The 288,358-nt window shown below is 37.1% G+C and overlaps 2 protein-coding genes and 1 long non-coding RNA gene across 12 annotated transcripts; 1 reads left to right on the top strand and 2 right to left on the bottom strand.

The window, feature by feature from the left end:
- Positions 1–6,642: 6,642 nt before the first annotated feature.
- CYTIP (cytohesin 1 interacting protein) lies at positions 6,643–98,594 on the bottom strand. Of its 7 annotated transcripts, none has more exons than XM_072612030.1 (9): positions 98,506–98,593; positions 50,219–50,295; positions 39,319–39,368; positions 39,040–39,094; positions 33,237–33,339; positions 32,687–32,780; positions 28,961–29,030; positions 13,880–13,946; positions 6,643–8,835 (listed from the first exon to the last, which is right to left on the bottom strand). In XM_072612030.1, exons 2-9 carry the CDS (start codon positions 50,261–50,263, stop codon positions 8,360–8,362), a joined length of 960 nt encoding a protein of 319 aa, XP_072468131.1. In that variant the 5' UTR covers positions 50,264–50,295; positions 98,506–98,593; the 3' UTR covers positions 6,643–8,359. The 7 variants fall into 7 exon arrangements, with proteins under 7 accessions (XP_072468131.1, XP_072468129.1, XP_072468132.1 ...); XM_072612028.1 differs by lacking the exon at positions 98,506–98,593 and adding an exon at positions 81,249–84,274; XM_072612031.1 differs by lacking the exon at positions 98,506–98,593 and adding an exon at positions 80,917–84,273.
- ACVR1C (activin A receptor type 1C) lies at positions 98,509–225,689 on the bottom strand. 4 transcript variants are annotated; one of them, XM_072612025.1, is made up of 9 exons: positions 225,365–225,689; positions 177,583–177,813; positions 144,354–144,599; positions 140,330–140,560; positions 137,431–137,598; positions 136,590–136,746; positions 133,932–134,056; positions 128,733–128,863; positions 98,509–98,611 (listed from the first exon to the last, which is right to left on the bottom strand). In XM_072612025.1, the coding sequence occupies exons 1-9, from the start codon at positions 225,435–225,437 to the stop codon at positions 98,600–98,602; spliced, it is 1,374 nt and encodes a 457-aa protein (XP_072468126.1). In that variant the 5' UTR covers positions 225,438–225,689; the 3' UTR covers positions 98,509–98,599. The 4 variants fall into 4 exon arrangements, with proteins under 4 accessions (XP_072468126.1, XP_072468125.1, XP_072468124.1 ...); XM_072612024.1 differs by lacking the exon at positions 98,509–98,611 and adding an exon at positions 124,352–127,720 and having other exon boundaries at positions 144,354–144,593; XM_072612023.1 differs by lacking the exon at positions 98,509–98,611 and adding an exon at positions 124,352–127,720.
- Positions 225,690–225,956: 267 nt separating this feature from the next.
- Positions 225,957–231,340, top strand: LOC140505748 (uncharacterized). Its single transcript, XR_011967646.1, has 2 exons — positions 225,957–226,042; positions 229,031–231,340. It is a non-coding gene; the product is annotated as an uncharacterized lncRNA (long non-coding RNA).
- The last annotated feature ends 57,018 nt before the right edge of the window (positions 231,341–288,358 follow it).

Here is a 288,358-nt window from a genome sequence, read left to right on the forward strand (position 1 = left end):
ATTTTCAGTTTTTCCAAAAATGGACACATTTCACTATGTAATAGCAAAAGATCCCATTCTTTAGTCACATTGCCAATCTCATCAGAAAAACCTTTCAGTGTGGAGAAGTTATTAAGTTCATAGACTTGGAAACAAGTTTTCCAAAATATTAATTTTTGCTGAGAGCTCAAATGTTATCATTGGCAATAAATGTCATTGGTTATTCTCAAAGAGATGGGCTCTCTGCATTCATTTTTGGGAAAATGTCTGCCAAATACCTAATGTTGAATAATTATTGTTTGTCTGTCATTAGTTCTCTCAAGCAGAAATGGTGTTGCATGGGAAAAAGCAGCCAGTTCAGCTCACAAGTCAAACAATTACACAGAGGAGACAGCCATCGACCTTTGGTTGGCAGCAGAAATGCTTCATGTCTACTTCCTACTTTCTACTTCCTGTTTCATCACCACAATACTGAAGTCAAGCACTCAAGGGTCAAGATTTAATAAAATTAATAATTTTTTACTGCTTCATCAAGGACATTCCTAAATGTAACTGGCAATTGATTGACTGATTGATTAGCCATGAATATGTAGTAGCAAAGAATACAATGGCTCCCAGTACAGTTTGGTGCTGTTGCTTTATTTCAGGTTGTTGCTTAGTCATTTTTCTATCATGTTCAGCTCTTTATGGCACCTTTGGGGGTTTTCTTGGCAAAGATACTCAAATGATTTGTCATTTCTTTCTCCTGTTCATTTTACAGATGAGGAAACTGAGGCAAACAGGGTTAATTGACTTGCCCAAGGTCACACAGTTAATTAAATGTCTGAGTCTGAATTTGAACTCAGGAAGATGAATCTTCCTAACTCCAAGCCCAGCACTCTATCCACTATGCCATCTAGCTGTCCTGTGTTTCATATTGAGGTGATAACAATTTTATTCATCATAGCTTTTGTACCATCAGTGCAAATATCAAACCAGTTGTTTCAGGATAAACCATGAGATTAAAAAAAGTTATTCGTCGCTGAATATTTCAGCATCACTTGTGTTGCCAAACATTGACACAAAAGATTTTCTTTAATGATTATTTAGTGCTGATACCAAATGAACACGTAAAACAGCAAGTCTGGCCACATCTGTAGATTCATCCATTTGTAAGGCAAAGATATAATTCTGCAGATGAGACATTAACTCATTCTTCATGTTTGCAGCTTAATCTTTCATTCATAGGTCATGTGACTTCTACAAAACTGCTATACTCATGAGAGAATGAGAGTGAAAAGGCAAGTAATTGTAATCACTATGTAAATAATTTTGACCTCTCAGACCCCCTGAAAGAGTCTTGGGGACTCCCAGGGTCCAGGGACTAAACTTTGAGAATTTCTGTCTCAGATTATAAGCTATTGTCCAGAACCAGCTGAATTTCCAAATTCTTCAACTGAAATAAGAAACCTGTAAGGGATGAAGAAACTTTAAATACCCACTTAGCAACTGTAATTCCCAGATAATCCCCTTCTCTGTATTTCCTGATAAATCCCTAATCAGCTCTGACGTAATTTCTCTTCTTCAGTTTTGGCATGCAAACTTCCTCTCAGTTAGCTCACTATAAACTTTCCAAGTACATTTTTGAAATGTGAACCTCACAAGCCTACCACTGAAATACAAATCTTACCTTATATTTCGATAAGGTAAGATTGTGAGCCAGGTGTACCCTGGATGAGTATTCCTTTTGATCTTTCCCTTGAGGGGCTATGCCAGGGGTGGGGAACCTGCAGCCTCAAGGACGCTAGTGCAGCCCTTTGACCGAATCCAACTAAAATTTGGATTCAGTCAAAAGGTCTTCGTTGAGGACCTAAAGGGTCACAGGCGGCCTCAAGGCTGCAGGTTCCCCACCCCGGTATGATCTAGCCATAGCTACAATCTGCGGTCAAAAAGCCAAACTCTTGTTTTGTCCATTTGCTAATAAAATGAAGTTTTAGGCAAGAAAATCTCTCAGGTCCCTTCGAGTCAAGGGAGTGCTGGTAAGTACTTAAAAATCAGCTCTCCAAAATCCAAGCAGCATCCTTAATATTTTCTCCATCGCTTTCTTAAATCTAGACAATTAACAAAATAAAATTCCAATTACTGTTCATGGATTTCCAAACGATGAATGCTCACTGAAAATTTAACTATCAGGTCTCAGGCTGCAGCCAGATGTCCCACACCCTTGCTTCCAGCTCTAAACCCTATAATTCCATGATTAGATTATCTCTTAAAATAGGATGCTTCAAACATTCATGAAAGGATATACTGCTGCACAGATATCTTCTAGGTTCTTTGTATGTCTCATAACTCCTTTTTATAGCATTTTCCATATTACTCACAAAATCCTATCTGTACTTACCCTCATTAATGTTGAGTCTGGATGAAGAACTAAAATGTTACCAGGGGTGGGGAACCTGCAGCCTTGAGGCCACATATGACCTTCTAGGTCTTTGGATGCAGCCTTTTCACTGACTCCAAGTTTTACAGAACAAATCCTTTTATTAAGGGGGTTTGTTATGCAAAATTTGGATTCAGTCAAAAGGCTGCACTTGAGGACCTAGAGGGCCATTTGTCCTTAAGGACACAGGTTCCCCTTCCCTGTCTAAACCTTTGCTAGCATTAACAATAAAGTTCAGAAACAGCCTTCCTTATATAATAACTACCTTTACTGCACATTACAAGGTTTAAAATTACATATGCATTTTTCCAAATACAGTTGGGCCAACTTCAAGTCAAAAAAGTCATATGCTTAACAATCCTACCCACATCCTGTTTTTTAATCAGTGGTAGTCTCTGTGATTCCGAAACTTAAGATCAGTGTCACTGACTGTGGTCAGGAAATGACAACAGTGTCTTCGGAGCCAGTTAGATCTAGCCAAAATTAGCTTCTATATATCTGGGCCTATTTGCAGAGCATTAAAGAAGTCACCTCTTCTCCCCATCTCTCACAAGTCAGCAAATGGAAACAAGTACCCATATTACTCAACCTAGTCATAGTGCAGTTATATAATCTCTATATTAACACTAGTCACCAATAACCCATAATTAATATATCCAAATTTCATCTCTCCTGGACTCTAATTCTATATCACCAACTTCCTGCTGTAGATTTGTACTAGGATAAATAGAGATATCTCAAAATCAGCCTATCCATTATGAAATTTCTTATCTTTCCCACAAACTTGACCTCTCTTCCTGAATTCTGTGTTTCTGTTAAGGGTACTTACTCAGCACACTTCAGGTCACCCAAGTTTGCAACCTCAGAATAATCTTCATTTCTGTATTCTTCATATCCCATCTACAATTAGTTGCCAAGTCTGGCCAGTTTTGTCTTTACAACATTTCTCACATCTGTCCTTTTCTCTGCACTCACATGGTCACCACTCTAGTTCATATCCTCATGATTTTCCTCTGATTTTTTCCAGTAGAGTCCTCATTGGTCTCCTTGCTTTTAGTCTCATCCCTCTCCATTCTTTACTCCAAATGATGCCAAATTGATATGGCTAAAGTACAAGTATGATCTGGTCAATCCTCTGCTCAAAAATGTTCAGCAACTAGATATTGCCTTGGGAACAGACTAGATGGTTTCCAAGGATGCTTTCAGATTTACATCTATGATCCTGTAGGTAGCCCATAAAATAATAGAAAAAAAAGATGTTGGGCATAAGTTGGCTACAGAATGTTGCCCACAATGTCTTGCACTTGAGAAGTAGCATAAAAATGTTACCAACAACATATTTTCTCCCAACTGACATCACTTTGCAACTCTGTATATGTCTTGTTTGCACCCATTCATATGTTGTTACCTTTGTTAGATGGTAAGCTTCTTGAAGACAGCACCTGTTATTGTCTTTCTCATATCCCTAGAACTAAGCAGAGTACCTGGTAAAAACTTATTGAATTCTTGTTGACTGTTGACTGGTAGAACATATTTTGGAACTAGAAAATGATCTAATGGGCCATTTGAGATAGAAAAGCTAGATCATGAGTAATTTTCATATACAATAGTGCCTTTGCTTCCTATGTTCTTGCTGCCTGATATTAAGAGACTGATCTTCCTCAATCAATTAATTTCTCTCCAATTTTTCTCCTACTTCAATATTAAAAGGATCTGTGATTTCGTTGGCACATATCACAAACCTTTCTACCTATGTGACCTGGGACAACTTACTGCACCCTAAACATGACATTCTATCTCTGGACTATAACTTTGTACCTCAGAGACAGCCTATCCCTTCCTGCCCCAAACTATTTTGTATATATTTTCTATTGGCATGGTTATATATGTTGTTTTCTCTTCCCAACCAAGTAAAATGTCCTTCTATTAGGACCAGTGAATGTTCTGCTTTATAGCATAGTGCCTTGAATATAGTAGGCATCTAATAAATGTTTTCTGTGTGCATGAGTGAATGCCACTCAACTCTTCTGAGCTGTGTTTTCTCATCTGTAAGATGAAAGAGTTGAACTTCATGGCCTCCAAAGTTGCTTCCAGCTCTAAACCCACAATCCTCTGTCACTTGATCTGTAAGATGAGGAAACTGGAAGGCAATTCTTAGATTCCTTTATAGTTCTAAATCTATGACTCTGTGACCTCACAAATGGCCATGACTATTGGCTACGGGTAGAAAACTTCATCACCCAATCTTCATCCTTATCATCAGCCTCTCTAACCTCAGCTAGTCAGTGATTGGATCGAAGGTCCACAGTCCATCAATCAGCCTATGCACAAAGCTTTTAAAATTTGGTAGGATTTGCTTATGATCTCCTTTCATAGCCCTCTATAACCCAAGGTCACCTCTATACCACAATGGGCCACTGGAGTCATAAAAGCATAAAATGACTATGGACTAGAGTGAAAATTGCCTATGTCATGATTTCCATCCCCCACCTACCCAGCAAAACTGAGTATAATACTTCAGGAGAAAAAATGGTCTTTCAATGAAATAGAGGACTTTCAAATTTTCCTGACGAAAAGACCAGAGCTGGAAAGAAAATTTGACTTTCTAACACAAGAATGAAGAAGAACCATGAAAAGGTGAACAGCAAAGAGAAGTCATAAGGGACTTACTAAAGTTGAACTGTTTACATTCCTACATGGAAAGACAATATTTGTAACTCTTGAAACATTTCAGTATCTGGGTACTGGGTGGGAGTACACACACACACACATGCACACATGCACACATACATAGAGACAGAGTGTACAGAGTGAATTGAAGAGGATGGGATCATATCTTAAAAAAAAAATGAAATCAAGCAGTGAGAGAAAAATATTGGGAGGAGAAAGGGAGAAGTTATATGGGGCAAATTATCTCTCATAAAAGAGGCAAGCAAAAGACCTATTAGTGGTGAGATAAAGAGGGGAGGCAAGAGAAAAACATGAGGTCTACTCTCATCACATTCCACTAAGGAAAGAATATAATGCATACTCATTTTGATAGGAAAACCTATCTCATAATACAGGAGAGTGGGGGACAGGGGCACAAGCAGGGTGGGGGGGAGGATGGAGGGGAGGGCATGGGGAGGAAAATGCAATACGAGGTCGACACTCATGGGGAGGGAAAGGACCATAAGAAAATAGAAGTAAAGGGGGACAGGATAGGATGGAGGGAAATATAGTTAGTCCTATACAACTCAACTAGTATGGAAATCATTTGCAAAACTAAACAGTTATGGCCTATATTGAATTGCCTGTCTTCCAAGGGGAAGGGGTAGAGAGGGAGGGAGCTAAAGAAGTTGGAACTCAAAGTGTTAGGACCAAATGTAATGTTCTTACCACTGGGTAACAAGAAATACAGGTTAAGGGGTCAAGAAAGCTATCTGGCCCTACAGGACAAAAGAGAAGACGGAGACAAGGGCAGGGAGGGAGGATAGAGGAGAGAGCAGATAGGTCACAGGGGCAATCAGAAAGCTCAGGATTGGGGGGGGGAAGGGATAAAAGGGGAGAAAATTTGTAACCCAAAATTGTGTGAAAATAAATGTTAAAAGTTAAATAAAAAAAATAAAAAAAAAAATGATTTCCATCCCCTTAGACATGTTTCGGTAAAATTTAGAAGTATATTCAACATCCTAAGTGATAAAAGAATTCTTTCACTACTCTAGGGTGCTTTGGAACAGAAATTTTCTGAGTATTGACCCAGGGACCTCAAAGATGGAGTACATTGTCAAAAGGGGAGTAAATTGAGACCTGAGAGAGATACTGGCTAAGTCAAGCCTACAGTCCTCCTTTCCCACGTTCCTATAATATCTCCTACTTACAACTTTTGGTTTCCTGTCTTGTGCAAAGTGACAAAATGTGTTTTTCACTATGTCTTTAATTGCTGACATTCTTCTGTATTTCCTCTATGATATGGTAAGGTCCATAGAACTGCTGATTATTTGGGGGTTGATTTTCAGAATTCCTGTGAGCTGACCATGAGATAACTATCAAGATGCGTGAGGTTTTAAATTTAGTTTTCCTGAAATAAATAAGGCTTATTTATTTCTATTTGCTCTTAGAGAGGTACGATTAACTTGAAATACTGCATTCATTTGCACCAGCATTTAGTCTGATTGGTCTATCACAAACCTGGAGAAGAAATAATTACATCTAGAGAAAAGCAACAGACTCAGTTCGGACTTACTTGGCATCATCTCTCAAAATATTGGTACTGAACGTAAATTTATTGGTAAAAGATAAGGCTGTCAATTGCGCCCCAAGTGAATATGTCAGAAAACTTGCCTGTGGATGCCCAAAATAACAGAAACAATCAGAACTTTCTTTCCACATAAATTTTTACCCCAAATACAGAATAATGAGTAAAGACTGAATGTCTACACAATACCCCAAACCTGTGTATTTTAAATCCTTCCATATATCGTAGTATAATAGTACAGGGGAGTGTCCTATGAAAACTTGGTAGTACCAAAGCAACATCAAATATTTATTGGAAGCTCAATTATACATTTCTTTCACCTAAATTCTATATTACTTTGAATTTGGAAAAGCTTTTTTAATATCACAGTAGAAAAATAATTTTAATTATAAATTCTATCAGGGTTTTCTAGGAAAATTATAAATTATATACGTATATATAATTATATAGTGTAAATTTTCAATGTTTCTCCAAAATTATAACACTTTTGGATTACCTTAGAAATTTATTGATTTGTTAGGTAGTAGACCCATTCAGACTCTGCATTCTCCTCTTTCCCTGCTCCCTACCCCCCAAAGAAATATGTAACATTTGAAAAACTAAAGAATTCTTACTGATGATTTACTCCAGGGTGAAAATAATAATCACCTTCATCTCAGGAGCTATGAAGCCTTAGTGATTTTGCTCCCTGATGAATAGAAGAAGAGCTTTCAAAAAGGCACAACTAGAATATGGGAGGTGACAAGGAAAATGTCTTGGGATCCAATTTCTTAGGCTTTCAGACAAGAGAGAAAATAATCACAAAACCTAAGTGTGTTGTGAAGGGATCTAATTCCTACTCCATCTTCAGGAAGGAGCACACTTGAACTAGCCTTGGGGGATGAGAATTTCTCATGCTTTTTTAAAGTTTTCTGGGAAGGAAAATTAAAAATTACCCTCAGCAACCCATGTCAAAGTCTAGATAACCCCCTCTGTCAGGAAATGTCTCCTGATTCCCAAGCTATATTCATCCTGACACAGTCTTCAATGAACTTTTATCCTGTCCCTCAATGGCATGGGGATTTACTGGTCTCTAACATCTACTATAAATGTATACATTTAAATATATATTTTGAAATTCCTTGATTTTAAATATTTGCAGACTGTACTTTGGTCCCAGGCAAACCCACTAAGCAGCCTGTGGGGGAAAAATATTCCAAGCAGTCATATTGCTTGAGGCATTCATTTTTTTTGGATTTGAGTCTAAAAGTTTCAAGCTTATTTTTGACATGGATAATCTAGATAATAAATATTACCTTTCTTACATAGGCAACATCAGATAGAGCATGCACTTTCTCATGCATTAATAAACCAAATCCATCCCCAATAATTTAAGTGGGATAATCTAAATCATCAAATCCAGCCCCTTCATTTTATAAACCCTCATCTGTAAAAGGCCTAGAAAGGTTAAGTGAGTTGCCCAAAGTTAACCAGGTAGTAAGGAGCAGTTCTGGGACTTCTGTCCTTTCTGAAATTAGTTGGTTCAAGAACAATGTAAAACAATAACAATAGCAACAAAATATAGATAAATCATTTAAATAAAGGCCACTTCTGCCATGTCAGTTTCATAAGCCATCTCCTCACTGCTACTGAACTGAGTGGGGCTGAAGTTCAGATCATCAAACATGTTTCTATCCTTGCAACTCCTAGTGGAATGAGCTCATTTGGAAGGGGCTCCTCCCTGGTCAAAATCGGCTCTCTTCCTCTTCCACTGCTCGGTGCAGGCCAGGGATGAATTTCAAAAGTTGTTTCCGAACACTTCCCTTTCTGCTTTTTCGTGGCAGAGTCCCAAAAACGCTGACAAAATTGGTGCCACCCCCTTCCCACAAGGGGGACATGGAACCACTGCTGGCAGTACTGATGTTCCTGTTCTTCCTGGTGGAAGATCTTCTCAGTGCCGAGTCTCCATCCTTGAGGAAAAAACATTCATCCTCCATGCTCGTCTGTCGGCTCAGGGCTTCCTGACATGAATCCTCAGACATGCATGTCTGGTAACCATCCTCACTCTCCATGGTCACAGAGCTCAACCAGCTCTTACAACTGCTTTCACTGGAAAGGCGGTTATTGCGGTTCTGGTAAGTGGCAGCCAGTCCTGATGAGCTTTCAGCTAAAGAGTCTTCAGATTGTAATCTTTCCAGTCCGGAGTTGTGGACTGAATCACCTAAGAATGAGAAAGTAAGCTAGTCATCATATGGAAAGGCTATGAAATCCTTCGGGCATACATATTTGTTAAAAAAACCCAGCTTCCTTCAATAATAACTGAGATTTTTGCTGTGAACAATAATCCTCTGAAGTAGGGAATGTGAGTGTGGTCTGTAGGTGAAACTGAGGTTCAGAGAAATGAAGAGATTTGTTTAAGGTCATGGCTACTAAGCATCAGAGACAGATTATCTTATTCCATATCCAAGGGTTTCCTTTATATCAGGTTATTATACTGTAAAGACAATGACCATTGCTATACATGCTGTTATTTCTCAAAGGCAAGAAAGAAAAATACAGAAATTGAACATTTTTCATTATAATATGTCTTGGGTGAGTGACCCTTTAAAAGTCTACATAAATGAATGAAAATATTCCAGTAAGGCTACCTTATTCATTCATTCAAGGGCCTACACAATGAGCACATAATCATACAGGAGCAATAAGTAAATTTTAATTACTAGTTCCTAACTTTAGAAAGCTTGAATTCTCCATTCTTGTAAAACCCATTAAGGACTATACAGAAGATCATCTGCACTATAATTTCCTAATAATTTTGAAGATTTGCTTTAAAAAATGTGAATGTACACAGTACTGATATAAATAACCCAAGCTTTCTTCTTTCCACCCAGTTTTTTGTTCAAAGCAGTCCTTTCTAAAAGGCCATCCCTCTCCCCTCCCTCCCTCTTTGAAGTCATCTTATGGACAGCACGTTGAATTCTTTTTATGTATTAAGATTTTATTTTGTTTTATATTAGTCTTTAAACAACTCTTAGCTATCTGATCACGATCATGTCATTTAACCTAAGTGGAGATAATACTTCCCCCTAACAGGGTGGTTTTGGGAAAAGTACATTGTAAACATGACATCACTTCAAGGCAAATGATCATTACTCTTTTTGTAACATGTTTTATGATTCATTAGATAGTCAGTACTCTGAGGATAGGCCTGTGTCTTCTTTCTTCTGCATTATTCCCTACTACCCAGCACAGTAATGCTACATATAACAGGCTTTGAATAAAGGTTTGCTGAATGAAAGCATTTGAAAGAGAAACACAATTCTAGGGTCTCTCCCAGTATGCAAATCATATAGACACAATTTTTTAAACAGAAAGAAACATAAAATGAAATCTATCTTTGGACATATATACCTGATGTTTCAATATTATCACCTAATATTCAGAGTATCCACAGTATATATGTCATTTGGTTAGGTACTTTAGGGTAAAGATATCTAACCAAGAAATTACAACCATTTTAATAGAATTCATTTCATAAAAGGTATAGCCAATACAATAAGATAGTCAGTTCTTAATTGTGCCCATACATATTATGTACAATTTTTATTATGAAGATAAATTTCAGTTCATACCCAACATGTATTTGGGCCAAGTCTATCCATGGGGAAATAGAAACCAATTGTGATAGCCACTTAAACAAAGCATAATTGCTTAGGGAAATTTGCTGCATAAAAATTATTCAGTATATTCTGAAGCTAAATAAATATATATGTATATACATATACATATAAGCATGTACATATGTAGGTATATATATATATAGATACACACATGCATACACATAAATAAGAGTGTATGTGTGTATGTGTATGTGTGTATGTGTAAGTGAGGCAGCTAGATAGCTCAGTGGATAGAGCTAGAGCACTGCACTTGGAGTCAGGAAGACTTGAGTTCAAATGTGGCCTCACACACTTACTAGCATTGTGACCTTGGACAAGTAACTTAACCTCTGTTTGCCTTAATCCACTGGAGAAGAAAAGTGGCAAATCATGCCAGTATCTTTGCCAGGAAAATTCCATGGGGTCATGAAGAGTCAGACATGACTGAATGACTAAACACCAACAACAAATTTTAGATATATATACACACACAAACATATATCTATATAAGCATAAATGAAGGTTCACTATGTGAATAATTGAATAAATGAATTTAAAAGAGAAACATAGTTCTGGACCTCTACTAGTAAGCACACTGTGTACAAGCAAGATATATACAAAATAGATTGGGGATATCAGCAGAGGGAAGGCTCTTGGGAAAGCCTTTTTCAGAAGATGGGCTTTTAGCTGAGATTTGAAGGAAGTCAAGGAAGTCACAAGGCCAAGGAGGGAAGGGAGAGAATTCCAGGCAAGGGAGACAAGCAGTGCAGGTGATGGAATGTCAAGAAATGTCAAGGATCATACTGTAGAGGAAGGGAGTAAATGTCCTAAAACTAGGAAGGTCGGAAACGACCAGGTTATGAAAGGCTTGAAAAAGCCAAATGGGATATTATATTTGATTCTGGAGGTGAGCAAGAGCCACTGTAGTGAGGGGCATGACATGATCAGACCTGTGCTTTAGGAAGATCACTTTAATAAAGCTGAGCGGAAAAATGGAATGGATAGAAACTTGAGGTAGGGAGACCAACTGAAAGGCTACTGAAACAGTCCAGGTGTGAGTCAGATCCCAGGTCCAACAGTCACTAGCTGTGTAACCATGGGGAAATCACTTGAGATCTCTAAGGCTCATTTTGTTTTTTAATATTTTCTTTCAAGTAACAAGCATTTATATTCTCTCCAACCTCTTCCCCTTTCCCAGGTATACAATATATAGAAGTAAATAAACCTAGTTGCTTAGTTCTCCATGAGTCTCACTTTCCTAGCCACATTGTAGAAGTAATAATTCCTCTACCATATCCCAGAATTGCTGTGAGGAAAATGCTTTATAAACATTAACGAATCCTAAAATATGAGTTATTAGTATTATTCAATTTTCTCTGCTTGTATATTTGATGGGCTACTTATATCTAGCCCACTCTTGGCACACTGGTTAAATGATTTCAGTGAATCAAAAAGCACTCCAGTGGGCTGTGGTTCATCTCAAAATCATATTTGATTTGTGATGAACAGTATTTATCATTCTTTGTTCTCAATTATGATATTAGGAAACAGATTGAATTTACATATTCAGGATCTCTTCCCTCATCCCCATCCCACAGGAAGATCAAATCATCCTTCTTGATTCTTAGAAAGATCCTATTCACTCACTTAATGGGGACTCTAGACTAGACTCCTAAGTAAGGATGATTGATTAACAAATCCCATAGATCCCCCAAGACCACAGAAGTTAATCAGGGTAGCTCAGGGGTCCAGAACTGGACAGATGTACTTGGTGCCAAGGCCATGGGAAGAGACAAGAGGTCTTATGCTGTTGTGATAACCAGTGATCATTTAAGCCCTCCTGGGCAAAGAGAGGGTGGGAGGAAGGTAATATTCATTTTTTTTTCTGTCAATTCATCTTGAATTCTGTAAAAATTGAGGAAATACAGAGGGTGCGAAATAATTCTCATATTCCAATCACTTTTAGCAATCTTCACACCTAAATAAAATATCTCATGGAATTTAAGAGATATTCAAAATAGATAAATTTTATATTATCAAAACTATTTTTAAACAGAACTTCATTCTAGGAAACTAAAGTACAAGGCAGTATTCATTTCATTAAAGGTTAATTATTCTATTTCTGATAATAGGGTAGGGATCAATTTTTAAGTATAGTCTAGTGACAAGACTATCAATAGACTGTAGTCTGTTGAGTTTGGCCTTTGTAACTGTCACTTGAGGAAACTATTACCTGAAATTCACACTCCCCTTTCCCATCCCTGTCCCACAAGTACTGGTTTGAATCAACCAACTCTTTGAACAAGCTTTTTCCTCAAACTACACCAGCCCCAGGAAACATCAAATTCACAAACTGTTCTTAAATTCAGTCTTTCCCATTCTGATAGTACGAAATGGCAGGAAATGAAAGGGCTGTGTTGCAACCTTGTTGGTCATTTTCTCCCTATTTTTGTCTTGACTGCTACAACAAGGTCTAACGAAGCAAGAAAATGACTTAAGAGTAACCACTGCCAGAATGAGACACCTTAAGAGTTGGAAGGGTCCTAAGAGGTCATCTGGTCCAACACATTTGAATAAGAATCCTCTTGACAATATAAGCAACCAACTGAGTGGTCATTAGCTTGAAAACTCTCTGAAGACCTGGATTTACTTCCTAGCTCTGTTTGCCTTAATCCACTGGAGAAGAAAAATGGCAAATCATGCCAGTATCTTTGCCAGGAAAATTCCACAGGGTCATGAAGAGTCAGACATGACTCCTTCTTAAGTAACTATAGGCAAGTGACTTAATATATCTTGGCCTCCATCTCCTCCTTTATAAAATGTAGAAGGTTAGAATTGGTCATAGGATTTAAAAATGGAAAGAACTTTCAATTGAGCAAAAGGGAGTAAGTATTTAGATAGCACCAGGTAGTGTGCTAAGCACTTTACAAATTATAACTTCACTTAATCCTCACAAAAAATCTTTCAAGGTAGTTACTCTTATTATCCATATTTTACAGTTAAGGAAAACTGAGGCAAACAGAGGACAAGCAATGTGTCCAGGGTCACAAAGCTAGTGTCTGCAGCAGCTCAGGTCTTCCTGACTCCAGGCCCAGCTCACTATCCTGCGAGTTACCTCACTTTAATACAGCAAAAGTAGTAAAGATCAAAACCATAATTTTAACCCAAGTTTTCTCCTCCAAAATATGCTGCTCTTTCCAATGCAACATGATATTTCTAATATCCTTTTGAAATTTAGCTTTCCAAGGGCCTAGGATTCTTCCATTGTTTCCCTGAATGGAAACCACTCTAGATAAAGTATAAAAAAGGTAAATCCCTCCAAGTCTAAGTGTCATGTATGACCTATAAAAACCCTTTCCAAAACTTTTCCCACATGCCCAACTGAGCAACTGAAGAGTCAGGAATGGAAGACAATTTTCCAAGTGGCTGTCCAGCTGCCTCTACTATGAAAATGTATGTGCATGTTAGGGAAGGGTCAGCATTATCGATACTCATGTAAGCCTTCCTTAAATGACAGTGACCTTAAAACACCTTAGCATCAATTCCTGCTGAAGGCCTTGTGCAAATAATGAGAATGTGGTTTCTGAGCAGGAAACCAGCATTTACCATGAAGAAGGCGCTGTTCCTGTAACTGCAAAGTTTGGAACTCCTCCCATTTTCCCCTCAAGGTTTTCTACAAGAAAAGAGAAAAAAGAAATTACTGGTTAGTGAAGAACTCTGAAGGATCACATGAGATAGAGTTCAGAGGGACATTATAGGTCATACCATCAACTTGTATTATAGATCAAGAAACTAGAGATCAGAGAGGTTAACCCACCCAGGGTCACCTCCATATTAAGTGACAGAACTGGGTCTCAATAAGCATTTAATAACACCTGCTATAAGACAGGTCCTAAGCTAACCACCAAGGACACAAAGACTAAAGTCAAACAGATCCTGCACTCAAGAAACTTCCATTCTAGAGAGGCTTGCCAACATGCACATGTATATATACATACAAAAGAGTTATAAGTCAACCTTTGTTGGAGATGAGGGAAGAGGGAAGGACAAAGGCTTGAGTTGAGTGTTGATGGAAAACAGGCATTCCAAGTAGTGGAAGCAGATCTATTACAGGCTAGGGAAAAAACCAGTGCACAGACAAAGGGAGTTTCTCACATGGGGAACAGGAAGTATCAAGTATAAATTTCAGTACATGGGAGGGAGTAGTGTGTAATAAGAAAGAAAAGTCAGGAGGGGGCCAAGGTTGTGAAGATCTTTAAATGCCCTTGGGGAATTTATTTGATCTGAAGAATTAGGGAGTAGGTGGGTAACAAGATCACACCCCAACTTTAGAAAGATCCCTTAGGTGACCTGATCTGAGATTCTCTCATCCTAAGGCCAACATTTTTTCCCCTGGAATATAACCTTGCAGTAGCTTACTACAAGGAAGTAGGGTTTTGTAATTAGCTTCTTCCCCTGCCCGTTTTTTGTGTGTATGCATATATGTGTAACTAATCTTTACTTTTAAGTAAGTAGCTTTCTTGCACTAAAACCATCCCACTTATATGCAAAAGTTCTTGTTAAATAAAGGAAGAGGGGTTTGGGGGTGTCATATTTTGTCCTATGAAGATATGTGCCAATGAGATGAAGGCCATGCTGGTACCAAGGGGTCTTTTTATGCAATATACATATAGGGGAAAGTACAAACTAGAAAATAAAAAGCAAAAAGGAAGGACAAAGGATGAATTCACAAGGAGGCTGTTGAAATCTGCCAAAGGGAACTGAGTGTTTTTCTAAGTTTCCAGAGATTCTGCACACTGATCAACCTTAATTTCTCAGTGTCAGATAATGGAACAGTGACATATTTTACAGCACTACTTGTATCTGCCAATACACCTTGTAGCTACTGTGCTCTTATTAATCAGAGCAATAAAAGGTCTGGCTTGGTTCATTTCTAGTTCTTTCTGGACTAAGATGGTGGTGGCTATGAACCTATCTCACGGCTTGAATCATAGACATTGTTACCAGTCTAGCACTGGCTTCACTTGGAGGTCATGCTTGCGGTTCTAGGGCATGTGAGACCCATAGAGAGATTTGGCACATGTTCCACTGACCCATTCTCACAGAGAGATATTCCACTACTACAACCCTATATCTCTCACTCTGGACACAGAGTAAGGCACAACAAATAGAAGAAGCAAACTATGGTATGAGGAACTTCTGGTGTGGAAATTGCCTCCATTAATGCAGACTGGCAATTAATTTGTTACTTAAGAGTCTTATAATCTTAAAGGGTTGCCTGAGGTACTGAGAGTATCAAGGATTTGCCCATGATCACACAGCTAGTGCATGTCAGAGGAGGCAAAACTTGAAGCCAGATCTCTCTGAATCCACAGCTGGGTCCACCATACCCTACACCATATTGCCTCTCACTTTTGGCTTTACCAACCAGACATAGCAGATCAGAGATTGCCAGTTAGCTTACTTAGATTTTTTTTTTTAATTTTGGTAGATCAAGCAATAAAATACAAGTCATCACTGAAGCAGAAAGAAAAAATAATAATAAAGGCATTTTTAAAAAGCTGAAGAAAATTTTCTAGTTTTATCTAGGTTTCTGGTTCATTTGTCTCTAAATTCTCCTCTTCTCTACCTGCCTTAGTGCAATGTCTGTACACAGGGTTCTGTTTTAAACTCCCATATCTTTGCAGAAATGGAAAGCATCTTTCTGACTCTCACTTGCATACATATACCCCATTCCATCAACTCCCGGACTTCCTGTGAAATATTCCAGTATGGACATACTCTTACAGTTTTAAAGAAAAGACCAAAATCTTCAGCTCAAAAACACAGTCACATGATAATCATAACATTATTAATCATAATCATGCCACCACATCCTTTGATAGCACTGTCTGCAATAAGTGCTTTTCAAAGAGCTTTTATGTACATGATCTTATCTGACCATCTCCCCCACTGCTATGAAATAGTCAGAAAAGATGGTTAGCCTCATTCTATAAGTGGGGAAACTGAAACTCAGAAAATTAAACTTGTCCAAGAGCAAAGAATAAGAGTTTTCTAGGTTTCTTAACTATTTGTCCAGTATACTCTATTAGTTCCCTAAAGTGGAACAAAAGTCAAATCTACAAAGATAGATCAGACATTGTGTGACCTTAGAGCAGTCACTTAACCTCCCTGGGCCTTAGTTTCTTTGTAAAATGAAGGTGTTGTAAGAGGTGGCCTTAGAAGTCACTCCCAGTTTTAGACATATCATCCTATGACCAGTACTTCTAAAAATGGCCCATTAGAAAGACAAACTTGAGAACGGTAGCTTTGAAAGCAACATGTTGAATTTATGGTATCTTTTTTTTCAAAGCAAGCTATGTAGTTTAACATACAAAGTATTTTTTAAAGGTACTTTATCCCACAGAGAGAGTCCTTGGGCTACAGAAAAGACAGTTACAAGCAAGCTACACAAAGTTAATATCACCTAGTACTGAAATCTAATCTGACCCTATTTAAAGGAATGACCCAGGGAATAGTCTTTTCTTTCACTCGTTGGCAGATCTGCGATCTTTCTTACGTGAGCATTCCCTGTCAGCGTACATCACAACCATTCTGTATATTTTCTAAGTATTTATTATTTGCCAGATACTATGCTAGGAGTTGTGAATGCAAATAGAAAATACAATCCTGATACAATCCTTATTTTCAAGGAACTGACATTCTCCTGGAGGTGGTGTCATGTACACATAAAAATATGGACATAATAAATATATACAGACTAAGTACAAAAGGAATCCACTGTAGTTAGGGAAGGCAGAAGTCAGCAAATGAGGATGCCAAGGAAAGCTTCATATAGGAGGCAGTTCTTCAGCTGTGTCTTCAAGAAAGAGCATTTCTATGACGTGGAGGTGAGGATACTGCCAGCACAAAGGGCTGAGGGTGGGAGGACTGCTGTGACTGAGAAACAAGAGGGCCAATTGGACTGTACTGTAGACTACAGAAAAAGAAGTGATGTATAAGGTTAGAAAGATATGTTGAAGGGCATACCATCATTCTAGATTACTCTCCAAAATGCACATCAATTGGGGAATGGCTGAACACGTCATGGCATCTGATTGTGATGGAACACTACTGTGCTATAAGAAATGATGAGCTCAGTGATCTCAGAAAAGCATAGAAATACTTGCATGAAATAAAAGAGAGCAAAATGAGCAGAACCAAGAGAATGTTGTATACAGTAGCAGTAATATTGTTTTAAGAACAACTTCGAGTGAACAAGTCATTTTGATTATTACAAATACCCAAATTAATTATAAAGAATATATAAATAAAAATGCTACCTGGATCTAAAGAAAGAACTAATAAATAGAAATATATATACAATGATTTTACATGTATATGTGTACCTATACATATATGTATATATGTCTGTGTATACATATACCTGTTTGAGTCTAATGGTAGCCATCTCCCTAGGACACGAGGGAGAAGGGAGAAGGAAAAAGAAGGAATAGCAAGTTGTATATAACAGATTTGCAATTTCATGTGCAATTATCTTTTCTATTATATTATGTTATGGAAATGATCCCATAAATTAAAAATAAATAAATATGTGTTGAGTTTGTAGAATGATTTAAAAACCAAAGAGAAGCAGTATCTTTTATTCTAGAGGCAACAGGGAGTCACTGAAGCATTCATGGAAGGAGGGGTAACACTGACATATCTGTGCTATTGACAACTTTCTCTTAAGTTTTTTTAACCTTTCATGGATATCGTTGCTGAATTTATCCATCTGTTTTTCTTTGCTCTCCTCACATAACTCAATTACCTATTTCATCAATAATATTCCTTTAACAACTTTTTGCAAATAAGTCATCATTGGAGATCTGTGATAGCTTACTTGCAACGACCACGCACCTCTCCCTTTACACTTTGGGTCACCTGCGACTTTCATTCTTCAGACTGTTGACATACAACCTTCTCAAGAGAATATTTGCACCAAAAGGATCCTACTTTTCCTGATAGAAACTACTTGGAGTCATTAAATGCTCTGCACTGTTTCATCTCCCTGCTTGATACCCTGACCAATAAGACAATGGACCAGGTATCTTCTCCAGTCCCTACTAACTCTAAAAAAGAAACACTTAAAAGAGGAATCACGCACCAGAAGTTGAATGACTGCAGTTGTCTCCATAGACCCAGAAACCTAAAAAGGCAACAGCCTTGTCAATTATCAGCTGAGCACATTAAATCTTCATCATGCTCACATATCACCCTTTCACTTCCCCCAGGCTACAATAGTGAGTAGGACACAGATCCAGACCCACCAGTTTATGCTCTGGGACCTACTCAGCAATTTAACCACTGCCACTGCCTCAGTCTCAATCAGCACACCCTGGCCCTGCTCAGACTCCCCCATTCTATGGCAAAACGCAATAGCTAACTGAAGAAGATGAAGAGACTGTACTCTGCCTGGGACAGCCACACTCCATCAGAGAACTAAGTAACAGAAAGAACCGGGACAGGGCACTAGTATTCAAAACCACACCAGCCCTAAAGGAAAGGGGACTGCAATCCAGCTAGAGTCTGTCCTGTCTCTTGCAATTGCCAGACATAGAAAAAGGCTGACAGTTTTGAAGTCATAAAGCGAGGGACAGAAAATAGTAAGGAAATGAAACAAAAACTGTATCTGGAGGAGGTATCTGGAGGAAGAAAACTCACTTACAAAGCTAGAAATCAAGCAGATAAATCAACAGGGAAGATATACAGATATTTAATAGATTACACATGTCTAACTAAACATCACAGGACAAAGGAAACTGAACCAACGCCTAACGAAATATAAAACCCTACAAATGCCCAGGAGAGCTTGGATCTGCAAAAGAAGATGCTCCCAAATAATTCAAGAAAGAATTCAGAATCTTGAGAGAAATTAAAAGGAAACAAATGGCAATATTTATGGTCTTTACAGCAGAAATTATTAACAGAAAAGAAAACATAAATCCATTATGGTATGTCTCTCATAAGAAGAGAAGCAGAGAACAACTAATTGGAAACACAAATATACAGAAAATACAAGATAATTAAGAAGAAGTAGCAAAATGTAGTATTTTTTTTAAAGTATGTGGTCTCTCTATAAGAAAAATATACTGATCTTAAAGAAAGTATTTTTAGAGACAGCTCATAGATCACAGGGCTCCCAGGAGAATATTAAAAGTCAAAAACCTGAACAACATAATGCAAGAAATAATACAATAAAATTGCCTAGAATTTGCAGATACAGAAAGCAAAGTATCATTTGAAAGAATCCACATATTTCCTCCACAAATGCTCTGTGCAATTTCCCAAATGGAAACTAGTCACTCTATTCCTTTTATCCAATTCTGGTCTGAATTCAATCAATCAGTAAACATTCATTAACCAACTACTATATGCCAGGCAGTGTGAGGCAAAAATCAGCTGCTGCCCTCAAGTAGCCTGTAATCTAATGGGTAAGACAACAAGCAAACAAATATATACAATGAAAGTGATGTACAGGATAAATAGGAAACAATTAAGAGGGAAAGCATTAGAATCAATAGGGGTTGGGGAAGGCTTTCTACAGAAGGTAGGATTTTAGTTGGGAATTAAAAGAAGTCAGGAAGGTCAATAGTGGAATCAGAAGCAAGAAAGTGTTCCAGGCCTGGGAGATAGGTAGAGAGAATTTTTAGAGCTGAGAGATAATATCTTATTCTCCTGGCCAGTATCAGTAGATCTGAGAATATGTATTAGATATATGATTTAATGTACTTAAAAAACTTGTTATTATCTGGACAACACTGGTAAGCCTGTTAAGCCTAGAGTGTATGGTGGGTCTGGAGTCAGGAAAACCTGAGTTCAAATTAAGCCTCAGACACTTACTCACTGTGTAACTCTAGGGAAATCACTTAACTGCTGTCTGCCTCAGTTTCCTCAAGTGTAAAATTAATTATTATATAACTGCTTATCTAACAATGTTGTTATGAAGACCAAATGAGATAATCATAAAATGCCTTGCACATAGTAGGCACTTAATAAATGTTTGTTCCTTCCCTCTTCCCTTAGTCAATCTCTTTTGAGTAATCAAAACTCTCATTCAATTCAATTAAGCAAATAGTTACTAACTACTTTCATAGTATTCAAGCACACTGCCTCAGAATACAAAGAAAAGAAGGAAATTGATCAGGTCCTTACGGAGCTCATTTTCTATATATATGATAAAACACATACATAAAGTAGAAAATACTGAATACTTTCAGGAGGGGCAGAGAATTAATACACGTGAGAGGTCCTTGAGAATCCAGTGTTCTGAACCTCAAAGACCTAGAGGAGTCCAATACTGGAAGGCAGACGTCAGTGAAAGACTAAAAGTGACTAGGAAAGCCCAAGTGGGGCTGATCACCTCACCCAAAATGCACTGCCCTAAAACAAAGGGCTGGAGAAGTGAGTTCATTAAAGATACAGAGCCCTAGAAAAAACCAATAAAGACTAATTCAACAACAAATATAAGCAGTGACTTAGGATAGAATAGATATTCCACATGGACATGAGAGAAGAAATGTGGTAAGACTTTTTAGTGAAATAATACCTAGGGAAGAAAGAACAGGAAAAGAATAAGTAACTTGGAAAATAAGGAAACCCTAGCCAAGTAATGGAATCCCTGAAAATTAGAATTGGTCAAAGAAATCAATGCCTCCATGAGATGGCAAAAACTATCAGGAAAAGATCAAAAGAATGAAAATTGGAAAATGTGAGATGGCTAATAACAAAAGCAAATGACCTAAAAAACAGGTGAAGGAGAGACAATTTAAGAATTATTATAATCCCTAAAAACCATGCCAGGACCTTGCAACAATCATAAATAAAAGCTACTTAAATCTAGTAGAACCACAGGCAAAGGGAAGATAGAAAAAATTCATTGATGGCCTCCCAAAAGAAATCCCCCAAAAGGAAAGTCCTAGGAATGTTATAACCAAAATCCAGAGCCCCTGTATCAAAAGGAAACATACTACAATTATCCTGAAAGGAGTTCAAGTATCAAGTAACTAGTTTCACAATCACATAATACCTGTCATCTACCAAAATAAGTGAGAGAAGATCATGGAAAAGAGAATTCCAAAAGATAGGACCTTACAACCAAGAATTACTTACCCTACAATACTGAATATAATTCTACTGGGGATAAAGTGGACATAGAATGCAGGGTTTCTTAAGTGGTTTTGTGTCAATGACGCCGTTGTTAGCCTAGTAAAGCCTATGGATCCCTTCACAGAATAATATTTTAAATGCATAAAGTAGAAGACTTCAGATTACAAAGAATATCAATTATGTTAAAATAGTTATCAAAATGTATATTTCTTAAAGTTCTCAATCCCCAGTTCAAAAACCCATTTTAATGGAATACAGATCACTCAAACATTCCTGATGAAAAGGCCAAAGTTAAATAGGAACTTTGAAAGGTAAATACAAGAGTCAAGACAAACCTATAAAGATAAATTCATTTAAGCAACTGAAAGAAGCTATATGATGATAGAGCATAAGCATTTTAAAAGAAGTAAAATATGTTCCTTCATAATATTAATGTCTTTAAAGGATATGAAGGCATTAAATAAGCAGAGAACCTAGAGGTGCATTAGTCTTATTCTGAGAATTTTTTAAAAAAGAAAGAGAAGGGAGGGTAAAAGAAAGAAAACACTAGTGCGGCAAGAGTGATGCCCAATCACAGAAAGACCAATGAAAACATTTTTTATGCATGAAAGAGAAAAAGGTTCAGAAGGAAGTATAATTAGCATAGTCTGAAGTAACTTACAAAATACACATGCATGCACATGTATTACAAAACAGAAAGCCACATATCCAATCTTCTCATATGATCTATAATGTATATGGAAATACCTATGGGGATGAGGGTAGTATTTAATTTTAGAATTAAAAAAATAAAACAGGAAAGTTAAAGCCAGATTGTGTGTGGAGGGGCCAGAGGTAGGGTTTAAATGATGAAAAGTCATTTTATCCTGGAAACAAAAAGCAGCCTATGAATATTTTTGACTAGAGATGGTAACTCAGTCAAACCAATATCACAATTATTAATTTGTAAGCTGTGTAAAAAATGAATTAGAAAAGGGAAATGGGAAAATTCATGAACTACCAATATAGTCCAGGTGTAGATGATGATAACCTAAATTAGGGTACTATAATGGAGAGAAAGGAAAAAATATGAGATGTTGAAGTTGAACTGATGGAAGATTATTAGATATGATGTGGATGCTAAATGAATTTGGAGGCTAAAAGAGAGGAAAGAATCAAGAATCTCTTCAAGGTTTTTAGTCTGGGTGACTGAAGTCTGGATGACAGTGCCCTTGACCTCCAAAAACAGAGAGACTTAGAGGAGGTATGAGTTTGAGCGTAAATGTAATGAGTTCCATTTTTGGCCATGTTGTGTTTGAGATGCTGATTAGAAATCAAGGAGGAGCTATACAGCAGAAAATTAGCCAGGCAGGACTATATATTAGGAAAGAAATTAGGGGTGAATCTGTAGACTTGTGAGCCATTTGTATACAGAAGAATAATTAAGCTCATCTGGAGGATACAAAAGAATTCTGAAGTTCCAGACAATTAGCACAATAGTATGCACCAGCAAGAACCTGTGGAAGGCTTCATAATGTACAAAAAATCTCTCTTCCATTATGACTTTGTGTAGGACATCCTCCACTTTAGGGGTGAATACCTTTGGAAAGCACACATCTCTATCTTTTATGCTTCATCTGACATTAATAAGCAGAGGGTCACTGAACAGCCTTAATCCTGCTAACTCACTCATCAAGGGATCTTGGGTGATTTTTATAGAGGCATAAGAGAATTCTTATTGGAAGCAAGTCTTTAAAGCTCCATTTTTATCCTACTGAGTCAAAAAATTTTGTAATAAAAAATGTAATCAAATTTTGCATTACCTATACATTTCAGTCAATTGTATAATATTAAAGATATGGTCGGCTTCAAATAATCATTTATGAAAACCTGCTTATTTCCTTCTCATATTTTTACCAAGGATATCTTTGCTATGTGTGGATCTCATAAATATTTTATAAGGATGAAAAAATAGTTATTGATGTTCTTTCAATCACCTTTTGTAGGTAAATGGATTCCATGATTTTTTCTATTCTTTTGGAATCTTTTCTTCCCTGAAATGTCTTGTAAAATGAGCCCCCAATCCTCTCAACACTGTGTTTGCTCCCATACTGATTTCCTCAGCATACACTTTCTCTATTCCAGTCACTCTTCCTGACATTTTCTTCTTAAGTGACATCTCAAATTCCTCTTCAAGCATATGGGGAAATGAAGTGTTAATGTCCATCCATTGATTTCTCTGTCACTGATATATAAATAGATCATTAATGAAACACTGAAAAATTTGTTAAATTTTCTCTCTTCCTACCATTTTTATCTATAAAAACTTAGGATGTGGTCCACTTGGTCTCACATCAAGCTTTCTGTTGATTTGTATTAATTTCTACCAGATCTAATCCTGAAAAGATGACAATCCATTCTACTTTTAAAGGTCTCTAATTCAGCTTGCCCTCTCAGTAACTTTTTCTGGTGTAATCTTAATTGCCAGATAATTCATCCTTGTACCTAACGATTATAAAATTTCTAGGACTACCTAGGAGAAAATTATATACAGCTCAGCAATTATACAGAATATTCTATTTCTGGTTTTCAAATGGAAATTATTTTACACTTTTATTTAGATATTTTTGAGATATTTGAAGACTTAAGCAATATGTTATTCTCCAGAACTGGAACAAGGGTGGAGTGATTAGGAATTTTTGTCCTTGACTTTCATGACTCTCCACTTGGTAAAAGGATCAAGAACTTTCTGCCTAAGGAATTTTCGGGGGCTCTTTTGGTTTATTTGTTGTGGTCACAGTTTTTCATCAGCTAAGCATTTGCAAAAATGATAATCAAAGTCATTATTGTTGACTTTTTCTATTTTCTTTTTTTAAGCACTGAAGGCTGATTTAAATAGGTTAAGATGAAGAACTTACTAATGTTCCCAGTGCCTTCTCAGCTTTATCCTTCCTTCTAATTTATTGTAGATTGTGATCTGTGCTCTAATTCATTGATGGTTTTACTGCGCAAAGATTTATATGACTCCCATATCAGTAACCAGTCATTTCCTATGCAATGAGAGTGCTTTGTTCAGAACCTTCAGTCTATATTCTGGAAGAGAATATGTAGGCATGAAACTTCTGGGGAGTCTTCTGGTGCCTGGCCAGCTTTGCATCTCATAACAGTCATGTTCTCTAACATGTTTTATACCATCACTCTACTCCTTGCACTGAAGATGCTGAATGTCAAAACATGCATTGACTTAGTCTGAAGGATCTCATAGAACAAACCTATTTTTTCATGCCCTGCAACAAGATGTTGTTGAATAAACTGAGATCATATTAGTAGTAAACTGTGCAAACTCTTTGATTCAGTGCTACGACTACTAGATGTATACCTTAAAGAGATCAAAGACAGAGTGAAAAACCCAATATGTACAAAAATAATTATAGTTTGAATACTTCGAATAGAAGAAATTCTTGGAAATTAAATAATTGCCCATCAAGTGGGGAAGTGCTGAGAAAAATATTGTATATCTAAATAATGGAATATTATCATGAAAAATAAAGAATAAGACAGATCCAGAGAAACCTCAAAAGATTTGTATAAACTACTGCAAAGTGAAATGAGCAAAACCAAGGGAATACTTTTCATAGTAATATCCATACTGCAAAGGAAAACAACTTTGAAAGACTTAAGAAACTTGGACAAGGTAGTAATCAGTCACAACTTCAGAAAAATGGTAAATAAACCTTCCATCTAGTGGCAAAATGGTTATGGACCAGAATTGTAAAATGAGACATATATTTTCATACTTACTCATTTCACATTATCCCCTAATAAGTGAATCATTGATTTGTTTTGTAGTACACTGCTTATTTTTTACAAAGGAGAAATTCTTGGGAGAAGGAGGAGTTGGTGGGAGCAGCAGAAAATGTAGAAAGGGAATAAAAATACACATCAACAACTTTTAAAAATACACATAAGTGGACAGAAGGACATTCAGAAGGGCTACAAAAACAGTACAGTCTTATTACTGCTGTGTTAAATTAATATATTTTAAAAAGTACATAAAAGTTCAAAGTTTCATATACAAAAAGCCGAAAACAATAATTTTTGTAACACTATATGCATTACAAAAATCTGTCCTCACAACCCTATGAAGTAATCTCACAAGTATTATAACCCTAGTTTAGAGATGAAGACCCTGAGGCTTGGACAAGTGGTTTGCTCCAGGTCATGTGACAAGAGCCAAATGCCAACCGAGGTCTCCCAACTTCCAACTCCAAGTTCTATGGTTTTTCTATTATTTTTCTATTACTTGCTACCTCTTTGATCTAAAACCTAGAAAAATTCTCATTTCAAAACTAGTCTAAAGTATATTTGAGCAGCCTTCTCATATTCAGGAATGCCTCTGCCTTGTAGCCCTCTCTTCTGGTGGGTGAGTTGTTTACCCGGACCACCTTTCCATGAGGCCCACTTGCCATGTTTACTTCACTGCCAGCTCCACTCCTCACTCTTCAGACTTCTCTACTTCTTTGGCAGCAATATCTCTCCCCTCTACCAGCACTACTTATTGGCTCACTATTATGTGTAGCCTTCTCCCACTAGAATATAAGTTCATTGTGTCTACAGACTTTTTGTAACTTTCATTTGTATCACTAGCATATAGAATAGGGCCCAGTACATAGTAAGTGATTAATAAATCTTTATTTATCTAAACTGAACACTAATTTTATTCCCTGAACTATAGGAAGTACTATGGAAGATATTAAAAGAAAGTAGGAAGTCCTAGACCCCAGTCTTAAAGTTCTTACAATGAAGTTGGAGAAATAAAAAAATGTGGAAGAACTAGAAAATGACATGAATGTTAAATGCTGTTGTGGGATAATTATGTACTAGACTGTGGGTTTTAGTTTATGAATGTGAGTTTAGGAAGGCTCCATGATAGATAGAAGGGACCTAATAGGTTATCTAATCTAATCCCTTCATTTTTTAGATCAAGTAAATAAGATCCAGAGAAATTAAGGAATCTGCCCAAGGTCACACTGGTACTAAGTGGTAGGTATAAGATTGGCTGGCACTTTGGTCCTATGAGGTCAAATCCAGGTTTCTTTCCACTGTGCCATGATGTTTTTAAAAGAATTTGAGCTAGGCTTTGAAGAAAGCATAAGACTGGAATTGAAAAGCGATAGAGAATTCAGGGCCATAGGAGTGGGGAGGTTATATTCTCAAAGGTATAGAGACAGTAAAGTGCCCAGCCTCAGCAGAAAGAGACATTAGTCTTGAATCCTCAGCATTCTCAGAATTCTGGACCCATTTGAGAACATGTGGTATATTCAATTATCTCCTAGGGAGACTTGGGAGAAATACAGGAAAGCTGGTCCAAGTTCAAATGCACCATATTCCAGTCTCAAAGGCACTAAAGAAGTCAGGCTTACTCAGGTACATTATCTCTGGGTAGAGGGGATGTTTGGATCCAGGGAAGCACAAGACCAGACTTAGGCCTACCTTAATGTAGGCTGACATCTCCCAGATAAACTGGAAACATCTTAATTTTAAATTCACTCAATTCATCTATTGTGAGCCTTGACAGTGGGTGCTTGAGACAAAGCCTGACAGCAGTCTCACTTGCCTCATGTAAGCATAGATTCCCAAAATGGGTGATACTGCCCCCTAGGGGACCCTGGAATGATACAAGGGGTTGGCAGTAGCTGTGGGTGCAATTAGGGGGCATTGAATAAAATGAGGGGTGGGGTTTGGAAGCATAAGGAAAAAAGAAAAAAGAAGAAAATTTTGAAAAACTATTCATATATGTTTCATCTGTTGTGTAAAAGAATTAAAGTTGTAGCAATTATGTTATTTTCCAAATAAACACACAAAATGCAAATTATAACCTATCAGTGATCAAGTACACTAACAGGTCTTAACAAGCAAGTGTTGGCAGGCTAATACGTGTCTCACATTGTTCAGAAGTCAGGCATACGTCAGCAGGATTATGTGTGTGTAAAGAGTTGTTTACAATATGATACTATATGGTTATATGACACAACATTGCATAATCAGAATTTCAATGCAGGAAAAAACTCACAAGTTTACAATAAATTATTAAATTTGAGATATGTCATTTTTTTAAAAAGTTGTAATTTTTGAAGGGATACAAATTTCAAAAAAAAATTTTTTTTTTAAAGGTTAACCTCTTTAAGAAATAGATTTCCAGGGAATAATTAAAGGGGGGATGGTTTAAAGAGGAGGCAGACCAAATAAGTTTGAGAATCTCTGGATGTGAGCCATTTCTAGCCCTCAAGGATACACAAGTTGTCATTATACTTTTAGACCCTACTATACTTCCCCACTCTAGGGACCTGGACATTTGCTAATTTCAAGAATATTTTCCCACACTACCATTTGTCTTATCAATAGTGTCACCTGAAGAAACTGGTATCCATTCAATGGATTTTGCTTTACCTAAGTCTCAAGAGATGGCGCCTCAGTTTACTCTGTACCTTGCTCAAAGAGACAGAGAAAAACAGAGGCAGAAGCAAAAAGTCAGAGACAGAAAAGACAAAGAAAGACATAAAGTCAGAGGTACAGAGACAGAGATTTCAGGAGTGAAAGAAAATGAGAGACAGAGGAAGAGACAGAAAGAAGAGAGAGATACACAGAGACAGACATTGAGAGAGAGAGCGAGAGAGAGAGAGAGAGAGATAAAGAGAAATAAATACCCTCATTTCTACAACGTAACACTAAGAACTATTAGCTGGTAAAAGATACAACCTCTGACTGGAAAGGTCAGACTTCATTCTGAGGGGTAGGGGAAGCAGAAGGAGAGGAGAGAGGTTCATTTGTATGGAAGGGCGAATTTAGGATCCTACTATTAAGTCATGTGGAATGGGGCACTCTGACTTGGCATACAAATGAGTGCCAGCTTGAGCTTCTGGATTTGGTATTGCCTCATAAATCCAGGAGATTTGTGTGTTAAATTCGCTCGAACTCCAGTCCCCAAGGATTTTTATGGTGTGTCCTATTCCATACAATGTGTCCTAGAGCAATATTAATATTCTTACTCTTCAACACTATTATAGACTTGCCAAGGCCACTAGTACAAGGGCAACAAGAGAACCATGAAAGGATAGTTTCAAGGGAAAGAATGTACGAAAAGGGCTTCAAGACCAGTCATTCAAGAACAGCCATGCAATCTCCGTCTTCAGCAAAGCACAAAGCTGCCCTTACAACGGGAACTCAAAAGCAATTTCTGCTCCTTTGAAATAAAAAAAAACAAATCCCAGTGCACACAGACACACTAATACAGAGTTTGCCAAGCTGTGCGCCCTCCAGTTGACTTTCTGCACATTCCACACAGGTGCCTAAGGAGGAAGAGGTGGTGATTTAGCCCTAGTGTGCTGAATTTGGTATTCATGCAGATGGAATTCCGTCACTCTTGACCATTCAGCACTTCAGACTGTCATCATCACATTTCATCTTCAAGGGCTATCTCAGCTCCTCAAATAGACCCTCATTGCTCATCTCATTCATCCAAGGATGAAAAATGTGCCATGTGGCATTACATTAAATTACCTTCAGGACCTGCAGCTTGGCTTCAAGCTCTGCTCTTCTAAGAATCATCGTTCCATTAACTGTCTCTAGCCTGTATTAAGAAAAGAAGGGGCGGGGAATGTTTCACATAAGAAACGTGATACAGGGTATTAAGCTGCACATCTTTATTCTAAGTACAACAGAGAATAACAGTCATAACAAGCAATTTCTGTACTGGGTAAGGGGTAGAAAATGTGACTGGACACTAGGAGAACAATGTTTGCACGATCAGTAGCTTCCTAAGATAATTAATTTCACTTACAAACTACTAACTAGCTAACAGTTACACTAACTAGCTAAGTAGTTAACAAATAGTTGGAAAGCTCAAATGTTTCTATAAAGCTAAAAGATCTCAAATTTGTCCATGAACCCTAAATTTTGGGGGAAATCCTCAATCACATCATCTTAGTTCTGGGTTTAAAGAAAAATAGAACACTCAAGTTCTCAGATCTATCTAAAAATTTCAAATGAAACCAGAAAAAACTTCCCCTTGAGAGGAAAACAGAAACAAAATGTTCTGTATAATTAATAAACTATATATCGTTTTCTCTTATCTAATCTAAGAAATTTTTGAGTAGCGAGGTACTAAGATGAACATCTTGGCAACAATGCTTGCTCTGCAATAGAAGTTACTGAGAGGGCAAGATGAATGACTGGTCTCTGAAAGGCGGAATAAATAATCATCTCTCCAAAATTAGATCTGCTGTGTTCTAGGTGGTGCAGTATATAGAACGCTGGGCCTGGAGTCGAGAAGACTCATCTTCCTGAGTTCAAATGTAGCCCCAGACACTTACTTACTAGCTAGGTGATTCCGGGTAAGTCATTTAACCCTGTTTGCCACTGTCCATCATCTGTAAAATGTGCTGGAGAAGGAAATGGCAAATCACTCTAGTGTCTTTGTCAAGAAAACCCAAAATGTCATGAAGAGTCAGACATAACTGGAAAAAGTGGGAATCAGAGATAGGGGATGAGCTAGCTGTTTTCTTCAGTTTTCTTCCATCCTCTAAGAACCTATGATTGTTTTTAAAAAGTAAATTTCTGAACTCTTTGGGAATGAATAGCTGTAGTATGGATAATAAACTTTAAGGAAATAATGTAGCATAGTAATGCAGTCTTGGAGTCAGGAAGACCAAGTTCAAGGCCTGTCTCCAACACATCTGACTGTGCAAGTCACTCAGTCTCTTAGTGATACAGGCAATTTGCTAAGATAGGAGTTCTTAGCCTGAAGGAAATCCATGAAATTGGATGGGAAAAAATTACACCTTTATTTTCTCTAACCTCTAACTGAAATTTAGCATTTCCTTCAGTCATTTGAAAACATGATTCTGAGAATGGTTCCACAGGCTTCCTGAGTCTGACAAAAGAAGTTAAGAACCCTAGCTTTAAGATTATAAAATGCAGAAGAACTGCCAATCCGTATGAGTTAGGGAGAATACAGAAGTTCTATACACCAAAGGGAAAAAAACAGCTATAAGGTACAACTTTTATTGTAGTAAGTGATTCCTAGGATTTTACAAACTTTAATTGGTCATTAAACAGCTTCATTGAACTACTTTTACTCATCTCAATTTGGGCTGCTACACACTAGAAAGCAGAAGCCATCTTCCTTCCGAAGGGATCTGCTTTTACAAAGGGCTCAACTTACAGGCCTTTATCATAACTGTATTTTAGATGCTCACATGATTTAAGGCTTATATTTCTACACAGATAACAATTTAGGGAATGAAATGTTCCTTGGGCATAATCAAGGCATTTCTGAGGAGGCTCATACTTTTGCAGAGCACAAGATCATCACAGAGTGTGCAATAGTTCTTTCTTTTTTAAAATGGAAAACCTGTCTGACCATATCTTCCCATGCCTTACAACCCAGTCCATTATTTAATCAACCCCCTTCATCCTACCACTACCAAGGGAAGCAACAAACATAAGGAAAACCATGAAAGGAAGTGTGCTTTGCATCCAAGAATAATATATTGGACCTTCCTATCTCTATATCACTCAACCCATGTTCCCAGAATTGTGTGACCTCATTTTAGAACCACCATTCAAGCCAGGAAGCAACCAGGTTCTTAGTCCTATAGTGACAGTGATTCTAACAATGTGTCTTCATCATAGGAATTTGTTTGTTGTTTTTCTGTCTTTTCCCTCACCTGTTTCGACACACACATAAACACACAACTTAAATTATCACGCTAAAAATTTCCTTAAAAAGCCAGATATCAGTCTACAGACAAACATAAGCATTGATAGCTTAAAGAGTCATAGGATTTAAGGCCTGAGGAGAGCTCAGAGAACATCTAGCCTCAGCTCTCCAATTTCCAAATGAGGAAAATGTGGCACAGAGAGGTGATCAGTTGCTCAAGATCATAGAGATAATAAGTTGAAGACCTGATATTCAACCACAAGTCCTCTGACTTCAAAATTCTGTCCTTTTTACTACATAGTGCTGCCATATGCATGAAGAGAAATAACATTTTCTCCCCTCCACATAAGAGAGAATATATTGCTTATCCTCAACCGAAGTTAAAAGAAATAATCAGATTTATTCAAGTTTTATTGGTCTAAGTTTCAACCAAGAAGGAATACATCTCAATAGCAGAATCTGGATATCACAATAGAAAGTGGTTGGGTAAAAAGCAATGCCTTATTTCTCTTACAAATACTATATGCACTCTTGAAAAGAAATAATTTGCTTATGACATAGAAGAGGAAAATTAGACTTCCTGACTCTTGAGAGAGAGTGTGGTACAATGGAAAGCACATAGGCTTAGCAATCAAGAGGCATGGATTCCAGTACCAGCTCTGCCACTAACAAGCCTTAGGGAAGTCTTTCAACTTTAGTTTTATAGTATTTAGATCTGGAAAGGATCATCGAGGGAAAGAGGTTTTGTTTTTCCTTCATTCTCAACGAAGGGAGTTGGAAAGGCAAGAGTAAAAGGAAAAGAAGGCAGATTTTCCTGATTGAAAAAAGTTTAGTATTTTTCCTTTAAAAAGTGAGATTGTTGCCTAGAACACTGAGAGGCTGAGTGACTTGACAAGGATCTCAGAGTCTGCGTGTGTCAGAAGAAAGACTTCAACAACAGTTTCTGTCTTTGGGCCAGTTTTGTCTCCACTATGCGACACTGCCTTTCGTAATGTAGAAAAAGCACCCGAATTTTTCATGAGTTATTAGTTCTATTGTTTTAAGCAACAGAGCAAAGGTTATTAATTTGTGGTTCATGAATTTTTAAAAAATGTTTTGATAACTGTATTTAAATATAATCTATTCTTTCATAATCTTATGTATTTTATTTTATGAATTTAAAAACATGATTCCCAGAAAGGTTCTGCAGTCTTCACCAGACTACCATAGGGCTCCAGGACCCACAAAAAGGTTAAGAACTCCTAAAATGAAGTACATCATCCATACAAGTCAACGCATCAAGGTCCAAAAAGTTCATCTGAGCCCAAAAAAACTTGTGTCAAGCCCACTGTGTTTGGAATCTTTTAAAATGAAATCTTTTTCAGCGAAAGCCTACATATTTGAACTCAAGATACACTAATAGGATGATGCTCATAATTTCATCTGACTGGAAAAACTGGAGAACTATTTTAAAAAATTGTTTATACCTGATGGAAAACCTGGACATGGTATCTTCCTTGTTATGTTCTTTGAGCAAAAATAATACTAGACAATAGACATTTTTATATTAGGTGCTGAATAGTTACCTTAACCTGTTTCCTGCAGATTTTATCAATTCAACCACTTGCTTATGAGTAAAACCTTCCGTGTTAATTCCACTGATATTGGCAAGGACATCACCTGGGAGAGGCAAAGAAAAAGAAAATAAAAATGAGTGTTATGCAAAAAAAAAAAAAATGCCCTCCTGGGTCTGTACTTCAGACCAAAGCAAAACACCCTTCTCAATAAGGAAATGAAAGGGATTGAAAATTCATCTCAATTCAGCAGGCCTTTGGGATAGGTATGAAAGATGGGCACACATGATCAATCTTTGCTGTCAGGAAATTCTTACTTCTAGCTAACGATTTAAAGTATCTCTTCTAGCAAATGTTAGAGGCATCATAGGATGGAAAACAGAGGACTGAGCTGGTGCCAAGAAAACCTGTGTCCAAGCCCTGTCTCTGACATGTACTAGATAGTGTTCTGGCGAAGAAAGTCCCTTATTTTCACCCCTTCCCTACCCAAATCATATGAACTTGGCACACTACTCAAATGCTATATGATGAAAGTCCGGGTCAGGGGTTGCATGTTAATTACCAGTATGCAGTCCAGAGCGATAAGCTGGACTGTCTTCCTGTACTTTAGAGATATATGTGTACATCTCATCCAAATAGGCATTTTGATTCTGCAGCTGGCAAGTCTGTAAGTATGAAAACAAGATTCACGATTACTATATGAAACTTTCAAATTCATTTTTAAAAACAACTTTTCCTTTCTTAGTTTGCATGCATCCACATGATCATTTTTCCCCAAAAATTTGTACCCAGGGGCAATGAGCAATGTTGGACAATCTTTTGTCACTGTGGATGCACTGTTTTACTAGGAAACTGTGCCCCAATCTCATTAAATTTCAAAACTTTAGGAGAGACGGATGAGCTAAGAGTAGCGCACGAGATTAGCAATTCCAGCTTTAGAGAACACTCAAACTATCATCACTGCACATTTTTTAAAATCAATAAATATCTCCTTATAAGGAACAAAAGTCCTGGTAAAAGGTAAAGAAAGAAATCCCCTTCATGTTCATTTCCAGCTGGATATTTTCTTATCTTAGAATAAGAAGATGTAGGTATGGAGAGAAATATGCAAAGATTGATTATTTTAAATTAGAGTTCCACAAATAATGACAATCTGTCCCACATTTATATAGAAGCACAGTAATTGACTCAATTATCTTCATTTCTGAAAGCTTTGTTATGCCTTCCCTGAATACCTACAGACTCATTAGAGAACTAAATTAGAAAAAGTTATGCTTCTCCTATTATATCAATTTGGCAAAAATATGATTTCAATTTGATGCAGAAACACAGAATATATGTTGGATCAACACACTGTCCCAACATCCTAAGTTTGATGAGTTTTCTCCCCACCGTCTTGCTTTATGAGGTCTAGCTTCGTATTGAACCAAAATAAATATTTTTATTTTAACAATTTGTTTAACTACTTCCAAACGTAAGTTACACACATCATGATATTTCCTACCCAGGGGAAACAAGTGCAATCCAAATCAGATTTTATAAAACTTCACTTTTTTATTGATAATTTTCTTTTTTGTCATATAACATAAGACTTATCAACTAACACAAACATTTCAATACACAAACAATAAGAACAAAAAGACATTCAAGTTTTCTAAGATACTAGAGAATGATTCTTCAACCTCTACGTACATTGTCAATTTTTTAAAGGGTGATATTTCAAGTTTAGCAAAGGGGCTCTTTATCAATCCATTAAAGCTCCATTCTGAGGGCTGACCATGGCATGGAGAGGCCTTCAAAGTTCATGGTATACCAACAGACTGCAAATTCTGGTGGGTCCTATCAACTTGAAAAGGGTTCAGGAACCCCCTTAACAACATACTGCTTCTTAAAGAACAACCTGTTTAATTAAGTCCAGAGATGCTCATCAGCAGATTTTTTTTCTAGCCACAGCATAAACAAGATGCACGGCAATCGCAATCTGCACTGGTGAAGAGAATTCCCATACCAACAAAATCAAAGTTTCCTAAAATACTAAAGATGCAAAATAATAATAATAGCACTTAAAGGCTGCAAAATGCTTGACCTACGTTATCGCATCTCATTCTCCTAAACAGCCCCATTAGCTAGGCCTGTGATGGGGAACCTGTGGCCTCGAGGCCACATGTGACCCTCTGGTCCTCAAGTGCAGCCCTTTGATGAAATCCAAACCTCACCGAACAAATCCCCTTAATAAAGGGATTTGTTCTGTAAAACTTGGACTCAGTCCAAAGGCTGTACTTGAGGACCTAGAGGCCACAGGTTCTCCACCCTTGCACTAGAGGCTTTATTATGCCCATTTTTCAGATGAGGAGCCAAAGCTTCCTCAGATTAAGTGACTGGCCTAGGATCATACAGCTAGTAAATATCTGGGGTAAAACTGAAATTTAGGTCTTCTTAATTCCAAGTCTAGTAGTATACCTAATATACCACCTAGCTGTAAATTTTTTTAAAAAGTTACAAAACTACAGAATGTGAGAGCTGCAAGGTCCCTCAGTAGCTATTTAGTTGAACCTATATGAGGAAAAAAATCCCACTATAACATACCTTGCCTTTGGTTAGTTACAGAGTTACAACAGTTAAGGCCTGCTAGAACTTACAGTCTAGAGCATAATTTAATTTACCCTGTTTCTGATTCTCCACCTCAAACCTAATTTCCTTTCTTCAGAGTTGCAACATCACAAACCCTGGTTTATAAAGTAAAAAAACCATCTCACTTCCCCCAACCCCATGTAACGTGATGCTGCATTCACAACTGGTCTGGGCCTATGGCCAGTTCTCCATCCACTCCACCACACACTCTCTTCTCCAGGCCACTTGGCCCTATGGATAATATTATTCCCATTTTACATATGAGGAAAATGAGACTAATTGGTTAAGTGATTTGCCCAAGTTTATATTGCTAGTATCTGAGACTTTATTCAAGACCCAGGTTTTCATGGCTCCATGTTCAATTCTCTAGCCACTGCGTCATACTGACTCTCATGAGCGCAGTGCTGGCACGGCGAAGGCAGGAGAGCCTTCTTCTCTAACATCAATTCCCAGAGTCAGCCAGTTCATTTTTTCCTTCCCCCATTTGTAAACTCTGGAAAATAGCTACTTGGAAATGACTAAATAGCAAATGGTTCCTCATCTTTTCTTCCCCACATGTGATTGATGGAATGAACAAATAAGCTATAAATTAATTCCTTCATTAACCAACAATTGAACTGTAAATGAATATACAAAACTATAGAAACAAGTGTGAGTTTAACATGAAGAAACAAGGGGTTTTCCAAGAGAGTTAATGACATAGTCTCAGTGAAGGGAGATTAAAAATGCAACGATTCAGACTGTGAATTATTAACTAAACCTAATCTCTGAGGATGACAATAAAGTTTCCATGAACAGCACTTTTAGTTATCAGAGGACAAAGGACCGAACCTGGCAATAAAAGACATGGTTTCTTACATGGCGTCTGCTAGAACTTTGTACCTCAAAGACCTTAGAAAAGTCTCTTTGCCTTTCGTCTATAAAAGTTTGAGGCAGTTGAGCTAAATGATCCTTAAGATCCCCTCTATCTCTAAGGGTGATGATCTATTAAAGTTTTGAGTCTTGATACGTATACAATGGACATTCACTGTGGAAAGGACCTTTGCACAAGAAAGTGGATGCTATTTTCTCCAAGCAGACTATGTAGTCATTTGTTCTGACTCTATAGACACTGTTACAAGTCAGGTGATATTTCATATTTCAAAAGCAACAGAAGCTATAGTATCTTTGTAGCAAAACAAAGAATTTCTAGATTGCACTAATTTACAGCAAAGGTGACATGAAGGTAGTCAATAGGCTTTCTTCCACTACTTGGCTTAACTCTTGTTCCCTAGACTTATCCAATGCAGTTAGATTGAGATCGTTTGTAGTTTTTACACATGAAAATGGTGCTCTTGTAAGTAATATTTCCTTATTTTTAGACTGCTTTCCAATGCCAGTGACTAGGAAATATCTACAATGAAAATTGAAGGATCATAGATCTAGGCTAGAAGGAAACTCAGAAGTCACCTAATCCAGATAAGAAAACAGGCTCATAGAGGCTGAGTGATTTGCTAAAATCACAAAGGTGGTTTGTGCCAAAATCCCAATAAAAGGATTCTAATCCAGGTCCTCTGGTTCCCACATTAATGCTCTTTCTAGTATCCTACACTGTCTCAGGTAACTTAAGCACTGTGTGCAAAAATCTCCTCATCCAGAAACTAGAGAAATCTGTGATTAAGTAAAGTGTATCTCAATGAAATTCAACAGCCTACCAAAAAAGAAACTCTAATTTGCCAACCACCTAATTCATCAGTAAAACACTAAACAATGGCATTGTCATCGGAGCCAATTCATTTTTCTCATAAATGTGGTCATTCAGCAAACAAGCAATGAATAGGAAATAAATTATCACTAGATATTTCTTTCATCACCTATAAAATAAATTCCCTTCAGTCGCCTAGTCATTGATTTTTGTACCCCTAGTCTGTATCTATTCAATTCAGTCAACCTACTATATGCTGGATGATACATATGCAGGGCACTGGTGATTCAAAAACAGTAATGCTCCTGTCCTAAGCTGATATTCTATTGGAGGAATACGGGATGTACACACAACGTAATGTCAAAAAGGCAAGAATGCCTACTGGAAGTAGGGTAATGAGGTAAAAAGGGTATCCTCTAGGAGCCAACACCTTAATCAAAGAAGCACCACAAACATTTCAATGATTTAAATCGAAGTATTGTTCATTACAGTCAATATTGTCTTTGGTATTTTCTACCTTTTATGGTTCACTAAAAATCATCACAGGGGAAATAACTAAAACAACAACACCTATCATTGAGTTGCTTATAAACATACTTGTACAATGGAGGCAATGGACCTGGGTTCAAATACTACCTATTACCTTTGTGACAGTGAGTGAGTCATTTAGCTTCCCTGCACCTCAGGTTCTTCAACTGAAAAATCAGGGTATTGGACAACAGAGCCTCTGAAGTCCCTACCAGCTCTTAGTTTATCATCCCATTATCCCTAGCCAGAGGTGGGAGCCAGAGGTGGGGACAGAGTCACAAATTGGAAAACAGAGGAATTGAGTTCAAATCACGGTTCTGCTATGAACTCCCTGTGTGAATCTGAGCAAATCACTTACCAAGGCTGTTCGGGGGCTCAAATAAGATAACTTTGCAAACTTTGAAGTGCTACAAAAATACCAGACTTTTATTCATTCATTCATTCATTCATTCATTCATTTGCCTACAGGCCTTCTCTCTGATGGTAGCTTCACTCCTTAAGTGTTCTACTGCACTGCTGCTATGTTTAAGCAATGTTTATAATGCAAAACAGTTATGTGCTGGTAAATGTTTAACCAATGGGCTGGGAAAGGGGTAGGGGGAGAAGTAGGTGTAACACTTTTAAATTTAATCTGCATTAACACTTTCCTAAGTCTAGACTAGGGGTATAGACCACCCACCCAAGAATTTATACTGCTGGGGCCTCGAGGCCACAAGGTCCCCATCCCTGGTCTAGACAATCCAATAAACAGTAAATCAAGCCTTGATCTGTAGGTGATCTTGTTCTGAGGTGAAAATGTTCACAATGAAATGTTAAGCATAGGTTCTCACAAGCCAGTTAGAGCTGGTTCCAGCACAGTCCTATACTTAATACTTCCAAGCCTCAATTTCCTCATGTGTAAAATGAAGATGATTTATAACATTACTTCTCACTCTAAATCTGTAATCTAATCTCCATCTGTCATCAAAGGAACCTGAATGGCCTCTGCTCTCCTTAATCAGAAGTCAATCAGGTTTCTTTGATGATAAGGTAGTGAGTTCAGCTGTTTTTGCAGTCTCGTCAAAGTCCTCATGACCGAATTTAGGGTTTTCTTGGCAAAAATTCTGGAGTGGTTTGCCATTTCCTTCTCCAGCTCATTTTACTGATGAGGAAACTGAGGCAAACAGGGTCAAGTGAGAAGATAAGCCCAGGTCATACAGCTAGTAAGTGTCTGAGGCTGGATTTGAACTCAGGAAGATGACTGTCCAGCTCTCTATACAATGCACCACCTCACTGCTCAAGATTACTATAAAGACTAAGGTAAAGAGCAGCTCTCAAATTGTCTGAGTCTTCAACTGCAGCTTCTCCCTGCCTTGGTCTTCCCTTTGCCACCCACCAAACACCTAATCTAATACCTCCATCAGATCTAAGATGGGTTCCCTCATTCTCCAGTCTCACCTCAACCATGATTTGAAAGGAGCTAACCATGACACCATCTGACATTTTCTTACTGAAATATCTAGAAAAATGTTAAACTGCCTACCTGAATTTCAAATCCAAACGTTCCATTATCCTGCTTTTCCACAGTAACCAGCCTTCTGTAATGAAAAACATTGCATATGGAGAACAAAACATCATATTTGGCACAAAATTATGATTCAGGAAAACTGCTAACACTGATCCTAATTATGATGTGCATGCTTGTATGTATGTGTGTACATGCACATATATGTATTTGCATGTTTTAAACAATCTGGAGAGCTGAGTCCCTAAATACAATATGCTGATAAAAAGCAAATGAATATTTTTTCCTATTTTTTACCTTTGTGGCCAAGAGAAGTCACCCAAGGAACTTGATCTGGTCAAAGCATTCTGAAAACAGGAAAAAGAAAGTAAAAAATGTGGTGAATTTTTAAGTCTATAAAAACATTTCTTAGTCTGTAAAACATTTGAGATCATCAAAGAGCTAATTCTATATATAACTTTTGCTTTGACCCAGCCTCTATGAAGTCATTCATATAAAGGCTTAAAGTTTATCCAATTCTCTAGGGAGAGAAAAAATAGACAAGAAGGACCTTATTTTGGAAACAGGATACAGGCAGAATGCTGAGGTATTTATCTCATAGCACTGCCATAATACCTCTATCATTTGGGATGATAATTACTGTGATAAAATACCCAGGACTTCAAAAAGAACTTCATGTCTGATTTTTTTTTAATAGCCTCTGAAAGGTGATCCCTAACAATTTATAGTCAACAATCACGTTCAAAAAAACAAACACCCATAGAATAACATGTAAAATCAGGATGTCAGATATCTTCATTGTATACTCACTAGCAGTCTTGTACAAACAGAGCCTGCGTGTTTAATAAGGACTTTTAAGGGATGAGGGCTTAGTGGAGGAAGATGGTGAGGATGAAGATGAGGATGAGGACGAAAACAATTATCTTGTTCCTACCACAGTATTCAGTATGTTACTTTAGGTAAATAGATAGATAGATAGATAGATAGATAGATAGATAGATAGATAGATAGATAGATAGATAGATAGACAGATAGAGAGATACACAAAAAGGGGAGGAGGAGAGGAAATGAGCATTTATACAGCACTTATATGCTTAGTACATAATGCATGGTCAATGCTATTTATGATCCCCATTTTACAGTTGAAAAAACTGAGGCAAGGAGCTAAGTATCTTGCCCAGGGTCACACAGCTAGCAAGTACTTGATGACAGATTTGAAGATGGCCAGGTGATCTATCTGCTCTCTACGAGGTGCTTAATATAATACATGTACATTATATATTATAGCATATTACACTGTTATTTATATATACATACATATGTGTGTGTACGTATACACATATGTATATGTAGCTAGGTGGTGCAGCTGACAAATTGCCAGGCCTGGAGCCAGGAAGATTCATCTTCCTGAGTTCAAATCTACCCTCAGAGCCTTAGTAGGTTTGTGATCCTGGGCAAGTCACAACCCTGTTTGCCTCAGTTTCCTCATATGTAAAATAAACTGGAGGAGGAAATAGCAAACCACTCCAGTATCTTTGCCAAGAAAACCCCAGATGGAGTCATGAAGAATAGGACATGACTGAAAACAACTGAACAACACAGTATATATATGAATAAACAAAAAAATTTATGATTTCATTTGTGTGAGAAACTCCAGGTAGGGGAATTCCCTGCACCAACACAAATCATGACCCACCCCTGACTAAGGAGATAAGCCTGAACAGGCCGGGGCTTGAAGATTAAAAGTCCTTCCCAGGACCACCGAGATAGTAGAAATGTCAGTCTCATTGAACATAGGCCTTCTTAACTCCAAACCCAGCCGTCTATCCACTTCTCAGAGATGTTAAACACACAGTCTACTGACAGCACATACTCACAAAACTCTTGCCTGTGCACAGCCCAAACTGGATTAAAATGTTCTATGGAAATGTTTAACAAAATAAATAAAAAATGCAATACAACATTGCCAATGTTAATTTGTGGTTTTCTAAGTTCATATGCCATCTGTTTTTATTTGGATTTTCTAGCACTGCTACCTCTACGTTATTTATATTGATACTACATGTCTTTACATACAAAAGATTTATGATTTTCCACTGTGTGGAAACTATAGGTGTGGGGAACTGTAGGTGTGAGAACTCCCACCACCCACTTATCACTTAGTAGATAGGCCTAAGCAGGAGCCTCTTAGGGCACATAGAGGTCATGCCCTATCCTGGGCTAGAGGTGAATATAGGCCTTTCTGCCTCCAGGTCTATCTTATTCAGAAAGAGAAATGTTAATTCTTATGAATAGATTAGGTACACACAGATACATTATTTAATACAACTAGGCAGTCAGGTGATTACAGTGGATGAAGGCTTCACACTTGGAGTCAGGAAGACTTGAGTTCAAAGCCTGCTCTAAGACACCTTAACTGTGTGTCCCTGGGCAAGGCATTTTACTTTTCTCAGCCTCAATTTCTTCGTCTGTAAAATTGGAATACTAGTAATAATGCTTATCAATGGCAGGGTTGTCACAAGGATTGAATGAGTTAGTGTATTGTAAACCTGAAAGAGCTAAATAAATGGTAGCTATTGATCCACATATAGCCCAGGTGTTGGACTCAGGGCCTCAACTCTCTCTTTGCTTCACTTTGAAGCAGTTTTAATTGAATAGATCTTCCAACTGGAATACATGCTCCCCCTCACAAGATCATGGATCCATGAAAATACTAGAGTATTTAATAGAATGTAGTCTCGGTCAAGTACTAGGGAAAGACCTGTATCCCAGGGACAGAGACAAACACTTCTACTCTTTGAACACAAGTGAACTCCCAAGACGGGCAGATCCTGCTTGGAAGTTCAGGAGAGGATAACCAGGTCCCTACCTCCTAGGGATCTGTTTTGCAACTTACAATGAGTGAAAGGGGTCCAACACAGAGATTAATTCTACCTACTAAAGCACAAGTTTTATAATAATTCTCACAACAAAAAGCCAACTGGGTTCATGAAACATCCAAAGGTCAATGGGTAGGTAATCTAGCAGGGAATCAAATAGGGTTCAGAAAACTCAGACAAAAGAGAAAAGAGGATGTCAGGAACTTATTGGCATAATAATAGTGAGATCATTCCCTGAGAGCCTGTACAAATGACATGTGTGACCCCAAACAACAGTGCCAAAAACCTTCCCACTTGGGCGGTCTGTTCTTTGGAAGGAACAGCTTGTCACCAAAGCTGGAAGCAATATTCCTAGGACGTTGGAATACCCAATACCAAATGCTTTCATTCCAGTAAGGCTTCCTGTCTGGCCTAATATCCGGGATTTGGCACCCAATCAATCAAGTTAATGCAATGGAAAGTCAGTATCTTATTCCTCCCAGGTCTGACATTTGAGCATTTCATTTTTCTCTCTCCCCAGTCTTAAACTCAAGCTTGTTTTAAGTACTGAAGGGTGGAATGAGCAAGTATAAATTTGTGGGAGCTTTCTAGAGTGTGAACCTTGATCCCTGGTGTACTCAGTCAGCCTTGGCGTAAGTTACCAATGCAATTTATCTCTCAGAGTGGGCTCCCTCTCCTATACATATACTATACTTGACTTTAGGTCAAAGCCAGAATCTGAATGATGGAGTATTGGAGGGAGGATGGCATAGTAACACTAGTCCAGATGCCACAGACTAAAAACAACTTATCTTTGAAATAAACAAGTCAAGGTCAGTCTTCCATCCATCTGCATTGCTGGAGGGAGTTTCTACAAGGGTAGTTCCCTACATGAATGAAATCACAAACCCAGATCACATTCAATCAATCAATATTAAACAGGTCACTACAGTTGAGAGGAAAAATATCACAATCAGTGCTACCTCTTGTTCTTTACATAGAAGCACTTAATAAAAGCTAACTGATGTTTGTGGAAAGAATGAATGAAGTAGCATGTTGATATACACTTGATATTCCTATGTATCCTCAAGTGCTCCATCCACCATGTCATCATTCCCTTTTCAACACTGAAAAGTTAAGTCACTTCTAGGTCCCCTAAATTTTTTGCTCCTCCCTATGAATTCTGAATAAACAAATTTTAACCTTACCCAAATAGTATGAGAGGATCATGTTCAAGACAGTTTAAAATATAGGAGAAGGATGGAGTGAGGAATGAAAGAGGGAACTCATATTAAACATCTGGCTCCACAGCAGAGACATAATTGGGGACTGAAAATTCCCAAAAGACTTTTTTTGAGGCAGCATTTTCCATAATCTATTCCAATGTAATAATGGTTCCCAAGGAAAAAGAGAAGAAATGGAGATAATGTTTTAGATTGTAATCAACCACATTCAAAATTAATAAGTTCATAGATTTAGTTCTGAAAGAAACCTTTGGGATCATCAAGTCCAACAACCTCATTTTACAGATGAGGAAGCTGAGGCCTAGGAAAGTTAAGTGACTTGCCCAAGGTCACATAGTTTAAGTGTTAGAGCTGCAACTCAAGGCCTTCTCTTCTGACTCCAAATCCCATGCCTTACTGCCATGTTGCCTCTCCAACGTCTGATTACATTAGTCAGACAAACTGAATAATACACTGTCCCTTAATTTCCTGGTGATGAACTCCACTGTGAATTAATGAGACAACATCATTGGTGTTGTTCAAGCAGAAGCTGTATCAACAACTTTCAGAGAGTTTAAAGAGTTTAAATCAGACAACGCACTTGGCCAGATCACTGCTCAGGTCCTGTACAACTCAGAGATTCTAAGAATTGGTATGCTTCCTTTTCAGAACTGACACTTTCCCCCAACAAGAAGAGAATCACAGAGGTGGAGGGAACTTCCAGGAGTCATCTCATCCATCCCCTGCATTCAGTGGAAACCGTTCTGGCTGAACACAGCAGGAAAATTCTGATTCTAGGAAATAAGTAGCTATTTAGTTCTTACCCATATCTAGGAAGGGAGATTTTGCAATCTTTCAAAATAATCCTTCCAGTGCTAACTAACCCTTTTCTTTAGAGGCTACTGACTGGTTAAGAATAAAACATTAGCCAAACACTAAGCTAGGTGAGGAGCTGGCAGTGCTAAATATCAATAAATATCTGTTGATGGATTGATCTGGGTTAAAAGAGATGCAAAGGAAAATCAACCTATGTCAAAGTCTAAATGAGTTCCTACTCAGATTAGCAATGAGAACGTTTTAACCACTTAACATTTAAATCAAAGTGTTCGCAGCTTGACACCGTCAACATTTCTGACATGTGGCATGCCCTGACATGAAGCCCACCTTTTTTTTTTCTTTAATCTGTCAGATTTTAACAGTGTATGGTTGGCACTTCTCCACAGATTCACGTGAGTTCTCCTATTAAATAATCTGCTAAAATGGAATAAGGAGAACCTGAGCAACTACCAGAGGACTGCGACACTGGGAAATTATTTCCCTGTGGGCTTTTCCTTAGGATTAGTAGCATTATTTGGGGCTCCATCCTGCAGTGTCTTACATTCTGCAGACTGCCCACCTATCCATAACCATCTTTCAGTGTTGTTCTGATGGCACCAAAAATCATGAATGAGAAGCTGGTGTGTGAAGTACAGCATATGCTGGCAACAGCTGTCTTTTATTACACATTATCTAATATGAGAAATCCAGGCTTAGCACTTGGCAGGGCTGCAAGGCACACATTCAACTGTGCATGAAGCCTGGTCAGATCTTAACCCTTTAGTGGTTCCTAAGACAAGAACTCTAAGATCAATTTTATTCATGTTTACCTTCTTGCTATCTAGTAACTTTCTTTTTTTTCTTTTCCTTTTGATAAAGCATTTATTAAGCACCTACCATATACCAGGCACTCTGCTAACCTTCTGCCTACAGAGATTGTGATGATGTGGTAATGACAGGGCTCACTGCACCCTTCTTTCCTGAATCCAAATGCCTTTGCTACAAGCTCACAAAAGGTGCCTGGCACATACCAAGCACTTAATAAAAGCTTGTTAAGAGACAGACTGGCAAAAAGTGTACGGAATCTATCTCATGCTGAACATGTCTGAAAAAAAAAAAAAAGGTACCTGGCACCACAAAGGAGGTTAGGACTGTTTCCAGCATTTGCTTCTGCTGCCCAGTAACAAGATTGCTTCCTGTAGCTAACTCTGCACATTCATTTCAAGAAAGTGTTTGGGGCCATTATCTACAGGTGTGTATTTAGTTCCAAAGTGAAAAATTGATGTTATGTTCTCTATTTTCTTTGCCACTCTTCCTCATCCCCAACACACACACACACGCGCGTGCGTGCGCACACACACACACACATACACACACACACACCACTCTTCCCCCTTGCTCACCCTCACTAGCATTCACACATTCATGACGTTTTCTTTCAATGTACTTTTTAAAACCTGGAGCAAGAGATAATCTTGAGACCTAGCCAAAGGCAAGAACACCCCCCAAAAATAGTGCAGCAAAATTGATTTTTTTCCTAATTGGCAACCAAGAGAAGAACTTGGACAAAGTAGTTTCATAAGAATGTCTAATCTCATCTCAACTAATTCAGTTTCAGCAAAACTAGGTGCATGAGCTCAGGCTTGCCATGGCATTAAATGAAAAGGGCTAAGTGACTTTTTTGGAGAGGAATTAACTTGGGATTTCTCTTCAAGCAAATCATAAAAAATCAACAAAAGACATTCATATGTCATTTGGATGTACAGAATTGATATGGGCAGCTAGGTGGGGCAGTGGATAGATGTCAGGCCTGAAGTCAGGAAGACCTGAGTTCAAATCCAGCCTCGGACACTTACTAGTTGTAGGACTCTAGTCAAGTCACTTAATGCTGTTTACCTCAGTTTCCTCTCCTGTAAAATAAGCTGGAGAAGGAAATGGCAAACCACTCCAGAATCTTTGTCAAAAACCAAAAATATAGGGGCACATGGAAGTCAGACATGACTGGATATGACTCAACAATGAAGAACAGATGCTACAGGTAACATGTGTTGCTGCCTTAGAATAAAAGCATATAGAAGACTGAACATCCCATAAGATGATAAGCATAGTGCTTAGTACACTGGAGACAGTCAACAAGTAGAAAACAGTGACCACTCAAGTTCCCAGAACCTTTCTTAGAAAGTCACCTTTGTAATGACTGCCTGTGTAAAGAAAACAACCACAAATAATCAGAGTATCTATGATTCTTTAGTCATGGGATATACCCTTGAAGCAAAATAAGAAAGAGTATGTACAGTTTGAAATATTGCAACTCCCAGCTTCTATTCCTGGTATTAGTGACTCATAGGATCATAAAATTCAGAACTGGAAAGACCCTTGGAGATTGCCTAGTTCAACCTCATCTCATCTTACTGATAAGGAAACCAAAGTCCTGAGAAGGAAATGACAGTGCTAGATCACACAGCTAGTAGGGATAGAGAAAAGGGGTTTTGTTCATCCTTCATTCTCAAAGAAGACCAATGACATCAGGAAGGTGATGTCTTAACTTTCAAGTGAATTGGGTTTAAGTGAGGTAGAGCTGTGCAGTCATCAGCCTCACTCTCTCTTTCAGAGTCATGGGAGTCCAGTGGCAAGACATAGGTCAGGATGACTGATGATGGACCAGGATGCAATAGGTGACCTTGGCCTTTTTTAAGCAAAGTTCTTTCCCAGGTCTCAGTTTGTCTGAGGCAGCACCCTTTCAGTGATTAAGGCTAGGTAAGAATTGAGGCAAAAGATGGCCTAGTATAACTTTAATAAAGAATCAGTCTAGGAGGGGGAGACCCTCAGAGTTTCCAGGGAGGAGGGATAGGGTGAGATTCCAATCCAGTTCCTCTTTCTCCAAAATTCAGCGTTTAATGTGGGTGCTCAGTGAAGACTGATTCAAGACCACAAAGTCTTACACTAGGATTTATGCATACCATGACTCCTTTGGAACTATCACATTTCTGAAGACTGCCCCTTTCCTTCCATCTCCTAAAAACATCTTCCAAATAAAGGCCTGAAGTGCTTTCCAAAACTCTTTGGGAGTAGGAGTAAAATACCAACTGCACAGACCATGGTGTCTGTCTGACACCTCCTACAACCACAGGTATCCTTGTATATACACATATACACACACACATACACACATATGAAATCTATTTTTAAAGAATTCTAAAGACAAACATCCAAAGGATTCTGAAGATTTATCTTAAAAAAAAAAACAAAACTGTGGGCTGGCCAGCTACAGTTTAACAGAAACGGAAGCCAATACTAACAAGAAGTCTGAATTGCTGATGTCAGACACAAAAATGTTGAAAATAACAAAGTGGGCAGAGAAACACCTGTCTTTTTGGTAGCCAACCAGGGATCCTGCTGCCTGCAAATCAGAGTTCCTGCCAAACTAGAGACTGGCCTCTCATAGCAAGCAAGAGGAACATGAATGTTAGTATATTCTTTTTGTGGGTTTTTGTTTTGGTCAGATGAATCTGTTGAGAAGTTCTGAAATATTTACATGTCTTTTAATTTCCATGCCCCATGTCTTTCAGGGTTGGAGAAATACCATAGAAACAGGGTTGTTCTTAGCACTTCCCACCACAACCCAAAAAACATTTCTTCCAGAAAGACAGATTGGGGGTGTGAGCTTAACTGTTGAGAAGCCTTACATTTTAGAGGGGGGGGGGTGAGAGGAGAAAAGTAAAAAGAGGCACTGTGGGATGAAGGAGTGAGGGTGGATATGTCTATACGAATGTCCATAATGGTATTAGGATTGTGAATACACATATGCATATTTTGAGCACAAAATTAAAAAAGATGTCATGGATAGAGAGCCAACCCCATAATCAGAAGGACAAGCTTCTAGTCCTAACTCTGATGTGCTGGCTCTATGACCTTGGGCAAGTCATTTAACTTTTCATTCTCTTAGGCAACTTCCTAAGATTATACAGGGCCCAGAAAATGCTGGTAGACATTGTTAGAGGAAGTCCCCACCCTATACTGATGAAATGAATGCCCTAATTATTTTTAAAGTCATATTAATAGGAACTAGCTAAAGAAAAGAGAGGGGAGAACATTCAAGCTTGATGGAGGGAAGAACAATGAAGAAGGAGTAAAATGTGGGAGAGTTCCTAGCCCTAATGTCAAAGTTACAAGAAAAGACAAGGTCTACTTTCCAAGTATAACATGATGCTCTAACCAGTCGCCCAACACTGCCATATTATAAGTATCACTGTAGTACGCTTCTCTGTAATAGAACTACAAGTAGAGTGACTCATCCTAATGTAGAAGTGTCAAGCTGCCTTGGTGTCTTCAACTACATTAAAACGTAATTGGGAAGCATGTAAACAAAAGAAATAAAAACACGGTAGAACCTAATGTTAATGTGTGATTTTATATGTATGTATATATATGTGTGTGTATGTATGTATGTATGTATACATGTATACATAGTGTAATGGCCCATATCTATTTGAGTTTGACACCACTGTCCTAGGGTACCAAAAACTCGAGAGCACTGACATCCTTTCAGCAACACAGAAGCACATGAACTTAATACCTAGTTAGCAAGAATAAGTCATTAAAATATGAACTATCACATGGCATGTTTCCTCTCCAGAAGTCGCCTTTATATAGACCTGAGTTTCAGTCTATAAGGGTCAGAATCACAAGATCTCTCTCCCTCTTCTCCCACCCACCCCAATCCCTACACACAGGTTAGCATACCAGGGTCTCTCCCTACACAAGGCCTTGTATCCCAGGATCTCTGATTAACTCTCTACTGCAAATGAATTTATCTTAAAGGGTTTGAGAATTGAAGTCATGCTGCTCAACCTGGGTGACAAAATTATTAGTTATTAACTCTATATCTAATTCTTCTAAAACCAGCATTAATTAAAACATGGGTTATCATTCTGTTTCAATCTATAGTACCTCTTTTGTCAAATACACATGTTGGGAGTTGATTATAAGAATTTTCATCATGTATCCATTAAAGAAAAACAAACTTTTCCAAATTGAGAAAAAACATCTCTCAAAACCAAAGCAAATGACACCTTCTTAAAGATTCCTGAGAAAACAATGGATCAGACAAAGTAGCCCACCAAGTTTAAATCTATTATCTGCTTTGATCTTCCTTAAAACATTACCAAAAAAAGAACAATAACAACAGAATGTAGGAGAGTACACAATTGCTAATATACAATTAAGTGATGATGATTTGTACTGTGAAATGTTTCAGAATATTTTCTACTTTAAAAAGTTCTATCCTGAATCAGGTACAGAACCGAGCTTGTTTTGGATTTAGGTGGGATTTTACTTTACTAGTTTATTAACTAAATATTTATTGTCTATTAAAAGTAGAATACTCTGCTAAGGCCTGGGTGAGATACAAAACTGAGATAAATCACTGGGCTTCACCTCATGGAGTTTCCAGTCTAGTAGGAGTGTATAATACAGACACAAAAAAAGTATAATACATAATAGGTTCATAAAGCAGGTATAAACAAAGTCCTACATGAGATTAGGGTACTAGGGAAAGGAATAGGGAGGAAGAGAGTTGTCATTAATGGCTGGTAGTAATGGAACCAGCAAAGGAACTATGACTGGTTTGTTTTTTAATCTATTTAACAAATAAGGGTTTGGCTTTTTTTTTTTAACAGTGTGAACGATGCAGAATAAACTGACAAATCTCAAAGCGGTTTGGCTGAATAGTTTCAGAATCATCATCTTACCCCAAACGAAACACCTTACCCAGAATCCAGCATGAAAGCTGAAGAACTGTATGTATGATCTGTAAAAGTTTAGCGAACTCTGCAGAAACCAAACCCTAATATGATTAAGATCTTAAAGTGCTTCTTAGTATGGCTACAGATGGGGTAGAGGGGGAGGAAGACAGGGACAGAAACACGCACACACACACGCACACACACACACACACACACACACACACACACACACCAGTAGTAGGGCAGTCACACAGGCTGTGGGGGAGAGAGCAAGAAAGAGCGACATGATCCAATAACCTTAAGGACCTCAGTTCTTCCTGAGCACTTCTCCAGTGAAGGACAGAAATATCTTTGTCACACCTGGCTTTATGTTTTACTAGCATCTCAGTGTACCCAGTGTATCCATTCGCACCCAGTACCCCTGCCTCTCAGCCACACTCCTTTCCAAGTTCTGCCTGAGCATCTCAGCTCATCCTTTTGGAGGGCAGGTGCTGAGTGAGGAGCCCACTGCCTGATGATGGCTTAAATTCCCCAAAGTACAAAACGGTCATCGTACCTGCTTTCGTCCCCGGGGCAAAGTGGCCACTGTGTCTGCCAGCATTTGAATCCTTTTATTATCCACTTGTGGGCTACCTGTGGGCGTAGAGTACACGCTATAAGCTGGGCCTGTGCTGTAGTCCAAATTCTTGTTCTGCTGGATAGGCCTTGGGAAAGACATTGTGCATAAAGGTCACTCCAGCTCACACATCGCTTAGCCTTGCTGGCCAGGGACAATTAAAAGTAGAACCTTCTTGACAAGCAATCAAAAGTAGCAAAGCGGAAAGAGTCTCATGTGACTTCTGTGGTTGGAGGTGCTTGTTACACAAATCCCTTTTTGCAGATCACTCACATTTCTCGGTGCCTTTTTTTTAAGCCCATGAGAGAGCTGAGAGGTAATTTTTGCAATTAAAGAAAATCAGCTTATTTTTTTCACTCTTGGCAACGGCCAGAACTCTTATGCTTTCATGTGCTGTGACAGTTTGTGTTCAAAATACCATCTGCTTTTTTTTTTCAGTGGGGGGGGCACTTTTCTCAAGTTTAATTTGCTAAATGCTGTCACATTTTTTCTCAACCCATTCCCCAGACCTCTCCCCACACCAAGTACACACACATATACACACACTTCACGTTAGCAAAAGTCAAAATGTGTGGTCATGAAGCTCCAGAGACTTTCCGCGAGAATTGCAGGTACTGGTCACGATGTTCTCCCTCTCTTTCCTGTAATGTACTTCCCTCATGGTACGCTCTAGCCCATCAATGCTCATCAAAGACTCATTATACCTTCCCCTTAGACTGTAACCATTCATCAGTCTTTTTGTTATGTTTCTCTTTTACCTAAACAGAAATATTTACCTTAATACAAGGCAGTGAACTAGAAAGGCCCAATTTGGTAGCAGGGTCAACTCCCATCAGCAGATTTTTCTATTTCCTAGAGTCAGCAGGTGTCCAGGACCCAGGGGCCTTGGCAGCAGACAAATAAGATGGCAAGAGTGTATGATCAATTGGTTTGGGGATAGACAGAATTGGCAGAAGAACCAATCTAGGAAAGTAAGTTTGACTATGAGGTTTTCTTTTTCTTTTAATTCTTGGAGGATGTAGAGTGGAATAACTTGGTTGAGTGGCAGAGGGAAGTAAAGGGGTCTTCAATCAATGACTAATCATAACTTGGTGGGGATATAATTGGAAATTAGCTAAGCATATAAATTGCTTTCCACACCTAAAGGGAGACATAAATGAGAGTTGTTAGTGTTACAGAGACTTCCTGACACGTAGGGATTGAAATACACGGTCTCCAAAGTTCCTTCCAACACTGAGATCCCATGGCTGAATTCTGTGATTCTATGAAATAAAAATCAAACATGGAGGAGGAATCTGGTTTAGTAGAAAAACCATTGGACCAGGAGTCAAGAGAGAACTGTGTTCTAGCACTATTAGTCACTAACTAACTATGCACATTGGGTAAGTGATGTAAACTCCCTGGGTCTCAGTTTTCTCATCTGTAATATGGTCAGGTTTGAGCTGGAAAGTGACTACAGCTCCTTCCAAAACTAAAATTCCACAAGTCTGTCTGTCTGTCTGTCTGTCTGTATGTATGTATGTATAAATATAAAATTATGCACTAGACCAAACATGCACCTCAAAGTCACCTGGAATGCTAGTCATAAAATTCAAATAGCATAACACTTCTTTAAACTAGCACTGAGTCCAAATACACTTAATTCAAGAGCAATTCAGTCTTAACAGAGCTTGCTAAATGAAAATAGTAAAATCTTGAGTTGGCCTTTTCTCAAAAAAAAAAAGTGTGCCAACTCAGCTACAAAAGAACACTTTTACAATCTAGTTCCTTATTCCATGTGTAGGAGGTACCCTTCAGGTGCCCCTATCCCAAGCTTTTAGAAGCCTGCTCAAGTTTCCATAGTTAGCATGGGTAGCAGCATCACCAAGAGTGGCAACTGTATTATACTATGAGTTCCCAAACTGTCACAAATACTTAAATTTCAGATGTGATTACACCATTAACATTTCCAGGCCTTAATGTCCTTAACATTTCCAGTCAGATAAAGAAATACTATTCCATTATACCAAGAAAAATCTAACTGTAGAAACTAAGTTTTGAGTTAAATTGTGCCCAAAATGGCAGCAATCCTGCCTCCATGATGTGGCTACGCTACAAAGGGCTGACTTCAGTTGTCAAAATAGATACTCACCTATATGCAGAACTGCGACAAAGCACTTGTGAACCTTAGGCAAAGTTTAAAAATTGTACCACTGGTCTATGTTACTATGCATCTGTAACACAGTCAGCTGGGGTTATACAGAATAAATAACTGCATAGCCTGGGGAGCAGAATGTTCCTGTATTAAAGACATGCAAGTTTATTTTGTTTTTGTTTGTTACACGTACTTATCAGCCAGGTGGCCCAGTTGATAGAGCACCAGGCCTGGAGTCAGATAGACCTGAGTTCAAATATGGCTTCAGATGCTTACTGGCTGTGTGACCCTGGGTGAGTTACTTAAGTCCATTTGCCTCAGTTTCCTCATCTGTAAAATGGGCTAGAAAATAAAATGGCAAAATAATCCAGTATCTTTGTCAAGATGGCAAAGATTTCCCAAATGGGGTCACAAAGAATTGAACATGAGGGAAATGACTGAACACATACCTATCAGAAGTAATGTTGGAAAATGTCCCTTGATTCACCCTTTTTCCCTTCACTTCCACTTCTCCTCCACACACCCCTCACGATGTTCCCAGAGAGTCTGCCTACTCTGACTCCCCTGCCTACACTACATGGCATTATTTCAAGAATGCCGGGGAAAGAACTTTTGGCCTCCACCAGAACTAGTAGGGCGTCTGAAATTCCACCAATGGGAACTAAAGTCAAGCTAATGCTTATGAAAATGTTAAGACTCCTGGAAGGAGAAACACTTTTAAGTCATGATCTGCTTTTTGAGAATTGCAGCCCAAGAGGAATAAAAACCCCACCAGGAATCTTTGGTAGAGAATACTAAGGTGGATAAGTTCAGGGCATCAGCAACTTACTCAAAAAAGAAGGATGCATCACGTGGGTAGCTAGGAGTGGGAGGCGACCCTGGAGGTTAAAATGGACAAAAGCATGAAAAAGGAGAAGTGGAGGTAGGGTAGACGCTAAAAACAAACTTAACTGACATCACTGTTTGCAAAGGGCTGTCTCTAAGATTACTTAAGGAACCATACAAAAGGAAATGACTTCAAGGAGAATTACTTCTCGTGCAAAGTCTGATACCCAAGATTACCAACTTCCTAGTGGTGTCCTAACGCACTGAACTAACTGGAATATGACACATAGAACAGGGAGGGGTACTGAGGAGGAGATTAGCAAAGAATCCTTAGAATCAACATGTAAAAAAAGTTTAAGACTACACTTAATACAATTCTTTTCTTTTCCTAGGAGAAAAAGTCATGAGAGGAGGGTGAAAAGCCAAGAACATTAACAGTTCATCTATGTTTCAATGCAAACTTCTTGTGGGTTCACTGTATTTGTTTAATTAAGGGTTTGGAGGGTCATCTGCACATGAAAATATTTAATAAGCCTGGTTGCCTGAGGTGAAATTCAAGGTTTGCAAAACTGAAACATACAGTACTTGCAAAATGCAAATATGTTCCATTAAATAGGCAGACTTTTCTTAAAACAGTTAGCTTGGGTAAGGCAAGTATAAACACATACTAATTCACAGAAATTTGATAAATTGGTATAATTACTGTGACCATTAGCTAGATACTGCACTCATTGGTCTTAAGTTATGACATATATATGCATATGTGTGTGTGTGTGTGTGTGTGTATAATAGAAAAGTGGATTCAATTTCATCTTATATACCCAATAAATAAGAATTGGAGACAATAGCAAAATAACTCTCTTCTGTTCTGTTGTTGGTACAAGTCTAAGATAGCGCCCCACTGGATTCTTAAGCATCTTAATTTGCCCAAGTCAAAAAAGTCTGGGTAGTCAATGTTGTTGGAAGGAAAGGAATGGAAATAAACCAACAGAGGGAGACTAAATGGCACATTCTCAGATCTCTTTTTAAATCTGTAGTAAGCAGAAAATCTTTATCTGTCCACTTCATGAACTTCTAGTTGAATGAAATAATTATTAACTGTTTCGCTTATTCTATTTACTTTTGCGCCTACATCAGTTTTTGGAAAGAATTCTCTGTGTGTATGTGTGTGGGTGTGTGAGAGCAAAAGAGGAGAGAGATATCTATAAAAGTACTCATGTGTAGAGTGAGTAGGAGTATTTTTGACTTTGGAGTCTATCACTAAGGGTGTTAACCTCAGAGATGTAATAAGCTAGTGTACTTACCTGAGGATGTCTGTATGTAAAGACTCTTGAAGTACAGTGAAAAGTTTCCTATTGCAAATGACACATTAAGCTATAGAAGTATAGTTATTTTACAACTTAGTGGAGAATAGTAAGTGACCATAGTATTATAGAATCTCAGAAATGGAAAGAATCTCAAGGGTCATCTAGCCCAGAACTCATACCTGAACAGAAATCTCCTCTACAATATCACCCAACAAATGATTATCTAACCTCTGCTTGAAAATCTTCAGGGATAGAAAACACCTTACCTCTCAGAGAAGTCCATTTCACTTTGAAGCAACTCTAATAGTTTAGAAATTATTTCTTGTGTTCAAACTAAATCTGCCTCTAAGTAGCTCCTCCTAACTGCTCCTAGTTTTGTCTTCTGGATTAAGATAAAAGAAAACCTAATTCCTCTTTTATGTGACAGTCCTTCAAATATTTGAAGACAAATGTATTGCTCCAACACACACACACACATACACACACATACACACACACACACACACACACACACACACACACACACTTTTCATCTCCAGCCTATAGAGTCTCAGTTTCTTCAATTAATCAATCAAGTAATTAATCAACAAACATTTCTTAAGCTCCCAGTATAGCTTAGGAATTGATCAAGGCACTAGGAATACAAAGAGAATAGAAGAGTCGATGATACATACATAATTATATACAAAATATATATAAAGGAATTTCTTGGTCACGTGACCAACAGGCTAAAGGACTAAACATTTTCTTTGATCCTCACAAACTCTCAAATATTTCCAAAATATGAATTATGCAAAAAGAGGTAAAGTCATTTCAGTTGACTCCATTGGGATCTTAGCTCAAGAACCCTAACAAAGTAACAACATGATGAACTATTAGCAAAATAAGGCTAATTCATAACCTTTAACACTCAACATCCCCTCTCCCACCTGCCATCAGGTTCTGACAGGATACCCAGAAGTAAATCCACAGGCTTGCAATAGAACTCAGATCTACCATATTCTTCTTCCCTGCAGAAAACCAAAAAAATCAAAAGGTTGTTCTAGTTGGAGCCACAGTGAGGCAGTGTTCTATGCTGCAATAGTAATTACCCAGAACACCAAAGAACAGTGAGAACTTGAGCAAGACACATGTATAGCTTCATGGTCCTTCACTAAGCCTGAGGAAAAGAACCCAGCATCCAGCTAGGACCAGTTCTGTTCCCACAGAAATCACTTAGGAAAGAGATAGAGGATGGCAAAATATGAATTTCTCAGCATGGGAGAAGGCAAAGATAGCTTTGAGGTCTAACTCCCAGTGATACTGAAGGGAAGGAGTCAGAAACTGAAGGCTAGGGAATTATTTGGGGGGAGGAAGATGGCGTCTGAAATTATCAAAGATCTCAGAAAAAAGATAATTCAAATAAAGACGAACATAAGCAAATAAATGAGGAGGGAAGATATTAATAACAGAAGGGAATACAGTTTCCAGCTCAGCTAAGAAAATCTAGATACCCATGAATAAATATTGCAAGACAAAGTAAAGTTTACCTGATAAGGCAGAGGCCCTATGGATTCTTAAGATCACGTGGAACCATAGCAGGATGTTCATAAACAGTTTAAAAGATAAATAGGAATTATGAAAGCATAATGTATGCTCCATACAGCAGAAATAATTGGCAAAATAGAAACACTTGAATTCATGAGAGGAGAGAAAGAATAATTGATTGGGAATGGAAATACATAGAAGTGAAGGACAATCTGGAAGAAGAAAAACAAAAAGCAATGACATTAAAATAAAACATGTTCTTTATACAAGCAAAATATATTGATCTCAAAGACAAAATACATAGACAATTTAAGGATAGTAAGCCTCCCAAAAGAACATCACAAGTCAAAAAAACCTAAACAACATAATGCAAGAAAACTTCCCAGAACTTCTGAACACAGAAAATAAAACGCCAACTAAAAAAATCCACAGATTATCTCAAAAAAACAAAGTGCAAAAGCCTATGTTGCAAACTCCAAGTCACGTAGCAGTTAAATTTAATAATTCCGGTGACAAACAACAAATTCCACAAGCATACAAGAGAAAGACCTTTGAATGAAAGGAAATTCAAATAACAGAAAACTGCTCTGCACCATCCAAAAACTGTGGGAGAGCACAGAATGTGTTCTAGAGCAAAGAAGCTCAAAATGTAACCTAAGGTGGCCAATCCTGAAAACCAGAGGCTAAAAATTAATTTTAAAAGCTGGACTTTATTTTTTAAAGAAGCATTCTAAGAATTTCCGGAAAGAAAACTAGACCTGAGGAAACCACTTGCTGTTCAAACAGAAATATATGAAAGGTTGAAAAAAATGCAGCAACCTAGGACAGTCACCACAAAACAACAACAGAGAGACCATTAAAAGATGTTTTTTTCTAAAAGTGTACAAAGAGAAAAGATTGAAAGCAGAAGTCAAATAGAAGTGATGATGAAGAAACAGGCCTGAAACATCACTGACCAAATCTCACAACACCTCACCCTCAGAGAAATCAATGTTTTTGTGGCAACCAAATTACAGAATTGGAAGATCCATGGAGGGGAAGAGGAAAGAAGATAGCGGGAAATATGTGAAAAGTCCAACATTAACAACAGAAGGAAAATAACTCCCGCTAAATTTCCAGAAAAGATTCTATGGGAGACTTAGAAAAAGGGGCAAAGGGGAAGATTAAAAGAAGAGGGAAAAGGGGGAAATCTTGTTTCATTGGTAGGAGAGGCTACCTGCTGAGGAACTCTCCCCCAATTATAAAGGTACCAGAAGCTGACCCACAGGCTTGCAACAGAACTCAACTCCCTCCCCTACTCTGTCCCTGTTTTCTCACCTTTCTACATGTTTGAAAGACACCCTCCCAGATATACACATTGGTTCCTCTCCAATTCAGATGAGAGTGAGGTTCCAGCCTTCCTCATCTACCTGCTTCTTCTGTATTAGTTCTTCCCATCATGCTCCATTTTTGTAATATAATTGTTCTCTTTGACATTTTCCTACTCAATTTTGGTTTTTTAGAATCACCTCTTCATATGCAACTCATCCCCAACCTTTCTTTCAAACTTCCTTTGTAGTTTGACAGTTTTAAGAATACTGATAACATTTTCATATATATAAGTAGTTTGACCTTAACGAGTTTCTTATAATTAGTCTTTACTGTTTTCCTATATTTCTTCTGAATCTTTTATATTTAGACTTTTCCATTGAGTTCTGGTATTTTTGTTACAAAAACCTGAAAGTCTTTCAGTTCATCAGATATCTTTTTTAATTCAGGATTATGTTCAACTTTGTTAGTAAGTTATTCCTGGACTCAACTCCAGCTCTTTTGCCTTCAAAATATAATGTTCAAAACCTATGGTCTTTTAGAGTAGAAGCTGCAACTAGGTCTTAGGAAATCCTGACTGTATGTCTGCAGTATTTCCATTTTTTTTCTTGTTGCTTGCAATAGTTCTCCTCAACCTGGGAGTTTTGAAACTTGGCTATGACATTCCTGTAAGGTTTCCTTGTGGGATCTCTTTCATGATAATTATTTTTTTCTATTTCTACTTTATTCTCTTGTTCTAGAACATCAGGGCAATTTTCCTTAATAATTTCTTATGATATTGTATCCAGATTCCTTTATTGATCATAACTTTCAGGTAATTGGACAATTCTTACATTTTCTCTCCTTGATCTGTTCTCCAGATCAGTTATTTTTCTAATGAGATATTTCTGATCTCTTTTAATTTTTCTAGTTTTATTATTTCTTGGTGTCTTATAATGTCATTTGATTCCTCTTGCCCAGTTCTGATTTTCAAGGAGTTATTTTCTTCCTTAAGATTTTGGATTTTTTTCCAGCTTGTCAACTTTCTTCTCATAGGTATACTCTGGAAGGATTTGAAGCATAGACAAAATGCATATAGGTGATTATGGAAAGGGAAAAGTATGCCAATTAGGGAGATGAGGAAAGATTTCAGATAGGTGGTACTTGAGCTGAGTCTAGAAAGAAACAAGGAATTCTATGAGATAGAAATTAGCATGTAGTCCATTTCAGGAAAAACACTATGCTAAATGTTAAGGATATAAAGGATATAAAATAACATAATTCCTCTCCTAAAGTATCTCTCACTACTTCCCTAAATGATCAGTAACTATTGTATCTCCTTAATAATATAGTCTATCCATGCCCGTTCATTAGTCACTTTCTTCCCCTTTTTGAAAAATGGGGCCCAACTCTACCCCTATGGCCCCTCTCCTATGCAACACAGTAGGTCAGAGATCACAAACCATGGCCTATTCTGCCTTGTGGTATAAACAGATAGGGAGATTCCCTGTTTCTCCCTGCTGGGAAAAACAAAAGAAAAGAGAGTCTGGGTTCACAAACCCTACAGTGGAGGCCACCATTCTGACAAAAAATATTTGTTGGGTTCTCTCTCTCTCTGTCTCTGTCTCTCTCTCCATCCTACCCCCATTTCTCTCTCCCCCTGCTAGGCAACTACGTGACTCAGTGGAGATAAGACTGGGCAGGTGTCATACACCTGCTAGATTTTAACCCTGGGCAAGTCATTTAACCTGCCTCAATTTACTCAACTGTAAAATAAGGGTAATAGTAGTATCTACCTTGCAGGATTGCTATGAATAACAAAGGAGATATTTGTAGAGTGCTTAGCACAGTAAGGTTCTTGTTCCCATATGTACAGAGGAGAGGGGGAGGGGAAGGAGGGAAAAGAGAGAGAGATAGACAGACAGACAGACAGAGAAAGAGAGAGAGAGCCAACAATGCCCATATTGCTCTGGATGCATCTGTTTTAGATTAGAAACAAATAAAAAAGACCACTTTACTCTGTGCTAAAAGATGAGAACAACAGAGGCCATACATTAAAACTAGCCTGAGCCAGGAAAAGTGATATGCACAAACTTCAATTCTAAAGGAATTATATGTGGTGTACAAGTTGATTCTTCACAGAAGCTTAGACCTGCCTAAAAGTGACTGGTTGTCAGACTTTGTATCAGAGCATCTTCTCTACTTGGAGAATTATAATTTAGGAAAAACAGCTGCTCTTTTTCAAGAGTTTTCTTCCCAGTGAAATATTTGCACATCTGCCAACAAAACACAAGTTGGAAGATCAAGGTAGAGTCTTCTTAAATGAGAAAACTCTAGTTGTATTTTGGGATCCTGACTCACAGTCTGAAAGCACATGTGCTAGACGAGATTTTGCCTGTTCTAGATACAAAAAATATAGGAGCTGCGATAGGACTTACAGACTTTCTCTTATAGACTTACAGGACTTTCCCATTTACAGATGAGAAAGCTGAGTCCTAGAGACCAGAAAGGACTTAGCCAAAAGTAAACAGGTAACAAGCAGCAAATTTGGAAGAAGACCTCAGGATTCCTGTCTCCTACCTAGTCTTGTGCTCTTGCCAGTACAAAACCACATTTCATGTGACGGGGTTGGAAAGGGGGGGGATGGGAAGAAGGAAGAAGCTCAAGAGATCCCTGGAAATATTCATAATGATATTATCTGGTATGGGGGCATTTCCAGTCATCCTGATCTATATCTTGTCACTGGACCCAGACAGCTCTGGAGGAGAAAGTGAGGTTGGTGACTTTGCACAGACCTGCCTCACTTAAATCCAATTCACTTGCAAGCCATGGTATCACCTTCCTCCTCATGTCCTCCTCATGAACAAAGGACAACCAACAACAGTTAGCATGTATATTGTACTTTAAGTATTACAAGGAGCTTTACAAATATTATCTCATATGATCTTCACACCATTCCTGGGAGGTAAATGCTATTAATTTCATTTAATAGTTGAGGAAACTAAAGAAGACAATGATTAAGTGGGCAAGGTCACACAACTAATAAGTGTCTAAGGTAGGATTTGAACTGAGTTGAAGTGAGGTCTTTCTGAGTGAGATGTTGTGTATTCCCTGGCATTACCAAAGAATATGGGAGTAGAAGAGGAGGAACATAGGTCTTTGAAAACGAGGATTGATCAGCACTACCCCCACAATATCTCTTGTTCAAAGAAGTCATATATTATTATTCCTTTGCTCTTATGATTGATATTGGCTATTCGAACAGGGAGAGGGGAGCCACTAACCCATTTCTCCATTATACTACTAGAAGCTACAATATACTTCTACAAAGATTGCTGGTCACAATTCAGATAGCAAGAGATTTTTGCTTTTCAATATTCTCTTACATAGTCAATGAATTCTAATGATAGTTTCTACTAATTGCCACTTATTAAAGTAATATTAATGTAGATCAGGGATAGGGAACCTGTGGCCTTGAGGCCACATATGGCCCCCTAGGTCCTCAAGTGTGGCCCTTTGACTGAACCAGCTTGTTCTCCATTTGAGGACGTAGGAGGCCATATGTGGCCAAGAGGTCACAGGTTCCCACCCCAGGTCTAGATAGAATATAAACAAAGAAAAATTGGGCTTCTTAATAACATCCTAATGACAAGAAAAAAAATTTTAAATATCCTCAGTTCCCTAATACCTATATTGTTGATAAGCATTAGCAATCTAATAATTTTCCTATGGCAATAAAAAACATTCTTGAGTTGCTGAGTTATTTCTTTAATTGGGACCCACAATTTCATTGTTGTGGGAAACTCCCAGCATACTGTATGGAAACACTCTCCAAAAATGGAGAGCCACAACTTATCTGTAGCTTACAATCTTAGTAACCTGGAAGTGCTGAGAGTTTGAGTGACAGGACAATGGTTACATATTATGTGCCAGGTATTATTATGTTGAAAAAATTTAATAAATGAAAAATATAGTATAGAATGGGTATAAAGGTGGTCCTCTCTCATAAGTGATTTATCATACCAAGGCTCTGTGATGGGTGATGGAGAACAGAGAAAACAGAACCATCCCTGCGCTTAGGAAACTTTCACATGCACATTGATTAAGTATATACATGAAGATTTGGGATGAGGACAAGCACCAGCAGTTGTAAGGATCCAGAACTGCCTTCAAGGAGAAGATGATATCGGAGCTGAGACTTCATAAAAGGTTTCTGAGAGACAGAGTTAATGTGGAAATGCATTTTATGCATGGGGGGCTCCACTGTCTTCTTCAAATGGAATGGAGAGTATGAGATAAGAAGTAATGTGAAATGAAGCTGCTCGTGGTTGGTCCTTAGTTCTCAAAGAGAACCATGTCATCAGGAAGATGATGACATGACTTGCAATCGAATTGGATTTGAGTGAGGGAAGGCACTGCAAAGTCACTAGCCTCAGGTTCTCCTCCAAAGGTATCTGGGTCCAGTTGCCAGATAGAGATCAGGATGACCAGAGATGGCTCAGGATGCAGTGGGAGACATTGGTCTTTTTAAGCTAAGGCAGAGGTGGGGAACCTTCAAGGCCGCAAGTTCACCACTCCTCAGCTAAAGTCTCTCTAAGTTCTCACTCTGAGTGAGGCAACACCTATTCAATGAATAGTCCTATTTAAGAAGTGAGTCAAAAGATAGTCCCTTTAAAAAAAATGAACTGGGAGCAGAAGACCTTCCAGGTTGATGGCCAAAAGAAAAACAGTTTCTATTTACATTCACTCTGAGCCAGGAGGGCCTAAAAACATCATCAAGTGGTACTTGGGAAGGGCTTTATTGCTGTCCGATCAGCGAGAGCCAGAGTGAATTGGGTCTAAGGCATGGTCTTTGAGAAAGAAATCTAACCGATAAACCCCAAGATAACTAGGTAGGTTTCAGTCATCAAAATTTACCTTCCTTTGGACATAACATCCTCAGGTAAGGGCCTGATGAAGCTGGAAAGACAGATTGGAGGTAGATGATTCAGGTCCTTAAATGCCATGCTGAAGGGTTTGCAATTTATTAACAAGAAGCTCTTTTAAGTGCTTACCATGTATTGGGCACTGTGCCTGAAGGTATAAAAAAGGCAACACACACACACACACACACACACACACACACACGCACACACTCATGGGGATCTCACATTCTAAAGGTGGAAACAACATGTAAATAATTATGTACACATAAGATAGAGAGTAAATGGAAGGCAGTAGCAGTGGGGCCAGACTGGGAAAAGCCTTCGGGAGAAGTGGGATTTGAGGTGAGTCCCTAGAAATTTTTGAGCAAATGAGTGCTATGGTCACATCTGTGTATCTTGAGATTTTATTTTGTCATTTAAGTGGAAGATACACTAAAAAAGGGAGACTGGGCAGGGGAGAAAGGTACTTCAGCTAGGAAGTTATTACAACTATAAAGGTGAGAGGTAATAAGGGTTTAATTAGGGTGGTCATTTAAGGCTACTGGAGGGGAAGGCTGAAGAGTTTGGGGAAGGGTGCCAGAGAGGCAATGGTGTTGAAATCAGCAAGACTAGACTTGCCAGTTGATTGTATAAAAGGGTTGAAGGGAGAGGGAAAAAAATCCAAGAATATTAAATTAAATTAAAATTTAATTAAAGTAAAATTTAATTAAATTAAAAATTAAAATTAAATTAAATTAAAAATTTGGGTGACATGGGGCAAGTTTGGAGAAAGAGTGAGTATAGCAGCAAAGTGAATGAGTTTGATTTGGGATAGGTTGACAAGCCATGGAAAGTGTCAGGGAGCCAACCAGTGATGCAGAATTTGAGTTTTAATGACAGATTCAGTCTAGGTATTAGGGCAGCTAGGTGGCACAGTGGTTAGAGTGCTGAGCATGGAGTCAAGAAGACTCATCTTTGTGAGTTTAGATATGACCTCAGATACTTGCTAGTTGTATGAGCCTGGGCAAGTCACTTAACCCTGTTTGCCACAGTTTTCTCATCTGTAAAATTAGCTGGAGAAGAAAATGGCAAACCACTCCAGTATCTTTGCCAAGAAAACCCTAAAAGGGGTCACAAACTGAACTGCAGACATGACTAAAAACCTGCTAAACACATCAGCCTAGGTATTTGGATACTTGGAAGTAATGATCAGTAAGCCATGGGAGCAGGTGAGATAACTAAGGAAGAGAGTGTGGAGATAGATGACTTTGTGAGATTTGAAAGGGAAGACCTAAAAGGGAACAGACGGAGGTGGGTTACTGATATGAAGAGATAATAAGAAAATTGAAAGTGGTCAATGATTAACTGAATGGGATAGTAATAGCTTTCTAGCTTGCTTGACATCCAGCACAATGTAGTGTACATAGTATTTACTTAACAAATATTTGTTGAATTAATGAGCACAAGAGTTCGAGTTAAAACACCTGGCTTAAATCCTGTTATGCTACTTGTTCTCCTAGCAAACGTGGAAAAGTACTTTCTCTTTCTGAGCCTCATTTTCCTAAATCTCTAAAACGAAAAGATTGGATCAGAGGACTTTGAAGATCCCTTCCAAGTCTAAATCCTAGCGGTTCGTGATCTCTAGGCCATTTCATAATTTCACAAACTGAACAGTCCACTGAGCCACTTAGGTACTTTCAAGCTGATGAATGTAAAAGAAAGCCAGGTAGATATGGTCAGAAATACGATCTTAAAATTACATCACTATCCTTTTGCAGTTACATAGAACTTTCACATACATTACCATATGCAATTGCTACAACAACTCAGTGAGTAGCCAGGGAAGATACTATTGTACTCTTTTTACAGATTAGTAAACTAAGGCTCAAAGACTTTATAAAATCACTTAACAACCCTGGGCTCAGCTCTCTCATCCATAAATAATCGGTGTTGGATTAGATGGCCTTGTCATTCTATCTGTACCCTTCTATGAACTTAGGATTCTGATTCTATAACATGCCCAAGGTCATACTGCTGTGATGTATGCTATTACATAGGGTATGTGTGTACACATATATGTATATATACATACATACATACATATGTATATATATTACACTATTATGCCAGAACTTGGCATAGTGCATGGCACACAGTAGGTGGTTCATAATTGCTCCTCAACTAACTAAGCCACAGAAGCAGGATTAAATCCATTGCTTCTAAATCAAAGTCAATCAATGTTCTTTCCACTATACCTCATCACTTCTTAAGAAATAGCATTAATCTAAGTTAATGGACTCCAAAGAAACTCATTGCTCGAAGACACCAGGCATCCTACTAAACTGATCTCCTTAAGATGTTTTGTATCATCAACAAGCATCACAAAAATTATGTGACAACTAGGTTTATTACAAGAGAAATAAACATTCATGTGGAACCCAAGGAGTTCACAATCCATACAGAAGTTCGCATATTATAACAGTGCAACAAATGAAGGAGGAATAAACACAAATCTTCACCTAAAAGGGCAGGGCATGGGAGGGGGAAAGGTTCAGTAAAAGTGGGAAGTTAAGGAGGAAGGCAATGGCAAAAGCCACATTCTTTTCCCTTGGGAATTGCTAGACTATGAAGATAGGATGGTCTGCTTATCTATAAGGATCCCAGCTGCACAAGCAATTTCACAGCCTAGCACAGACTGACTGGTGCCTCTCTTGACACAGCAAGTTCTATTTTGGTTGTACACAACAAATTATGTCAGTTCTGGGGCAGGTGAGTGCCTCATTCTTAAAACATGCGGGCTTCCCACATACTCTGGGTTCAGTGTTTCTGGAAAATATGACAATTCAAGAAGACAAGTTCAAAGGACCCCTAACATTTCTTAATAGTATATAATGAATAACTCTCCCCAAAACAATTCTATCTAGTGCCATTATTTTTCTCCTTTTCCCCTTTCTCTTCATTATTTCACTCCCATTTGCTCTCTTGCACTTCATGATCTCTGGAAACTCATTATCCTACAAGATGACATCAAGTCTGAAAGTCAGTACCCTGTGCCTGGGACCTCTCCATCCCAATGATGGGAGAGAGCAAGAAATGGACAAGAGAGAATTTTTGCAAATTCTTCATTTAAGGAGGGCTCCCAGGGCAGTGGCCTCATCATTTCTGCCCCTAGCTTCAGGACTTGAACTTCTTTTTATGCATTGTCTTCCTCAGTTAGACAGTGAATTTCTTGAGGACAGACGCAGTCTTTTGCCTTCTTTGTATCCCCAGCACTTGGCAACCTGCCTGACACTTAGTAAACACTTACCATTTATTGACCACGGATTTATGTTCCCAATAGATTCTTTTTAGTCAAATAGATAGTAAGTCTGTCAAGGACAGGACTCTTTAGCTCTTCATATACCCAAAGTTCAGCATGGTAACATCTATATAATGGATCCACAAAAAACATGTGGTAAAAACCAGAGCAAATCAAATGTGTTTTCTTAAGAAGTTCACTCTCTTTTCAAGGTAGCTTTTAGTTGGCAGCCTCCTGTTACTGCTTCCACAGTCACATAAAATCAGAGGATTTAGAGCTGGAAGAGACCTTGGAAGTCAGCTAGTCCAATCCCTTCATTTTAGAGATGTGAAAACTGAATCCCAAAGAAGTGAAATACCTTCTCCAAGGTCATATGGGAAGAGGCAGAACTAGGATAAGCACCACAAATTCTTTTGTTTTACCCAAGAAAAGCAAAAAGTAAAAAAGTATTCTTTGCCTTTTTAAAAATTATTTGGTCATAACATACAATTTCAACACACTAAAAAGATCAAAAGACACAAAAAGAATCATAACTCCTTAGCAATGCTCCTAATGAAAAGACACCATTTACCAAAAGCACAGCTGCAATTTGGTGCACAAGACAACTGGAATGAAAAGCAGTCTGAAATCAACTAATTAGCTTTGTTAATAAAGAAAAAGATCACTTGAAGGGGTTCAGAGACCCTGGGAGGTATGTCAAACCTCATACTATATGCTGACATAGAGGAAAATGACTCAAGATCCATGGTGTGTAAGGGGAGACAAAGAGGCCCCAGAACAACGTGGGGCCACACTTGGGGAAATTTATTTCCTCCTTTGCACTCATATTAACATATCCCCTGATTGCACTGCAGAAATCCAGGGACTGTTATATATTCAGCCTGAATCTGATGAAGGTTGGAAAGGTGGGGTGAGACTCCGCTCCAAGAACCAGAGTACAGGGGCAGGTCACTAGGAATGAATTCAAGGACTCAAGCATTCTTGAGGTCAAGGTAAAGACTTTTTTTCAGCAGGCAAAAGTTCTTAAGGAACCTGCAACCTTAGAGGGGCACAGTTAAAGTTTATATAGGATATTCTATAGTGCCAAATATGCTAACTAGGTTATTCAAGACAGGATTAAGGAGTGGTTAGTTCTTAAAAGAACATGCACCTTTAGTATCTACGTCTAAGGTATTTTACCCAGAGTTCATTGGGAAATAGCCCAACCTGGGGCTACATGGAGGTGTGGTTTTAGGCCTGAAACATCACTAATTCCACTGTCAGGGCTGACTGAGAAATACTCCATTACAGGCTACTCCCATCAATGTCTTGTTAGACAAGATGAATGTAAGAGAGTATACACGTCTAAGTATAGGATATATATGATTGGTCAATGAGCAGTAAATATCTTTATGACCCCAGTACACAGCTGGTTCAACCTAATAAATTCCATAGGTGCAGCTGGCTACTGTATCAGGGAGAGAGATATAGGGCAAGCTGTCCTTGGGCTGGGGAGAAACTGACTGGGATAGTGTTTTGATTCTTAGAGAGATGTAATTTTAGAATTGGGGTCCAAGCACAGCCACCCAACACCCCATCAAATCCACATAGTCTGTTTAATCACTTCTAGGACAACTTTAAAAATATATCATTTCTGAACTGCCCAAAAGAATGGGTTCAAGAAGAATAAGCTAAAAAGGCTGCTTTAGGTAGTTAGCTTCTATTTTTTTATTGCTATGTGATTGAACTATTTTCACAGACAACTTTTTACATTTGTACCCTAGAGTCTTTTATTCCTGGGGCAAAATTAAATAAATAATCCATAAATGTCAAAATATTATCATTTATCATAATCCACTCTCCAACATGTTGCTTGCTTTCCACCATGCATTGGCTTGACAGCTTGGCTCTTAAAACAGGGTTGTAAAGTCGTCCTAGCAACCAGAAAACAAGAACTATATAAGGGCTGGTGGATTTACATCACCAGTTGATCTCTGTTTCTTAAGTTTGGCACATTCCATTTGGGCTGTGTTCTCTATTTCGGTCTTTGGAATTGAAGTTCCTTAAGAGCATGGACTATGTCACAGGAACACAGGACTGAAAGGTCACCTATTCCTTTCTCCCACACCAAGCCTAGCAGACTTTGGAACATTTCCCTCCCTTCCAGTGTACTAGTTAATTATTGACTTTGTTATCTAAGTACCTCCTGAAGTAGATGAGTGAAAGGAGGCAGGCAAAAAATATCAGTTTTAAAAGGTAATAAATAAAATGTCTATAGGGTGATAGCTTGTTATACTGGATTGATGTTTTTGTCTGTGCTTATTTAAACAAAAGTTAAATTGTCTGGAAAGCCCAAAAGTCATGTAAACAAATCAGTCCAAACTGATGCCCCAACCCCCCCCCAGAAAAAAACAAAGATAAGCCTAAGAGAAATTGATTAGTTTTGCTAACAGAAATGTATACATACTTAGTTTTTCCTCTAAAAAATTATTGTATATTTATTTTTAACATTTTTAAAATTTTGAGATGCAAATCCCCTCCTTTTCTTCAACCCCTTCCCTTACCCACCGAGAAGGCAACCAATATAGTATCAATTATTATGTGAAATCATGGAAAATATATTTCTATATTAGCCATCTTTTAAAAAAAAACAAAAAAGAAAAGAAAGTGGGAAAAAATGTTCAATTTGCATTGTTCAGAGTTCATCCATTCTCTCTCTGGAAGTGGATAACATTTTTCATCATGAATCCTTTGGAACTGTCTTGGATCATTTGATTGATCAGAATAGCTAAATCTTTCACAATTGATCATCATTAGAATATTGCTGTTACTGTGAACAATGATCTTCTGGTTCTGCTCACTTCAATTTCATCAGCTCACAAAAGTCTTCCTAGCTTTTTCTGAAGTCATTGGAGCGCAATAACATCCCATCAAAATCATATTGTTCAACCATTCCCTAACTGATGAGCATTCCCTTGATTTCCAGTTCTTTGCCACTACAGAAAAAAATGCTGATTAAATATTTTGTACAGATAGGTCCTTTTCCTTTTTCTTTGATCCCTTTGGGATGCAGACCTAGTAAGGTACCTACTTATTTTTTCTAGTAAAAAAATTGTTTGGAACTTGAGTTTAATCATTTTACTATTACTTGGAAATAGATTGAATTGCCAAATAAAAAGAGGTCTATATAATAGGAAGAAAAATAAAACAAATTTAATAATAAATATCCTACAGGAAACAAATACACAGAAATATTTAAAGGTTTGAAAAAGGTTTTTTTTTCATTCAATTGCTATTTCAAGAAAATTGTGAATAGCATTGATTTGGTAAATTTTAATTCAAACTACAAAGCATTAAGAGAGAGAAAAATAAATTATTGGACTCTTAGAGATATTATCCAAAATGAGAATATATAATTTTAAATATATAAGCACAATGGAATAGGGCAATTAAGAGTTATAAAAAAAATCCTCAGAGTCACACAACAAAGAAATAGAACAAAAATTAAGAAGTGGTGATTTCAACATATCACTCTCAAAATATGACAAATAAAATGAAAATATAAATAAAGAAGTTATAGATTTGAACAGAGTGACTATTGAACTAATTGGTTTTAAAAGATTTATGAAAGGAACTTAATGGTAAAAGTAAGGAATATGCTTATTTACAAGTAGCATGGAGCATTTAAAAATTGATCATGTTGATCAAAGAGTATCCTAGGCAAATTAAGAAAAACAGCAATATTTTGTACCATATTGACAGGCTGTAATACAACAAAATAAGAAGTATAAATAAAAAAATTAAAAAACCCTCCCCAAAGTGTTATTCCAATAACTCTGGTTTCTTGAAGTCTATGCCAGTAGAGCATCAACTTTGGTAGATTCTATATTGCTTGAGGGGCAACTGGGAAGTGCAGTGGATAGGGCACCAGGCTGGAAGTCAGGAAAGATGTGTTTAACTCTGATCTCAGACACTGGTTATGTGACTCTGAGTAGTCACTTACCCCCCTTTGCCTCAATTTCTTCATCTGCAAGATGAACTAGAGAAGGAAATGGCATACTACACCAATATCTTTGCCAAGAAAACCCCAAGTGGGGTCACAAAGTCAGATTTAACTGAAACCACTGAACAATAACAAAACAACAACAGATAATGCTTGAGAGGCTTTGAGGATGGCATCCACAACACACTCACTCTGCTTTTTGAGAACTAGCCCCGCTAAGTATAGAGAGTCTTATCACCAGTAGGCTGATCGTGGATGATGATTTTTTTTTGAGCATGGTAACAGTGAAACATGAAAAAATATAAAATTATCCTCATTTCCATGTAGTCCCTTATGTGTCTGCAGTATCCATGGCATAATGGTAGATAAGGGGATAGAGGATGCTAAAAATCATACAGATTTCAAATTGTGTATAAACTTTAAATTGGCTTTTGGTACTCAAAACATGAGATCCTTGTCTATTGGCCAATGGATATACTGTTAAGGGAATCATACCAATCTTGATGTTCTTGCTATAGAACACACATACAGAGAAAAAGAAATTGAACAAAATGGAAAGGTGGGTCCCCATTATTTCTTGGAAAGGTAAAGACAAGAGTTGATATAGTTTGCTTTAGCCTATATTCAAAATCAATAAGAAACATTGAAAACAAGAAACATCACAGAATATCTGGTTATCTTGTATTGTATAACCAATTATATTTGTAAAAGTATTATACTTCCACAAAAATAATTGCAGCTTGTGCATCTAATTAATTTACTGAGGAGGAAGAAGCAAGAAGTTCTACACAGGATTTGATAAAGTCTTCCAAATAAAATTAGCTCTTTGATATTCAGTGACTTCAGTGTAATAACTGGAAAACATGAGGATCTTAAGAAACATATAAGAAAACATGGTTTAAGAAAGAAGAATGATGATAAGAAAGACTTGTAGGCTAAATAGAAGCTTCATACCTTTATTTCATGAAGACTTTAAGAAAAAAAATTAGTAGATAGCAGGCATGGCAATTACCAAAAATATTTAGACAAATGAAATTGATTATATCCTAATAGGAAAACACATTATTGTTATAAAATGTTATTCTAGAATTAGCCATATACATACAGATCACTGACTTGTCACAGCAAAAATTAGAATTAACAAAAAGCAAACAGAATGAATAATGTGAAAAAAAAGATGTGGTATACAATTGAAACAATTCTATCCTGAAAAATTTTAATAAATAGTCAGCAATGAGAATTAGGAAATAGATGTCAGATACTACATCAATATCTATTATAATAATTGCACATGGAAGTTTAACTAACCACCGCAAATATATTGCCACAAGAAGCAAAACAAAAGAGCCAAGAAAGCACCGTAGTCAGGAAACATTTGGTTTCTTTACCAAGTGAAAAGATGTGGCAGCCAAAAGCAATACTAGTTTAGAATCTAAAATTGTTCATAAAATATTAGGAATGAAGGTGATGGATGCTTATGAATGGTGTTATTTCATAAAGCAATAACAAGCAATGGAAATTTAAACCAATTTAAATAAAGCTTGGCTCTTTAGAGAACCAATTAAATAAAGTAATCCCAAGAGCATTTAAGGATGAAATTAAATTAGGAAAACAAACATAAGGAAAAAGGGGAAAGAAATACAGAGATTAAAATGTTAAATTGTTTTCACCATCCAGAACAATGAAACTACAACAATTGGCTCTAATAGCACAGTCCTAGTACTTATTAAGGAGGTAGAAAAAACAATCAATAGAACAAAATAGGAAATTTAACTAGATTGGACTGAGTGTATGTAAAAGAGTTTCATGCTAGAGGAAGCATAGTTGAGAGAGCCCTGAGGGATCAATGCACAAAATATTTTAAGAAGTGAATGACACCAAATTAATGGAGGAAAAAAATTGGGCCTTATTAAAACTTGCAGTGGAGGACCAGGATAACATTCACAACTAAAAACTTAATGTTTTAATGTCCCACCTATATAAAATCTTGCTGGAAGTCACCTACAAATGGATTGAGGACAATGTGAGAATTAGTAGGTAACAAGACACTTTCACAAGCAATATTCCTCAATGGGCCACAATGTTACAATTGTATAATTGAAAGACAGAAAAATAATCCTTTGTATTTATTTGCCCATTATGAAGAAAGCATTTGATTCACTTGAAGAAAATGCCACCTTAAAAGTTCTGTTCCAACAGTGTCTCCCATCCACACATCAAAATCATTCAGGATTCCTTGAAAGACAAAATAATAGAATTAATCCTAATCAATGACCCTCATCGTAAATATCAGTGAAGGCATTAAATAAAATGATGTCTGCTCACAGAAGGTACTTGCCACCTGGAGGGAAAAGACTGAGTTCAGAGTCAAAATCAGAGTGGTTTTCCCTATAGGTGTTGAGATCCTATAAATGCTTGTGTTCGTAGATGACATTGTGCTCTTTGCATCAAGTTCTGGAGTCTTACAGATCCTCCTGGAAGAGATCTACTAATCACTCAAAAGAGTTTGACTCACATTCTACACCATGAAGACCAAGAGGGGGAAAAAAGTGATAACCTAGAATATAAAAAAGTATTAGATAGAGAACATATCTGTCTTGTTCAGAGTTTGTATATCTGAGACAGAGAAAAGATTACGGAAGAGCTAGAAGGAGGGAACTGGTTGGACAAGTTGAGCCCCGAGTTGAACAGAGGGAGGGAGGAGATTGTGCCGTGTTGCCTTTGGGAAAATCCAAAGCTCTTTTAATGCCCGTGAGCTTCAACAAAGGCCTATCTCTTTAATTCCAGGATTTCTGTAAGATATGGGACATAATAGTCTCCAAAATTAAAAATGAATGCCATCAAGGCAGTTATGGAGAAGTACATGATGGGTGTAAATAGGCTGCAACATATAAGCAATGAAGAAATTCAAAAAAGAACAAAAGTAAAACACATATATATGATGGGAAGAAAAACTGGCCTGGTCATGTGGTGAGGGGGCCCACCAGAGCATCCCCTATTATTCTCAGAATGTCAAGAGAAACCAAGCACACTGGGAGTATCTTCTGTGATGAACTTATGGAAGTGCTTAGACAAAAGTCATGTATCAAAATAAGATCAAAATTTGAACCAATGCTGCAAAGTTCCATATCAATGAGATCACAGATTCATTTGAGTAAATATAAAATGCCCAAAAGGTACATGCAGAAACTTAAAAAAAAAGATGTTTTTATTAAGTAACTCATGAGTGAAAGAGGAAATTATAAAAACAATGACAGATTACCTGGAAAAATGCAGACAAAGCAGTGCTTGGGTAAATTTATGACACTCATTACTTACCATAACAAGAGAAAAACAGAAACTCAAAGTTGAGTTGGCATTTTAAAAACAATGTAACACAAAGGGAAAGCAGAAAAGTGAAATATTTTCAAAATCAAAGAATTAATGAGATGAGAAAATAAAAGCAAATGTAATGATAAATAAAACCAAGAATATGTTTAAAAGAAAACTGAGAAACAAATAAAGTGCTTCATTTTTTTTAAAGAAGAGAGAAAATAATTTATCAAAAAAATTAAAAAGGAGAAATCACAATGAATACAAATGAAATTAAGAAATTTATCAGCAACTAATAATTCATAATATATGCTGGAGGCAGTGAGGTGGGACAGTATCTAGAGTACCAGTCCTGGAGTCCTAAAGCACTGAGTTCAACTCCAACCACAAATATTTATTGTATGATCCTGGGAAGGTAATTTAATTTCTCCTTGCCTCTGTTTCTCCAACTGCAAAATGAAGATAATAATCTCATCTACCTCCCAGGGTTATTGTGAGGTTTAAATGAGACGATAATTGTAAAGAGCTTAAGGCGCAGTGCACACACAAAGTGATAGAAATATATACATAAGCTACTGTTATTATTATATTAAAATTTTGTGAATTTAAAAGAAATAGATCAATATGTATAAAAATATAAACTACTGAAACCAACAAAACAATAAATGATTACCCTAAATAGAACCATTTCACATGGTGAAATCAGGTAATGAACTTCCCTGAAAAAAAGTACCAAGACAGCCTGAATTCTTAAGTGAAATTTTACGTATCCTATAAACCTTCAAAAAGAAATAATTCCTATATTACACATTGGTTTCAGAACTGGAAAAAGAAAATAGTATGCTACCTAATTCTTTATATGAAGAACAAATGATTTTGGGTTCCAAATTGAGCAAAGATAATGATGAAAAAGAAAAAATTATAGGTCAATAGCATTAACAAAACAAAAAATAAATAGAAAGAATATTAAGAATGATGAAAAACTGATTAAGATAAATTCATTCTGCCAGATTTCAAACTATACTATGAAACAAATGGAAACTATTCAAATAAAAATATTGGCAATTAGAAAATAGAAGTTTTGGGGGCGGAGCCAAGATGGCGAAGTAGAAAGACGCACATACACATAGCTCCGAACGCACAAACCACAGAAGGGCTAGAGGGGACCAAGCCAGGGCGAATTCTGCACCCAGAGACCACGGAGTATTGGAGTGAGGGAGATTCCTGCTCCGGAGAGACCTGCAGACCTCTAGCGGGGGGGTCCTTCGCACCGCGGACTGGGCGCCGGGACAGGGAGCGGAGTGCGGCCCTGCCGCGGCCGCAACACTGAGAGGAGGAGATCCGAGAGGGCTACGGGGACGGGATCTCCAGTGGCCACGCGGGTCCCCCCACCCACAGAGGGACCTGCAAACCTCTCGCAAAAGGTCCGTCGCGCTGCAGACGCGGAGCCCAGCCCGGACCTGCGGCGGCAGCGACGACCACGGCTCTGAGAGGCACAGATCTGAGAGGGCTCCGGAGGCGGGATCTTAAGCGATGGCACGGGCCCCCCCACCAACAGGTGACTGACGGGGGTGGGTGAGAGAGTCTCTTTGGCGGGTTGAGAGGGGAGTGGGGTGCCCCCAAGGCTTGGGCCCCCCCGGGGAGATGGGGGCTGAGAAGCGGCTACGGACGGGGGGCTCCCCAAACAGGCAGGAGCCTGGATCCATTGTGGAAGGTCTGTGCATAAACCCCCAGAGGGAACTATGCCTGAGAGGCGGCCCTGCCCCTGACCACCTGAACTTAATTCTCACACTGAAAAGCAGCCCTGCCCCTGCCAAAAATCCTAAGGCGGGAAGCAGCATTTGAATCTCAATCCCCAAACGCTGGCTGGGAGGACCAGGAGGCGAGGTGGGTGTGAGGAGAACATTCAGAGGTCAGGCCACTGGTTGGAGAAAATGCCAAGAAAAGGGAAAAGAAATAAAACTATTTAAGGGTACTTTATCGGAGAAAAGACACTTCCTCCCTTCCTTTCTGATGGGGAGGAACGATGCTTGCCATCAGGCAAAGACACAGAAATCGAGGATTCTGTGTCCCAGCCCACCCAATGGGCTCGGGCCATGGAAGAGCTCAAGAGGAATTTTGAAAATCAAATTAGAGAGGTGGAGGAAAGACTGGGAAGGGAAATGAGAGGGATGAGGGAGAAGCATGAAAAGCAGATCAGATCCCTGCTAAAGGAGAACCAAAAAAATCTTGAAGAAATTGGCACCCTGAGAACTAGCCTAACTCAGCTGGCAAGGGAGGTGCAAGGGGCCAGTGAGGAGAAGAATGCTTTCAAAAGCAGAATTAACCAAATGGAAAAGGAAATTCAAAAGCTCACTGAAGAAAATAGATCTTTCAAAACTGGAATGGTACGGATGGACGCTAAGGACTTTTCGAGAAAGACAGATATCTCAGAACATACCGCGCAGATTCGAAAAATGGAAGATAATGTGAAATATCTTATTGGAAAAACAACTGACCTGGAAAATACAATCAGGAGAGACAATGTAAAAATTCTGGGACTACCTGAAAACCATGATCAAAAGAAGAGCCTAGACATCATCTTCCATGAAATTATCAAGGAAAACTGCCCTGAGATTCTAGAACCAGAGGGCAAAATAAATATTCAAGGAATCCCCAGAACACCGCACGAAAGAGATCCAAAAAGAGAAACTCCTAGGAGCATTGTGGCCAAATTCCAGAATTCCCAGGTGAAAGAGAAAATATTGCAAGCAGCTAGAAAGAAACAATTCAAGTATTGTGGAAATACAATCAGGATAGCACAAGATCTGGCACCCTCTACATTGAGGGATAGAAGGGAATGGAATAGGATATTCCAGAAGTCAAAGGAACTAGGACTGAAGCCAAGAATCACCTACCCAGCAAAACTGAGTATAATACTTCAGGAGAAAAAATGGTCTTTCAATGAAATAGAAGACTTTCAAATTTTCCTGATGAAAAGACCAGAGCTGGAGAGAAAATTTGACTTTCTAACACAAGAATGAAGAGAACCATGAAAAGGCGAACACCAAAGAGAAATCATAAGGGACTTACTAAAGTTGAACTGTTTACATTCCTACATGGAAAGACAATATTTATAACTCTTGAAACATTTCAGTATCTGGGCACTGGGTGGAGTACACACACACACACACATGCACACACGCACACATACATAGAGACAGAGTGCACAGAGTGAATTGAAGAGGATGGGATCATATATTACAAAAAAATGAAATCAAGCAATGAGAGAGAAATATTGGGAGGAGAAAGGGAGAAGTTATATGGGGCAAATTATCTCTCATAAAAGAGGCAAGCAAAAGACTTATTAGTGGTGGGATAAAGAGGGGAGGCAAGAGAAAAACATGAGGTCTACTCTCATCACATTCCACTAAAGGAAAGAATATAATGCACACTCATTTTGATAGGAAAACCTATCTCATTATACAGGAGAGTGGGGGACAGGGGCACAAGCAGGATGGGGGGGAGGATAGAGGGGAGGGCATGGGGAGGAGAATGCAATACGAGGTCGACACTCATGGGGAGGGAAAGGACCATAAGAAAATAGAAGTAAAGGGGGACAGGATAGGATGTAGGGAAATATAATTAGTCCTATACAACACAACTAGTATGGAAATCATTTGCAAAACTAAACAGATATGGCCTATATTGAATTGCCTGTCTTTCAAGGGGAAGGGGTGGAGAGGGAGGGAGCTAAGGAGGTTAGAACTCAAAGTGTTAGGACCAAATGTAATGTTCTTACCACTGGGTAACAAGAAATACAGGTTAAGGGGTCAAGAAAGCTATCTGGTCCTACAAGACAAAAGAGAAGACGGAGACAAGGGCAGGGAGGGAGGATAGAGGAGAGAGCAGATAGGTCACAGGAGCAATTAGAAAGCTCGGGTTTGGGGGGGGAGGGGAGAAAAGGGGAGAAAATTTGTAACCCAAAATTGTGTGAAAATAAATGTAAAAAATTAATAAAAAAAAAAAGAAAATAGAAGTTTTGTTTGATTTCCATTATTAAAAGTGAGATTTCTACCTGGAATGTATATATACCTTATATCAGATACAATCATGATACAAAGTATCTGGGTGTATTTTCAATAGCATTTTTTTCCCCAAATAAATGTCAAGATAATTTTTAGCATTAATTTTTAGGAGATTTTTACTTCAAAATTTTTCTCCCTCCCTCTTTCCCCCTCCCTCTTCCTAAAAATGGTAGGCAATTTGATATAGGTTGTACATGTGCTATCAGGTAAAACATAAGTCCATATTAGTTGCAGTAATGAAAGAAGAAATAGATCACAAAGGAAAAAAACTCACAAAAGAGAATAACATAAGTGAAAAAAAGGATACACTCAAGAGTCCATCAGTTCTTTATCTTGATGCGGATAGCATTTTCCTTCCTGGGTTCTTTGTACTTGTTTGGACTATTGTGATGCTGAGAAAAACTGATTCATTCATAGTTGATCATCACACAATGTCACTGAAACTGTGTACAATGTTTCCTGCTTCTGTTCTTTCACTTTGCATCAGTTCCTATAAATCTTTCCAAGTTTTTCTGCAATCTTCCTGTTCATTTCTTATTGCACAATAGTATTCCATAACATTCATATACCACAGCTTGTTCAGCCATTCCCTAATAGATGGGTATCCCTTCAATTCAATTTTCAATATTTTACCATCATGAAAAGGGCTACTATAAATATTTTTGCACATGCAGATTCTTTTTCCCTCTGCGATACCTAAGATATACTAGTGGTATTGCTTGACCAAAGGGTATGCACAGTTTGATTGTCCTTTGGGCACAGTTCCAAATTGTTCTTCAGAATGGTTGCACACAGGTCCACCAATCTTCACATATCCTCTCCAACATTTATCATTTCCTTTTCTGTCATATTAGCCAATCTTATAAGTGTGAGGTGGTGCCTCAGTTGTTTTAATTTGCATTTCTCTAATCAAAAGTGATTTAGAGCACTTTTTCATATGCCTATAGATAACTTAGATTTCTTCATCTGAAAACTGCCTGCTCTTATCTTTTAACCATTTGTTAACAGGGGAATGGCTTGTATTCTTATAAATTTGACTCAGTTCTCTACATATTTGAGAAATCAGGCCTTTATCAGAGACACTTGCTGTAAAGATTGTTTCCCGGCTTTCTTCTTTCCTTCTTATCTTGGTGGCATTGGTTTTCTTTGTACAAAAGCTTTTTAACTTATAATTAAAATGACCTATTTTATACTTTATAATGCTCTACCTCTTGTTTGGTCATGAACCTATAACTCACTTAAACTACCCCTTTAAGAATTTGTATGCAATACCACTTAGTGCATATATGTTTAATATTGATAACACTTCAATGTCTATTATTCCTTTTAGAAAGATGTCATTTCCTTTCTCAACTCTTTTAGTTAGCTGTGTCTTTGCTTTAGCTTTGTCTGAAATCAGTATTGCTACCCCTGCTTTTTTTTTTTTATGTCAGCTGTCCCATAATAAATTTTTCTGTTTATCTTTACTCTACGTGTCTCTCTGCTTCAAGTGTGTTTCCTGTGAACAACATATTATAGATTCTGGATTTTGATCCACTGTGCTTTCCATTTCATTTTTATGACAGCTTTCAGCCCATTCACATTCAGAGTTATGATCACTAACTATGTGTGTGTCACTCTGTACTATTTTTCCTCTGTCTTTTCTCACCATTTCCCCTCTCAACAATCTTTTGTCTACCACCTCCCCTAGTCTGTCCTCCCTTCTTTCAGTTCCTCCTCTCTCCCCACTGCTGTCTTTACTTAACCTCCTCCCTTCCTACTTTCCTGTCCAATAAAAGATCTTCATATTCAACTGACTGGGTATATTTTTCCCTCTTTGATCCAGTACTAATGAGAGGAATTTTCAAGCAATGCCTTTCTCCCATCTTCCGATCTTCCCCTCCACTGTAAAAGATCTTTTTTTCCTCTTCATGTGAAATAATTTACTCCATTCTACTGTTCTCTTCCTTCTGCACCTTGTGTACTCCTCTTTCTCATTCCTTAATTATTTTTAAGTCATTCCTTCAAATTCACCTGTACCTTCTACATATATTCCCTTCTATCTGTACTTATTAGTTGCACAATTTTGAAGAATTACAAGTATCATCTTCCCATCATCTTCCCATGTAGGGACATAAACAATTCAGTTCCATTGAGTCTCTTATGTTTTCTTTTCCCTTTTTCCTTTTTTAGACTTTTCTTGCATTTTGATATTGGAGATCATTTTCATTTGGCCAATTGTACTTATTAGGGAGTTGTTTTTCCCCATTTAGTTTTTGTATTTTTTTCTAATTTTGTATATTTTTATAATTCTACCTTTTAAGCAGTTGTTTTCTTTTCCCAAGCTGTTAAGTCTTTTTTCACAATTTTCTTGCATCACTCTCATTTATTTTCCCAATTTTTCTTCTGCTTCTCTTATATGATTTTTAAGTTCCTTTTTGAGCTCTTCCATTAGTTCTTTCTGGACTTGAGACCACTTCCCTTTTTCTTTGGGGTTTTGCCCATAAGTGTTTTGATATTGTCCTCTTCTGAGTTTGTGTCTTCATCTTCCTTGTCACCATAATAACTTCTTTTTTTTAATGCTTTTTGCTCCTTTTTTTAAACTTTTACCTGTCTTGTAACTTGAGCACTGTGCCCTGTGTGGAAGGGGCACTGTCTCAAGTTTCTTGTGCCAGAAGCTATAGACCCTGGCTATTTACCTGGTGCTGCACTGATATTTCCCTGAGGCCCAAGGAGGACCCTCATGTTTTGTGCTGTGCTGAGAGGAGGTGGATTGCGGGGTGCTGGAGCTGCTCAGGAGGTCATAAGGGTCAGGCAGCTTACCTGGTGCTGAACTGGGATCCTAGTGGTCGTATCTGGCATGGGCTGAGGCCAGTGGGCTCTTTCTTCATTTCCCCAGAAAAAACTGAAGGACATGAGTGGTCTGACCTCTGGAGGCTAACTGTTTGCCTTGGGCTGTGCTGAGCTTGTGGAGCTTTGGCTGCTGGAGGCTGCCTGTTTTCCCAGGACTATACTGAAGTACTTCACAGTTCTAGGATCTTCAACCTGACAGTGACCCCCAGCCATGCTAAGGCATGTGGGCGAGTCCTGGTACTGGCATTTGCCTGTTCCAACACACTGGGGCTCAGGATTTCCTGCTGGCTTGCTGGGATACTTCCTGTCCTGGACTGCACTTCTCCTTTACCTGAGTAAAACAGACCTTTCTTGCCAATCTTCCAAGTTTCTTGAGCTAAAAGATTGTTTCACCCTGTCTTTTTGCTGATTCTGCTGTTCCAGGATTTGTTTGGGGTCATTATTTTATGGTTACTTAGAAGTGAATATGGGAGAGTTATAGCAATTTACTGCTTACTCCACCATCTTGCCTCTTTGGAGTCCCCTCATCTGGGTATATTTTGAATGATTTCAATTCCTGACATCAAGGAAATCAAGGAAAATATAAGTCTCTCATTCTTCCCGAAATACTGAGACAAACTCTTCTTGTAACGGGACATAGTGCATAATATTACAAAGGTCTTATTAATAAAAGGAGAAAAAAAGGAAAATCTTTCTTTCAGTCATTTTTCAGTAAAACGTAATAAAATCACAAGCCATTTATTTAGTCATCATCCCTACCACTAGCTTCTCTGGAAAAGGAGGACATACATGGAATATTCTCCAATTCTTCTGTGCCCTCTCCCCATGTAAGGTGAGGGTACAGTCACTGTTTATTGATTGTCACCACTCCCCTCTGTCTAGCTCTCCTCTTCCTTTTTACTCCCTTTCACTTTTTAAACCCTACTCACGGCCATGGGAACTTTCTTTTATTACTCTTTATTCCTATTGATAACACAGAAAACGTGACAAGGGGAAACAATTCCAGAACCCCTACCTACAGATATTATGAATAGATTCAGAAAATACTAAATAATATACATATATGATATATGTGCATATATTTACATATTTTAAACTTAAAGTATAGGAATAAAATAATTTCCATGACATAATTTTACTTCCCAGTCATCTCTATGTCATACCACTAAGTTCCAGACTTCCTTTTCTCCTTCTTCTATAGTTCCTTGGAAATCTGGCTTCCGTTCCTGGGAAACCAGGCTCTAACTGGTGAACTTACACTTTATCTTTCCAAGACTTAAGCCCACCATTCCTTTTTAACTGCCATCTCCATATGTTCCTTTCTCTTCATTAGAATGTAAGTTCCTTGAAGCCAAGGAATACGTCTTTTTTTACTTAGATTTGTATCCCTAGTGCTTAGCAAAGTTTTATCAATATGATTCATTCATTCGTTAATATGTTAAATAATCTGCTTAAAATCAAAGGTCAGTATTAGAGTTACTTCTGTTATTCTCACCCTTCATAGCCATCGCCCAGAGGAGCAATTCCGATAGGGAATGGTCCAGCTATCCCCACCAACTGTCAGCCAACTGCCATGCAGAGCGCAAGGAAGCCAGATGAACTGGGCAACTAAGTGTCCTGAGGAGGAAGACACATCAAATCACCATGATCACTTTCACGACCTTTCCCCTCAGACTTTGACATAAGAGCCCTGGAAAGTAAGAACCTTGGGAAACAGCAGTGTCCCAAACCACCAGACTGGCTTTCAACCCTTTGTGGAGAGGGGTTTCACCTTCCTCATCACTACCTTCAGTAACTGCTAACCAACTGCCACCAACAGACAGATTGACACAGGAGCTTTGAGAATGTCAGTCCTCACCTCCCTGACTCCCACCAGGTTACAAGTCCTTCTGCCTGGAGATCTTGACAGTGCAGTGGATAGAGGGCCAGGATCTGGACTCAGGAAGACTTGAGTTCAAATTTGACATCAGACACTTAATGACCCTGGGCAAGTCACTTAAGCTCTGTCTACCTCAGTTTCCTCAGTGGAAAATGGAAACCATAATAGCACCTACCTACCAGAGGTGTGGTGAGCATCCAAAGAAATAGCACTGGGCTTAGCACAATGTCTGGCTCATAGTAAGTGCTTAATAAATGTTTTGCTCCTTTCCTCTCCTCTTCTAGCCCAGCTTTCATAGAGACTAGCTCATCTCTCATCCAGGGAAGCAATTCTTTTGAAGAAAAGTCTAGCTATCCTAGATGTATGGTAAGGCTCAAATGAGGTAGTGTATATAAAACACTTCTCAAAACTTGAAGTATTATGTAAATGTGAGTCATGAGCATGGTCATCACCATCATCCATTCTCCTCCTCTTCATCTTCATCATCGTCATCTATCACTGGTCCTCCAGCCTTGTCATGATTTCATTCCCTAAGCCTTTTGCCCTGTTTCTGCAGAGTTCAAGCAATGTTTATAGAGCAACTTAGGAGTGTGCTGGTAAATGTTTAACAACAGGGCTCTCAAAAAAAAGTATTACCATTTAAGATTAATCTGCATGATTAACACCTTCTTAATTTCAAAAGTTCAACAAAACAATAAATCGATTCTTAATTTGTAGTGACTGCTTTTTTCTATGGGGTACATGCTTGCAATGAAAATGAGCAATTAGCTAGCTGGCTGCCATCCCCACCAATTGTCACCCAGCTGCCACACACAGGGAAGGGAAACCAGTCTATCTGAAATAGCAAGGCACCCTAGGGGAGAGAATGACATCAGCATGTGCACGTCATTCAAACTACCACCAGCACCTCAGCTACTATCTCCCTGAGACCTTGATGGAGACAGCCCTGGTCACTGAACCTGGAAGCCTTGAGACTAGCATTGCTTCTAGCAATGTGACCCTGAGTGTGACACTGGGCCTCAGTTTACTCATTTGTAAAATATGGATAATCCACCACCTACCTAATAGGATGGAAGAGAGGAGAAAATGAGTTTGATAGACAGACAGATAGACAGACAGATAGATAGATAGATAGATACAGACAGAGACATATATTATTATTAACAAACATCTCCTCACCACCATATGTTGAAGAAATCTAGGACCAGAGAAGTTCATTGATTTGCATAAGAACATATAACTAGGTAGAAGCATAGCTAGAATTTGAAACCATATCTTCTGACAGTTTAATTCTCTTTCTTCTACAATAAGCAATTGTACACTTGATTACCAGCATTATATAGTTCCTTCTGCTTTTTCTCCAGACCAAAACAAATAAAAGCCATTTAACATTTTTGTTTGTTTCATGGTGTCTTTTTTATTGTCACTTTCATTTCCTCCACATAAAGAACAGAAGCATCTGATTAACTATTACATCTAAGAAAGAATGAAATTTAAACACTTGTATTTTCCCACCTTCACATCAAGAAGGAGTATTTCTATCAGTCAGTATTCTAGGACCGGGACTCATCATTGCAATTAATCTGAAATTAGTTGTCTTCAGCGTTGTTTTCATATATTTTATTGTGGTCACTGTGTGTGTTATTCTACTGGTTTTGTTTAATTTGCTCAGCATCATCAGTCATATGCCTTTCCGTGTTGTTGTTTTTTTTCTGGATTCCCCATGTTAAGCATTTCTTATATTAGCATTACATTTTTGCATATATGCTTCAATTAGTTCAGTCTTTCCCAAACCAATGGTACCCATTTTGTTTCCAGTTGCTTTGTTTCCTGGTTTATTGAAATCACACAAAATACTAATGTCACTATTCCAACATGTACAAAGCCCTTTTGCTTTTGTCCTCTTTTTGGTATATGATAATATGTAAGACCTCTAGGCCAAAGTCTATTAAGAATTTGGTGATTTTCACTACTGATTAGAGAGAAGCAAATCAAAACAACTCTGAGGTACCACGTCACACCTATCAGATTGGCTAACATGACAAAACAGGAAGATGATGAATGTTGGAGAAGATGTGGGAGACTTGGAACACTAATTCACTGTTGGTGGATCCAACCATTCTGGAGAGCAATTTGGAACTATGCCCAAAGAGCTACAAAAATGTGCATACCCTTTGATTCAGCAATACTGCTTCCAGGACTGCATCCCCAAGAGATCATAAAAATGGAAAAGGGTCCCACATGTACAAAAATATTCATAGCAGCTCTCTTCGTGGTGGCCAAAAACTGGAAATCAAGGGGATGCCCATCAATTGGGGAATGACTGAATAAATTGTGGTATATGAATGTAATTGAATACTATTGTACTATAAGAAATGATGAACAGGAAGACTCAGAGAGGCCTGGAAAGACTTGTATGAACTGATGCTGAGTGAAAGGGGCAGAACCAGGAGAACTTTGTACACAGAAACAACCACAGTGTGGGAGGAATTTTTCTGGTAGACTGAGCCCTTCATTGCAATGCAAGGACTTAAAAATTCCTAATGGACTCTTGAGGCAAAATGCCTTCCACATCCAGAGAAAGAACTACAGAATTGGATCATGGAATGAAGCAGATCATTTTCTTTTGTAAAAAAAATAAATTAATTAAATTTTAAAAAAAGAATTTGGTGATTTTTCTCATATATCTCTAGTCTTTTTAACCTTTTCTTATAAACCCAATCTTCCAGTGTTTTAATTAATCCATTTTAATTTGTACCCCCAATTTTCTATGCTCCATAAAACATACATATGGATATTCACCAAAATATCAATTAATTTAAATTCATTTGTTGATGCTATTAACAGTCTCAGTCATCTAACCCAACTTCATATGTCTTTCATTAAAAATAAAAATAACATTTTACTGCTGCTTTAGGGTTTTAAATTAATTGCTTGAATATATTTCCTTTTCTACTTTTCTTCAGCATTTTACAGATCAGATCACCAAGACTTTGGGAGTTTGACGTATCAATTAATTTAGCACTCAATCCTGCTGCCTACTGCCTGCCATCCAGCCATCAGCCTGGGGATGAATATGTAGGAACCCCTCTTACTAGCTTGGCAACAAAGTAATCTCAAAGAACTTTGATCAGTTTCACATTTCTCTCAATTTCTAGAAATCTACTCCATCTAATAAAATCTAATACTAAATCTTAATTTCAGGAAAGAAAGAAAACATTTTATCCTTTTAAAAATCATTCCATGGTTACTTGGAAGGCTTCCTAAGAAAAACAGCACTGATGGAAATGCTGGCATTTCTTCACAAGTTATTTGAAATTAAATTTTCTAAGATAAAATTTTAGGCAGTTTTTGAGACAGTCATAGAATCTGAGAGCTAGAATCTTAGAGCTCAGAGATTATTTAGCCCAGTAGTTCTTAAACTCCTCCTGATTGTGATTATGAGTGATCCCTCTATTTCCTGAGTCCTCTACTACATACCTGATAAGTTCAAATGATATTTATAGAGCAATCCTGGAGTGTGCTGGTAAATATTTAACAATCAAAATCCCCAGAAAAAAATTAATGCACACACTTTTAAATTTAATCTGCATTATTAATGCTTTCTTAAGTCTGGACAATCAACAAAACGGTAATTGAAACACTGACTTGTTGATGATGATTTCTACAGTGAAAAACAAGCCAGTTAGAGCTGGCTCCAGCACGTTACTCCATCCTTCTACTATCAATGTCCCTGTTGGGAGGTCTCCCGGCCTCTGCTTCCTTACTTGTAAAATTAGGGAGCCCTAAGGTCCCTCCAAGTCCTAAATCTCTGATCCTCTGGAGCAGCTTATCATGGAAGATTGTTGAATCTCTGTCTCAGAATGCAAGTCGACCAGAAAAATATCTGTCCAGAAAGTTTTAAGGGAAGTCCTGTCGAATACAAGTACAATGAATTCTTTTTATTCCCCTTTAACACTAGTGTCTCCTTTCATTGCTCATCTATAATTTAGCCTGATATATTTTGTTTGTGTATACTAGACTGACCTTCTTGAGAACAGGACCTAGTTTGGGGGGGTTTGGCCTTTCTTTGTGACTCTAGTGCTTAGCACAATGCCTAACTGATAGTTAATAAATGTTTCTTGACTGACTATTGAGAACTTTTTTCTAGCCCTGGAAACTGAAAATCTGAGGAGTGGGCAAGGTCATTTTAATCTCTCAGAAGAACAAGAAGGAAACCTGGTTAATTATACTTCTGTCCCATGATTAGGGAAATGAACATAGTCATCTAGGGCATCAGTATCAAACTCATGGCCCTAGGAGGGACAGCAACACTCCCTAGTGCAGCCTGAGCCAGATTAAAAGGTAATTGGGAAATATTTAACAAAATCAATAAAAATACAATAAAACATTGATAATGTTAATATGTGATTTTCTTTATGTGACACACAGGAATCCTTACGTGGAAGGGCGTAGTGGCAGCCATTTCTATATGAGCTTGATACCACCAACCTAGGAGATTGGAGTGTAAATTAATAAATTTATCTTTATAGATTTGTGAGGGGCAGCTCCTGCCAAGCTAAACAGGTTGCCTTTGACTCATTTTTAATCTGGGTGGATGTGGTAACTTTGGTTTATGTCAGTTAACAACATTTAGTCTGGGAGTTATATATAGAAAATTTACCAAAAAAGATTCTTATCAACAAAGGAATGGAAAACATTGTTACACAGTCATTCGAGATTGGAGGGAGGGGGAGGAAGAGAGGGTTGAGATATCTCACTCCCCTCTCCATCTCATCTCTGCATGAAGCTCTCACTTGCTTCAAAGGAAGGTCTGCCACAAGAAGAAACAAGCAAAAATATGGAGAAGCCTGAGAAGCAGGCACATTATGAATAGCATTACTTTAAAAAAAACTTACAGCATCTGATAGTGCTGATGGAAAAAATTTCAGGCTATACAAAATTGAAAACAGAATACACAAGAAACTGATATAAGGCACAGAGAGAACTAATTATGAGAATTAATTTAAAAGAATAAGATTTTTGAGTAGTAAATCGCTACAAGCAGCTTTCCACATCAAATGTACCAGATTTCAAGATTTTTTTCTTAAGCATTTTAATGAGCTACTGTTTAATGTTAAGTCTGGCTTACATACCAGTTTGTTCTTGTTGGCACAAATGTGGACAGAAGAAATATCAGGTGTCCTCAGTTCTACAACTAATCCATAGAAACAGCACTTTATAATTTGTGGCCCCCATCCAGGTCCAAGCAAACCAATTAAAGAAAAATTCCAAATAATTAAGAATAATCTTAAAATCATAAACTTAGATCTGGAAGGGACTTTATAGGATATCCAGACCAACCTGCTTATTTTACAGATGGGGAGATTGAGGCCTAGAACAGGGAAGTGACTTGCTCAGGGTCACATAGGTGGTAAGAGACAAAGCTAGTATTCAAAACCAGGTCCTTAGATTCCTAATCAATCCTCCATTGACAGGATAGAAAATATTCTTTAAAATTAGATAGGTCCTGGTTTTAACTTTAATATTAAATCTAAAGAGCTTGGAAGAAAAAATAAAAAGGAAAAGCACTCATCTGAATTGACATAAAATGCTTTCATAGGGAAGTCTGACAAATAAAATATCAAAGAAAATAGTTAACCTCCAGGATCTGAGGAAGTTGTAGTTCAGTTTCTGTCCCATGTAGTAGAAAAGACTATGACCTCTTTCTTGACGTTTCATTGAACAGTTTCAGCAGAGGGCTTGGAGAATACAGATTGTAATGGTTCGAGAAGTGTGTTGGTGGTGAGGAAGTCTAAGCAACAAGCAGATAATTAATATTTCTTAGAAGCTGGGCAATGAAAAGTGAGAGAAAAATAGATTAATAGTTTGAGAGAATGACAGAAGGTTTTTTTTTTAATTTTTCTAAGGATGGGGGAGATACAGAAATAATTTGTAGGCATTGGGAAAGGAGCCAATATAGAGAGAATGATTGAAGATAAGAGAGAAAAGATGTGAGGTGATAGAATCAAGGTCACAAGTACAGAAGTCCTTGTCAAAGAGAAAAACCAATTCTTTCTCATAGTTTGAACAAAAAAAAAAGATAGGGAGGGAGGAAGGGAAGGAGGGAGGGAGGAAGGAAGGAAGGAAAGAAGAAAAAAAGGAAGGATGGAAAAATGCAGTGAAGGAAAACATATAGTTCCTTCTTGCCCCCAAAGAGCTTATATTCTACTGACAGAGAAAATATATACATATAAAAGTATATGCAAAATGTGTAGTTATAGCACAGCAAAGGAGAAAGTGATTTGAAAATAAATGACAGTGTGATATTGAATAGATTAATTACAGGGACAAGATTGTTATGGTCTGGAAGAGTACTGAAATTTGGAAGGATATTCTTATTTCTACCATACAAAAAAAAAAAGAGACAGCGAAAAGGAGAAAAAAGCCTCTTCTTGTCTGGACTCTTTCCAGGCTCTTCCTTTTTTCCTTTCTCTCGTATTTCCCAGTTAACTTATGTCTTACCCCATTAAAAACTAAGCTTCTTAAAAGTAGGGACAGTCTTGCTTGCTTGTGTCCCCAATGCTTAGAACATAGTAAGCTCTAAACAAATGGTCACTTGCTCTGTCTATGGATTAATCAATCAATCTGTCTCTCCACCTATCTATTACTGTCTATCTAAAAAACAAAACAAAACCCTAAAAACCAAAACAAAAAACCTTTTTGTGTGTACATTTGTGTTACTCCTCCTAGAGTCAGTGTTGAGAAAAAAAGGAATTAAAAAGGAAGGAAGATGAATAATTTTGATTCTATTTGTCACCTTTTTCAAATGCAAAAATTTATTTATATTTTCCTTCAAAGTCATAAAAACCTTAAATTTAAAACTGTACAGTTCACTTCTTTATCATCTTTTCCTTTCTCAAAGTTGAGTGTGCAGATGACTTGTCTGTCTTCCAAGCAATAGGCTATTCTCTGTGAATCTTTGTATTTAAAATACATTGGTGTGTATATGTTAAGTAACAAGCAGACACATGTCAAGCAAAGCAGCATCAGTTTTCTCATTCACTCCAGTGAATATTTTTCCTATGGCAAGTTAAATAAAGTAAGTAGACTGGTAGGTAAGTAGATAGTAGGTAGTTGGTAGGTTAATAAGTAGATAATCCACAGGAGGGTGAGGTAGAGTGCATATTGGAAGTAGAGAACAGGAAAATTTCCACTAATTATGTGAAGAAGTCACACTTTTAGAATCTACTTGTCAGACAGTCACTTTAATCTCTATATAAGATTAGTAGATTTCATGATTATGTCATCACCTAGCTGCTTACTAAAATCTAATGAGTAATGAGTAGTTCCTCTATGACTCAGGGTTCTCTTGTTTTTTCCTGTTTGGTTTAACTTTCCCAAGTCTCTTAGTGACAAGTTATATTTTATTTCAGCTCCAAAGAACAATTTGTCCTTTTTTTTTCTTTTCCTTCTTGAACCGAATGGTTAACCTCATGCAAATTTGGGGTAGTTCATGAACAAATTTATCTCCTTTTTTTCTAATGTTCCTAATTTTTTTTTTTTGATCCTGTCCAACCCTGTATGCAAAAGATATCTCTATAACAGCGCAAGAAACATCAGCCTTCCAAATAACAGCAAAACGTCCTATAATAGGTAGATCTGAGAGCTACATACGGGCATTTCATTAGTGTGTAATAGAGGAGATTAAAAGATAACGATTGCATGGTGGAGGAACGGACGCACTCCAAACTCTTACTAACGATAACTACCATTTTTTTTTTCAGATGGTATGAAAGATACTACAGGAAGTTCCTGGAAGATACCATTACGTTGAAATAACATTGTAATATTTCAAGGGCAGGTTTCACGGAACTAAAGAATACTGTCTTTGGGTAACAGTAAATGATCCTTCTGGAGGCTGTCTTCCCTGCATCCCTCAGCACCACAGACAGATTTCTAAGACTGGTTAAATCAGAATGATTTTGTGGTTTGGGAACTACTTAAGAGTATAATAATAGTAGCCAGGATTTGTAAAGTATTTTAAGGTTTGCAAAGCAGTTTTCAAATATTATCTCATTTTATCCTCATGACAACCCTGGGAGATAGGTATTATTATCATCCTCATTTTACAGAAGAGGAAACTGAAGCAGTTAAGAGTTAAGAGACTTGCCCAGGATCACATCGCTAGTAAGCATCTGAGGGTGGATTGGAACTTAGGTCTTCCTGATTCCAGGTCCAGCACTCCTTCTGCTGTGACAATTAACTGCAAACCAAGACTGCTGTGAATCTTACAAGGCAACACATCATATCCAATACCCTCTCTCCCTACTCCATTTCCTCTTTATCATTCAGAGCAGAAGTGACAACTCCCCTCAACTCCACCCCTTTCAGTATAAAATCCCTTCAATTTCTTCCTCACTTATCATTTTATAAACTGGCATTAAGTTTAGTAAGTTAGCTTGTATGTAGTATACACATTCACTTTTATCTATTATCTGTGTTCCAGACATCATCGCCTAATTTTTCATTCTTGACATTATATTTGCAGTCACAGCACCTTTGTATGGGCTATTCCTTATGCCCGAGGCACTTTATTTCCTCACCTCCAACAGTGAATACTCCTTCCATAGATGCTTATCACAAAGTTCTCCACCTTAGTCTAGTGTCATCATGAGTTACTGTATCTGAAAAATTCATCATCCTGTGGCCAGCATAGAATGTATCTCTTCAAACCTAGCCTGACAGGTCTCCAGAGAAAGACCAACGCTATAATCTATCTCAAGATCCATTCTTGAAGCTACTCCGGCTTGGCAGGACCAGAGGACATAGCCTTGGGAGGCTGGGATTACCATAATGTCAGAGTGAAGTATCAGAATAGAACTTTGTGGGAGAAAATAAAGTGCTATTGAGGATTTTTTTTTTAAAAAGCAATTAAATCCCAGATAGACTTTTGAAACACCTTGTATTACAAGTAACAAATGCCACTTTTCTAGTCAACACTAGGTTTATCTATACCCCTCTGTTCTGACCTAATTCTGGCTACAGGGCTTAGATTTAGAGATAGAGGAGACCTCAAAGGTCACCTAATATAACTCATTTTACAGATAAGGTAACTGAGGCCCAGAGCTATTAGGTGACTTTTTCAAGCTTACATAGGCAGAATCCTTAGTTGAACCTACATTTTTTTTATACCATCTCCACTGTAAACTCACAGTTTATGATTGGGTGAGCCAACCTAGCTACATTAAGCAGGCAATATTAATAAAAACAAAAACAAAAACCTGAGATCAAAAACTTTTGCCTTAAGGCCAGAACTCAATCCTGTTTGCGAGTATTGACTGAGAGACTGTAACCCTTTCCTACTCATCTTTTCCTTGCATTTGCTGACTCTCTCTGCTTAACCCTATGCCTGCCTAAACTTCAGGTAATAAATTATATTCTTTCTATTCAGCTAAATTCTTCATCCCACTCCCCTACCACATACCACACACCCACACAGACAGTGCTATGGCAATGTCATCAAGCTCCAAGTGTAATATACCTTAATGCCTTTATATTGTTCACTTGTTTCAATCATGTTTGACTCCTCGTGATCCTTTCTGAGGTTTGTTTGGCAGAAATACTGAAATGCTTTGTCATTCCCTTCTCCTGCTCATTTTACAGATGAGGAAACTGAGGTAAACAGGGTTAAATGACTTGCCCAGGATCACATAGCTAGTAAGTATTTAACGCTGGATTTGAACTCAGAATGATGAGTCTTCCTGACTCCGGGCCCAGTACTCTATCTACTGCACCTAGCTACCCCTTGGATTTAGAGAGAATGGGATCAACTCTTGACTTGTTATTTCTTACCTGTGTAAACTTGGGTTAGTCATGTAATTCCTCTGGGTCTCAATTTCCTCACCTATAAAATGCGGGAGTTGGATTAGATGCTCTTAAGTCATCACCAGTTTATGTGATAAGTAATGCTGAGAAATAGCCACTGGCACAAATTTCAAAGATACCATCATTTTTTTCTTTTCCCTAAAAAAATAATGATCTCTCTTTTACACGACATTCACATCTTTCGTTTTTATTTTTCTTAACCAGGGGTGGGGAAACTGTGACTTTGAGGCTACTTTGAGGTCACAGTTTCCCCACCCTGGAACTATAGTTACTCAATAGTTTTTCCTGTTTCTAGTTTTTCACTTTGCACCAGTTCATATGTCTTCCTATGTTTCTTGGCATTCCTTTTATTTATTTTTATGTCACAATCACAATGATCAATTACATTTGTTAATTATAATTTGTTCAGACATTACCAAAGAGATGGGTGACTGCTTTGTTTCTAGTTTGTAGCAGTTATTGTTTGCTACCAGAAAAAAAGGAAGTGCAGTGAATATTTTGGTATATATGAAACATTTCCTTCTATCTTTTATTCCTTTAGGTCATAAACCCTATAGTAGGATCCCTGAGTTAAAGTTTAGTAGTATCCCCGTTTTTGAAGGCAACTAGGTGATGTAGCAGAATACAGAACTATGAGAGAGCAAGACCTGTGTTCAAATCCTGCCTTACACATTACTAGTTGTGTGGCCTTGGGCAAGATATTTAACCTTTTTTCTGCCTCAATTTCCTCCTTGAAACTCTATTGGAATGTATGCTATTCAGTAAGAAACAAGCAAACTTAAGAGTATTTTATGCCTAACCACTGTGCTTGATTTGTACCCCTATCATACTTACTTTGTATAACAATTACATACGTGCATGTCTCATCTCAGCTACAAGAATGTAAGCTCTGATTACATTTATTTGTTATAGGGGACAATTTCAATTTGCTCAGGAAGAGAATTGGTGGGAAGAGATAATGATTCAAAAAGAAGAAATAAAAGATCACAATAAAATATAAAATTCACAGAAGAAAAAAGTTCAAAAGATTCCCAAAGAATAATTTTATTACTAGAGTATTAAATTTAATACATGCTTTTTAAAATGTTTGTAATAGATCACATTTTTCATGAGCAATCTTCTTTTAGGTTCTTTTACATAGGAATGTTTGTATTTATTGATGATTATTTAGATGATAGGTTTTTTTTAAAGAACATTAAGTCCCCTAAGGTCACTGATTGAGTCAAACTCATCTCGATATCTTCCACACTGCCTGCAAACAGTAGGCGCTCAGCAAATATTTGTTAAATGAATATAGCTGAATTCATTAACCACAAAGGCATTCCTCTTGCCCAATACCTGTTACAGTCTGGTCAGTTTTAATCTAAATGGGTTATGGATAGTCCTTGTCAACCTTGAGCCCTGGAATGACAGCATGCCTTTAAATCTTGACACAGAACAACTGATGATCTTTCCCAGTTTAACAGACTGGTGAAGAAACACATCAATGCATAGTTCAATTGGCCCCCCTTGCAAAGACCTACTGTCCTACTGCCTTTACACATTAAAAACTTTATCAAAAGCTTTGAAACAGTTACTAGAAACTGTCACCTTTTACCTTCACCTAATGTTCCTGCAAATGAGAATGGTGGGGGGGGGGGCAGAGGTGAGGACCATTTGGGATTATGAGACAGTCCAGGAAGGATTTACAGAAGGTAGACAAGGAGAGGAACTTCTTGTAGCATTTCAAGATCACTGCACTGGAAGGAACAATTGGGCCTTCCTAATCCAACATGCACATGGCCAAGAATCTCCTCCGTGACATCAAAACAAGTAGTTACTCGTGGCACCTTTGCTTGATGATCTCAAGGGAGCAGAAATCCACTATCTTTTGGGCCAGTCCATTTGGGGCAGCTCTATTTATTAAGAAAACTTTTCTCCTTTCATCCACATTCTTCTAGAAATGGCACAGTTGGTCCAAAGGGACTTAATTTTACCTACTTCCACATCTTTTATAGATCATTCTTTTTTCAGTTCTGTATGAGACTTTTGTATTTACAAAGCAACAGCCAAATGAATCATTATACCACCAGAAAGCAACTGCCACCAAGGGCTGAACCGAAGCAAGCTACAAGATGTTCCTACAAGTTGGCAGGGCACCATTTGCATTTTGAAACTTGGCTCTTGGGTGACTGCTAGGGCTGCCATCAGGAAAAAAAAGGTGGAGATAAGAGATGAAAAAGGGTGAGTGTGGAGGAGTGTGAATTTCTATGTATCATCTCCTTGGCTCTAGCTGAGAAAAACAGCCAAATAATAAACAGCAGGGTGATTAATGACCTTGTATATGTTAAGCTTCAGCAGCCTTACACTACAAGGATCTAACACCTATCATGTCACACCTGGGACTAAAGAAGAAATCAAGACTGCCCCATCTGAGACTGAGGGGAAGTGATGAGAATAGGAGCTTGGATTTATTCCCGTCTAAGTGACATGTATCCTTCTACATGTACCTCATGAGAAAACGAGATTAGCATGAGAATAGCCTTTCAAGCAAATAAAAATAAATTACCTGTCAGAGAATATCCTAACCAACGTACTTTCTTTCTACAATTTTAAAATTAAATCTCTTTTATTTTCTTCCAAATGGGCTACATTAACTGCCATTCACTGTTGGACTTGGGGCTTGGAACTAGCTTAGAAAGGCTAGAACTCAGCAATTAGCTTGATCTATAGAGGCAGGGTAAAAACTGGGGGAGTCTAAATATGGGTGCACTCGGTGGTTTATGACCAGTCAAGATCAATCTGAGGTTAGCACAGATATGATGTGAACTAGGCCAAAGCAATACTTGGAGAAGAAAAGATGACGAACTCAGGATCTTGGACCTCCAGCAGAGAGAAAAAGTAATATTAGCATATAGATAACATAGAACATGGACAGATAGTGCACAGAAACATAGAAGGGAGGCAAGTACATCATGCAATTCTTCAGCAGCACATAACAAGATAGAAGATATTTAAAATCTAGGCATCTAAGGCCAGAGCACCGGAACTAGGGGCACAAGTTTTCAAGGACCTCATCCCTCAATCCCATCTAAGAATCCCCTTTACAATATGCTTCATAGGTAGAGTAAAGCAAGAACTTAGTAGTCATAAGACCCAAGTCTCAGTACTTTTGTACAACTAACTATAAATCTTGTAATCTTGGGCATATCACTTCAACTCTCAACCTCAAATTCCTTATCTATAAAATGAAAGAATTGGAATAAATGACCCTAATTTCCCTTCCAGTTCTAAAATGCCATTCTAGATGATCAATTCAGTCTCTGCTTGTATATTTTATGCTGTCCAAAAACTTCTGTAGAAGAGTTCCTTATATCCTCTATGACCAGGGCCAGGATGGAACTCAGGGTACAAAGCACAGTGGAAAGTAATAGAAGGTATAGGTGGGGGAGAAATGTGCATACTTGCCAGAGTTAGAAAGTACATGGGTGGAGGAAACCAGTTCTACCCTAAGACTCAAGTGCAGAAGCATTTCACCTATGTTAAATGAAAAGCGTTTGTTAATAGCATCATACCATCGTGCTAAGCTCTGGGAACACAAACACAAAAGCAAAGATACTTCCTGCCCTGAAGAGGTTTGCATTCTAACAAAAGTAAACAAGACTTAATGGATAGTGGTGCCCAGAGAGATATATTTTGGTTTGGAAGATGGCGGTGATGGTGAGTGGACCCATAGAGAAAGATATTGACAAATAGCAGTAATATTATGAAAAGTGTAATAGGGAAGGTCTGAATAGTGGAGGACACACATGCGACAACAAGGTGGTTGGTAAAAACATGGCAGAGAAATAAGGAGAAGGTTGGCTGGAGCATCTGACTCTGCGAGAGGGCCACAGTCTTGAGAAGGTAGAACAACAGGTAATCGTTGCTTTGTTTTTCACCTCATAAACTAAATCAAACTGGGTCTGTCTCCAACTCTTTTTAAGTCAGGGAATTGCTTTTAGAAGAACAATTCAGAAAAATTTTGATTCTTACAAATATTCCATAGTGTCCTGGTCCTCCACCACCAAAAAATGTTTTCTCTGTTTCCACCTCAAGAGGCAGCCACTCTCAACTCTGAGAAGAAATGGGTTTAAGTCTCACCTTTGACACACACTGGCTGTGGCCATGAGCAAGTCCCTAGTCTCGAGGTGCTCTAGGCAATCCTCTAAAACAATAAATGGCAGAGAAGGTGCTGACTTGCATTGGTTGAAGTAGTTTCCTTACCTAAGAGTTTCCTAAACCACTGAAATCAAAAGTCTTATTTCCGCCCAGATTAGCTTTTCTCAACCTTTCCAAAAATAAGAGTTCTCGCTCTGGATAGAGGTAGAAGCATTTGGTTTCCTCATTTTTCATTGCCTGCTCCAGTAATGTACAGAAGGGTTCTGCCAACAGCATGAGCTGCTCCAGAGTGTTTTCTCATCTTGAGCTGCTCCCAGTCTCTGTCATCGCTCCTGACTTCTGATTCTTTCCATGTGTTGTACAGTGAGCTACTCTAGTTACTCTGCCCTTTTTCTCTGGAGTCTTTGGTTCCCATAGGTTTCTGATAATAATCCTGCCTCTCCTTCCAAATTCTCTGGATACACAAGGTTTTCTCTGTTCTTAAAAGAGTGCTTTTCATTTTCTGGGGATACCCTTGTAAATCAATGTGTATCTTACCTCTGTCCTTGGTAACTTCCCCGTGTCCCTCAAAATTGAGGGAAGTCTATGACTTTAAATTGTTTGTATCCCTACAAATCTACTCAATCCCAGTGCCTTTCAGCTTCTTTGACCCTCCTCACACTCCTACATTATCTCCTTGAACATGTATGTATATGAAATATGCGTATATGTATGTATATGTATATATGTACATATCTTCCTATAACACTGATTATCCATGCATAAGCCTCTGCCTTCCAAAGTCTATTCCCCTCTGTTTTCTTTGATCTGCTCAAGCCCTGATAACTGGTAAAGCATCTTAACAGCACCATAGCCGTAAGTTACTGGTATGGGGAAGTAAAGCAGCTTCTTTGCTGCTGAGCTGCCCTAGAATTCAAGGCATTTCTCATGGTTCTACAATCATAGTACACATGGGATATTTCAGGATTGACTGAAAATGACTCTTCCTCCTTCGCTGGGGATGTTCTTTTTAAACACTACTGTCATTACTATCTAATATCTTTTCCATGAGAGTCAGCATGGTGTACTAGAGAGCCTGCCTAGACTTAGAGTCACAAAGATATGGGTTCAAAGCCTGACTCATGCATATATTAGCTATATGACCCTGGATAAGTCACTTAACTTCTCAATTACACCCATGTAATTCTCTAAGACCATAAGATGAAAAGAAGTCAATGATAGGCTTTGGCAGATAGATTCCTCACTGAGTATTCTCTATACCAGTGAAATCACAGGTCTGGAAAAAAGCAAACAACAACAACAACAAAAAAAAACATAGCCATCTCAATGCAGAATAGACGCATTTAGTCTGGAAGTATACAAGTGCTAGCTTTGTTGTTGTTGTGTCTTATTTCAGGTGTGTCTGAATCTTTGTGACCCCATTTGGGGTTTTCTTAGCAAAGTTACTGGAGTAGTTTGCCATTTTCTTCTCCAATTCATTTTACAGATGAGAAAACCAAAGCGAACAGCATTAAGTGACTTTCCCAGGGTCACAGAGCTAGTAAGTATCTGGGGCTGGATTTGAACTCACAAGAATGAGTCTTCCTCATTCCAAGCCCAGCACTCTGCCACCTAGCTGCCTAAGTACTAGCTTACTTAGGCTGGATGGATTTAGAACTAGGAGGAACAGAATCCAACCCCTTCATTTTACAGATGAGGAAACATATTTGTCTCCAATGGCTGAAAGGCACTTGATGTTTCAGTAGAGGAAACAATAAAATTTCAAGACCCATGGCAACTGTGAAAGAGAAACATACTAGGCAGTTATTCCTAAAAATGACTGAATGATACTCTACTACAGTGTTGTGTCATTGTGGTTAAAATCTGATAGTCAGTCCCTTTCTGATCAGTTGCATAACTTGCCAAGCTTAATTCCATCTTTCTTTTCTTGCAACCTGGTTTAGTGAACGACAAAGGTAAAATGAACTGAAGAAGATAGGAGTAGGGGATGTTATGTTTTAGGAGAGCAGGATCCAGTCTTTCCTGACCATTGCTTTTCAGCCTGATGAATTATATATCACTAGAGATATCACTCAGAAGAATAACTTTACTTCCTATATAACTTCATGGTATTACTTAATAGTTGTTTCTTTTCTTTTTCATCATGTTCCCTAGTTTCCTTCTGAGTGTTCCTATAGCAATCTCCCAAACCTATAGTTAAAATGTGTCTGTCAGATACAGCCAAGATAATTCTGGTGGTATGAACTTTACATTCTGAGTTATGATAGTAATACCACCCCTATTCATTAAATACCCATGAGCCACCAGTATGGTAGAAAAAGTCAGCATATGGTTAAAAAGGTGGCAGCATGGTCTAGTGGATAAGAGAGCTGACTTTAGAGCCAGCCAAACATGGGTTTGAGTCCTTCCTCTCACCTATACTAACTGTGTGACCCTAAGTTGTTTTATCTCAATGTGTCAGCAGCTCTATAAGTCTTTAAGATTCAGGGAAGTAGCTAACCTTCAATGATACAGTTCCCTTTGACAATCTCAGATCCAGTCCCTGTCTGTATCTACGCTAGAAGGGAAAATTCTTAACTAAATATAAATAGGTCAGTAAGCTTCAAATAGTAGTTCAACATACTTAGGGGGAAAAGGGGAAATCAAATTTACTTTTAAATTATTGAATAGAGATTACTAAGATTAATGGTCTTATCTATTTAGTGATAGGTATAAATACAGGTATATACATAAATTTATATTTATATCTATATATGAATAGATAAGGTTTTTCATTCTCATTCCATGAAATGTACATAAAGGAAAGAAAACAATATTGCCCATGGGAACCAGCCCACCCATTCTGTGCTCAATATTTTCCACATACCATAGAACTTGTCCTGGCAAACTCAAGAAAGGGATTCTTCTGCGTGTCCGAGCCAACGTCTCAGGCTTTCTCTCAGCTCTGGATGAGTATGCAATCACATCACCTGCTGTGAAATAAGATACTTTAACAAACTGGAAAAGAAACACAACCTCATCCAAAAGTTATATCCAACCACTCTGTCTTTCCTGAACCAAGGCATCTTGGCTCCCTGCTGCTCATTTCCGCTGAGTAGGAAACCTGTCATCCTGCAGAACTTGGACAGCACCCCAAACACCTGACGGCTAAAGAATGAGGGGAAAGTTGATGTGGGCTGCTGAGAAACAGAAGCATTAATATTATCTGGAAAAGGGAAAACTGTTCCATCTTGTAACATATACCAGGAAAGAAGATATCAGTTTCTCTCCAAAGCCTCCTAACAAGAAAATGTTTTGTTCCCAATGTTTACAGTGACTCAGGGCCCACAGAAAATTCTATTTTCAAGACCACTTCCTAGAAACAAAACATACACTTTACTTCATACATTCTCCCTTTAGAATTGATTTTAAAAAATCACAATTTATTGTAATATACTTTTCCCCAGCCATCTTTCTCATTTTTAAAGTCCAATCTCCATTGCCTTTTCAGCAGTTAATGTCAAATAAACTCTACCCTGCATATTTATAACATTTTATGCTCTCTTTAAAGCTGTGTGTGCAACCCAATTAAAGCCACACTTAGACAAAGTTTTTCAAGCAGTATCAGTTAACTTTTAATTGACCCATTACTTTAATAACAACAATAATAATATTAACAATAGCTAGCATTTATATAGAGGTTTAAGATTTGCATGGAAATACTTCATTTGATCGTCACAACAACTCCGCGAGGTATATGCTGTTACTATTCCCATTCTATAGATGAAATAACTGAGAGTTAGAGTGATTCATTTACTTGCCCTCTTGGGTCACACAACTAGTGAGTATCTGTGACAGAACTTAAACTTAAGGGCTTTCTGTCTCTAGATCTAGTACCCTCTCCACTGAAACACCTAGTTTGTTTTTTCTTCAGCAAATTATTCACTGGAAACACTATTGAGAGATGATATCTTTGCCTTTTACAAAAACCGGACTATCAGCATAATCTAATGAAAAATTCCCACAGACACTTAAAAAAAATGAATCCATGGGGTATGGTTTGGGAAGGAAGCCATTTCAGAACTTCCACCAGTGGAAGACTTTGCCCTTAAGGCGGCATCTAATGTGGAAAATCTTTTGACAGGTGAAAAATTTTACTTAATTGAAGTATTGAGAATGATCAGTTGAAAAGTTGAAACTGTTGAAAAAGACTCCCCCTCCCCCTTCCTCCTCCCTCTCTACATTTTTGTACAGAGAGGAAGTCTGCTCATAACAAAAGCAATTGTTTTCCAGGTCGCTTCTGGACAACCTGCTGGCTACCACTTCCCTAAATATAGCAGCTGCATATTACATGAAGCAAGCATACCATATGGGATACTGACCATGACAGAACTGGAGTGATCGACTCTTTTAACGGCTGCCAACCAGGACTCCACTTTTTATGGGCATGGGAATGGTAAAAGCTGAAATTTCCCCACTTGGAGAGTAAACCCTGCTTGGCTCTCAGGTGCTCCAAGTAGCTGGTGCTTCCAGCTGCCAGTCAAGGAAATTAAATTTGAGGCAAAAGGATCCTACATGATTTGAAAAGTGGTTGTGCTAAATATTCCCTCTTTGCTGTCTACACGTTACCCTCTATTCCCCTTGATCCATTCTGGGCTGGACTGGTCCTTTCTAGAGCCCTTCCACTCCTCCTATGACCCCTTCAGTCAATGCTTTATCCCTTGGGGCAATTTCCATTTTCACCGAAGGGAGGGGTCTGTGCCTTAAGGCCCACAGCTTTCTAAACTCTTACCTCTCTGAGACACTTTGAGAAAGGTGCGGGGGGAAAGCTGGCATGGCGACAGGTGCAGCAGGACGGTCTCAGGCTCTGAGGAAGGCTGAGGGGAGGGGACAGCATAGGCGGCAGGAGGGAGGGTAATTTAGCGTGGCACTTCAAACATGACTTAGTGCCAATCATAACATAATTTCTCTTCCAAGTACTTAAAAGTGCTTTGAAAACATTAACTCATTAAGCCATCCAAATGCTTAAGCAAAGGCAGGAGCAAATATCTCCTTGTTCCACACCTTAAGATAGTCAAACTCAATGCCTGAGTTTACTAGCCAAAGTTCAATTAGTGCCAGGTATGCATTAAAACTCAATGAGTCTGCTTTGCTTTACAATCCAGGGTTCCAGCCCCTGAACTTCAATGACACCTTTGAAGAAAGGAAATTTGGAAATTTGGAAATATGGATTTGGAATCTGGAAATATGATATTGGTTATTATTATTATTATTATATGGACAGATTGTATAATAGCAGGTACCCTATTAACTGAATTCTAAAATACCTTTTTGGTGTGTAAAAACCACCCCTCCTCCCATACTACTTCAGGTTACCCATGACTAGTACATGAGAGCTGAGGGATATTCTCTCATCTTGAACAATTTATCAATCATAGAATCCTAGAATTTAGAACCAGAAGAGACCTCATGGATCATCTGATTGAAACCACTCATTTCACAGATGAAGGAAAGGGGAGCAACAGAAGGGAAGTTGCCTAAAGTTACATAAATAGTAAGCAGGAGAGCTGGAATTCAAACCCAGGTTTTCAATGATATCACCAAGTCAAAGGGCATTCACTGTTTAGTTGCATGCTGTGCATAATTTCAAATAATTTTCTAGACTATTTTCCAACTGTATTACTGCATATATACTATGGACCAAATTTCATCTCCCTTATATTTATGTTAGAGTTGTAAAGGGAGTGAGAATTTGTAACAATATTATGAAAGTGGCGCGTCATAAGTGGAAACATATCAATAAGTTGTTTTATATGAGATTAAAAGCATGACCAAACACATGCTTACAGAATCAGAGGACATTATCTCTGTGTCTTCCTGTGATTCTCTTTGGTTCTCCTTTTCAGCAGTCCATGGGATCTGTGATCTCACTGATGTGAGTATGCTCTCCAAAAATGAAAATTAGAATCCATTTATTCTGCTCATTCCACTAAAGTCTCAGCTCTTACCCAATCTCTTCTCTTCCCTTAAATTCATCAGAGGGGAAATCACCCAAATGCTGCAGTCCTCTGATATCATATAGGTACCAATAAAACACTTGGTTAGCCCATCAGCTTGCTCTCACACTCATTATGTGCCTAGAACACTTTCTTTTCTGGTCATACATTTCTCTGAAGATATCCTTTATACTCATTCAATTTTAGTTCTATCACAATACAACATCCTACAAATAAAACCACTGTCTATTTCTGTATCTTTAGCCAAAGACTGAGGAGTAAATATATTTTTTGATTCATCTTTTTCCCAGAATGATTTGTATGAAACAGGTGCTTTCTAAGGTGTATGACTTAAAAATGAATCATCATTCCTCAAAGAGAATGAAGTCATTGCCTTTCAAAGTCTTCTGATGATGATTCTAGTACAACATTTAGGGAATTACTGATAAATATTTCACAGAACACCCACAACATCCATTGGCACTACATGGAACACAGCAGTAGAAGCAGTTCTCCCTTGAGTTTTTCAAAATACCCTATGATCTACAAGGACTCCTTAATAAAAAAAGAATATCATCAATTACATAAATAAACTATTAATCTATGAGCAGAAGTGGGGATTTCTTTCTCTGAAATCTAATATACTGAGATAGATGGAATAAGTTACTCTGTATCATTAATTCATCTTGCCTCTGTTTAGGGATTAAATTATTTAATGGTGAAGACCATACCTTTTCCTTAAAATTAGCATTTCTGACATATTTAATACATAATATTAACTATCCAGTGAATAGCCAGTAAATATTAGTAATTGACAACAATAATGATATGAAGAAGAACTCACTGAAAAGACAGTTCATCTAAATTTCTTAGTCAGACATTCAGGGGTCCCTAACCATCTCTCTATGCTTTAGTCAAACTGTATTGCACAACATTCTAGGAACATGCTCTCTGTACTTTTTCTTCTCTTGAAGCTCTCTCTGTCTGAAGACCTCTTTTGGCATCTCTCTGCCTCACCATTCCTTATCCATTCTTCAAGTTCTGGTTAAATTTCATTTCCTTTATGAAGCTTTTCTAAATTCTCCCATACCAGAAATAATCCTTGCTGCTTCAGGACTCCTACTGTATTCTTTTAAGTACGTAATGATGATGATGATGATAACTAGCATTTATATAGTGTTTTAGGATTTGCAAAACTTCTTTCCATGTGTTCTTTCATGTAATCCTCTAAACAACCCTATGAGGTAAGTGTCATTATCCCCATTTTGTAGATAAGGAAACTGAGGCTGAGAGGTCAAGCAATTTGCCCAGGGTCTCAAGGCTACCAAGTGCCTGAAGGAAGATTTAAACTCAGTTTTCCCAAATTCTAAGTCCAGTATTCTATTCCTGTACCACAATCTTGTTGTAAGCTTAATTGTATATCTAGTATATTTATCTCTCCTAACAAATCTTAAGGTCCATGAAGTCAAGGACAAGATGTGGTTTTCCATCTTTGTTTCTCCTTATATCTCACAGTAAAGTGCTTTGCAAACAGTAGGTGCCCGATGAATGTTAAATGAATAAATGAAAGCCTGTTGGTTGATTTTGGTTGGTTCATTTTTGTCAATAGTCAATAAACATTTATTAAATGCCTATAATGTGCCAGATACTGTGCTAAGTGCTAGGGATACACACAGATCTGAAAAAGAAAGACAGTACCTCCCCTCAAGGAGCTTACAACTTAATGCAGAAAGATAATACACGAAAGAAAACTGGCAAGTAGAGTGGAAAGGACAGCATCTGGTGAGGGCATGGTGGGGGAGCCAAAGAAGTGCCAATGGGTGCTTCCAGTCAAGTCTAAGTCCAAAATTAGTCCAAAATTTTATAGGTGTGTTGAACAACAACAACAAAACCCAGAAAATGAAGAAATTCCTAGGACACTTTTACAAAACATTCTTTTTAAAAAAAAATTAATTTGTTTTCAACAACCACTTTCATAAATTTCAAATTTTCTGCCCCTCCCTCCTTCTCTCTCCCCAAGACAGCAAGAAATCTTACAGGGTTCTATACTTACATTCTTATTAAACACATTTTCACATTAGTTGTGTTACATAGAAGAATTAAAACGAATAGGAGAAACCATGAGAAAAACCAAACCAAAACATAACACAAGAGAAAACAATCTACTTCATTCTGTGTTCTGATTCCATAGTTCTTTATCTGGATGTGGATGGCTACAAAACATTCTAATTCATAGAAAATAACTTACACTAATAGCTAATTGATAAAGAAAGTTAGCCTACTATCAGGACATCCTATAAAAATGATTAAAAACTATTAGGTCATCATATAACCTTAAGCTCTGAAGAAATTCCTTCATTCTTATCTCACTGTATCTGATGAAAAGACATAATAAAAAGTAAGCTTAAAACATAAGCTTCTTGAGGGCAAGGATGGTCTCACTTGTGTCTTTTCATCCTCAGAGCCTAGTACAACCAGTCAATCAATACACATTTATTTACCTACTATGTGCTAGGCACTTTACCAAGTGCTGGGCATATAAAAAGAGGCAAAAAGCAGTTCCTAACCTCAAGGAGCTAACACTCTAATACAATGATCAAAGAGCTCACAATCTAATGGAATTAATTAAAGTAAGTGCCATGACATGACTAAGACCAATATAGAAACCACCTCAACTACAGAAAACATTTGGTCCCCTTGCCAGTCTGAAAGATATGGCAACCAAGGGGCCACACCGGTTTTGAATATGAACTTGTTCCTACAGTCTTGCAGAAAAATAGGGGAGATTAGTCAGTCAACAAATAGAAATTAAGTAGGGTGTATGGATGTTCAAGGAGGACTAGCACCTCTGGTATGAGGGATTGCTGAACCCTTTACAAGGCTGCTTATTCATCTTTGATATCAACTCTCAGTAAACCATTTTGGCAGACAGGCTAAACTAGGTTGAGAGTAACCAATGGTCCACAAACTGCTCAGTGAGTAAGTGGAGTATCTACCCAAGCATGTGAAAACCTCAGTGGAACAGGTAGATAAGAATAATTTGGTTTAACCACCATGAAAGCAGCGGAAGCAGGCACTGTGGTATACAAAGGTAGAAGGTCATCCACTGCATCTCTGGCCATTGCCAGTCATCTTGACTTCCGATGACTCAGGAAGAGAAAGTGAGGCTGACAACTTTGACTAACTCTGCCTCAATTAAATCCAACATGCACAAGTCAAGACATTACCCCATATTGGTCCTCTTTAAAAATGAAGGACAAACAAGTATAATAAAGCAACAATAATCCATGAAGAACCTACTATATGCCAGGCACTGTGCTAAGATCTAGGGGTACTAAGAAAGGCAAAAGAGAGCCCCTGCTTTCAAGGAGTTCACAATCTAAAGGAGAAAACAACATACAAGCAACTACGTATAAACAAATCCGGAAAGGAGATGAGAATGGAAATAATTCCAGGAATGGGACACAGCCAATAAAAATGTCCAGACAGTCAATGACGATGTCTGGAATCAGGAGTCAAAGTGTTTGTTAAAGGAACAGTTATGTGATTAGTCACTAGATTAAAGACTATGTGGGGGTGAATAAAGTATAAAAAGACTGAAAAGGCAGAGGTGGGCGTGGGGCAAGTTATGAAGGGCTTTGAATGCTAAACAGAGGATTTTATATTGAATCCTTGATGTGAGAGAGTGCCACTAGAGTTTATTGAGTAGGGAGTGACATGTTCAGACTTGTGCTTTAGGAAGATTAATTTGACAGCTGAATATTGGATGTACTATAGTGAGGAGAGAATAGGACAATGCATAGAGGTATTGTTAACTGCTTAATTGTTAAGATTTCTGCCTGTCTTCAGATTAGAAACCTTCCCCAAGTCCTCACTGATCCTCCAAGAATAATTTTTAAAATATATTTTATTTTGAAATCAACAATTAAAAATATTCTACCTTGTAAAATGAACTCGGAGTTCTGTAAATAGAATTCAATAACTACATACTTTAAAAAAACAATCAAAATCTTTTTTGAACCTTAAACTTGAAGAAATGAAGGTATTCTTCACCCTATTCTCATAAAACCTTATTTTATACATGATCCTTGAGTAACAGCAGCCTGACTCCTGGTAATTTTCAAGTGTTCTGCATGCATTCACCATGAAACAATTTACTATGCAAGAGCTTTAAATCAAAATCTCTTGCATAATAAACAAGTTTTTCTATTGCATACCTGAAAATCTGGCTAACAAAATTCAGACATAGTTGAAAGAATGTACTTCATAACAAAAATGCCTTCTGATTTTTTTTTAACAGACAACTGCTTCCTTTTTTCATCTGAAGTAAAATCCTTGCATCTAGCTTCAGCCATTAAATAGATAGAATGCAGAACGTACCTTTCACCTTTGATCCACAAGGGGGCAGACTGCTCTCACCAACAGCCAGCCTGCCAGACAAGATTTGTTGGCAGTTAATGTTCCTAGAATACTTGGTGCTTCTGTGATAATGGAACTGGCACAATGATTTTAAAGTGGAATAATGTGGACTATGGAGAATATCTACGCCTCTCCAGACATCAGCTTTCTCATTTGCAAAATGAGAGAAGTGGACTACAGTTTCTTTCAGCTCTAAGTCCCACATACAATGGTTATTAACAGGGTCAAATTTCATTATAGGATGATAATCCCTGTTCCTCTTAAATTTATTTATGATCTTAAATTTATGATTTGCACCTTAGCAAGCCCAGGAAATAGAGGACTCATTTATCCTCTTGGAGTATTTTACCAAAGAAATCAACTAAAACAGCTAATTTACAAAACAAAGCACCCATTTTTACTACTATCTTTAAGTCCTTAACATCTGACAACTAGGTTAGACTTCCAGCTTCCTATATGGCCTCCTGCCTTAAATCTATTACGGGTATTTGTATCAGGATCACCTTTTCATCAAATCCCCTTCCCTGCTCCAACACTTGACATGGCGCCCCATTATCTATAGGCCAAAGCCCAAATTCCTTAGTCCAACATTTAAAGGCATAACATAGTCCCATTTTACATTTCCACCTTTGTTGGCCCACTATTCTTTTCTGCATCATTCAAATGGATCTATTCAATGTTGCCAGAATGTGCCTTTTTTGCCTGGAATGAATATTCCCCTTCCTCTTGGCCTATAGAAGCTTCCATATAAGACTTAGTAAAAGTTCCAGGTCACAGTCCTTTCCTGACCACTCTAACTTGCAGACATCATCACTGCTAGCTGCACTACTAAACATCTATTAAGTATCTACTATATGTGAATGGGGGACGGTGTCCCAGGCCCTGGGGATGCAAAGATTGGTATTAGACTAATTTCCTACTCTGAAGGAGCTGAAAGGGCAATGTGAAATAGGGAAAGAAATATGGAGCTGGAAGGTCATGAATTCTGACCCTGTCTCCTTATTAGCCCTGGGACTTTGCCATGTCACTTAATATCTGAGTCTCAATTCCCTCTCCTTTAAAATGGGATAATAGCTCTTGTATTACAGTACTCCTATGAGGAAAGTAGTTTGTAAAATATAATGTGTTATAGACACGAATTTTCCTATCATTCAGTTAGGGATACAGCACATGTAGGGGAAAAGATTAAACAAAGTGGCATTAGCTGAGTACCAAATGAATGATTCAAACAATAGATGCTCCAGAAGATCAAAGGAGGACCTTATCACTGAAGTCTACAACACTGAAGGAAAGCCTTGGCACTTGAGTGAGGTTTTAAAGGAAAGGTAAGACTAAAGCAGGTAGAAGAGAGAGAGGAGGCCTTAAACCTGTCAGAGTGGCAAAGATGACAGAAAGGGGAAGCAACATATATTAAAAAGACTACAGGAAAACAAGAACACGAATGCACTGTTGGGCAGCTGTGAACTGAGTCAGTAGTCATTCTAGAAAACAATTTGGAACCATCCCCCCTTAAGTTACTAATCTCTGCATCTTCTTTGATCCATCCATAATACCACATAATTGGGGCAGCTATTTTTGCTAGTGTTTTAAGAACTAAAAATGAATGCTCATCAACCAGGGAATAACTGGACAAATTACAGTATATGAATGTAATGAAATATTTTTGTACCATAATAAACGAAGGAATAGTTTCAGAGGAACCTGGGAAAATTTATATTAACTATGTAGAATAAAGCAAATAGAACCAGAAAGAATTCTATATAATGACCACAACACAAAGAAAGATAATTCTGAAAGATTTAAGAGCATGGATCAATAACCCAGGTTTCAGAATTCTGATAAGGAAGGACACTACCTATCTTCTATTAGAAAGGAGATGATCTCAAGATGTAGAATGAGACACTAATTTTTTGACCAATGTGGGAATTTACTTTGCTTGACATTGTGTACTTGTTACAACTTTTTGTTTTTCTTTTTTTTCAATGGGAGGAGATGTTAGGAAGAAGGAGGCTACTGATAAGTCTTTTTCACCAAAAAAAAAAAAAAAATGAAATGAGAACAGAAGGAAGGCCAGAAGGAATTACAAACAAGACAGCTTTGAAAGTTACATGTTGAAATGAATTATATATTTTTAAAAGAAAAGCAAGCTGTATATGAGACTTGCAATTTTATGTAAAATCCTCTCCTATTCTACAATATATGTATATACATACATATATACACATATACATATGTATATACACACACATGCACATATGGAAACACTCATTTTATTTGTTTGCTAAGTTTAGAATGCAAAAAAGAGGAGAGAAAAGAAAGCAGAGAGAGAGAAAGTGAAAGAGGGGAGGGGAGTGAGAGTATACCAGGTAGGATGTCCCAGAACAATTCAATTCAACCATTATTTGTTAAGTGCCTACTATGTGCCTGGCACTGAGAATGAGAATTATGCTTGCAGAATAAGTAAGCTTTGTTACCTAAAAGACAGTGTCCTTAGAGGATAGTGGGAGATAATCTTAAAACTTAGATAAGGCTGAGATTGTGGAGGTACTTGAAAGCCAGGTTAAGAAGACTGGACTTTAGCCGCAGGATAATTGGGGCAGTGTAAAAAAAAGAGCAGGGCCATGGACTGAAAAAGTGATATGAGTCAACAGTATTGAGTAAGAGCCACAAAAACTAAATCAATCTTAAGATACATTGAGGCACAGTGCCCAGGACCAGGGAGGTAATAGTGGCATTTGTTATACTCTGTCCTAGTAAAAGTACATCTGGAATGTTGTGGTCAGTTCTGGATAGGATATCTTCAGAAGGAATGTGATGATCTGAACAGAGTGCCAAAGAGGGTGACCAAGATGGAGGTAACCTTGAGGCCATGCAAGAAGAGGACTGGCTAAAGGATTTGGTATCTCTTCCCTGGAGAAGAAAAGGTTTCTTGGAGGTGATGCCTATCATTAAGTTTTTACTAGGTTGTCTTATGGAAGAAAGTTACAAAGAAGAACATATAGACTGGACAGCTAAAAAAATCCTTTATAATAATTAGAAATGTCAAAAGATAGAGTGAGCTGTCTTGGAAGAATGTGTTTTCCCTCAGCAGAAGGCTTATAGAGAGTTTCCTATAAAGGTCTGGGCTGGAATAGGTTTTTTCAGCCTCAGTTTCCTCATCTGCAAGATTAGTAGGCTGAATTAGATGGGCCTTACAATCTGTTCCAGAAGTAGATCTGTGCCGCACTGGGATGGCCTCTGAGATCCTAGATAATTTTAAAATCTGTGGAGCTCAAATTTCTAATTAGAGATTCTAATAATTCTAATAACTAATGGCATGATAAAAATGAGTCTTTTGAACAAGTTTCTTTTTATAGCTTTTTCCTTCATGTGACTCTGAAGCACAGATGTCATAATTGTCTTGTTCTGAATTCAGAGTTCTTAAATCCATTGCTCTATTCTGCCCCCAAGGTGTTGCTTCCACCACAAGCCACTAATACAGAAATCAATTCATGGTGGTTCAGGATTCCTACTCCATTAAAGGAATCAAGAGGGAATACTGATGGTTGTAATTAATTACAACATTTAAAACCAATCTTTCACCTAATTGCTTAACAAACTTACATGAAAAGACTTCGGTTTTATATAAGAGTGGCTAAATGAACAATCTAGTCTAAGTCTACCTGAGGGAACCAGGATTTCACCAAGATTGCTACCTTCCCAACTGCCCTCAGCTCTCCACTATAATTCCTATCACACAAAGAGAAGGGAAAGAGTATGAAGGAAAATGGGGAAGAGGAGAAGATGAGAACAGAAAATATGAGAGAGGAAGAAGGGAAAGAGAGTCTTTGTGAGACAGTGAATGAGGAGCAGACTAGGTCAGAACACCCTGGGTTCAAGTCTTGCCTCTGGCACAAACCACTTGTGTGTAATCACTAATTTGATGAGGAGAGAAAGAAAAGAGGAAGAGAGTTTGAAAGGAGAAGGTGAAAATTACAGCGGTTTACATCTTCTCAGAATTAGACGATAAGAATTGAAGCTGTTACACACAAAACCTGCCTCTCTTTGCCTTTGTCAAGCACTGTATATGACTGAACGATAGAGATATACAACATGCTGTTACTTGGGAAGAATCTGTACTGTGGAGTCATTGGACCTGCATTCAAATCCCATCCCTGACTTTTATTTTCTGTGTGACCTTAATCAAGTCACTTAACTTTCCTGATTTCAGTTTCTTCATCTGTAAAATAAGGGGAATGGGTTCCATGACCTCTGAGCTTCCTCCTAGCTTCAGCTCTATGATTCTGTGATACCCTTAAACAGTGGTGTTTAGACAGTCAAAATCTTGGGTAACATACCATTCCTTTGTATTATTCAGCTACAACTTCCAAAACAATGAGCCAGCATGACATCATATATGCAGAGTTAGATTTGGAATCAGGAAGACCTGGGTTCCAATGCTGCCTCTGGTACTTATTAGTTGTATAAGCCTAGCCAAATCGCCTCTCTAGGTTTCATTTTCCCCATATGTAAAAAGAAGGGTTTGGACAAAGTGATCTCTAACTTCACTTCTAACTCTAAATCTATGACCCATGACCAGAAGTTCCTTTCTTGGCAGATATTTTTAACAATGAACAAAAATGGACATAATTCGTAGAACATCATAAATTGAATTGGGAACACTAATTACACAAAATTTCTCCTTAATTAAAACACTTTTTATTTTCAATTACAGAAGGATAATAAATAAAGTATTTATTTAGCTCTTATAACTATGTACCAGGCAAAGATGCTAGGTATACAAGCAGAAGTAAACCAGGTGGTCCCTGCCCTGAAGAAGCTTACATTACAACACAAGCTAACAAAAACATGAAAGAATGGTCCAAAAGGAGAGTGGTACTGAAGTATTAAAGCTGATTGTTTCTCCTCGCCATATATATAGAATCATTAGAGTTCAGGTTGGAGAGTCACCTCTGATTCCTACCTTCCAGTCTCAATTGAGAGCTCTCTGTCTGGATGCTGAACAATTACATACCTCAAGGAAACTATAAAAGATGTTTTTCACTCTTTGTTGAAGTGAAAGATTTCAACTTTCAATACATTTCATGTGCCCAGTGGGGATGTTTATGTGAAAACAATACTGCCTTCTTCTACAGAGATTGTTCTTTCTTCAGGAAAGTAAAAGGGTACATGAGATAAGGCTTAGGAAAGTGGAGCTGGCTCATCCCTGCTGGTCAAGTGCAAGAGATTTGCTAGGATTTGCCACCAACAGGAATTTTTAACCTGGGATCTATGGACAAATTTCAGAGAGTACATGACCTCATTTTTAAAATACTTAATAGCTATGTTTCAAAGTAATTGCTTTCCTTTGTAATCCTGTGTGTTTTGTTTTATACATTAAAATGTTATTCTGAGGAGGGGTCCATAGATTTCACCAGATTGCCAAGGGGGTCCACAATACACAACAAAGATAAGAAGACCTGGACAGTCTTTAATCCCATGAAATTCGTAGGCAAAGTAGATCAAGGACTTCTCTAGACAGATACCTCTTTCATATTAGCAAAGGTGTCCCAGATCCCCAGTAGATCAAATACAAAATTCCTACTTAAGAACTTCAAAGCATATTCACTGTTTCTTCCTTTAATCCTTCCTAACCTTGTTTATCTCTCACCACATTTCACTTCCACCCTCATAATGCTACCAAAAACCTGTTTCCATCCCCCATTCGTGGTATTTTCTTACGTATTTCTAATATTTTGCCTTGTTTCTCTTTCTAACCATTTCTGCTCTACATGACATCATACCTCTCCAGGCATCCTTAGTGAATTCAAATCCACTTATTTCATTCATTATCTTATGTCTTCCAATCTTCTCTGCTTTGGATCAGTCTTATTTTTTCCACATTATTATAAAGTAACCCCATCCCTGGGGTTATAGAGATTTTAGGGGACTAAAGGACAGAGCAATTTGATGCACTGGGGTATGTGTGGGCATGTTACCCAGCTTTGTGGGGTTTGTAATTCCTTTGACCAAAAAAGGACTTTTTCCTGGACCTTTTAAGGATGCACACAGGGAGATAAAATGAAAAAGGAGGAGTAAGATCTACCTAGACCCCACATTTGCCATGCCATGGGCAAGGGGTATACTGCCCCAGGAAGCAGTTAGGGGTAGGGTGGGGTCCAGAATAGAGTCAAGGCTCTGTACATACACAAGGCACTGTCAGGACTAGGAATATTCTGGAAATAGTTCAAGGAGATAGACAGCTTCTGAGCATAAGATTACAGCTGAGACTAGATTCGGGCAAACTTGCAGCAGCAGTTGGTGAATGCCAACAGTTGAAACCAATAGCTTCTTCTCTCCTCTGTTTCTTCAGAGAGAAATACTGGGGAAATTTCTACCAATGTTTTAAAAAGCTCAGTCATTTCCTTTTCTATTCCCTTACAACCCTTGTAGAGATCAAGCTGAGAAAGAGGATCTTGTAGAAGGAAGAGCTAAATCAATCCAGGTGACAATATTATTTGGAAGCATTATTTCATTTTAATGTCTATTCAAAATTTTCTGGTTTTTTTTTTATTGCTAAATCTCATCCCCCATTAACAAGGAAATATCAAATCCTATGAGATTAGAGGATCATGCTTGATGAGGGAAGCTGGTCCATAGCACTGGCAACTTGAGATGAATCAATGAAATATTGGTTGAATAATTGATTATATTGAATAATTGATTCATTTTTATTTTGTTAATATCTAAGTACAACTACTAGACTGAACCCAAATAACATAGATGAACCTCAGGGTGGCATGGTTGTTTCCAAGTATGTGTGTATATATACATATACATATATGTGTATATATGTATATACATATATATAATGTATGTGTGTATGTATATACGTATGTATGTGTATAATGTGCATATGTAGGTATGTATATATATGTATGTGTGTGTATATATATATATACATATACGTATATATATATATACATATATATATACATACATACATTGGCCCTGCATTCAGCCTAGCACTAAGAACACACTGTACTCTCCAACATCCCATCACATGCTGAGTGTCTGTCCTTATTTTTACCAGTCACTGTGAGGTAAGTTACAGGGATTTCATTGAGGGTCAAAGAACATCTTCTCAAGCTATTAGAAACTTACTACTTAATTCAGCGTCACACATGACGAGAATTTAATGATGAGAACATTGGTGATCATCCTATGACATTTGTATTTTTAAAAAATCAGTAAGAGATCAAATTAAAACAATTCTGGGGTAACAACTCACATCTGTCACACTGGATAATAAAAAAAAACAATAAACGTTGGAGAAGATGTAGAAAAATTGGGAAACTAATGCATTGTTGGTTGAGTTGTGAACTGATCCAACAATTCAGGAGAGGAGTTTAGAATTATGCCCAGCGGGTTATAAAACTGTGTATATCCTTTGACCCAGCAATACCACTCCTAGGTCTGTAGCTCAACGAAGTCATAAAAAAAAGAGAAAGGACCTAAATGTGCAAAAATATTTATAGCAATCCTTCTCATGTTGGCAAAGAATTAGAATTTGAGGGGATGCCCATCAATTGGGGAATGCCTGAGCAAGTTGTGGTATATAAATGTCATGTAATACTATTGTCCTGTAAGAAATGATGAGCAAGTCAATTAAAGAAAAAAACTGGAAAGACTTACATGAACTGATGCTAAGTGAAGTGAGCAAAACCAGGAGAACACTGTACACAGCAGCAGCAACATTGTATGATGATCAACTTTGATAGATTTGGCTCTTCTCAACAATACAATGATCTTAGACAATTCCAAAAGACTCACAATGGAAAAGCTATCCACATCCAGAGAAAGAACTATGCAGTCTGCATGCAGATCAAAGCAGACTACCTTCTCTCTTTTTGTATCTTTTCTTCCTCAAGATTTTTCCCTTTTGTTCTGATTCTTCTTTCACAACATGACTAATGTTGAAATATGTTTAATATGATTGTACATGTAGTCTATATCAGATTGCTTGCTGTCTTGGGGATGGGAATGCAATGAGAGAGAGAGAGAGAGACAGAGACAGAAATAGAGAGAGAGACAGAGAGACAGAGACAGAGACAGAGACAAAGAGACAGAGACAGAGAGAGATACAGGAGAAATAAGAAATAATTAACAGAGAGAAGGCATTGGAGTTGAGAGGGGTTGGGTTGGGGAAGGTTGCCTGTAGAAGGTAGGACTTAAAGGAAGACAGGGAGGTCAGTTGTCAGAGCAGAGGAGGGAGAACATTCTTCCACTTGATGGATATACAGAGAGAATGCCCAGAGCAGAGAGACAGAATGCCTTGTTCATGGAATGACCAGGAAATCAGTGTCACTGAATTCAAGAGTACCTGTCAGGGAATAAGATAGGTGGAAAGGTAGGGAGTGCTGGATTATGAAGGATTTTGAACACCAAACAGAGCATTTTGTATTTGTTTCTGGAGGCAAGAGGGAGCCATTGAGTTTATTGAGTAGGGGAAGGGTGATATGATAAATGGAAATTGAGACAATAATAACGATTCACATTTCTTTAGTCCTATCAAGTCTAAAATACTTTCCTCACAACAACTATGTGAGGTGGGCAGTAATAATAATAAATCCTTCTTCATTTCACAGATGAGAAAACAGCTTCAGAGAAGAGAAATATCCAAGATCATAATTAGTAGGAATGGTAATAATGATCAATGTCCAGATCTAAAACCAGGTACTCTGATACATTCATCGCTCTTTCCATTTCACCTTGCTTCTTCCTTGTGAGAGTCAGGTAAATATGCTTTCTAATTCTAGCTCTGTCATTAGCTAGTTATCTGAAGGCAAGCCATTTACAATGTTAAGGGCTCCATTTTCTCCTTGGGCAAAGTGAGACTGTTGACTTTGATCTCCGAGGTGCCTTCCCACAGGAACATATCAGGATTCTGTTCTCTGTAGAGAAGTCACTAGAGGATGAAAGAAGGCTGCTTTTTCCCTCCACAGAAAGCCTAACTATATTCTCCTTGCTCCTGCTCACTTATTTCTGTTGAAAGAGATTCTGCATCATTCAGTATACCTACATAAAAGTGACCAGTTCAGCAGTGTGTTTCTTAGTCTACTTGCTTCAATAATCTTTCAATAGCTTCAATAACCTTCAATAGCTACCATAAGTAAATCTTTATCAAGAAGTTCATAAAAAACAATACCCCTGCTGTAAGGAAAGTACATACATTCTGAAAAGCTCTCCTGCACAGTTTCACAGTCCAATAAAAACAGACAGGAGGAAAAATAAAGAGAAGGGGGGAGGGAATCCAGGACGGCAAATGAAAACGGCACAGAATGTTTTCTACTTACTCTAGGAGCACTGGCCAGTCATACAGCAGTCCATCACCTGTCCCTTTGTTTAAAAGGGACAAATGACCAATTTTAACCATATTTGAGTAACACTCAAAAGAAAATCAAATGTAATTTCCAAGTCAAATGTAAACCATAGGCCCATCATTTTACAAAGCCATCATTAACATTGCATTTAAAACTCAAGGCATCTAGTTCAGAGTATCGAGCAGCATCCATATGAACAGAGCAGATGCCTAACTGCAACTTTCTGAAGAACTTCTTTTTAAACCTTTTGTTTTCTGAATCAAAAAATATATTTTTTTAAAAAACTATCTTAAGTTATTAAACATAAAGTGACAATATTCTCTTTTTCACTATACCAAATGACTGCTCTTCTTTTGCTACTAAAACACATTAAGAGGCTAATATTCACCAGCATCAAACCACTTAATTCATTCCTAAGTTCTATGCACATTTACTAGTTCCATATCTTCCTCAAAAGCTGAGAGTGAAGAGATGAAAGGTTTTCTTGCTGTTGTGTCAGTTGTGTCCAACTCTTCATGACTCTATTTTGGGGTTTTCTTGGCAAAAATACTGGAGTGTTTTGCCTTTTCCTTCCCCAGTCCAGTTTTTGCAAATGAGGAACTGAGGCAAACAGGATTAAATGACTCCCCCGGGGCCCATAGCTGGTAATTGAGGCCAGATTTAAAATCATGAAGATGTCTTCCTGATTCAAAGTCCAGTGCTCTATCCACCGAGGTTGCTAGGTCTCCAATGAAGTAGTGGTCTTCCTTAATGAGTGTTGGTATAATTAATTTACTTTGAGTGATTGGTGGTAGATCCTAAAACCAATTTTAGAGCTGAAGGAGACCTTAGGGATCACCCATTTTATCCTGTTGCTACCACCTTACTGATGAAATCAGAGCAGGACTCCTAGTCCTAGTTCAATTTCAAGTCATCCAAAAGTGTTATGCAATAGGCTCCCTTTATTCCAATCTATCCTACATACTAATAGCAGGTTAATTTTCTGGAAATATTGCTTTCATCATATTGTTCATCTCAAAACTTTACCTAGATTTTGAATATAAAAATCTTTACCCTACCATTCAAGGTCTTTCATAAACTCATCCTAGCCAACTTTTTAAACCTTATTTTCTGCTATTCATACATATAGACACAGACACAGACACACACACACACACACACACACACACACATACACGTTCTGCTATAGGCAAACTGGTTTCCTCAATGTCACGTGCATACACTGCATCTGCCTTTGCTACCACCATTCCCTCTGTCAAAAAGGTCCTTCTCTCCTTCACTTAACCAAATAACATCCTTGCTAGAAATTCCACTTCCACTATTAATTTTTTCCTGATTATTCTAACTCATACTGATCTTTCCTTTCTCTGAATTCCTGTCTATAGCATTCATTTGGCACTGGCCAGATACTACCTGTATACATCTCTTGTATTCTTGTCATTTCTGTGTATGTTTTATCCCTCCAAATAGATTATAATTTATTAGAAGAAAGAAATAATGTATCTCTTTATATTTCCATTACTCAGATAATATATCTGAAAATACAATACTTGATTTTAGATTTCAGTCTAAATTTATTATGGAAATTATTATATTTGGAACTTCAACAATTATTTAGTGCACATATCTAATCCTAAAGGCAAATCACTTCTAATTAAATGGAATTAAAAAACAAAACTTCCCCAATATCCAAAAGAAATACAAGACATCTGAATGTTACTTAAAATTACAGTTCCATTAGATATGCCATTTTAAAGAAATAGAAAAGAGATAGATCCAAATTGTAGTCACATTTCTAATTCACAGATTTAATAGAATTCCTTGTGTAGGGCATATTATATTAATACTTTGAAGTCATATCAGAATATACTACTGTTATTATTTTTTCCAGAGTTTGACTTATAGAACTCATTCTTTGCTTCAGGCTGAAGAATTAACAAAGGATCTATTAACAATTTAGAAGCACAGTCCTGAAAGCCTTTCCTGAAATTCCCAGTCCTGAAACACCTGTTAAAAAGCCATTTATTTTCCAGAAATTTTATATACTTTTTTCTGTGGCTCTAAGACTTTAATGACTGGTGAGGCAAGTGGAACCTAATGAATTCACAGTCTCCAGAAATTTGTTCCTGTAAGACCTAATTAAAAATTGGAAGAAGGAACTATTTACTACCATTTGGTTTAATTTGAGTGTGATACCTTATTTAACAAATTAAGACACCATTTTTTAACTGGAGCATAAATATTTTTAATAGCTTTTCCCCCACCCATACTTACTCCTGTTACATCAATGAGGTATTTGATGGCCAAGCACAATTTTTCCCCAGAAACAAACAAGACTGTTAGAACATGATGAAAACTTTAGTTAGATTCAATTTAGCAAACAATTACAAAGTCCCTTCTACTTGAAGGTACAGTGCTAAGAGCTAGAATGTAATAACAGTAAACAGCTCATGCCCTCAAGAAACTTCCAATCAAATTATTAAATTAAGGTTGAAGACAGAGAAGACACTCTTTCCTTGCACTGACTGATGAAATTAAAGTACTCTTTTAATTTTTTTTCCAAATCTTAGGGTGGAATTCTGTATTTCTCCAGTGTCTAAGAAAAAGGGCCTGAAGACAAAGAACCTGCCTCTTAAATGACAGCTGTTCAAAGAGCTGAATTAGTACTTGGAAAGGCAGTGAGAAAGGTTTGGTTAGGAAAAGTATTCCTGACGGAAAGGGAGAAAAAAGCAAGTTTCCAGTGCCTAAGTGTTCCTGCCAAATATAAACTGTGTGATTTTTAAAAAATTTTCCCCATAAAAATATACCAATATGTAAGATTTCAAGAAGTCATGAGATAACAAATGATAGGACACAAAAAGGTTTTTTTATTTTTTTATTTAAAATAGAGCTTTATGCTTCACAGAAACAAGTGCAGGGAGTACTTAATTTATTATCTTCGACACTTGACAAAAACAATACATTTTCAGAAAATGTATACATACAAAATATAACATTTAGGCAGATAATTATTTACATCTAGAGGCAGTTGAAATGTTAAGCAATAAAATTAAATAGTCTAAAATAAATATTTTTATGACTTGCTGTATGTTTAAACATTTTAAATGTGTCACTGAGCTGTTACTGAGTTCTAAAATACTGTTATTTCTAAGTAAAAAGATTAGCATTATATAACTGTATAAAACTGCAAAGCTTTTACACAAACTCATATATCAATGAAACATTTAAACATCATTCACTTATCTTTGAAATTTGTGTTGCCTTTCAATTAAACAATTAAAAAGTTAGCAACTACTAAAAGTCCCATCTGTGCAGAAAATATATACAGCTCTCTTGGATGTAATTTATTACACATTTATCATTTAAAAACATATTGTACATTTTTAAATTCCTCTTATGCATTTGCTCTGACTTCTCTGTTAAAATGTAATCTCTTCTATGTTACTAAGAATTTTAACTGAATAATTTTCTTTAAATTGTCTAAAGCAATGATCCTTATCACAGTAGGTCAAGACATATTTTGCAACATCAAAATATAATGATTTTTATATCTTAATAGTGTAACTATTACAGAGTCATGCTACAGCTGCATAAGAAATTAGTCTAGGAAAAGAAAAATGCCATTTGTATTAGTGCCTTAGAATTCATTCCAAAACTTTTCGTTAGAATCTAAAATTAATTTTCATGATTGAAACCTTCTGAAACCTGAAATACAACTGAGGAAAACCCATCTGGGCAGTCGTTTCCAGTATAGAATAAGAATAGTGCATAAATAGACTGTTGGTCAGTCTGACAAAGGACTGGTATCTGTAATTCACACTCAGAGATAATAATTAGATGGGAAAAAATAAGCTTTAAAAATGTATAAGAACTATTAATAAAGTTGGACCAGCTTAAAGATTTAAGATAATTTACCTGGGCAATGTTTCTAGTTATGTCTACACTGGTCATATAAACTTTGTAATAAATAATATACCCTTTCCAGGCATAACAAATGATCATGTCCACACAATAAATGAGAGCTACACGAACAATATAAAATGTGGTTCCATCTAGTTTGCTACACTGTCTTCCATGTTAACAAAAGTGATAAAAACTGAAGGATTGCATCTTATCATCTTTTTTTTTTCAATTTCAAAATTGAAATTAGTGACAGCACTAATTTCTTACTACAGTTGTGTTCTTAGTAGTTACGTTGTCTAGTATGGATGTTTTAAAGTGGTATTTGACTCTAATATTATTAGAGCTGCAAAGAGACATTTTATGTAAAATAGCACATTCTACTGGTCAGATTAGGTAGATAATTCTTCAATAAAACTAAGTATATGGCAGAAAAGATTTAATTTTTCTCCAAATTTCTTGTTATCTTTAAAGGTATATGTATTCTACTTGAATTTTTTCTAAAAGATGAGGTTCAAATACTGGGAATTTTAAATTTTTTTAAGGTCTGAACAACATGGCATAATGGATGAATATGAGGTCATTACTAAAGTTTTACAAAGTTGAAGAATGGAATATATATATATATGGATATACATATGGATATCCATATGTATATATGTATATATGGACATGGATATATGGATATACACACACTCTACACATCACAATTCAGGTAATAATTTCTACCTTCTTATACCAAGGGTTGACCTGTAATGAAACAACAAAAAATCTAAAATCAAACATACTTAAATATTAAAATAAAATTACCAACAAATATCTACACTTTATGTCAAATGAACTATCTAATTTAAAATATTAGCCATCCATGAGTAGTTAAAGTCTTATCCAGGAAAATAAAATAGATGAAGGTAGAGATGTTTTCAATAGAATCAAACAGAATGAGGAAGAGACAGAAATTAAGGAATGAAGTAGGCTGGGTAGAATATGAGGGATGGAGAGTTTCTTCAGCAAAGAACTTTCATTTATTTTTTTTTAGTGATTTGTGATCATAAGCCAAGGTGCAGGGGGCAGGGGGGCGGGAAGAGGGGACTAAAGGAACTTAAGACTCATATACAAGAAAGATCTTAAATCACCAATAACCACTACAGTATTGCTACTAATCTAGAACCTGAGATCCTGGAGAATGAAGTCAAGAGGACCTTAGGAAGCATTGCTAACAATAAGGCTAGTGGAGGTGTTGGAATTCCAGTTGAATTATTTAAAACCCTAAAAGATGCTGCTGCTAAAGTGCCAATGTGCCAGCAAATTTGGAAAACAGTGGCCATTGGATTAGAAAAGTTCACTTACATCCCAATCCTAAAAAAGGGCAACACCAAGGACTGTTCAAATTACCCAACAATTGTTCTCATTTTATAAACCAGTAAGGTTCTGCTTAAGATTCTGCAAGCTAGGCTTCAGCAGTATGTGAACCGAGAAGTACCAGAAGAACAGGTTGATTTCAAAGAGGCAGAAGAACTGAAGGTGAAATTGCCAACATTCACTGGATTATTGAGGAAACAAGGGAATTCCAGGAAAAGAAAATATGCGCCTGCTTCATTGACTAAAGCTTTTGACAGTGTGGATCACAACAAAATGTGGGAAGTCCTCAAAGAATGGATCAAATCAGCTTACTTGTCCTCTCAGGAAGCTGTATATGGGTCAAGAAGCAACAGTTAGAATCAAATATGGAACAGATTGGGAAAGGCTGTATATTGTCACCTTACTTATTTAATTTATATGCAGAGTATATATGCAAAGTACCAGGGTAGACGAATCAAAAGCTGTAATTAAGGTTGTTGGGAGAAATACAATCTTAGATATGCAGGTGATACCACTCTGATGACAGAAAGTGAAGAGGAATTAAGAAGTCTCTTGATGAGGGTGAAAGAGGAGAATGTAAAAGCTGACTCAAAGCTAAAAAACTAAAATCTTAGTAACTAGTGCCATTACTTCCTGGCAAATAGAAGGAAAAGAAATGGAAGCAATGTCAGATTTTATATTCTTGGGCTCAAAAACAGATGGCAACTGCACCCATGAAATCAAAAGATACTTGATGCTTAGAAGAAAAGCTATGGAAAGTCTTGACAATATACTAAAAAGCAGAGGTATCACTTTGCTGACAAAGGTCCGTTTAGTCAAAGCTATGGTTTTTCCATTAGCAATGAATGACTGTGCAAGTAGCCCTAAAGGAAAGCTGAGCACTGTAGAACTAACACTTTCAAATTGTGGTGCTGAGAAGACTTTTCAGAGTCCCTTGGACAGCAAGAAAAACAAATCAGTCAATACCTAAAGAAATTAACTCAGGCTATTCACTGGAAGATCAAATACTGAAGCTAAAGCTTAAATATTTTGGCCACATGAGAAGATGGAACTATTAGAAAAGGCCCTGATGTTGTAAAAGATTGAAGGCAAAAGGAAAAGGGGAGTGCAGGGGATGAGATGGATAGAAAGTGTCATGGAAACAATAAATTTGAACATGGGAAGACTTCTGAAGATAGTGGAGGATAGAAGGACCTGGAATGCAACATGACCGAATGACTGAATGGCAACAAAAGACGTGTACTAGCAAATTTCCTAAACATAACAGTTCAGGTCATTTAAATTCCATTCCAGTAAGAGAGGAAGGATGATTTGGTTTTCTCCTTTATACCAAATACGGAGTTCAGACAGGGAGTAAAAAAGGATTCATATTGGAAGCAACATGATATGGTTGATGGAGTACTGGCATCGCAATGAGGAAGACCTGAATTCATATCCATCTCTGTCACTTACTAAGTTTCACAGGCAAGTCACTTAACATTTTTGAGATTAAGTTTGTTAATCTCCACTTGTGGGATAAGACCTGTAGAATCTGTTTCACCCGGTTGTCAAGTGACTAAACAAGACGATGTATGTAAAATGCTTTGCAGAGCTTACCTACTATGTTAATATCAGCTATTACTACTACAGTGAATCAGTGGAAGTGGAAAGAGAAGCCAAGGATGGAAAATGGGTCAGGGAAAGGAGAAAGTAATTTTAAAAAAAGTAAATGAGCAGAAGTTGATTTTTCTACTACTTTAAAGTTACCCCTCCTAACTGTATCCTATCTAATCCTCACAATTAAATGATGATGCTATATGCCAATTTACTTTGTTTCTATTCTGAAGATCTAAATCTCAAAAGTAGCACTACAAAATAAACCCACAATGGAGCTTCTTTATATACCATATTGGATTGTCTTCTCCCTTTCTAGAACATTAACAATGATCTAAACTTTGAAGGGATCATCGCAAAACAGGACAGGCATTTGGGACTATCTTAAGAAAAATAACTTTTATGCCACTTTAGACACCTGGCACACAAATCTTTAATATAATAATGATGATGAATTTCTATATATAATTTGATGCCAACTGTCAATTTTCATTCATTTCTTGTTCTTATTTCCTGCCAATGTCAGAGATGCTATATTTTCTTCTGAAGAGAACTTAATTTTAAGAAACTTAGTTAACAATGTCAATTTTATACCCTGAAATCTTGTAATAAGGCCAGGTTTAAAAGTTTATGCTTTAATCAATCAATAAACAAACATTAATTAAGTACTTACTATGTACCAAGTGGGCAGCTAAGTGGCACTGTGGATAGAATGCAGGACCTGAAGTCCAGGAGACCTGAGTTTAAATCTGACCTCAGATACTTACTAGTTGAATGACTTTGAGCAAGTCATTTAACACTGTTTGCCTCAGTTTCCTCATCTATAAAAGAAATGAGCTGGAAAAGGAAATCACGAACCACTCCAATATCTTTGCTAAAAAACCACAAATGGCGTCACAAAGAATAGGACGCAAATAAAAGAATGAACAACAACAAACATAATCACGTACGATGCTAAGGAACACATATTTAAAAAAGTAAAAATAATACCTGCCCTCAAAAAGCTTCCATTCTAATAGGAGAGATAAAATATATCTAAGTAAGATATAGAGAGAGAGTAGATGAAAGGCAACTAGAGGTGAAGGCACAAAATCAGGGAGAAGAGGAAAGGTCTCTTAAAGGAGGTAGCATGTGAGCTAAGCCCTTAAGGAAAACAGGAATTCTGAGAGCTGCAGGTAAAAAAGAAGAATATTCCAGATACATGGAACAGTAACAAGGCAAGCAAATAGAAGATGGAGTCTTCTATACACCAAACAGCAAGTAGGTAAGTATAGGTGGAGGACAGAGAATGTATCAGGCAATATATAATATATAAGGAGATCAGAAGGAAATAAGGAACTAATCTGTGAAGAGCTTTCAATGCCTAACAAAGGAGTAGATGTTTGATACTGGAGGTAATATGGAGCCACTGGAGTCTACCAAGTAAACAGTGACACAGCCAGACTTAGGCTTGGACTTCTTGTGGAGGATGGACTGAAAAAGAGAGAAACCTGAGACACAAACACCATTTAGGAGACTATTGGTGAAGACTCGAATTAGAAAATGATTAGAAGTCTAGGTTGAAGATGGTAAAGGAATGAATTAGAGAGGTGGCTATACGAGAAGAGAGAAGGAGAGATAATTGTATATGTGCGGTGAGTATGAATGAAGAATTAAGGATGAAGACATTGAGATTGTTTCAGGATTGTGTTATAGAGAAACTCATATTAGACAATAAGATTTCCATGTCCCCCTGGGTGAGATCATAGTTTTAGAGATGGAAGAAACATTAGAGTCCACTGAGGGTGGCCTTCTCCTTTTACAGATAAGAAAATCAACTGACTCCCCAAGCACAGGGGTGGGATTTGAATTCAGGAACCAGATCCATTCATTTCCGAGGTACTTTAGGTAACTAAGTTCTCTTGGAGAGGACCCAAGTGAGATCTGAGCCATACAGCATTACGGTCAAACTATACTATGGTATTAATCATAATGATAGTAAAAGTTGTAAAAAGAATCTGAGTTTTCATAGACCCTTCAAACTCACAAATTCGTTGATATGTGCAAGTAAAACCTGGTTCTAAATTCTACTTTGGAGACAAAAAATAAAACTAGAAACGTATTTTCACACAATCGTTCAATTTTTAAATATAAGTTGATTTTAAAGTATTATACAGAAAAGAATCAAAGCAAATGCTAGCACTAAAATAGCAATGAAGCACTGTGCTCCAATTTACTTTCAAGTCAGGGTATAAATGACAAATTCTAACTATGCCATGCCAAGTAGAAGATTTTGAACACAGAAAATGGGGATAAAATCGACTCTGAAGCAACTACAAACCAATTACAGTTCATAAGTAAAAAGAGGCTGCTGCTGAAATATTGACAAGAAATGATGTTTTTCAGCAATGTTCTAGCATAAATGCCATAAACATTTATACTGTGCTTCACTCAATAGCATTTTCCTTCAGTTTTTCATTGTATGGAAGAGACAAAAATTAGAAAGGAGTAAGGTACCCTGATGCTTAAAATTTGCAAAGGAATTGAAAGCTCTCTCACATACAGGAGCTCTATTAAAAGAAAGTTAGAGGTGTATGTAGCATGGAAGGGATGCGTAGCAGAGATGACAAATGCTCAGTGTTCTCCTATTCCCTTCCGAGAGCACTTGTCATACGTAAGTACATCAGGAGGTACAGAGAACTTTATAACCTTTAACTCTGCCTTTCATCACCATTTTCCCTTTAAATGACTCCCTTTTTATTTCTTTTGTGAATTTTTTTCTGTAAAATCTGAGGCTATTTCATAGGTGAGAATAGCGTACCTAAATAGAAATCTCTGATGGGAACAACAAAACAGAAAACATTCAAATATTTTCCTAGAAATAACATACGCATTATATTTGAGGATGCCTACAGGTAAACATGAAACATGTTGATACATAATATCTATATTAGCTTTTAAAACTTAAGTAAAAAATCTATATATCCAGTGTACTTTAAATAAATTAAATAGCACATTTAACCAATATAAGGGTATTTGTTTTAACAACAAATAATATTCCCTAGCATAAGCCAAATAATGCTACATTTCCAAATCTGTTGAATTGTCATATATTCATATTACTAATATGCACAGTGTATAATCTTACAATAATCCACCTTTGAAATAAAGTAGAAGACTAAAATAACTATAACTGTATTTTTTAAAAACTGGTTTATTTCTTAAATGCTATTAGAGATAGAGCTTTAGGTTTCTCAGATAGGGAGTGCTTATTTCTTTGTTTTTAGTATAGATTTTCTTTCTCCTAAAGCTAGTTTTAGAAAAATCACTTAAGCAGCTTCTATTATTTGGGCCCATTATGAAAAGAGTGTGAAAAAATAGGTAGGTTTTTTTCTTTTCTTTACCCAGTCTCAATAACATCAGCGTACGTATGGTGACAAAACTGAATGAAGTAACTAACGTATTTGCATTAGGAGACTGACAGCAATCTCTAAATAGTATTTCAGTGATAAATTAGATAGTTATTTTTAGATTATTCAGGGATAACATTAAAATAGCTTTATAAATCTGTACCAAATAAAGCCCAAATAATTACTTTTTTATCTAGCCTTACTTGCTGTTCAGGACTAGAAAAGATGTGTAATTACCCAAAGGATTTTGACCTTTCCATTTACACAATAAAGAACAAACAGGTAAAGAATATGTATTGACTAAATTTCAATATGGATTTTGGATGGACACCCTATAAGCTTGTCCAACCGTATGTGTAACTAGTGCAGACAGCATAGATGGACAATGAGCTGGGCCCAGAGTTGGAAGGGAAGAAGAGAATGAACTGGATTGATTTCAGGAAATTGCAGAGTCCCTTTATTGAACTCCAGCTTCCCATGAAAGCAAAAGCTAAGCAGTACAACAGAGCATTTTGCCGGTGTTGGTATATGACAACAAGACATAGAATACCGCTGTCTCTGAAGAATTAAAGATGAATACCACATCAAGTACAATGGAAAGGTTCATGGTGTGTTAGACAAGCTGCATCTCAGAACCAACTAACATTCTCTGAAGAAAAACCAAGAGTAAAGGACATTACCCAAGAACTGTATGACAGAAAGAGAAGATGGTCTGGCAATGTGACAACAGTGAAGGATGAGAGGGAGACAGCTAAAATACTCCATTAGTGCCAACTCATTTTCAACATAAAGCAAGGAAGGTCTCCTTTGGGACCCTTGTGGCAAATTTTTGTAAGAACATGAACAAGAGTTGCACAGAATAGAGTGGCACAGATAATATTCATTCTGCATCGTTGGAGGTAACTACCAAATCAACAACATCACAGATCCATTTGAGTACTTGACTTCCTCAATGGAGGTAGACAGAAAACAAAAATTAGTAAAATCAGAATTATTTTTTCCCTACTCATAAAAGACTGATATTTGTTCTGAACAAGACGGTATGTATTTACAATAGCTATTAAGCAAAGATGTTTCTTATGTTACCCTGCAGAATCATAAAATTAGCTTCCATACGGTTTGCCCCAAAACAACCATCATTTTCCCTCTTTCCCCTTCCACTTCTTCTTTCTTCTCATTTCTAACTGGACAAAAGAGATAAAAACTAGTACTTCACTTCCACTTTGGAAATTCCTACTGATGGCAAATTTATGACTGATTAAAGTCTGAGAGAGAGAGAAAGAGAGAGAGAGAGAGAGAGAGAGAGAGAGAGAGAGCGAGCTGTGAATAATTGAAAACTAAGAGAGTAAACTAAGACAAGAAATGGAGTGATTGATGTTTTATGAAGAAAATGTCAAATGAATAAACCTGAAGGTTCACCTAGGGCCTGTTTTCACTTCTGTGAAAGATCTCATTCTACTTTGTTTTGTAATTAAGTTGTGAATACTGTAACTAAATAAATTTATTCTGCTTATGGGGGGAAAACATGGAGAACTGAAGGAAAACTTAGCATTCTCAATTAATTTGGTCCTTCATATATTTTGCCTTAGAATAAAACACTTATTTTAAAATGTTTTGATTCATCTGTATTTGCTTCAAGTAGAAAAAAATTTAATAAAACATACTTTATGTGTCATGTATTCTTAGGTCATTTTTTTTTTACTATTCTCTTAATAACTTTCTTTAAGGAAAAAAAAGTTAGGTGGCGAGCTACTATTCAGAATAAAAGAAAACATGAAGACAAGATCAGCCAAAAGTTGCCCTGCCAACACTCCACTTTAAAGTAGGTTTCCAGGGTTGTGCTTTGGGCACTTAAATACTGTACTGTATATCTTTGAGGTAGAGCAAAGGAAAAACAACAAAGCAAAATATATTCACAATTTTTAAAAAGATTCCTTTTTAACACTAAATATCACTTATACTTTGGAGTCTTCTTTTACACAAAGTTGAGAAATAGTCTTCTTAATACGCAGAGCTGTCAAGCGAGCTGCCCCATTTGCATACCAACACTCCCTCATTATTCTACCCATTACTCGGAGTGCCTTGAAAAGAAGAGAATTTTATATTATTATTATTATTTTGTCTAGCAGCAGAAAATGAAAAAAAGCTGAGCCATAAAACCAATGAACTGAAATCAAGCTGTGATGAAGAAACAGTAAACACGAAACTATAATTAGAGTTAAATTAAAATTAAATCATGTACCCAAATGCAAAAAAATAATTCCACCTACACACATAGCTTTTATCCACAGAAAAATGAACTCCTCACTTAAAATTCAAACTACTGGACTGGAAACTCATGGAGTTCTACTTTTCAATTATGTGATGAGCGAGGCAGGTTGAGGTTCACATATATCAGTTCACATAAAAATGTTTAAAATCAAGAGATGAGAGAAATATAAAAAGGGGGGAAAGGTGAGCTAAAAAAAAAAAAAAAACAGACTCAAGCATTTAGCCACCTAAAATAATTGCCATTGTGGAGATGCTTTGTAGCCATAGTAGCAGTTGTAGTAGGTGGGTAGATGATCTAGTGGATATAGTGACAGGCTTAGAGGCAGGAAGACCCAAGCTGAAATCCTCCCTTGGGTACTTAATAGCAATATGATTCTAAGAAAAATCACTAATTCTCTCTGGGCTTCATTTTCCTCATCTGTCAAATAAAGGTATTGAACTCAGTGGCTTCTAAGGTCCCTTTGCATTCAAATTCCATTATTCCAAACTGGGCTGGTTCCAAATCCAGAAAGAAACCAATTAGCTCTGAAATGTTAAAGGACTGATAAACAGTTTGTGGATTATCCTTTTCTCTTCCACAGACGAGTTACTAAGAATTCTTACTATCTCTGCTGGAAGTAGAAAAAACATTGTAGCCAAAGGGATTCTGGTTAGATACAAAGGGAAGAAATAGATCAAATATGAGTAGTCAAAAGAAATGCTAGAAACCAATGATTGAGTGAGTGGTGATTCCAGCCGTGAGTCATAGGTATTGAAAATCCCTCCTGGACCAACTACGATTTTAGTATTTGCAAAGTAAAGTGATAATAACAACAGACTTACCTCACAACTTTGCCACTGGTTTGGTATATTTGGTCTGTACTTCTGTTCACAAACAACTTTCCTCATGTCTTCTATTGAGGGATCTGAAGGCACCATATCATAGAAAGGCAACTGGTACTCTTCAGTGATTCCTATGAGAAATATGATGAATAAATCATGATTTTCTTGTGAATGACATACAAAGGTAGATTTTTTTAGATTGTCTAACTGTATCTTCTTAACTTTTATGCCATTGTAGAAAAGAAGGGAAGGCTTAATAAATCATGAATCACAACAGAAACAAAAATAACCTTTTTAACACAATTAAAAACAAAATTTTTATTTCAGTACAATGCATTTCAGAAATGATGAATGATTTCTCAGTTATAGAATTTGTGATGACTACATGAATCCTTCACTGAATTATACATATACCACAATAAAATAGCTCTTTTGCTTAAAGAAATTTTGGACAATCTGATTGTTTCTGGTCAGATTATAGAAGACAATTATACCATATCATCAAACTAAATATATTCTTTTAGTGATTCTTTTTTAAGTTATTTTTATTCTGAACTCTAACACCAGAAAAGAACATTTCCAGTTACACAGCAAAACACTGGAAATAGATTGTATATCAAGTCATAAGCCTTTATTTTGTAATCTTTGCTATTCTTAAAAAGTACATAATAAATTCAAAATATTACTTTAAAAATTGTCTTACTTGTCTGTACTTCCTCCAGTGCATTAAAAACGTGCTTCAATAGTCCTCTCCTTTTGACATCACTATTCCTAACCCATTTCCAACCCTCTCCCTCAACTAAAAAATGTACAGGAAAAGAAAAACTATAACAAATAAGTATAATCAAGCAAAAAAATCCATCTACTAAGGGCATCCAAAATGTATGTCTCTTTCTGTGCCATCACCTCTCTATCAGGTAGGTAATACCACTTCATCATTGGTTGGTCATTACACTTATCAGAGTTCTTAAATCTTTCTGAGTTGTCCTTTTATAAGTTGTTCTTTTGGGTTTCCTCACTTCACTCTACATTAGTTCATCCTACCCAGGATTCTCTGAAATTGTCTTCTTTATCATTTCTTACTGAATAATAATATTCCACTATATCCAAAAACCAAAGTTTATTCAGCAATTCACCAAAAGATGGACAACTTTTTTTTCTACTTTTTCCTATCTCCACTTGTTTCCCTATTGAGTTTCATTTTTCTACACCAAACTCTTGATTACGTATATTCAATTCTCTTTTGCTTTGTTCTGATAAGAAAGGATCATTGAATGAACACTCTTCCCTACCTCTTCCTTCATAATTGTAGTCATCTCACTAATTCTAATTATGAAATACAAAGTTCCACCCACTCTCCATACATACACCTTCTTGCTCCTTTTTATACCACTGTATCTGTTTTACCATCATTTCTCTCTTTCCCCTCCAAAAACTCTCAGAATAGAAATAATCCACCCTCAGGTCCTCTATTTCTTTATTTAAATCCCTCAAACAACCTTTGAAAAACATTAAGGTTCTAAAAGGACATATATTTCTTCTTTCCCTATTAGAATGTAAGCATTACATCTCCTACATTACCCTCCTGATTATTCAAATAAATTTAGCTTTCTTAGTTTCTTTTAATTCTTGTGTTTCCATCTGAAGTTTATTACACTATTTTCTTCTATTGAGTTCCTAGCCCCCGCCCCTTACAATTTCACTGATTGTTTCCTGCCAAGCCTCAGCCTTGGATTACTCCCACTATCCAATGCCTTTGCTCCTACACACATGCTGCTGAAAGAAGGTGGAGAAAATCACAAACATTCTGACTGGGTCCAATACAAATTGATATTATACAGCCTCAACTGGGCTCTTACTGCTGCTACATAATCCTACATAATCCCTCAGCAACTCACAATCTCACTCTCCACAATGGCTCTTCCAAACTTTTTCATCCCTCTTCATCATCATACCCCACCCATTCAACTGAGAACTGCATATTTTACCGGAAAAAAAAAGATACTATTTTCCAATACCCTTTTCCCCATCTCATATCACTCATATGCCTTCTACCACTCCTCCTTCAATCTACCTCATACATGAAGAGGGGCCCTTACTCTTTACCAATGCAAATCCCTCTACCTACTCAAATGATCTCATTCCATCCCATCTCCTCCAATAAACTGCCTCTCTGTCATCTCCACTCTATCACTGATTTTCAAATCTCTGCCTGTCTACTGGCTGCTATTCTAGGTATGACAAATATGTCAGGTCTTCCTTCATCCTCATCACTCAATCCTTCTATCTTCACAATCATCTTAAATCTCTTTTGACCTTTGTGGTTAAACTTCTTAAAAAGGTCATCTACAAGAGACCATCTACTTTCTCTCCTCTCACTATCTTCTTTACTCCTAACAATATGGTTTCTGACCTCCTCATTCCACTGAAATTGCTTTCTCTAAAGCTATCAATGACTTCTTAATTAGCGAATCCAATGGCATTTCTTTTCAATCTTGATTCTCCTCAACCTTTCGGTAACCTTTGACACTTGATCATCTTTTCCTCTTTGATACTCTCTTCTACTCTTTTTGAGATACCATGCTCTCCTGGTTCTCCTTCTACCTAACTGACCACTTTTCAGTCTTTTTCTGCTGGATCTTCATCCACAGCATGCCCTCTAATTATAGGTGTCCCACATGGTTCTGTCCTGAGACCTCTTCTCTTCTCCCTCTATACTACTTCACTTGGTGATCTAATCAGCTCCTATGGATTTAATTACCAGTTTTATGCTGATGACTATCAATTCTACCTTTCCTTCCCTAATCTCTTTTCTAACCTCTAATGTCACATCTCCAAGTGCTTCTCAGACATTTTAACTGATTGTCTAGTAGACATCCTAAACTCAACATGTTGAAAAACAGAACTCATTATCTTTCCTCCTAAACCATCTCCCCTTCCTACATTCCCTTTTATTTTAGAGGATAACATCCTCCCCTTAGTCTCTCAGACTCACAACCTAGGAGCCTTCCTCAACTCCTCCCTCTCAGCCCCATATCCAATCTGTTGCCAAACCTGTTGATTTCACCACTACAGTATCTCTCAAATACGTATCCCTTTTCTCCTCTGATATTTCTACCACTCAGGTCCATGCCCAAAGTATCTCATATCTGGATTACTGTAACAGACCTGCCTCAAATCTCTCCCCACTCTAGTCCAACCTCCATTTAACCTCCAAAGTGATTTTCCTAAAACACAGGTCTGATCATGTTACTCTCCTACTCAGCAAATTTTGGTGACTCCCTAGCACTTCTAGGATCAAATGCAAAATCCTCTGTTTATCACTCAAATCCCTTTATAACCTAGTCCTCTCCTAACTTTTAAGTCTTCTTATACCTTACTCTCCAACACATACTTTTCATTCCAGTGACACTGGTTTCCTTGCTATTCCATGAACAACACACTCATTTCTTGGCTCCAGGTATTTTCTCTGACTGTCCTCCATGCCTGTAATTCTCTCCCTCTTTATCTCTGCATAGTGGTTTTCCTAGCTTCCTTTAAATCTCAAGAATAATCCTATCTTCTACAGGAAGCCATTCTTAATTCCTCTTCTTTCTAGTGTCTTTCTTCCCTTTCTTATTTACTTCCTATATTTCCTATATATCTTTTGTACATATTTATTTGCTTGTGATCTCCTTTATTAGATTTTAAGGTCCTTGAGGGCAGGGATTTTTTTTCTTTATGACAGCACTAAGAACAGTGCCTGATACATAGTAGGTGCTTAATAAATACTTACTGATTGGAAGTTCCTGTTCAGTTCTGGTCTTTTCATCAGGAATGCTTGAAAGTCATTTAGTCCATTAACAATCTATTCTCTCTCCCACCCCCTTGTAGTAGTATATTCAGCTTTGCAGGGTAAATAATTCTTGAGTGTGAGCCTACTATGACTTGGGGGAATATTGTAAGCAAGATCTTTCATTTATGGTAGAAGTTTCCAGGTCTCATGTGACCCTAATTTGGTATTTGAACTTCTTTCAGAATGGTTGCAGAGTTTTACTTTGTTTTTACTACGCAAGGAAACTCTGGATTTTGGGTGAGACATTGCCGAGATTATTACTTTTGGGGTCTCTTTTGAAAGAGGTGATCAATAGATTCTATTTTCACTTTGCCCTTTGGTTCTAAAAATGATCTAGGCAGTTTTCATTTATGATTTCCTGAAACATAGTATCTAGGTTTTCCTTTTTTTCTATTAATCATAGTTTTCTGGGTGTTAAATGATTCTTAAATTACATCTGCTTGACTGTTTCAAGTTGTTTTTTGTATTAAGTATAACTTACATTTTCTTCTTCATTTCTTCTTTAGATGTCATATTTATTTTTTGATGCCTCCAGAATCCATTTTAAAAAATCCATTACTTGGGTAAACTTTACCATCATCTGTTACAAGCTATTTATTCTCCTTCCAATATTTTGATGATCATGTTTATTTTGTTTACAATGTTTTAAAATGATACTTTTATTCTTTTTTTTAAATGTGCTTCCTTACTGAGTTTACTCCTTGATGGGCAGAGGACAGCATGCTAGTATCCAGGAAAAGTTATCCAGCTATTATATACAGAAATAAACAAAAACCTTCAAGATATATTTATGTATTACTGTGTACTATAGTTATTGGGACATAGTTATATTCACTTATCTGTAATCTCTATAATAGCAGGAACTCTAGCTTATATCAACACTTATCGCATCAAGTACCTAGTATATTATTCTGTAAAAAATAAGTCTTAATGTTTCTTGAATTGTACTGAATTAGCAATATGTTGTCAAAGAATATTTTGGTGAATGGGGAGCATTAGCTCAATTTTCTAGGGAAATTTTTTTAAATTACAAAATTCTCTTTTTGTTATTGTTCAGTCATTTCAGTCATGTGCAATTCTCCATGATTCCACTTGGGATTTTCTTGGCAAAGGTACTGAAGTGGTTTGCCATTTCTTTCTCCAACTCATTTTACAGATGAGGAACTAACAGGGCTGAGAGACTTGCCCAGGATCATATAGCTAATAAATATTTGAGGCAAAATTTGAACTCAGGAAAACAAGTCTTCCTAATTCCAAGACCAGTACTCTACCCATTGCACCACCTAGTTGCCCTAACTTATGTATATTTTAAAAGAAGTTATAAAATAATATTTCTTAAGACCTAAAAAGTAAAACATAGTTACCTCCAACTGAACATCTCCGTGCTATTTCCCAATATACCAGACCAAGGGAATATATATCAGCACGTTTGAAGGATTCAAAAATATTCATATTCATTGTATCATCAAGCACCTCAGGAGCCATATACCTTTAAAAAGAATATACATTTTAGATTGTACATATGGACTTTCTAGAAGTTCAGTAAAATTCAGTTGTAGCTGTGAGTTAGTATAATCTTTTCAGAAAACTAAATGGAAATACTGCAATAAGTTGCTCAGAATCCTCAAGAGGTAAGCGGAGCACCCACTAATTAAAACTAGTATTTGCTAGTTAAGTACCATGACTCAAGTCTCAGAATCTCCTAATCAGGCAGGAGGTCAGAGGGGACCAGAGAAAGTAATTATTAGTAGTAGAACAGAATAGCTTTAGTATTATGGCCACATCCTACAAATTCTCTCAGTCTTAGAGATTAGAATAGGAGCATTTGGTTCAAGGGAAAGGGTAATATCTCAGGGTTTTGACAAAAAAAATCCAGAAGACTGCTAGAGCTGGCAATATGGGCTAGGGGGCTTCCTGACTTCTACACATTTTTATATACCTTCAAGTTTTTAGGCCAAGTTTTGAGACAGATAAATCACAATCACACCGTCAAATTTAATTTCAAGAAAAAACTGGTTCATGGCAATACCAGCTGCAGAGACTGGGTTTCTGACACAATGATCTCACTACAAGAATTATTAAAATAATTTTTAAGATTCTTTAGAATAAAGTATTAATAATTATATTATTTTAAATAATAAAAAAGAAGAAATCCATACCACCAATGCCTGGGGAATGGGTGAACAAACTGTGGCATAAGCACATATGATCCGATGGTATTACCCCATAAAAATGACAAAAACGAAGAATATGAGGATATATGGGGAAAACAGATATTAAGAAATACAGAGTGAAGACAGAACAGAATCTAAGCACAGAATCTCATTATTTAATAAAAATAACTGTAGTAACAGCAACAGGATAAGAAATAAAAATTGAGAAAGAAAACATCAGAAGGGGACATGGAAATAACATTATTTTTGGCTGAAGTTACTACATTTGTTTTTCAGTAGATTCCCAATATCTTAAAGATAATGGTTAATATGATGAAAATTTTTATTCCTGCTAGGTTTTGTTGATGATTATTAAGAATGAAAAACATTTTATTAAATTAGCTTTCTTTTACTTTTTCTCTTTGATTGAAAGTTTCTAACAGGTCTTGCTTGTGAGAGCCAGCGCTGGGCAGAAAGCAGAGAAGCCAGGAGGAGTCACTGCCACATTTACACATAGAACTAAACAAAAGCCACTCTTGCATTTAAAGGCTGGCAGCACCACATGGAATAATTGGAGACTGACAGGAATGGGGAGTTTAAGTAAGGATAAAGATTAGCATACACCTAAGTTGGATCTAAAAAAGTTGTGTAAAAACTAAAACAGTGTTACTGACTCAACTTTAGCAATACAAGTTACAGCTGGGTGGACTCAATGTTCCAGTACATTAAAAAAATGAATAAATAAAATAATAGTATAAATAAATACAGTAAATACATTGCACAGAAAAATTATGTAAACCTCATCCATATCCTCATGCACAAACACAAACTCACCACAAACTTTACTATACACCAACATACATCATCCAAAGGCTCCAAGAAAGTGACAACCTTGGCAGCCAAGAAAGCTTGCAACAACATCGCTTGGGGGATGATGAACTTCTAGCCCAGGGGAGCTCACCTGGGAAAGTTGTGGTTTTGAAGACACCCCAAAAGATTCAGTCAGAAGTCAAGTTATTATATTCAGTTTGAAGGGCCTTTAACAACTCATGGGAATGATTTATTAGAGTGATTCTCATTTCAAAATATTAAACAGAAGACTTTAAATTAATGCCAATGGCTGACCAGAGCTTAAAAGTGGAAAGGAGGGGAAAAGGAGCTAGATAATAATTTAGGATGGCTTTATCTTTTGAGTATCATAATCAAAGATAGTCCAGAATACTAAATATGTCTTCAGCAAGAGGGAATAGCCAGATAAATGTGTACATGTGACTTGTTTGTACTTTCCTGGCTACCTTTATTGTCAATGAGATTATGTGTTCCTTGAAAACAATGATCACTTCCAAAGATATAATAGTAAAACACATACAAGTTCGAGTGCTTGTGTATACAAATGGACTTAACTACACAGTGGAGAGGCACCATGGCACAGGCATTAGAGAATTGACCTTGAAGCCAGGAAAATATTTCCTACCTCAGACACCTATAAACTGGGTGACCCTAGGCAAGTCATTTAACCTCTATGTGCCATAGGCAACTCACATGATAATAAATTGCACAGAAAATGATGAAGTGAATCAGTAAGGGAAATTTCCTCCCCAGGAGTTCCCTATCCTAATGAAATCAAAGACCCAGTCCTTATACTGTCTTAAGATGGTAGCCATACCTAGTCAGAAGGAAATATAGTAGGTTAGAGTAAATTTCTTTCTCTCTGGAGCTTGGGGTAATCCCTGTCCCATCTGCTACTCACAAAGCATTACACTGCTCTATTATTCATATGTATGTGATCTTCTTAATTTTGATGTTCAACAGTGAGATTGTACCTAATTGTGGGTAAAAATCTTGATCCCTCTATGGGATCTGTCCTACCTCTTTGTCCCAACTCTGGGGTTTTGAGGGATGTCAATAGTATTCAGTACTGAATCATGCTTCACAGCTAGTCCTAAGTCTGCAATGGCACAAGTTTCACATTTTTTCACTAAAATATTCTTTGATTTTAGATCTCGATGAGCAATTGCAGGTTTGCCTATGAAGCACAAAGAAAAACATGAATGCATTTTCCCACAGGGGAAAAGGATAATCAATTCAGAATTATTTACAAAATATCTTCTGAACAAAATAATTACCATCTTTATTTCCACATGAGAAAATATCAAATATTTTAACACAAAAAAAGTCATAAAATCTATTCAGTCCTCAGCAGACACTAAACAAAAGGCTAACAGTAAAGAATCAATAAAGACTTTTCAACTCATACAACTTCTTTCTCTCAGACTCTAGCTTTTTCATGTGCATTAAACTTGTATATATCTGTGTTAGGGGATAGAGAGACAACAAGAATTATTTAGTTTTGTAACACTATTTTTTCAGCATCATAAATTATACTCCCAGTTACGTTGTCCTTCAGTATGTTAACATGATTTATCTACGTATAGAACAATGGACTGCAAAGGAGAAAGTATACAAAAGCGCCAGAAGGAACTAACTGGGAATTAATAGTTTGCTATGGATGTTACAAAAGGTGGAAAAACCTCAAGAACAGACTTAAGAGGTGACTTCATCATGGGAAAAATGGATCATGAGGCTCATTTAATAGCCTTAAGCAATGCTTAATTCAATGGTGTTTGCTACATTAAGACAGTTTTCTAAAGTGCCACCTATTTTACTCATATATTTCAATAAGAAAAAAAATGCAAAGGGCAAAATATACCTTGTGTTCCAACTATCTCCATATGCAGATGGGCCAGACCACTGGCTACTGAAAGTGCCAATCGGACCATACCATCCACTGTCACTGTGTTTCTATTTAAATAGTCATATAAAGAGCCCTGCTCATGGTATTCAGATACAAGCCACAACTGAGTCCAAGTTCCATTATCTAAAAAAAAAAAAAACAACGAAAGGTCCTTATTGGAATAAAAAGGTAAATGGAAAAGCCCAAAGCACAATAAAATTAAACTGAATTATGAGCAAAACCAGAATAATTCTTTCTTTGAAGGTGACATATAAAGCTGTTCATAGATATTCTCTGTACACTTCACCATCACATTACGTGGTAGTGATCTGGCCTAATCCAAACCATAGTACATTCCCTTCTGTCTTCACCCTACATCCTTTCTGGTCTACCAATGACTGCTGGCAGTAACGACCAAGTTGTAGGGTGGAAAAAAATGCTGGCTCAGTTTATTAATAGAAGTTTATTCTGCTACCTCAGGTCTATAAATTCTGCCCTTAAGTACTTTCAACTTTCAAGAAGAAAGGCAGTGCCAATAAGTATAGAAATATACACTATATGCTTATACAAAATATTACTCGAGTCAAAACTTAAGTCATTCCTAGTTTCACAGTATTTTTCACTATGTGGTTTTACTATGTGGTTACCAACTCTGGTTACCAATTTTTTATGATCCTGGTCTCAGAGTCCTGGAATAAGTTTAGGTTGTGAATTTATAGACTATAATATGCATTTTTTCTTTCTCTCTAGAAAGATAAATGCCTAAAATTGTTGTGGTTTCTACATAATTGATCTATGTTCTTAAGGAAGCCAGTTCATCCATGAGATCTAAGTCCTGGACCATTATGACCTGCTCCATTCTGGAAAGTGGTCAGTTAAATGATAACCATTCATGATGTTAGTGAAGATAATTAGATTGTGTCTAATCCTAAAGATCACCGAGCTTTTTCCAAGCTATCCTTTCCAATAGGCTACATTCACATTCATTACAAGACAGAGAAATATGGTCTGCCTCCCCCAAACTCTACTCAAGATTCACTAATATTTTTCAAGAAAGTGTTTGGGAAAATCATTTGTGACTTGAAACTTTGCCATTTACAATGGCTTCTAGACATGATAAACATGATACGTTATATTAATTTGCCTAAGATTATCCATGCAATTTTCTTATTGCTACATTGACAGATTTGCTAAATTAATTCAATCAATGATGCATGTAAAGTGCTTCAGAAATCTTAACACATGATTTAAGTGAGAGTTAGCATTACTATTCCTACTACCACCCAGATTCAAGCATGTGGACATTAATGTTTCACTCTAAGGTTTGGAGATGAAAGAGGTGACAAAATAAAAGTGTTTTAGCTGAAGGTCATTTATTGTGCAAAAACACTCCACTCTGAAGAGTTTGGATCAGCTTTTCAAGTATGGAGGCTTCTTTGGAAAAGATATGCTTCTAGCATGATCTAAATTGCCAAATTAGTCCTGAAACTAAATCATTCTCAGTTTTTCCTTAACTCCTACTCACCCCAAATCAAAATTTAGGAGGCACAAAAGGCAGAAACACATAGAAATCATGATGAAGGACACGCAAATGTAGCCACAGCTTACATGACTAAAGTTCTTTTGAAAATCTGGCTTTGAGTCATTATTTCACAATGAAGTGAGTATTAGGGGGGAGGACTGTCAATTCTCAATTACCAAAGATAATGGAGGACAAAGAAAGAATCGATGATTAAAGGTATAGAAAAATTTAATGGTCCTATTGCTTTAAAACAGTGACAAGCTCTACCTTTCCAATCTTTTTCAAAAGCACTATTTTCTTTCTTTTTTGGAGTGGGAAAAGGGAAGAAGTGTGAACCTATTATTTCATCAGTGTGAAAAACTATCTCCCCAATACAGTTTGGTTGTTCTCTGTAGCCCTTTGAGAGTTGCCTGGGCATTGAGAAGATAATCTGCTTTGAGGTAGCAGGTGAACTCAGATCCACCTGACTCCAAGGCCAGCTTTCCATATATTATACTACTTGGCCTCCTTAAACACTATTTACATGATCAGAAGTAATTATATAGTTAAAATAAGTAGATTCATTTTTCCCCTCTACTATTCCTTTCCTGGCTCCTAAGGGAGATGCTATCAAGTTATGAAATAAGGTAAAAATGGAATGGCTGTTGAATTTGAATCAGAGGACAAGTCACAATTTCTCTGAACCCTAGTTTACTTCTCTGTAAAATGAGAAGGTCCAACTAGATGGACTCTGGGAAGTCTTCCAGCTCTACATATAAGATCTTATGAACTAAAAAGCACAAAAGACAAAGAAATAAGACATAGTTAATCTGTCATTTTTGAATAATCAGGAATAAGCTGATAGTTTATGAACATTGTAACTAAAAACCACAAGGATTTTTCTTTTTCCTTACTATTTAGAAAGAAGTTTTGAAGTAGAAATAGATATTAAATGGATTCTAAAACTTTAACCAGCTGCAAACCATGTATTTATGCATAGAAAAAAATTAAGACAATACTAATTTGAAATGTCACCACCTTAAATTTTCTTGAAATCCCCCTAAAAAAGGTTGGGTGTATTAAGGAGTTAATTTTCTTTAACTTCTCCAGGTTCACTAGATAAATGATGTTTTATAGGTACAAAGTATAATACTATTACTGTCAAAATGAATTTACTCTACCACATTTGACTTAAGCTTATTATATTGCTATGAAATATTACCTCTTTGCTATAGGAAATAAATGTGATTTTTCTTTCATCACACCTATATGAAAAAAATTGAACACTTTTCTATTGCATTAAAAATGTGCTTGCTTTCACCTGAAAATATATTAAACAGGCTTACACAAAATACTAAACTTGGCTGGAAATACCTTTGTTATCAGCAGCAATGAAGCCAAGGATATTTTCATGTCGTAGCATAACCGTTTGGTAGATTTCTGCCTCCCGAAACCAAGACCTTTCATCTCTTGAGGAAAATATTTTCACAGCCACATCTTCTCCACACCACCTGCCATGCCATACTTCACCAAATCTACCTTTTCCTACTATTTCCTGAAGTACAATTGTTCTAGCAATTGTTCTTTGGACCAACAGAGGTAAACCTAAACAAGAAAGAGTTGAAATTTTTGGTGAAAATAAGTATATATTAGGTGATATAAAACAAACACCATAATTGCCATCATTTTAGTATAAACAATAAAATCACAGTTATAATTTTTAATAACACAGAGTAATTATAATTATTATACCCCATGTTAAATACATTATTTTAATTGAATGTGAAAGTGTACTTGAAAAACATTCCAAAGCATCAAACACAAACTGCTTTTCAAAACTGAATATTTCTCTTACATGGAACTTAGCTTCAAGTGTTCTTCCCCAACCTTTTAAGCCAAACAGTCTTTTTGCTGGCCTACAGATGTACAGCTCTCCTCTTTTACCTAGTCAGGAGAAGCAATTAAATAAGTGAAAATGGGTCACTTTATTAATCACAAAATTTTAGCGTTGGAAGGAATGTCAGAAGTCATCTTGAGTTACCAGGGGTGCAGTCTCGAGGCCACATGTGGCCTTGTAGGTCCTTGTGTGTGACCTTTTGACTGAGTCTAAGTTTTACAGAACTTTTATCAAGAGGATTTGTTCTGTGAAGTTTGGATTCAGTCAAAGGGCCACACTTGAGGACCCAGAGGGCTGTGTGTTCATCCTTCATTGCCAAAGAAGACCATGCCATCAGAGAAATAATGACATGACTTTCACTTGACTTTGTTTTGAGCAAGGGAGGGCTGTGCAGGTCACCAGCCTCACTACTCCTCCCGAGCCATCTGAATCCAGTGGCCACACATTCATCAGGATGACTGGAGGTGACCCAGGATGAGGCAATTGGGGTTAAGTGACTTGCCCAACGTCACACAGCTAGTGAATGTCAAGTGTCGGAGGTGAGATTTGAACTCAGGTCCTCCTGACTCCTGCACTGGTGCTCTATCCACTGCACCACCTAGCTGCCCCGACAAAGAGGGCTACATGTGGCCTCAAGGCTACAGGTTCCCTACCCCTGGAACCCATATACAAGAAAGAACATACTACAACATACTCAACAAGTTCATCCAGTCTCTGCTTGAAGATGTTCAGGAGAAACTCACTACTTTCCAAAGGAGCCCATTCAACTTTTAGGAAAGGCCTAATTAATATTTAGCCTCTGTGATGTCCATCCAGTGCTCTTAGTTCTGCCTTCTGATGTTAACAGAACAAGTCTAATCCTTTTCATGTGACAGTTCTTTAAACACTTGAGAACAGCTATAGTGCTCCCTGAGTCTTCTTTTCTCTAAACTAAACACACCTAATTCCTTTAACCTATCCTTATATAACATGGATTGACGATTAGTCACATCCTGTTAAATCTTCTCTTTTAAAAAACCATCCTTAGGTGCATCACAGAGTTTGAAAGAATACATTATGAGGTTCTTAAAAACCAAAATAATATTATTATAAATTTTCAAAGATGAAGGGCAGAATGCAATGTTCAAATCAGGTTACCACTTCAAACTAACAGCAGAGTCCAAACATGGAGAGTTCGAGGGAATTTCTTCCATAATGAAGGTATGTAAAACCTATTTATTCTTGGAAATTTTACATATTGAATTGACATCAGTTTTGAAGATAAGATAGGGAGAGAACTTGCCAATATTAGCCTCACATACCAGGTATAAAAGATCCTTGTCCCTTGGTGCTCTGACTCAAATATTCCTCTATATCTGATCTCTATATTACAGATCTCACACCAAATTTGAGTCTATCCAAGGTAAACACAATCTATAAAGTCAGCTACTGCGGTTCTAAATGATTACTATAGCTCATTGGAGAGGAAATGTCTTTAAAATTACTAAATCAATAAGAACTATTTCCAGTAGTGAATCAAAGATTATTTTAAAAATCACATCATAGTCCTCTCTAACAAACCTTCCTCACATCCTCACCTTTAAAGACCCAGTCAAACACACAAATAAGTAATTAACAATAATAATAGCCGGCACTCGTATGGTGCTTTAAGATTTGCAAAGTAATTTACAAATGTTATCTTCTTTTATTCTCACAGCAGTCCTAGGAGGTTTTATCACTCAGTTTACAGATGAAGAAACTGAGGCAGAAAAAAGTTAAGTGAATTGCCCAGGGTTACACAGTCAGTGTCTGAGACTGGATTTGAACTATCATCACCTCTTGCAGCAAATCCTTCTTGATGGCCCTAGCTGTTAGCCTGTAACCCTCAAATTATCCTGTACATATCTCTGTATGTATTTTATCCTCCAAACAAGATCTTTGAGGGAAGGCATGATTTCATTTTCTTTGCATGTGCACAATGCCTTGTACATAGTAGGTACTTGATAAATTCATGTTAGATAAGATTTTATTAATAAATAATATATAATTTCCCACTTAGATAACTGGGGGAAAATCAACCTCAAAAAAAGAATACCCTATGTTTTTATTTTATGGCTCACTAAGGCATATAAACCTTATAGGAAATAACCTTAAAAATTAGTCACAAACTTCAGGTGCTGTGCCCTAATTTACTAAGAGAGATAGCTTCCTGTTCTCTTCCTCCCATTCCCATCCCCATTAGTTCAAGAAGTATGTATAACTACCCCAAAATTGCAGGAAAATGTACCCAGCATACTCAACAAGTAGAGATAATAATATTGCTTAGGAAAGAGGTCAGGTTTTATTTTTTTTTAAAGAGCGACCACAAAAATAAACTAAACAAATAGTCCTTGTATAAAAAATTTAGGAGATTGTGTTACTAAAAACAAATGAACTTTGCTTCTACTTTTTGGACCATAAGATTTCTGCAGAGGTACTTTCTACAGAAACTGAATGCTTTATGCCTGATAATAAAAAATATCTCCACCTGCTATTTCTGCATCATGATGTCAACAGCTGGAAGAGCTACTACCACTCCTAGATCATTTAGAAGCCTTTAGGACAAAGCAACTTTTAGAGAAAAGACGCAGGAAATTCTTAAAAAACAGTTGCCTATCTCTCAGAAGCATTTAGATTGCAAGGGTTCTTAAACCAGAATCTGAGAACTTTTTCAAATCATATTTTGATAACCATTTCAATATAAATTATTTTCTTTGTAATCCTATATATATATTATGCATTTAAAGACATTAATCTGAGGTGGGGTCCAAAGGAGTGACACACAAAAAAAACTTCTAGTCTAAAAAGACAAACCAATTCCAATGGCAACAGATAAGAATAGTCAAATTCCCTTTCCTTCCACTGGTACAGCTTATCACTCTGAGGTCTGCTCCCAACAGCAATTGGAACAAAAGGGTTAGGACAAGCTTGAGTATATTCACTATCAACAGCATAAGGGAACAAATTTAACTTCAAGACTACAGTTAGAAATGAGACTCACTTGTGCTTCTCTGCTTTCATGTGTTTTGGTAGTGGATGACTTGGCACCCACTAACACAGTCCCTCTCAGCTTTCACAAGTAATGTTAATCTATTTCTCAAGTCCATAGTCACTAAACCACCATACTTACCATTGTTATAAAAAATTTTTTGAAATTATACCAAAAAGGCTTTAAAGTCCTGATATAATTACTAGTTTCACTTTAAGGAAATACCCTGGAATAATCAAAAGGCAAGAGACATAGTATAAAGGACTGTTGGTAAGGCGAGACAGAATAGTTGTCTTCAAATATTTGAAGGCTATCAGGAGGGAAAGTTATCATATATTCAGTAGCAGTGGTAAAACACAAACTTGGTTCCTAGCCCTTCCATCAATTCTATGGCAGAGATCCTGGAAACAAAGGAGAGAGATAGATATTCCCTAGCATTAGGGGGAAGCAATTTGCTTCTGAGTTTTACTTAGAAATGAATAATGAGTACATACCAGATCCAGACCCAGATGTAGTCATATCATAAATAAGATCTTTAAGGGTTTTGCCAGCATTTACTAAGTTGCAATCATTTAGTGGTTCTTCCACATTTTGCCTCTTTTTCTTTTTATAAGTGCACTGACGTCCTTGACAGGTACATATAGTCAACATTGCAGCTATAGACAAAAGGCAAACTGGTATGGTAATAATTATGGTCAGCTCCACTGGTCCTAGTTTTTGCAGTTTTGGAGATGCTGCAGCTTAAAAAGAAAACAACAGTGAATCAATCTATTTTAAATATTCTTGTAATAGCAATATAATTAAAAATGCTTTCATCATGGCTATACCTTATAAACTAGTCATTCCCAAGCTGTGGTTCATGAATTCCTATGGGATATAGAGTTATAACAAGAAGTCCAGCACACGAAATGACTCAGTAGTGACTCATTAAATGACTCACTAAATGTCTCTAGATAACACTTACTATAATCATAAAAAGAAAACAAAAACAAGGAAAGAAAACTTTAAACAGGCCTGGAAAGAGATGGAGTAAGAATATTTTTGGCCTCTATGCTATTTACTAGCTCAGTTGGTTCTATTGTAAATACTAAGAATTTGGAGAAGTTTTAAATTCCTTATTTTGTAGGTTTATTTAGTTATTTGTTTTGGTTAATTGCTATTTTATTTACTTCTTGCTAAATTTTTTTACAAATAATCTCAGTATAATAAACATATCTACTCTCTTAAAATAGAACAATTTCTATTTTTCAATTGCACATAGATGTTATGATTGACACATTACTTTACGTTTTACTGAATTGAAAAGGTAAATAATTGGAGAAACAAAGAATAGAAAGAGTTATGGAGATCAGCTTAAGGAAGTGGTGAACAGAAGGAACAAAATATTTGCTAACCCCCTAAAAGCAGTGGATATTGAAGACTGAAGAGAGCACATTTTCTACTTATTAAGAAGTGCTTAATCCCCTTCTTTCACTATTCCTTCTTCCAATAGGTGATACCCATGATATTGTCTATGGAATAAATGAAACTGGTTTGTGTCTTAGGTTCCCAGTCTTCCTTCAAAGCCCAATTCACATATGGAACTACTCTATGACATTCCCTGCCCAGCCTATACACATATGCACTCTATTCTAGATGAGTGTTTTCTCTTCTTCCCCCCTTATTTTATCGTACTTTTTGACTGGCTCTCTCCCTTGCATATGCTGCATTCTCCCTTCATAGTAGTTGTTTATGTTTCTTTCCTCAGCTGCCCCTTCCCTCCCACCCCTGCCTACATCACAGTGGAAACAGAATTGGTTTTGAAGAAATGGGTTTAAATCCTAGCCCTTCAATTGAAAAGATAATGGGAGAAACAAAGTAGAGAAATAGTTATAGAGATCAGATTAAGGAAGTTGTAAGCAGAAGGAACAAATATTTGCTAACCTCCTAAAAGCATCGGATATTGAAGACTGAAGAAATCACATTTTCTACTTATTAAGAATCTTTAATCTTAATTTCTTTCTTTCACTATTTCTTCTTCCAACAGGTGATGTCCATCATATCTTTTTGCTTGAGGGGTAACGAATTTCAAACTTATCCAAATACTTAAAATATCATTTAAATGTTTCTCCTGGCTTTTAGATAAAGCATCCCTTTAATTGAAACATCAAAATGGCAGTTTAAAGAATCCTTACACAGTTGCAAAGAATGCAAGCTGTTCTAAACCTAGAGGACTCTTCTACTGCATATTCATCAAGACTGGGGTAACTTTCATAAAAAAGGCAAGAAAAAGCTTTTTCAATGGAGGGGGAGCAGGAGGAGGTGAGAAGGAAAGGGTGAACCTTACTCTCAATGCATTTGGCCATAATAGCATGCACACTCAATTTGGTATGAACATCTATCTTACACCACAGGAAAGTGTGGGGGAATGGGATAAGCAGGGGGTAGGGGATGATATAGGGGAGGGAAAATGGGAGGAGAAGGTAATAGAAGTAAACACTTTTGAAGAGAAACAGGGTCAAAAGAAAGAATAGAATGGGGGCAGGATAGGATGGAGGGAAATATAGTTAGTCTTTCATAACATGACTGTTATGGAAGTGTTTTGCATAACTACACATGTATAACCTATATCGAATTGCTTGCCTTCTTAGCGGGGATGGGTGAGGAGGAGGGAAAGGAGAGAATGTGCAACTCAAAGTTTTAAAAACAAATGTTAAAAACTGTTTTTACATACAACTGGGAAATGAGATATAGAGGCAATGGTGTATAGAAATCTATCCCTACAAGAAAATAGATGGGAAGAGGATAAGAAAAGGGAGGGATGTGACAGAAGGGAGGGAAGATTGAGGGAAGGGGTAATCAGAATGCATGCTGTCATGGGGTGGGTGGAAGAGAGAGATGGGGAGAAAATTTGAAACTCAAAATCTTGTGGAAGCGAATGTTGAAAACTAAAAATAAATAAATACATAAAAAGACTGGGGTGACTTTAAAAAGAAATAACGTAATAAGCTTGGGCAAAGATTTGTCCAAGTGGGATGCCCAGCTGAAATAAGAAGAACAAGAGGCCTGGAAGGATGGTGGAAAAAGCACTGGATTTAGAATCAGAGACCTGGGTTCAAATCTCTTCTGTCACCTACTATTTCTGGGACTTCGGAGAATTCTCTAGACCTCAGTTTCCTCATATGTAAAAAGAGAGGTTGGAGTCAATGGCTGCTAAAGTTACTTCTAAGTCTAAATCTGTCATCCTGAATAAAAGAATTCACACTGACAGCACAGTTTCCTAAGGATACTCATCCTAATATCCATAGCTATTTTTTTCAGAGTTGATATTAACACCTATTTTATAGGTTTCATATAGACTTATCTAAGAATTAAAAATTTTCAGTTCTAAGTGAAGTATAGAAAATGACAAACAATTGACAGGCAAAAGAGTATTTTATTAAAGGATTACTTAATTGGGAAGTATCATCTCTCCACTAAACCTGTTTGATAATTGCCAATCTAATGCCAAGAAAGCTTCATCTAAAGGTCATAGGATGATACTACAAAGGGGATGAAAATGCTAATAATTTTTTATCACTAGTCCCTGAAAAACTTTTCATTCACTTTTTGTCATCCAAATTTATCACCAAGAATCTATGCTGCCTTGTTTAGTATTTAAAAATGTAAGCATTAAAGTATCAGCTATTTTGCTTTTTAAAACAGGCATTACCCAGCCAGATTCTCCTACAGCAACAGAGTAATAAATCTGATGAACAGATTTTTTTTTAAAGAATTTAACATTTTCAATGTTAATTGAATGTGAAGATAACTGTTGTTTGTTCACCAATATCCACTGTAGATAGAAGATGAAGGAAAATATTCTCACAAGAACAGATCTTGCTTTCTCTTTGAAGCCATACCTTCTCTTCCTATCACTATAACCTTGGCCTCTGCCCCTTGATTACCTTGTGAGGTACTTCTCTTTCAACTCCTGATGCTACCTGACTTTATGTTAAAATCATCCCCCAAAATTGTGACAGATGTGGCCACAAAGAGGACTTGGTTCAAAAATCTGAGAACTGACAATAAACAAAAATTTTTGAAAGGAAGACAAGTTCAACTAAGTGTTGAACTAAGTTCATAACAGTAGTTACAATCCAGGACATCCTAAACAAGGTCCAAACAGAAGAAGGATTCCATATGAACCAATCACAAAGTACTCCAAATGTTCTTTTCCCAGCTAATGTTAACTAATTATAATAAAAGTCAGGATATTATAAAGTTCTTCAGTGAAAACCATAATTTCTGAAAACTCAACTTAACCATCCATACTGGAAAGATAAAGAAGACATAAAATACACCTTGCTCAGTTTAAGACAAGCAGGTGGATGAGTACAGCCAACTGCATCAGTATGAGAGATAAGATAGACAGACAGACAGACAGATAGATAGATAGATAGATAGATAGATAGATTGACAGACAGACAGACAGACTAATAGAGAAAGAAAAGAGGAGAAAGGGAAGGAGGAAAAAGGGAAGGGAAAGGAAAGGAAGAGAAAGGAATAAAAGGGAATGGAAATACTATTAATGGAAAATGAGGCGGGGCCAGATTTAACAGAGATTTGGGACTGATCACATTTAGGAAATAGTGTTTCAGTGTTTTCAATGCTCCTAAGAAGTTTAATGCCATTTTAAAAAATCTAACAAAAACAAATGTTCTTCAGTGACACTACATATTGGAAATCATGACATAACATGATCTCATTAGAATTAAAATTTCTGATGACTCCCCAAAAATGGAAAGGTACTAGATGCAACTAAGCTGCAGCAAATTATCAATAGTAAATTGTGCAAAAGAAGTAATGAAAGGACACCAAGAATATATACAACTGCAAAAACATGCAAGTTGATCATGTAGCAAAAATAAGAGGAAATAGGACAGCTTGAATGCTACGTTGATATTAAAAGAATAAAAGACTCCTAAGAAGATATCTACTGCATTGGGTGGGTACATTTATTGACAAAGGCATGGATAACTATGAATCACACACACACCAGGACAGAGACAGAGAGAGATTATGAACATTATTATCTCATAAAAGAGAGCCAGTTTAAAGAAATTTTAGATGAGGATCTATTAAGAAAATTCATCCCTAAGGCACCAAAGGATTAAGCTAGAAAGAGAACAACAAATAGATGAAATTTTTTTTTAATCTACAAAGATTTTTACAACAAATTCTTTTCACCATCCTGTTCAGTGGATAAATAAGTAAAATAAATAAATAAATAAATAAGTCGCCTGACTTCTAACATCATGAGCACTGGTATATTTGTATAGGAAGTAGAAACTGAACAGAAGAGAACAAAAATGAGAATTCCCAGAGGAGGCTTCTGCTTAAAACCATACCATTGTAAAGATATGAAGAGACAGATATTCAAGATATATACCAAAGACATCAAAGGCGTGGGAATAAACCCACACCATATTACTACCCCCAAAAGATAACTGATAAAGCATTATTATTAACCTTTTTCTCTCCATATAAACACAGTATAAGAATAATGGACATACTTATTGAGCAAATTAGGGAGGGCAACAGTACACTTTATCAAATGACATTTCATAGCAAACCACATGTTCACCACTCCACTTGGAATGGTTAGATTGGGGATTTTTGTGCTTGTGTTTGTTGACTATAAAAAATCTTTTCATTCAGCTGAGCAAAATACCACCTTAAAGGCTCTCCTCTCACAAGTGTCTGCCATGTATATTTTAAATTATACAATACATATTGAAATATGCAACAAAGAAAACTTATTTGACAATTTTTTTATCACTAATATTGGGCCAAGCACCAATCAGATATACGTTCAAAGGCGTTTAGCACTATTACAGGGAAGATATAATCAATCAATCAAAAAGCATTAAATACTTACTATGTACTGGACACTGTGGTAATTTTTGAGGACAGAGAGATAGATAACAATAATCCCTGTTCTCAATAAGCTCATAAAAAGGGGAGACATATGTAAATAGCTAGGCATATATAATACATAAAAAGAATAGATAAAAGATAATGTCAGAAGCACCAGCATTCAAGGGGACCAGAAAAGGTCTCCTACAGAAGATGGGATTTAAACTAAAATTTGAAGAGAGCCAGGAAACCTAATAGTTGGAGCTTCTGGGCATGAGGCAGCCAGTGCAAAGGCAGGGATGGAAAGAGGAGTCAGAACCATGCGTGTAAGAGGAAGCAAGTGGGAAGGATCTGATTCATAGATGTCATGGAAGGGAATAAAGAGTAGAAGACTGGAAAAATAGGAAGGGACCAAATTTTAAAGACCTTGAAATGCTACATAGACTATATTTGATCCTACTGGTAATAGGGAACTACTCGAATTTATCGAGTAGGAGGATGACATGGACAAAGCTATATTTTAGGAAAATCACTTTGGTTTCTTAGTGGAGCATCATTTAGAATGAATACTTTGAGTCAAATCTATAGATGAAGTGTTCTAAAGCTTTTTTGTGTGTTTCACAGATCCCTCTGGTAATCTGATAAAGCCTTTGGAACTCTTCTTAAAGTGTTTTGTTGCTTACTTTCCTAATTGAAGGAAATACTCAGTAACAGTTAGAGGTCAATGAAAATAAAGGCATATATTGTTTTCATCCAAGTTCATAGACCCTGTGCTCTATTCTTAGGGGTCAATGAATGCTAAGTTAAGAATTCTTGCTATAGATAATGAGGTCTTCCAAATGCTCCTCTTTATGGATTTCACTATGCTTACTTCACCAATTTCCCAAGCATTTCTGAGCCTTCTGGATGTAATCCAAAACTGCTTAATAGAATTTGGACTAGTTCCCTATCCAAGCCAAGTGGATGAAAAATGGCTTTTGTCCAGACTATATCAATCCATCCATCCATCCATCTATCCATCTACATAGATATACACATGGGAGGTATCAATGTTGGGGTAGTAAGAATGTCATCAAAGAAATATCTGAGAAAAAAAAGATGAACTGGTCAGTGGACAGAGCAAAGGATCACCAGTGGACAGAGCTACCAGATTTCTTTACTATACTCTTTGTATCAAGAGGACATAAGGAAAGCGTCCAGCATGTTTAGTTGATTTCCTTGTTGGGGAACATGGAGAATTGCACGGGGAAGTTAAGCATTGTGGGGGTTTTAGTTTCATTCTTTAGAGGGGAGACCCATATTAATAAAATCAACAACAATTTGAGTATTTGAGAATATGGATAAGAAGGACATAGGATTAAAAAAGTGTGGAGAAGTGAGATCTGCCCAGGCAAAGGAATAGCTACACTGAAAAGATTGTAGATACAGCTAAATATCTAATTAACTTAATCAAATTGGCTGTTCTAATTCTGGAAAATAATGATTTTAGGCTATATTTTAACTCAGTTGATACCAATTTACATTTAATAAATTTTCTTTTAAATAATTCTAATCAAATTTAGAATAAGAAATTAGAAGTAAAAGTCCACTGTAACAAAACTATTACTTCTATGTTTTTGTTAAAGTGATGTCTGAGCCAAGGTTTAGTTTATTTGATTATTACAAATTCTCTAAACCCTTTAGTCTGGAACAAAAAAATATCTCTCTAACCCCTTGAAGACTGTATTGCCCCTGATTGCCTGCTGCATTTATTACAGTATTGGGGGAGGGGTGTGTGGAGATAGAGAGATTACAGCTGTGCTGAGTTGGAGCTATGTTCTTTATAATTGCCTTGTCCTGCTTAAGTATCAATTACCTCTATACTTCTTTTTAACAACAAACCAATCAAATCCATTCCTCCCACCCCCCCACCATCCCCCAACACCTAAACAGCAAAATAACCACACAAAGAAAGAACCGAAAGGTGGCAAAGGTTATATTGGTGATATTCATTTGACACCTCTCCCTAAGATCAAAGCAATACCTTTTAATTATTAAAGAACTACAAAGAGGTTTTGAATCAATTCCATTTTATCTCCAACCTGAAAATGTCATTTATTGTAACATTAATTACAGTATATTGGAAAGAACATATGATTAGGATCAAAGGACCTCAATTCTAATCACTTCCACTGTTTATTTAACTTCTCTATCTCAGATTTTTTAATAAAATGGAAAGAATAAAACATTTAAGATTAAATGAGAAAATGGGTACGAAAGTGCTTTGAAAAGTATGAAGTTACATATTATTATCATAACAGAATTCTACTATATCAAAACAACCTGGCAATTCCCTAGAGTTCATTATAATGAATTTTATCTGTTCCTCAAAACATAATTATGAATATACAATCTGTTAACTAAATGTTATCTAATTCAAATGTCTGAAAAGAAGCATCATCTCAAAAAAATACTATTAAAGAAATTCATAAATTAAAGGAACAATAGTCTCACAATTGAAAACCACAAAATGATGAAGATTTCAAAAAAATCTGAGAAGACTTTTGTGAACTAATGAAAAGTAAGTGAGCAGAACGAGAACACTGCACACTGTAGCAGTAATATTATAACAATAACTAACTGTGAAAGACAGCTATTCTGATCAATGAAATAATTCCAAACAATTCCAAAGGACTCAAGATGTAAAATGATATATATACCTCTAGAAAGAACTGATGAACTCTGCATATTAAAGCATATTTTTTCACTTTCTTTTTCTCCCCCCCCAAAATGACTAATGTGGAAATATGTTACATGATTTTATGTGTATAATGGATATGGTATTTCTTGCCTACTAAATGGGTGGGAGAGGAAAAGAGAGAGGGAAAGAATTTGAAATGGGAAATATTTGTTTTAAAAAGAGCTAAAAATAAATTTAATCCTCTTCCCCCTACCCCCCAAATTGTTGCTTTTTTATTTCTGCCAGTTATTTTTTGGCATAGGACCGACTGTTGTCTCTGAGTATTTAAGGATTCCTTTCAAATGAATAGGAATGGAGCTGATTCCAAGCTTCAATGTTCCTTAAGAGGTGTCAAGAGCTCCCTAATCTTACTCTGCTCTAACAATCATTAACCCTGGGCCTTTGTACTTCTGAGAGAGGGAGGCTGTAACAGTGTTCCATGATCCATTTCACAACAGTCTTTTGCTTTTGAAAGTTGCCAATAATCTCCCATCTCACATAAATCCAATTTTACTTTCTTGATAAAGAGTATATATATACGTATATATATATATATATATATATATATATATATACGTATATATATACACACACAAATATATATATACACATATATACACACATGAAATCCGAGCCCAGTATGTTTAATGGTGTAATATAGCTACATGTGTTTTATTTTTTAATGTATATTTTTCAGGACCTTTAACAATTATAAAAAATAATAAGTATTTGGTGCACTGAGGTCATTCATTTAAGTTTGGCAACACAAAGACAAAGAAAGGTAACTCCAGCGATACCTACTGATCTAAATAAAATACCTTATAAGAAATGTTGGCAACAGTTATGCTTTTGTGGGCAAATCTACACAACAATTAGTAAGGAAAATTATTACTCAGTTGAAATCAGGTTGCTGACAACCAGAAAGTCACAGTATCAGAGAGGATAATATTAGGAAGGAACTTCAGAAGTCATCAGCACCATCATTTTACAGATGAGGAAAGTAAGGCCAGAGAGTCATGTCTTGCCCCAAATCACAGTGGAGTGACAGAGTAAGGATTACCAAACCAAACTGGCTCCAACGCCATACCTCCTTTTAGACATGGACTATTTAAAAGGGAGGTCACATTTATTACTTTTTAAAAACAAAATGTTGATTTGGATTTATACAGATGAATTCAGCCATCTGGTCAGCTCTGAATGCTCTGTGCTCCTAAAAAAAAGGCAATACAGAAGGGATAATCCACATTTCATTCTTATGCTGGAATGGGTGGTATAGTGACTATGGTGCTGGACCTGAAGTCAACAAGAAATCTAGCCTGAGATACTTACTAGCTATATGACCCCAGCCAAGTCACTTCAACTTTGCCTGCCTCAGTTTTTCTGTAAAAAGGGAATAATAATAACAATAAATAGCCCTTCTTCCTAGGGCTATTATTAGGATTAAATGAGATATTTTCAAGTACTCTGCAAACCTTAAAGCTCTATCCATACAGAATATTATGTATTTAATATTATTTTTTAACATTTCCATTTGGAAAGTGTGTATGTGTGTGTGTGTGTGTGGTGTGTGTGTACAAGCTAGAATAGTTTCACCTTCCTACACTAGACAGTGTAATGTAGTGGACAGAGAGTCCATCTGGAAGTTAGGAAGAACTGGGTTCAAGTCTTGCCTCTGACATACACTAGATATGACCCTGAGCTGTGTGACCCCTGGCATTTATTATCTCATTTCTCTAGGCAGTTTTAAGAGATGATGATGAAGATGTTGATCTGCATCTGTAGAGGGAGTTTCCTCGTGTGAGAATTCACTCTACTAATGAAATCACAGGAAGAGCCTCTATTCTCATCCCTTACTTTCCTAATTACAGGAAGGCCTCTTCTCTCCTGAACTTACCATGTAGGACTTCAAATATTCTCATACGCATAGTATCAAAATTTATACTGACCTCTGACTGGCCTCATACCTTGACTCTTTGTTTTTACTGAGTTTCAGAAGACCAAATGGTGAAGGCCTACAACAGTTTAGTTCATCTATTTCATTCCCTGATAGCCAAAAGGAAGAAGGGTATGTGTTGAACTGATTTTATGAGACAAAAGAAGAGACAATTCAGAAAAGGTCAGGGGTGATAAGAAGACACCTCCAATCCCTTTTTTGTCTACCATATTTCCCCACCTAGATATTTCTTGGGGTTCTTTTACCAAAAAAAAAAACATAGTCAGGAGAATTAAACTTCATTCTCCCTTTACTATGAATTACTTCAATCAGATAATCAGACCTAGTTGATGACATTTGGAGAAGGGGGCAAGGAAGATGCACAACAGGAAAAAGTGGGAAGGAATTTTGGATAAGCAAGTCAAAGGTAAGGCTGAAAATTCTGGACAGATATGGCACCATGAGACCATGGATCCTGGAAATAGGAGTCAGAGGGTGAATGGGGGTTCAGAAGATGAGTCAGGATGCCCTGGCTCTGGTTGTGCCATTCACAAGGGCTGGTATAGCATGCCAAAGCCTCAGTTAAAGTGAAAAATTAATTTGAAAGTTTGAAACTTGGAAGCCTCCATTCACCTAGTCACCCCAGTAACAGTCCAGTAGTCCTTCATTGAGCTCCCAACCCTCTCCTTCTAAGAAGAGAAAGAAAAGGAGGAAGAAGAAGAGGAAAAGAAATTCACATGCCTAATGTATCTTCATCCTCCATTGTCATCTCTTGGATCAGCATCATTTAGTATAATATTCTTGAGATTTCTACCCTGCTGTGAATACTGGGTGTTCATAATATGAATCTAAGGCAAGTTATAAAATTAGTTTGAATTCTCTAACCATATACTGATTGCTGGTAAGAGAAAAGGGTCCAGTACATGCTGAGTATCAAAGGGAAGTCACTTTGGGCTAATAATTTACTTCATATAAATCATGTGGAGAGAGATAATTGAGAATTGGTTATAATAACTGAAAGTAACCAAAAGTATAGAGGTACAATATGTGCATTCAATTTTCATGCTCATAATTTCTAATCTTTACTACTTTTAGATAGTTCCTCATAAAAATAAATGCCTTAAAAAGTCCCAATAAATCCCAATAAATAAGGATTGTTAGCATTATGGTGGTCTTTCGGCTAACATTCACCATGGGCATTGGGCAGGTAGGTGGTGCAGTAGATAGAGTGCTGGGCCTGTAGTTAAGGACACCTAAGTTCAAATCCAGCTTTTGGCACTTACTAGCTGTGTGACCCTGAGCAAGTCACTTAACCCTGTTTGCCTCAGTTCCTTTATCTGTAAAATGAGGTGGAGAAGAAAATGGCAAACCACTCTGACATCTTTGCCAAGAAAACCCCAAATAGGGTCATGAAGAGTCTGATGACTGCAAAACAACTAAACAGCTACAATCATGAGCACTACACAGTAAAGTGACTAAGTCTCAGGGTGTTATAATCCATGATTTAATTAATGTTTCTTGTTGACTTTGGTCACAGGCTAAAACAAATTCCTTTAGCCATCTAGTTCCTCTTCCACTTAGTAAATGTGAAAACTGAGGGTCAGGGAAGTCTTTGGTCTCTCTAATCTGTCCTCTTCTCTGAACTCTCACCACAACCACCTTTATCATAGCTCTTCATCACCTCTCACTGGGTCTCCTTGCATCCAATCTCCTCCTTTTCCAATCCATCTTCCACACAGCTGCCAAACTGATTTTCCTAAAACACAGGTCTGACAAATGTTACTCTTTTGCTCAAGTTTCAGTGGCTTCCCATTGCTTTGTGTTTGGCATTGAAAGTCCTACACAATCTGGTTATAATTTGTCTTTTCAGACTGATCCCACATTAATCCTTATAATGTCCTCAAAGGGGCAGCTGAAGCAGCCAACCTGCTATTCCCCATAAATGGCATTCCATTCTTATATGTGCCTTTGTACAGGCAATCTCTCATGCCTAGAATGTTCTTCTAAAAGTATGAATGTAGTCAAAAAAGTTCCATGCCATCCTCCTTACTCTGAATTATTTTAATCAGAAAAAAAATCACTTCTGCTTCTTGAAACCTTAAGCTTCCTTCAAGGCTTAGCTTGAGTGACATCTCCTCCAGATTGGATTGCCCAGTGGTTAGTATCTACTCCCAATCATTGTCCATTTTTCTGTAGATAACCTATATTTATTTATCTACATTGATATTTTACTCCCTACTTGAATGTCAGCTCCATGGGGGCAAGAACTATTTTGGTCCTGTTTTTTGTATTCCCAGTGCCTAGCACAGTTCTTAATGGTTTGGTAAATACTTCATGATAGATTGTGTTCGTCTTTCATTGCTGAAGAAGATCATCTCATTAGAGAAATGATGATATGACTTGCAGTTGACTTTGTTCTGAGTGAGGGAGGGCTGTGCAGGTCACCAGTCTCACTTCTCCTCCTGAGCCCACTTCATGATAGAACAATTGCCCTGGATCACACAGGAAGTAACTGGAAGACCCTAATTTTAAATCCAAGGCATCTATGCTTGTGAGTCATAAGGATGGTGAAACAAAGAATACCACTTAGGTGAAACTTCTTTGCCTTCTAGTTTCCCTCATAGTGACACTGTCAGTATCAGTATCAGGTTCAGGTCCGCCAATACTATACCAACTCACTTTCTGGACATATATTGCATAATAAGACTGAGAACATTTAAATTAATATGTGTACATGGATTAAGAACTGGATAAGTCTTAGAACAACATTTCTCAAAGTGTAGTCCAAGACCTTTTCAATAGGTCTCTGAGGTCAAAACTAATTTAATAATCATGCTGACATTTTAATTTCTAATATCATTAGATTAAGCCAACATAAACATAATCACCATAACAACTCTATGGAATAGTTCGTGCAAGTATTGCTATCTATTTTTCAGATATGGAAACTAGAGATCAGAAAGGATAAGTGACACCAAATCAAATAATTAATAGTCATTTTCAAATACCTGATTTGCAAAGATATTATAGTCTAGTGAGGAAAACAAGCACATGAGTACATGAGCATATGTGAAAAAAATAAATAAAAAGAGGACCAAAGAAATACATAATTAAATACAAGGTAGTTAGAGTGAAAAGGCATTATTACATGGGGGGAGGGGAGGAATCATGAAAGGTTTCCTGTAGAAAGCAGTCCTTGAGCGATGTCTTGAAGGAAGAGAGGGATTCTATAGTAACGCAGTAGTAAAAAGGGAGTGAATGGGAGATGTAATGTCATATGTTAGTAACAGAGAAAAGGTTAGTTTGGCTGCATCAAAGAAAGCTGGAGGGGGAGAAATGTTAACTGGATAGGCTAGAACCAGGCTGTGAATGGTTTTAAAAGCTAAACAGAGAGTTTATATTTTATCTTATATGAAATAGGGAGCCACTGAAATTGATGGAAGGAGCACATGGTTAGATCTCAATTTAGAGAAAATCACTTTGGCAGCAGTATGTAGAATGGACTAAAGTGCAGGAAAATTTAAGACGGGAAAAAAATTAACAGGCTTTTACAGTAATCTAGGTGAGAGATGATGAAGGCTTGAGCTGAGGTGATAACTTTGTGAGTAGAATGGAGTTGGATGTATTGCAGTAGAAACAGCAAGAATGGGCAACTGATTGAATAAGTGGGGTGAGGGAAAGTGAGTTGTCCAGGATAATGTGATAACTATCAATCTGGCAGAGTGAAAGAATGGTAGAGCTTTAGACGATGATGTTGCTGTTGCTGCTGCTGCAAATAATAATAGCAATTTGTGTGCACACATACACACGTACACACAAACATACACATACACTACTTTAAAGTTTGCAAGGTATTTTGCAAATATTATCTCATTTTATATTCACAACAGCCCCAGGAAGGAGGTGCTATTTTATACGAGGAAACTGAGGTGGACTAATGCTAAGTAACTTGCCCAGGGTCACACAGTAAGCATCTGAGGCTAGATTTGAATTTATTCTTCCAAATCCCAGGTCACAAAACTATCCACAGAGCCACCTAGCTGCCTCTGGTGAGTTTGGTAAGGAAAAATGCTAAAGATTTGAGGGAAAACATGATGACTTCACATTCTGTAATGGAATAAATCACAAGCAACCATTCATTTATTCAATACACATTTATTAAGTGCGTCTTATAAGCCAGGCACTGTGATAATCACTAACCAATCTGACTTAGTTAAGATGACTGAAATAATTGGATTATCAGTGTAACAATCAAAAAGGTAGATATGAAGTATTAATGAGGAATAGTGCTTTGCTGCTTTCTTCCTGCTCCTTTAGCTAGTTCCAGTGGATGTCACAGTTAGGGTTTGCCCTAATACAGTGTCCTGGCACCCTGCTACATAATACCTAAGAATTTTCAGTCTTCAAGATCCATATATCTGAACTGGGGCATGTACTTGAATACTATCCAAGGGGAACTTTATGAGAAACTCAACTCTCTGTATGAATAATCACATCAAGAAGAGGTGTTTTTCTTCTTACCTTTTGTTACATCCTTAGCACAATGCCTGGCACATAGTAAAGGTTTCATTCTTTGTTGAGTGACAGCTTTTACTTTACCTAACTTTAACTTATATTTCCACTAACAACCAGAAGAATGACATGCACATAGCAGACCCTTAATAAATGTATGCCTATTTTAATTGAATCATTGTGTGCCCAGTACCTAGTAACTTGAACATAACAGCCATTCAAAAAATGTGTTATTTATTATGATAAACACTGATAAATACCATTCCTCTGTGTGATATTTTTGGTGGTCTAAAAATTGTAATGTAGCTTCCAAATATGCCTAATTTATTCCCAGAGATTCAATGAGACAAATTTGAATTTAACAAATATTACTTGACCTAGTGCGGTGCCTTGAACATAACAGATGTTCAATAAATATTTGCTGAATGAATATTCATGAATGAATGAATGGAAATGGTGACACAGAGCTCAGAGACTTTGGGATTTAAGTTTAATAAAAATTATTCACCTTGAGTTAGTTCTAAATTTTGCTTTAAACTTTCCAGAAGATCTTTAGTAGAATTTCATCAATTTTTTCTTTCCTCTAGAGATTAAAAAAATGATCCTATATTAAGCTTAAATCTTAAAAGCTTGACTGTTCTGTGTACTTACACTTAATAGACACTTTCCAAAGCATAAAAAGCATTGTGTCTTTCTCTCTTTCCATAACAATACCTTTCTGGCCTACCTGTCAGGTGCATATTAAGCCCTCTCTGGGTGAACTCCAAATGGATTTTGTTCCTGTTAATATTAGTGTCACAAGTGTCCCTCCCAGCAGTACTAGTCCCAGCACGTGTATGCCAGCCTGCAGCAACCACATCCCGGAGCTGGTGTTTCAAATCAGAACTCGCCAAAAACAATAACAATATAAAACAGCTACAGAAGGAAGCAAAGTATCAATAGAACCGCTTTCACTGACATTCTGAAAAGGACAATCACATTCTGACTTTTCCTCACCCTTAGACTTATACTATGATAATCTTTATCACAATTCACTATGGAAAAATCTTACTCTAATGGCCAAGCAAGTTTGTGTCTCTGCAGGTTTTCATATTGTGCACTTGAAAGAATACTTAGGGTAGAAATAAACTATCGCTATATAATGTCTACCTGGAATATATGAAGTCTTACTAGGCAGCTATGGAGCACAGCGTAAAGAGTGCTAGGCCTGAAGTCAGGAAGACCACACTTCATATTCAACCTTAGACACTTACTGCTCGATTCTGGGCAAGTTACTTAACTTCTATTTGCCTCAGTTTCCTCATCTGTAAAATAGGGATAGTAATATCTCTTAATCCACAGAGTTGTTGTGAGGATCAAGTAAGGCTGCCACCTTTAACAAGAGAAGTATAACTCTGAAAGCTTGCACTGAAATAAAAAAGTATTGGAAGTATCAAGAGTAATTCCATGGTTGTTTCAGTAAGGATTATGTCCCTGGTGTTTTCTTAATGGATCTAATTCACACATTTATTGTGACTAGAAATATAGTCACAGAGGTTACATTATTAAATAGCAACAAATAAGCTACAATTCACTTCTACAACATCTAAGCTAGGTAGTATGCAGAAATGAACTGAATTTTTTAAAAATGTACTTGACTGCCTGGGGAAGGAAAGGAACAAAGCTTTATGAAGCACCTACTATGTGTCAGTTACTATGCTAAGCATTTTGCAAATATTATCTCATTTAATCCTTATAATGACCCTGGAAGGGGGAATCATTATTATCCCCATTTTACCATTGGAGAAACTGAGGCAAACAAAGATTAAGTGATTTAGCCAGTATCACATAGCTAATGAGTATTTGAACCAAGATCTTCCTGATTTGAGACTCTATCTACTGTGCCATTATGGGTTACTATTATTGTCTTTAAAGTTTCCTATGATAGTAGCATATTAATGCAAAGCTATCTCTGTATTTAAGATGCTTTCAATTCTTATTAAAGCAACAAGGCATAGTGAATATATTTGTGGGTGTAGAATCAGGAAAGCCTGGGTTCATCCTCTGACTAGGTTAAGTAATCTTCCCAAGGTCACAGAGCTGGTAAGTGTTCCAGCTGGGACTCACAGCTGGGTCATAGGATCATAAATCTAGAAATAAAGGAGACCAGAGGTCACCTAGTTCAACCCACTCATTTTATAGTTGAGAAAACTCACACCTAGAGAGGACAAGTGATTTGTTCAAGGTTACAGAATTACTAAGATCAGGGGTGATATTTCAAGCCAAGTCCTTTGAGTCTAGAATCAGTGCTCTTTGGGATAGGCCTCTGAGTCCAAAGCTAGGTCTCTTTTGTTTCAAAGTCCAGCCCCTGTTCTATTTTGCCATATTACTGCAGGATGAGAAAAAGCTATGAAAACTAGAAACAGCTTAGAGGAACTGACCTAGTTTATTCAGTGGCTGATCTTCCTTTCCAAATATAGCTTTCCTCACAATGTTTGCATTTTTTCCACCACATTGACTGAAATTCTACTATTTAGAGATTCACTTGGGTAAATAATCATCCACTTTTAAGAAACATAAATATTTAGAGGAGAGTTTCAGTATTATCAGATATTCACATTTTAATGTGAAATCTTTTTGGCTTACTTTCCTCCTAAAATACAGGCATATTAGCTGCATTGAGAAAATGATGGTTGTGATTAGGGATTAGGGATAGATCGATAAATTTAAAGTACAGAATCCCTTCTGTCTCCTATTAAAAGATCCCAGCCTATTCTGACAATATCCAGATTCAAGTTATTCCTAATTCTATTTTTATAACTTTAAATTGAATGTCATAGGTTTGTTTAGGAAGCTAACTACCATATACAACACTGTTATTAAAGAAAATGCATTCCATGTTCTAAATAAGTATACGATAGTCTATGCGCAACTTCTGTGCTTTTGCAGAAGTTTTCCCTTTGTCTCTTCTCTTAATTTCCTCTTAGAACCCCTAACTCAAATGCTGTCTCCTTCAAAAGCCCTTTCCTGATTCACCTCATTACTAGTTTCTCCCATTTACATGGTTGAGTGTTTATTTGCCCAAAAGTCTATATTTTCTTATCTATGAACATGTCATACCAACCCAGTAGAATGTAAGCTCATTAAGAAGAGGAAATGTTTTATTCTTTGTTCTTGTTTCCCCAGAGCCCAGCATAATACCTGGCACATGATATGCACTTAATGCTTGCTGAATGATTGAAATTACTGACATAAAAAACTTTTAAGGGTGTACTCTATTTGTCAATTGTGAGCTGCCTATATAATAGATTTCAGGGAATCAATGATAATTTTAAAGATCTCACACTAGTGAATTGGCAAAAGCCATTTTAGTACTCAAATCATCAGAAACTACTATTCAAGTTTGTAGAAAGACTGGTTTGTAGAAGGAACTTCTTACGTACTTTGTACCTCTGGAAAACTAGGTTATAAGTGTCTAATGATCTTATCACCTTGGATGACACACATGGAATCTTTTTCCTTTAGATTAATCTACTGTAAATTGGAAAATTGAAAGTAAAGCTATCTTTGTTTTCCAATCTACAAATAAATAGAAGAAAGGTAATCAGGTAATCAACAAATATTGATTTAAGTGTCTATTATGTGCCAGATCCCCAGGATATAAATGCAAAGAATGAAACAATTCCTACTTTTCAAGGTACTTATATTGGAAGGAAGGAAATAAATACATGTATAAATAGATACAGAATAGATATAAAGGGAATAAAGTCAAGGCAGTTAGAGACAAGGCAGCTAGGTAAGGAGGGGACAAACAGTTGTAGGGATTAAGAAAGGTTTTCTGTAAAAGATGGTGCTTGAACTGTGACCTGAAGGAAGGAAAGGAATTCTCTCAGATAGAGTTGAAGATGTAAAGCATTAGTGTCACAGGGAACCAGCACTTACAAAGGTATGGATGCAGTAGATAGAGGGCAGTGTGTGTGTGTATGTGTATATGTGTGTGTGTGTACGTGTGTGTTTATGTGTGTATATGTGTGCATGTGTGTGTGTGTGCGTGTGTGTGTGTGAAGAACACAGACATGGCCAATTGGGCTGTAGCACAGAGTAGAAGAGTAATGTTCAATGACAATGCCCAAAGAACCATCAAAGCTAGAGAGGAGTTTTTATTTTATCCTGGAAAGGATAAAAAAGGAAGCCACTGAAGTTTAAGGATTGGGGAGCAATATGGCCAGAGGGATCTTGAAACAAATTGTCACTGTCAACATATATTTCAGGAAGCCTTGTGTGCTTTTGACACATATAGGGGAAGAAGGTCTAGCACCAATGCGATACCCACAGCAGCTGCCATGAATATGCAGGATATTTCCAGAGTAAATTCACAAATTTACACAATTTCATAATTCTCTTCCTCAAAGAAGAAACCGCAATATTTATTCAGATACCAGAAAGTCAATTCCTCCATGGTAACAAGGAAGTTTATACATATTACCAATAAAGAGAGCATGGCTACTCCCAAGCTTTCCCTCCATCAAGCCTCCCCACAAACAAGCTCTCTTAGGCAAAATGCTCCTCTCTCACGCAGACTAGCTGCTCTGCTCTGCTCTGCCTCCTCTCTCTCTCAGCTCCACATCACTCTCTCTTCCTGCTGCACCCTTCCTGATCCATTTATTCAGCAAGCTCTTCCCACCATGTGCTCCATGTGACTCAGGCTATGGGCTGGCCCAAAGCTCAAAGCAGGTCACATGAGCCTATTAAGGAACAGGAAAGATCTTCAAATTCCCTTAACATCACAGAAGGTTGTGAGAGGAGGATCTTTATGGTGATATTTTACCTTGCCTTACCAAACCAAATGCTTTTTAAAAAATGCATATAATTTGTTCTTGTACTGCAGCCCATCATAAACTACAAAGATATTGTCTGCTATAGAATGTTATTTGTCAAAACTTGTCTGTTCCTTTCTCATACCCTCATCAAGGATGCACTCGATTTATGTGTGGGTAATTCTCAGGAAAATTCTGCAGGGATAGAAACTAAATATATGAGCCCATAGTTATTAGTATTCTTTCAATCATGTTTTTGTAACAACAAATTCCAACAGTTTGCCATGTCTTTGACATCCTCTTCTTCCACATACCTTGAGAATAAATCCCTCAATATCCTCAAAATTGTGTTGCCTCCAGTATGGACCTCCTCTGTGTAACTGGCCTAGTCTAGCTGTCCTTGCCATCTTTGTTTCCTTCAGTGCAATTTCTACTTCCTCTATACATACAATAGGGGCTGTTCTTTTGAAATCTGAAGTTTATGATTCCTCTAGCTTTAATGCTGAAAAGTTTGTTATTTTTTAAAAATTGCCTTTTTGAGTTTACTGTCCTTTCAGATTCTTTCTTACACAAGCCTGACAACAAGCAATACCGGACTTCTTGCTCTTCTTCAGCACGATGCTCCATCTCCTGACTCCTAACATTCTCACTGACTGGCCTCCATGCCTGAAATGTTCTCCCTTCTCATCTCAAATCTTAGCTTTCCTGTCGTCCATCAAGAGTCAGGTAAAGGTTTCCATAGGAAGTTTTTCTTTCTCATCCCCCTCGTTACTCCCCAATTTATTCTGTCTATATCAAATTTGTACATAGGTGTTTGTATGTTGTCTTGTCCATTAGATTCTGAGCTCCTCAAAGGCAGGGACTGTTTTCGCCTTTCCTTGTATCCCTAGATCTTAGCACAGTGCCTAGCACATAACAGGCACCTACCAAAATGAATGACTTTGCTTCTTATTTCTAATGGTACAATAATACTCTATCATACTCATCTAGCATAATTTGTTCAATTGTCTTGAACTGCTTTAATTTCCAGTTATTTTCCAACACACACACACACACACACACACACACACACACACACACACACACACACACATACACACACACACATCTGCTACGTGTTTTGTACAGGGCACTGTTCCAAATTGCCACTAGAACGGCTGGACCAAGTCACAGTTTCACCAATGATGTATTAATGTGCCTTTTTCCCAATGCCCCTTCTAACATTTTGTTTTCTTTGCCAATTTAACAGTGAGATGGAACTTCAATATTGCTTAATCTGCATTTCTCTATTAGGAATTTGGAATTTTGTTTTCATATGGCTGCTGATAGATTCAGTTTCTTCCTTTCAAGACTTTCTGTTTATATCTTTTGAACATTTATCATTTGGAGAATGGTTCTTATTCTTATAAATTTTAACCATTTCCTTAAAGTGTAATGTATCAGGTCTTCCAGTAGCATGTATGTTCACTCACTGGTGATTGGGTTAGGATTGGGTAAGTTAATGTTTAGAGATAGTCTAAAATGTGTAATTTGTAGCACTTTCTGCACCATCACACTCTACCTACCACAATCACTGCAGAAACCAGCAGAGGCCACATAAAACGAATAGCTATTCTGCATTTTTCTTTGGTTTTTTACTCCCAGGGCCCTCAAAATTCATCACCAAGTGGCCAGTCTGCGGGTGATAAGCTTTCCCAGAGTTAGTAAAAATCAGTCTGTTGCAAGGATAATATCTTACGTTTTACAGTCTGTCTCTCTCTTAAGCTTTTGCTGGTAGAGTTGAGTTCGTGCCAGCAGAATTATCAAGAAGACACTTCTATAACTCCAGGAAACATTAGGGCAAGACTGTTGATAAAGACTCAGTAAACATTAAACTGTTCCCTTTGTTATTTAATTTCCTTTTGCATTTCTCTGTAGGGCTTGGAATTTAAAATTCTTTAAAAACTTAGAGGAGGACTGTATGTAATTTTTAAGGAGTTAGGAAGAAGAAGAGAGAGCCTGAATCTGGGTCAGGATAAAAATGTATTCTATGACCTTCAAGATCTCCTTTGGCTCTAAATTTATGATCCAATTAATGAAGGAGGAAAAATCAAAACAGCAGGGGGAGCCAGCAAGCCAGGTCCAAAAGAGCAAACTTCTGAGTGGAAGAAAAGTGAGATCCTATGGGTGCAATGAGATTAAAGGATCACATATTTTGAGCTGGAAGGGATCTCAGAGGAAAGTTAACTAACCCTTCATCTTATAAATAAGGAGGGTGAAGGCCCTGGGAGTTTAATGAATTGCCCCTGGTCACACAAGTCGTAAATATTTAAAGTGATTTTTGAATTCAGGTCCTCTCCCTTCTTCAGAGCCAGGGGTCTCTTTCCACTGTTAACACAGTACTTCTTAATGATGTTGTTCTGGTTAATGAGGTGACTATTGTGTTCCCTGATATTGTTATCAGACATAGAAGTGTTTAAACAGTTTTCTCTGGTTTAGGAAAGCTGGAAAAGTAGGGGAGGTAGAGCAGGTTATGAAAGATTTTGAAGGTCATACAGAAATATTTATATCTGATCCTGAAGGTAACAGAGAGCCACCGGTGTTTACTGAAGAAAAGGATGACATGATGAGATCTGTACTTTAGAAAGATGAACTTTGGCAGCTGAATGGAAGATGGACTGGAGTGAGAAGAGACTTCTGTTAGGAGACCAACCAGCAAGCTATTGCAATAGTCCAAGAATGAGATGAAAAAGCCTGTACCATGATGGTGGCAATTTATTTGAGGAGTTGTAACTGCATGATGCTGCAGTGCTAATATTCTAATAGGGAGAATCAAACAATAAACAAACACTTGTTAAGCATCAACTCTACACCAGGCACTGTGTTAAGTCCCGTGGATACAAAAAGAGGCAAAAAGCAGTCCCTGTCCTCAAGGAACTTACAATCTAAAGAAAAGAAACAAGAGAAAAGAATGAAGAACCTTAGTGTCTTCAAAGGGTATACAAGGAATTAAATAAGAAATACAGAGGGCCTGGGGATAGATTAGCTTTGTTTTAAGGAATTTAATGGGGAAAGAGATGAGTGGATAAGGGGAATACACTAGTGTAGAAAAAGGAAGAATGGAGTAGAACTTGCTATTTCTCACAATCTGGGTGATGAGAAGAAACATGTATGTATGTATGTATGTATGTATGTATGTATGTATGTATGTATGTATACATATATATGTTTACATGGCCATTATGTGGTTTTATTTTACTTGACTCTGCTCTTCCATTTATTACAAATATCTCTCTCTATGTCTCTGTCTGCCTGTCTCTGCTCTCTGTTTCTGTCTCTGCGTCTCTCTCTTTCCCTCTAGTTCTCCCTCTTTCTCCTTCTCCCTCTCTCTCCCTACAAAAATAAACTAACATTTCTATGCTAACTATACTAAAGTCATAACACATATACATTTTTATATTGAAAAAAGATTAAATTGTGTCAGAATTAAAATATGACAAATCAATATAATTTTATTTCATTCTAACCTGTCTTAGTAACAAAACATAAAAAAAATACTGAGATGAGAAGGTAAAACAAACCATAAGAAAGGAAGGAAATTTAAAATAGAATACTAGAGATTTTAAAGCAATTACTGGGTAAATTAAGATAATATGTTATTACTGACATCTCTAATTTCAACTTAAAATCACCTAACTACAAATGAAAGAATCATCAAAATAGCAAACATCAAATTCTTGAGACTTTAAACTTATAGCATTCTATCCTCAGTTCAGTGAATACAATAAAAATATTCTAAGCTAAATATTCTGAGCAATTTATGTTTAAAGAAAATAAAAAATTATATTTCCTCAAAGGTAGTAATAATTATACAAATGCCAAGTGAAAATTCAGCCAAAGGGATGGAGGTGCAGGGTCAGGATTCTAGTCCTGGTACCTTGGGGTTGGTGGGAAGAACAGGAAATTATGGTACCAGACAGGGAACTAAGAGATACTCTACCCCTCAAGCCAAGAAGGGCCTTAGTTATAAGGGATACAAGTGTACATGGTTATAATGGAGCCAGAAGTTAAGCTAACAAAGCTGAATAACTTAGCTTTTCTTATTATTTCCCTTCTCTTGAGGCAATAGCAATTTGAATCTAGTTAGATTAAATCAACAAATGAAGGTAAGGGGGCCCAGCTGTGAGGTTTAGAGGTGCTATAGAGGCAGGATGCCAAGCAGAGCATTATAGCCTTCACCTCTTATCCTGGAAGTGCAAAGAAATCCCCAGTAATTGCCTGTGCTCTTTTCCTTTGCTCAAGTCTTAGCAAGAAGGTGGTCCTTCTTTTTCCCAAAGCCAACCCACTCCACATACCTTTGAGTCTATCTCTTCCTTTTTCCTCTGGTATATGCCTCTTCCAGCATCCTGTCTCTCATTAATCATCAATCTCTCCTTATCCCCTGACTCCTTCCCTGCTGCCTGCAAACATTTCTAAGTCAAAAAGAGTCATATTAATGCACTGCTGGTGGAACTATGAAGTGGTGCCACCATTCTTAAGAGCATCCTGGAACCATACCTCAAAAGTCATTTGACTTTGACTAAACCTTTGAGCCTAGAAACACCACTATCACGCCCTATATCCCAAAGAAATCAAAGAAAGAAGAAAAGGAAGCAAATGTACAAAAATATTATAGGCGGTTCATACAGCAAAGAACTGGAAACTAAAGCTCACCTCTACATTAGGGAATAGTTCAATAAATTATGGCACATAAATGAGATGGAAATAACAAACTGACAGTTTCAGAGAAATCTGGGAAGATATCTACAAATTGATGCAGAGTGAAGTGAGGATAACCTGGAGAACAATTTGTACAATAACATTAACATCATAAAGACTTAAGAACTCTGAGCAGTATAATGACCAACCTTGATTCCAGAGGACTAATGATCAAGGGTCCAAGCCACATACTGACAGAGAGGTGATGGACCCAAGATGAAGAATAATACATGTTTTTGATATAACAAAAGAAGAATATATTTTGCTTGACCATGTATATTTTGCAAGATCTATGAAGAAAAGAGTAAAAATGACAGGGAAGAAAGACAGGATGGAAGAAAGAAAGAAAGAAAGAAAGAAAGAAAGAAAGAAAGAAAGAAAGAAAGAAAGAAAGAAAGAAAGAAAGAAAGAAAGAAAGGAAGGAAGGAAGGAAGGAAGGAAGGAAGGAAGGAAGGAAGGAAGGAAGGAAGGAAGGAAGGAAGGAAGGAAGAAAGGGAGGGAGGGAGGAAGGAAGGAAGAGAAGGAAAGAAGGAAGAAAAAGAAAGAAAGAAAGAGAAAGGAAGAAAGAAAGGAAGGAAGAAAGAAAGGAAGGAAGAAAGAAAGAAAGAAAGAAAGAAAGAAAGAAAGAAAGAAAGAAAGAAAGAAAGAAAGAAAGAAAGAGGGAGGGAGGAAAGAAGGAAGAAAGGAAGGAAGGAAGGAAGGAAGGAAGGAAGGAAGGAAGGAAGGAAGGAAGAAAGGAAGAAAGAAAGAAAGAAAGAAAGAAAGAAAGAAAGAAAGAAAGAAAGAAAGAAAAGAAAGAAAGAAAGAAAGAAAGAGAAGGAGGGAGGAAAGAAGGAAGAAAGAAAGGGAGGGAGGGAGGAAGGAAGAAAGGAAGAAAAAAGAAAGTAAAGGGTCACTGTAGCATCTTTTTACTTTAAAAATGCTCAGAAGAGAACAGAAGGAAGTCCAGAAAAAAATCACAATTGACAGCTTTTAAAGTTACATGTTGAATTTATGACATATTTAAAAGAAAAAAAAGGTATACATAACAGAAACCTGCACTTTAATGTAATCCTTTCCTTCTGTTATGCTATTTATAGGTAAATGCTCATTTTATCTGTTGTTTGTTAAGTTTAGAATTTTTTTAAAGTCCCCAAAACTACCCTACCCTTCAAAAATTTGTTTGATCATACAAACTTTTTGAGCTTCTTTTCTTTTAAAGCTAACTTTCTTTTAAAAGGATCTACAGTCATTGTCTCCACTTTCTCATTTTCCACTCACTTATCAAACCCTTGCAGTATGGTTTCTAACCCTATCACTTGACCTTTATTCTCTACAAGATTTCTGATGCTTTCTTAAAAGTCGAGGTCTTTTCTCAGTCCATATCTTTCTTGACTTCTTCAGTATTTCAAACTTCACTCTTTCCTCCCAGATGGATTGTTCTCTTGGAGTTTTCATGACACTGCTATTTATTGGTTTTCTTGTTATCTTTCAGACTGTTCTTTCACAATTTTCTTCTCTAGATCATTATCCATATCCCACCCACTATGTGAAAGATTGTCGCAGGGTTCTGATCTCCTCTGGTCACTGAATCAGTTTTTATGGGTTCAACTGTCATCTCTATGTAGATTAATCTCACATCTACATGGTTGTCCTACATTTCCCCATCTACCTGGATCATCTCAGGAATTTCCAGCTCAACACGTCCAAAATAGAATTCATTATCTTTCTCCAAAATCCCAATCCTCTTCCTTCTTATCCTCCCAGTGCACAACCTGAGTCATCCTTGATTCCTTTTTCTTCTTTCTCCCACTGTATCAAATTAATCACTTAGTTTTGGTGATTCTAACCACAATATCTTTCATATCAATTCACTTTTCTCCAGTCACGAAGTTACTGTCCTAATTCCAACCTTCATCTCCTCTCACTTAGACTACAATATTTCCTGATTACCCCCCATCCAATCTGTCCTCTCTCCAGTCCCTTTTTTATAAAGGTGGCATATTGCTATTACTAAAGCATAGGTTTAACCATGTAACCTTCCAGTTAAAGAAGCTTCAGTGGCTCTATATTGCCTCCAAGATACAATTCTAATTTTTCCTTTGACCTTTAAAGTCTTTTACAATTTGGCTCCAACCTATCTTGCCAGACTGGTTAGCTATTATTCCTTGAAATGAGCCCTCAAATAAATCTATTTACTTGGCACCTCCAACTCCTTTTCTTTGAAAAGGCCATTTCCCTATGACTGAAATGCTTTCCTTCCTCATCTCCAACTTTTGGAATCCTTACCTCCAATTCAAGACTCAGCTCAGGAGGGCCATCCCTAGTCATCCTGATCTATATCTCGACACTGGACCCACATGGCTATGGAAGGGAAAATGAGGCTAGTGACTTTGCACAGCCCTCCCTCACGTAAGTCCAACTCACTTGTACATCACGACATCACCTCCCTGAGAACTAAGGACTGACAATAATAACCTCCTACATAAGGTATTTCCTGATTTCTTTCATTATTCCCCCTCCCAACTACCCATAATTCTTTTTTTGCTTTGTATATACTCTATGTTTACTTATCTATGTATATGTTCCATCTCAAAAGAATAGGTGCATTTTGTTTTGTTTTCCTCTGAATCCCTGACAAAAAATATGCTGATAACGATTAAGATGATGAAGATGAAGATGATGATGATGATGATGATGATGATAGCATTTGTGTAGTGATTGAAGGTTTGGACATTGCCCTACAAATATGATATGATTTTATCCTCACAATAACCTTGGAAATTAGGTGCTATTATTATTCCTATTTTATATGTGATAAAAATGAGGCAGAAAGAAGTTAAGTGACTGACCTAGGGTTATACAATTACTGTCTGGGGCAAAATTTAAACTCAGTTGTTCCTGACTCCAGATCCAATAATCTATCCAATACACCACCTACCTGCCTTTTGTACAGTGTCTAGCACATAGAAGGCAATTAATAAATGCTCATTAACCTAAATTTCTAACAACCATCTCCCTCTTCTGACCTTTCTTTCATTGTATTATGTAGGAATGGTCAACAGTGTCATATGCTACAGACAGGTCAAGAGGGATTCAGGCACATAGTAATCCTAAATAAAGCTGTTTCATTTGAGTCATGACTTAAGAAATCAGACACTAAGGGTTCAAGTAAGAAATAAAAGCAGAGAAAGGTAGAGTCAATGAGCACAAATTGCTTTTTCAAAGAACCTGGGTATAAAAAGGGAGAAGAGATATAAGAGGACATCTTTAGGTGATGGAGGTCTTTTAAGCAGAAAGAGAATTGGGGCATATGGTAGGTAGAAGAGAAGGAAATTGCAGGAGGGAAAATCTTGTTTATACAAATCTATTCATTAATGAGGGTACATGTGGTAAGAAAACAAGTTCTGAATGTATTTATAGAATTCAGCTAATGGTCCTTATTCAGATGGTCAGAACAGTAAGTCAGTTTATCCATTGGTTTAGAGAAGGGTTTTTAAAAAATCATTTTTTGCATCATCAGGGGGGCCCTTTAGCGGTCTTGTAGAGCCTATGGATCCCTTCTCATAATGTTTGCAAAAGCATAAAATAAAATTCAAAGGATTACAAAGGAAATTAATTATACTGAGTTATAAACCAAGTCTAGTGGCGCATGACTGTATAGCTAAGAAGGCCTTCCTTAACCCCTCTTAATTCTGTGCTTTTTCTCTTTTAATCATTTCCTATTTATCCTCTATACAGCTCATTTTGCCTATATTTGTTTGTATTTTGTATTCTCCCATTAGATTGTAAGCTCTTTGAGGGCAAAGACAGAAAATCAGAAAGACCTAAATTCAAGTCTGACTTTGGACACATGGTTGGTTGTGTGACACTGGGCAAGTCACTTAACTCCTCCATATTCTTTAATACTATAAATTACAGAGAAGATAAACCATTCACAATGGGAAAGGATGGAATTCCTTATAACAATGAAATTTCAGATCCAGTCTGAATAATTCCATAATTATCATTAAGGAAAAGCAATTTCTGTAACATGTGGAATCACTAGCACTATCAGATAGAGATAACTGTTGCCAAGTTAATGAGAAAGGCATTCAGCTACAGACCAGTTTTAAGAAAATCTATAAATCCTCCCAAGCAACAAAACAAGCTTCCAATAACCTCCCTTTTCACAAGAAGTAGAAAACATGAGAGAGGAAAAAGAAGCATAATTCGAGAGACAATTTGTCTAAAAATACAATTTGTCTAAAATCAGGATATTTGCTCAGCATGTGGAGTATTTTTGCTAGCACTGCATCATGGTTGGCATGGCATGGGACAGAGCAGAAGGGTCCAAGGCCAGGATTTGGAGTAGAACCATTAGTATGCACCCTTTAGCCACATTCCTGAGACTCAGGTAGTAGGCTAACACTAGAGGACAGAAGCAAGGTTCAGCATTTTGAATAGGCAAGGCAGCTTGGCATTCAGAAATTCAGATTGGTAAATAAGACATGCAGATATATAAGTATTCAGGTATATTCTATGGCTCTAAAGTAGTTATAAATAAAAATGTTCATAAAACAAGGGATTCTTAACCTAGATTCTGAGTACATATTTTGATCTGTTTTTATATAATTATTTTCAATATAAATGGTTTTCTTTGCATTTTGTTTTATGCATTTGCAAACATCTATGAATCCACAGATTTCACCAGACAGCTAAAAGGGTCCAGGACACAAAAAAGATTAAAGATACTCTATATAAACTATTTACAAAGTAAAAATGTTCTATCAGCCAGCTGCTATCTTGTATACCCAGTGTCCAGTGACTAATCCATTTTTTCCCCAGAAGATGACTAATATGACTAATTGTGTCTGTACCTTGAGCCTTAGGAGAAGAGGAAGGAAAGAATTCTATTGACTATAGAATCAGAAGTTGGAAGTGACCTTAGTAGTCATCTAATTCAACTTCTTCTTTTTACAGTTGTGGAAACTGAGGCTTAGGTTATGTGGCTTGCCCCTCATCACATAGCTAAAGTCAGAGGCAGGATTTGAATCCAGATCGAAGTCCAATGCTCTATACATCGACTATGCTTCCTGGTTTTGCATCATGGGAAGTTTTCCAGTCTAGCATCGGAACACTCTAAAGACTGCTAACACACATAAATACTATATGCTATTCAACAACTAAGTAGAAACGGACTACAGAGTTGCTTTTTATCCTTGCAATCAGTACTCAAAGCATGTTGTAATAGCCTCTTGAGTACACTGGTAATTCCCCTCTCAATCATCAAAGAATGTAAGGAAAAATTCTGCAATTCAGACAGCTAGCTCAGTGAGTCACAATCATTGCAGTCAAAAGGAAAGAAAATAGGGGTTCTTAGGATCCCAGATCCAATTCAGTGCCATGTCAAAGTATATCTTCTATAAGATATAATAATAAATAAGCATATGCTTTTTAACTTCATCATATACTTTTTTTTTCCCTCCACAGATCTATTCTGATGTGTCATGGTGTCATGGAGGTGACCTGGATTCTTGAAGGCTAAATTCTGTCAGGTTCTTCCATGCTGGAAGTACTTTTGAAGGTCAACCTAACAAAGTTCAAAAAGATCTATTAATCTAGGTCTTCCTGTCAGTTCACGATAGGGAGTGCACTCAAACTGCTGGAAGCTTTTTTGTGCTTTCTCCTGAAATCACAAGACTAACCGTAGAACATTCTGACTTGTCTACTTGCCCCACCTCATAGCCAGCCCATCATGCTTTCACTGATGGCAGCTTTTGCTTCAGTTATTGAAAATTCCTGTTTTGTTATATGTTGCAGCCTCCTCATCCTACTCCTCTGTTCATCTTTCCATTGACCTCTGTGTGATATTCATTTCCAATTCTTGGAAGACTTATCTTCAATGTTTCCCTGCCAAACATCAACACCATTCAAATGCTAATGTTAAAAAGATGTTTACTGGAGAGACTTGGAGTCAATTATTCCTTCATTCTACCTTGGCCAGACATAAGAATGGTTGCACACTAGATCTCTTCGTGACCCACAAAAGTGTTCTTCTCTAGTCAGGAATTCTGGTTTTCTCACGATCAGAACTTTCTATCAGTTCATTTTCACTATATCTCACTCTTCCTAAACCTATTGCTCAGCCTTGCTGAGATAACCAATCTCTCCACCCCTCAGTACCTTCTTAAGCTACTACCTCTGCTCTAACTTCACTTTCCTCCCTCTCCATTCTTACCACAATAGTCATTTCAACTCTATGCTGTCCTCTGTTTTGAAACCCTTGCCACCATATCGTGTCCTTGCTCCTGCCTTATCAAAAATTCAGTGTTAGATTTATTCTACTGTTTGCCTCTTCCAATTGCACTCACAAACTGCTGAACATGGCGGGCAGAAGTCCCACTACTGTGTTGACTGGGTACATTTCAGATTTCTGCTATCTCTCCTCAATGGGGTCCTTTTTCAGGAAGGCAGCTCTTTTAATCCTTAATTCATCCTTCATCTCACTCCTCAAAAAAGCCTTACAAACTGTTCTTCCCTTCTTAGGCCTCCCACACTTTTCCCTCCTCCTCAAACCAGTTAAGGACCTTACTTCTCTGAGATAATTATGGTCATTTAATATAACTTCCTCTATGGCTTCTGTCTTCATCTCAAAATCCCTTGACATCAACCCATAACACTTTTCCTTTCCCCAGTCTCTGACCATGAGGTGAACCTTCTTGGGAAGGCCAATAGGTTTCTAAATCTCATCTCTCACCCCTAAAAGATTTCATCTTCAGTCATCCCCCTTTTCTCTCTCAAACTTTTAACTTTTCCATTTCTACTGCTTCCCTCCCTACTTCCTTAAAACATGCTCAAGTCTGCACCATCCTTAAAATATCTGTGCTAAACCCCTCAAACTCCTTCTCTTCTATCTTTTCTCCTATTCTCAAACTTCTTCCAAAAACTTTCTCTACTTGGTGCCTCTGTTTCTTCTACTCTCATTTATTCCTCAATCCCTTTGCAATCTGGTATCTGGCCTCATCATTCAACTGAAATTGCTCTCTCCAAACTTAATAGTGATGTCTTAATTGCCAGATCCAATGGTCTTTTCTCAGTCCTAATCCTTCTTGATTTATCCCTTGAATTATTTGGCATTGCTGACCGCTATTTCTTCCTGGATACTTTCTCTTCTCTGCGTGTTCATGGCACAACTCTTTTTAGTTCTTTCCCTACCTATCTGACCACTTTTCCTCTTCACAACTGTCAGCCCTAAATCTTCTCTGTTCCCTCTATGCTCTCTCTTGGGTCACCTTATCAGTGCTCATGGTTCAATTCTCATCTCTATGCTGATGACCTCCATGGCAATATATATCCAGTCTCTCCCCTAAGCTTCGGTCCCACAAGACCAACTAATGGCCTGTTGGATACTTGAAAGTGGATAACCTAAAGACTTCTTAAATTTAACATGTCCCATACTGAATTATCTTTCCACCTAACCCATTCTCTGTTTCACATTGTTACATGCTGAAAGTTTCTCCATCATGTCAGTCTCCCAGGTTTATAGCTTCAGCATTATCAAAAACCTTTTATTCTCTCTTACCCTATATATTCCATCGGTTGTCATATCACGCCATTTCTAACACTGTAACATCTGTCCCATCTGACTCCTTCTTTCTAGTCACAAGGCTGTCACTTAAGTTCAGGACCTCCTTAGTTCTCTACTAAATTACTAAAACAGCCTACTACCTGGTTTCTTTGTCTCAAGTGCCTAACCACTCCAGTCCATCTTAAACATTGCTGCCAAAGTAATCTTACTTAATCATAGACTACAGTCATGTGACTCCAATTATCTATACCTCTGGGTTTCAATTGCCTCGAGGATAAAATATGAACTCTGTTTAGCTTATACAATTGGGCTCCAGTTTATATTTCCATCCTTATTAGATATTACTTCCCCCTCTTACATTCTGTCATCCACCCAAACTGGCCTTCTCTCTGTTTCTTACGCATGACACTATCTCCTTTTCCCATGCCTTTGCATTGGCTCATCCTCCATGCCTGTAACAAACTACCTCCTCTCTTCCAAAGTTTCTCTTTTCCTTTAAAACACAGATCAAGCACCATCTCCTGCATAAAGTTTTCCATAATTTCCAAACTGCTAATGTCTTCCCTCCCAAATTATCTTGTATTTAACTACTCTGCATTTGTAAATATTCACTTTATATTTATACTACACATACCTATGTTACTTGTGATTAATAGTAGCTACTTAACAAGTACTTTTTTTTGCTTTATTCATTGAATGATTCTAGTTCTTTGATTAGGAGTAGAACTTTAAGAAGAGTCACAACAACAGATAATGTTTAAAGTCTAGGGCCCATGTAGTAAGGCAGATTGGTGATAGAGAATATTGTTTTCTGGGTTATCCAGAGTGTAATCTGTGAATTTGTTGGACAGGTGAGAATGCATTTAAAAGTTTCTAATGGTCATAAACTTCGTGTATGCATTCCATCCAAAACAATGTTCAACATCAGAACCATTTTTGTGGCAGGAACCCATATTCATTTCAAATTATCACATAGCATCCATCAGGAGATAAATGTCAAGACTAAGTCCTTCAGCAAACCTCATGAGTAAGAAAACAAGGTAGTAAATCAGAATAGGAGAGAAATATCTAAGAAAGTGATAAGAATCAATGCAGATTCTCTTTTCTCTCCATGCTTTACCGGCTCTCTGGAAAATCATTCTCTTATTTGAAAGTAGTTGGATGGGAAGGACATACAAAAGAAAGAAAATTCATCAGACATGAAAAAAAGCTTTTGAAAACTGGTAACAAAAAAAAGTTTACCTTCCTCCTTTTAGGCCTTCTTGGATTTCCCCCTCACTACCATTTTCTTTCTTTCTAAAGAATCTAAAAGGATTTGAATTTAACTTAAACCACATACAATATGCTAAAATGCAGTTCACACAGGGGAACTTTCATCATAATTTACTCACTGTGTCCATATATTCTGACACTAAAGTTGTTGGAAAAACAAAATTTTTCTGCAATTAACCACAGGTAAACTCTTGAGCTCTTTGTATTTCCAAAAAGAATTATCTGACAAGACTTTACTTCTTCCTTGAAGGGGTGTTTGTTTTTACCATTGCTGTACTTTTTAAAGGAAGAAATTAAATTCTGGATTAACAAAAAAGATACTACTCACCTGCTGGGAGGTGCAAGGTAATATTGTTGCAAAAATCTGTGAAGCAGCATTCGGTCTTTGTTATGTTGTTAGAGCTGTGACAGAAGACTTGAGCATTGAGCTCTGGGAGGGACACACAGGATTTAATCACTTCTTCTCTACCATTTGTTAGCATGACGGAGGCCCAACATGCTCCTTCTGTCTGGCAGGTGAAGTTTGAATATTCACACAACAGACACACACACTTCAGTCCTGAAAGGGGAAACAGAGAGGCCTTAAAACATAACAAATCAAATACAAACACACCTCACAATACAGAAAGTCAAAGTGTTGAAATCTACGATGATTGACTTTACATACTGGGATGTGGACTTGTTTCTAAAGTACAACTGGTTTAAAACATAACCTTTTTGGTGTCAAGGCCCTCTTTGGTAGCTGGTAAAGTCTACGGACCCCTTCTCAGAAAAAAAATATTTTTAGTACTATAAAAGACATAGGATTTCAAAGGAAACAATTATATTGAAATGTTATTTGAATTTTTTTAAAAGAAGGACAGTATCTCGAGTTAAGAATTCCTGTTTTAGATAAATGTTTTCCCCCATTCCTTCATTTACCACTGTGGTGTTCCTATGAACTTTTTTTTTTTTTTAACACCATTCCTATTTAACTGGTATTGGAAACTCCCAAATAAGGAAAATCCTCTCAGCAATACAGATCACAAGTTATAGTTCAGAGTTCCCTGGTACATTGAGAAGACAGGTGATTTGGTTAGAGTCATAGAACCAATAGTTCAGAGGTGGAACTTGAACCCAGCTCATCTTGACTTTCTTAAATATTTCCATAAATCTCCAGCTTTCTTAAATATTTCTTGCATTAATACTGACCATAAAGGGTCTTTATGGTCAATATCTAAGGTAATCAGAAAGATGAGTTCAAATCCTGCCTCAGACACTTGATGCCTGTGTAAACCCTGAACAAGTCATTGCCCTTTCAGCCTCAGTTTCTTCATTTGTAAAATGGGGATAATAATAACACCTATCTCACAGAGTTATTATAAAGATCAAATGAGATAATACATGCATGGTGGTTTGAAAATCTTAAAGTGCCATAAAAAATTAGCTACCTACCCAATGTCTAATATCTCTCCCTCTGCCTACAAACCAACATCCTATTTATTCATTATGAACATAGTTGTCACCTTTTCCCATATTTATGTGTCCCCATTTCCTTTGGCCCAAATCAACATGCTCAGTTCTAAGTCATCAGCTTTCATGAAGTGCTAGGAAACAGTATCTGAGCAACTAAAATGAGCGGCACTCCATTCTGTTGTGGAGGGGTTTGATTGAAGCTTTCCTAGCCAACACACTCTGCTTAATTGTGCCTTTGCTGCCTTTCCTTTAGAACTTTCAACAAGGAAGCCAAATATTTACAAAAAAGCCCTAGCTATGCTGTATTTATATTTTGTGCCTTGTTTTGATATATTATTATTTTAGGAGATCTCAGCTTTCACTGAAATATCCATTTTCTTTTTTTTAACTTTTGCTATCCTTTTAGGGAACTTGAACCCAGGTCCTCTGATTCTAGAGCCAGTGCTCTTTTTTTATTATGTTATTTAAATTACAGTCTTTTAGTTGCTAATTATTAATATTGTACATTGGCAGAAGTTTCACTCTATGAATATGCATTTAAATAAATGAGGCAAATGATAAGCAATGAAAAAGGCTTACTACCTTTATGATTGGATTTTATAAAGAAAAATAAAATATGGAGTGATCAGAAAGTAAGTTATGTGTTTTTCTTTTTACAGTTCCACATGTCAAGTAATATTCCATTTTTATGAAAAATGCATCAACAGCTACATAATATATTCAGACAGTAATGAAATCAGAAAAGAAGACTCTTTATGGTCAGTATTGATGCAAGAAATATTTAAGAAAGCAAAACAGCTACTTCCTATCTCACCAAGTTCAATATTAATGTACTCCTTATTTCATCAAAATTTAGGAACAGTATCAGAGTATGATCTTAAATACTCTCATTAACAATGACCAGGAATGTTCCAATCTTACAAAAATCCATATGATCTAGGAAAAATGTCTCCAAGATCCTTCTTCCCAAGCTTGAGGGACTCCAGAGATTCCATATAGAAAGGAGATATGCAACTGAATGAGCTAACACTCTGGAGGCTCTCTAGAATACAGACACTATCAAGGTGATTAAAATGCTAGCTAACTGGATAGAATTCTGGGTAGAGGATAGGAGGTAATCACCACTCACTCAACAAACATTTATTGAGTGGCTATTATGTGCAAAGGAATGTGTACTCCAGAGCTGTGGAGGATACAAATAAGAACATTTTACAGGTTCAGTCTTCAAAGATTCTATCAATCTAGTAGATAAAACTCTGCCTTGATTAAAGACAATGAAGATATACTAGAAGTATTTAAATCACAAAGTACCTTCCACATATTTATCTGCATAATTATCAATAATTATTATATAATTGAATTTTGGGAATAACCCACATGATCTGTGCAAAAGGGAAGCTCGATGACATAGATCACACCGTTTGGGTTTCTGTTCCTATAACTTGTTACATGGTAGATCTCACTAATGTGAATATTCTCTCCATCAGCATAGATGGTAAATCCATCCATGCCTTCTCATCCTGGGCAATTCTTCTCCAAGTCTTCCTATAAATCTTCCAAAGATGATCTACTCAATGCACTAAAGGTTTTATTCTAGGTTTTTGTTTCAAACATTCCATGAATATAAATACTGCACCAGGGCTATGTATTTGCCACCATTCACTCTCTCACTACACTCTGGGCCTACCTTCTTTTCTATTCATACATTTCTTTGGTCATATCTTTGGTACCGCTTCTTTCATTTATGGTATCACTGGCACTGTGCTGAAACTTAAACATACTCACTATGTATTTCTCTGTTGCCTTTTAGATCATTCACTATTCTGATTCTTCAGTGGAAGTGATGTTCAAAGCTTCACAATCATATACCATCAGTGGGATCGTGTTAAAAAAAAATTGGGATTTTGTCAGCAAGTACTTTGCTTTCATAGAAAATGTTATTCAATTTCCCAAGTACAATCTATCCCACTCTCTTCCTATTCAGTTTTAGACCTAGTTAATTGTCTGTTCGCAATGTCTCTCTAAAGTTTATTACTGATGGATGAACTCAATGGACTGCCCACTTAACTGAATGCCATAGTGTGGGCAATAGGCATTTTTGTCTATTTGTTTTTTCTGCAGAGAACTGCTACAGTGATCTTTTATGTGATTTAGAGATTTAATTAGGGAGGTCATGCAGTATTCAGGGCTTGATTCAATCAACAAATAGTTTGTTAAGGAGGACCTGACCATCTCCTGGAAATACTTCTTCCAATTCAGGCTCTGCATAGGACACTTTTCATATTTTTATAACTTTTTATCAATTGCATGACTGTGGAGATCTGGTCTGCTCTAAAGAATCATCTGAAAAAACCTGCCTGTTCTTATTCTCCTCAAGCATACTGTCAATAATGTATACATGGTTCTTATAAAAATTTTTATAAAGATGAGAAGGTAGGTAGCTAGTATTTTTATAGCACTTAAAGATTTGCAAACCACCATGCATATATTATCTCATTTGATCTTTACAATAACTCTGTGAGATAGGAGCTATTATTTTACAAATAATTTTACAAATGAGGAAACTGAGGCTGCAAGGGCAATGGTTTGCCTAGGGTTACACAGATATCTGAGGCAGGATTTGAACTCATCTTCCTGATTACAATTCCAGCATTTTATCCACTGAAATAGCTTGAATAGCCTCAAATGAATTGACTGTTGTTGATGTCTTCTCAACTGCCAGGGTGGTTTCCCCCCCATTATGTTGGTATCCTTTCCCTTCAGAAACACTGGAAATTAATCCTTTCAATGTCTCAAAACTCTGTTGTCTCTTGTAAAGATAGGTGTGGATTTAGTCAAGTCTAGCTACTACAGCTACCTTTATTTTCTTAAGTGCCATTTCTACTTTTTTATATAATACATCAATCGTGAGGTGGTAAATTTCAAATGATTTGTCATGTCTTCATTTCTTAAGATTATTTACTAAGAGTCCTTTTAGACCTCTTTTAGAGTCCTTTTGACCTCTTTGTTTCGGTGACCACTTTTTATATGTTAAATCCATCTAAAAGTAGAAATAAAATCAATATCTTCAACTTGATATATTCCTTCCCCTCCCCAACAAAGTCTGCAACTGCCTGCACTCTCTATTTCTCATCTTTGCCCTTAAACTACTCAATGTTCTGACTGTACCCAGACATCTCAGAAATTATTCCCACACTAATAACCAGTATGTTGTTATAGTCCCTTTGGGGCAGCTTGGTGGTGCAGTGGGACAGACCACCAGTGCAGGAGTCAGAAGGACTTGAGTTGAAATCTCACCTCAGACACTTGACACTCACTAGCTGTGTGACCTTGGGCAAGTCACTTAACCCCAATTGCTTCATCCTGGGTCATCTCCAGCCATCCTGATGAATATCTGGTCACTGGATTCAGATAGCTCTGGAGGAGAAGTGAGGCTGATGACCTGCACAACTCTCCCTCACTCAAAACAAAATCAAGTGCAAATCATGTCATTATTTCTCTGATGGCATGGTCTTCTTTGGCAATGAAGGACAAACACACACACATATAGTCCCTTTAACTTTTGGAGATGGTATCCTAAGTTTGCTTTGTCTAATACTTCCTTACTCATTTTGAGGAAAATATTGATCATATGTAGGTATGAAACTCATGAGTAGTTTACAAATCTTTGGCTTTTCCATTCTTTTTCTTAACTCTGTACCTTATTTTCAACATATTTTTGCCGGCTTCCCCAATGCCTACCTTTGTATTCCACTATCAAGGTATACAGTGATTTGATTGAAGATTCTTGTCAAGTCTTTCACAGAATTACACTATTTCTTCACCCTCTGCAACAGACTTTGGCACAGAAGTTGCAATTTCCTCAGGGTGCTCTCTTTTTGCTTATGCTCATAACAAGTACTGTGAGACCAACATTACAAAATACCCCATGAAATGATTTTCTTCATTCCACTGGGACAGATGATGAAATTGACCATAGCAAGTCCTTTATTTATTCAGCAAGCAGAACCTATAAGCAGTCTTTCCACTTATTTGTATTTTCTTTATGCCTTCTTACCTCATTTATACCAAGCATGGAAATACTGATATGTTTGTTCCTTCAATTAGATTTCAACTTTTTGGCCACTGGACAACGATCTCTAATTTAGAGTAACTAGAGTTATAGTCACGTTTATAGACATACTATGATATGAATATTTAAATATCTAAAAATTAAATGATACCACCCTCTGACCCCTTTTTTGCTATTCCACCATCACAATTATCATGGCAAGAGTACAAGGAAGTTGGGTTGCACTGAGAGCCATTTTTTTTCAGGGTTGCCACTGACACAGAATTCACAGTGGCCAACCTGATGACAAGCCTTTACATACTTAGTAAGAAGACTTATGTTCAGATGGTTAGGCACCGAAATTAGCCTCTGGTCATATGTTCCAGAGAATATGTTCTTTTTCTCTTGATCTTGAAGGTCTCAGAATCAACTTCATGTCACGGTGAAGCATGTGGTAAAACATGCTTTTTTAAAAATCAGGCACTACTTCATTAAACCCTTAAAGTCTTATCCCAATGTATTATCATGACACATCAGTGACCCTGATATCTGGAAAGCCATTCCAGTAGAAAGCAAACTCTGAAAAAGTTTTGAGTTCAGGTCCACTGATAGACAATTCAGCTAAATTTGGAGAGGCTCATCACCAAGTGATGAACTTCAGGGTGGAATCAATTCAAACTCTTGAAGAAGGCATTGCAGGATTGTAATTTTCATCTAAGGAATGATGAAATTATAGGTCAGTGAAATATTCATAAAGGTGACTTGGAAGAAAGGTCATATACAATTAGATCTATTCTTTAAGGGGAGAGGCAATCGGAGTTAAGTGACTTGCACACAGCTAGTCAATGTCTGGGGCTGGATTTGAACTCAGGTTCTCCTAACTCCAGGGCAGTGTTCCATCCACTGCATCACCTAGTTGTCCCCAGCCAGATGTTTTAAAGCCACCATCACTGCTGGTATGGTAAAAGAGAACTGGCAGGTTATCAGGTCACCCCTGTCAGATAACAGAACCTAAGTCACTACTATTAAGTTGTTTCAGCCATGTCCAACTCTTCATCACTCCATTTGGGGTTTACTTGGCAAAGGTACTAGAGTGGTCTATTATTTTCTTCTAAGGATCATTTTTACAGATGAAGCAATTAAAGCAGATGGGGTTAAGTGTCTTTCCTAGGCTCACACAGCTAGCAAGTGTCTGAAGTCAGATTTGAACTCAGAAAGATGAGTCTTTCTGACTCGAGGCCTGCCACTCTAGCCACTGTGCCACCTAGTTGATTCATAATCCAAAATCAGTTGTGGTTAAACAAATAGACACTTTCATATGTCTCAAACTAAAAGACAATTCGGAGACATTATCAAAATGTTTCCTATCAGATTTATGAATTTTCTCAGTTGAATCTTTCCAGTCCAATTTCTATCTTTTCCTTGGTGTCAACATGCCCAGTGGATCTATGCATAATTAATTTAAGTAGGGTTTCTAGGTAAAATAAATTCTACAAAAGCACCTCATTTAGAGAATAAGATCTCTTCGGATGGTAATCACTTTGTACATATTCTGTATAGAAGTACACTTTCTGTGAACCTTCAATCAGAAGATGGGCAGATTAAATACTTTGCTGCATTTTAGTGATGATTTTTCTTTGTAAAAATGCATTGATCTTTATCTGCTTGGCAAAGTCAAGGAACACTGAGACTCGAGTTGTCTATTACAGTAGTACCCTATGAGCTCTCAACAAACACTTTGGACTGACTAGAAAGATTAATTTCTATCTTAGAAAAATAAAAGTGCTGGTGATTAAGATGGTCTCAGGTTATGTATAGGACATAATAACAGTACTTAAATTGAACCCTTATCTTAAATCTTACAAGATAGTAAAAACAAATAAAGCTGAGTAGCTACTGATAATGGCTTAAAACATCTGCCAAATATTCCATGTATTCCAGATCAACTGACACCTCAACTGATACCTTCAGAGGACAAAAATGCTGAGCATAGCAGACTCTGAGTTATAACTAACAGTACCCATCTTCTCTGAAGTATTTTTCACAATTACAGAATATACATTTGGGTATATATCTAAATATCTTTTATACTAAATGTTTTAATTAGGGAAAATTGATGTCCTCAGTGAGAAGATATATTTTCATAAAGCATTATATAAGACCAATCAATTAATTTTATTTAATTGAGCTCTAATCAGGCTAAATTATATCAGTTTTCCAAGACAGAATTAAACTTTTTAGTAGAAATTTTCATCTTTGTTTACATTCTCGACATGTTTTACTTGGGTTCTGGAGAAAGGGATGTCAAAGCAAGTTAAGGAAAGGATTCTCTAAATGTTTTCCTCCAAGTCTAACCTAGTCCCTTTTTCCTCCCACTGACATTTTTATTAGCCCTTTTAGCTCTTTCTTCTGTTTGGATGAGCAAAAGTATTTAACACACACATTAAACTCAAAGACATGTATATTATTAATTACCAGAAGATTGATCTTTATGTAAATTTAAACACAGCTGCTACTATTTCCACTGCACCTGCTTTACCTATACCATGAGGAACTAGGAAAAAACATCATTCAAACATAACCAGGTTTGAATTAGTTGTTCTTATTAAAGAATCACACAACTAGACGGTCACAAAATAGCAATAGTTTTGAATTGTGCAATATTTCAAATTAGGTACTAAACTGTTAACTAGAGTTTTGCTGTTCTTTATTTCTGGAAAGAGGGCTACATAAGGAGCTAAAAGGTCTTGATTAAAATTTCAATTCTTCTATTTACCTATGTGATCTTGGACAGGTCCCTTTGCCCATATGGACCTCAGTTTCCTAAACTTAAAATGAAAGGGTTGAACTGGGAAGAAGTAGCCTCAGGGAACTGGAACATCTCATCAGGACCATACAGGAATATTTCAAAATGTGCATCTTTGGGTTTTTTCTTCAAGAAGTTGTCATTTTGAATACTGTCATAATGACTAACGAATTGTTCCCTTCCCCCCCCTTGTATTCTGTAATATTAACGACATACACTGACCTCATTGTTTAACCAAGGAGCATGTTCTCCCTCTTCTCTCTAAGGTGGTCTGTTTTTTTACATAGACTCTTAGGGACAAAATACATTTTTTTTTAAAGCTAGAAAAGATGTCTATGAAGAAAATCAACATACTTAGTATATTGGTTCTTTCACTATCTTGATTGTCTAAGTCATCAGTGCAGCATGGATACCAAATGTAGGATGGCATTAAGGCAAGTTGAAAATAAGCCCCAGTCTTTTGCAAAAGAAGTTAAGGAAATAAAGTTAAAACTGGCCCACAGAAAGTCCAATAATAATGAAATTCAATGGACTATCTCCTCTTTCTTTTCCTTTTTAATGGCTTTTTTCATGTTCCTGGGGAATTTAGAACATTTGTGTTATGAGGGGCGGGGGGGAAGAGAGCACAATGTGCGACACTCATAAAGTCTGCCAAAGCTACACGAATATTCTGGCAAAAGGTTTTCAAAGGACATGAGATAAAAGACTTGATTTTAAGTACCAGGACTACTATTTACTGTCTATATAACACTGAGCAAGTAGGTTTCTGCAAAAATTTTTGAGCCTCTGTTTTTTCCCTTGAAAAATAAAAATAATAAACTTGTCCTAACCTATTCCATGGGGTTATTGTGAGAAAAGGTCTATATACAAACTGTAAGCTAGTATTAAAATTTTGAGCTGAAAATTAATTCTCTCCAATATTTGTGGGAAATTCTCAGCATTTCCCTAATCTAGAGATAAGGCATCAAAGATCTGAAAAAACTGTTTGTAACAATATCACGAGGGTAATTCAGAACTATGACCTCATGGCCAACACTAGACTGGTCTTAGGAGAGGAAACTATTCCTTTGCAACAAGTGTTAGCAGATTATTGTTGCTGTTCAGTCATTTCCAACTCTTCATAATCCATTTGATGTTTTCTTGGAAAAGATACTGGAGGGGTTTGCCATTTCCTTCTCCAGTTCATTTTACAGATGAGGAAACTGAGGCAAACATGGTTAAGTGACTTGCCCAAGGTCATACAACTAGTAAGTGCCTGAGGTCACATTTGAACTCGGGTCTTCCTGATTCCAGGTCTGGAGCTCTATCAATTGTGCCACTTAGCTGGTGGTAAATATCTTTCCTATCTGGCAGCTTCCCTGGAAAGCAGTGACATGACAAGACAGCTAGGTAGCACAATGGATAGAGTCCTGGAGACAGGAAGACAGAGTTCAAATACAACCTCAGACACTTGCCAGCTGTGTGACTCTAGGCAAATCACAGTCTCAGTTTCCTCAACTGTAAACCATGGAAAATAACAGCACCTACCTCACAGAGTTGTTGAGAAGAGCAAATGAAATAATATTTATAAAGCACTTAAGAGAATGTCTGGCACATAGTAGGCATAGCGCTTGACATATAGAGGCTATATAAATGCACATTTCCTTTTCTTTGTCCCTCTGTAGGCCTGAACCCAACTCCCCCCCACCCCCATCCCTATTTCCAGCCTCAATATCACAGGATGTATATGTGTTTGGTAGGGAGAGGAGTAAAGAGAGAGCCAAGGAAATCTTTTAATTACTGCACTATTTGCTAAATACTTCCTTACTCCCTTTGGATTCCATTATCTAGGTTCTAATGGTTCATATGACAAGTCTTTGAGAGTGGAGATAAGGGGAAGTGATATCACAAAGACAGACCTAGAGATAGACTCTGGTAGATAATGGAAGAGCTGATCATCCCACTAAAAAATCTCCACTCCCTAGATTTCAATGCTATAAAGACAGTTTAAGGTCCAGAAATAGATCCAATCAGTACCGAAGATAATTTATCCTGTCAAGTACCTATCAAGTAAGAGAAAATAGGATATTCTTTTTAAAATTTTAAGATGTTAGTGTTGGGAAATCAGGGTAAAGTGCTACAAGATTGAAATTTTTTTATGACTACTAAATCATGTCAGGCATGTCTATGTAATACTATATATCTTAAAACTTCCAGAAGTAAATCAGAACCATAGAAACAGAAATTATACTCAACAAGACACTTAATTGATGTACAAAATAGCACTGTGCCATGTCAACCTTTTTTTTTTTTTTTTAGGTTTTTCAATTAAGTAGATGTGAAAACATTTCACAATACCGTTGAATGTTACCAGCATAACAATGGAATCTCAAATCAGCTTATTTAATCTCAAGTCACTATTCATGCATTTAGATGTAGAGAAACAGAGGAAGCTGGTTTAACTGTTCTATTATAGTTTTTACTAGAAGTTCACTTTTCCAAATATATATTGTTCATAAATATCACTACAAACAGTAGTTTTTCAATTCCCACAGTGTGTTTTGAATACAGAATATATTCAAATAAAAAATGTATTTGAATATAGAAACAAGCATTTACACCCCCAATTAAAGATGATGGTTCCTAAATATTTTTCTTACTCACCCCTCTAAATTTCTCTTCTTAAAGGACAAAAGAGCTGGGCGAATGCTTGGATGGAGGATGACAGCCTCTTTACAAATCTACCTCTGGAATCCCAGGCAAGAGTATAACTAGCTATGGATGAGCGAAGAGAGAAAGGTATGAGGGATTTAAAGTCCCTAAATCAGAACAGAATCAACCAACTTTAAATCACTCCTGACATAGTAAATTAGAAGCTGGAACAGGCTCTAAGGCTTTGGAAGTCAGGACTACTTGGTATATCTCTGGCAACCAAAGTATCCCATTTGGTAACCATTGCTTCAAGAAATTTCATGTTAAATGAAATTATTTTAAAAATTAATTCACTTGATTTGCCTGATTTTCCCCCTTTGTATACAAAACAGGCATTAGTTATTTCCCCATTAGGCTAATAGGGAAAACAGACCCTTTAGCAAGGTGTGTGTGTTAACAACAGGTCAGAGATACAATTGATGTTCTCTTACTGGCATTATTTTTTAAATGGAGACATGGATATAATTACCAGCTAAAGGATTTTCAGATTATTATAACATATCCTGAATTATAAACTCCTGAAAGCCAAGGACAGTGTCTTATATCTTGTGTTGACCCCAGAATGGCTTATGCTTGATTGACATTCTATACCAAATGGTAGCAGATCCTTCATATCACTTTACATCTTGACGCCAGTTCCTTCTTAAGATTCTTGAAGGCAAGGACTGTTTTGTTCATTTTTTTATCCCCAGAGTCTAGCTAGCCAGTTCCTGGATGGAAGGTGATGTTTAATAAATGCTTCTTGAATTGATTTTCCCATTATAGGCCTATATTTCATTTTTTTTGGCTTTTATCTGGAGAGAAATTACAGGCTATTTTGAAAGGAATTATCCCAACTCTGAACGCAGTGCCTAGTTCAATAGAGTAATCGTCCAATCACATACAGCACACCATCATACATACTGGTAGCTTTTGATTATCTTAGATATATTTGCCTAAATTAAAATAGACTTCAAACTACCTTGTGACATTTTAAAAGACCTGAGCTATCCAAATCATCTCAAAGCAGATTTTTTAAAATATGAAAATAAGTTATTGTACAAATATACAATCTTTCCTCCTGATTGTTAGTGCTTCCTCCAAACAGAATTATATGTGTGAATATGTAATATATAATCATATATAGAAACGTATATATGGTATTATATATATATATTTCAGTGTACATATATATTTATTCATACATATATGTATGTGTATATATAGAAACACACACATATTACTATATGTGTATCTATAAAAGTGGGGGATTTAAATCACCCCCTACCCTACCTAAGCCCTAATACCTTTGTCAGGTAAAAATCCAACTCACGTAGTCAGAAGTATGAACAAGCCTGGGTTATTTTTATCATTTCAATTAGGTGTAATGGGAAGACTGAAGGTCTTTCAGATTGGTTGAAAGACTATGTCATGCCTATGTGTGTCTTCTATAGGAAAAAAAAAAGAGGACCAGTTGAGAACCCAGGGATTTGAGCCTCTGACAGTGGTAAGAAGACAGAGTCATTCCATGAATTGCCTGAGGGAAAGAGGCCTCAGTCTTGGTCTCCTCACTACTTGCCTACCTCTATCCAAAGGGGAATCTTGTGAGGATTCAGACAAGGTTAAATGACTTTAAAAGGATCAAGAGGATTTGGATTTTTTTTCCAGTACTATTCCCAGGTCACCAGACATGATTAGGAGATGGAGATTCAAATTTCAGCAAGGATGCCAGTATAAAAGTTATACCAGACCCAAGGGAAACTTGGAGACCATAGCAAAAAGACTTTAGTAGATATGTTACTCCACTACTATATATATATATATATATATATATATATATATATACACTCTAATCTTAAACCCATTCTCCCCTGTATTATGTAAGGATTTGTGAAAAAGTGTGTCGTAAATTTTGGGGGGATCTTTTAAACCATTTGTTCTTAATATACCGCCTCAGTAAACAGCCCTTACTAAAAGCTAATTGAGTTGTCTGAAAACCAATGATCATAAAAGCCCCCAAACTTCTCAAACTGCAGTGCTACTTAAGGAACTAGAGTCCATCCTCGGGGGCTCAGTCTGTCCAAGGGGGCTCGAAGCATAGTTCCAGTGCATGTGCTACATATATGTCTTGTATTTACTTATTTGTATATATGTTATTTGATCGAAGTATAATATGAGGACCTTATGGGTATGATGTTTTCATTTTCACATACTTAGTGACCGGTACAGAGTAGTTACATAACAGAGCTGGATCTTTAATTAATGTTTGTTTTGGCTAGTTTATTAATTTTATGTCAAATTTATACTATTTATATTCAAATTGTATTTTTATTTTATTGTATTTTATGATTTATGTTTTATTGTATTGTATATTTATTTTATTTTACGGTATTATTCATTTTGCTGTACTTTTATACTGTGAATTACACACTATCTGGGCAGCTAGGTGGTGCAGGGCCAGACCTAAAGTCAGACAGCTTCACCTTCCTGAATTCAAATCTGTCCTCAGACACTTACTAGCTGTGCAATCCTAGGAAAGTCATTTAACCCTCTCTGCCTCACTTTCCCCATTTGTAAAATAAACTAGAGAAGGCATTGGCAAACCACTCCAGTATCTTTACCAAGGAAACACCAAACAAGGTCACAAAGAGTCTGATATGACTGAAGTGAGTGAACAATAATTATATAATGTGGTACACTGAAAATTCCCCTATAACCAATCAGTATAGTGCACTTAGTATTATCTTATAGGTCTTAGAATATTACTTCATGAAGGAGTTAGGATAGATGGTCTCTAAGGCCTCTTCATTTCTCAGTCTATGATCCTATGACCCCACATACAGATTCCCATTTCTACCCAATGAACATCAGGACATCAGGAAAGAAGCAATGTATCTTCATGATCTTAATACATCTCATATAAACAAGCACTAAGCATGTTTTTACTTTACCCTACTTTTTAAACCAGGAGACAAGGAAGAAATTAAGCTTGTTACATAAGAACAGTAAATTATTATTTGTAAAGGGTAGAGAAAACAGTCAAATTTTTATTTGAATAGGTTAGGTTTTAAAAAACTGTAAAATGGTAGTAATGGGGACCAAGATGACATGAAAAGGAGATGGTCCAAATTCCTTGTTTAGAGAGATTTGAAGAGAGGATGACTATGGCAGAATGACCACCAATTTTTTTTAAATTAAATTCTGCAAACATAAAATATCAATTATACACATTTTTACTGTACTATATATTAGTAGATTCAAAGATAGCATAGCTCCTACTCTTAAGGAGACTATAATTTGATAGGAATATGAAGCATATACAGAAATAATTATGATAGAAAATGATATGTAATAAGATCAAAGAAGTCCAGAATGAGTGTTGAGGAGAAGGTGGTATCTATATTGAGTCTTTTGTAAAAAAGAATTAGAACCAAATGGGAAAACCATGAGAAAGAAGAAACAGAGAGATAGGGAGAGGGAAAGGGGGAGAGAGGGGGAGAGGGAGGGGGAGAGAGAATAGTATAGTTTGATCTGCATTCAGCCCCCACAGTTCTTTCTCTGGATGTACACAACATTTTCCATCTTTTGGAAGTCTTTGCCTCTGCTTTTTTTTTTACTTCAGCTAAAGCATATATATTTTGCTCCTGCCTTTTACCTTTACTGTATGTGTCTCTCTCTATGTCACATGATTCTTGTAAACAATATATTGTAGGATTATGGTTTTTAATCCATTCTGCTATCCACTTCTGTTTTAGAGGAGAGGTCATCCCATTCAGTTATGATTACTGTGTCCTTCTCTCCATCCTACTTTCTCCCCATTAATGTTTTTCTCTCTCCTTTTTCCCTTTCCCTCCTCACTAGTGTTTTGCTTCTGACCACCATCTACCTCAATATGCCCTCCCTTGTATCAGCCCCCTGCCTTTTCCCCTTTTCCTTGCTACTTCTTCCCTCCCTTCTGTCCTCCCTTTTATCCACTCCCTGCCTTTTCTTTCTCTTTTCTCCTTCTACTTCCTATAGGGTAAGACAAATTTCTATACCCAAGTGAGTGTGAATGTTATTTCCTCTTTGAGCTAAATCTGATGAAAGTAAAGTTCAAATAATGCTTGCTTCCCTCCCTTTTCCCCCTCTATTATATATGTCCTTGTGCCTATTCATGTGATGTTATTTACCCTTTTCTGTCTCCCCCATTCCTCTTCTCCTAATACAATCCTCTTTTCACCCCTTAATTATTTTTTTATCATCACATCAAAGTCAACTTATATCCACACCCTCTGTCTATGTATACTCCTAAATGTCAGAATAAAGAGACAGTTCTCAAGAGTTACAAGTATCATCTTCCCATGCAGGAAGGTAAACAGTTTAGCCGTATTGAATAACATGGCTTTTTTTCTTTTCTGCTTACCTTTTCAAGCTTCTCTTCAGTCTTGTATCTGAAGATCAAATTTTCCATTGAGCTCTGGTCTTTTCACAAGAAAGTTTTAGAATCCCCTATTTCATCGAATGTCCATCTCCTCCCCTGAAAGATTATGTTCAGTTTTGCTGGGTAGCTGATCCTTGGTTTTAATCCAAGCTCCTTTGCCTTATGGAATATCATATTCCAAGCCCTCCAATCCTATAATGTAGAAGGTACTAGGTACTACATATGGTTCCATAATATTTAAATTGTTTCTTTCTGACTGTTTACAGTATTTTCTCCTTAACCTGATAAATATGAAATTTGGCTACAATATTCCTTGGTGTTTTCATTTTGATATCTCTTTCAGGAGGTGATTGGTGGATTCTTTCAATGACTGTTTTATCCTATGGTTCTAGGACTTCAGTGCAGTTTTCCTTGGTAATTTCTTGAAAGATAATGTTCAAGTTCTTTTCTTTTTATCATGGCTTTCAGGTAGACCAATAATTCTTAAAATATCTTTCCTGGATCTATTTTCTATTATGGTGGTCCATTTGTTTTTCCAGTGAGGTAATTTATATTTTCTCCTATTTTTTTCATTCTTTTGATTTTATTTGGCTGATTCTTGATGTCTCATAAGGTCATTAGCTTCCACTTGCCCAATTCTAATTTTTAACATTTATTTTTTCAGTCAGCTTTTGTACCTCTTTTTCCATTTGGCCAATTCTTCTTTTTCAGGAGAGCTTCCCTTCGCTGGTTTTTTGTACCTCCTTTACTATTCAGCTAATTGTATTTTTAAGGAGTTATTTTCTTCAGTCAATTTTTGCACTTCCTTTTTCAAATTCTTGACTCTCTCTTGCATACCTCTCATTTATTTTCCCAAATTTTCTTCTACTTCTCTTACTTGACTTTTGAAATCCTTCTTGAGCTCTTTCAAGAAGGCTTTTTGGGCTTGGGATCAATTCATATTTCCCTTTGAGGTTTCAGGTGTTGGTATATTGACAGTTGTCCTGTTCTGCATCTGTTTTTTTAATCTTTTCTGTTATTATAATAATTCTCTGTGGTCAACATTCTTTTCTGCTTCTTGTTCATGATGTTTTCCTATTTCCTAGCCTTTAAAGTGGAGCTCTCCTGCTGGAGCACAGGCAACCCTGTTCCAAGGACCAAGGGGCCTTGGCTTTGTGTGCTGGCAGCTAGGGGCTCTAGGAGTCTGGCTGCTTACTTGGTGCTGAGCTGGGGTAGTGAATGGCATGGTAGTTTTGGCTGCTGAAGAACACCTGCTTACCTGGAGTTGTGCTGAAGCAGGGGGAGGAATGGATGCTAGAGTATACTAGTCAGCCTGCCCAGAGCTATGCTGAAGCACATGGAAGTCTGATGCCTGAAGGATGCCTACCTACCAGGAACTGCACTGAAGCTCTTGCAGGTCCGCTGCTGGAGAATGTCCACCTGATCATAGCTGCACCAGTGCACATGGTGGTTCTCTGAATTGCAGTCTGCCAATTCCTCTGGCTATACTAAGGCACATGGAGGAGAGGGGTCCTTGTGTTGACATTTACCTGCTCCACCACCCTGGAGCTCAGGATCTCCTACTGATTTGTTGATATGGGGCTTGCCACCAGCTTGCTAGGATACTTCCTGTCTTGGAATGTGCTCCCATTTTACCTTAGTGAAATGGACCCTTCTTGCTGATTCTCCAAGTTTCCTGAGATAAGAGACTACTCCATCACATCTTTCTGCCAGCTCTTCTGTTATAGGATTTTTCCTGAAGTTCTATTTTCTGTTTTTAAAGAAGTCAAAAATGGAAAGTGATAGCAACTTACTATTTACTCTGCCCTACAGAAGTCCCAAAATTGAGTCTTAAGACAGGGATTTTAAAAAGTGAGGAGGAGGAAGAATTTTATTTCATGAATGGAAGATAACATGAAACCAGAGGAGACAGGAATCCAATTTATCCAAATAAGAGTATATGAATGTCAGAGCTTTGAATGTCAAGATAAGTTTATGTTTTATTCAGACAATGAAAAGTCCTTGGAGATTAGATTCTCCTGTGGAAGTTATAAATTTGAGTAAATGGGAGAATATCAATACCCATGAAAAGAAATAAGAAGTGTTAAGCAAAAGGACAGATTTGGAGAGGAAAAACAGATTTAATCTATCAACAAATCATGAAGTTTAGCTTTGTTGTATTTTCATATAATAGAGAAAACATAAGCAAAAGTACAAAGTCAAGAAAAACAAAACCAATGAAAGTATTTGGCATACTTGATCAGTTTGATTTGGAGTGATGGAATACAGTAGTATAAAGAGAAATATTATAAGGAATGGAGGTTTATAAAGGTACAAAACTGTTGGAGATCCTTAAATAGGAAGATAAAATCAGGAGAGAAATGAAAGCAGTGAAAAAATAAAAGTCAGAATTCTAGTTTTTAGACAGAATCTGATGTTAAGAGAATATCACAAATTAATAGGAGACAGGACACTAAAATAAATAAAGAACAGTCAAGTACAAGAGAATTGAAAAGTCCCCAGCACAGGGTCTTCCTGTAAGTATTGTTCCTGTATTTTCTGTGCTCATATTTCATTAGTTTTTTTCTCTTCATGACTCACAATCATCAAAATACATTATCAAAAACAAAAATGAATCATTAGTAGGAAAGTCTGATTTCAAGAAGGAACAGAAAGAGCTTTCTAAAATAAAATGGTACATGCCACTAAAGCCTTGCCATAACCCCGTTCTCTAGGTCCATATGATCAGACTTTTGGGTAGATGAAACAGGGTTATTATAAGTACTATATGGAGGAAAATCTGTAGCCACTCTGGTGAAAAGGTCTGCAGAAACTGGATTTTGTAGATGGATATAGTGCAATATCCTCCCTCTTCCTTGCAAAAGGGGAATGTGTGTGAGGGTAGGAGAGAACCATTTTTCAAAAATCTGTATCAGTTACACACAATTTAGGACACTCAGGCTTCTGGGGATCTTCACAGATACCTCAAAAGTGAGTAAGTTTGGCTTACTATGGATTACTATTTAAGTATAAGTGGCTTTTGGAAATAGATCTCTGCAAGAATAGGAAGTCTTTGATGCCCAGCTGTTGGTGTTTAATGGGAGAAATGTTCCTAGAGAGAAACATTTTCTTTCAGCCTGGGAGAGACTGAGATTCCTCAGTGCTCTGGTTAAAACATGACTATGGGAGAATTTTCAGGTGGAAGGAATCCCAACAAATTCCTCTGGGTCAGGAGTTTGTTAAAATGAGTATGGAGCCATTGGAGAAACTGATGATCATGGCAGAAGCAGCAACACAGATGTGCATTATTCAAGAGAGTCCAATCTGTTGCCAAAATCTACCCCTTTTACTTGAACAATACCGCCTTCTCTCATCTGATGCTGCCATCACACTAGTACAGTGCTCATGACTTCATGCCTGGACTACTGCAATATCTTCCAGTTGGTCTCCTAACTCCAATCTCTTCCCACTCCTTTCCATCTTTAACTCAGCTGTCAAATTGATTTTTCTAAAGTCAGTCAAACAAATATTTATTGAGTATTTACTATGTGCCAGGCATTGTGCTAAGCACTGAAGATACAAAGAGAGGCAAATGCACAGGTCTGATTATGTCACATCCCTATTCAATTGTAACAGCAAGGACCCCAGCATACACAGGAGGGCCTGCTGTACAGGTTCTTAGATCTGTTTTTTCTAAAAGGAAAGCAACTTTTGAATAGTCAACACTCTCCTTTAATCAAATGCATATATCATTCACTTAGTTCAGGGGGAAAATCAGCACTCTAAACTTCAGGGAAAATACAAACAGAGAAATATTGATCAACAGACAGGGCTTCCAACTGTCTGACCATAAGCAATATATGCATAGTTAGTAGAGAGAGAAGCACCAATATCTGCGTTTTCAAAGTCTGGACATTTTCACTGAATGTCTCCCACGCTTGGAATTCTCCCTGGCCTCTTTCAAGTCCCAGTTAAAATCTTATCTTGTATAGAGGTCTTTCCTGATTCCCTTTCATGTCTTCCATCTCTATTTCCAATTTATCCTGTATGTAGCTTTTTTATATAGTTATTTGTATGTTGTTTACCTCATTGGACTCTGAGTTCCTTAATAAAGACTGTCTTTTGCCTTCCTTTGTGTCTGCAGAACTTAGCATAGTTCCTAACACAAAACAACAGGTACTTAAAAATGCTTGTTGACTGACTGAATAAATGAGGTAACAGCTAGAGTAAGACCTGGAGAGCTGAGAATTGAGCCTAAGTCTTCTGTGCCAGTCACCTCCCACCTCTGATGGTCACAACAGGATGGTGGTTACTGACTTTCCATTTGGGAGAAGCAGGTACCAAACTGTGAAGGATAATCTTTCTTTCCTTGCCTTTCTTCTTTTCCTAAACAGAGGAGAAAATAATTCTAATGCTTACTTCATTCTTAAAAGTACTTTTCCAATTTATGTTCAAGGAGTTTTCATTTCTTTTGCCATATAGAGAAATCTAATAGTTCTAATTGTTGTTGATCAGTATTGTTTTAATTGCAAAGGGGGCTCAGAGGGATAGAGTCAAGGACTGAGGCTTTGAGATAGCCACAATTAGTGGACGTGATATGAAGAACCAGCAAAGGAGAATAAGAAATAGCATCCATTCGATCAAAAAGCATTTTATAAAGCATTTATTATATGCAAGGCAGTGTGCCAGGTCCTGGAGATACAAAGAAAGGAAAAATTGCAGTCCCTTCCCTCAAGAAGTTTCTAGTCAAAAAGGCAAAAGAAAAATCAAAGGAAAGAACCAGTGCCACAAAAACCCTAAGAGGAGAAAGTATGACAAAGAAAAAAGTTGTCAAAAGTGTTAAATGCAGCAGAAAAGCAAAAAATATTCTGAAGACAGAGAAAAAGTGACTAAATTTGGTAATTAAGAAGCAAGTTACTCCTAGTTTGCAAATGGAGTAGAAACGTTAAATGACCTTTCCTGATTCTTATAGAAAATTAGATTAACCAAAATGTACAAAGACCCTAAAGACCTCCTATTCACTGATCAAGCCCCACAGCTTTTGTTTCAATAAACTGGCTGACCAACTGTACTAGCGACTTTGACTTTCACTTAGAATTGCTATTAGGTAATATGATACAGGGCTTCCTTCAATCTATGAGGTGCCCAGAGTTCAGCAATTTAATCCTGCACTATTTCCACTAAAAATAAAGGAGCTACATCACCCAAGTGATATTTCTTTATGACACAAACTTAATATTATCTCTTTACCGCTCAGTTTCTCCCATGCTAGCCAGTAACATTACTAGAGAATAATTAAAATAATGAGGGAAATGAGGATTTGCTTTAAAAAATATCATTCTGAGCACAAGAGAAATATAAGAAAACTAGAGAAGGGAAGATACAAAACCACAATACTTACTCTCAAATTGGTTAACAGTAGTACCAGTTTCTTTCCTTCATAATTAAATAGTATCATAGACTTAGAATGGGAAAGGAACTTCAAGGTTATAGATAGGATTTTGAGCACTGGAACTCGGGTCATAGTATCTAAAATGAGAAAGAACATGAGAGATAATCCAATCCATGTCTTTCATTTTACATATGAGGAAATTAAAGCCCAGAAAGGTGAGTTGATTTGCCTAAAGTCAAAGAAGTGGTAAGAAGCAAAACTCCTTTTTTTGGCCTTCTCTATAGCTGATACAGGAGATTCTCCAGGACATGGTGCTGATGTTACAGGATAAGAAGGATACAATCTAGATAACAAGTGCTCTGTATATGTGAACACTTAGCTGCATGGCTACTTCATCAAATGACATTGATTGGCTGACATGCTACTCAGTCTTAGATTGAGCCAAGGAACACTAGCTATACTAACTAATGGATCCAACTGGCTGTTCACTGAGCAAAGGATGCCTTTAGCACTTCTGCTCACATAGTCACCCCTAGGCATCAGCACTCCCTGGGATATGCAGCAGCACAGATGTTCTCTGAGCTTCCACTAATCCAAATATGACTAGGTGCTATTAAGGATCCATAGCCCTGGCTATGACAAGTCAATAAATATAGAGGTGAGCTTTTTAGAAAATAATATCAAAAGTCAGCACAAATACTTGGATCCACATCAGCACCAAGCTTTGGTCCAACAGGAAGAGTGTTGCATAGAACAGGTAAATTTTAAGACTTGACCAGTCATGGCAGGGGTATTCTATACTCCTATGCTGTATAAACAATCCCAGGAATAAGAATTAAGTAAGGCACACAATAATCTCAAGTCTCAAAACAGCAGCAGTCACTTGCTTTACCTAAAAAGTTTCTTGGATTGAAAGACTCTTTCAAAATGATACAGAGATACATCTGCTAGTCTAAACTAGTAGATAACTTCTTATATGACATGGGTCCCTCTGACATTCTGATGAAGCCCAAGGACTTCTTCTCAGAATAATGTTTGTAAATGCAGAAAATAAAAATTGAAGTAATTACCAATTTATTTTTTAAAAAGCAACAAGTTCATACATCCCAGGATCTAAGATATATGTCAATCTGGAAAGATGTGATGGCAACTCCATACCTGTGGAAACCACTAACAAGCCTAGTTCCCGAGCATAGGAGTGAAAGAAGAGAATGGAGGGTCAGAGGGGAAAGGGAGGAGGAGGAAGGAGCAGCAGGTCTGTAATGCCACATAACTCAAATGCAAAAACGTTTTTACTAATGGTCGATCCTGTAAAAAGTGTTTCCCACAGGTAGCAGAGGAAGGAGCATGTATACATGTATGTGTGTCTGTGTATGTGTATGTCTAGTAATATGCATTTGCATTCATATTTCTAATACTAGACAAAAGTCATGGCCAGTACTCAAAATATGAAGCTCAAAAGAAACTCTCTAAGGTCCCATATAGCTCTTCTGCAATACAGGTAAATATCATCAGCAAAATGCTGACTTCCCACTATGTGTATGGCACTGTAGTAAAGTATGTTACTAGTCTGATTCAGCAAATTAAGATTTGTTAAAAACAAAATGCTAATGGGTTCCAGTAAAGACTGCAAAGTCAAGTAAAGCTCCCAATCAATCAAGGCAGTCTCCTACAGTAAACCAAAAAGAGCAGAACATCAATGCCTTACTCTATCCTTCTCCCCTCACCCCCCAACCTGCTAAGTGCTCATATGGAGGAGATAAATTACCTAGCAAGCAGAGCCAAATGTTCGCCCTTAAACAAGCACGTAAGTGAATTTGTATTTACCGTGGACATTACCTGAGTTCTACATAATATAGTTGAGTTAGCAAAGGAACTATGAGTTTTTTGAAAGGCACTAACTACTGTATAAGGCATAGTCTTGTTTTATACAAAAGGATGAGCATTTTTCATATGTTTATTTTTTCACACAATACAAAAGAATACAATAGAAAACTTGGAATCAATAAATACTTGTAAAACACCTACACGAGGCACTGTGATAAGTACTGGAGATACAAATACCAAGAATAAGATTGATAATGATGATTATGATGATGATAATAACTATATAATGCTTTAAGGTTTGCAAAACACTAATCAAATATCTTTCATTTTCATACCTGTGAAGTAGGTGTTATTATTATCCCCATTTTAAATTTAAGGAAATTGAGGCAAAGAGAGGTCAAGTGACTTAAGTGTTTAGGGGCACATAGCTAACAAATATCTGAGACCAATTTGAACTCAGATCTTTCACACTCAAGAACTAGTGCTCTATCTACCACACCACTTAGGTAAGATAAAATGATTCCTTTAAGAAGCAGACATTGAAGCAGGGATGTCTCCAAACTCCAAATGGGTTGTGTTTCAAAAGTCTAATTCCAATTTAGAGTTGTTCTTTGGAAATGGGAATGCATTTTCCCATAGAAATCACAGTTCCTCTAGCTATATCACAAAAGTCTATTTAACTCAGCTGAAATAATTTATTTATAATAAATAAGAATAGAAACACTGCAATTCTTTAAACAAAAGAGAAATTAACAAAATTTCTCAAATGCAGATGCTTGGTAGGGAGAAGCAGCTCGAAAATTATATAAAGATGAAAAAAGCAGATGCCATTTAGTCTGTTATACCTAATTTCACTTTGAAATATATAACTTTTCCTTACCTTGATACAGATATACTTCTATTCCTGATTCTAACATGAGTTTAATGAGTAATCTTGGACAAATCATTTAATCTCTTTGAATCTCATCTTATTCATTTTGTAAAAACATAAGGTCTCCCCCAACTTGGAAATTCTATGATTAGATTGGGATCATTTCTTTATTCTCAAGTCAAATGAAGTGAAGGGAAGGTAAAGGACACAGGGTGAAACTGAGGGAAACAAATAAAAAAGATGAGTAAAGCTAGCTTAGAAAAAATGTGGAAGACATGTACTAACTGATGTACAGTGAAGTGAGAAGCATCAGAAAAATAATCAGGATGGCCCAGGTAATAGAAAGGCAAACAATGTTAAAATATTCAGAACTCCAATCAGCACAATGACCAATCATGACTTCCAAAGACTGATGAAGCATCCATGCCACCTCTTGGCAAAGAAAAATACAGCAACAGATTAGAGGTATCAAACATTGTCAAATGTAGTCAACATCTCAATTTGTTTTGTTTGACTATATTTGTTGTAAGAGATGACTTCTGTAGGGTGGAGTAGGGAGGAGTTCATGAGGGGGTAGTGATAGAAATACAAAAACAAAGGAAGTGTCGATGAAAAAGTTTCAATATAAAATATGCGAATGAGACTTCACAAACAGCAATTTTGTTACTACCAGATCAAACTGAAGATACAGAAGAAAAAAGCAAGATGTGGCCAAGAGGTTAGTGAACCAGAGTGCAAGGCAGGGCCAAAGTCACAATGGGTAGTTACTAGGGGCAGGTGGGTGGCTCAGTGGAAAAAGAACTGAACTTGGAATCAGGAAGACTCATCTTTATGAATTCAAATCCAACCTTAGACATTGACTGACTGTGTGACCCTGGGCAAGTCACTTAACCCTATTTGCCTTAGTTTCCTCATCTGTAAAATGAGCTGGAGACGGAAATGACAAAACACTCTAGTATCTTTGCCAGGAAGAGTGTACACAGCTTAAATAACTGAACACAAGTGAAATAACTGAACAGCAGATAAGGAGAAGATCAAGAAGATTCTTGTTCAGCAGTATGTGCAGTTTTATATTGCACTGAAAAACTGAAAAAGAAAGCAAGCACAAGATTAAATTGGAACTAATATGAGGACATTATTTGGATAAAGGATTGTTCATGCTCCAATGTTTTCTTTCACACATGCCAACAAAACCAAAGGCATCATCTGGGGAGAGGATACACTAATGGAATTCTTGGAAAATCCCAAGAATTATATCCCAGGGGAAAAACAAATTATATTCACTGACACTAAGGATAAAGGGCATGCTTGATAGCTTATCCCTAAATAGCTATCAATGAATAATAGCTATCTGCTTCCTTAAAAGGATATGTCTCTTATGATGAAATTTCTTTTCTTTTTATGGGTACCAAAACTCTACCCTATTTAATGATGGTTTCATTGACTGGAAAACTTGAATAAAAAATGTTTGTTTAGAATGTCTGTTCAGCAGTCCTATTAAAAGAACTACATAATTACATAGTTTTTTATTTAAGTGAATATGATTATGTTTTCTGTGTTTTGGTCATAAGCCACAATCAAGCTTAAGAGACCTGATTTGTCTTGGTTTTATATGGAGTTATTGAAGTTTCACTGTTTTTTTTTAAATAAAATAATCATTCGTATTTCAATATTGTGGAAGATATTTTAAAATAGTTATTCTAACATTGTTAATTTATTCAATAATGGGTCAAGTCTATTTAATAGTCTCATATGAATTTACCTTATGATATGTTTTGGGAGGAAGATTGCCCCTGGGGAACAAAATCATCTTTGTTAATCATTGTGTTTCTTCCTCTTCAAAGTCAAGAGATAAAGCAGGTCCACAGAATTAAACCAAAAGTAGGCATTTCTGGCTTAAATTATCTTTCCATTTGGTAAACAGCCTAATTAAAATAATTTCATTAACTATTACTTTTCAATTGAAGGGCATTATATTGTGCTTCAGGATAAGAATCGTGAGTAGAAAGCGTCAGCACATCTTATAGTGTGAGTGATCTTTAAATGTCAAATATTGTAGTATCCTGGAAAATTAACATACACAGATGAATTCAATAGACATGGCCTTCTGTTGAGTTGTTAAATATCTAGTTTAAACAAAGTTGTACCTTGGGATGGACTTTTAAAACTTTTTAAATTTAACACTTACAGATATGTTATATAGTATATAAACAGTACTCCTCTTCACAACTCATTTAAAGGCTTAAGGAGTAGAAATGTACCATCAACATGTGATCTTATATGATCACATGTAATATGTGACCATAATGCTTAATTCACCAATTAAACACATAACTTTAAAATGTTTTTTTAAAAATCCAGCATAAGTTCACAATATCATATACAAAATTCTTTTTTGCTCTTTGTACAATGAAATATTTTTGTTTTACTATGAACTTGTTAATTTCATAATAAAAAAGAGAAGTGCACTTTCCATGACACTTATCAAATGAAATAACTGAATGACCTCAAACCCAAATGCAAGAGGAAGAAATGGTAGCATGATTTTTACCAGCTAATCATTGCTTTTTTAAAGTAATCCAGTAATAAGCAGAGCATGACAGAACTGAAGCTTTTTGTCAGTTTTACCAAAACTTTCCAAATATAGTAAGTTTCCCTCTCCCTGTTAACACTGAGGCTAAAACTAAACAGTCCTCTTTTTTTAACCGAAGCTAAAAATTGGAAATTTTAACAGGAGTCTTTCTGAGATTCCAGTCAACGAGTTAAGCTAAACATTAACACTACATTCAAGTCTCATTGCATTGGTCTTCAATTTTCCACCTAAAAACTTAAATTTAATAATTGATTTTCAAGATTCAGAAGGGACTTCAGAAGAAATCTCATCAAAACTGTACATGATACACAATACTCTGTTATCAAACTTTGCTTGAAATCCTCAATATAGAATTATCTTCACAGGAAAGCTCTTGGCTGGTCAAATAATTAACATGATTCTCTCTCCTCTAGATATATGTTTGAAATAAGTTTAAAATACAGACTCTTTTAAAATAATATCATTATAAATGTAAAGTATGCTGCCCCTTTAAGTTTCCCTTTCTTTTAGAGTAGTTTAGTGATGAAAAGGGGAGAAAAATATTTTTGAGTGAAGGAAAATATTTATATAAGTAGTCAAGGGGTGTAAGATACTTCTGATATTACATATTAACATTTTGATGCCTGAAAGAAGAAAATAATTTTATTTTTTAATTAAAATTGCTGATGCTTTTGAAGAAACCAAATTTTAAGATGGGATTTGACCAGTTCGGGGCAAAAAATAAAGTATGATATAAAGAAGAAGACAAATCCATTTGTGAAAAATTTAGAATGATGCCTCATGTGTGGGAATAATTGATGTTACAAAGGACTAGAAAAAGAGATTTAATTAATTGAAAACTGAAGGAATAGAAGTGTAAAGAAACAATTTCAAGAATACCAAAGATTGAAAGGACTATGTTGAAGTCTTTAGAACTGCAGTGCAGTATGAGTATCTCAATTCATTTGCACGTAGATGTTTTATAACTAAAGATGGTAAAACAAAAAATGAGAAGTCATATTCAGATTTGGAGACTGAATTGTGATTTTCAAAAAAAAATACTATTGACTTGGCAGGAAAAACTGGAGGACTTGTGACACCCTTATTCTAGATCATATGTTTTGTGTGAAGTTTGGAATCAGTCAAAGGGTCACACTTGAGGACCTACAAGGCCATATGTGTCCTCAAGGTCACACGTTCCCCACCCCTGTTCTAGACTTCATATCTCTCTTAATGTATTTTAAGTCAGCACTTGCTTTTTTGACCACTGTATCACACTATGGACTCATTTTGAACTTTTGATCTATTAAACCCCCAAATTTTTAACACAAAAACTATTTGCTAACCATTATTTCCCTATTGTATATTTTAAAAATTAACTTTTTTAATCCCAGTGCAGAATTTGACATATATCTCTACTAAATTTGATGTTATTCAATTAGTTCCATCATTCTAACTTGCTGAGGTCTTTTGGGATTTGGCTTTTGTGAGTCATCATACCCATCAATCTAAGCGTCAGATTATCTGCAAAACTTGATAAGCATACTATCTATTCTTTCATTCAAATTATTGATGACATATATTTATATATGTGCATTTATGCACACATATATGTGTGTGTACATATACTCTAGTAATGATAATCATTGAACTAGTTCTAAATCTACCTAGCTATAATATATGTCTCGATCTTATTTGAAAGAAGAGAATGAGAAACATCAAATAAGCTGTAAAATCTCAAATAGAATAATGGGGAAAAGATAATAAATAACATGTCCTCACATGTGTGCTCATGCGCACATGCACACACTACACACACACACACACACACACACACACACACACACACAGCTAGAAGTAGTAGAGAGAGAAAATCAGAAAAGAGCATCCATCTCAATTAGGTCAGACTATTCTGAAAGCATTTAAGAATGAGAATGAAAGGAGAATAATTAAAGACAAAAATAGAAAAGAGCTATTCAGATTTATATAACTATCTTCTCCAGCAATGATAGTGAAGCCTCCACATACATAATCTAGCATTCATGTAGCAGTTTTAGGTTTGCGAAGTGTTCTACAAATATTATCTCATTCTATCCTCCCAACTGCCCTGGGGAAGTATAGGTTGTTATTATTTCCATTTTACAGATGAGGACTGAGGCAGACAGCAGTTAAGTGATTTGGCCAGGATCACACGGGTAGGAGATATCTGAGGTCAAATTTGAACTCAGGGGTATACAGTTCACCACGTATCTCACCACAATTAGATCCAGTCCTGCAAAAAAAAAAATGTTAGAAATGTTTTACAGGAAATAAAAGAGGAAAGGGCAGATGGGTCAAATGGAGTATATATAAAGCAAGCTTTTGTTAGAGGTTACAATTGAAGGCTCTGAAGAATTGATTTACAAGATATCTGAATGAAAGGAAGATAATAAAAGATTGGAAAAGATCATGAATGTTGATATTACCAAAAACAGATGCTCTAGGGGATATCAATTACCACTAATCCATTTGCCTATCTTCTCATCTCTACAATTTCTTTTGGGAGAAGAGAAGAATTTTTATGATTTTTTTAATTCTGTATATAAGGAAGGATTGTACATGAAACTTTGGATCTACGAAATACAATCTTTTTTAAAAGTATACAATTCAAAACAATCTGTCTCTAAACTTTTTTTCCTCTTCTGTGCATTAAAAAAAATTCATTGATTTTTTTCTACATTTTTTTAGCATCACTATCACTGGCTCTCATTCACTGCAATTTTTGCTCCCTATTCCTCCCCATTACAATGAATAGGTATGCTCAAACAAAACAAATCTTAGTCATATCTGAAAATGCATGTCTTACTCTGCACCTCTAGTCACTTACCTAGGAGGTGGAAAGCATGCCATAACATGGGACCTCTGGAGTTGTCTTGGTTATTACTGATGAGTTAAGTCTTTCAAAGTTATTTTTCTCTACAATGCTCTATTAAATCTAAATCTATATCAGTTCATGCAAATGTTCTCATATTTCTTTGAGCTCTTTCATCATCTCTTGTGGCTCAATTATATTCCATTACATTCAGAGATAATAATTTGCTCAGTCATTCCCCAATTATGGGCATTCCTTCATTTTCCAATTTTCCTCTTTTTTTCCCCTTTGGTATACAAGCCTACTACTGATATCACTGAGTCAAAGGATACTCACAATTTAGTGACTTGGGTGGTATTAGTTCCAAATTGCTTCCCAGAAGAGCTGGAACCTCTATAAATATTTTCATAAAACTAATTGATACATGTAAATGGGCATCCATAATAAAAATATCTAAAGTATCTATACAGACTTTCCTATTATGAAATATTAACATGTAAAGTTGTTCCTCCTTTCCCTTCATTCTTCATCCATTCTATTCTTTTGGAATAAGGTAAAACTTTCCAGAACCAAATAGCAGACATGAATCTCCTTCTACCAAATTTTAGCAATGGCTCTGATGTCAAACCTGTAATCTTCCATCAGAATATCTAGTTTACCCTGCTTATTAACCACACTTTGTATATTTGTATACATTCATTTAAGACCATGTTTTTTTCCACATTGATGACTCTTGTCAAATATAGTCTTCTGTGAAATACTTGTCTGTTCTTCAGTTATTCCTCACCCTGACTCATACCTGCTACTCTTTGTGTTGCCAGATCCATGTGGGCATTTCTCCTCTCTACTTCTGCAGCCTTCAGCCCTTTCATTTCTCACCTGGAGGTAAGCTTATACTTTGTACATGCATGGGTGTTGCATAATACTGGCCAAAACACAAATATGTGCATTCTCTGCAGGTTTCAACAAGGTTCTCCTTGCCCTCCATGCTTACTTGAAATGAGTTTCACAGTTTGTTTTCTTTTTTGTAGCTTTCTTGGTTATCTCTTATGACAATCTATTGTAATAAATAGATGTGAAATCTGAGATATGATACTTATCTACCTCATTTCTCCCTGTCATAGATTCCTGGACACTTCCCTATACATTCTTAAACACTAGCCTTTCTGGCCCTGCTAGGGAGGTAAGTTCAATTTATTCAAAAGACAAGAAAACACCAAATGAAAATAATCTGGAATTAAGCAAGAAAAGTTTCTAAACTGTAAACATATCCTTTGACCCAGTTATTCCACTACTGGGCATGTACTCCAAAAAGGTCAAAGACTAAAAGAAAGTTCTCATATATACCAAAATACTCATAGCTGCTTTGCTGGGAGCGGGGGTGAACAGAAAGTAAGTAAAAAATGTAGAAACTGACTAGGTGGCCATTGAATGTGGAATAGCTAAATAAAGTATGGTCAAGGAATAAAATAGAATATTATTGCAATATAAGAAATTATGAATATAGAGATGTACGGGGAAAAATGTGTATGAATTGATTGTGTATGAATAAGAGTGTGGAAATAGAACCAGAGGAAAATCTATGCAATGACTACAATAATACACATGAAAACAACATTAAAATGCAGCTAAACTCATGTTAAATGCGGAAGTCATTGGATGAAACCTATTCCAGGTATTTTGCAGGAGCAAAGTGTGATCAGGATCATAGACCGTGGATGGCATGATCACAATATCAGTTAGTTTTGCTTACTCATTTTTCTGGGTCACAAGGAAGAGCTTTATGTTAGGGAGGAGAGATACCAAACTGTTCACACTTTTTAATCTAGCTGTACACCTACAAGGCTCATACTTAAAAGAAATTTTTTTAAAATTATGTTGAGGACCTAGTAACATTTTTGTTGTAGCAAAGAACTTGGGGAAAAAGAGGGCAGCTATCAATTGGGGAACGACTAGACAAACTGGGGTCTACTAATGTAATGGAATATTATTGTACTGTAAGAAAAGATAAAAGGGAGTAATTTAGAGAAATGAATTGTTGCAGAGTGAAATAAGTAGAACTAGAACAATTTATACAATAGCTACAACATTGTAAAGATAAACAACTATGAAAGACTCAAGAACTCTGATAAATACAATTATCAAACATTGGTTCAGAGAAGACGTGTCAAACTCTAATAAATATGGACACTGTTGGACCCTACGTTGACTTAGAAAACCACAAATTAATACTATCTTTGTTGTGTTACAATTTTATTTATTTTGTTAAACATTTCCCAATTACATTTTAATCTGGTTTGGGCCCCACTTCTCACCTAGTCAAGCACCTCTGGTGGAGGGGACCAATGACAAAGCACACTACCCATCTCTTGACGGGGAGATTATCAAGAATGACATATAAAATTTTCAGACAATATACTTATACGTCACAATGGAGGATGTTGTTTTTGTGTTTAAATTCTGGACTGAAGGAGGGATAAGGACATTTAAAAGAAATGGGAAAAAAATTCATTGAAGTATTTTTTGAAAACAAAGTAGAAAAGAAAAGACAGTTCAGAGGAAGACATAGAGCAGTACAGCTTTAAAAATCAACATTCTGAATTTATTGCATGCTTTAAAAGCAAAGAGCAAGCTCTTTGTAATAGAGGTTCATGGTTTAACATAAAACCTCTTTTTCTATTCTTTACATATGAAAATACTAGTTATTTGGCTTCTGTCAAGACAATGACAAAAAATAAAAATTATTTTTTAAAAATCAGAAATAGAACTTTCTTTTCAAAATGATTTAAGATATACAAAAGCTTAATCATCAAAGGACAGCCAAACACCTTGTTGTTACTTGAGCTGTTCTACAAGCCCAAGCCTCTCCATGATTGCAAGGGTTCAGCTGAAGTGTCTTCAACTACTTCAGTTTCTCCTGATTATAGACTCCATGTGCTGCTCAGCTGAGCCAGGACTGGATTTCTGAGGTACTCTAAACCCCCAAAGGGCAAAGGCCTGTAGTTAGGAAGACTCTTCTTCCTGTGTTCAAATCTGGCCTCAGACACGTAGCAGCTGTACAACCCTGGGCAAGTCACTTTAACCCTGTTTGCCTCAGTTCTCATATGTAAAATGAGCTGGAGAAGAAAATGGCAAACCACTGCAGTACCCTTACTCAAAACAAAACAAACAAACAAAAACAACCCAATATGTGGAGTCACAAAGGATCAGACACAACTGGCAAAAAACTCCACAAAAACAAAACTCACATGGTGCTGAGACTGAAGTTCAAGGACAACAGGGGACTACTTAACATCCCTTAAATACGTTCCCTTCTTTGCAAACCCCATGCCTTTGCCTGTGCTATTCCCTGCAACTCAAATGTCCTTTCTGCTCCTGTCCTGAATCATGACACCGAAAAGACTTGAGTTAACCTCTCACACTCACAACAACAACCATGACTTTTGTCAATGAAAAAGCCTGGAAAACATTGAGTTAATTTTGCCCCCATATGGTCCAGTCATGGACTCTTTGAGCAGAGGATATAAAGTCAGGTCCAGGACTCTGGCATGGGAGCTCCTTTGACCTTAAAAAATTTGCTTTTAACTTCCTTGTAAGAGGCTTTTACCTGCTTTTGTTGTCCTATAGACTGCTTTTTGACTTCCTTAAACCTCTTTTACCTGAGGGCATTTCAACTTTTTTTTTTTATTAAAGGTATTGTTTATTTAAAACCTTAGACTCTGATTCACTACACTAACAGGGGTTCCTGGAACATCTGCCATCTTCCTATCACTTAAGCCCCAACATAAAAATGCAATTCATGTGGATATGAAAGGGACTTTAGAGCTCTGAGTCATTTTTCTGTATCAGGGCAAAGGGAACCTCTCTTGTTAGATGTTCATTGGCTTTCAAGTGCCTCATTTCATCCCAACATTGAATCTCAACTAAGGATGCTGGCTTGGAAGCCATGTCTCCAACGCTGAGCTAAATTCCATAGGTATGTTGAGAACTGTATGAAATGTATATTTGTAATTCCAAGTCCACGTATCGCTCTTCCTACTCTTCCATGGTGTGCTATGAATCTTCACAGCCAAGAAAAACACTGTACCTTGAGCAAAAGAGAAAAAAAAATTGAGAACTACTGTTCTATTTTGTCTTAAAGCAATCTCCTAGACTAGACTGCATGCCACCTGAGAAAAGGGATTCTTTTTTATTATTTATTTATATAATTTGTTTATTATTATATTATTACTTTATTAATATTATATTATTTTATTAATTGTTATTTACTATACTATTTATCTCTGTAATGGAGAAGTGCCCAGTGGGCATGAGTAGGCTGAAACACATTACTGAGCAAGAATGGTTTGTGACGTGTATCATTGGTGGTAGAACTCACAATGATGAGACCTCAGATCCATGGGAGTATCTTTCTCAGTGTGCAGCACAGCAACTTGCACACAGTTACTGATAAATATTGACTGCATAAATATCCAATCCGTAGGCAATCTTGCCAATGACTATCTCATATCATCTCTTAAATCTTTTCCTTTCTCTCTACGTTCATGGCTAAAAGCCTCGGAATTGGTCTGCCTGATTTCAGCCTCTCCAATTCATCCTCCAGATCATAGCCAAAAATAATCCTTTTAAGGACCATGTCATCCCCTGGTGGGAAACCTTGTAATGGCCCCCTCATTGCTTAAAGCAGGGCACGCTCTAGTGTGAGGGCTAAATCCTGCCCACAGTCTGTTTTTGTATGGCTTGAGAACTAAGAATGTTTTGTCTTTTTTTTTTTTTACATTTTCACATGAAGTAAAAAACAATTTCAACAAATATTCTTTTGACAAGGCCTAGGTCAAGTGCCATGTAGAGCACTTCCCCCATTACTCTTCTTCCCACACCTCAATCAGTGTGCTTGTTTATCAGTGAGGACAGCACATCCTGTCAGCACAAAGTGACCAGACTTCATGTTTGTCTCAATCTCTAGCATTCTCCTCCCCCTTTTCCAACTGCTAGTTCCTTACATCTTAAAGTAAACCATAGCTAATGCCAAGGCCCTAAGAGTATGGCTTTCCTTCAGGTCCTTAGACATAACAGGCACTTAACAAATGGTTGCTTAAATGAATTGACGGAATAAACTTTTAATCTCAATTATCTTATTCTCCGAACAAACAACATATAAATTAAAAACTAGAGCAGCTAGGTGGTGCAGTGGATAGAAAGTATTGGGTTTAGAATCAGAAAGATTCTGAACTTCATGAATTCAAATCCAGCCTCAGACACTACCTGCTGTGTGATCCTGGGCAAGTCACTTAACCCTATTACCTCAGTTTCCTCACCTGTAAAATAAGCTGGAGAAGGAAAATGGCGTAAGAACTGGAGCCGTAAGAGAATTCCTAGGGATCTTTAACCCTATAACTCATATCCAGTAGTGGTCACCTCCTCAGAAGATGGCACAGTAGGCAGTATGAATCTTCTGTTGATACTAAGATAATGGACAGAGAACAAACTGCTTCCTTTGTACCCTACCCCAAACTTCTTTAGCACTATAAGGCTCCTTAGAAGGTCTTCCTGTTCAAACTCTTTACCCTTCCTAGGTCCACAGATGTGGAAACTGAGACTCAGAAAAGTAAAGTGACTGTTGAACATTGCACAGGAGGTAGTTATGATTCCTACTCAGGTACTATGATCACAAGCATCACCTCCCCACACCCAGTGCTTGCTTGTAAGTAGTCTTTATTAGGAGGCTGGCAAAATATTGCCTCCCCTTGAGTCACCACAGTAATTGTCACTGTTTTAAAAGTTGTACAATTGTTATAATCAAGTCAGTTCCTTTTTTCTTCATTTCCTTTCTCTCACTATGCACGTCAGTATAATAACAAAGAGAAAAATAATATTGTATACATGATAAAATACTAAATGAGGTCTTTTCATATTAAAGAGCTAGAGAGACACTTCATTTTTTAAAAGAGCATGTTTTTAAACAGGTTCATTCAACATTATATCTGTTATCCTTGGATAGAATGTTGTGTTAACCTAACAATTATCTCCTTATTCAGTGTTTCAAACATGTAGTGCATTTTCTGTTTCCTGGAAATATCCAATACAGATTGTGAGAGGCTGACTAAGCATTTGGCTCTATGACTTACAATTGGGTATGATTACCAGGTCAATTATATTTTCGTAAAGCTAATCCTGAGGGCAGGACTTTTTAAAGTTGGAGAATGAGAGTACAAAAAGCCATAAAGCACAAGGAGAATTCATTTTCCTCCTCCTCTTCGAAGTGCTAGTTCCTTACATCTTACAGGGCCCCTTAGCTAATGCCACAGCCCTAACAGTATGACATTCCTACAGTCCACCTTGATACATGAAGTGTAGTAGTAAAGAACATGGAAGATTTCTCTATGGACAAGCCAGAGAAATCACCTATACCATCAGAAAGAATAAAATATAGTCAAGTGCAAATGATGCACATAAGATTTTTGGCAAAGGAATCTAGATTACAGAGCTAGGTGTGTGGCTGACCAACAGTCATTCCTTGTACTATTCTCCCAACTTTGGTCCTGTCTACTTTCTTCTTTTTCTACTGCCTACATGAAAAAAAAAATATTTCTGAAATGTTTAATAGGTAATTGTTCATTTTTAAAAAAGCAAATGGAGCCTGTTCCATCTTGCCCAAAATCTCTAAACTTACCCAAATGTCATCTGATCCTGAGGATGTGACCTCAAAGGGTCATTTTCTCATTCTTTGGCTCCTTGGCCTCATCTAACATTACCCTCAAAACACTGATATACTCACATATATAGCTTGTTTCTAGATTTCTCCAAATGTGGGTAAAAGAGGATTCCAAACTTCAATACAAGCACTCAAGGAAGCACATACAAATTGAGCATGGGAACAGAGGAAGGGAATAATCATTTATTAAAGAAATACTATGTGCTAGGCACCATCCCAAATGCTCTATAAATAGTATTTCATGAAGTAGGTGCTATTATTAACTCCATTTTACAGTTGAGAAAACTGAGGCAGGCAGCAGTTAAGTGACTTGCCCAGGGTCACATAGCTGGTAAGTGTCTGAAGTCATATTTGATTTCAGGTCTTCCTGACTCCAGGCTCAGTGCTTTATCTCCTGTGCCACTCGGACGCCCTTATTTGGGGCAGCTTTTATTTCACTCCACCGAAAATGCAGCAACACAAAAGATCTACAGGATCCCATAAAGACATTCAGAAAGCACACAAAGCATTCAGCCTTTTCTTCAGCTCCTCGGAAAGGAACAGAACTTGGAGTTGTTATTGAGATAACACTTTGGTCATTCTTTCCAAGAGTCTGATACAGTCCACACAAAATTCATAGTGGTACCACCCTATGCTTGGACTGACTCTAAAATGGAGACATATACTGATGACTTCTGAATAATGAATCTCTCTCCCATGTGACTTGCATTGTTCAAGTAACTCGTAAGACTTTGCTCCAAGGGTAATACTGCTAAGAAAATAGGAGGATAATTCTCATTTCCAAGGGGCATACTGCATCTGGAAACCTCCTTCTATCTTGAGAATATCTGACTCCTTCATTTTCAAGCCTGGAATTATGGAGCTTAGAATTACCTATGAGGGAGCTTCTCAAAGCTGGTTGTTGCTCGTTATTGAGTTATTTCAATTACATCTTTTTATGACCCCATTTGGGGATTTCTTGGCAAGATACTAGAGTGGTTTGTCATTTCCTTCTCCAGTTCATTTTACAGATCAGAAAACTGAGATAAACAAGGTTAAGTGACTTATCCAGGGTCACGTAGCTAGTAAGGATTTCAGGCTGGATTGAAACTCAGGTCTTTCTGATTCCAGATCCAGTGCTCTATCCACTGCACCACCTAGTTACTCTGGGCCTCAGCTGGTACTGACCAGGAAACTTCCTTTATCTATCTAGAAGGCTAAATATCAAGACCCCGGTCTAAGAGACTCTAAAATCTCTTCTTCACACAGAAATTTGGTCATGAATATATTGTTCATAAACTACTCTCTTGGGTCAAGTAGACTCATACATATCTGACCTTGCTTCCTTCTTCTGCAGGAAATTTATTAGTGCCCCACCAACTATCACCAGTTGAACTAACGAAGTCCATTCTCAGAACTCTAGTTTAAGACATTCAGAAATTGTCAGAAATCATGCATAACTCCCACGTAGTTCTACCCCAAGCAGCCATTAAACTTTCTGAGAGGAGTATACATAAAGGATATTGATGGCGATCCTCATTATCAACAAGCCCTAGAATGTGCATCTGCTCTGCTTCATGCTGGTCTGTCCTCTTGCAATCCCAGGAAGATACTCAAGGAGAGCAAGAGAGACCATAATAGAGCTGGGCTCACAGCTCAGTTTTACAGACTGAGAGGGCTATCTCCTATGATAAATGTCCATCTTCCTACATTTCAGCTATCCAATCACCTCGAAGCCTTCTACACTGCGTCAGCAAGGTGACAATAGGAATAACCACCTTCCATATCAAGGTCGTCATCATATGCCTTAAAGCAATGTCACAGGCTCTCTAATCCTAATGATGACTAATATCAATATAGTACTTTGAGGGCTGCACAATGCTTTACATAGGTAAGTGGGGTAATTAAAATAATTAGATCTGACACAATACATTTTCCATTAAAAATCATTTTAATATATAATGCATCCTTATTTTACTAATCACTTGTTTTACATGATTTAACACTGTGTTCAACATATTTGACCCAATTTCTTTAATTCTTCATCAAGAAACCCCACTTTTATTACATTGGATATTAAAGATATCTTTGACAGTCTGTTTCTCCAAGTTTAACCTTTATTGTAGTCCACGGCTTTTTAGTGGGCTTTAAATCGGGTAAGTCACCAGCCTGGGGAAGCATTTTTGTCTCCATCTATTGGATAGTTTTCTTAAATTTTACCTGAAATGGACACGTTGCAAAGTCGTATTGCAGCATCACATCTCCATTTAGGAATTTCTGTAATTTTGAAACAATTTTGTTGCTCAGTACACCAATGCATTTATCAGATTTCATCATCCCTTCAAAAAGGATGAGACTTCTAGGCACATTGGAAGTAAAAGATTCTCAAAACATTTTTTGGGGAGAGAAACGTGTGTTTTTCACTTTGATGAAGATCCCTTGATCTTAGAGGCTCACCTAGACTTTTTCTAACAGGGGTATAGCCATAGCCTTCAATGAAAAACTGTTTAATTAGAAAAAAATAATGCTTTTTACCAGTGTTCAGTATTCCAGTCTTTGCATTGTCTTGCCATGACTAACATTTTTTCTTTTACAATAACAGTAGCTATTTTTAAAAGTCTTCTCAATGTTTTTCTGTCTTCAAGAAACCTATACTCCACTGTAAAAGAATCAATAATAATTTCTACTCATCAGGTCTCTCTGAAGATCTTTGTTTGTTTACTGAGGGTTAATTAGACTCTTTTGCCACAATAGTTTATCAATTTGGGGCATTGTTTTTTGCTTTCAACATCACTTTCCTTTTTGCTGGGAATTAACGAGTCTGTTTCATCATGGTCTTGAATGAACCTCAAAGTGTTTGATTTTCCCAAACTAACAGTCATTGCAATACCTCTAACAATCATTAAGATATATGTACCGTGAAGAGCTCCAACTTTTTCAAGTTTCTTTGCAATAATATTTATTTTAACCACAGAACTGAAAACACAACAAAAGGAAGCAATGGAAACATACATATGCCAAGAAATCAAGCACTCAGCTGACAAAAAATTAATCATAGGTGCAGAGATCAGCTCAATCTAGTTCCACCTAGTTAAGGTAACATGCTATGAATCACCCTAAGGACCACTGCTATCATAAAATGAAATCAAAATTACTGATTCCCACAAGAAATTTTCACACCACTGTACTAATTTATTTGATCCTTAAAACAACTCTCTGAGATAGGTGCTATTATTATCCCCATTCCTCAGATAATGAAACTATGGGAGAAAAAAACAAGTGAATTAACCAGGATCATATATCTAGTAAGTATCAGACATCACTCAAACTAGATCTTCCTGACTCCAAGTCTATTGCTCTCTAATCTCACTGAGTTAATAGAGGAATTCACCAAACTGACTACAGACATATATTGGTTAGTTTTTTGGACTATGTTGAGTTATTTACCAAGATCGTACCAAAAAGACATGATTAAAAAGAGCTGTCTTACCATAGTGATGAAGGGAGGAAACAAGCATTTATTAATTGCCTACTATGTGCCAGACACTGTGTTAAGCAAATTATAAAACTCATTTCATCCTGACAACAACCCTGGGAAGGAGGTGCCATAATTATTGTTCCCATTTTACAGTTCTGGACACTGAGGCAGCTAGAGATCAAGTGACACACCCAGGATCACATAGCTAAGAAGTACTTGAGGCTGCATTTGATCTCAGGTCTTCCTGACTGTAGCCCCAGTGTTCTATCCACTGAGCCATCTAGCTGACATTACATTTTCCTGGTATAAAACATAGAGAAGACAATTTGTTCCAGAAGAGCTCAGCAGGAATAACCCTGGTTAACTAGACATCAAATATTTCAACATATCTCTGACTTCATTAGTGTAACAGATTCCCTCCACCAGTATAGAACACAATTCCTTCATGCTTTTACATCCTGTGTACTTCTTTTATCCTAGTTTTTTTTTTCCCTAAATTGTCTGCAGAGAATCAACCTGTCATGTTTCCCCTGGCTCTTTTAATGTGACATGGTTACCAATGCAGCACTCTCAGATTGTCCATCTGTTTTGATGTATCCTTGCTACATGATCAGACCATCTTCTTTAAAGTCACAGGAATCTTTGGTAATGACTTTTATGTCACATTTTTATATGAAAGTTATTATTGATGACATTCTATGGGCAAATTATTCCCACCATGCATCTTGTCTTTGTGTTATCTGTAATAGATCATTTCTTCTTAGTATTGATTGCCTGTAAGTCATGGAATACTAGTCTCCAAACAGTTAAAAGTGACTATTACTCATAGGGAAACAGAAGGATGTATGGTGGGTGTGATCAGACTTTGATACATTACAAAAAAGAAATCATGAAATAGAACCAGTAAAGAAATGTCATCAGAGAAATGTATAAGCAACTAAAGTCAAGTAAAAACATATTTATGAAGCACTGACTATGTGCATGGCACTGTGCTAAGTTCTGGGGATACAGAAGAAAGGCAAAAAATCATCTCCACCCTCAAAAAGCTTACAGTCTACTGGTCGGGGGTGGGGGGAGATAACACATAAACAATATGTACAAACAAGAGATATACAAAATAACTTGAAGAAAATAGGAGTTTATCTAACACTTGAAGCAAGAGAAGCCAGAAGGCAAAGATGAGGAGGGAGAGAGTTCCAGGTATGGGGAACAACTAGTAAAAATGCCTGGAGATGGGAGAGTAAGCAAGAAGGCCAGTGTCACTACTGCAAAGTAATGTATAAGAAAACATAAAAGGTAGGAAGGGACCAGGTTATGAAGGGAACCAAATTCTGAAGGGATTTAAAAGCCAAACAGAGGATCCTGGAAGTAACAGGGAGCCAGCAGAGTTTACTGAATCTGGATCATGTGATCAGGCCTATGCTTTAAAAAGATGAATTTGACAGCTGAGTGAAGGACATTCTAGAGTGGTGAAAGATTTGAGGCAGAGAGACCAACCAGCAGCAAAGGAGAAGATGGGTTGATCACAGGTACACAATGAAGCAATCTCTACCAATACGCCTGTGGGAGAAGAACCTCTGAGATAGCTGTCAATTTAGTAAAACAAATATCTTTGACTTTTCGTTTCAATGAGAATATATTAATATGGGTGAAAGTTCAGCTCTTCTCGAAGTTGACCAACTAATTAGTAGTTAGAAAATGATCACAAGTCTCTTGTTTGTAGATGTCCTAAGCCCTAATTCTTGAAACTCTCTGTCCTCCTTTCTATGTTCCCACCACCATCGCTGTAGGAGTAGAAGTGGCTTGAATGAGACGAGGATCATTTTATATTATGCTATTTGATGGGTCTCCATGACCAAAAATCAGAGAATGGCCCACTTTTTTTCTTAATCAACCCCAAACTCAAAGCCTTTCCAGGTTGGTAGAACATTCTAGAGTTCATGTCCAAATCTGAGAAGTACTTACTTCACAGGACCATGAAGTTAGCACTAAGAAGTCATCAAATCCAACCCCACCTTTTTCCAGATATTGAAACTGGGTCCCAGAAAGGTTCAATAACTTGCCCATGGTCACACAGCTGTAAGTATGTGAGTCAACATTGAAACCCATTTCTTTTTGACTTCTCTTTCCTCTATGCTACAATTAATGCTTAAAGAGTTTATGACTTCATTTTTGTGGATGCTCCCTCCACCAGTGCAGACTGTAATCACTCTACAACTTAATATATGATCTTCTACAGTTGCTGTGGTTTAAAAAAATTAATCCCCCTGTAGCCAAGGTATATAACTCTCAACATTAAGCTAATCAAACACCAGCCATAGTGTGCTAATTCACAGAAAAGAGGCTTTTCTAATCATCTAGTGACAGCCACTAAAAGGTTTAATAATCCAGAGCAAGGACAAAATGTCCTCTTTGGGATACATCCTCATATATCAAACAAAGTCTAAGGCAATTGCTATAACCTGCTCTCTTCCTCTATAGCATTTATTTCCAAATCAGCCCATTTCTCGCCTCAGAAGCTTGAATAAAGCTGAACCTGAGACAAGATTGCCCCCCACAACCAGTAAAGACAAGATGTTATCCAAACTTTGCTTGAAAACTTTCATTTAGGGACCCCGCTGCCTTCCTCAGAAGGCATACTCATGCCACTTTTGGATTGATTCACTGTTTTTGGACAGCTCTAACTGATCTTCTGGCCCATCCCCCTTTGGTATGACAGAGGAATAAAAAGTGATTAGAAATGCAACTAGCTGCACCATGTTTAGCCTATCAAGGACTCCCTTAGTGAATACATAAATTAAGGTATGTACAAAAGATGAGTAAGATAGAAGATGTATATTTAACAACAATCTCAGGCACAGGCCAAATCTACTTATACATCATTTTTTCCAAAGAGTTCAGAAGACTACTTCTGTATTACCATAAAGTTTCATATCAATCATTCAATGAACATTTATTAAGCACCTACTCTATGCCAGGCACCGTGTTAAGCACTGGTTATCAGACTTCCTTTGAGCCTGGCAGAAAATTTGTATGATCCTCATTTTTTAAAAAGAGGAAACTGAGGCAATTTGAGGGAAGAGATTAAAATAGCTTACCCTTGGACAAAGGGACAACAATTGGATTGAATGAAAATTAATTCTTATTGCAGAGCTCTTTAGACCATGCTTTGCTATGGTATAAGAAGAATCCAGGAATAAAATCATCTTGAATACATCCTTCTAGCTCAATATTTCTGCACTGAGGTCATCCCAGTGTAAAACTTTTTTTTTTTTTGATGGAGGAAAGGATGGAGTAGAAGGTTCAGACTCATAAGTTAATGACTTCCAGAAGGTCTAGGCAATTCATTCATAATTTATAGTCACAGTTGCCTTGAGTACTAAAAGGGTGCCCTCAGTTACACAGCTAGGATATGTCATAAACAGGACTTGAACCCAGGTCTTTCTGACATCAAGACTATCCATCTATTTACTGTGCCCTTCTGCTTCTAGTTTAAAACACAAATTAGGAAAGGGAGCGAGAAGAGGAGAAAGGAATAAATATTCGCATAGCACCAACTCTGCGCTAGGCACAGTGCTAAGTGCTTTACAAACAGTTATCTCATTTGATCCTCACAAGCCTGGTAAGTAGGTGCTGTTATTAACCACATTCTACAGTTGAGGAAAGTGAGGCAGGCAGCAATTAACTGCCTTGCCCAGGGTCACACAGCTAGCAAGTATCTGAGGCTAAATTTGAATTAGATTTGACTCCAGCTCCAGTGTTCTATCCACTGCATCACCCAGCTACCTCAATTAGTAAAAAGGAAAACATCTCAGGTTAAAATTCTAATTTAGACCCCATCTTTAATTCACTATAAATCTAGGGGCTTGACCACAGCAGCAGGATCACAACAGCAGATTTTCTCTCATTAAATGTGCTTTTGGGGAAGGCACTTTTGTCCTAAAGCTAGAATTGTCTTTCTTTGGGGGGAGGAGGGGGAGTTACTTTAAGCAGGAAAGAAATTCCATATTAAAGCAGAAAGGCTAGTCTGAGAAAATGAAAGAAAAGTTTAATACAATAAAGCAAAAATTCTGAACTGAGAGGAGAAAAAGAGAGGACTAGTAAGAAATTCTCTAAGAATGAAACGATGTGCCAAGGAAATACAGGCCAGTACTAGTCACAGTAAGTTTGACCACGAGGAAGAGCTAGTATTTCCATGTTTAATGTCCTATGTAAGTGAGTAGAAAGGAGTGCCAGAGATTAAAGGGACAGGAGGTTCTCAAAGAGCCTATTCCTGTCCTGTTATTTCCTACTTAATAGCCCAATACTTCAGAGAACCACAATCTTTAGCCTGCAAGAGAGTACTAAGATCAGTAGGAAGCACCACACTCTACTGTGGGAGTACTTGCATATAAATCACTTGCAAGAAAAAAAATGCATTTTCTATTCTTAGACAATTTCAGCTATTTGGAGGAAATGATTACTCCTACCGCTCTCTTCTTGATATTTCCTTGAATCTGCTATACAGTACTCAGTTTTGAGGAATCACATTTGAAGTTAGCAACTAGGTTTCCAGATGACCCCAGGTTAAAAAAAGAAAGAAAATACAGCCCACAGTCTCTTCTCCCAACTGCTACTAGACAAGCCTGCCTCACTGAAGCAGTGGGAAACCCTGAGGGAGAGATGGGAAGCAGCAAGCAAGTCAAATTACCACACTGATCACCATTTACATTCAGACCTTGATGGAGACAGTGCAAGAACCTGAATCCAAGAGCCTTGGGAAAAAGTGTTCCCCAAACCACTAGACCTGCTTCCAGCTCTGATGAACATCACTGTGGGGAGAAATCTGTGGAAAAAGCAGCCCAACTTCTCATCACAAGCAACAACGATCACTTACCAACTGCTACCAACTGGTAGATAAGCACAAGAACCCTAGGAATAGATGGCAGTACCACCCCCTCCCCAGTCCAACAATTCTATCTTGAATCCAATCTGTGTAGCCATCCTCTGAAGAAGTGGCTCCTATGCACAAGAGCCCAGACAGTGCCACCAACTGCCAATCAGTGGCTAGTAACAGGGTAGGTAAACAAGCCCAGATGAAGCAGCAAGGAAGTACCCTGAGGCAGGATCAACCACCATCACCCACCACCATTTTCATCATCATCTTCCCTCATCCCCTGATGGAGACAGGCCAGGACCCTGAACCCAAGATTCTTGGAAACAGAAATACTTCTAGCCCAGTGTCAAATGGTTCAACATCAGAACATATGACTTTGTCGGTGGAAATGGCATCATTATCATCTTTTGCCAGTGTATCCTAAAGACACTTGGGACCTTTGCATTTGACTTGCAGCTTAAACTTTTCACATGTGTTGTCCCCTCCATTAGAATGAGCTCCTTGAGAATAGGGGCTAACCTACTTTTCTACTTGTATCCCCAATGTGTGCTTAATAAATCATTCATTCATTCAAAAGCTTATCTTGCAGCAAAGACATTCTCTTTAAAGAGTCCTAGCTGTGGAATTGAGTCAAAAGACTAGTAACATTTAGCTGGGTGACCATGATGAGTAAGTTATATAATGAGTTTCATGCTCATCAACAAAATAAAAAAAAAAAGATTTGGGTAAGTCCAGTACTTCTCAACCCAAATATATTGTTGATCAGTACCATAAATTCTCTATAGCAGATTGATTGTCCTCTACAGCTTCAGTCAAGGAACCCTCAGCAGTCCTAAGGGAATAGCCAGGGGAAAGGAGACTGGAATAGATGAAAAAAATGACAAGCATGGATGATAAGTCAGTTTTTGAATAAAGTTTACAGGTTGTAAAAAGTAAGCACTGTTGATAATAAAGTTTTGTCAACTAGTAAAAATTTCCACTGACTAATGTCAGTCTGTAGAGGACTTGCAGTGAAGGAACACTGGATTAGATAATCTTTAAGAACACTTTCCAAATCGGAATCTTAGTGTCTAATATCTAAATTGTTGACAGCTTTCACTTGCAGTTCATCCATACAATAGTATACAGGTTTTTATATGAACTCCCACTTTTAATGATGCTCCCAAATGGAAAGAAAAGAAAAATGGGATATAATCTGTGAAATTATTAAATACAATGGTACCCTCATCCTAGAGGTAATAACTAATAGTTATATGTTACTTTAAGGTTTGCTTAGCACCTTCCACAGTAGTATTCTAAAATCTCAATCATTTTTTCTAAGGGCCTGCATAATACTTTAGTGTAATAGAATTGGATAAACAGTTAAAATGTAATAAAACACACCCTCGATCCCAACCCACTCTTAGAACAGAGAGCCTTCAGGTGGCTACAATCCCATGCTGCCTACCAAACTTTCCCTCATGAGGCATGATGACTTCTCTGGAGTCTGGAGGGAGTACTCATTATCCAAGCTTCAGTTAAACAACAATCTAGATTACCTGAGATAACCATTGCCACTGAAGTATTTCTTTGGTTTGATACTTGAAGTACCATCAGTAAATGTAATTTCAGCATTCAAACCACAGATCAATGGGCTTTAGTTCATTTCCGGCTGGTGAAAAATCTCACCTGTTACTATTTAGAGTGAGGTGATGGGGTGGATGAATCAACAAAGTAAAAAGGATGCCCTGATTAACAAAGTTTTTAAAATATTTTTGAGACCTTAACATGACATGTGTGCTCAGATTGCTGAGAATGTACAGCTAACATGTTCCATGTGTGTGTCTTACTATTTCCTAAGCACTCTACATTTGACATAATGTAGAAACCACTGGACTTGAGAATCAGAAGACTTGTATTTGAGCTCTAGATTCCCTCACTCATAATCTGTATGCCCCTGGGCTGGTCACTTAACTTCTCTGAAGTATCTAGCAAGTCTGGGATTGGTTTTCTTACCCATAAAATGTGGAAAATGATATTTGCTTTATCTGTCTCACAGAAGTATGGAAAAGGTTAAATAAGGCAAAGTATGCAAAGGGATTTATAGTTCCAAAGTACTATACAAATGTTAGCACTTTTCTAAAGTGCACACACACGTGTTATGTAGGTAATGGGAGGAGTGAGCTCAATACTTTCATAACAGATAGAGCATATGGAAATGCCCTAAACATCAGGCCCACATTAGCCAGTCTCCTCATTACAAATACATTTCCAATGATAACCACCACACTGTAAATCTTTATATTTTGCCTACTAAAGATTCTAAATCCCAATAACTAATTCTATTTTAAGAAAACAATCACCTTTGAATTATTCAATGTATAGTTTAGTCCTTGGGCCCCATTTGGTTGGGTTTTTTAAGGCTGCTATAGAAACCATGCACTCCATAAGAGCCGAAAATGTTCATTCTGTGTATAGCTGTTATAAAAATTGGACAAAGGCATTCTTATATAGTAATACCCAATGACTCACACAAATGTTCTTAAGATCTACGCAATGATGTCCAGTTCAGGTAAGATCTATAGCTATGTACTCAGATAAGTATTCTACAAGTGGAAGACCTAAAACAATACTTTTCATAGGCTTCCTGTCAAACTGTTATACTTAGATTTGATTCAGGAAAGTCTCACTAAAACACTTTAAAGCTCACTTTAAAGTTTCCAAATAACAGAATTTAAACTCCTTTCCTAATATCTCTTTAGCTCCATTTGTTGAGTTTTCATCAACTTTCTCTGAAAACTACATTGTCTTTCCCTTCATCCCATTATTACCTTTTTTATCCTGAACAAACCCACCATTTCATAGGAACCTGGTACCCTCTTCAAAGACAAGCTGGCTTTCCCCCTGATTTTCTACTCCTTACATATCCCTACAACCTGCAGATTGTCCAAGGCTGTTTATATTGCAGAATGTCTGCCGATAGCAATTATTCAAAACCGTGCCACAAGCATGTCACTAAGGCTAAAAATACCTGTATCATAAATCCAGCTATTTAAAGTCAGACTCACATGCAGGGAGCAAGAAAGGGAGGGAAACAGAGAAGTACCTGGGCCAAGTAAACTTTCTGAAAATAATGTTTCTTTGTCCACTACATGCAAATACACACATATGTATATATGAAGGGATATATAGATTAAAAGTATATTTATGTATTTTTATACAATACACAATGACATTTTATATATATAAAAATATGTAGTTTTGGATGGAATTGTTGAAAGATTGCATTGAGGAGTCTTACAACTCAAAGAAACGTTGGTGGAAATGATCTTAGAATTTTTATTTATTTAAAAAAGAAACTACTGGATAAGAGACTTTGTGAAACCATTTCCCTGGTTGCACATAAACATTATATAGTAAAAAATAATAACAGAAGTTTGATTTATGATTACTAAGATCAGATAACCGAGCAACAGACCTGTCATAAATAGGTGGTGTTTACCAATCTTTTTTTTTTTTAAAGCAACCCTTAATAAAGATAGTATCTCAAAAGTAGCGTAGGTTGCTTCAGTAGCCATCTCCCATTTTGCCCCGGGGCATGCACCCATCTTTCGATTATCCCATTCTGTTTAATCACTTCCCCGTGTATCCAAGGTCCCACTAACCCTCAGACAGAAACACCACGGACCTCTCCAGTGGTGTTCCCCCCCCCCCACACACACACACACACACACCCCTTCGGCTTTCTACAACCTACTCCTCATGCCCACACACCTGTCACCCACTAAACTTCCCCCAACCTAACTCATCATGCCCACCTCGGGCTTCCAACTAACCCTCCCACAAATTCCGCCGCCTTCCTCCCCCCAGTTCTTCCTGGATTGCAGCTCCGGAAAATGTACGCACTTTCGAACCTTCCTTCCCGGATACACCTGTTTCTCCCCAGGGCTGCCAGTCAGCAAGTGCCCACGCTGCACCTTAAAATGCCGCCCCCAAAAATCATCCCGCCAGCCGCACTCCCTTCTGCGCCTCCCTACGGCCACTGCTCCGGGCACCCTCTCCCCAAAGCTCTGGTCGCCCGACCCAAGATAGAGCCCCGATCTGCGCTGCGCCCAAGAGCTCAGCCGTGCGAGTGCTTGGACACCCCTATGGTCCTGCGCCACTGCTGGCGGTGGAGAGGCGGCCGTACCTGCCGAGAGAGAGGCTGCGATGGCGAGGAGCAACAGAGCCTGCTGGAGCGCGAACTGGTGCGCCCGGGTCATGGCCACCGCAGGGGGCCGGCTGCAGGCCAGGCAAGAGGGGAAAGACCGGGGAAAGCAGGAGGGAAGGGGAGAAGGCGGGCGCGCAGCGCTCTGAAGTTCCCGGGGTGCGGGAGCAGAGCGCAGCCCGGGGACGCTTTTTGAAGTGTGAGGTAGCCACTAGTCGGTGCCTGCGCCCCTCTCCGCTTCCCTCCCCTTCCCCCATCCCACGCCCCGCTAGGCAGGAGGTGTGTGGTGCTCCAGCCACCGGCCCCAACTGCCACGAGGACACGCGGGGAGCCGCGGAGGCGTGGCTGGGGGTGGACGAGGCGGGGAGGTAGGCAGAGCTGTGGCACTACTGCTTCCCAGGAGCGAGCCTCCGCCCCTTTCTTCTCTCTCAAGCCCTCCGGGCACTGAGGAAGGGTGAGCAAAAAAGACCTGCTGACGGGAAAGTGGCGAAGCGAGAGTGTCTGTCAGAGGAGGAAAAGGGAGCCAGAGTAGAACCCTAGCAAGTCAGCACTGTAGGAAGTAGGTTCTACAAGACAGAAGTTCCTGTAGCCTGGTATTCCTAGGGTTTCTAATCTGCCTCATTACGTCACATTACGAGGAACCTTCCCTCTTGTCCCCAGGTATTCTGACTTTTTGTTTACTTTGCTGTATCCTGCCGGGATGCGTAAAAATCAGGGTGCTGATTTATTACGAGTTGTATAACCCACTCCCAGTTTCCCCAAATCTGCAGGAACCTGTCAACGTGCTGTACCTGGAAAGCACTACCTGGCCTTAAAACTTCGTAGAGGGCTATATGGTACATTGGGTAAATGGGCTTAGGATGGGCCCCCCACGACTCCTGCAAATTTCATCTCACTCCAGCATCTCTACCTAAGATGTCTCTATCCCATCTTTTACAGCAGACTGTCACCTGCCCCAGGTGATAAGGAATATATATTTGTAGTATCTGTACATATGTCCCAGGTTTCCAGCCCCCTAAATTCCTTCCTCTGGAAGTGGACATTGTGACTGTCACCTTCATCAATAGAACTGTATTTCAAAATGTGCACCACTTTAAATTACACTTAAAAAACGAATTAAAATGTTATGTTTATCCTGCTAAAGCTTTGCTATTAAATTGTTATAACTAACACATTTATTGTGAGTGAAAATATAGTTATGGGGGGAAATTACTAATTAGCAAAATTAACCTACAATTCATTTCTACTTTATCCAGTCTTGGCATGTGCAGAAAGTGAACCGAATGCTTTTAATTTAGCCACCCAGGGAAGCTAAAAATAAGATATTTAATGTTATTAATATTACCATTAGGAGAAGATTGCTTTCATTGTCTTTAAAGTTTTCTTCAGTAATAGAAATGAATGGTTTTAGAATCAAATGCTCTCCTCTAGATTTAAGAAGCATACTATTCTTGTTCCTTCACTTGATGGAGAGCAAATATATCAGGATTCTCTATCTTAAAAGGCTCAAGATGTAGACAGTAATTGGTCCTTATTAGTCCAAGGAACACAAATATCTCAGGACTAGGAATGGAATGATCACTAAGCACTAATTCGTTTTGCAAGTCTGTTAGAGTTGTAGCAATGCAGAAACTGAGGATTGTTTTTCTTTTAAGGGCACAAAAAAACTCTACAGGGTGGAAATATTCTGTTCCTATTTTGTCCTGAATCAATTAAAAAGAAAAAATAGGGAGGTGGGACAAGCCTCTAAGGCCTTCCAGACACCCACAAAACAGATGCTTTAAAAAAATACACATACCAAAAACTTATGCAACAAAATGCTAGAAAACATCATATTTTTACTGCCTTGCCTTATTCATTATTTAGCACTTGCACCATAAATTCTGCACTGATGACTATCTATATACTGAATATGAACATCTGTAAATTGAAAAAAAAATACTGCAACCTCTAGGAAGATAAGAGGTTAGAGCCTAAATAATCCTGCTATTATAGAAATATTTAATAACTTAAGTACTCACAAGAAACTGCATGTCCTCCTCTTCAGTCTTCTTCCTCACAGAATCCTGTTAATAAGTAGATAAAAAGTTCACTTTAAAAACAGTATGAATAAAACCAAGACAAGTGAAGTTGAAGTGCTTTGTCAGTCATATGGCAAGTCAATGAAAAAAACCTGTATCTCTTGAGTCCTTAGCTCAAAGTTCTATGACTTGGTGGTAAAAGTTAATTTAAAAAAATTTAAATATTTGGTATATTAAGGCATTGTAAAATATCTTTCAAATGCTACCTTTTCATCCTCCCCAAACACCTCATCTCATATGTGAACTCTTCTTCCAAAATTAAAATTCTAGGAGAATCTTAACATGATCTCTGAGGTCCCTTAAATTCTAAGACTCTATGATTTTATATATATGATGAATAAAACAACTACCTTTCAATAAATGTAGCTATAAATTAAGGAAATTGAATGACTAGAACAGTATACTGTTGGAAACCATATCGCAGAAAGTACATTGAACTTAAACTAAGAATATCCAGGTTCCAAAGCCTACTGATACTTTTTAACTGCATATCCACTAGCAAATCATTTAACTTTTCCAAGCTACAGTTTCATCACTTGTAAAATAAGGATGATAGTATTTGCAAAATCTTTTTCATAGTATTGTCATGAGTAAATTGTTTTGTAAAATTTAAAGAGATATTTACATCAGAGTTATTAGAACACTGCAAATTAATCTCCCAACTGTTGTTTCTTGGAAACCTAGGAGAAGATTTTTATTTGAGATAGTGCTATTTAGTAATGAACTTTGTGTAATTTATATGTAATACAAGAACTGGACAATGAAGACCCAGTCCCTGGAAGTAAGCTTAAATTTGTTGTTGTTCAGTCATGTCCAACTCCTTGTGACCCCATCTGGAGTTTTCTTGGTAAAGATACTAGTGTGGTTTGTCATTTCCTTCTCCATCTCATTTTACAGATGAGGAAACTGAGGCAAATAGAGTTTGCCCCTGATCACAGTTAATTAGTAAGTATCTGAGGACTGATATGAACTGAGGTTTTCCTGACTCCAGGCCTGGTGCTCCATTGTGCCACCTAGCTGCCCCATTCATAAATATTCCCTTCCTAGTCTTAATCAAGGGACCACATAGAAAGGTGAGGGAAGCTAGGTTTTAGCCAATGGCTTGAGTAAGTGCTAGTGACTCAAAAGAGGCTAAACCAGAAGTGAGTTTCTCCAGAAAAAGCTAGGTGGCTATGGGTAGAGCATTGGACATTGGGTCAGGAAGGCCTGAGTTCAAATCCAGCTTCAGGTACTAACAATATGATCCTGGTCAAGTCACTTAACTTCTGTTTGTCTGTTTCCTTAACTGTAAAATGGGGTAATAACAGCACCTACCTAGCAAAATTGTTAAGGGTCAAATGAGATATTTGTGAAGCACTTAGCATAGTGCTCAGCATATAGTAGATGCTTAATAAATGCTTATTTCCTTTCTTCCCCTTTTTCCCTGGCAGCTCTTGAATGAAAATGATTCCTTTAAGCTCATTGGTGGGGAGGGACAGGGAAGGAATAGGAAAATTGGCCTCTCTCTATATATGTCTCTGACTACATGGCACCTCTGTTTCTTTTGTGTTTTCTTTCCTGCTCCTAGATGAATGAGTATTCTGAAAGGGATGTGCCCAAGCAGTTGAGAGAGCCTTCAAAGACACCAGAGATTCCACTGGCAGTGGGACTCAGTAGAAGAGCCCTCCACATTAGTAGCAGCTGATAACAAAGGAATTGCCAGGAAATGGGCAGATAGTCTGCCAGGAATCATGAGCCCTCATAACAGATAGAAATACTGATTTTACATTCCAGGAAGACTGATCCAAGTCCAGTAAAGCAAACCTATGAAGACTACATGAAGTGAGAAGAGGACTTCCAGGGCCAGGAGTTGGAAAGTACCCCTTGGCTATATATGTTCTCTAAACTTGGTCCTCACTTTGGTTCTACTTTGAGTTTGAGCCCACTCTAACCAGGGACGTTATATATTCAAGGAGAGGCTGTAGTTTGGCTTGGGGGATTGTCCTATCTGTTATTCTTTTTTATAATTCCCTTTAAAGATACTAATAGAATTCTATTGGTTGATTAATAATGGAAAGCAGACTGGATGAAGATTTGAGTGACACTATTAGAAATCTCCCACACCTCAGGGTTACCTGCTAGAACTCAGAAGGGAATGGTATTTTAGCTGTTGTCTGGAGACTCCACCTGCCATTGCAAGGGGGTGTTAGAAAAGTGAGCACAGATGAGTTGTTTTGTATATATTATCATTAGCACAATATTTAACCTGGTACAACTTGTGTACTTGGTTATTTTAAGAATATTTTGGGGAACATTTTTGTGACCTCTTGTGTTGAGTTGAATTTGATTGTTATTTTAGAAGAAATAATAGGAAACATAATCAAATCTTTTTGAATGTAATCTATAACAAAGTTTCCTTTGAAAGCATTTGTACCTTTACTATTTCATTTTAAAATGCAAAAGCTGGCTTACTCAAGCTTTAACCTCTCTTCCCTACCTTGTAACCGTCTATTTGTATCATATTCATTGCCATAGCAACATTATGTCATGAAGGATGGATTTGCATAAGCAAGAGAAAACAGACCCAAATTAAAAAGAAAAAATCTAGAAACAAATAACCCATTAGCAGGATGGAACTCAAAGAGGCCTGAAATAAAAGAGAAATGAAAAGATGTCCCATAAACTAGATTTTAAAGTTTGAAGAGTTTTGTAATCTAACACTTTATATTTGTAGGATACATTGGTCTGGAATACATCTTAATACTGAACATCACAATTTAGCTTTTGGAGGTAACAATTAAAAAAAAAAAACTCATAAAGGGAATTCTTGCCAGAAACTCCAATATCAAGCACATGACTTTCTCATTTCATGTTGGTTCAGTGAAGTTCTCATGGAATGAGCATATGGTGAGGAGGCATATCACCACATTTTACTGTACACTAGTGAGGTCTTAGCTCATCTTTTGCTCATCTTTCTACATTTTCTTCTCCCTAGGATAATACTCTTCCCCTAACTATGATCTTGTCACAGTTCCCTTTTCCCTCATTGTACACAGTTGGTGCTTAATTTTGTTGCACTATACTAAAAACCTTATTGTGGTAGAGTGTAGTCTTGAATAATTCATTCTGATTTCCTAAATTTTCTTTCAGTAATAGTACTCCCAATACTTCCTTAGGGATGGAAAAACTTCTCATTTAGGACTTTTATTGTAGTAAATGAAAAAAAACCCAAGAATTTTCGCAGTAGGAACTCCCAAATCTTCCACCTTGAGGGATAAGTAGCTTTTCACCCTAGGAACTTATGGGAAAAGCAGAATTTTTGGCTATCTAGAATGAAGTACCAAAGGAACTGGTATTCTACAACTGACAGAACAAAGGCAGGAATGAAGGCTAGCTAAGTGGAGAGCAATGACCTTGCCTGCTTACCTTCCCCAAATTCATTTTCATACTAAACCTGATAAGATCTTAGGAATGCCTGACCCTTAGAGAACAATCATGAGCAGTAATCACAGGACCAACAGAGCAACATATCTCATGGCAACATATTGAGTGGGAAACTGATACAGTAAAAGCATAGTAACATCATCAGAATCCATCAGTGGTCCTGCAACATCAGAAAACATGAGCTGCCCTTTGGTTACACTTTTTGTTTATGTAGATAACACTCATGCATGGTCCCTATGTGTGCATGCCTGCTCGCCTCACTGTATGAATTTATGGGAGATTATACTGCAGAATTATGGGGGTAAGGGAACAAGCATTTATTAAGCACTTACTATGTGCCCGGCTTCGTGCTAAGTGTTTTACAAATATTATTTCATTTGATACTATGAATGCTATGTTTTATTGCAATTTTTCAAACTATACTATTTCATTAAATGCCTTTGTTTTAAATTAATTGTGCCCTCTGACTGACTATTCCAAAATAACAAAGACATCGATGGGGGCTCATTAGTTCTGAATTTTAAATGCAAGGGGAACCGTTAGATTCCCTTAAACCTGAGGACCCCACTTCTTCCAGGTACTGTTCTAATAATATCTGTTGGGAGTTTTGTCCCCAGGTTGGTCGCTAAACTGCTCTTTATTCCAGATTTATAGATTATATTTCTGGTTCCTACAACTCTTGGTCACAAGCAAGTACCTAACTGGGAAAACTAGACATATTGGTTCAAATCCATCACCACAATTAGAAAATAACTTAAAGTTGATTCCTTCCTTATTCATTCCGGGTCAGTGATATAACTTTGCGTAAATAAAGGACAAAATTATTAGGATTGCTAATACTAGATAGGGAAAAAACCAGCAGTGTAGGTCTGAATTCTTTCTTCAAATGGAAAGGACCTTTTACCAGGCTATTACTAAATAGGTGTAAAGCCCAAAATAATTTAGAATATTTTTTCCAACTCAATGTTAATGTCAATCTGATCACTTCATTAAAACTAATTTCTCTAGTAAATAGAATTTATGGCTTAACAGGAACAAGGGAAGATTTGTATGTGCCAACACAGAATGAAATCGGCAAAACCAGAAGAGTTATACCCATAATGAATACATTACATATAAAAAGGTGACTAAAATAAGCCCAAGTCTCAATAACTAATAAGACAGTAATGGTATAGGGAAATGGGTAAGGAAACTTACTTTTATCCTCTCAGCAGAGATGAAAGACTACTAGGACATATAGTTACATAACATTACCAGTCATGGATACACTGTTGATTGTTTCTACTTATCATTCTTTGTTAAAAGTGTTACAAGTACCAATGGCCTCAGGCTTCTGTAACAAAACCAGCTATATGATACCCCTAGCCATCTAGGTCCTTAGAGATTAGGTTGTCTTTCTCTAATCCAATCATCCCCCAAATCATTTTCTGTCGACTTTTGCCTGGTTAATATTAGTGAAGTTCTTTTCTTCATTTCATCCACCTTTTCAGAAGCTTCCAATAATTCCTTATCAACTAACCAACCATGCTGAACAATCTCTTTACTATTGTTTTCCCCCACTGAGGCAGAGGCACTACAGATTTTATCTGTTACTTGTGTCTATTTAAGATGTGTTCGCTAAGTTTTAAAAATTAATTTTGAATTTTTCATGAAAGAAGGAAATAACTATTTTGTACGATTCAAGTTTTCTCCCTTTTGTACATTTTACAATGAGTGAGTGAATGAGTAGGTGAATGAGTGAATAAAAAGGCACATATAATTGCTTACTATGTGTCAGGGATCCACTCACTGAGGAATACAAAGACAAAAGATGCAGTTGTCTCTAACTTAAAAGGGGTGAGAAAACACACATAGGAAAGGGGTGTCTAGAGAAGGGAGTTATAAGTCGAAATAAGAATCTTTTCTTAAAATAACTAATTACTAATAGCAAAGTTAATATACATGCATATTTGGTAAATTTTTATTTTCCCTTACTACCAAAATTTTTAGAAAAGTTTTCAATTGAGCTATTATAAAGATCTGATTCTTATTAAAAAGACATTCATTATATTAGAATTATTTTAAAAGGTTTCCTAAAACAAATATGGATATATTTTTGGTCTTTAATTCAGATTTTAAAAGATGAAATAGATCAAGTTTTTCTTTTCAAGGAATTAAGAGAATCAAACATTTTCAAAAAATTGCTCGTGTATTTATGAGTATTGCAAATAATTTGTCATTGAGAAAAAAATAAAATGGTTTTTGATCTTTTGTAAATCTTCAATTAAAAGAATACCTAACAAAACAAAAAAAAAATCTAACCCTTTAGTCCAGTATTAAAGGCCTTCTTCATTGTGATTCCCACCTACATTTCCTACTTTATCTCTCATGGTATACTTTGTGAATCTTCTGATTCACTTGGACCAACTGACAGTTTTCCTCCTCATATACCTTAATCATTCCTTTCTTCACACCTTGGATCATATTGTCCCTTTCTCAACTTCTCTAATTTCTTTGAGGAAATTTTTCTGACCCTGTCTTCTACCTATCTAAATCTTATCTATGGTATAATGGAAAATAACACTAAACTTTAAATTGAGACCTAGGTTGAAATAGTGACTCTGAAACTTCTTTGTATGTAACCATTGACAAATCACTTAACTCCCCTGGTCCTCAGTTTCTTCATCCATAAAACTGGTATAATAATATCTGTTTTATCAAACTTACAGGATTATTGTGAGGAAAGCACTTTTAAACCTTAAAGCACTGTGGAAAATGGAAATTGTTATTATTCTAGTTTTAGCTCAATTGAGTAAATGAACAAGGCACCAGCAATAGTAATTCAGACTGAGGATTTTCATCCTCTCCACCTGTATTGTCCAACAAAAGGTAGCAACTAGTGTCAGCAATAGAAAAGAAGGGAATGATTTCTAGAGTTGTAGATGGAGACATCCTAGCAGTGCAGTTTGGTTGCATTGATTTGATTGCTTACTCTTGATCTGAGAGACAAGCTTCCTTCTTTATGCCAGTTACACATGACAGTGTGACCTTGGCCAGTTACGTATGCCTTAGTTTTCTAACTTAGAAAATGAGAACACTAATGTTTTATCCATCTGTTGCTCAGTCATTTCAGGTATGTCCAACTCTTTGTGAGCTCATTTGGGGTTTTCTTGCCAAAGCTCTTTTAGTAGATTGCCATTGCCTTTTCAAGCTCATTTTACAGATGAGGAAATTGAGGCAAACATGGTTCAATAACTTGCTTATGGTCATATTGCTAGTAAGTGTATGAGACCAGATTTGAACTCAGGAAGATAAGTCTGTGTAATGGCAAGTAAAGTAGGACCTTTTGCTGTTTTTGTTTTAGTTTAATCAAGAAGCCTAATGCTTCTATTTGTTCCAGGACCCATGGCCATTTAGATTGTAAGGTCAAGGATCCTAAAAGGGTGGATTGTAAGGGCAAAGAAAGATCTTTTGCTGTTTTTTATTTTAACATAATCAAGTGCCTCTGATTCAATCTTGCCTTTATCAACCATGAGTCTTAACTAGGAGTAAAGTACAGAAATAAGAGTTTCTTTAACTAGAAACAGTATATGTATTTACATTGTTAATGTGATTAAAGATCTTCCCCACTCATTGATGGTCCTGTCCATTAAAGGGAGTTTGATTAGGGAAGATTTGTAGGAAAGCCCATACTTTTTGTTAATGAGGCACTGGTTCTCAGGGGTTGGGATACCCTCTGGCTCTAAAAACGGAATAAATACTCTGAAGGTGAGGTTTTACTTTGGGGCTTAGTTTTTGGAAGAAGCTTTGTGTGCCAGACAAAGACTCTGGGAAGCTGCTAAGGAGACCCCCACCCTCCCCTGCCAGCTTTGAAAACCCAAATGTTGGTGCTTCCCTCTCTGGCAACTATGGTCAGACAGTTGGACCTGTCTGTTGATTTGTGATATATGTATTGTTTTAAGTCAGACAATTTGGAAGCCCTATCTATTGATTTCCTGAACTAAGTGAATGATATATGTGCTTGATGAAAAGAAATTGTTAACCCCTCAAAGGTCGCCTTTCCTTTTCGAAAAACAGATCAAAGAATCTGTGACAGCAGGCCCCCCTGTGAATGTCAGGGCATTTACTGATACAGTCTGCCTGTCTCCAGGTCCAGCACTCTCTCCACTGTAACACCTAGCTGCCCATATGTTATCCACAGGTGAAGGTTATTAGCATAAAATTAAATTCAGTTGGTGATAGTCAATAAAGATTTATGAAATCCCTCTGAGGTACCAGACTGTGCTAAGAACTAAGGATACAAAGGCAAAAGACAGTCCCTGCTCTCAAGGAGCTAATGATCTAATGGGGGAGACAACATACAAGCAATTATGAACAAACAAGCTATATACTGGGCAAATCCTAGATAATCAACAGGGCAAAGGCACTAGAATTAAGAAGTATTGGGAAAGGCTTCCAGTAGAAGGTGGGATCTTGACTGGGACTTGAAGAAAGAAAAGAAGCCATGAGGAAGAGATGGGGAGGAAAAGCATTCAAGGCTTGGAAGAAGACAGTGAAACACCCAGAGTGATAAAATGAAGTATCTTGTTTGAGGAGTACTAAGGAGGTAAGTGTCACTGGATTGCAGTGTATGCATGGAAAGTGTAGGGTATAAGTAAGTGGAAAAGGCGGTGAGAAAAGGGGATAGTGAAGGTGCTCGGGTTATAAAAAGCTTTGAAAGCCAAACAAAAGTATTTATATTTGATCTTGGAGGTACTAGGGAGGCACTAGAGGTTATTGAGTAGAGAGGTGACAGGTCAGACCTACATTTTAGAAAGATCACTCTGATAGCTAAATGAAGGATAAACTGTAGTGGGAAGGAAGCAGGCAAACTAATCAGCAGGCTAATGAGCGAGGCCATGAAGGCCAGTATCAGAGTAGTGGCAGTGTAAGAGGGGAGAAGGGGTCATATGTGAGAGAAGCTTTGGAAATAGGAAGCACTTGCAGCCTTAACGTATAGCTTATGCTTCAACGTAGCTGTGATTTCTTGTGGGATATTGTGGGGTTCTTCAGAGCAATATTTCTCAGACTGTGGTCCAAGCATCCCTGGGAGTTCCTGGGAGGCACCTCAAGTTCCCTCAGGGGGCACTTGAAGTAAGGAAAAAATTAATAATGTTATTTGTTATTAAAACATTTCTTTTTTTTCCATCTACATATATGTGGAAGACTGAATTTTCTTCAACCAAAACGACATATTGCAACAGGTAGAATGCAGAAGAAGATAAGAGAATCTGTCTTCTATTAAGCCAGACATTAAAGAGATTTGCAAAAATACGTAAGATAGTTCCACTCTTCTCACTATTTCTTTTTTGTTTGGGAAAAATCTGGTATTTTTCATTAAAATATGCTGTAAAAATAAATATCAAAAGCTTTGCCAACCTTAAAGTACTATAGACATAATCCATATAAATAAGAGCTCCTTTGAGTCCTCATTAATTTTTTTAGTATAAAGAGATCCTGGGACCAAAAAGTTTGAGAACTGTTTTTCTCTACCGGGACAGACTGCAACACACACATACCTTCCTTCCTGGGTAAATCTTGCCTATTACTTCACATAAATGCTCCATAAAAGATCTATCTGATGTTTTGGAGACCCCTTTCTTTAGTTCTTAATGTTCTATTAGTACCAGTATAGCCCTTGTCAGCATTCTAACCAAACAGTTTTGACAACTAAGATATGAAAACAAAATTATACTTAATAAATACTTGTTGCCTTGCCAAGGCATAGTTTGGAAAATAGAAATCCTTCATTCAATTGGTTTTTCCTGTAATGAATATGAAGATGATTTCTTTTGAGTGAACATGGATCTCATCTTAGGGACAGCTAGGTGGCATGGTGGATACTCCCAAGTGCTGGAATCAGAAAGATAAAAGTTACAATCCTGCCTCAGACACTTATAAGTTGTCCCTGTGAAACCTGGACAAATCACTTAACAAAACTCTCTCAACCTCACTGTCTTCATGTGTAAAATGAATATAATATTTCCACCTGTCTCACAAGATTTGTGTGAGATTTCCATGAGATTAACACATGAAGTACTTTTCAAACCTAAATGCTAGCTTTGAGGGAGACTCGGGAGATGACTTCTTTGGTATCCCAGTGCAAGGATTCTCTATACATGAGTAGTTCCTCTAGATGCTACTGTTTATAGACACTTTGACTGTATCAAGTTTCAGAATACCACAGGGGCTCCTTGATGAGGTCCATGAGCACTCAAAGGAGATGTGCTTAATAATCCACACACTTTTTAAAAAATGGAAGGAATAGATTACCAGTTAGTAATAGGGAAGAGGGTTAGCCTTTATGATTCTGCATATGAGAGTTTCCAATAAAATTTCATTTTAGAAATACCTATTTAGTTGTTCTAGCTCTGAAATAATTTCTGAATCCTGGAATTGTGTTCTTTTCTATTATGAAAATAGATGGAGTTTATATGTACAAATATGGTGGCCATGTGAGTGATCTTTCATCTTCTAATGGAACCCATGCAATTGTGTTTGTTCCTTTTTCCACTTATTGTTGAGTTCTTTTATGAGTGCTTGACTTGCTAGAGCTTTTCGAAACTTAATTCCTACAAATTTCTCTCATTTTCTTTCTCATTTTCTAAGCTTTCTAAGATATGTCAGTTTTTAAAAGACAGATCTTGATTCATATTCCCAAACTGCAGAAAATCATACTCTTCTGGAATACAATAGAAAAATAATTTCTGAATCATGGAGCAACCATGGAAAATATTATGCTTTAGCTACTAGAAGGTAAAATGTTTTAGTATGGGAGGGGAAATGTGTAATTTCAACGTGGTGAAACCTCAATTACCCCCATATAAATTGTCTGAATAACTGAATGATTTCTCCCTATCATTATACCAACAATGATACTTGATTGTCAACAGAAGACAGGATAGTTTGTGTATACTATATGTATGTACCTAAGTAGCTGGGTGGCAAAGTATATAGGATACTGGAACTGGAATGAAGAAGACCTGATTTCAAATCTGGCCTCAGACTTACTAGCGGCATGATTCTGGGCAAGTCATTTAACCTGTCTTATCTGTAAAATGGATATAATAATAGCCCCAATCTCCCAGGTTTGTTGTGAGAATAAAATGAAGCATTCATAAAGCATTCTGTGATCCTTAAAATGCTATTTAAATCTTATTATTAATTATTATTACCACTGACTGCATTTCAAAGTCCCAAACTAGCACATTCTCCATTAATTTCCCTTTCTTGGGAGATATATATTTAATGCCCCTCATGGATAGGGAAATTCCATTAATATAGTACTATACTGTTAATAATGAGGAAAAGAGAAGAAATGGGAGTTGGAGATGAGGGATGGAAGAACATGCATATATTTCTTCATCTTTCTCTTCAGTGAAGAAGGGTTAGGAAAACATTCATATCAGTTGGATTCAATCAGAGTAGATTGACTTGACCTGGAATTCTGGAAAATTTGAAGTTTGTATCCTTCCAAATTAGTGGTATTACCTTCATTCAAACATTAATAACCCATGGAGTCACTTCGAACAAGCGGTCCTTGATAAACAGGTAAGCAATGACAGCCAGCCAGTGCCTTTCCATTGTTGTGACTCATTCTGACCCTGTGTCAAACATGTATGATCATGGCTGCTGATTAGACAAGGCACCTGACAGATTGAAGCAGCTACCTGCTCACATGTTTGGGGGGAACCTTATACCAAGATAACCTTATTTAATTTCTGGTCCTGATCAGGAAACTCCTTCCTCTCCCAAATCTGTTATCAGTAAGTGACCCAGGGAATTTCCCCATCACATCTGGATCTGATTAGAAAATTCTCCTCCCATATCTAACATTGATTGCCTATTCTTAACCAAACCCATCTTTCAGGCTTAAAAATTCCCTACTCAGACTCCACTCTCAGTGTGTACCCTTCCTTATATCTTTGCCAAGTTTCTCTGCCCCATGTGAGTGACCCTAACCTTGTGTATGTGTGGCTGAATATCTGCCTTTATTGCCATATAGTATGTGTATGAATATTTTTATTTTGCCTGCTTGCCATGCCACATATTGATAAAGCTCATGCTTATACTAGCTTCCTGATTACAAATATTCTGTAAATCCTTAAAGCCAGGTTTTTGTTCTAACATGAGCCGTGATGTCAGATAGAGCAGTCTCTAAGGTGGGGTTTGAACCCCAGGTTTCCCATTTCCAAATCCAGTATTCTATCTGTGTTAGCACATTGCTTATTGCTGTATGAATTACATTATCACTTATCTTGGTCAGCTAGATGCTACAGTGAAAAGAGGGTGGGACACAAGAGTCAGGAAGAACTAAGTTCAAATCTGACCTCAGACAATTACTTGTTGTTTGACCCTGGGCAAATCCCTTAACCTCCTAGTACCCCAGGCTCAAAATCAAGAAGTCATCCTGGACTCTTCACTATCTCTCACTTCCCATATTGAAGCTGTTGCCAAAATCTGTTGATTTTACCTTTGAAATATCATCTCTCAAATATGCCCCCTTCTCTTCTCTGACACTGTTACCAATCTAGTGAAGGCCCTCAGCTCCTTAAATCTAGACTATAGCAGTAGCCTGATGGTGAGTCATCCTGCCTCAAGTCTTTCCCCTCCCAATTCATCCTCCATTTAGCCACTACAGTGGTTTTTCTAAATTGCAGGTCTGACCTTGTTATTCAGTAAATCAGTGACTCCCTATTAACTCCAGAATCAAAACCAAAATGCTCGATTTGATGTTCAAAGGCCTTCATAATTTCACCACCTCTTACCTTTCTAGTCTTACACCTTATTTCCTACTACATCCTCCTCTATCCAATGACACTGGCCTCCTGGCTATCACATGAATGAGATACTCCATCTCTCAGCTCTAGTCATTTTCTCTGGTTCTTCTCCATGCCTGAAATGCTCTTCCTCTTCATCTCTGCCTCCTGGCTTCCTTTAAGTCCCAACAAAAATTCCATCTTTTATAGAAAGCATTTCCCTACCTCTCTTAATTCTAATGCTTTCCTCAGAGTAGTATGTCTTGGGAAATGAGTTAATTGAAGAAATAGAAAGCCATAGTGTTTGAGGGAGTATCAACATGTCTGTTGAATTTACTTTGTGTGAGAAAGGGGAGAGACTAGTAAACCTGGCACTGAAGTCACTGAGGAAGGAAAAAGTATATCCTGGAGTCTGGGAAATAATAGCTACCAGGATCTTGATTGGGTGATAAATATGGATTAAATGAACCTCAAAGGAAGAGAGGTTACTAAGTGATGATAGTAGAGAGAGTCTGGAAGTGACAATGGGAGTATTCTGATTCCCCCAACTCAGCCAGTGAGTCAGAGGGAATGAATGAAAGTGCAAGCAATATTGTAAAGTGTGGACAAGGATGCAGTGTCACCAAAAGGGAACCACACTCTGGTGAATGCATGAAAAAAGAAAAGCGACAAAGGAGAAGGTTTTAAAGCAAGTTTCTTAACTATGAAGAAGACTTTGTGAAGAGCACAGTTGAAGCAATGGGTAGAATTAGAGTAGGATATTAGGGGTGGGGGTTGGATTCAGGCAGATGAAGTCAAGGGAGTGGGCAGTTGAAAATAGAGAAGAATATTTGTACAATGAAAGCCAGGGTTTCAGATTCACTGAGAGGGAGAGAGTATGACAGGTTGGGAGACTGCTAACCAATAATGAGTTTAGGCAGATTATCAGTGACCGGAAAAATGTCCACTGAGACAGGAAGATCATTAGACTCTGTAGGGCCCTCCTTCAGGGTCAAATCTTGTGGTAGATGGTGGTATTGGGTCATGTGAGGTCCAGGAGATTGACTCAGAGTAGGCAAATATATAGCCAGTGGGACAGTACAGAATGCAGGAGCTGGCAGTTTGAGGTGTATCTGGCCTGGGAATGGTCTTTAGACAGGGGCAGAGGGACAAAGGCAGAAGCTTGAGCCCTGAAACCTGGATCAAGAGTTCTTAATGTTGAGAGGAAACCCAATCAAACTTGCCCATTATTAAAGAGATGGAGATGTAATTAAATGCATTCAGCTAATAGAGAGATAAACATATTCAGGAGGGAAAGAGAACTGGGGGTCAACTAGAGGCATGACCAACGTCACATCCCCTTCTGTCTGTATAGCCTGGCTACTTAAAGAGAGACTAACAGTAGACTAAGTAAGTGATAATATTCAAAAAAAAATAAAAAGGGAAATTAATGAAATATTTTTAAAATACACAGAAAGCAAAAGGAAATTCAGAAGGGGATAGAGATAATCAGAGCAGTACTGGTATTACCATGTAAAAATTTATAGGTACTTCTAAAAGAAGAAAACCTCCATATGCAATAGAAATTCATGTTTCTGTACCATTTTTTTCTCTTCTTGTTTAGGAAATGTTCAAGTTTTTTATATTTTTATATTTCTCAAATTCATGATTAAATTAAATTAAATTTAGAGAAAGAAAATATAAAGGAAAGGAAGGAAGGAAGGATGAAAAAAGGAGGAAGGAAAGAAGGAAGAGAGGGAGGAGTAAGGAAAAATGATGAAGGAAAGAAAAAAGGAAGAAGGAAGGAAAAAAGAAAGAAAGGAAAGAAGGAAAGAGAGAAGAGAGAGGGGAGAGAGCAAGAGGGGAGAGAGAGAGAGAGAGAGAGGGCACTCTACAAAGTGTTCTAAATTTACTACAGTATCACTAAAAATTCAGTCCACCTTGAGGTATATTTTTGGAATAGGAGGGAAAGGGTAAGTACCCTTGTCCATTCCTAGCTGAGAATGACTGAGAACTGAATTTCCGGGGGGTTGCTTTTATATACAAGGGGATTGATGAAAATTAGAAGTATCACAGACAGGGAAGGTGTGCTTTTATATCAACTTACCTAGACTTCTGCTTAAGGTTTGTCTTTTTTTTAAGTATTCATTCAGTTGACTTCTAGTAACATGCAATAAATACACCATGAAGATAGTTAGTGGAATGGGGAACTTAAATATGGGATTTTATTTGACAACACAAACCAAGCCCACCCTAGATAAAGATGACAATTTAGACATTATCTGCAAAGGTTTAGAGCTAAGGTGTGAGTAGTAACCAAATTCTCTAGGAACCCAGAGAAGAGCAGGAAGTTTGGAAATTATGTCAGAACACTCTCAGTTTCAGATGGTGCACATAACAAATGATAAATAATTGATAATAATAATTAATAACAAGTAGCATTTCAAAATTGACAAACTATAAATATTATCTCATTTATCCACACAACAATCCAAGGAGATGGGTGCTAATATTATCCCCATTTTACAGACTAGGAAACTGAGGCAGATAGAAGTTAAATGACTGCACAGGATCACACAGCTAGTAAGTGTCTGAGGCCAGAAATGACTGACTAATAACTCCATGCTCAGGGGTCTAGTGCTCCTGCATTTCTTTCACAGAAACAAAACACTGGTTAGAAAGAGGCATTTAAAAGAAAGCAAATTGTATTCACGTAGCTTGGGATTTCAAGAAGAATGAAGAAGAATGACTCACTGCAGAGGATCACAAGAGACATGGTGGAAACCAACTTTCAGTTATTTTAAGAAAGACGGGACAGAAAGAGAGAGAGAGAGGAGAGAGAGAGAGAGAGGGAGGGAGGGAGAAAGGGAGGGAGGGAGAGAGGGAGAGAGAGAGAGAGAGAGAGAGAGAGAGAGAGAGAGAGAGAGAGAGAGAGAGAGATCTTCATGAAAAGGTTTTCCCCCCAAGGACATAGAACATCTTGTTCACAACAAAATGGAAGTTCCAAAGGTCACAATAGATGTGACTAGTATAAGAGTATAGGGTGGTAGAGCAAGCCTGGGGAGAAAGAGATTGAGCTAGACTAATATGAGAGTCTGAAAGGACTTTGTACTTAAGGCAGTAATTCTGGATAAAAGGGATTAAGGAAACAGGAAATTGGATGTTGGAGGCTAAATTGGAGGAATGTAATATATTTAGGAGGAAGAAAGAAGAGCAAGCAGAATTCAGCTACCTCCTCTACCTTACAGAATTTACTAGTCACATGGTAGCAGTTAAAACATTTTATGACAGAATATTCTGGCAGTGTGGTCCTCCATAAACTTGCATCTGCAGGTGGTAAAATGAGCCTGATGATTGAATCACATCTTAAAGTGGGAGAAGAAAGGGAGAGAGGTTGCTGATGTCCCTCTCAGCAAAATTACTTTCCCAGTTCAGCCTGATACATGCCCAAACACTTGCCTTCTTCTGATGTCTCAATCTCTGGACTTCCCAACCTCTACCTGGACTCCTACCCTAGCCTTCTGTGGTTTGGCCATGTCTTGGCACCTTTACCCAATCACTAGTTCTCACAGAGTTTATGGGGGAGATATTTGTTTATCTAAGTTTTCTCAGGAAACTTCCAAGTTTTCCTAAGAATGTTGCTAACACCTTCAGGAAGCAATTCTATCTTTCCTAGTCATGAGAGGAATCAAGCTCAGTGAAATCTTCTTGATTTGTGACTCTATGGTTTAATGCAGGGTAGGGAACATGTGGCCTGGAGGCCACATGTGGCCTTTGACTGTATTCATCGTTAAGCTAGCTCTGGCAATGTGTGCATCAACCTCACTATCAATGTGTACATCTCTGGAAAGTACACTACCAAGGCAAGTGAACTTATCCACAACATTCAGAACCTCTCCATTTGCTATAATTGATGATTCTATGTGTAGATGTCATGGTGGTGGCTGTTGGAGCACCTGTGTTTTCTTGGTGTTAGGCCAAGAAAAGCACAAGCAGCAGGGAATCAATCCATACTTTGCTGCATCTCAGCTTCAGAGACTGCATCGAGTGCACAAACAGAAAATCATGCACTGACACTCCCTCCTCTTTGGTCTTGGCTTGTAGCCTTTTCAAGTTGAAGAATTTACTATTGGTTCAATAGCTGACCTTGATGCTGTGTTTATCCTCATTAAAAGCATTTGACAACATGACTGAAAACATGCTGCTAAAAAGCATGGGAGCAAGCACTCAGCTTTATTTCACTCCATTGTGACTGGGAAGGTATGAAAGCATTGTCCATTATCTAGAACCTGGGCAAGCATGCCATCGTGAAATTGACATGCAGCACTGATGAACTTCTCTGGGCAACCAAATTTTGACATAATTTTCCATAAGCCCTCAAGACTGACAGTATCAAAGGTCTTGGTCAGATCTATAAATGTTGTGTACAGACCTCTGTTCTGCTCCTGGCATTTCTCCTGGAGTTATCAGGCAGCAAACACCATATTAACCATTCCTCTACCCTTTCTGAAGCCACACTGGCTCTCAGGTAGATGGCCATTTTCCAAGTGAAGGATCAGCCTATTCAGGAGGACTCTGGCAAGAATCTTGCCATCAATGTCTAAGAGAGAGATCCCCTTGTGATTGTCAAAGGACAATCTATTTCCTTTACTTTTATAGAGATGGATGATGGACTCGTAGGGGATAACCTCCTCTTGTCAAATAACCTGGAAAATTTCAGTCACCTTTTCTATGAGTAGTGGACTCCCCATCTTGTAAATCCCAGCTGGAATAGAATAGCTCCAGGTGCTTTGTCACAAAAAAAGGAGCCTAATGGCATTCAAAACCTCTTCTTCAGTTGGAAGTTCAACTAGGGAGGAATTGACTTTAACTTGAAGTAAATGGCCAATGACCTCAGTATTGATTGATGATGGTCTGTTGGGAACACTATAGAAGTGTTCAGCCCACCTCTCTAGGATTATGTCCTTATCACTAATTAATGTGATTCCATCAGCACTGAGTAATTGTGATGCACCATAGGTCTTTTCATAAATGGCCTTCAGGGCATCATAAAAGTGCTTTGGATTGTTACTATCATCATAAAACTGAATTTCAACTGCCTTCTTACTGAGCCAAGAAGCTTGTATCTCTCTAAGCTTTGCTTGTACTTTACTCTGGTGAAATTCAATGCTGCCTTGTTAGAGATGGATGAACTGGTAGATCCTGCTGGTGTACCCTGTGGAGTTCTTGTTTTTCATTTAGCAGCTTCTGAATTTCCCCATCATTTTTATCAAACCAGTCTTGATACTTGTAAGCGTTCTCACTCACAAACACAGTGCTATACACCAAATTTCTGAAAACTACCCACTCCTTTTCTGCTCCACTGTTGCCAACTGTGTGTCGGCTCAGTTTTCCCTTCAAGTTAGCTACAAACTATTCTCTCTCAGAGAAGTGCTCTAATCTGTTGACATTAATTCTTCTGGTAGTTACTTTGCCTTTGGGACACAACTTTTATTGAATTCAAATCTTAAGCTTAGAGAGGATAAATATATGATCAGTCCAGGACTCTGAGCCACACACTGCCTTCTTCACTCACATTCTTCCTGTTTCTTCTCTTTACAGTCACATAGTTTATTAAATGCCAATGTTTGTTGCAAGGATGCATCAACAAGATTTTATTTGGCTTAGGAAAACAGAAGACAGTGTTGGTGATGAGAAGTTCATGAGATGCACAAGTCTTCAGTAGTACAGACCATTCCTCCCTAGGACTCCCCGAGTCTGGTAGTCTGAGCCTATTCTAGCATTAAAGTCTCCCAGAATTATAAGCTTATCCTCTTTTAGCACATTAATGAAAAAGGTCTCCAGGGCTTCATAAAATTTTTCTTTGACCTCATTAGGGTTCATTGTGGTGGGAGCATAGGTGGAATGACATTTTTCTGCAAGTGGCAATTGCATTGTCACGAGCCTGTCATTCACTCCTTTCGGTAGGCATACAAGCGTGTTGACTAGATTAGTTTCGATTGTGAAACCTACTCCAGCTTCATGGTTCTTCTCTTCACTGCAACCATTCCAGAAAAACATGTATCCAGCTCCAACTTCAGTAAGCTGACCATTTGCCAGTCTGGTTTTGCTCAGTGCTTGCTATTTGAATTTGATACTTGCTCAGTTCTCTTACAGCAAGAGCTGTTCATCTTTCAGGTCTATTAGATTTTGTGTTGTCTATGTGTGTGCACACATTCCATGTGCTAATGATGAATGGAATTATCTTTGCAGTTATTTTGTACATTTTGTGTGTGTGTTTTGCCTGAAGAATGGGATTCCCCATCAACTATACCAGGGCTAGGTTAGCAGACAAATTTTAGGGCCCCTTTTCTAGCTCCTTCCTCATACCAAGAGGTAAGTAGTATGATCCATAAAAGGATGCTCAGATACCCAGGAGGCTTTTGAATCCCACTGCTGCTTCCAGTGGTCTGGGTTGCCTGTGTGCACGATTGTGACAAGAGCTCCCAGTGGGTCCACACCTGGTGCTTCATCATTTGCCTTTCTCTACAGGACTTTGAGATAGGCAAAATAGTAAAATGATATGGGTGATGTCTTTTTGATTTGTGTGTAAATTGGATTTAAGAGAGGCAGAGTTGCATAAAGTCATTGATTTCACTCTCTCCTCCAGAGTCATCACAGTCCAGTGGCATGAAAGAATCAAGATGACTAATGATGGCTCAAGATGGAGTGGATGAACTTGGCATCTTCAATGTCTACCTAAGCTCTTAGTGTTTACTGCTTCAGCTGCCTTCATGGCCATTAGAACAAATTGTTCTCACCCACCCATTCTACCAGGGGAAGTCTTCACACTTAGAGGGGTAGACACCCCCGTAACTTACCAATGGGTTTGAGATCCCTTGGTTACCCTCAACCTGGTTTGGCCTGCCTACCTACACAGTTTACCAGGTGTGGCCACTACGAATGCTAGTTTCTTGAAGCCACAGGTGAGAGTTAGGTAGAACAAGTGGACACCAAAGGTGGAAAGCAGTCCTGAAAAGGGCTTGGCAGCCTTCCCACTATTCTTCTCTGAACACACCCTATACCCCAGCATGCCAGTTACACACCAACAATAGGCTAACACATTACTGTGAAAGCCAGCAACAACATGTTAATTACAGGCCAACAGCAGATGACAATTTACTGTGAAAGCCACCAGCACCACCACAAGCACCAAGACCAGCACCAACCCCATCAGCCACTCTACCAGCAGCACTTGTAGCATCACCAAAACCAGAAGGAATTCAAACCCTAGTAGCTCTAACATTAACATCACCACAAATACAGCAGTCCCAGGAACAATACCACCAGCGCCAGCACCATCAATACCAGCATCAAATCTACCACCAACTCCACCACCACCAGCAGCAGCTCCAGCACCAACACCACCACAAATACAGCAGCCTCAGGACAACAGCAGCACCAACACCAGTAGCAGAAGCAGCAGCAGCAGTAGCAGCAAAAACAGCAGGAGGTGGAAGAAAAGCAGCCAAAGCAGCAGCAGGAAGAACATCACCACCAGCACCACTCCAACCACCAGCAGATCCAGCCCTGGGAGCACCACCTTCAAAAGTACACACCATGTACATGCCAATTATTCATAGACATCACTGTGTCGCTACTCTATTACTATCAATTTAAGTGCCTTCCTTGTACAAGGCACTCTACTGGGTGCTGGGGAAAAAGAGACAAAAATGAAAGTCTTTCTCCTCAAGGAACTTATGTTATACAAAGAAATGAGGCCCATTTTATAATTTGGTCTGCTTCTAAATCCTCCAAAATTTTTGTCTATCTTTTCATTCCAATTTCCTTGTATTTACTCACCTATGGCATATGTGTTGTATTTCTGTAGCAGAATGTAAGAAACTTGAGGAACTATGTTATTCTATCTTCACATTCCTAATTGTCCAGCACTGTGCCCTGTAACTAGCAGATGCTTAATAAATTGTAATTAAATTGAATGAAATGTAATAGGCTAACCTTTTGTGATGAGTTACTCAATATATAGCTAGGCTGGTCCTTGGACAATAGATAAACTGAATAAACTAGGAAATAAGAAGTACAGGTAGTGGGGTATGGAAATCTGTCTTGCTCTACAAGAAGGTTCAGAAGATGGGGATAAGGAAGGTGAGGTGTGTGATGGAAGGGAGGGCAGACTGGGAAGGGATTATTGAATGCACGGTGTCTAGGTATGGGGGGAGGGGAGAGATGGGGAAATAATTTGAACCTCAAAATCTTGTGGAAATGAATGTTGAAAACTAAAAACAAACAAAAAATAAATAAGTTTAAAAAATAAAAAAAATTAAAAATAGATAAACTGAGTAGTACTGGGTAAAATGTAATAGATGGTAGATTGAAACATGTTTACAAATGTTTCTCATAGGGTGAGTATGAAGATTTGTATAACTCTGTTGTTCTTGTGGCTTGGACAAGACCTATGATTTTATTGTTATAGATTAACTTTCAGTGAGGAAACTCCTTCCATCCGAGCAGATCAGTTCCTGCAATTCCAAGTCTTAGGGATTTGCCTGGTGCACTGCGAGATGAATTGATCTGCCCAGAGTTGCATAATCAGTATAAGTCAGAAGCATACTATACATAGCCTGGATTTTAGGAGAGCAGATTTCAAAAGATTCTAAGAAAAGGTAGGTAGCAGTTTTTGTTCTATAGTGACAGTCAACCTAGGAAGCATGAAGAATTCTCAAGAATGAAATGCTGAAAACACATTGAGAAAAACAGATATGATGAGAAGGGAAAGGAGGAACTGCCCAGAGATCAGTATGGATGAGAGGAGAACTCATGGACTGTTTTGATTTTTAAAATGTTTTTACAGAAGATAGAAGCAAGGGCAGACAATGAAAGATAAATACAAAAGTATAGTTTGGTCCTGTAAAAATAATGTCAGAAGGGTTAAAGCTCAGAATAAGCTAAGGTTATCAGGGAAAGATGAGGACAGTCACTGAGGAAGATCTACTTGAATAGAGAGTATGATTATGGGAATGATGGAAAGAAAGCAGGAAAAACTCAACTTTTGTTTTTCTCTGAAACAGAATATTTTTATATTAATAAATCAATCTACCAGCAATCATTTATTACAACGTGTCAGGCACTATGCTAGTATGATACTTACCAGGGTTCTTTCCCTCCTCATACAACATGGGTTAGTACAGTTTTTCCTAAAAGGTGAAAAAGCTGTTAGGGGTAGAGAAGAAAGTTTGTTTGTGGAGAGGGTGGTAGTTATACCTCAATTGAGGCAGTTTCTTGGGAGCCATTTTGACATAGATCCTATATGAGCTAAGAGCATTAAAAAAAGCCCATCCATGTGCATGATCACGTCTTCATATTTGGAAGCTATCCTAAGACCATCTGAGTCACCATACCCTTGGCCTGCTGACCAAACTTTTATCCCTATGGAAACAAAAGAAGCTGCATCAACCTGAACTAAATGTAGGAGTATCCTTGATGAATATCAGTTTAATGGCTAAGCAAACCTTCTTTTGTTAACTATTAAATATCATACAAATCATTGAGTCTAAATTAATAAGGCCCATTCTAAACAGATGGTAACTAGGCAAAAATAAAACTGTGCTTTCTTTCAAGGAGTTGATATCCTATTAGGGGAACAATAGTTAATGAAGAGTTAAATCTGAAAAAAGTAGAGATTGATTGTAAGAAAGCACCTAACCTACCTTTAACGTCATCAAGCCTAGGTAACATCCCACAGAACTGAAAGAATTAGCAGCTTTGATTAATAACACAGTGTGGGTTATCTCTGAAATGCTGTAGAAAATGTGCAGGAGTCTCAGGATTGGAGAATGGTAAATGTCTCAATTTCCAAAAGAACAAAACCAAAAAGGCAAAAAAGTAGAGTTTGTAAACTATAGAGAAGTTATTTTAACTTCAATTTCTGGCAAATTTCTGGAATATATGATTGAAGAAGTTGTTAATGACTATGTGGAAAAGGAGTTGTGATCACAAAGAACCAGAAAAACTTCATCAGGAACAGATCATGCCAGACTAATCTCATTTCCATTTTTTTTTTACATATGCTCTAGAAGTAATTTACCTAGAATTTATCAAAACATTTGACAAAAATCTTTCACATTGTTCTTATGGAAAAGCTAGATAAATGGAGGCATAACCAAGATGGTGGACTAGCAAAAAGTATAGTGAGATGCTCTCCCTACCACACACAAGCACAACTCCTCCAAATGGATCCACAAAATACCCCAGACCAAATCCTGATCTAGAAACCAATGACTTGAATCAAGCCAATGAAATTTGCTGATGTGGGAAAATGCAGAGAATAGCCAAAATATTAGATAGAATCAACATCCAAAATTATTTTAATAGTCTGAATCTTGACTTGCTTAGTATGTCACATGGGAGATTCTTTAAATAAGAACAATTTTGATAAATACCTTCTTAGATTGTTTCCAAAGGTTGGATACTGTTAAGTCAACAAGTATTTATTAGATATTAAGTGCCAAGCATTGTGCTAAGGGCTATCATTCTGTGAATGGTGGGCTGAAGCCAATATGAAGAAACTGAATAGGAATAAATACAAAATCCAGCCCTTAGATTCAGAAAAATCAACTATGTAAGTATAGGATGAGATAAAAAATAGTTAAGAAGCAGTTCATGTAAAAAAAAAAACAACAGTGAAGGGTAGCAAACAATGAATTCTAGTGGACTGCAAGATTCATATGAAACAGCACTATGATATGGCAGTCAAAAGAAGAAATGAGAATTAATTAATGAAACAGCATGTATTAAGCAAATGTGAATTAATTATGAAATGCTATGTATTAAACATCAACTAAGTACCAGGCACTGTGCCAATCTCTAGTTATACAGATGCAAAAATAATATAGGTCTTGCCCTCAAGGAGTCCCTTACATTTTAATATAGCAAGACAACATTTATCAAGGAATGGTGAGCAAGAAAAGGAGTTTTGAACTGGTGAGTTATGGAAATGGTGATCAGAACCATAGATCAGTCAGCTGTCATGCCCTTTCTAGGGTAGTATTGGTTTGATTACTCTTTCTATAACTGGAAGAAAAAAAGGGCAGAGTGGAGCAGAAGTACATGGTGACTGGGCAGATGGCAACATGTTTGGAGTGGATGTATGTGAAACACCGTGGTCTTAAAACACCTAGAAAATGTGGGTAAAATTAGTTAGCCCACATTCACTCAAGCTACGACAGATCAGCTCCAAAGTGAAACTGAATGGATTGATTGACTCCTTAGGGGAAGCATTGTTGAAAGGGGGTTCACCTTCTTCATCCATACCATCAACAACTGCTAACCAACTGCTACCAATGGGAAAATAAGAACAAGATCCCTGAAAGGAGCAGTACCCCCTCAGATCATACTCCTCAGTGGTACTTCCAGCTCATCTTCAGAGAAAGCAGCTCCTGTGGAGAAGGAACTAAACATCTCTGCCACCTATCAGCAACTGCCATCCACAAGACAGGCAAAGAAACCTAGCCGAAGTGCCAAGGCAACCAGAGAGACAGATAGGAGACAGCCAACATGTCAGGCAAGTCAAGCCACCATCACCTTGACCACTATCTCTCCTCAGATTTTTATGGGGACCCTGAGCCCAAAGGGGAGTTGTATCACTTCCTACTCAGTGCCCTCAGCCATCATCCTGGGAAGCAGCCCTGACTGACATGCAGCCTAGCAACTACTTCTATAGGTGCTACAACCATGGCACCTAAGGACTGAGGAAAATTAGTTCTAGCTACCAAAACCCTCAGCACTGTCAAATGGTTCAACATCCAAACCTGATGTCATTTTCCCTGTGGAAATACCATAAAGGAGGCATTAACATTGCTCTGGTTCTCCTCCCTGATGGCAATAGGGCTTTACCATCTGACTTACAGCTGAAACCTTCCATATGTGTTCTCCCCCTTTCAAATGGGAGCTTCTTGAGAGCAGAGACTCTCTAAGTTTTCTATTCCTATCCTGAGCACTTAGCACAGTGCTCTGCACATAGTAAGTGCTTAATAAATGCCTTATCTGTCTACTCATAAATTCTAAGGGAGACTGCTGTTTATACCTCAAGAAGAGCAGAAGAAAGGCCATGGCTGATGCTTGTTCCTTCCCTCACTTATCTCCAAGAGGGGTATCAGGCTAGAATCACATCTGCCTCCTCATATTTAGGGTTTTAGAAGGAAAGCTGCTTCCTTGGTCATTCACAAGGGGGAGGACAGCCCTTAGTTTACCCTTGACAACTTAGCTCCTTCTCACTTAATGCTGGTTACACAAAATATCACAAATAGTGACTATTAAGCCCATTTATTTAACCTGAAAATAGAAATTAGAAAACTCACCACTTCACAGTTGAGGAAATTGAAGCAAACAGGTAAAGTGGCTTGTCTATGGTCCCATAGCTAGTAAAGTGACTGAAGCTGGATTTGAACTCAAGTCTTATTTAACTCCAGGCCCAGCTCCGTATTCACTGTACCACTTAGCTGACTCTCATCACTCAGAGCCTTTCTAATCCTCAAATGAGGTATCCACAAAATGAGGGCAATAATAAATTGACAATACCTATCTCATCAAGTTGTTGGTAAGATCAAATTAAATCATGTATGTATAGTCCTATGTATACCTTCAGACATTACGTAAATGTCACTTATTAATATTATTCCCCTGATTAGACAATTTTAAATTGCAGTAAGTAGTTGGGGATAGGTCCTTGAATTCACCACATGTATTAGACTGGCCATACAGGAAGCAGATGTACTTCTTTCCTGTTGTCTTTCCTGGGAGAATGTAAAGTTTAGGATCCCTACTCTTTCCTTCTACCTTCTGTGTGACCCCAGGAGGGAGGAGTAACAGGAGACTGCTGCTACTGCTCCTGGAGGTCTATTCCAGGGGACTTACTGAGGGCCAAGGACCACCTGTCCCATAATCACCAGCATTTACCAGACCCTGGAACTGGCTTAATGTAACATAATCCTCTCCCCTACTGTTCATGAGTCAGGCTTCCTTCACTTCCTCTAACTTTCCCTCTGCCACAAGACTCCCAGATGCATATTTTATGTTTGCCATAAATACCAGAGATTATTTTAGTTTGAGTTGAATGACATTTTCCTACTCTCCCCTACCCCCATTCTGACATCAAATTTCTCTGTGCCTCCTCTATTATTTCTTCCTCTAGTAATGAACTTTTTAACAATAAAGTGGGTCATTTACCTATAGCTCTTTATTACCATCAATTTGTTAAGATCAGTATCTGTGTGTTCAATCAGTGATGCTCCATACACCCATTTGCTTTTGTAAGGGGAGCTCATGGTAATCAGTACATGCAAAGGCTCATTAATTAAGAAGAGAGTGGAGGTTGGCAAATACTCAGACACCTCAATGACTCAAGCTAAATCATAAATCCATAAATCCTCTACTAGTGGTAGGGCATTCTGTGCTATATGAACGAAGCTATAACACAATTAATTTATTGGCCTAAATGTATCCTGCCTAAAATGATACTCTTGCCACTAGAAGGAAAATAGGGATAGGAGTAGCAAAAGAGGTGGGAGTTAATTTTTCTTCCATATTCTCTCCTTGTATCTACTCATTCTCTAGTTCCCTGTGACAATGACGTAGAATGAGGTTTTTACATACTATATGAGTAAGGAAGAAGACAAAGAAAGAGCAGATGCCTCACCTGTAGTACAAAGTAAGCTGAACTGCCTTTTCTCTCCTCTAACAACATGGATCCAAAGAGAATGACATGAGTATTGCATGAAACTAGTGAATAATGCATTTTCCCCCATGGTTCAGAGCCTTGGAGCTCCAGCTTTTCAATACATTCTATATTCTTGAAGAATCCTATTTTCCATGTCCTCAAAAAAAAAAAATCCAGTATCTGATTCACAAACTGTTTTGGGACCCAGTTAATTAGTTCCATTAATCCATCAATTTTTAAGCATGAACTGTCATTTTAAAAAAAAAATCTGTATTTTGAGTGCCTTATATGTTGTAGACCCTTAATAAATGTTTCTTGATTTTTCACAGAGGGATTTGCTGACAAACAAGTGGATCTTTATGGCAGTAGATCCATAAAGTTTACTCTTTAATCTTTTTAAAAAATCATTTAACTTAGGTAGATGTATAATAATAGGTATAGTAATGTACAGTAATGTGGATTGGTCCAGCCATTCTGGAGAACAATTTGGAATTATGCCCTTAAACCTATAAAATTGTGCATACACTTTGGCTCAGGAATAACACTACTAGGTCTATATCCCAAAAAGATTAAAAAGACAAAAAAAGGATGTATATGTACAAAAATACTTTACAGTTTTATTGTGGCAAAGAATTGGAAATTGAGGGGATACCCATCAATTGCAGAATGGTTGAACAAGCTGTGGTATATGATTGTGGTGGAGTACTTACTACTGTACTAGAATAAATGATGAGAGAGATGATTTCCTATATAATGACCTATATGAACTGATGCAGAGTGAAGTGCAAAGAACTAAGGTATCATTCTACTTGGTAATATCAATATTACAATGATGATCAACTGTGAAAGACTTAGCAACTCTGCTCAATGCAATGATCCAAGACAACTCCAAAGTACTCATGGTGAAAAATGCTATCTACCTCCAAAGAGAAAAAGGATAAACTCCAATGAAAACTGAAGTACAATTTTTTTCACTTTTTCAATTTTTCTTGCTTTTTTGATATGGCTAATATGGAAATATGTTTTCATGATTTCACATGTATAACTGATATCATATTGCTTGCCTTTTCAATGGATGGGGTGGGGCTGGAGGGAGGGAGAGAATTAGTAACTCAAGGAATTTTTAAAAAATATTTTAAATTAATAAATTTTAAAAGCATTAAAAAAAACTTTTCTGAGGATCATTCCTCAACTGTTCAATGGTCAAAAGAGAAAGATCAAAACTGGAGAAAGAAAACTATAAACCAATTTCCCTAGTAAATTTTGATGCAAAAATTTTAAATAAAATATTAACAAGAACAAAGGTGAAATAAAGATGTCCATTATCACTGCTATTGTTCAATATTGTTCCAGAAATGTTAGCTTTAGCAATAGGAAAATGTAGTTAAAGGAATAAAAAAAGATAGCTAGGAAACAAAACTATTACTCTTTGCAGATGATATAATGGTCTATTTAGAAAACTCAAGTGAACTAAAAAATGAATTGATATAATTAAAAACTTTTGCAAAGTTGCAGGATATAAAATACATCATAGCATTTCAATATATTATCAATAAAACCCAGTAGGAAGAGATAGAGCAATTCTATTTAAAATAACTAAAAACAATATGAAATACTTGGAAGTCTAACTACCAAGACATACTACAGAACTATATGAATACAATTATAAAACACTTTTCACACAAATAAAGACAGATCTAAACAACTGGAGAAATATTAATTACTCATGGCTGGGCTAAGCCAGTATAATAAAAATGACAATTCTACCTTAAATTAATTCACCAAATAACTTTTATGAAGCTATAAAAAATAGTAACAGAATTAATCTGGAAAAACAAAAGGTCAGTATTATCAAGGGAACCAATGGGGGAGGGGGTAAATGTGAAGGAAGAAGAACTAGTATTACTAGATTTCAAGCTGTATTACAAAGTAATAATCATCAAAACAATCTGGTACATGGTAAGAAACAGAGTGGTGGATCAGTGGAATAGATTAATCTCATGATATATAGTAGTAAATGACCATAATAGTCTAGTATTTGATAAAACCACAGATCCAAGAACTTACTGCAAGAACTCACTATTTCACAAAAAAATTTTAGGAAAACTATAAAGCAGTCTGACAGGAATGAAGCACAGAACAATATCTTACATCATGTACCAAAAGTAAGCTCAAAATGGGTGCATCATTTAGATATAAAGGGTGATAATATAAGCAAATGAGGGGGAAATGGAAAATTGTACCTGTCAGATCTTTGGATAAGAGAAGAATAAATAAACAAACAACAAAGAGAGAAGAATGTGAAAGGTAAGATGGATAATTTTAATTACATGGAATTAAAAAGTGTTTGTACAAACAAAACCAATATAGCCAAAATTAAAAGGAAAGCAGGAAACTGGGGGATTGGAATTTTACAGAAAGTTTCTCTGATAAAGGTCTCATGTCTAAAATGAAAAAAAATAAAAGCTATTCCTCAAACGATAAATGATCAAAGAATATGAACACGCAGTTTTCAGAAGCAGAAATCAAATTTATCAATAATCACATGAAAAAATACTCTAAATCACTAATAATTAGGGAAATGCAAATCAAAACAATTCTGAGGTGCCACCTATCAGGCTATTAGATAGGAGGCTAACATAACAGAAAAGAAAAATAATGAATGCTGGAGGGGGTGTGAAAAAATAAATATGCTAATGCACTGCTGATGAATTTGTGAACTGGTCCAATCATTGTGGAGAACAATTTGGAACTCTGCCCAAAAGGATATAAAATAATGCATATCTTTTGATCCAATAATACCACCACTAGGTCTGTATCCCAAAGATAGCAAAGGAAAAGGGAAAAGAAATTATCTGTACAAAAATATTTATAGCAGTTCTTTTTGTGGTGGCAAAGAATTGGAAATTAAGAGTATGCTATCAATTGGGAAATTGTACTATAAGAAATTATAAGGGTGATGGTTTCAAAAAAACCTGAGAATACTTATACGAACTGCTGCAAAGTGAAGAAGGCAGAATCAGGAAAACATTGTATACAATAAAAGCAACATTACAAGAAAAATCAACCGTGAAAGACTTAGCTACTCTGATCAATACAATGATTCAAGACAAATAGAAAGGAGTCATGATGAAAAAAAATGTATCCACCTCCAGAGAGAACTGAAGAATTCTGAGTGCGCATTAACATATATTATTTTTCACTTTCTTTATTTTCCTTGGCTTTTTTTGGCAACATGGCAAATATGGAAATATGTTTTGCATGACTTCACATGTATAACAGATATCATATTCCCTGCCTTCTCAACGGGTAGGGAAAGGGCTAGAAAGAGTGAGAGCGAGAGAGCGAAAGCGAGAGAGCAAAAGAGAGTTAGAGAGAGAGAGAAAGATTTTGTAATTCAAAAAAATTTAAATGAATGTTTAAAAATGTAAACAAGATGCTTGTACAATAAAAATTAAAATTAAAAAAAGATTCATGGTCAAAGGATATGAACAGGCAGTTCTCAAAGGAAGACATTCAAGCTATCCATAACCATATAAAATCAATGCCACCAATCACTCACAATTACAGAAACAGAAATTAAAACAATCATGAGGCTCTATCTTACATTGGTGAAGATCATAAAACAGGACAATGACAAATGATGGAGGGGCAGCAGAACAAGTTCAGTAATTCATTGTTAGTAGAGCCCATGAATTAGTTCAGCTGTTCTGGAAAACAATGTGGAACTAAGTCTCAAAAGTCACTAGTTATAATTCTCTTTTAACCTAGTGATATCTTGACCAGGTCAACACCCCAAAGAGATTAAAGAAAGAGGAAAAATATTCACATGTAGAAGAATATTTAGAGCAGTTCTTTTAAAAACTGGGCAGTAAGGGTGTACCCATCAATTGGGGAACAGATGAACAAAATAAAGAAACTTATTGCCATAAAATGCTATTCTGTCATAATATATGGCAAAAGGTTTCAGAGAAACCTGGGAAATCTTATATAAACATACAGAGAGTGAGGTGAATTAAGGCAACAGTATTCAATATCAACAACATTTTCAAGGCAAAAAAATGAAGTGCTTGGATCAATTTAATGACCAATCATGATTCCAAAGTACTGATTACAATCAATACTACTTGCCTCTTAACTGAGAGGTAATGGATCCATGTTGCAAAATGAGACATACATTTACGAACATAGTCAATATGGTTATTTGTTTTGTTTAATAATGAATATCGGTTATGTGTTTGGTGTTTTTCTTTTGAACTTGGGACTTAACTGGTGATAAAAAAAAATATAAGTGCTTATTTCATTGTTGTTTTATTGTTTTTCAGCCATATTATGTGATCCCATATGTAGGTTTCTTGACAAAGATACTGTAGTGGTTTGCCATTTCCTTCTCCAGTTAATTTTACATCAGACTCAATTGCAATTCATGTCATCATCTCCCTGATGTCATGGTCCACTGAGAACAAAGGACAAACCACACATAGTTGATGAGGAACTGAGACAAACAGCGTTAAGTGACTTGTCTAGGGTCACACAACTAGTAAATATCTGAGGTCAGATTTGAAGTCAGAAAAATGAGTCTTCCTGACTCCAGGACTGGCATTGTTTCTACTGTGCCACCTAGCTGCCCAAATATTTGTTACTTGACATTTAAAATGACATCTAAAAAAAACCGTGGTAGGTGTATAAATTCATCAGTATGAGTTGTGCAACTCTCAGCTTCTATATACTTTCTCATTCTACATGATTTTTGTTCATACTTTCTCATAAAATATTCCTGTTGTGCTTTTACTAATTTATGTGGAGTTATCAATCTCCTGAAGAAAGCAGACCTTTAGGTCAAGATAGTCATCTGAATGTCAAATGGAAAAATTATTTGGAGAGCTAGAAGGACCTTTGAGGAGCAAAGGAGGGGAAAATGAGGCATCTAGTTTACCTCATAAATCACATACCAATTTGGGTATATCTAGCCCTTTATTCTGAATAGATTGGAGGAATTTAAATATATTTCTCACTACCTATATTAGGAAGCAATGGATCTAAAGTGGTGAAAATGTCTCTTTTGCTCATTCATTTCAGTAAATGAGCCTGGCACTGAACTGGGGGAACTATGGGAAATGCAGGGAAAATTTAGATTCCCCTCCTTAAGAAGATTACAATTTCCTTGTGGAGGTAATATTTTTATCTGGGGTGGGGGGGCATATAAAGAACCAGACTATCATTGTCTTTCTCCTGCAGGTCTTTGATTCTAGAGTCTTTTCAGGGCCTCTTCCTTACTGTCTTCTCACAGCCTTCCCTCCAAAAACATCTAAAGAAGCTTGTGTCTGAAACAAGCTTGTGTCTGAAACAATCATGTTTTGATAATTGGGTACGTTCCGACTTCATTTTAGAACATTTTCTCACTGCCAGTGTAAACAGTACTCTCTTCTTAAATTTCTGTGCAGTGACATTTAAGTGACTTTGTTTCAATTACAGTTTTAAAACATTGCAAAACATCTCTAAAATAAAAAGGTTAAGTGATTTTCTTTGAACGTCATTTAGGCGAAAACTTCCTTTTGGACTAATATATGATACATATGTCAATTTTACTTCTTTTAAATTAATTTTTATTTATGCTTTTTTCTAAAATTAGAATCATATCTCAATATGCCCTTGATACTGACTCTTCCCTTGAAAAGAAAACTGGGAGCAGAAACCCAGCCTTCAAAGTGATCCTGGCTAGAATATAAGCAGAAGTTTTCACCTGTGTCCTTTAGCCATCTGGAAAAAAGAGCAACTTGTTTCCTCTTCTTTTCTCTGACTAAAATATTGACATGAAAATGGCATCCAGTGATATATTCAAACTATAGGATAGCATCTTTTGCTACAAAGTTAAAAAATTATTAGACTCCTTCTGTTTAATGGCAACAATGGAGCCATTCCATTATTTCCAGTTAACAGATGCGAAATTCAGGCCCAAGGTATTATCAGATTGGCTGAGGTCTGGTGGGCAATAGTGAAGATCTGATTATGATCCAGAACCTAAGAAGAGTCTTCATGCATTGAATTTCATCTTCATGACAATCAACAATGTGTCTTTGAGCAAGAAGGAACCCTCTCTAAGAACTTCATTTTAGTTTACAGAATATTGTTTCATTTCAGAATATGAGCTCATTTGGTATATTTAGCATCACAATATTCTGTGATTCAAAAGCATTAGAAATGAATTCAATTTACTTTTTAAGGGACAGATGACTGTCAAGTTGAGTTCACATTCTCCTTCTATTCCTAGTAACTCTTAAATTTAAAAAAAACATAAAAATGAATATGCTAATTAATTCTAGTTAACAGATTACTGATTAGTAAGACTAGCAGTATTGAATAATTTGATTCCTCAAAATGGATTCAAATCCAACTTCACCATTCACAAGCTTTTTTGACCTTTGTCAAACATTTCATGTTTGTGAGGCTTGGTTTTATCATCTGTAAAATGGGGACAATAATACTCATCCTTCCTGCCTTCACAGAGTTATTATGAGGGGTAAATTATTTAGTAGAGTGCATATACATATATATACATATATGTATACACATATTATATACATATATGTATATACATATTATATATATACACATATGTATATAATATGTATATACATATATGTATATAATATATGTATACATATATTATATACATATATGTATATACATATTATATATATACACATATTATATATATATGCATATACATAGTGCTTTTCATTTTGCTTGTAAAAGTTATTATTTAGTAAGAAGTATTTTAGACAGAGAACTAGCTTTAGAATCAAAAAGATCTGAGTTCTAATCCTGCCTCTGATACCTACTGCCTATCTGTGTGACGCTGGGCAAGTCACATAACCTCTTGCTACTCCAGGCAGTTCATTAAGACTATGATGAAAAAAAGCCAGGGATTGGTTTTGGTAGGAGATTCTCACAGGGAGCTTCTTCAACCAATGAAATCACAGATCTCATTTAGAAAATAAACAAGTAAAAGTCATTTATTGAATTTAAATCAGTAGGAAAATTAAATATTTGCAAACAAATGAATTGAGCTAAAAATGTCCTTTATTAAATGTTGAATCAAAGCCTCAACATGACATGGAAGTAAGCTTCAGTTCTTTGATCAGAGGTTCTTTACCTGTGGTCTTTGTACTTGTTATTTTGGTTTTGTTGTTGTTGTTATTTTTAAATATATTTTGAAAATTATATTTCAATCTAATTGGTTTCTTTGGTAAATCTCTGGTTTTGAGGGGGTTTTTTTGCATTTAAAATCCATCATTCTGACAAGGGGTCCATAGGCTTCAACATATGCCAAAGGTGGTCCATGAGACAAAAAAAGGTCATGATCCCCTAGTAAAAGGCTAAGACACTAGAGCATAAGCTCTGTCGTGTCACTTGGCAACAAAACTGCAGAGGAAGACATTTTCCAGCCTAAGTTAATTTAGGAGGTCCAGAGGAAAGGTATTTAACACCAGGGGGGACATAGATCCAGAACCCTATAAGAAAACCAGTGGTGGGCATACTACTACAATAGTAGCAGCATCTTTGGGAGTTCTCAGCCCAGAGATGGTAAGGATGTTGGAAAACTGGTCAGAAAGAGATTACAGGGGACTCTTTGCTGGCACGAGTGCAGCTGGCACTGATTGGCAACTTTATTGCCCATAAGCATGTCTGCATCTCAGTTCAAAGGTGGACAGGAACACTGGTGGTAGGTCACAAAGGAAAAGGGGACCCTGGTCAAAGTTCCATGGCCAAAAGGAGTGGTAGCATTTGTGGTTGCTGGAAAGAGTCACAGTTCCAAAGCCAAAAGGAGCAATAGAGCTTGTGGCTGCAGGAGAACAGGGTCCCTTCCTGGGTAAAGATGACAGCACACCAGAAAAGCAGTGACCACACCTCTTCAAGGATATCATCACCTTGGAAGCACCAAAAACTTATAGACACTCAGAACTAGCTCTAAAAAGAGCAGCACAAAAAGCCTGCAGCTTATCACAGTGCCTTCCCATCCCCAGGTGAGCAGAATCCAGTTTTAACATAATGTTCAAAATAAAATTGGCTGGAAAATGAGCAAACAACAGAAGAAGAATTGGTCATAAAAACTACTATGGTGTCAGGGAAGACCAAGATAGAAACTTAGATGAAGACAACAATGTGAAAATAGCTACAAGCAAAGCAACAAAGAAAAATCCTAATTGGACCAAAGTCTAGAAAGAATTCTAAGAAAAGTTAAAGAAATGGATAAGAGTGGTAAAGGAAAAATCGGGAATAGAAATGAAAGTGATACAAGAAAATTATGAAAAGAGAATTCACCATATGGTAAAAGAGGCAGAAAAATACTGAAAAAATATCACATTAAAAAATAGAAATGACCTAATGATAACAGAGGCAGCAAAATTCACTAAAGAAAAGAACTTCTTAAAAAGAAGAATTGGCCAAATTGCAAAAAGGTTCAGAAACTCATTGAAGAAAATAATTCCTTAAAAATTAGAACTGGGCAAGTGGAAGCTAATGACTCTGTGAGACTTTGAGGAACAATAAAATAGCCAAAAGAATGAAAAACTAGGAGAAGATGTGAAATATTTCATTAGAAAAACAATTAACCTGGAAAAGAAAGCAGAGAGAATTTAAGAACTATTGGACTACCTGAAAGGATGATCAAAAAAGAGCATAGACATCACATTTCAAGAAATTATTGGGGAAATCTGCCCCAATATTTTAGATTGAGGGGTCAAATAGAAACTAAAATAATCCACTGATCATCTCCTAAAAAATCCCAAAATGAAAATTCCTAAGAATATTATAATGAAATTCCAGGGCTCCTGGGTCAAGGAGAACATACTACAAGTAGCCAAAAAGAAGCAACTGAAATATCATGGAACCACAGTCAGGATCACATAAGATTTATGAGCTTCCACATTAAAGGAGCAGAGGGCCTAGAGTATGATATTCCAGAAGCCAAGGGAGTACAACCAAGAATAACCTACCTAGAAAAATTGAGAAGAATCCTTTGGGGGGAAAATTGACATTTAATGAAATAGAGGACTTCCAAGATTTACTGAAATACCAGAGCTGAATAGAAAATCTGAAATTCAAACAGAAAACTCAAGAGAAGTATATAAAGATAAACATGAAAGAGCAATGATAAGGGACTCAATGAAGTTAAACTGTTTATAGATAGATAGATAGATATACACACTCAGTTGGCTATAGAAATCTCTTACCCAAAGTAGGTAGGAGGGGAGGTAGATAAGAGATATGGGGGGGGGGGGCAGTTCAAAGGGGAGTGTGGATTGAGAGAGGCAGTGGTTGAAAGCAAAATAGACTTTTGAGAAAAGACAAAATAAAAAGGGAGGGAGAAGGATAAACAGAGATAAATGAGATGGAGAGTTAGTGATCATAACTGATAATGTGAATGGGATGAGCTAACATATAGAGTGGAAGTGGACAGCAGAACTGATTGGAAACCAGATTCCAACAACATGTTGTATATAAGATACACACTTGCACTAGAAAGATACACACAAAGTCATAATCAAGGGCTGGAGCAGAATCTATTATGCTTCCACTAAAATAGAATAGGGCAGGGTAGTAATCATCTCAGACAAAGCAAAAGCAAAAATAGACCTAATTGAAAGACACAATCAGGGAAACTGTATTTGGCTAAAAGGTACCATAGACATTGAAGTAATGTAAAAAAAAAATTATAGTAAGTCTCTCTGATAAAGGCCTCATTTCTCAAATATATAGGATACTGTCTTAAATTTATAAAAATAGAGGCCATTCCCCTATTGACTAATGGTCAAAGGATATGAAGAAGCAGTTTTCAGAAGAGATCAAAGCTATCCATAATCGTATAAAAATGATATAAATCATTATTGATTAGAGAAAGGCAAATCAAAACAACTCTGAGGTACCACCTCACACCTATCAGAAATGGCATATACTGGAAGGAATGAGGGAAAATAGGTACATTAATGAATTGTTGGTGGAATAGTGAACTCATCCAAGCATTCTGGAGAACAATCTAGAGCTATGCCCAAAGGTCTATAAAACGGTGCATAATCTTTGATTCAGCATCCTTTGACCCAGTAATACCACTGCTAGGCCTGTATACCAAAGAGATCAAAGAAAAAGGAAAAGGACCTGTACATACAAAAATATTTATAGCAGCTCTTTTTTTATGGTGGCAAAGAATTGGACAATAAAAGGATGCTCATGAATTAGGGAATGGCTGAACTAATTATGGTACATGATTGTGATGGATTACTAATGTGTTATAAGAAATGATGAGAGGTATGGTTTCAGAAAAACGAATGGCAAGCCCTATATCTACTGATGCAACCAAGGGATCATTGTGCAGAGTAACAACAATGTTGCAATAATGATCAGCTGTGAAAGACTTGGATTTTTGGATAAATATAGTGATCTAAGATAAATGCTACTCATTTCCAGAAAGAGAACTAAGGGCAAATTAAAGGGTGATTTCTCTTGATTCTTTTTTTAAATTTGGCTAATTTGGAAATGTTTTGTGTGATTTCACATGTATAATTGATGTCATGTTGTTTGCCTCCTCAGTGGGTGGAGAAGGTGTGGGAGAAAATCTGGCACTCAAAATTCAGAATGGAGAATGTTTAAAAGTAAATAAATTTTTTTAAAAGAAAGTTAATTATTATTTGATGACTTTTAATGGCCACATCAACTCATAAAACCCATCTACTAAAATACTGTGATGTTACAGTCTGTGTTGGTGGAAGGAATACATGTACTGATAAAATAACAGATCTATGATATTTAAAATTTTTTAAAACATTTCTCCAGCATCGAGGGACACTTACTTAACTTTTGTTGATGCCTTTTGTGTATTGATCACAGTCATTTCTATTCCTTCCCTACCCTACTTCCCAAAAGCCCCCCCTTCTAATAAAGAAAAATAGTTAAGGAAATACAAATTACACATCATTCAAGTCCATTTGCACATCCAACACTGCATACTGTGAGGCCAAGCAAAGTATGATGATCTTCTGCTGTTTTTGTTTTAGTATGATCAAGAAGTATAATGCCTTTATTTGAATATGATTAAAGAAGATATTCCCCACCCATTGATGGGCCTGTCCATTGAGGGAACCTGGATTATGGGAGTTGTTTTGGGGGAGAACCTTTTGTTTTTGTTATTGAGGCACTGGGTTAGAGGGTCATGCCTTCTGGCTCTGAAAAGTGTGTAAATACTCTGAGGGTGAGATTTTACTTTGGGGCTTAGTTTTTGAAAGAAGCCTTGTGTGCCAGATGAGACTCTGGGAAGCCACTTAGGACACCCCCCCTCCCAGTTTTGAAAACCCAGATGTTGGTGCTTCCCTCTCTGGAAAAGGTGTATGTATGTTAATGATCAGGCAATTTGGAAGTGCTGTCTGTTGAATTTTGATTTCTCTGAGATTTTGATTTTGATTTTCCCTGATACCTATGCTTGACTAAAGTGATTGTTAACCCCTCAAAAGCTGCCTTTTCATTTTAGAGGAGCAGATCAATGAACCTGTGGTATCAGGCCCCCCATATATGTTGGGGTGCTTGCTGATAGACATATCCAAAACCCTCTCTTCAACAGATGGAAGAATATGTATTGTGTAGGTCACATTTTATTAGTAAAACTTTTAACATAATATTTATGCAAAAAAATGTCTAATAATCCATGGTTTAATATGACATTTAGTTTAAATGTAAAAATGAATTTCATTCTGAAAGACTTCCATTAGTAAAACCATGTGAATTCCTGATTTTGAACCATTCAAAAGGATGTCCAGGACTTCGATGGTAAGAACCTTCTTTGGGGCTTTTAATAGCTGGAGTTACCATGTTGGGCATCTTTTATTTCCTTCTTTGAGGAGTCCCTACACACAAGACAGAACCTAAGTAATTTTCCCCCAGGGTACCAGGATGCAGGATACAATGAGCCAAAAAGTACAAGAGAAGGAGTCTGTTCCCCCTTCTGGAGACTATGCTTCCCCAGGACTGAAACTGGACCAGACGACATGCGTGAGTCCAAAGGTAAGAGGACTACTTAGGAGAGAATGTCCTAGCTCCATCCTCCATGTAACTTCTTTGCATTTGACTTTCAGTAGGGAGAACAGCAGGCACTGATTTTTTTCACAACACAGCTGGAAAGACCTAAAGGGAAAATACTCATGCTGCTATTGTGACATGAAACTGTTTCCCCAGCTATAGGATCATTTAGCAGTAGGCACAGCAAGATGCAGGAGGCAAGTCTTGTCTAGAGATAGAGATAAGTGATAATGAATGCAAGCCAAGGAAACTCAAAAGCCAGACATGATGTCAAAAAGGAAGTTATTAGGAAAGTTGGCAGTGTCTACAATCAGTGATTCCAGAATTAAAAAATAAAACCCCAACCCCCTCCTTTCTGTATCTTCTTTAGCCCATGTGGCACATTGCTCTGAAAATGGAGAACGAATAAAAATTATAATAAACATGTATATGGTGCAATGGGCCAGGCCCTGTGCATAGTGCTATATAGTTATGTCATTGGATCCTCACCACAACCCTGGGAGGTAGATGCTATCGTTAGCCCAATTTTGCAAATGAGGAAACTGAGGCAAACAGAGGTTAAGTGACTTTCCCAGGGTCACAGAGTTAGTAAGTGTCTGAAGCTGAATCGGAACTCATGTCTTTCTGACTCCAGGCCCAGCTCTCTAGAAATGCCTTAAAAATAATGAGTTTTGCATGCTATATTTATCATCTTTAAGGGGAATTCCATTTCCAAAACAAAGTTGTAGAATATTTTTATATTCTCATGTGCTGGTGAGCTTGCACACACACACACACACACACACACACACACACACACAACACACACACACACACACACACACACACACACACACACCATATCCAAATGATGATTTCAGACTCATTTGCTTTACTTTTGACATGGACGTAAATACATAAAACTTTGTAGTAACAACTGGTATCATATGTGGCACAAAGTAGGGGATTTAGTAACGTAAAGAAAAAAAGCACTTTAAAATGGGACAATGAAGAAAGTTATCATGGAGGAGATATTCTTTGAGCCAAGTCTTTAAGGATAAACAGGATTTTTAAAAATAGGATTTTATTTTTCCCCCAATTACATGTCAAGATAATTTCTTAGCATCCATTTTTACAAGATTTTGAGTTCCAAATTTTTCTACCTCCATTCCCTCCTCCTTCCAAAAATGGTAGGTAATTCGATATAGGTTGCGCTATCACGTAAAACATATTTCCCATGTTAGTCACAGTTGTGAAAGAAGAAATAAAAAAAGGAAAAAACTCACAAAGAATAAGGTAAGTGAAAAAAATGCTTTGTTCTGCATTCAGAGTACATCAGCTCTTCATCTGGACATGAAGAGCATTTTCCTTCAGGAGTCCTTTGTACTCGTCTTGGATCATTGTGTTGCTGAGAAGAGCTGAGTCATTCATAATGATCACACAGTGTTGCCAGTACTGTGTTCAATATTTTCCTGGTTCTTCTCATTTTACTTTGCATCAGTTCATACTATGTTTTCTTCTCTGAAATCTGCCTGTTAATCACTTCTTATTGCACAAGAGTATTCCATTATATTCATATACCAGAACTTGTTCAGCAATTCCCAATTGATGGGCACTCCTTCAATTTCCAATATTTTGCCACCATGGAAAGGGCTGCTATAAATATTTTTGCACATGCAGGTCCTTTCCCCTTTTATCATCTCTTTGGGATATAGACCTGTAATGGGATTTCTGGATCAAAGAGTACGCACAGTTTGGTTACCCTTTGGGCATGGTTCCAAATTGCTCTCCAGGATCAGTTCACAACTCCATCAACAGTACATTAGAATCCCAATTTTCCCACATCCTCTCCAACATTTATTGTTTTCCTTTTTTTGCCATATTAGTCAATCTGATTGGTGTGATGTGGTATTTCAGAGTTATTTAAATTTGCATTTCTCTAATCAAAAGTGATTTAGAGCACTTCTTATGTTTATAGATAGCTTTAATTTCTTCATTTGAAAACTGCTTGTTCATATCCTTTGACCATTTATCAATTGGGGAATGGCTTGTATTGCTATAAATTTGACTCAGTTCTCTATATATTTGAGAAATGAGGCCTTTATGAGAGATACTTGCTGTGAAAATTGTTTCCTAGTTTTCTGCTTTCTTTCTAATCTTGCTTGCAGTTTGATTTTTTTTTTTTAATTAAAGGGGCCATCCCTTAAGTAACTACTTAAAGAAGCCTATTCATTGAATGAGTATATCTCATTCAAAGTGAGAATGTGATAAGACCTTAGCCTGAAAGGGCCAGAGTCTCACATTACATCCTGGTTCATCTCCAGTTGTCCTGATGAATATCGGGTCACTGGACCCAAATGGCTTAAGAAGAGGTGAGTTTGGTCGCCTTGCACAGCCCTCCCTCAAATCAAAGACAACTGCAAGACATGTCATTATCTTGATGCCATGGCCTCTTTGGGAACAAAGGACCAACACAACAACAGCTTGCATTGGTATTATTTGTACAAAAGATTTTTTGTTAATTTAGTATAGTTAAAATTATCTGTTTTACCTTTTGTAATACTTGCCATATCTTGTTTGGTCAAGAATTCTTCCCTTTCCCATAGACCTGACAGATAGACTTGAACTAACTTGCTTACAGTGTCATCCTTTATGTCTAAATCATGCACCCCTTTTGAATTTATCTTAGTATGCAGTGTGATATGTTGATCTATAACTAGTTTGTGTCCTACTGTTTTCCAGTATCCCCAGCATTTTTTGTCAAATAGTGAGTTCTTATCGCAATTGGTCTTTGGGTTTATCAACACTAGGTTATTATGGAATTTCTTTACTTCTTGCTGCTGGGCTTTGTTGGTCACATAAAGAAATACTGAAGGTTTATGTGAGTTTATCTTATATCCTCCAACTTCACTGAAGTTATTCATTATTTCAAGTAGTTTTTTAGTTTATTCTCCATGGTTCTCTAAATTTACCATCATATTATCTGCAAAGAGTTATATTCTTCTTCCTCATTGCCTAGTTTAATTCATTCAATTTCTTTGCTTTATTGCTGTAGCTAACATTTCTCGTACTATATTGAATAATAGTGGTGATAATGAGCATCCCTTCTTCACCCCTGATCTTATTTGTAAGGCTTCTAGCTTAAGGGATAAGTAGGATAAAGAGGATATTGTTAGGACTGTTTGCCTCTTCAAATTATTTTGTGTTTACTCATATGTTTGAATAAATTTTATTATACATTGAGAATTGCAAGGGAACTTAGAAGTTATGTAGTCCAACCTTCTAATTTTACATATATACAAACTGAGGCCTACACAGGTCAAATATTTTTCCTAGGGTCACACAGCTGCTAAATATCTGTGGCAGAGTTCCTCTGAGAGACCTTGAGAGTATCCTTGCATCACTTCTTCTGATTTTGGAATCAATTATGTGACATGAGAGATGCTGGCCAGGGACTGCCCAGCATAGCATGCCTGTATCAAAGAAGATGCTGTGCTCTATGAACAAAGCACAATTGCAGTAGCTCAAAAGAAACATGAGATGTGCAAATTTAAAGACATCTCCACCCCAAAAGTCCATATGCACTTTTGTGCCCAACTTATGGTAGAGCATTCCAAGATCATTTTTGGTCTGATTTGGTTGGACACTCTGTAACTTGATCCAACATAGTGATGTCATTTTGGTCCTCTTTGAGAATGAAGGACAGCAACCATCTGTGGCAGAAATTTAAATCAGGTCTCCATAATTTCAAGACTAGTACTCTAGAAGATAGATCAAGGTAGACTAGTCAACTTGATGATAGGGAATTGAACCATTATTTGGAACTCTAAAAGATATGGACATACCCACTGGTGCATCCTTGAAAGACATCTCCTGAACCTGTGTCTTTTTTTTTTTTTTTTTGCCTTTTGAGGATAGAGTGATTAAATTGCTTCATCTTGGGAATGATTTGATTGGCTCAGGGGCACCCTCTTTTGAACTGAGTATATTAAAGAGTTCAATCAGACCTGCCAGGAGTAAGACAAGGAATTGCCATGACACCTCACTGTGAGTCAATTCTACAGGACTATGTTATAGTTGAAACTCTGGGCAAATAATGTCTTGGAGGAAATCTGAGATGGATCAACTAATACCAATTTCCTCATTAATGCAACTCTAATGAACTGCGGCAATTTGTTAACATATAAAGAAAATGGCAGACAACTGAAACATCTCTAGTTACACTGAAATTGTGAAAGTGACTTGACAATTACTTGGAAAAAGTTATTGCATAATGACATTACATTCCCTTTTTCATGATGGATAAAATATTGTTTCTTAAATGCAGTAAAACTTGTGGAAACAGAAAGTTTTGGTGCTAAAAGGACTTTTAGATATTCCCTCCAGCAGCTAATGCCCTCTTCAACACTTATCACATTGTATCTATTTTTAACATGCTTGTATACGTACATAATGGCTCCCTAAATAAAAATTATGCCCATTAAGGAGAAAGATTGTTTCCCGTTCGTGTTTAGCACCATGTCTGCTACACATTCGATGCTTGATAAATGCTTGTGGATTGGTTATCTAGAGAACCCCTTTTCAACCTGGTATTTTAATAAGCCCTCTACCATTTTACTGCAATCTAAACTTTCCAGACCTATTTTCTACTATTCTAATCCCAAATCTATTCTCCAGTCAAGCTGAATTACTTCTTCCCCCAGAATATAACAGTAATTTCTAAAACTGCCTTTAAGCTACTTTTTTGAGTCACAAGTGGCTTACTATTTTCTAGGTTACCTTGCAGATAGACTTAAATGACAAGCTAACATAAATAAAGCACAGAATTAGGTGGTTTTGCTGATCTGTTTTTAGGTAATGTACTTTGGAGGCTAAACAGTATTGTGTCAAAACAAAATGTGTAATTTTTAAAAAATGTCCCAAGGGAAATGTGAACAAAGTGAAAACACTGAAGAAAAGTCAAATGCAAAGTTGCAATAAGAATAATTTTTAGTATAGAGCATATAAGTAGTTATTAATCTTTTATAGCTTTTTCCAGTTTTCATGTAGCCAAGGTTCTCTTGCAATATTCTGCTTTTGTCTTCCTTCCCGCCCACCAGGAAAGGAGCCCATGTTCATGCAATTTCTCAATCACCAGAATCAATAAATTAGTCCTTTACAAAAGTGAGCCACCCATCCAAATGGGTTCTACAACCATGAGACTGGCAGATAGAACACTTAAAAGAGGTCTAGGGGTGTACATTCTACTCCTGGAGCTCCCACTCTGATTTATTTTACTAATTTTGGATATTACTCTTCTTTATGTGTCTAAGTTTAAAGTTCTACAAAGTGACCCAAATTCTGCCTAGCCTCTCCTACTTCACACTAGAAAGAAAACAGTTAATGTTTACAAAGGGTCTTTCTACCCTTGAGTGTAATTCAAAGGAATTATATTTAATTGAGTAATACGGTGCTGAGAGTTTCCTAAATATTCATCCAAACTTAAGTTTTACAAAGAACCACTAGGCTAGGTTTGTGGGTACTGGTAGTGCACCACTTCCTGATCTGTTCAGGCATTTGCTTCAATGAGGTTCTGTTCTGGGGAAGCCTGCCTTTAATGACAGGAGTTTGGCTTCCTGTTCTCACACTGACTGCACTGGTTCATCAAATACCAGGCAATATAGCCTGGGATGATTTTACTTATGGTTACGTATCTAGTGCCTCCCCAAGAGGAGAGGTAAAATGATATTAAAAGTACACTATGAATCAGGTATAGGGCCCCCACCCCAAAAAGGAATGCTAAACTCCAAGCACATTGGACAAAAAGGACGAAAAATCCAGGTTTCAATAATTTGATTTGTTACTATCACTCTAGTTTTTTAGCACATAGAGCTATTTGCAGGACAGCAAATCAGGAATTTTACATTTCACACTGATATTGCACTGGACAAACTACTCCATACACATCTGCCATTCAAACTCCTAGTCTTGAGCCAGTCTTTTATCTTTAGTGATGTTCTTCTTGGGTGGAGAAGCTTTCATAGTCACTAGCCCACTGCTATAGTAAAGTAATCTTCTCACTGGAGCCTCTCTAACTCACAAGGTCACTCCTAATCTAGAAAAGTCCACCTTGAGAACATGATCCACTCATCTACCCAGAAAAAGAAACAAAATGGAAAAAGCTGGCAGGATCCCAGTTGTAGGCTCCTTTAGTTTAACCTACACTCCACATGGGAGCCAGGGTATAGCAGGAGAAAGAGCATCACCCACTCTTCTAACACCTCTACAGGAGTGTTAAAGTGAAAAGGTACACTATCATATGGGAAATTCATATACAATTACTTTAATTAAAGAAGCCTCAGCTTCTCTGCCACTGCCACACGGTAGGGAAAAAAGGAGGACAACCAATGGAAATCTCAGGATTTATCATATCATACCGAAACATAAAATCCTTCCATTGCTGGTCACCAAATACCCGGAAGACAGTCCCAAGGCACCAGAGAGGCACTGGAAACAAGAATGACAACTGAGCATGTTGGAGTGTGGCAGGAGATAGCTTCCACTACATCACAATGAGACTTGCAATAGTGGTAAGCATAATGAATTTGGAATCAAAAGATTTGGGTTTGAATTCTGGCTCTACCATTTATTACCTGTATGAAACTGGGCAATTCATTTTCTAGGTTTCTGTTCCTTCAATTACAAAATTAAGGGATGGACTAAGTGACCTCTAGTCTTCCTATCACTAAATGTGTGATTCTAATAGTCCTCACTAAGCCTTCTTCCTCTACACCTTCCTTGCTTTGGTCTCTAGCTAGTTCATTAATACAGTACAGCATATCCCCAAAGTCTTAGTGCATTTTTAAACTATTGAAACTTTTAAAATGCATTAGGACTTTTGGGACAATTTGTATTTACAAAGGAAAGCCTACGCATATGTACCTACAAATAGCTAGATTATACACAGATCAGTGAGGCATGAATTATCACTACTAAATTTCATATTCAAGATGCAAAATGAGACATACATGTTAGGATCAGGACAAGGTGGAAATTTCTTTTTTTCGAACATGCATGCTCTTTACCCCAATTTTATTTTTTTCAGGGGAAGATAGGATAGGAAATAAATACTTTTTAATCGAAAAAATAAAATAAAAAAATACTTAATGTCATAATCTTATGTCCAAATGGCTCTGAAATTTCATTTCCTCAAATCTGTTGTGTTTTTACTTCCTGTTTTTTTAAAATTCATAACTACTTCTCTCATCATGGTATCAATATTATTTTCACCAATGGGAAAATAACAACAATAATTACTATAATAAGTGACATTTATACCATGATTTAAAGTTTGGGCTTTACATAAATTACCTATTTGAGATCTTGTGAGGTTAGCTTTTTAAGTATTAATATCCCTGTTTTACGGATGGTGAAACAGGCAAACAGAGGTTGTTGAGCATAGTAGCATCTGAGAATATGCAACAACTTAGGCAATCCTTCAAGACATTCTCATTTTCCCAAAAGGTTATGAAACTCCAGCCTAATATTTTTTTTACCTCAAGTCTGTCTCCCATAGGGAGCACATCGATGTGAAATCAGCAGCAACTCTCCAAGGTTTCTGAGGTTCACTGTAGTTGATAGTTAACTGGTGCTGGTGGCAATACTAAAAAACTCTGTCCACACACACAAAGCAGCTGGGGCAGAAAAGACAGGATATTTTTAAAGCAACTGATTGAATTCTATCAAACAATCAATTATTAGGTCAAATCAATTGTATGTGGGAATTGGTCCCCATCCCACTAAGCAATCCTATTTTGTCATCCTTAGTTTTCCCATCAACCTCTGGTCATTCAAGACTTAGCTCTCTTGAGACTCTGTCTCCCAGCTCCTGAGGTTTCCTTCAGATCTCAATTTAAAGTCCTCCCTTCTACAAAAAATTTCTTCCAGTCCATCTCAGTCTTAGTGCCTGGCCTCTCTTGATCATTTCTAATTTATCCTGTCTGTAGCTTGTTTGTATGTTGTCTTCCCTCATTCGACTGTGAACTCCTTTAGAGCAAGGACTGTTTTGCTTTTGCCATCATATGCCCAGTGCTTAGTCCAGTCCTTGGCACATAGTAGATACTTAATAAATACTTGTTGACTTGCTGATGACTATTCTTATGGGACTATATCATACTTTTTTATATGTCTCCTACGTGACTTTTGCTTCCTTCTTCTGTACAAGTCTTTAAAAAAAGTTGGTCAATGAGTTCCTTGTGAATGTACATTAATATTGTTAGATAATTCCCTCTTTTTCTCCTTATTGAGACTTTCATTTTTTTTCTTCAGAATTTAATTCTTGAAAGCTACCTCCTGGGATGACTTTCCAAATATTTTTAGGCAATGTAATGCACCCTATCCTTTCTCTCTTCCCTTTGCAAAATGGTCTTATAAGATTGAGGGATCCTGTCAGATTACACTGAAATTTCATCTTATCTGTCACAAATCCTAAAATGGAGTGGTCACTTCTTCTTAAGATTCCCCATCAGAATTATATCCTGACTTTGCCAAACTTGTAATCTGTCCTCACACTCCTCATACAGTTCCCCTTTTTGTCCAAGTGGTCTGTATTTTAATAATTAGCTCATAACAATTTATTTCTGTTTCTGCCTCCATTAATCTTCATCCCAGTTCCTTCATCACGCTGTTTCTTAGATTTCATCACGAGTATACCTTGACATATCATGATATTTTATTTTATTTTTTACTTTTGCATAAGCTATACCCTTCTAGCATCATATTGCAGGCCTAGGTTTCATCCTACCAAGTGTCAGTATTACCAGAGATCAAATTTGCTTGTTAGGCATCTAGGATCTTGCTTTTACCCATACTTTGTTTGCATTTGTGAATAGATGTGATTTTTATTGTCAATTACCCCTTCTTCTGATACCACAACACAATTAGTAAGATGATTCCATATATCAACATTATTATTCCCCTCCCTGCTTGATGGCACTGTTCTTTGTACCACTGCACATTCTCACCAAACCCCCAAATCCCTCTACTCTTCCCCCAACACACAGTGGCTGTGTTGTCTTCCCTCATTAGAATGTTAGTGCCTTGAGATTAGAAACTAACGTGTAGGTATTTTGTATCCCTAGCACTTAGCATAGTGCCTGGCATACAGTAAGTGTTTAATAGATGTTCTTCTTCCTTCCCTGCCTCCCTCATTCCCTCCCTCCCTTTCTATCTTGAATTTTGTCTCCTATGAGTTTCTGAATATTTCTTTACTGTCACTCATCTTCTTACATTATAGATATTCATGATGGGTTATAGCTGAATGACAATATGTAGGCAGTTTTCTTCCTCCCCCTTGCTTTTCAGTTTAAAGTCTTTTTTCATTAGATTTGCAAGATTTCTGGGAAATACATTCTTATCAATACTTGTCAGGTGTACTCCATTCCTGGTTGGGAGCCCATCATTCTTATATTTAAGCTAGGGTAAAGAAAAAAATTTCATACACAGACCTCACTTTTTTTTTAATGCCAGCTATTTATCTCTCGACATTTATCTTTCGCTTCTGAATCCCCTGCCTTTCATCCACAACAGTAACAAAAATCACTTGTCCTGCTAAGGTCTTCAGTTTCTTGTCCAAAACTTCACAGTGGTTGGCAATGCTTTCTAGATTCCTTCTGGCAGTCTCATCTGTGCCCATGTGACAACAGAAGTGGAGAGTAGACATCCAGTTTGGTGTCTTATAAAGTTTTCTATTGCCTTGGATATATGATTGGAGAAGACACCAGATCCTTCCATTACTATTGTTAGATCTACAAATGGCTCCTCTTCAAGTGAGTCACTGGTCACCAGTACACTCTCTTATTCCTTGATCCTAATTGGATCATCCCTCACCTGGATAATACCTTTGGATCTACATTATAATCTCTTGGAGGAGAAATACCTGCTTCCTTTTCAAAACATCTATCTTCTTCCTCTCCTCTCTTGCTAGACAGCTAGGTGGTGCAGCAGATGGAGTGCCAAGTATGAAGTCAGCAAGGGATACTGAGTTCTTGGACCTAAGAACAAGGAAGGTAAAAAAAATTTATACTATTACTTTTTTTTAGCATTATAATATTATTTATACTATTACTGCATGGTAGGCACTTACAGATTTTATCTCATTTAATCCTCACAACAACCCTGCAACAGAAGTTATATGACTTCCTTAAGTTTCCACAACTAGTAGTATGTGCAGCTAGATCTGAACTCAAAACTTGCCAAGGGTACTTAGCAGAGGCTCGGGGAAAGTTAAATGATTTGCCCACAGTCACACAGGTAGGAATTAGAAGAATAAGGACCTGAAACTCTATTCAAGGGATGTACTGCCTCCATGAGGGCTTCTTCCTGGTGGTAGTCCAGAGACTGTTACCTCTGTGTAATTCCCTTGCCTACAGCTGCCTCCTGGAGTCCCTGTGCTAGCCTTCCTTCCTTCTTTTCCTAGTCTCACCCCCAAGATCCTGTCATTTTCATGTCATGGAGGTGCAAGTGGGTCTTTTTTATTGAAATATGTTAGAGAGGAGGAGAACTATCACAATTCAAAAAATAGTCAACAAGAGTTGTATGCATAAAAGAATGGGTAAAAATAGCACCTGAGGAATAGGCAAGATGTACTTTCCTTTCATCATTCTTATGACACAATAAAATTTAACTATATTCATATACCATAAATTGCTTAGCCATTCCCCAACTGATGAGCATCCCCTTAGTTCTCTGTCCTTTGCCACTGCAAAAAGAGATGCTATAAATGTTTTTGTACATCTTGGTCCTGTTCCTCTTTCCTTGTTCTCTTTGGGGAATAGCCTAGAAGTGGTATTGCTTAGCATTACTGGGTCCAAAGGTAGGCACAATTTAGAGATATTAACAAATGTTTTTCAAAAGAAGAAAGGCAAACTATCATCAAACATATGACAAGACTATTCTAAATCATTAAGATAAATACAAATGAAGACAACTCTTAATGTTTCACCTCATACCCATCAAGTCAAGGTTGCAAAAATTACAAAAGATGAAAATAGTCAATGTTAGACAAGTTATGGGAAGACAAGTATACTAATATCTATTGATGGAGCTATAGATTGGTCATACCATTCTGGAAAACAATTTGAAATTATACGAGAAAAGTTACTAAACTTATTATGCCCTTTGACCTAGTAACCTCACTATTTGACATATACCTCCAATGAAGTTAAGATGGAATCAAAAGTTTTATATAGGGAAAAATATTGGTTTCAGCACTTTCTGTGCCAGCAAAACAAAAACAAACTATAAATTAAGTGGGTCCTCATCCATTAGGAAAGAACGGAACAAGTTGTGGTAGTTGAAAGTAACAGAATACTCTTACACTATAAAAAAAATCATGATAAATATGAAGAATTCAGGGAAACATGGGTATAACTATGAACTGATGCAGAGTGAAATTCACAGAACATGTGTAATGACCATAGCAACTTTAAATGAAAGCAGCTGAACTTTTCAAATTAATGGTCATTCTTGCTTATCAGAGAATAATAGATGATGATGAGACGATGATGTCTCTCATTCTTCAGCCTCCCTATAACACTGTTAGTAATTTTTGCCTATTTTTTGTTACCATAATTCAGTTCAGTGGTATGGGGAGTAGGGATTGTCAGAGGATTAGTGGTACATTTTTTAAAATGTAAAAATAAACTTTCTAGATATTATGAGAGGCAGAATATGCTTATTTATGTTTATATAATTCATATTTACATATTCCTATACAAATTTTATACTTGCACATTTATATATATTTTGTATTCGCACAGCTAATGTACACATACATAGAATTTATATTTTTATAGTACTGATTTACATTATTGTGTTTGTAAATTTATAAATATATAAAATATGATTTCCATAAATTGTTATTAGTGAACTTATAGAGAATGATACAGTTGCCTTTTTTTACAAAGAAGAATCTAGTTGTAGAATAAAATCTAGAGAGAGAAAAAATCTTAGAGTCATATCATAACATTTTACAGCTGAAAGGAATCTTTAGATGATTAATCTAATTTGATTCTATCATTTTATAGATGAAGAAAGTGAGTTCCAGAGGTCTTTTCAGTTAATACTTACCCTACCTTGGTAATGATTATTGCGATGTAACCTGGGCACAATCAACAGGCCATAAAAACAACTTCCATTTGCCACTAGTACTTTGTGTTCTTGGCTCTGGGTTTTATTGTGATTTATTTGGGGGCTGTTTGCTATTGATAAATAAATATCAAGCTTTAAACTGTTACATCATCTGCCAATTAGAAATGCAGCCTCCCTAAATGATAAATGTTGGAGAAGATGTGGGAAAACTGGGACACTAATGTGTGGCTGGGATAGTTGTGAACTGATTCAACCATTCTGGAGAACAATTTGGAACCATGCCCAAATGGCAATCAAACTATGCATGTCCTTTGATACAACAATAGTACTGCCAGCTCAATATCCTGAAGAGATCATAAAACAGGGAAAAGGACCCACATGTACAAAAATATTTATAAAGCTCCTTTTGTGGTGGCAAAGAATTGGAAATTGAGGGGATGCTCATCAGTTGGGGAATGGCTAAACAAATTGTGGCATATGAATGTAATGGAATACTATTGTGCTATAAAACATGATGAGCAGTCAGATTTCAGAAAAACCTAGAAAGACTCACATGAATTGGTGCCAAGTGAAGTGAGCAAACCAAGAGAAAATTGTACACAGTAACAATCACACTGTGTGATAATCAACTCTGGTAGACTAAGCTCTTCTCAGCAATACAATGACCCAAAAGAATTCCAAAAGACTCACGATGGAAAATACTATCCACATCCAAAGAAAGAACAATGGCATCTGAATGCAGATGAAAGCATATTATTTTCACCTTTTTTTGTTTTTTTTTATGGCTTTTCCCCTTTGTTCTGTTTCTTCTTTCACAACATAACTAATGTTGAAATATGTTTCCATGACTGCACATGTGTAATCTATATCAAATTGCTTGCCATCTTTGGGGAGGAGAGAGGGAGAAAAATTTGGAATTCAAAATCTTTAAAAATGAATGTCAAAAACTCTCTTTACATGTAATAGGAAAAAAATTAAATACTTTTTATGAAAAAAAGAGAAAAATGCAGTTTCTCTGCCCTGTAAATCGTTGGAAATGCTACATATTGGGAAGAAAATTATGGTTGAGGCTTTGCCTGTTGATGACAGCCTCTTCCTTGTACTGGAACATCTAGAATCACATTGTACTGTGGCTGAACATAATGTCACTAGAATTCTATGAATTATCCTCAATGTGGTACTGTGAGTGCATATAAATTACTTTTGTTGGGTATTTTTAAAAAATTTATTTTAAAGTCATCCAAATAAATTATGGATCATAAATGTGCCTTAAAAAAATCCACACTACTTTCCAACCCTTCAAAATAACACCAACTATATAACCAATTCCATAAACATTTATTCAACATCTATTATATGAAAAGCAAAATGCCAGGTACCTGAAATACAGAAAAGCTAAATGCCCTCCAAGGGTCTTATATTTTAAAAGAAGATATCACATGCATATGCAAAAGTATGATAGAAAATAGAACATGTTAAGGGGAATGGCTAGACAAGTTGTATATGAATACTACTGTTCTATAAGAAATGATGAGTTCGATGATCTTAGGAAAACATGGATAGACTTGCATGAAGTATTGAAAAGTGAAATGAATAGAATGAGGAGAACATTATATACAGTAACAGCAATATTCATTTAAGAGCAACTTTGAGTGACTAAGCTATTTTGACTATTATAAATACTCAAATTAACCACAAAGGACCTATGAAGGTAGATGCTATCTCCATCCAGAGAAAGAATGGATAAATAGAAGTATGTATAAAATGATTTTGCATATATATGTCTATCTACATATCCATCTATCTATATCTATATACATACATATTTGTGTCTAATGGTAGCCATCTCTACTCCAGAGTAGAAGGAAGAAAAGGTGGGGAGGGGAAGAAAGTAGAATGATAGCTATTATGTATTCAGAAGAAATAGCGAGTTGTACATAATAAATTTGTGGTTTCATGTACAATCATCTCTTTGTTTTTGTTCTTTGTTATGCAAATGCTTGTTTTATTTCTTAAGTTCAAAATAAAATAAATGAAGTTAAAAAAAAAAGAGAGAGTAAAAAAGGGGTCTAGACAATGTGCTACGGGAGATAAAGCGAAAGGAGTCCTGTCTCTGGAGTCAGAAGACCAGGAAACAAATCCCATCTCTGCAGCTTATCCTTTCTAGACTTCAATAAAATGAGTGAATTAAACTCAATCTCCTCTGAGGTTTCTTCTAACTCTAGATCTATGATTCTACATAAGGAGGGACAGACTCCCTTCCATGGGTAGGGAGACATCAGGGAAATCTTTAGACCTTGCAGGAAAAGAAATTTAAACAGGTGGAACTAGAAGGGAATCCATTTCAAGCATGGGGGTGATGGTGTAGGTAAGCAGATTAGATAGGCACCAAGTGAACAGGAAAAAAGCAGTGTTCCCATCTGGCTGATATATAGTGAAAATGAAGCAGAACAGTATGGAGATGATGCTTGAAAGTCAGGTTGTAAATTGTAGAGTCTGGAGTGTCTGGGTCAGTTTAAACTTTATTTATTTAGCCAAAGAAGTTGGGGAACACAAGAGGTAGGGGAAGGGTGGAAGGTTTAGAATTGGGGGGTTGTTATAGAGGGAGGGGAAAGCACAAAAGTGCTTTCAGAGTTGAAAAAAAGCTCAGAGGTCATCAATGCCTAAGGAGAAATTCCCTATGCATCACCCACACAAACATTGATAAACTGATTATTTCCCAAGGAAGCCCATTCAACTTTTGAGAAGCTCTACTTATTAATCAATTGTCCCCTAAAATGAGACTATGTTGTCTATATTGAGAAACTATATTGTGAGAATATATTCCCTATATTGTCTCTTAGTAGCTTCCTCTCATTGCTTCCAGTTGGGTAGTTTGGGGCTAACCAGAATGAGTCCAATTTGCTCATCCACAAAGCTCTTCACGTCATCTCTCATCTTTTTTCCAGGATAAATATACCCAGTTGCTTCAAAGAATCCTTTTGTGCTATGATTTCAAATCTCCCCCTTGATATTCTCAGTCCTATTTCTCTGGATACCGTTAAGTTAGTCAATGTCCTTTTAAAGATGTGGCATCCAGAATTAATGGAAGCATTACAGTGGCAATATGATCAGGACAGGGCATAGTAAAAGTACCCCAATCACCTCCCTCAAGAACATTAAGCCTCTATTAATGTAACCTACGATCACATCAGCAGTTTTGGCTACGACATCATACCATAACATTGCATTTTCAAAATGCCAAAATTCCCAGGCTTTTTTTTTTTTACCCCTATCCTTTTTTCATCCCCATGCTTTTTTTATCCCTATCCTTTTCACCCCTATCCTTGTATAGTCAGTGTTTTTTAAGCCAAGCCTAGGACTCCGCATTTATTCCCATTAAATTTTATTTTATTAGATTTGGCTCATCCTCCCAACCTTTCAACATCTTTTTGCATCCCAATTCTGACATCCAAGGAATTAGCTATCCTTCCCAGTTGTGTGCTATCCACAAATTTTGTGAGTATGTAATCCATCTGTGACTTTATTCAAATCACTTCTAAAAATGTTGAGCAGAACAGGGCCAAGGAGAGCATTTGATGGCACTCCATAAAGCATCAAGAGCTTGTATCCCTCTTTAAAAAAGTTTTATTTGTGCCTTCTGGTTTTTACTTTAGAGTCATTTTTTGATTAAATGTCCCTCTCCATGGCCAAAATCTTCCCAGGTCATCCCTTCAGAACAACTAAGACATCTCTCACTTATTTTAGATTTCTATCCCATTAACCATCATTGTTTTGCCTTCCACAGAAAATCAGCCTCTTTAAAAGAAAAATAGAAGTCAAATAACATATGTGAAAGTGTTTTCTGATTGTTAACACTCTATTAAGGTAAGAGATTAAGATGAAAATGTGACTAATGTGGAAATTTGTTTTGCATGACTTTACATATTTGTAATGGGTTTTCTTTTTCTTGATTTCTCAATAGGTTGGATGGAAAAAATTTGGAACTCACAATAAAGCAAAATTGAATTTAAAAAGATAAAAACATGTATGGTAGAAAATATAATAATGGTAGGCATTGCTATAGCATTTTATGGTTTACAAAACACTTTCATCCATTATTTTATTTAATCTATACTGCAACCAGGTACTCTAGGTAGTATTATTCCAAACTCAAGCTCAGAATACTTAAGCGACTTGTCCGTGGTCACAGGGATAGGGATAGGATTGGATCTGTGATTCCATTGGTATAGGGATCTCCCAGGTGAGGAAATTTCTTCTACTAATAAAAGTTGACAGCTTCTCTGTAACTTACAGTTTTAGAGTAAGGGATATTAGCTTGGGCTCCATGCCCCACCATGGGTCAATGAACAAATTCAGGGATTCTATGGATTTGAATGGAAAAAAAATTACATTCACATTTCAATATAATTGGCTTCTTATTTTTGGTTTCACTTCTACTGATTTTCATTGTTTTCATGGCAATATTATTTGCAATGTTTCACCATCTTTCTTTGTAAGGTTTTACAAATAGTTGGCATTTTGAAATAGTGTTGCCCTTTGCTGTCTTGTCTCTCCACTTGATCATATATTTGCCCTCCAAAGTGTTTTGGTCTGCTTTTCCTGGCAACCCCTCTGCATCAAAGTCAATATCTCATTACTTTTCCATTTCCCATTTTTCAGCATCAGAACTTATTTGAATATGGTTAGGTTGAATGTGTAGCAGATATTGCCAGTGACCACTTCCTATTTTTAGCCTTTATTTCAATATGATATGAACTCTAGCCTTTAAATAAATATTTTGCATGCACATATAGAACTTATTCTGAGATACTTCTCTTCTAAGTAACTAGTCTCTTCCTATCTAAGGTAAAGCTAAAGACAGGGAATTTGACTGGAAAATGCAGTGTCAAGCAACTTCCAACTCTAGTCTAGAAGAAAGTATTCATGACATATAGGAATAGCCTTCTTAGTAGTCAGAAACATTTAATTTCTTTTGTTTCTCAAACCTTGAGACATTTTCCAACATTTTCTTTGCCATTCTGCCCAATTCCTGATTTGGCACTGAAATTATTGACTTCAAATTATATATTGACTTAGTATGGAAGATATTGGCAAGTACTTCATAAAATTTCCCTACTTCATCTTCTGTAAATGATATTGGTATATAAATGGAAATTTATTGTGTAGGGGAAATAGTGCTGGTTTGGAAGCAAGAAGTCCTAGATACTACTGTATAAGTAGTCACTTCATTTCTTCAGGTCTTTGTTTTCTCATCTGGAAAAATGAGGAGGTCAAGCAAAGTGATAGATCTACATTCCCTTTCAGTTCTAAGTAATGATCCTAAAACCTTTGTGATGTTCGCTTTTGTTTTTATGCTGTTGCTGCGGGGTTTTTTTAAATGTTTATCAGAAGCACTACAAAGGGATGTGATGCTTCACTAAAAGATGCTACCTTTGGCATATGATGAAAGAGATTCTGTCAACTCCTCTGTTTAGCTCACTAAGGAGAAATTATAGCCATCCTTTCATTCAGTTGCAACTTTGTTTTGTCATCAGATTTTATTACAAAAATATGGGTATTAATATGGTTAAATTTTTCAGGTGTTCAGATGTAAATTTTTGGTCATTGGAAAGACCTCTCATTTGGCATCCCAATAGTTTAGTTAAAGTTTAAAGATGATGTAAAAACTTTGACTATTGGCAACCTTTCCTCTATCATTGTTATTTTTGAAGGTAAGGGGGAGGGGATGGAGCCAAGATAGTGGAGTAGAAAGATAGATCTATAGAAGCTCCCCCACATAGCCCATAAAATACCTGTAAAAAATGACTCTAAACAAATTCTAGAGGAGCAGAAGTCACAAAACAACAGCGTGAAAGAGATTTCCAGCCCAAGACAGCCTGGAAGGCCAACAGGCAAGGTCTATCACACCTGACATGGAGTAGAGCACAGCCCAGCATGAGTCATGCAGGGCAGCAGGGACAGGATCTGGAACAGGCTTCAAGGAGCCAGCAGCAGCAGCAGTTCCCACACTGCTCAATCCACAAATGCCAAAGACAGCTTCCAAGGTCAGTGAGAAAGCCTTTTCATCTGGGTGATAAGGGAATGTGTTCTGCACCCCCACCCCCAGCAGCAGCCACTGCAGTGGCAGCATCCACTTTTGGAGCCCTCTGCCTAAAGCCCCTGGGGGAACTGAGAGGTTGATCTGAATCTCAGCCCTGGGCCCTGCCCTGGGGTGAGGAGGAGCACTGGCAGTGGAGTTGGAGACACTTGTGGAGAGGGAATTCTACAGTCAGATTCTGGGCAGAAAAGTTTTTGATTACTCCAAGACCAGTGTGCAGGCCAGGAGAGGAGTAAGCTCCTCTCCTTTGATTGTGCCACTTTGGAGGAACTGAGAACTTAAAGGTCCATAGAGTATACCCTCCACTTGACAAAAGACTTAAGAGTCAAGTAACTGGCTAGGAAAATGCCCATAAAAGGGGGGAAAAATAAGACTATAGATGGTTACCTTCTTGGTGAACAGATATTTTCTTCCATCCTTTTGGATGAGGAAGAACAAAGCACAATATCAGAGGAAGTCAAGGCTTCTGCATCAAACCTCTGAAATAAATATCCAATGGTCTCAGGCCATGGAAGAACTCAAAAAAGATTTTGAAAATCAAGTAAGAGAAGTGGAGGAAAAATTAGGAAGAGAAATGAGAGAGATGTAAGAAAATCATGAAAAGCAAGTCAACAGGTGGCTAAAGGACACTCAAAAAATGCTGAAGAAAATAACACCTTTAAAAACAGGCTAACTCAATTGGCAAAAGATGTCCAAAAAGCCAATGAGGAGAAGAAGGCTTTAAAAGCAGAATTAACCAAATGGAAAAGGAAGTTCAAAAGTTCACTGAAGAAAATAGTTCTTTAAAAATTAGAATGGAGCAGAAAGAAGTTAATGACTTTATGAGAAACCAAGAAATTACAAAACAAAACCAAAAGAATGAAAAAATAGAAAATAATGTGAAATATATCATTGGAGAAACAACTGACCTGGAAAATAGATCCAGGAGAGACAATTTAAAAATTATGGGACTATCTGAAAGTCATAATCAGAAAAAGAGCCTAGACATCATCTTTCATGAAATTATCAAGGAAAACTGCTCTGATATTCTAGAACCAGAGGGCAAAATAAATATTGAAAGAATCTATCAATCACCCCCAGAAAGAGATCTGAAAAGAGAAACTCCTAGGAACATTGTAGCCAAATTCCAGAGTTCCCAGGTCAAGGGAAAAATATTGCAAGCAGCTAGAAAGAAGCAATTCGAGTACTGTGGAAATACAATCTGGATAACACAAGATCTAGCAGCTTCTACATTAAGGGATTGAAGGGCTTGGAATATGATGTTCCAGAAGTCAAAGGAACTTGAACGAAAACTGAGAACCACCTACCCAGCAAAACTGAGTATAATACTTCAGGGGAAAAAAATGGTCTTTGAATGAAAAAAGAGGACTTTCAAGCATTCTTGATGAAAAGACCAGAGCTGAAAAAAAAATTTGACTTTCAAACACAAGAATGAAGAGAAGCATGAAAAGGTAAACAGGAAAGAAATCATAAGGGACTTTCTAAAGTTGAACTATTTATATTCCTACATGGAAAGATAATGTCTATAACTCTTGAGACTTTTCTCAGTATTTCCGTATTTGGAGGGACTATACACACACACACACACATACACACACACACACACACACACACATATAGACAGAGAGCACAGGGTGAGTTGAATAAGAAGGGATGATATCTAAAAAAATAAAACTAAAGAGTGAGAGAAGAATATAATGGGAGGAGAAAGGGAGAAATGGAATGGGGCAAATTATCCCTCATAAAAGAGACAAGAAAAAGCTTTTTCAGTGGAGTAGAAAAGAGAGAGGTGAGAAGGGAGAAGTGAAGCTTACTTACTTTCTTCACATTTGGATTGAGGAGGGAATAACATGCCCACTCAATTTGGTATGAAAATCTATCTTACACTACCAGAAAGCATGGGACAAGGGGGCAAGTGGGGTGGGGAGATGACAGAAGGGAGGGAAAATGGAAGGAGGGAGTAATTAGAAGTAAACACTTTGGGGGAGGAAAAAGGTCAAAAGAGAGAATAGAATAAATGGGGGGCAGGAGAGAATGGAGGGAAATATAGTTAGTCTTACACAACCTGACTATTATGGAAGTGTTTTGCAAAACTACACATATACAGCCTATATTGAATTGCTTGCCTTCTCAGTGGGAATGGGTGGGGAGGGAAGAAGGGAGAGAAGTTGGAACTCAAAGTTTTAGGAACAAATGCTGAGAATTGTTTTTGCATACAACTGGGAAATAAGAAATACAAGTAATGGGGTATAGAAATCTATCTTGCCCTACAAGAAAAGAGAAGATGGTGATAAGGGAGGTGTGATAGAAGGGAGGGCACATTGAGGAAAGGGGTAATCAAAATGCAAGGCATCATGGGGTGTGGGAAGGGGAGAGATGGGGAGAAAATTTGGAACTCAAAATTTTGTGGAAATGAATGTTGAAAACTAAAAATAAATAGATAAACATAAACTTAAAAAAGTACAAAGACCATCTAACTTGTCACTTAGTACCTATGACCTGGGACAAGTTGATTTATTTTTGCCTCAGTTTCCTCACTGGTAAAATAAGTACAAGGTGGGAGGCAGGTACACAGGAAGGATCAGCCTTGATGTTTTCTAAGGTTCTATCCAGCTCTGATATCCTGTATTCTATGTCATGTGTTAGAGAGTCCCTCCATAGGTTCCATAATTTATAAATGAGGAAACTGAGACCAAAAAGTTTAAGTAACTTCACACAGAAAGTAGCAGAGCCTGAATTTGAACCCAGGTTTTGTGACTCCAAACTCAGTGCTCTTTCCACTAGAGTGTTTGATGAAATCTCAGTCATCTTCTCTGAGTCTCCAAAGACTCTGTACTCCATGTGAAAAAAAAAATGCTCCAAATCACTAATAACAATAGAAATATAAATCAAAACAATTTTGAGGTCAGATTTGGAACTATAGTCAAAAAGTCACTAAATTATCCCTACTCTTTAATGCAGAGATATCACCTCTAGGTATATACCCCAAAAGAGACAAAAGATAGAAGAGACCCATACATTCACAAATATTCATAGTAGCATTTTTATTGTAGCAACAAACTAGAAGCCAAGGTAATTTCTATCAGCTGATGGTTAAAGAAATTTTGGTATATAATAATTATAACTAGCATTTATATAATGCCCTTTTTGTGCCAGGCCCTGGGCTACATGCTTTACAAGTATTATTTCATTTGATATTCACAAAAATCCTGGAAGATAGGTGTTATTGTTATCCCCATTTTAGAGATAAGGAAACTGAGGCATGAAGTTAAAGGGGGCTTCACAGTACTGAGGGCCATTTTGTATTTTTTTATTCACAGGTTGCTATCCAAATTACTCATCAACTAGCAGTCAACCAGTCTTTCCATTTTTGGTCAGGTTGGGCCTTAGAAAGCAGTCTTGTTTTTGTCAACAAAGTCATACTGGGTGCCTAAACAAAATGGTAGATCTTACCAAAACTTGATCTCTGCTGATATAAGTCCAAGAACCTAGGGTCATATTCATGCCATAACAACACATGAGAGCAGGACTTTTTTAGAAGAGCAGTTACTTCTACAAATGAAATAGAGTTAACTGATTGACAAATTTCCATGTTTTCTTCTATTGTCTTCATATAAAGTTCATCTATTGAAATTCTCCTCCAATACCCCATCATGTCATGGGTTTTCAAAAATTATACCAGAGGAATGCAAGTTCTGAAAGTTCTACATAGCTGGAAAGACTTCCAAGTATAGGACCCGTGACAGAATGAATGTCTGATGCCTGAGGATTAGTCTGGCTAAGTTTAGAGAGTTTAAATATCACTTGATTGGCTACCAAAAGTTGAATATTTTTGGTCACAGTAGCTCAGAAAGACTATCTGATAAACCACGAAGGGATAATAAATCTACAGATAGACTGTTCAGAGATGCCTTAGGAGCCATCTAAAACAACTCCCTCATCTTATAGATAGGAAAACTGAGACCTGGGAGGTTCAGTGACTTGCCCGAAAGAACAGGGAGTAAGTATTACAAGTGGGATTTCAACCCAGGTCCTCTGATTCCAGAGACTTTTCTTTCCACTTGAACCAAGCTGCCATTCCAGGGGGAGGGAAGTTGTGATCAACTTGTAGAGTTATGTAAGAATTACCTTGAACTCTTGAGAGATAATTGTTAAATTTTCATTGTGAGTATTTATATCTCAGAAAACAGTAAATGTTTTATCTAGACTTAAGAAAATGATGGGAAAATATTATTAATGAATACTGAACCTAACAACGCATTATTAGTTGATTCTCACCATCTGTAGTAGTTATGAACTATAAAGTCAAAGGAACATTGAATTAATGAATACCGAACCATTGTCCCTAAGGGAAATACAGGGTTAGAGTCTGGTCACAATATTTACTTCAACACATTCCAGAGTGGCCTCACTACAGATCTCCTTTTCCTTTTTTTGGATGTATTGTGTTGTTGATTTATTAACTTTGAACTCTCCTAACAGCACTATAACTCATGCTGAAACAAAGATTATTCAAAACACATATTTTCTCCATAAGGCACATCATAGTCTTCTTGTGCTGAGAAACACTAGATAGCACTTTAGCACTACACTTGGGGGGCCATTTTAAACAGCGAAACCACCAACAAAAAGGCACAAAAATTGGCAATAAATAGACCACACAAAAAACCACTTGTTTACTGTATGAGAGCTGAAACAAGAAGGCAGATCGTCACCTTATTCAAC

This window comes from Notamacropus eugenii, chromosome 5 (genome assembly GCF_028372415.1).
Source record: "Notamacropus eugenii isolate mMacEug1 chromosome 5, mMacEug1.pri_v2, whole genome shotgun sequence".
Taxonomy (NCBI): domain Eukaryota; kingdom Metazoa; phylum Chordata; class Mammalia; order Diprotodontia; family Macropodidae; genus Notamacropus; species Notamacropus eugenii.

What these genes read in the sequence shown, in the direction of transcription:
- CYTIP (XM_072612027.1), bottom strand. Translation starts at nt 50,380, where the DNA reads ATGTCTTTCCCAAGGCCTATCCAGCAGAACAAGAATTTGGACTACAGC. An exon ending in CCAAGCTGCAGGTCCTGAAG is followed by an intron (nt 13,947 to 28,960) that starts GTAATTTAATGT and finishes CTTTTCTTGTAG; the next exon opens with AAAACCTTGAGGGGAAAATG. An exon ending in GGAACAGCGCCTTCTTCATG is followed by an intron (nt 8,836 to 13,879) that starts GTAAATGCTGGT and finishes TCTCATTCTTAG; the next exon opens with GTGATTCAGTCCACAACTCC.
- ACVR1C (XM_072612023.1), bottom strand. Translation starts at nt 225,437, where the DNA reads ATGACCCGGGCGCACCAGTTCGCGCTCCAGCAGGCTCTGTTGCTCCTC. An exon ending in GGAGATAGTTGGAACACAAG is followed by an intron (nt 136,747 to 137,430) that starts GTATATTTTGCC and finishes TGTGCTTCATAG; the next exon opens with GCAAACCTGCAATTGCTCAT. An exon ending in ACGGAGATGTTCAGTTGGAG is followed by an intron (nt 128,864 to 133,931) that starts GTAACTATGTTT and finishes TATTTCTCATAG; the next exon opens with GAATCACTGAAGAGTACCAG.